The 202,456-nt window shown below is 37.3% G+C and overlaps 7 protein-coding genes across 17 annotated transcripts; 5 read left to right on the top strand and 2 right to left on the bottom strand.

The window, feature by feature from the left end:
- Positions 1-18,061: 18,061 nt before the first annotated feature.
- On the bottom strand, positions 18,062-23,176 carry LOC127801257 (carotenoid cleavage dioxygenase 7, chloroplastic). Its single transcript, XM_052336197.1, has 8 exons — positions 22,394-23,176; positions 21,817-22,154; positions 20,968-21,096; positions 20,728-20,859; positions 20,360-20,638; positions 19,055-19,140; positions 18,667-18,978; positions 18,062-18,459 (listed from the first exon to the last, which is right to left on the bottom strand). Exons 1-8 carry the CDS (start codon positions 22,798-22,800, stop codon positions 18,298-18,300), a joined length of 1,845 nt encoding a protein of 614 aa, XP_052192157.1. The 5' UTR covers positions 22,801-23,176; the 3' UTR covers positions 18,062-18,297.
- A 19,216-nt stretch (positions 23,177-42,392) lies between these two features.
- On the top strand, positions 42,393-75,983 carry LOC127801839 (probable helicase CHR10). 7 transcript variants are annotated; one of them, XM_052337298.1, is made up of 17 exons: positions 42,393-42,692; positions 42,853-42,860; positions 46,120-46,198; positions 46,339-46,499; positions 46,656-46,787; positions 47,297-47,477; positions 49,018-49,153; positions 49,404-49,521; positions 51,307-51,396; positions 51,617-51,724; positions 51,816-52,019; positions 68,339-68,464; positions 68,535-69,190; positions 71,594-71,739; positions 72,221-72,382; positions 75,442-75,556; positions 75,643-75,983. In XM_052337298.1, the coding sequence occupies exons 1-17, from the start codon at positions 42,512-42,514 to the stop codon at positions 75,665-75,667; spliced, it is 2,628 nt and encodes an 875-aa protein (XP_052193258.1). In that variant the 5' UTR covers positions 42,393-42,511; the 3' UTR covers positions 75,668-75,983. The 7 variants fall into 7 exon arrangements, with proteins under 7 accessions (XP_052193258.1, XP_052193253.1, XP_052193252.1 ...); XM_052337293.1 differs by having other exon boundaries at positions 42,394-42,692; positions 42,853-42,900; positions 46,342-46,499; XM_052337292.1 differs by having other exon boundaries at positions 42,394-42,692; positions 42,853-42,900.
- Positions 75,984-78,877: 2,894 nt separating this feature from the next.
- LOC127802613 (type III polyketide synthase A) lies at positions 78,878-80,299 on the top strand. The gene is made up of 2 exons (XM_052338525.1): positions 78,878-79,027; positions 79,253-80,299. The coding sequence occupies exons 1-2, from the start codon at positions 78,916-78,918 to the stop codon at positions 80,218-80,220; spliced, it is 1,080 nt and encodes a 359-aa protein (XP_052194485.1). The 5' UTR covers positions 78,878-78,915; the 3' UTR covers positions 80,221-80,299.
- A 1,435-nt stretch (positions 80,300-81,734) lies between these two features.
- LOC127802552 (uncharacterized) lies at positions 81,735-101,440 on the top strand. 4 transcript variants are annotated; one of them, XM_052338405.1, is made up of 10 exons: positions 81,782-81,839; positions 82,616-82,702; positions 83,655-83,716; positions 85,276-85,399; positions 96,340-96,595; positions 98,225-98,353; positions 98,440-98,489; positions 99,317-99,414; positions 99,493-99,780; positions 100,778-101,440. In XM_052338405.1, exons 2-10 carry the CDS (start codon positions 82,672-82,674, stop codon positions 101,264-101,266), a joined length of 1,527 nt encoding a protein of 508 aa, XP_052194365.1. In that variant the 5' UTR covers positions 81,782-81,839; positions 82,616-82,671; the 3' UTR covers positions 101,267-101,440. The 4 variants fall into 4 exon arrangements, with proteins under 4 accessions (XP_052194366.1, XP_052194367.1, XP_052194365.1 ...); XM_052338406.1 differs by lacking the exon at positions 82,616-82,702 and having other exon boundaries at positions 81,735-81,839; XM_052338403.1 differs by lacking the exon at positions 81,782-81,839 and having other exon boundaries at positions 82,653-82,762.
- Positions 101,441-111,436: 9,996 nt separating this feature from the next.
- Positions 111,437-118,453, top strand: LOC127801053 (E3 ubiquitin-protein ligase BRE1-like 1). 2 transcript variants are annotated; one of them, XM_052335868.1, is made up of 5 exons: positions 111,437-111,903; positions 115,967-116,128; positions 116,236-116,320; positions 117,064-117,126; positions 118,024-118,453. In XM_052335868.1, exons 1-4 carry the CDS (start codon positions 111,793-111,795, stop codon positions 117,096-117,098), a joined length of 393 nt encoding a protein of 130 aa, XP_052191828.1. In that variant the 5' UTR covers positions 111,437-111,792; the 3' UTR covers positions 117,099-117,126; positions 118,024-118,453. The 2 variants fall into 2 exon arrangements, with proteins under 2 accessions (XP_052191828.1, XP_052191827.1); XM_052335867.1 differs by lacking the exon at positions 117,064-117,126 and having other exon boundaries at positions 118,024-118,448.
- Positions 118,454-136,915: 18,462 nt separating this feature from the next.
- Positions 136,916-183,164, top strand: LOC127801602 (E3 ubiquitin-protein ligase BRE1-like 1). Its single transcript, XM_052336868.1, has 19 exons — positions 136,916-137,341; positions 143,589-143,750; positions 143,896-143,980; positions 145,202-145,423; positions 145,525-145,686; positions 152,005-152,198; positions 152,283-152,366; positions 152,454-152,573; positions 152,677-152,863; positions 152,969-153,129; positions 153,201-153,272; positions 167,337-167,413; positions 169,704-169,898; positions 170,326-170,398; positions 170,525-170,611; positions 179,357-179,494; positions 179,573-179,775; positions 179,895-180,060; positions 182,639-183,164. The coding sequence occupies exons 1-19, from the start codon at positions 137,231-137,233 to the stop codon at positions 182,768-182,770; spliced, it is 2,631 nt and encodes an 876-aa protein (XP_052192828.1). The 5' UTR covers positions 136,916-137,230; the 3' UTR covers positions 182,771-183,164.
- Positions 183,165-194,078: 10,914 nt separating this feature from the next.
- On the bottom strand, positions 194,079-195,176 carry LOC127802493 (ethylene-responsive transcription factor ERF038). Its single transcript, XM_052338327.1, has one exon. The coding sequence runs from the start codon at positions 195,150-195,152 to the stop codon at positions 194,331-194,333; it is 822 nt and encodes a 273-aa protein (XP_052194287.1). The 5' UTR covers positions 195,153-195,176; the 3' UTR covers positions 194,079-194,330.
- Between the last annotated feature and the right edge of the window lie 7,280 nt (positions 195,177-202,456).

The raw sequence follows: 202,456 nt of genomic DNA, 5'->3' as shown, positions 1-202,456 counted from the left end.
CAGGAACTTATCAATCGGGGTTTCCTAAGGAGCTACGTGGCAAAAACAGGTGATTCTCAGGGGAGAAAGGATCGACGGTCGCGGTCAAGAAGCCCCCCCAAGAGAGACCGCACGGAGGATCGAAATCGGGCCCAGCGGGAGAGATCACATCGAAGAGAAGATGATCATCCTCAGCCTCCGATATTCCACACACTCGCGGCTGGGGAGGTCCCAGTCATGAAGGACGAAAAAAGTAATGTGACCCGGCTAAAAAGATCGAGGAACGTGGATCCAATCTCTTTTTCAGATAGCGACCTCCCGGGGTACCCGACTCGAAATGACCCACTGGTGATAACAGCTGAACTCGGGAAGTGGGAACTTCGGCGGATCCTTGTGGATCCAGGAAGCTCTTCAGAAATCTTGTATCGGCAAGCCTTCTTAGGCATGGGGTATGAAATGACACAGTTAAGGGCAGCGAGGGTCCCTTTGGTGGGATTTGATGGTGAAGCCGTATATTCAGAAGGGATTATTCAACTCCCGTTGACGGTAGGGAGAGGTTCCCGAACTTCTAGTGTTATGCTAGATATCCTGGTAGCAGACGTGCCTTCGGCTTACAACATGATTCTGGGAAGATCGGGTCTCAATGCCCTTCGAGCCATCCCAAGCACATATCATATGATGATGAAGTTTCCCACGGATAGGGGGACGGGCGAAGTGCGGGGAGATTTGCGCTTAGCCCGTGAATGTTACATGGCCTCTATAGGCATGGCGAAGAGTAAAGAAGCAGGGTTGCAGAAGGATGCTGACCCCCCGAAGGAGGTCAGTTTTCTACTAGAAGGACCTGAAGATCCCAAAACAGCGGAGCCGGTGGACGAATTGGAAGAAGTACCTCTGGAAGAAAATTGCCCAAGTCGATGTGTAAGAGTGAGTATGGAGTTAAAAGATCCGCTAAGGAGTCGAATAATATCACTCCTTAGACAGTATGCAGACATCTTCGCGTGGACAGCCCGGGATATGCCAGGAGTAAATCCAGAAGTAATGACACACAGGCTGGGGGTCCGATCAGGCTTTCAGCCTGTCAGGCAGAAAAAACGAAGCTTCGCCCCTGATAGGGCACGGGCGATCGAGGAGGAGATTGCAAAGTTAGCAGCTGCGCACCACATTCGGGAGGTGGATTATCCAGATTGGTTAGCGAATGTCGTGCTGGTGCCCAAAGAGCATAGCAAGTGGAGACTTTGCATCGATTTCACCGATCTTAACAAAGCCTGCCCCAAGGATAGCTACCCACTCCCGAGGATTGACGCCCTAATTGATGGAACTGCTGGATGTTCGTTCATGAGTTTCCTAGATGCTTTTCAGGGATATCACCAGATTCCATTGCACCCGGAGGACCAGGAGAAAACGGCATTCATCACCAACAAGGCAACCTACTGCTACACCGTAATGCCTTTCGGATTAAAGAACGCAGGAGCCACTTACCAGCGCCTGGTAAATAAGCTTTTTCACCAACAACTCGGGAGAAATATGGAGGCATACGTCGACGACATGCTGGTAAAAAGTATGGTAGCCGAATGTCATCCGGAGGATCTGGAGGAATGCTTCAAAACCCTTCGTAAGTTCCATATGAAACTTAATCCTGTCAAATGTGCTTTCGACGTTTCTGCAGGAAAGTTCCTAGGCTACATAGTACACCACCGAGGGATCGAGGTAAACCCTGCGAAGGTCAAAGCTATCATGGATATGCCGGCCCCGAGGAATGTGAAAGAGGTACAGAGCCTTACGGGTAGGATGACAGCCCTTGGCAGATTCCTTTCTCGTTTGGCAGAAAAAGGCCTTCCTTTCTACAAGGTCTTATCGAAAGCAAATAACTTCGAATGGAATTCTGAATGCCAGCGAGCTTTCGAAAAGCTGAAGGAGCACCTAGCCACGCCTCCGGTTCTTACCAAACCGAAGCCCGGAGAACCATTATACATATATCTGGCGGTGGCCAATGAGGCCGTAAGCTCGGTATTGATTCGAGAAGAAAATAGGATCCAGAGGCCCGTTTATTATGCGAGTAAACGATTATCGGGAGCCGAGGTTCGGTATCTTCCTATGGAAAAACTGGCTTTCGCCTTAATAACATCGGCGAGGAAACTCCGACCCTACTTTCAAGCTCATACGATTATAGTGCTTACTAACCAACCCTTGAAGCAGGTTCTTAGCAAGCCAGAGCTTTCAGGCCGGATGTTGAAGTGGGCAGTAGAGCTCACCGCCTTCGACATTGAGTATAGGCCGCGACCGGCCATTAAGGCGCAGTCGCTAGCAGACTTCATTGCCGAAGGGATAGGAGCTCCCGAAGGTCCCGAAGAAAATCAAAAACCATGGTTAGTGGCGGTAGACGGAAGCTCGACCTCGGGCGGCGGCGGAGCAGGATTAATGATAAAGAGTCCCGAAGGGCAAATATGGCCTTATGCATTGCATTTTGAATTCCGAGCATCTAACAACGAAGCAGAATATGAGGCCTTATTGGCTGGGCTGAGGTTGGCTGAACAGTTGGGAGCTCAAAACGTTGAGGTGAGTTCAGATTCTAACTTAGTGGTGCAGCAGGTGAATGGAGAATATGAAGCCCGAGAAAGTCACATGGCGCAATACTTGACCCTAGCCAAAGAGCTGATGGCGCGTTTCCAACACGTAAAGGTGGAATACGTCCCTCGAGCCATGAATACAGAGGCGGACTTGCTGTCCCGAATCGCCTCTTCCTCTTTCCCTACAAGCTCTCGGGAAATTCGGATCGAATCTCTTCCGCAAAAGAGTATCGAAGAAGCCGTAGACCAATTTTGTATCGATGATGAGCCTAGCTGGATGGACCCCCTGTTGTCATATTTGAGAGAGGAAAAGCTCCCCGAAGACGACTCGGAGGCACGGGAGGTCAAACGAAAAGCCCGAAATTTCGTGTTAGCCGGTGAGGAACTATACAGAAGGTATTTTTCACAACCATTGCTCAAATGTATCCGACCTCGCGAAGCAGACTACATCCTACGGGAGATTCATGAAGGAATATGTGGAAACCACATCGGGGCTCGGGCGCTTAGTCAAAAGGCCCTGCGGCAGGGGTATTATTGGCCAACGATGGTGCGAGATTCCGAGCAGCTGGTTAGAACTTGCGATCGGTGCCAGAAAACGTCTAACTTGGTCCATGTGCCGGCAGTCGCGCTAACTCATCTCGCCACACCATGCCCCTTCGCTCAATGGGGTATAGACATCCTGGGGCCTTTTCCCCCAGCAGCTGGACAGGTCAAGTATATCATGGCTGCTATCGATTACTTCACAAAGTGGGTTGAAGCTGAAGTAGTGGCCTCTATTACTTCTCGGCGGGTGAAACAATTTCTATGGAAGAATGTAGTCTGTCGCTTCGGAGTTCCTCGGGTGCTGATCTCAGACAACGGCACTCAATTTTCTGACCGGTCCGTTCGGGAATGGTGCCAGGAGTTGGGAATCAAGCAACAATTCACCTCGGTAGCTCACCCCCAAGCTAATGGCCAAATCGAACTCGCTAACAGAACTCTGTTGCGCGGTTTAAAAACAAGAGTAGATAAGGCGAAGGGTAGCTGGGTAGAAGAACTGTCGAGCATTCTGTGGTCTTACCGAACTACGGCGAAGAGACTCCTTTCAGTCTATGCTACGGCTCGGAAGCATTAATCCCAGTTGAAATTGGAGTGCCTACGCTACGAGTAGAGCTGTTCGACCCTGAATCCAATGAGCAGAGTTTGAGGGACAACCTAGACTTCCTTGATGAATTTCGTGATCAGGCGAGGATTCGACAAGCTGCTTATAATCAGCGCATAGAGAGATACTACAATCGACGAGTAAGAACACGAAACTTTCTACCAGGAGATTTGGTACTAAGGCGAGCAGACGTTCAGGGAGCCCGAGAAACAGATAAGTTAACACCAAATTGGGAAGGTCCTTACAAAGTGACAGAAGTCCTCAGCCCGGGGGCATACAAACTACAGACCCTCGAGGGTACAACGGTGAAAAACGCATGGAATGTGCAGAACTTGAGGAAGTTCTATCAGTGATAGATCTTTATTATCTTCATATGATCTGTTAGTAATAATTTTACATTATATGTCTTGGCATCTTTTCTTTTTATTGCTTTGCGTATGCTATCCAGGAATAAATTCATTTTTTCTCCTATGCGTAAAAACTTATCATTTCCAAAGATCTGGGAAGGCACATCAGCGCGAAAGGAAAGAATTGACATACCTTCAACGGGGCTAGACCCCTCAACTATAACAAAGGATCAGATATGATCCTCGGGGGGCCCGAACCCCCGACGAAAACAAAGGATCAGATATGATCCTCGGGGGGCTCGAACCCCCGACAAAAACAAAGGATCAGATATGATCCTCGGGGGGCCCGAACCCCCGACAAAAACAAAGGATCAGATATGATCCTCGGGGGGCCCGAACCCCCGACAAAAACAAAGGATCAAATATGATCCTCGGGAGGCCCGAACCCCCGACAAAAACAAAGGATCGACAAAAACAAAGGATCAAATATGATCCTCGGGAGGCCCGAACCTCCGTCAAAAGCAAAGGATCAGATGTGATCCTTGGAGGGTCCGAACCCCCGGAAGAGGCAAAGAATCAGATATGATCCTCGAAAGGCTTAAGATTGCGAGGATCAGGCGCGATCCTTGGGGGGCCGGAGCCGAACCCTTCTGAGCAAGCGACGAATTCCAAGTCTTGCGATGAGCAGGAGTGGTAAAAAAAAAGGAAGAATCAAGCCTGATCCCAATCGGCCTTCTTTTTCTTGTTTTTTCAAAAGAAAATTGTGTGAAAAATCTAAACACTTTTATTATTACAACAACAGGTTTTAATACAAAAAATGTCTACTCTAAAGAAGACAAGGCGGCGACAACATCGAAGGGGATGGAGTCTACATCCAGGTTCGGGAAGCGCTCTTTGATGAGTTTTCTCATATGCTCAAACCCACCCCGAAGAACTCCTTCTAATTCCGCGGCATAAACTTCAGAGCTTCGGAAATCCTCGCGACCATTCTGAAAAGCCACTTGGGCATCCTTGAGGGCAGATTGAAGTTGGGCATGAGCGGTACGAAGGTCTTCTTTGCACCGGGAATAAGACTCCAACGCTTCGACCTGTCCCTTCTTGGCTTCCTTCAGCTCTAGAGTAAGTCTTTTCATATCCTTCTGAAGCTGGCGATTAACAACCTTAGTGGAATCCAGCTCCTCCCCAAGTCGGGAATTGGCCTGATTAGCCTCAAGCATGTTCTTCTGGACCAACTCCAAATCCTCGCGAACTTGAGCTTCGGCTTCGTTGGCAAGTCGGGCATCTTCTTGCGCCAGCTCCACAGACTTAGTTAAAATATGAACACGGTGCTCGAGACTCGACAGTTGGGAAGAAAGAGATTCCAACCCCCGAAGCCTTTCGACCTCAGACTCCAGGGAGATGATCCGGGTTTGAAGTTCGGATTCTCGTCGAGAAACCAGACCTTGGAACTCTGTAAGGTTCTGAGGAAGTAAAAACAGAGTATAGATTAAGACCTACTCGCATAGAAAAAGCGAAAAGTCAAAAGAAGGAGTACGGTCGCACCCTTAGAATTTCGGCGCAATAGTCGATTTCGTTCGGAGTTCGTAGAGTCTCCGGTAAGACTAAAGCGGTCGAAGGAGCATTGGTGGCTTCAGGAGCCGAAGGTTCGGAGGGAGCAGCAGCTGGGGAGGCGGCCTCCATCCTACGACGCTTCGTCCGGTGTGCTAAAATCTCCTTCGTCGACAACACCGAAGCCTTCTCCAGCGAAGCCTCTCCCGTCAGCTCCGAACGCCCCGCTGGTGCCAATGGCGTTAAAATTCGTTTAAAAATCGAACTGATAGGGATGCTGGGAGGCGTAGCACTGGACTCCGTACCTGCCATGGTTTGCCTTTTCTGGGCCTCTGCGCGAGCTACAGCAAGCACCTGTGCGATGGTCGCCGAATCGTCTTCGTGAGAGATTGGCAAGCGCGCAGGCATGGTGGAGGCTTCTCGCCGCGCGGTCGGAGAGTCTCTGGTTTGAGAAGGGAGAGGCTGGGAAGATGGGTCCCCCAAACCCCCAGCAATGCTCCTCTTGGAAGCCTCTTGGAAGGTCCCGGGGTCTTCCTCCACCGCTCTTCGCGACCTGGACGGTAATGAGTTCTTCTTGTTACTCTTCTTGCTCTTTGGAATTCGCTCGGGAGGCGCAGTCCTCTCCAACACCCTCTGGTTGCCGGAAGGTGCCGAAGGGCCCTTACTCCCAGGGAAGTCCAAAATCATTCCCTTGGTGATAGCAGAATAAGATATCTCCCAGACCTCTTCAACTAAGAAAGAGATAACAACGAAAATCAAATACAGACAAAGGAAAAAGAGAGAGTAAAAGAAAAAGATGAAGGAAAAAGAGCTCACAGTTCTCGCCGTCCAAACCCGCTTGGGAAAGGCTGGGATTGGAGAGCCATCCTTCTTCCCAGTTCCGACTGTTCTTCATAAGTCGGCAGGCGAAATCTTCAATGGTCTCGACACTCGGACGCTTGTGCTTAGTGTCCAGAGTCCACTCGTTACTGACAGACCAGATCTCTTGAGAAGAGCTGAATGGCCTGGGGCGGACGAAGACAAAACGCTCCTTCCAATCATAAGAATCTTTCGACCCGCCGGATTGCATGAGAGTCGAGGCAGAAATCTCAAGATTGGAGTATCCCTTGCAGGCGAGAAGACGGCTATCTTTCACGATCCGAGGGGAGATGGAGATCCACCCTCCGGGGTCGCGGTTGGTCGTGAAGAAATAGTCGAAGAGGTCTCCAGTTGGCTCAATTTTGCCAGAATGACAAATAAGGAGGAACCCCATCAAGTATCGCCATCCGAAGGGAGACAGTTGGGCGGGAGCGATAGTAAGATGTTGAAGTAAGGTCATCACTCTTCTCCGGGGAGGGAGCCGAAAGCCCCTGTCAAAAGCACACTTATAAATGCAAAGGCGGCCGGCGACGGGATGACATGCTCGTAGATGGCTATTGAACTCTACCTCCCACTCTTCGGGGACGTTGTACTTTTCTCTGAACTGTTGACATTCCGCTTGGCTCATCCATTGACATGGAATCGACGCAGCAGGATGTTTTTCCCACTCAATAAGCTCTGCACCGGCGGGATTAAACCTCCCAGAACCAATTATCGCCATGGCAAAGAGCTAGAAGAAAGAGAGGCGGAAGAGGTGGAAAATGCTTGCGGGCACAAGAAAAGCTAAAACTGAAGGAAAGTCGCACGGAAAGAGAAGTAGAGGGACTGAAGGGTTCCCATTTTAAAAGATCAAACTGCGGGGATAAGAGACCAAAGGACGAGCAATAATGAGCATTGATCATCCCGCACTGACAGAGCTCGAAAGACGAAAAGGCCTCGGACAGCGCATAGGGAAGGGATACCGCCGTCAAAACCGATTGATTTTCGCGTCTGCCAGACGCGCAAAAAAAAAAAAAAAAAAAGGGGAGTTAAAGTGAAGAGCCTCAGGGGCCTTACTACTCCTCGGGCCCTTCAAGCCGAAGAGCTCAAGGAGTGGGGGGGGCAAGTGATGAGGAGAACGCCCACGGTCCCATAATTACACCAAGACGAATACCTAACAGCGGTCAAAAGATACACAGCAGACAAGCATCGCCACGTCAATCAGATAAGCACTCAATAGAGAAACCCCCGAGACCTCAGGAACAGGCTAACCCACCGAAGATCACGGAGGCAACAGTTATCCCGAACTCCTCGGAGACGGAGGCTATCGCGAAACCCTTATCGGGAAAGTCCCGAAGAAGGCGGGAGGAAGATCCCGAAGATCCCTCATGATCCCTATCCCGAGAAAAGGTAAGAGAAGAAGGTGGGGGATTCTCCTTATTTTCATCAATTAACATAGTTTAAAAGGGACAAGGAACCCTAGATCAAGAAACTAACTTAATCATCGGAGATCGACCGGGGGAGCAAGCCCCGTCTCCATTGCAGGTACATTCAGAGTGGCAAGAAGGGAACGTGCGGCTACCACTTCCGAAAATCCTTCATCAAGTTCGATTTCTTGTCTTGCACAATGAAACAAATATTCCACTTATGATTTATTTTTTATGGTAAAATTAAAAATACGATCGATATGAGATCCCACAATAACGATAATCTCAATTATTAATTTGATATTATTATGAATTTTTTTGTTTAAGAATCACATTTGTAAATATTGTCTTTTGATGAGGGAATATTTACAGGGGGGCAATTTTACTGTACTACCCCTGGGAGGTTACCATTAACTCGGAGCCATGTGTGCCAATAAAGACCAATATGCGATCGCCACGTGTCAAGACTTAGGAGCTCCGCTTATCTTTATAATCTTTATTATGATTTTGAACTAGAAGAGATAGAGATGAAGACTTAGTCAAACAATAATCTCTCCAACACCTCAAGATTTTTCTCCATTCGAATGTTATCTTATCTCCATCTGAAAGTTATCCGATCTTCTCAGGATAGGCTGAACGTCATCTATAAATAGAAGATAACTTCTACAGGTATGAGGATCTGACTCCTAAGGGACTCATATATTATTTTTCCATTACTATTATACTCCTCGAAAACCCTATGAACTGACTTGAGTGTCGGAGGGATCACGGGGAGCAAGTCCCCACCCTTTTTGCAGGTACTTGGTTCAAGACAGAAGAAGGTGATCGGCTCCGCCTCATCAATTGGCGCCCACCGTGAGGCCTTCGTCTTTTCCTTCTGTTTTCCAAGTACAATTTCAAGCCGTAGGAAATCTATTCAACTCAATTACACGTATTTGCTGATTGCATCATGGGTACGCTTGTTTCTCTTTTAATATTTTTTGTGCCTTCTACGATTTTATTTTTTAATTATTGTTTTATGTAAAAATAATTGAAAGAGAAGGCCAAAAGATTCATATATATATATATGTTCAATCACATAAAAGAAGCGTAATTCTGCCATTACATTCATATTATATATATATATGTTGGAGAAAATTTTATCATGGAAGCCTAGCGGAATAAGTAAGAAAAGATGTGTTATATTATAATATTAAAGGGGAAGATTTCCTGGAAAAGAGGTATATACCCAGAAATCACCATGGATGAGCTAGGCGATGGCCGCAGCAAGCAGCGATAATGGCTGCGACGGAAGCTCCGTTAATGTCGCTTTGGTTAAAACTTATTTCCCTTGTTTTATCATTCTAGTGTTTTAACTACCATCTATTGGAGAATTGCTAGATATATAGGCAGAGACAAAAGGTTTTTATTTGAATTGCTTGATAGATATGCTCCAATGACTTGAATTTTAATTGATTCTGTTAAAATGTTTGAGATTAATAACGTTAGCAGACGAAAGGCTCGCCCCAAACACCTGCGGATGTAGGTGTTATGCCGAACCGCAAAAATAAAATACTCTCTTTAATTGAGAACGTAGGCGTTATGCCGAACCGCGAAAACAAAATATTTGTTATTCTTTAATTGCAGATGTAGGCGTTACGCCGAACCGCGAAAACAAAATATTTGTTATTCTTTAATTGCGGATGTAGATGTTACGTCGAACCGCGAAAACAAAATATTTGTTATTCTTTAATTGCGGATGTAGGCGTTACGTCGAACCGCGAAGATAAAATATTATTATTCTTTAATTGCGGATGTAGGCATTTCACCGAACCGCAAAAATAAAATAAAGATATTATTTGAAATCCCGTCATCAACTACAATCCAAGCCAGCATGTGCGCATGAAAACCGAAGGTCCGAAAGGCCTCAACAACGCAAGAGTAAAGGATCAGATGTGATCCTCGGGGGGCCCCGAACCCCCGAACACTGAAAAACAAGGGATCAGATATGATCCTCGGGGGGCCTCGAACCCTCGAACACTCAAGATGAAGGGATCAGATATGATCCTCGAGGGGCCTCGAACCCCCGAACACTCAAGATGAAAGGATCAAATGTGATCCTCGCAGGGCCTCGAACCCCTAACCAGAAAACATGAACGACTCAAAGGGGACCACCCCTACTAATTAAGGCACCAGTTCGGAGGCTACGAACCTCTGCCAAATAAAGACCAAAGGGGACCACCCCTACTAATTAAGGCACCAATTCGGAGGCTACGAACCTCCGCCAAATGAAGACCAAAGGGGACCACCCCTACTAATTAAGGCACTAGTTCGGAGGCTACGAACTTTCGCCAAATGAAGACCAAAGGGGACCACCCCTACTAATTAAGGCATCAGTTCGGAGGCTACGAACCTCCACCAAATGACGACCAAAGGGGACTACCCCTACTAATTAAGGCACCAGTTCGGAGGCTATGAACCTCCGCCAAATGAAGACCAAAAGACATCAGTTCGAAGGCTACAAACCTCCGCCAAACGAAGACCAAAGAGGACCATAGCCTCAGCCAACGGCCCCGAAGGCAAGACGCGTAGCCTAAACCAACACAGCTTCAGCCAACGGCCCCGAAGGCAAGGCACGCAGCCTCGACCAACACAACCTCGGCCAGCAGCCCCCAAAGATCAGGCAAGGTGCGCAGCCTAAACCAACACAGCTTCGGCCAACGACCCCAAAGGCAAGGCACGCAGCCTCGACCAACACAACCTCGGCCAGCGGCCCCCAAAGATCAGGCACGCGGCCTCAGCCACCGCAGCCTCGGCCAGTGGCCCTCGAAGACAAGGCACATAGCCTCGGCCAGCGGCCTCGAAGATAAGGCAAGCGGCCTCGGCCACTATAATCTCGGCCAGTGGCCCCCGAAGATGAGGAATGCGGCATCGACTAGCATAGCCTCGGCCCTAGGCCAAAAATAACAATAAAAATATATATATGTACTAATTTAAAAGCTGGCCCCTTTTCTACTATAGGAAAATTCTTGAACGTTACTATCACCTCGAGCGACCTAATCACCCTTCGCATGGGAAGACTGAAAAGGCACCGGGAGACTTAAAAAGCGAATTCAGCATCCGAGACTACTAACCCAAATTTTTAGTAGAACTTTTTTACAGAGGTTCAGAAAAACAGTGACTACTACTCCTTCAGCTGCCCAACCTCCTTACTCGATCAGCTCAAGGAATGGGGGGCAAGTGATGAGGGAATATTTACAGGGGGGCAATTTTACTGTACTACCCCTGGAAGGTTACCATTAACTCGGAGCCATGTGTGCCAGTAAAGACCAATATGCGATCGTCACGTGTCAAGACTTAGGAGCTCCGCTTATCTTTATAATCTTTATTATGATTTTGAACTAGAAGAGATAGAGATGAAGACTTAGTCAAACAATAATCTCTCCAACACCTCAAGATTTTTCTCCATTCGAATGTTATCTTATCTCCATCTGAAAGTTATCCGATCTTCTCAGGATAGGCTGAACGTCATCTATAAATAGAAGATAACCTCTACAGGTATGAGGATCTGACTCCTAAGGGACTCATATATTATTTTTCCATTACTATTATACTCCTCGAAAACCCTATGAACTGACTTGAGTGTCGGAGGGATCACGGGGAGCAAGTCCCCACCCTTTTTGCAGGTACTTGGTTCAAGACAGAAGAAGGTGATCGGCTCCGCCTCATCATCTTTATAAAAATTATTTTTAACCAGAAATATTTCAACATTTGGCTAAATGAATAAAGAAAACCTCTTAGGATTTGCATATATATATATATATATTTGTCTAATTAAAAAATATTTTACAACAGCACTTTTTAAGTAAAATTCAATCAATCAAAATCAAAAATTCTATGTTACCATAAAAATACTTTTAATAAAAAAAATTATTCAAAATGTTATTGTCAAAAATCTTAAAAAAATTAATATTTTTTATGAGTTTACTATTTTTTTGGTTAAACAACTTACAAAAAAATTTGAGTTTTTATTACATGGCCAATACATGCACGGAAAAGGCCCAACCAACATGCAACAACTTTAAAAACTAGAGTAACCACAAATAGGACTTTGCCATTCTTGCTGATTGATGAGAAAGCTTTTATCCACTGTTAGGAAAAATACCCGTGGAATAATTTTTTTTTTTTTTTTTTGTGTGTGTATAGAAATAAAATTTGTAAACTCAAAAAAAAAAATTATTGACAAAATAAATACAAAAACTCTTACAAATTTGGCTTTTGTTTTAGCCACTCTTAACATAATAAACTTGCTAGAGTTTATTTTCTTCTCACACATTGTTTTTCTTTTGTTTTTTTTATTTTTACAAATACAAATACATATATCTATTTATAGTAGTCATAAGTCGATTAATTTAATTAACCAATTTATAAACGAGCCAACATAACAAGTTGGTTCTACCTGTTTTTCTTAATAGCAAAGAACAGAGCTTGCCCAACAGAGTTGGGGGCCTTAGGGCAAAGAATTTGTTCAAGTCTTCGAGCATTAATTATTTTTATAAAAAATTAAATAATACACTTTTTTATACAAATATTTTATTATTTTATTAAATAAAAAATTAAAATTCAATCAACTATAAAATATAATAATCTCTTAATGATAATAAATTTTCAACTAAAAATTGAATTTTATGGGATATTGAGATTTAGGAATACAACAGGAGTTAAAAATTGGAAAATGGTGAAGGGAAGTTAAAAAAAATTATAATATTTTATATTTAATTTTTTAATAAAATATTAATTATTAAAAAATAAAAAATATATATACATAAATATTATAAATTTTTTAAATTTGGGGCCTTTTGAGGGCCTAATGCCATGGCCTACATGGCTTTAAGGGTTGGGCCGGCTCTGGCTAAGAATATAGTTGTTGCCAACTCATTTCCTTAAGAGTTAAGCAAGAATATTCTAGAAAATTTAACCATGAAATTTGGTTTAATTTTCTATCAACCCCCTTAAACCAAACTTTTCTTATTTCATCATTCCTAGCATCTTCTTTTGCGTGAAAAATACATCATCTTTAAGCGACTTTGTAAAGATGACTATAATCTGATCTTCTAATAAATAATCCTCAACTTCTGTGATTTATTTGTCTTTCACCAGATCTTAGATGTAATGTTGTTTAATGTTAACGTGTTTATTGTGACCATGAAAAATTGGATTTTTCATCAAGGCAATTGTTGATTTATTGTTGCAAAAAAATTTTATATGACTACTTTGTCGATGTTGCAACTCACTAAGCATTTTTCGTAACCAAAGTGTTGGAGTAGCACAACCCGTTGCTGCTATGTATTCCACTTCTACTGTTGAAAGAGCAACTACCTGTTGTTTCTTGAATAATAAAGAAAATATTCATGAACTAAGGTAAATATGTCTTCAAAATATCTCTAGCATATTTTTTTGTGAAATAAATATGTCTTTGTCAGTGTACTTCACCTCCATGCCAATAAAGTAAGACATCAAACCCATATCTGTCATCTCGAACTAAGAAGTCGTAGCCTCCTTGAATTTTATCAATAATTTTGTATTATTTCCGATGAAGATTAAATTATATACATATAAGCAAACAATAATAATATCTCCATCTTTGTTAGTTTTAACCAAGGGCGGATCGAGGCAAGTGGGATGGGTTGGGCTAGACAAAATTAGAGGTGAACTGGACTAAATTAAGGCTGGGCTACTACTAAAAAATTAAAAAAAATACATTACAAAAAGGCATGTTCATATGAGCATCTATGGAAACAATTATTGAGAAAGTATATGTCAATATGAGTATACCGCGCTTAAGGCGTTTGTTTTAACCCATATAACCCTTTTTTTAATTTGTGAACTTTATTTTCTTTGCCTTCTTTTACATCACATAGTGGTTGCTGAACGTAAACTTCCATTTCAAGTACACCATTTAAGAAAGTTGACTTGACGTCCATTTGAAATATTTTCAATGATTTTGAACAGTAAGAGATATAATCATATGAACAATATCCATTATAGCAACAAGAGCAAATAACTCAAAATAATCAATACCAGGCCCTTTGCTTGTATCCTTTTGCCACTAGTCTTGTTTTAAAACGTTCTACTTCTCCATTTGGTTTGTATTTTGTTTTGTACTCCCAATTTACTCCAATTGGTTTATTTCCTTTTGGAATAATAACTAGCTCTCAGATATTATTTTTCTCAATTGCTTGAATTTCTTCTTTCATTGTTTTAATCCAATGATCATCATTAACAACTTCATCATATGTCAAGGGATCACAATCTACGAATAAGATAAAATGAGTAACATTTTCTTCACTGTTGTCATTTGGATCATTATCTATACCAACTTCATAATCTCATAAATAAGTTGGTGGACGACATTGTTATTGTGGGTAGGGATAAGCTAATTTTGAAGTTGACTCTTTAGATCTTTCGGGAGAAGTTTGTTTTTTATTTTGATTAATTAATTCTACTTCTTTGTTTACAATCATTGGAATTGGCAACAATCTTTTTTCTTTTTCTGACCAATCCCATATTGTATCTTCATCAAAACTAATATCTCGACTCATAATCACCTTTTGAGTTGTTGGATTATAACTATAACCAACGAAGATGCATTTTTCTGTTTTATTATCAAGCTTATTTCTCAACTCATATAGCACATGTGCAGACGTAATACAGCCAAATACTTTCAAATGGCTAAGGTAAGGCTTTCGTCCACTCCATGCTTCTTGAGGTGTTTTATCATGAACACTTTTAACTTGACACCTGTTCAAAATATAAACAGCATTAGCTATTGCTTTTGTCCTAAATTTTTTTGATAATTTCTTATAATGCAACATACTTCTAACCATATCCATGATAGTTCTATTTTTCCTTTCTGCCGCTCCATTATGTTAAGGAGTGTATCCTGCAGTCAATTAATGCTTAATTCCTCATTTTCTTAGGAAATCATCACAGACTATATATTTCGTTCCCCTATTAGTTCTTAATGTTTTAAGAGTATGACCACTTTGCGTTTCAATATACACCACAAAATTCTTGAGTATATCGCATGCATCAGATTTTTGCTTCAAAAAGTAAACTCATGTCTTTCTACTGAAATCATTAATAAAAGTAATGAAGTATTTATTACATCCATTAGAAGGAACGTCCACATAGCACAAATCTGAATGCATGAGCTCCAGTGGTCTCTTAGCTCTCTATAAACTTCTTTTAGGAAATTAATGAATCTCTATAAACTTCTTTTAGGAAATGCTTGAGTCATTTCTTCGTTGACTTGAATTAATTTTGAAATTTCTTCTTCATCTGTTTCTGAAAATCTAACCTCTTGATCATACTCCATTTTTCTTGAAGCAACTGCTTCATTTTTAAGGTTTGATTGAACTTTTAATGCTTGCTCAATCGTGCTACCTGATCTTTCATTCATCCACATTTCACGTGACTCCAGTAAAGCTTGTAGATCATTTAGCGTCATTGTGCTATGATATTTAGACTCCTCAATGGCTGTCACCACATAATCAAATCGGCTAGACAGTGTGCGCATGGTTTTCTCTATGACATCTTTCTCCGTTATTTTGTCGCCATTATTCTTCATCTCGTTGGTCAATTTTTCTATTCACGAAAATAGTCACGAATGCTTTCATTTCTTCCTTGCTCCATTAGCTCTAACTGTCTTTTTAATCCTTGCAGTCTTGTTCGTTTCACAGAATCTGCACCTTCATAAGTTTTGAGTAAAATATTCCAAGCCACTTTTGTTGTATTGGCATGAAATATTTTTTCAAGAATTGTCAACTCAACTGATTGACAAATTAAAAGCAAAGCTTTTTCATTGAGTGAACGATCACGATCTAGTTGTTGTTTTTATGTGGCTGACTGCCCTCCTTTTGATTTCGTTGATTCGATGAAACCTTTCTCTAAGATTTCTCCATAGCCATTGCTTTTCAAACATAACTCCATCAAGTGTTCCACTTAGCAAAATTATTTTTCTATCAAACTCGAAGATTGTTGCTTGCACCTGTTGAATTTGGTTTGCTCCTGTACTTGAAGCCATCTTGTTATTGTGTATGCCCGGTTGAGATTAGACTTAGCTTTGATACCACTTGTTGGAAAAAATATGCGTGGAATATTTTTTTCTTTGTGCAGAAATAAAATCTGCAAATTTAAATAAATTTTTATTGATAAAATAAATACAAAAACACTCACAAATTTGACTTTTGTTTGTCATTTTTAACACTAAATTCGCTGGAGTTTATTTCCTTCTCAGACTCTATTTATCTTTTGTTTTCTGTTCTCTCTCTTATTCTTATAATTACAGACCCATATATATCTATTTATAGTAGTCATAAGTCGGTTAATTTACTTAACCAACAAAACAATCTAACTCGTAGCAAGTTGGTTTCACCTGTTTTCTTTAACAGTTAAGAATACAATTGTTGCCAACTCATTTACTTAATAGCTAAGAATATAGCTACTGTGAATTTATTTCCTTTTAACAGTTTAAGTAAGAATATTTTAGAAAACTTATCTATGAAGAATGGTTTAATTTTCTAACATCCACCACTGCTTTTCTTTAGCAAATTTAGTGGGTGTTAACAACCACAGAACGGCACGTAAGCAGCAATAAAGGGCCTCGATGGGTTCTCTTTTGATTGTGGCAAGCAGCTGGAGCATTGATTCTCTAAACAACGACACAAATAGGACCTTCAATGGCTTTTGGGCAATAACTTTGATTTTGTAATCACTGATCAATCGACGTAAATGAGGCCCTAATATCTCCCTTGCAATATTTATATTTTTTTCTTTAATTTCAGCAGTGGAGCCTCTTTGCAATTTTTCAATCGCTGGTTGGCAACTGCTGTCCACTAGTTGCACATAGTGGTTGACTTCCTCCTTGGTCCATTTCTCACCCACTATAGTCTCTCGCTTCATTTACAAACAATCAAACCTTTATTCAAACCTTTATGCCCTACAACAAATTTTAGATTAAGAGGCATTTAAAAACGCCTTAATAGATAATTTACAAGACATTTTAACTATTGGGGCACTAATAATAATGTTCCATGTAATTGTGCCCAAAAACGTATTGAGACATTTACAAATACCTCAAAAATAACTATAAATTTAAGTTTATTGTGACACTTAAAAATGCCTAAAAAATCACTATAAATTTATTTTTCATATCCCCACAAAGCCTTCTCTTAACTTTAACTTACTTCTCCCTCAACTCGAACCCTGAATCTTTCCTTTTTCTTGTACACGTGTGACCACCTAATCTACACATCATCTTATTAATATATGTGTCTATGTTTATTTTATAGTATATCTAAGTTTCATTAGAATTATTCTATTGGGGCACTTAAGAATTTGTTTATTAAGGCATTTCATCAGAGTGTTTTGTTAGAATTATTTTAATGAAACATTTCAAAAATTCTACCCTATTAGATTTATCTATTAAGACACTTATATTTGTCTATTAGGGCATTTCATTGTCGTGCCTCATTAGAATTATTTTATTGGGACACTTCTTTAAATTGTGCCTTAAAATGGTATTTTATAAGACACTTAATTGTTGTGCCTTATTAAAGTTATTGTATTGGGACACTTTTTTAGATTGTGCCTTAAAATGGTATTTTAGAGGACACTTTCTAAAAAATATCCTAAAAAAGATGCCTCAACAAATCATTTTTGTTGTAGTAATGTTGTAGCTCTCATTTATTCTAAGAACCACTTCTCAATTCCTATACGTAACGCTTCAATTCAATCCCCATACTCCAGATTTTCCCTTTTCGTTTCTAATATATTCTCAACCAATCACATAGTACAATAATTAGTCAAAACATGCTTTGGATTGGTGAAAAGTTCATCTAAGAATGACTAGACTATAGAGTTTATCTCCAAGGAAGATGTCGATGCTAGCATTTGTCTTCCTAGTTGTTTTCCTTACAAGAAAATAAATAAATAAAAAGAAGCTTAGTCTAATTTCACTTCATTTGTGTAAAAAAAATAAAAAAACTAACAATAGAGTTTTCAAATAGAACTAATAGGGTACAATGATGTACTTTGTAGCATTATTTAGAGTTGCATACTCATATTTTTATATGCTTAGTAGTCAGTTCACATGGTTTGTAGGCCATTGAGCGTTTTCATTCACCCAATCCATACCCGACAAGTAGTGCCATAAGTTATAGTCGTAATAATAGTAGTAGTAGCAGTAATAATAATAATAATAATGACATTTTTGTTTATAATACAACAAATAAAGCAAGGGATAATTCGTGAGAGAAGGGAGAAAAGCCATGTATGGGAATGTTGGAATTATGGTCAGTAAATTGCACTGTACAGGTGAATTTCATTGTACCACTCACTTTTCCCATTTTTTGCCATCCCAAGTGAGAGTGTATGGAAGTGTAATGCACGACAAACACAGCCATCTTCTGCTAATTATCAAGAGTGGGGCCATCAGGGGCCCATAAGCCATGAAAGCCGAGAGGAAAATTCAAGTGCTTCGGGACTTCAAATCTGGCTACAAGAGCATCAACTCCCCCAATCCGCTTTGCATCCAGAATGACTAGATAACATCTCTGCCTTGAAACTGCATACTGCGAAGCTCAAAGCAGGCCCAGTCTTGTTATTATGAAGACATGATAATTAAATAACTCAATAGGGCAAGTTTGAGGGGAACTAAGCACCGTTAAAGGTTGCTTTTTGTAATCTCAAAAAGTGGATAGCCTCATTTTATCTGTTGAAATTGAAGACCGGGAAAGTTTGAATTAGAAGTGAATAAATTTGAAAAAATGATTGCTCACCTCCACCACAAGAATGTAGCCATCGTCTTCTTGGCTTCCCTTGGGGACAAAAACCGGCTCCCCGATGAACCGTCGGCGTCCGGCGGACCAAGTTTGGATGGACTTGTTGGAAGTGTTCAATTTGACCACAGTGTCAAATGGGAAATGTGGCAATGCTTGGCGAGAACCAGAAGAAGTTGCCGCATAGATATAGGTGTTCCTGCTGCCTGAATAGCCTTGGTTGACTGGAAAATCTGATGCTTTACTCCACTGATTCAATGGCTTCACTGAACAATTTTCGAATTTCCCGTTTGCACCCAAGGTTATAGACACCTAAAATCAAACAAATTCTTCAGAAAATTTGCTGCAGAGCTTCTAAACAAACGAGAGAGAGAGAGAGAGAGAGAACCTTAACAAGGTGAGGCAACAACTTATCTTCACCTTCCTTCACATTCATCGTGGAAGGGTCAAGCTTACCAGTCTGCCAATCATATCCTGTCAACAAGAAGCAATATTAGTGTTCCGAGCTCTAATACAATTTATTAAGATCGAATCACATAATCACAAAATTAAAAGAAAGAGGTTGATGAAATTTAACGTGGTTCGATCTCAAAGTAATGATAAAAATTCATTTAGTGAAGAATAGTGTAATTTTTAAATGGAATTACTACAAACCCTTTCACAAAATTAATGTTTGCATAGACAAAACTAGAAGGATTATGCTATTTGTACATAAGACTTTTTACAGGTGGATTTACAAGTAAGTTGAAAAGACTATTTTGCCTCTTTCTCTCTTATCTCAATGACCATTTTACTCCTTTCTCTCCTCTCCTCTCCCTCTCTATCCTCTCCTTCCCCTTCAGCAAAGTCCGTTGTCAGTCACTGCCTCGCACTCACCACCCGCCGTTGCCTCGCCTCTTGCCTGGCCGATTGCCGCAGCAAGAGGCGAGGAGGCTAGGTGAGGATGCAGCAGGTGGGCGGTCTCTCAGGCGAGAAGCGAGGTGGCAGTCGGCCAGGTGAGAGGCGAGGCATCGGTCATCGGCCAGGTGAGGCAGCGACAGCGGCCGGCAGCGAGGGTGAGGTAGCGGCAGCCGGCAAAGCAGAGACAACGACGAGATGAAAGCTATGAGAGGCAGTGCTAAAGGGGAAAGGGGAGAGAGAGAGGTGCGGTTGCTGGAGGGGGAAGGGAGAGAGAAAGAGATAGGAGATGAGAGAAGAGAAGAGAATATCGCAAATTTATTGCGATAATTCATCAATTTATCGTGAGAACATCATTTTGTAAACCCTACTGTAAAAGGATTTCGGTACAAATAGCATAATCCAAACTAAAAACCTCATAATCATTACAACTTTAGAAAATTAGTTACTCACACTCAAATAACACTAGTTACCAAGTTGTGACGCATTACTTAAACACACGACTACGGTAATTTGTTTATATTATCTGTAAACATGATCAGCTTTACCTATACTAGAGAGGTTTGTTTAATAAGCAACAAGTATAATGAAATTAGTGCTATTACCTTTATCCCTGTTTCCATTCAAAATATAATTAAGTTTTCTTAAATACTTCATTCACGTCTACCAAATTTTAAATTTGAGGGCTTATCAACCAATTAGTCACCAGAGCACGTTTCAAAAAATTATTGTTTCAATGATTAGAACAAATATCAGATAAGCTATATATGGAAAATGCTGTTGATGAACAAATTACCAAACATTTTCTGGAAGTTGAACCAGCTGTAAGAGCAGCAGGTAGCTTGTATTTGAATCTCCGTATTCCCATTATCGCCCCTCTCCTCAAAAGCATTACCAACGTGTAGTACCCACATCTGAGAAGGAGCTTCGATGGGGACTCTCCAATCGATCTCAGTGTTCTTCGTCGATTCGCTCGAAAATCGAGGGAGCAAGTAAACCGGAGACGTCGGCTTGCTCGGATTCACCGATAACGCCGATATCATCGGAGATAAGCCGCACACTGCCGCCATTGATCCTGCAATTTTGAACACAAACAGAATGATGATTCTAGGGTTTTCTCTGGCTTCCTGGTCAGAACAGTTCTATTCGCGTTTGGCACATTACCGATGGCGTCGAGCTTGATTCGATTGCCGAACAGTATGTAGTAGGAATCGGTGAATGCCCAATCGTGGATCATCAGGTGATCGGGGACGTTGAATTCTCGGCTTTGCAGCAATTTGAAATTCGAGTCGAATTCTGCAAATTAATATCAACACGGGATGGGTTATCGAACATATATATATATATACTTCCCAGTTTGCAGATTGATCTTCATTTTTGGTTGTGGAAACGGATCTCACTCACCGTAAAAGGTGAAATTACTGCGAGGCAACAGCATATCCTCCGCATTACATGACAAGATCAGAAGCCGATCTCTCCGAGCGTCGATCTTGTAATGCGACAACAATCTCCTGGGCGGCATCTTAAACACTCCTGTGTAAAATAGCAAGTGGAATAATAAAGAATCATAACAAGTATATCAATAAATAAATAAATAATCGACTTTGATATATCATTTATAAAACTTGTATTGTATTGGATTGAGTTACTATTCATGACTAAGGAGTGCGATTTTGTTCACCCCTTTAACAGGGTGAAGATAACCCTCATGTATTTTGGGGGTTATCTCTAATAGAGGGGATAGCATTACAGGGGGTGAATGCGATTTTATTCACTCTTTTAATGGGATGAACATCACCCTCACAGCTTTTGTAAGGGTGAAGAGCAACGAAATGACACTATTTTGAGTGGCGTGCCGTTCCGTTGCTCTTCACCCTCACAAAAGTTGTGAGGGTGATGTTCACCCCATTAAAGGGGTGAATAAAATTGCACTCCATGAAGATTACACGTTATCTCCTCTGTTAGAGATAACCCCCCAAATACATGAGGGTTATCTTCACCCGAGGTGAACAAAATTACACTCAGTATTTATTACTCTAATCTAATTTAGAGTCAACTCAGTGTCAGCGCTGATTGAATTAAAAAGAAAATATAAATTCTACCTAAACCCATTTATTCTGATATTTTGTTTGTGCGATAGGTAATATTATAATAGTTAAAATATAACTTTTAATCATTAATCTCGAATGTCGATATATCAAAATTTTGTACGTTGAAACAACAGTTCGAAATACATAATAATATTATACGTACCATATAGGATAGGCTTCAAAACTGACGCTGCCAAATTCCACACAGCGCCCTCGAATCCTTCACCCAGCGGCCGTGAGCGGTGGACAGTAGTGATGGCTTCAAATTTTCCGACAGTGTCTAAACTCCTCGACTCAATCTCGTAAGGATCTCCGCCTTCCCATAAGCAAAATAACCGGCCACCCCATCTGAGAACACTCGTGTTTGCCACGTTTTTCATCACCTTTGTGTTTCCCACCATCTTGCCACTTTTTAGGACAGAAAACGGTCCGCGGTGGGTGAATCGCCACGCTCCGGTCACCGAATCTCGCTCCTCCGTGTGAGCCTCGGTCTCCACATACCTAACAACAACAAAAAACTGAAAATTATAGCAAAATCAACCAAGGTATAAATTTATACAACTTTAATTTAGTCCACGTCAACATAGTTTAACCTAATAACATGTAATAATACTAGTGAGTGAATTCAAAATCTTAAATTTAATTCGTGTGAGCCAAATTTTCTTATTGAATTTACAGAAAAAAAAAATCTTATTGAAATAAAAAGCATGGGGGGAGCTAGGGGGGGTTGAGACAAGTACCTAGCCATGAACTTGATCTCGCCCTTGGCCGCATCAACGGTGAATGATCTGAGATAGCCATGGCCGTCGAGAGGGTGCACTGTGGAGCCGTGATCATCGGTGAACATGCCCGGGCCGGTGAGATAGTACGTGCCGGAGGGGAAGTCCGGCGGCAAGCAGCAGTCCACGGCTCGGAGGGTGACGGGCTCCGCCGTTTCAGAGCGCTGCGAGACGAAGAGGAACTGGTAGTCCCAGAATGCAGCCACCGAGTCGTCCAATACATCTGGGGCGATGACGAGGTCGCTTGGAGCAGTGATTGAGATTGCCCGTGAGGTTTTGGCCGGAAAAGAGACTTTGTTCCCCGGCGGAGAGGTCGAGGGCGTCGCCGGGCAGAAAGGTGGCATAAACTGGCAGGATTTGGCCTGCATTTTTGGAACCAAGCGACGCCTTTTGTCTCAAACTGCTGAGAACTTGGCAGCAGCAATTAGTGAACTATATATAGGTGACATATATACTCTTGACGATGATTCTGCTGTGAACTGTCTCATACATCGACAGCTTTCGTTCTTTACAAAATTTTAACTACAAAACTTATATTTTAATAGATCACAGTTTTGTGATTATAATTTTCCCGGACAAATTCTAATTAAATTAACAGAGGCTTAGATCGATGCATGGAAGGGTAATTGAAGAATAAGCAAAAGACAAGATATATTTAAAGGGTATTTTAATAATAACATAAAATTTTATATATTGCTAAATCTAATATTCGCATATACAAGAGATATATAGTTGGAGATGGCATTTACCTCTCTTGAGATTTGTCTGGATTTGCTAGAGAATCCCCTTCCAATTTAACAAGGGATTCGTTTGCTCTAGCAAGTTTCCAAACTTCATGGTGGGTCAGTATGTGTCTCTGATTTAAATAACACAAGGTGGTGGGGTTACGAATGCGTAGGTGGCAGACAAATATATGACAACTTGTTAACAAAAAATATTATACTAAATTACTAAGTGTATCGATATCGTACAATAAAAAAATATATTTTTGCAATTATATATATATATATATACTTTTGAAATCGTTGTTACTAAATCATTTTTATAATATTTTTGCACGAAAAAATTAGTAGGATAACGTTTTGTTGCATCTCACAACAAGTGATATTCATTTTAAGCGATAATATCAAAACATTGGATCTCGCATGATTGAATATTTCACATTTTAAACCCACAAAATTAGAACACAAATATTATTCTTAATGATTTATCATGATTAATCATTACTTTGAGACATATTACGTATTTCACGGAATTACCCCCACAAAATCAAGGAAAATAAAATCATAATTAATCATGATTTTGTGGAACGTTGGATGTTTGTTTGTTTAGTGTTTTGGGGAAAGAATAATAATACATAGGCAATTGGGAAGAAATAAAAAAACAAGGGCACTACAAAGCGATGACGGAAGCGTTGATACCACAAGGCATATATAGCTAGTGAGATTCCGCGGGCAAGCCGGCAAGAATGGGGCCAAAGTCGCAACTTTGGCCGTCTATAGAGGAATCAGCTGAGGTCATGCTGGGTAGTTGAAATTGCTTGTTGCATTGCATGGGATGGGGGTGGGAAGGAAGGATTCCCCATTGAGGACTTGGGGGGAATGGAATCTGATTGTGGGGATCCTCGTAAGGTGGGGTTTGAGGTGCAGCCACGTTAGGAAACATTGGCATTTGTGGGCTGGCAAAGTGATCAATTGGTGGGTCATCATCTGCCGTCCATTCATGGTGCTCAGGTGAACTCATCATTCACAAGTTGTCCCACCAATTATTTTTGTAAAAAAATATTATTTTATCTATGATGATAATAATAAAATTTTAATTATATATTAAATATTTGAGTGAGTGTGCATGATTCAAGTGAGTCTTGAATTCATACTAGTTGAGTAAAAGATTAGCTTGTATTCGAGTGAAAAAAATGAGTAAAGATTATGTTTTAACTATACTTCATTTTACCACTCAAGTGAACTCTTATTAGGTATTAAATATAAGATACTTGGACTTATATAATCAAGTATTAAAACAAATTCGGTAAGATTAAATTGAGTATTAGCTTGTTAATGTCAAACAACCATGATAATCATCTAATCAAATGTTCAAAAGTACTTTCAAGTATTTCAATGAAAAATTGAGTGAAATATATTCACCAATTGATTGGAGTTAAAATGTTAAAATATCAATTCTTTGTACTTGCACCACTAATCAAGTGAAGAAAAATATGTTAAAATATCAAACATTTGTGTTTAAATCTTAAATCGAGTTTAGCCTTTATCAATCGAGAGATAAATATTAAGTTCTAAATTTAGACAACAATCAAGTAGATTAAGCGTCAATCCAATACTTAGAACAAAATAGAGACCAAAGTTCTGCATCTCATTATCAAATCGACTGCTAGCATTGATATAGTTGAATAATAACATGAAAAATCAAATATCTAAAATTAGTTAATTGAGTGTTCTTTCTGTAGTTTTCTCAAAATTATTGAAGGCGTATTATTCAATCAATCAAATATCTAATATCACCCAATTGAGTGAATTAGCACTATTGGAGAATAATTATTTATAATATAAAGCATAATCGATTGAGTATTCGTTCAACGAAATAAAACTTAAGCAAAATTGATTGGCTATTTGATAACTCAATTGTGCCCTGAAATCAATCAATTATCTTTATTTTTCACTCGATTATTTGTGTAACAATTTTGAAAAATATAAGCATTAACTAGTCTTTACATAGAGAGCTATAAGAATAAACATATTCGATCTTATGAGATTTAATTCTTTGTTTTATGAGATCTAATTGTTATGTCTTTATATAAAATGAAAAATATGTTGATACGTTGTGCAAAATGCTTTATTTCTTTAATATATGTATATTTTGTAATGCTAATTTGACTGTTATCAGTCAAATCAAATAAATTGTTCAATTGTGCATATAACAAATATTATATTTATATCTCAAAAACTTTTATAAAAGACTATGGGTTGCACGAGTTCAACTTGCCATTGTTCTAGCCACGCAAAAGAACATTGAGCTAAGGTTCACTCACGCTCAGTGGCAGAGCCACGTACAGTAAGGGTGGGCAGTTGCACACCCTGGATTTTTTAAAAAATTATTATATATAATAATTTTTTTTTTCTCAATGCCCATAGTAAATTTTTAAAAATTTATGAACTTTGGGTATATTAATAAATGAGAATAAGGGTGTCGGGTGATTACTCCTGATTGTCGAAAACCACCGGCCCCGATGGCCCGTGGCAATTGCCAGTGCATTTACAGACGTTGGGTTTAGCCAGAAGTTTAAGCTTAGATCTATGAAATTTGGTTGTTAGATTTTACTAATTTTTGGGTATGTTGGTCGATGGGAATAAAAGTGTCAAGTGATTGCCTCTAGTCGCCGAAAACCACCAGTCATGGTGGCTGCTGGCAATTGCCAATGCTTTTTTAGTATTGATCAAAAATTAAAAATACGATATATGAAAATTTGATCCACTTTTTTTTTGTGTATGTTAACCTCCCTTGACTATTTCTTTAACTGTGTTTTAATTAAAGGGATTAATTTATTTTCTTTTTTGTTACAAATTTATCAATTACATATTTGAAACTATGACAGAAAATATATTTTCTATCATAAAGTTTGTCAAGATTCAACTATATAATTGAATTGGAGATTAATAATTGAATGACAGTCTGTCATGAAACTTATCAAAATTCGGGTGAGCAATCGAATTGGAGATTAATAATTAAACGATAATTTAGTTGTGTATATTAAAAAATAAATATTTTATAAAATTGATAATGATATTATTATGCGATGTAATTAAAATATGAAAATATGTCGATTGTATAATTTTTTGATATATTTTTTTTATATTATATTATTTTAATTTGTTTATATTATTAAATTTGAGACATAATTTCGAATTAAGAGTTTAATTTTTGCCCACCCTGCCTAAAATTTCTGACTCCACCATTGGTCACGCTAAATTTATTTTCAGGCCAAATGTTAGTTAAGTGTTTTGCTTTAACGTTCACATGCTTACTTTTCCTCGAGCAAAGTTTGGTTGAGCCTTATGTCTACCTCATTTAAACTAGCAAAGGTTAAGAAGAGTGAATGCTTACATCTATTCCTTTCGCTCATTCTTGTATTAACCCTTACAAGTTATGAGCTTTAATCCTTATTCCTTTAGGAGAATCCTTATTGTGAGCTTTCATTTGTATTTTTTTTTCCAATACGTGATTGTAAGGGTTTTACCTCATTCATTGAAAATGTACGTTAGTTTCTACTTTGTCCATAAAAGCAAAGCTTACATCTCATTCTTGAAAATACAATGATTACGGCCGAGCCTATTTAAAAAGCTAGGATTTATACTTATCCGTTGAAAGATAAAAGTTTTAATTGAGCTTGTTAAAAGCTAAAGTTCCTACTTAACCCATGAAAAGTAAATGTTTTAATTGAACTTGAAAAAATCATGTGTGGATTATAATTGATCTCTTGAAAACTAATTCATGTAGTGAATGTTTTAAATTATTTAATTTAGAGTTAAGAGAGTGGAGTAGCCTTGTTGATTGATCCAAGCGTAACAATTGTATTTTGTGAATGCTTCTTATATTATTTAAAATTCAAACTCAGCATTTTTTTTCAAACATGATAGTTTTTGCATTTATATCTCAAAGAGCAACTGCTTTCATATAAAACGTGAAATTTTGAATTCACGAACAACTATTTCAATTTTTATATCCTTAGCACGAATGCTTCTTCAAGAAGTTTGAAAGCTAAAATCTTAAACATTTTTCCTGAAAATTCACTTTTCATTGTATCTGTGTCTGTCATTAATATTATATAATATATTTAAAACAGTTTTGATGCCTAATTTTCAAAAATAATAAAAAAATTCAATTCCCCATCTTCTTGAGTGAACTCCTATATCTTATTTCATGAATGAATTTAATTGAATGATTATTTAATTTTATTATCAAATTAGGTCTAATTTGTACGAATTCACTTAGTATTTTGGTTTGGAGAAATTAAATTAGAGGGAATGGACATGAGAATACTAATCATTCTCCTATTTGGTATATTGAATGACTATTTAATTCTATTATTATATTTTGTACATTAATAAATTGATAAAATAGAATAAAAAACAAAAAGAACTCTAAAAATATGATCACAAGTAAAAAATAATATTATAATATTTTTTAGGTGTTAATAAACTATTTTTATTTCTGGGTATTTTTATTTATTTGGGTGTTAAAAAGTACTATTTTTATATTCTAATTATTAACAAAATGTTACTTTTATTTTCGCAGGATGATAAATTTTATTTTTTTATTTTTTATGGGTGTTAACAAAATATTAGTTTTATTCTTAGTGAAAACAAAATGTTATTTTTTAATAAGTTGGGGGTTAATAAAATTAATTTTATTTTGATGTTAATAAAATATTATTTTTATTTTTGGATGTTGGTAAAATTACTTTTATTTTTCTGTTAATATGATATTATTTTTACTTTTGGATGTTAGTAAAAATATTTTTTTGTTTAGTTTTGGGTATTGAGTTAATAATATTTTATTATTTTATGTGTTAATAAAATATTATTTTTACTTTTTGGGTATTGATACAATTTTTTTATTCTTTAATGTTAATAAAATATTATTTTTAGGTGTCAAGACAAATGCATTTAATATACTAAAACTGGCTTAAAAAGGATGTATAATAAGTACACATTATTTGAAAAAATATATATATTCAATGTTCCTTAACCATTATCTAATAACAATGATCACCATTATCTTTATTTATTTAATATTAGAGGAGTGACTTGTATAATAAAAAAATTAAATTAAAGTTCACTAAATGTCCCTCAATAGTTGTAGTTTACTTTTTAATTTTTAGATAATATTTTAAATAAAATAAATTTTATTGTAATGATGCAACTATTTTAAAAATAAATTATTATTTTAAGATCATGATTTTAAATTTAATTAATGTAATTAATTTTTATTTTTTTAAAAAAAATAGATATATAAATAATTTATTAACAAAATATTATAAAACCAGACCATGATATTTACTTATATAAAATATATATTTAACAACTAACTGAGACCTCCTTTTTGACAATGGGTATCTCATAATTTTAAAAAACTTAAATATACAAAGTGAAAAGAAATTATAGAATTGATTTCTTTATTCTTTTCATAAGTTGGTAAACTGAACTCTTTGACATTTTTGATATTGTTTGGAAAATTGAAATTTGAATAATGATTTCAAATCTCGCAAACCAAGGCTGTCTTAACCTTTGTGGTTCTATACATGTGATCTTTTAATAATATAAATAAATATTAAAAATTATTTAAAATTTATTCTCTTTCCTTTTTGAAATATAAAATTATTAATTAAAATTTTATATTTAAATATAAAAATTAAATCTTTTTTAATTAACAATATAAATAAAAAGAAAATATATGAAAATATAAGAGTTGAATAAATATAAAATGTGAAGAGTCCATAGTTAAGTTTTGTAAGTTAAAATTTTTTTTTTTTTTTACTTTTTTCTTTAATACCCAGACCAATGTGAATTGCCAGATGAAATTTTTATTGTCCAAATTATATTTTTATTAAATTATCATTCTAAAATAACGTCACTTCTTGTCTTCTTTTTTTTTTCATTGCATTACTTATTTACATCTTCTTATTCATTGCTTAATATTAGAAAATGATCTGTGAATTTTGAGAGTTTGAGGTTTTCTCATATAAATGACACATCACTATTTATTGCTTAATATTAAAAAATGATTAAAATTTTGAGAATTTTATCGTTTAAATGACATCTTATTATTCATTGCTTAATATTAAAAAATAATCCGTGAACTTTGAGAGTTAGGGGCTCTTCTTGTCTAAATAGAACAATAAAATAAAGAATATGAATTCAAACAAAAAATCATCATAAAATATAATTAGTAATTTTGCATAAGGGTGCGCATTTGATTATAACTGAACTGAATTGACCAAAAAATACTGATCGAACCGAATCGAATCACATGTAATGATCGAACCGAATCGACCGATTAATTTTGACTAGCCAAAATCTAAACTAAGTTAACCGAACCGATAATCGATTGGGCAAAATCAGTAAAAAAAAAAAAAAACAAATCGATTTGCAAAAATGAAATACAAGAAGAACATCCATTGATACAGAAAAATGCAAAACCATTTAGAGATTGAGATAAATACAAATCAATTTGTGCAAAAGAAGAAAATACAAATGAAAAACCCAGCAAATGAAGAAATATCAAGAAACTAACCTCACTGAGTAAAAAAAATTAAAAAATTAAAACCCTAACCTAACGTCAATACTAACCTCTATTTGACGGTCGGTTATCGTTGGTATTTGGTATGGGTTGATCGTCCAAGCACAATGAAGGGAAGAAACAAGGAGATAAAGCCTCATGCGATCGACGAAGGGAAATGTGTCAATCTGGATCTGATGAAGGCGACGACGATCAGCGAAGGGAAAGGCGAGGGGCGACCGACTTCTAACGACAAAGGGAAAGGCGTCGAAGATGGAGGTGACACCAATGGCGACGGAGTCGAAGGTTCTCTCTCGACATCTTGCATCCATCTCAGTCTAGCCTTCTAGTTTCAGATGAGTGAGAGTCTCTGTCTCAGGTGTCATGACGTCGACGTTGGCATCGGAAGGGGCGATGGTGTCGCTGTGCCAGAGTGTCGGAGAAGATAGAAGGGAGAGAGCAAAGTAAACGGAATGATCGATTCTTCTCTCATTCGCCTTCTGGGTCTTCTCTCCTCTACCTCTGCGTGAATTTTGTTTGACTTGGGTTGGGACATTTTCACTTTGTTTTGTAAACCCAAAACTGTGTCTTTTTGTAAGTTCGGTTCGGTTATTTCGAGCAAAAAATCGAACCGAACACCGAAAATTGAACTTTCCAAAAAAATTAATTGAACCAAAATTTTGAAAAAAAAAAAAATAACCGAAGAGAAGTTGTGCTCACCCCTAATTTTGCATCTCAAAAAATAAAAATAAATACATTTTAATTAGTGCTCAGAATTAGTGATTTTGCCTTCAGCCAGCACTGTGCAAACCAATATATTTGAAGAAAGACTTGTGTTGGATGGAAGATCAAATGATGAATATTATCAATTTGAAAAAGCTTGACTTGTGCTCTTGCAAAATAAACATCAGTTAGATAGTCTAAGCTCGCGGAACATTTTTTAATATTTAAATTAATCTTGTGAAAAAGTGAATCATGAGTAAAAAAAAAAAAAAAAGGTTTTTCTTTTTTCTCTTTGAGAATTGAAGAAAACTTATCTCTATCTTGTAATTTTTTGTGTTATTTGTAGGTTTATGATGGGAGTTTTTTTAGAATTTTTATATAATATATGAGATATATAATGAGTGGAGAATGAACATATTGTGAGAGAAATAATATTTCTATTAATACATATATTTTTATCTGTCTTCTTTGTATTATTTATATACTCATGATGCGAGCCTTTTTAGAGTTTTCGTATAATGTCTCTGATGATGATCATGAGTAGATAATGAATATATTGTGAAGGAATCTGATTCTATTTTTGTCTCATACAATGGGGTAATGGTGGGAACTCAAATAATGATGTCTCCTTAGTCTCCTACTTTATTTGAGCCAATAAGATTAATTAATTCCGAAATTAGGGTCACATCAAGGCATTAATAAGAACTTGACATTGTTGAATAGGTTGATGGAGAACTCTTGGTGCCTAAGAAATACGTACTCTTATTAATTGATATAAAGCTTGAATTTATTTTCTAACCATTGTTTCTCCATAATTTTAAAAAGTATGATATTAAAAATAAAAAAAACCACACATAGTAATAATAATTATCATTTTGCTAACTTTTTTTAATATTTTCATGCTTTTTTCATTCAATGTTAGTAAAGAATTTGGTAAATTCTAAGAGATTGAACCCTAACGGATTTTGATGGGACTTAAAATAAAAGTGGGTGAGATAGAAAAAGAATAAAAAAAAGAACAATAACCGCTCTTAATTATATGTTGCTAATAATTGGAGAAATTCATGTTAACTTAGATCATAATATTGTATGATGAATATAACATACAATTAATCATTAATGCCCATAATCGTAAAACTCATGTAAATCACATAAATTGTAATTAAATGCGTACCTGAATCCATAATAGGACATACCGTAATGAGAAATACCAGTTGATGACGAAATGTCGAAATCTGATTTCTTCCCCTTGACCTCAACCGTAATGATGGAACAATATAAATGTAATGTTTTTGATTGTGTTAGGTAAGGAGAGTACCAGACCCCTATTTATAATAGTAGAAGTAGTCTCCCATCAAAACTCTTAGGAGTTATCATTAACATCTTCTAAACCAATTAAAATTAAGATTAACCATTATCTTATTAAATCATTATATTTATCTCATCAGATTAACACAATTATATCTGATATTGGATTCGTTTATTTTATCAGATAAATACCATAATATCTGATAAATATTAATTATTGTAATATACCAGATAATGTTACAGATTTATCCGATGAGATAAATTCTTAATTATCATGTAAGCCATAAGAAGATAATTCTTACATTCTCCCACTTGGCTCATATGATATTACTTTTATGATTTAATAAGAAAGAACATAGTGTGCACAAACAATAATTATTTAATTCTCTTTATTTTGTTTATCATAATGTCATTATTAAGTTAAAATATTAATGCGGGTCATGACGGTTATGAGTCAATTCTTTCTGACCCAGTCCCTTCCATGTACCACAACACTAACTTCCAACTTAACATGACATTTAATGAAGATGATCATGACGGTCCAACTTTAATTATTCCTGTCAACTTTATTCTAAACAGTTACGTATACAAATAGAAATAGGAATATCAGAAACATATGAAATCAAAGTGTCAAATGCATAAACTTTAATAGAGTCAAATTACATAATACCAAAAATACTCATCCTTTCAACATGTTCATTAAATATTTTGGGTGGCAGTCATTTTGTCATGTGAGATGCAATCATAAGGTTGGTGCTAATATACTCTATTGACACTGTATGTTTCCGAACTTATTCTTTAACGGCCAAGTATTTGATTTCCATATGTTTAGCACCCTTAGAATACTTGTCGTTTTTAGAGAAAAATACTGTTGCGGAGTTATCACAATGAATTTTCAACAGCTTGGCAATACTGTCGACAATCTGAAGCCCTGAAATAAAATTCCGTAGCCATAAACCATGAACGGTGGCCTCAAAGCAAGCCACAAACTCAGCTTCCATAGTGGATGTAGCGATGACGGACTGCTTCGCACTTTTCCATGAGATTGCTCATCCGGCTAATAGGAATAAGTAGCCGAATGTTGATTTTCTAGTATCAATACATCCGGCAAAATCTGAATCTGCATAGCCAATCACCTCAAAATGACCGGATCTTCTGTAAGTAAGCATATGATCTTTAGTTCCTTGCAGGTATCTGAAAATCTTCTCTGCAGCTTTCCAATTATCAAGGCATGGATTACTTTGATATCTGCTTAGAACCCCGACAACAAAGCTTATGTCTAGTCTGGTGCAAGTTTGAGTATACATTAGGCTCCCAACTGCAGATGCATAAGGAATATTTCGCATTTGCTCTCGTTCTAGTTCAGTTTTTGGGCATTGCATAAGGTTAAATTTATCCTCTTCTGAATTGGAACTGCCCCCGATGAGCATTTATCCATATTGAATCTCTCTAGAATTTTATTAATATATGCTTTTTGAGACAACCCTAACAATCCTTGTGATCTATCACGGAATATTTCTATTCCTATCACATAAGTTGCCTCTCTCATATCTTTCATTTCAAAATTCTCAGAGAGATACTTCTTGGTTTCATGTAATAAACTAAGATCATTAGCAGCAAGCAGAATGTCATCAACATACAGGATTAAAAAAATAAATTTGCTCCCACTGACCGTCATATATATACATCGATCAACAGTGTTTTCTTGAAAGCCAAAAGACGTAATGGTATTATTAAACTTTAGATACCATTGGCGGGAGACTTGCTTAAGTCCGTATAATGATTTCTTTAATTTACACATCATGTGTTCCTTTCCTTCAATTGAAAAACCTTCAGGTTAATCCATATAGACCTCTTCCTCCAAATCCCCATTAAGAAATGGGGTTTTTACGTCCATTTGATGTAATTCCAAATCATAATGAGTCACTAAAGCCAAGATGATTATAAGAGAATCTTTCTTAGAGACTGGTGAGAAAGTCTCTTTATAATCGATGCCGCCTTTCTGAGTAAAACCTTTGGCAACAAGTCTAGCTTTATGTCGTTCAATATTGCCTTTAGAGTCACGTTTGGTCTTAAAGACCCATTTACATCCAACTCTTTTATATCCTTCAGGCAATTCAACGAGATCTCATACTTGATTTTGATCCATAGATTTTAACTCTTCTTTCATGGCATCTAACCATTTAGTAGAATCATCACATTCCATGGCTTGCTTAAATGAAACTGGATCATTATCAATCCCTAAGTCAAATTCAGACTCTTGTAGATAAACCACATATTCATCAGAAATAATAGATTTTCTGTGTAAGCACCCCCGCCCGGATATCCCAACCACCCGGTCTATCCGAACGAGTGCGCTCACAGAAGGGAAGAGGAATAGACAAAAGACAGAAATGCCCTGGCATGCATAAATAAGAAATTTAACAGCGGAAGCAAAACGGTAAACATGCATGCCCACAAGCACCCCGCTGATACAGCGGTCATGAAGTATATAAAAATACATACAGACCCTGTGCCAACAATAGGAGGTACAAATGACAACCTGGCACAGTCAAAAATAAAAGATAGCGACTCTAGCAAAACATCAAAGATGACGGGGGCAGCTAACTGTACACCTTACCAACGCGGCCGGCTGCTAAATGGAACGATCCTCGCCCTCGGCCTTTGCTTTACCCTTACCTGGAATGATGGAAAGCAAGGTGAGTCGCAAGACTCAGCAAGTTTATAAGAAATGAAAGGCTATAAATAAAAGAAGAGACCATCCCAAACACAGCCCCACAAGTACACACAAGTCATGAGACGCTACAACACAACAGTGCAGTATAGTGAAAGCACATACCGGTCCTTGGGGCCCACACGAGACACCTGGCACCCAAGTCCCATACCAACCTGCCGCTGCCCTGGAAGGCAACAATATCCTCAACAAACCTGTGCGCACTGTCCTGGGGCGGTACTCCCGTCACCCGTATCCACGTCGGTACTCCCGACAACCGAGCCATAGGCTCCCTCGGAACGGTACTCCTGTCCGAGAACTAAATACTATCAGTAGCCATGTAATGCACATAAAATGCAATGGCGTAGTGAGCATCAACGTGATACCAGGCGCCCATACATCCAAGCATCAGGCCATGCTCCGCCCATATAGTAAGCCACACACGATGCATATGCCCGTGCTGGATGCATTATAATCAAGCTAAAATGCCCGTGACCAAGCATAACCAAATCATGTTAATCCCAACATGCAGCCCGTACCCATGTGCACATCAAGCCATGCAACGAGAATAAAATATAAGCAGGCATGCTATAATCACATAACGGCTAAGCAAGTTAGCAGTGCCTGGCACCGGTCAACGATCAGTGGGTAGGAGAGACTCGCCGGCGGCCTAAGGTAGACCGTACGACAGTCACTCCGTCACCGAACCGTCGATCCCAGCCCCCACTGCACAACCGCTCCAGCTAGAAAATAACCAAAAATCCAATTAATACCCGAACCGCTAAGAACCTAGCCCCGGGTGAGTACGGCATCATTCCCAACAGGCAGGGGGTGGCATAAACCCCCGTAGGCAACCAACGAATAAAACCCACGAGATCCATTTAATAAATTAAATCTTAAACTAATCGTTTAAAAACTTCATAATTAATTAATAGCCAAAACAAATGAAGAGAGGCCCAATAAATCGCCAACGAAAGAAACGACGAGATAGGTAAGAAGAACTTGCCTTAACAGAGATATCCTTGAGCTTGTTGGGTCCAAAAGCAGTAAAAATTATACAAACTGCAATATCCCAATTATTTGCCAAAATTAATAAAATTGGACGCAAAACGAAATTCTGACCGTACAGAATATTAATTACTAGCTGCTCTACATACCTGGATAATTAAATCTGGAATTAAACGCAATTTAATCCGAATTTTTCAGCCCCAAAATCTCACAATTTCTCCCGTGCGCGCGCTGGTTTTTCTCTAAAATTGCTACTGTTTCTATGCTCAAAATCACGCCCGAAATCGGGCTTAAATGCGGCCAAAAATAAGCGGAGGAGACGCGGCCACGTGGCAGCGCGCAGGCCAGCCACTGGGAGGCCACCGCCTCACCGAAACGACGTCGTTTCGGACGTCCAGTGGCTGATTAAAATCAGCCAAAAATCCCCCCCCGCACGCAGCCCCCGCGACTCGAAGCCGCGTCCACCGCCTGGCAGCCTCGCGCGCGACCGCTCGCGCCCGCATGTATCTTCAACCTATATGTGACTTATATTATATTTAAGGTGATTTTGAGCCATTTTCTGCAACACACGTCAGCACCCGAAACTTTCCGTTAATTGCACTAACGCCCACTTAATTAATTACATTAACTCCCGAAATTTCTGAAAATCCCATTATTGAATTTCTTTTAATTTTCCTATAATTCCAGAAATTCCTAAAATAAATTAATTAATTATTTTAATTTCTTATTTCCTTAAAATCACATAAGTAAATTTTATTAAATCACAACAAATTATTTTAATATTTCTTTTAATTTAAATTACCCCAAAATTAAATTAAATTGGCATTTACGGGGCGTTACATTCTGTCTCTTTGAGATCTCCTTAATGCCATTGCTTGTGATTCAACTGTTGTCGGTTCATCAAGGAGTGTTTGTTGTTCTTGACTGTTATTTGATTGGATTGCAACTTGAGGAACAACAACTTTATCAGTCTTGGGCACAAGAACTTCCACCCTGACTTCTTGAATGCTGACATTATGCATTCTATCACTCCCACTAATTTCACCATTTTCAATGAACCTAGCATTTCCAGTTTCAACAATCCTAATACTATGATTAGGACAATAAAATCTATACCCTTTGGACTTTTCTGAATATCCAATGAAATGACCACTGATAGTTCTAAATTCCAATTTCTTTTCATGTGGATTGTAAACCCTTACTTCTGTTGGGCAACCCCAAACATGTAAGTGACTTAAACTAGGTTTCCTACCCGTCCACAGTTTAAAAAGAGTTTTTGGAACTACTTTATTAGGAACCTTGTTAAGCAAATACATAGCAGTCTTTAATGCATACATCCACAATGATAAGGGTAAAGATGAGTGACTCATCATACTTCTAACCATTTCTATTAGGGTACAATTATGTCTTTCAGAAACACCATTTTGTTGTGGTGTACCTGGCATTGTGTATTGAGCACAAATACCATGTCTTTCAAGGAATTTGGCAAACGGTCCTAGACATTGACCTGATTCATCGAATTTTTCATAATATTCACTATCTCTATCTGACCTTACAATTTTCATCTTTTTATCTAATTGCCTCTCAACCTTTTTAATATACACCTCAAGTGCATTGATAGATTGAGACTTATCATGCAATAGATAAACATAATCGTAACGTGAAAAATCATCAATAAAGGTGATAAAATATTTTTCTCCACCAAAAGATGGAGCATCAAAAGGCCCACAAATATCGGTATATATAATTTCAAGAAGCTGTGAGCTTCTTGTGGCTCATTTTTTAGTGTGTTTTGTTTGTTTGCCTTTAATACAATCAATACACACTTCGAGGTTAGTAAAATCTAAATATGGAAGGATTTCATACTTTACTAATCTTTCTATCATTTCTTTAGATATATGACCCAAACGTTTATACCACAAGTAAGCTAAATTTTCATTAACTAAACTGCGTTTAGTACCAACATTATGATGTAAGGTTATCAGAGTCTCAGTAAACACATTATCAAGTTTAAACTTGTAGAGACCATCACATAATATACCGGAACCAATAAAACTATTATGTTTGAAAAACTAAAAGATCCAGAACCAAATTTAAAAGAAAAACCAGCTACATCGAGTTTCTGTAATGAAACTAAGTTTCGAGTAAATGTAGGAACATAAAGAGTTTCTAATAAATCTAAATAATGTCCGGTATCCAGAATCAAACGATAAGTGACAACGCCTTCAATGGGAGCTTTACTTTTATTCCCCATGAACACGAAACTTTCATTTGGCCTTGTGGTTCAAATCGCAAGGAACCCCTGCATCGTATTAGAAATATAAGTAGTGAAACCGGAATCAATCCACCAAGTGTTATGTGGAACTTCAGTAAAGTTTGATTCATAACATACTAAAGCACAAGGCTTACCTTTCTTTTCGAACCAAGCTTTACGTTTTAGGCAATCTTTCTTCATGTGTCTACTTTTCTTACAAAAGTGACACTTGACAGCCATAGGTTCTTTATGAGCACCTTTCAAAGAATCATTCAGGTTACGAAGACCTTTCTTCTTACTCTTACCACTTCTTTTCTTGAAGTTATTACCAGCTTTTTGATGCTTCAGAAAATGAACGGAATGAGCTCTTTGGTTTTTTAGTCTTGTCTCCTCTTGAATGAGCATACTGGTCAATTCATTGACGTTCCACTTATCCTTTATAGTGTTATAGTTCATTTGCAATGGCTCGTATTGCTTTGGAGACAAGGAATTGAGAATAAATTTTACCAAGAAATACTCATCCACGGTCATTCCCAGGGTCTTTAATTGCGCTGCTAAGGTGGTCATTTCCAAAATGTGCTCATGCATGGTACGAGAACCATCATATTTCATGGTGGTCAAAAAACTCATTAATGTACCGGCCAGAGACTTATCAGTAGTCTGGGAACGCCCTTCCACAAACTTCATAAGTTGCTTAGCATTTTCAGTTTTGGGAAACACTGACTTAATGTTGTTTGCGATAGTCATCTGCATAAACATAAGGCACAATCTGTTTGATCTCTCCCATAATTTATAGAATTCCCTCTGTTCATCGGTGCTTTTATCAGTAAGATCAGCGAGTTTCTCAGTTCTGAGTGCTAAATCAAGATTCAGAACACCTAAGTGAAACTGAACTTGTTCACTCTAGTCAGAAAAATTTAATCCATTGAAAAATAGTATAGATGATGCTTGCGAATGCATTGAAACAAGCACAAATGCTGCAAAAGAAATTTAAATCCTCAACATTAATGCATAAATGTTTTTACGTAATTTTAGATTCAGATATTAATCATAAGACACATCATAGTTCTCTTTTGGGCGATACTAAGATGTATAAAATAAAACAATAATTGATAATTAAATATGCATCAATTAAATCTATTTGCTATCTTTGGATATGCAAAATAAAATTAACAAAACATAATAATTATCACATTTATATTTGACAATTATAAGGACAAATAATTAACTTTTGGGTTAATCCCAAATAGCCTTATAATGCAAACTTCAATTTACCCATAAATAAATATCAAACAAAACTTTAATGTCATCAACTATAATATTTATGAGAAAATTGAAAGTAATTTATAACTCAAAATTTATTTACTTTACAAAATTTGGCCACTTTGGTGACTAACAAATTTTTCTTAATATAAATTTTAAATCATAAATATTTATTTCATTTATTATATATACACACATCATAATTGTATATATATAAATAAATCCAATTATGGATCTATTATTTTATAATTTGAAATTTATTTACTTTACAAAATTTGGTCACTTTGTGACTAACAAATTTTTTTAATATAAATTTCAAATTATAAATATTTTATTTTCTTTAAAAATAATATATACCATAATTATATATATATTATATTTAATCAGATCCGATTATGGATCTGTTTAAAACATAATACGTGTCAAAATAAACCCAAACAATCTGCTTAGGTCTTTAACATTAATGGGTCAAATTTGCTGACCCAAATTGATCAATGGGTTACTTAATAGATCGGGTCGGACCGACCCAGATCTGACCCAAATGCTTAACCCAGCCTATACCTCATCTTCTTCTTCATTTTAGGCTAGGGTTTTAAACCCCTTCATTGCGCCGCCTCTTCATCATTTTCTCTGCAAGCCATTAATCGCCCGCAGTTTTGGTCACCGGCCATCTAACTTTTCGGCCGTCTGCACTGTAATAGCCATGGCGAACCATCTAAGGGTCGGCCATGTCGAAGCATCGATTGATGCCCACTGTAATGGCCAAGACCGACTGTTATGGCGGAAGGAAATATCGCGGAAGGATTTTAGCCAACGAAACAATAAGGCCACTGACTGAAATCAGTCATGGCAACAGCGAAATAGGTCGTTGGTGACAGCCCAGAAGATCGGCCATGGCAGAACTGAAAGCCATGTTCAGCCATGACAAACCCAGGATGCCTTACTAGTGATATGCGCAATGATGAAGAGCTCTCTGTGACTGAATCGGCCATTGAAAAATATAAATTTCAACACTGTTTATGGGTTCAATAAACTCATATTTTGTGAAACCATATTTTTGGGCCATAACGAATCAAGAAATGTGTTCAGTGATCGAAAATCCTAATCCAATGTCTTTTATTCTTAGCAATGTCGTCAATAAGAAATCAAAGAGAGAGACAGCGAACTTGGAAATAAGAGACAACAACACATAAGAAATATAAAATAACATTTATTCTCAGCAGTGTCATCAATAAAAAATAAAAAAATAAAACAAAATAGTGAGCTTGGAAACAAAACATAAGGACAAAATGATTTTTAAAAAGTTTTCGAACACATGTTAAGTGATTGACTCATGATAAATTGAGATTCATATCAGTAGGTCATGAGTTTGATTTTTTACCTTACGTAATGAGGTAAAATTTTTATCTGAAATTTATTTTCTCTGCGAAATCAAAGATATGAGCAGCGGGACCATGATAATTTTTAAGAAAAGAGATAAATATATAAGTTCTTAAAATATAATTGTTCTTAAATACATTTTAATATTTAATTGAAGTTAATTAATAGTAAAGAGGTTAATTATAGCATTGTATTAAAAGGATATTTTTTATATTTTTTCAAACCTAAGAATTTGTTTTTCGTTGAATCCAATTGTATGGGTACTATGTGAAATTTTTTCTAAATAATTTAAGAGCATGGGTGCTTGGTGCATATTTTTATCATTTTTTAAGTAGTAGAGGTGATCATTATTATATACATATAAATAAAAATTTAAAAATAGATAAATTTTAAGCATAAATAGTTTTTGTATGGTGGTTGTATTTTTAAATATTATACTTGTGTATAGGTTGTGAGTTACTTAATATATATATATTTTATTTTTCTAAAAAATAAATAATTTGTTTTAAAAATTTAGTTTATTGAAAAAACTGAATAAGAAGGGCAAAAATAAAAAATCATCCATGGAGTTTTAAGAAACGACAAGGACACTCTTGTATTATTGAAAAATTATGTTTTCCACTCTATTAAAAGATCGTTGGCGTTAAGTGTAATGACGTGATGGTAAAATTATTTTTTTGTAAGACTTCTGACCACGTGCATTTGAATAACAGTGAGGAATTAAAAAATCAATTACACATGAAAATTCAAAATGAGAAACAAAAAAGAAATTAAGTAAGCAACTTTATAATTATATAAAAATATTTTGATAGGGCGAAATTAAATTTAATATATATATAAAATCAAGTAATAAAAAAATAAAGTTACATTCAATCGTATATTAGTTAATGTGTAGTAAAACAAATGTTTTGTGAATAAAATACAAATATTTGGACTTAAAACAAAAACTCTACTTTGGTATAGTTAAAAAATGTTAATAGTAAAACTAACATACATGACGGTGTAATTAACAAATATACAACTATAAAAAATGAAAAATATAACAAGCAACATATACATGCCAAGAGTGAAATATTTGATACCTAATTTTTTTAAAAAATTAGAAAATCGAACCCACGTACCCTATTTTTTTTCCATACCCACAACAATCACGGAACCCATAGATACTTTATGCGAAATCAACATTTTAACATCACCATACAAATATATTTGTAGACTCATGTACTTGCAAAAATTAAAAAATAAAAATAGTATTTAGTTGAGGGACAAATTTTTCAACTTGAATAGGTATTTATTATATATTAATCTTTATAGTTTTGAAACCACGTTCTCCATATTCATTAAAAATTCTTAAAAAATGCATATTTGTCACAACCTCCACTTTATCATCTTTCTAAGAAAGTTTGATAAATACTTTGCACATATTAGCCCATTTAATCCATCACCTAAAGTCATGTTCTTTACATGTTTAATTAATACAATCAAATTAATACATTCATAATTTATCAGGAGTATATCATATAATTCACCTAAAAAAATAACTTTCAGTCAGAATAATTTCATATTGGCTTGTATAAATATACATAAAATTTCAAAATAATATATACCTAATATCCAAATATCACACGTAAACTCAAAATAAAAAAAGCCAACAGTAATATTTTCAAACAGCTGAGAATTTATTAATAAAATTTTATTTATTTCATTGTTTTATTTTATTTTATTTATTTATTTATTTCAGTTATTCACATTCACATGAGTTGTACAGGGGTGCTTTGGTACATTCGTTAAATTTCAAGACAGATGGATTCTTAAGAGCAAAATCCTTTATCCAACGCCTGTTAATTCGATGAAAAACATAAATTTTTAATAATGCAAGGATGACAGTTTCTTAAAATTCCAGAAGTGATTTTGCCCTAATAAGAACAAAAATTGGTGTTTTCATAATGGAAACTTGAAAGGGGTGTAAATGATTTAATCATTCGGTTGGAGGTGGCACACACCGTAAATTCATAACCCCGACGAGGCTGGTCCCGTCATAATCAACGCTCTCTCTCCTCTCCTCTCTCTCTCTCTCTCGTTTCAGCATATTTGAAATGCGTGAAAGGTTTCCGTCAGTCATTCTCTACACCGCCAAATGAATTACGCTCAGAGGCTCGTCGCGGCGGCGAAGTACGTCCTCGACGCCGACTCACGGTCCGAGCACCCGCCTCTCAATCCCGCTGACTTGGGGGTTACGGCCACGCTTAAACCTCACCAAGTCGAAGGAGTTTCATGGCTGATTCGAAGATATCATATGGGAGTCAACGTCATCCTGGGTAGGTTACTGTGATTTTCTATTAACATTCTTTTGGCTTGCGTGATAATGAAGGAAGGGCAAAGAAAAGAGAATTTGTAGCTTGAATTTGATCAAGTTGCGGTTATGTATATATGTGAATATGCACGATGGTAATTGTATTGTTTGGTTGTCTTTTGCAGGCGATGAGGTACGGTTACTTTAGACGCTATGAAATTTCTAGTCACAGAGTTAAGTAGTTTGTTATTTTGCCTTCTTTCATTGATTTGCTTCGGTGCTTTTTTCTTTCTTTTTTTGGGTATTAGTACAATTTAACGAAGTTAACCTCTAAATTTTTGGAACTCAGACCAGGTATCGAACCAGAAATGGGTGAGGGTCAAGGTTAATCATTAACCAAGTAAAACCGGGATTTATTTTTATTAAATAAATAGATAATAATCTAAACTTAAACATAAAAAATAAAAAATAAAAAATAAAAAATAATGAAATTTATATTTATTACAAAAGTGCAAAAATTGGTCATACATGAAGAATATCTAAATTACATATCATTATCAATATTTTTATTGTGTTGTCTTTTATTTTGAATAAAATTTGAACTACCAAACCCACAGATAATCCAAAGAGTTGATATTGATTTCATTTAGATCTTTGCAATTTTTGTTGTTGTCAGGACCCTAGGACCCTAGTCCTAACTGATGCTTCCTTAGAAGATAGAATTGGAAATTGAGGGAGAAATAACAAGAATTGAGAGGGAAACAGACAGAATATTAGGGAGAAGGTATTGAAATTAAGAAAAATTGACAGAAATGAGAGGGGGGGGGGGATTCGAGAGAAATGGAGGAGAAAATAGACAGAACTTGAGGGAGAATAGAGATAATTCAATATTCTTCTTGATAATTCAAAACATGATGCCCTGGTAGTGAGGGTATAGCTTTATATATAAGTTACCATATCCTCCACTACCAGTAATTGCTTCTAAATCACTCCAGTATCTCCCCACTATTCCATAACTGTAATTCATAGAACATAACTGTAAATAACCACTAAATAAATATATATAACTGAAAATAGTAATAAGAAAATATCTTTCTAATTCTTGGGGTCGTGACATTAAAAAAACTGGTCAGTTGAATAGGATCATTTTAAATATTAACTGGTCATTTGAACCGGATCAGCTCACCCAGTTCAACTGGTTGGTTTTTTGCTTCCAATTTGTTTGGTTAATCTACTAGTTCCTAATGGAATGGGTCGGTTTGGTTTGATTCACTTAACATCAATAACCACTATTTTTGTTTATTCAGTAAAAGAGGAAGAGGGGCAATCATCATAGCAACCCTCTCTCGGCATGACTATGAGGGCCTTTTCTTGCTAGAGAATGTCTAGTTTGAGCATAGCTATTGCCGGGAAGGTGAGCTTGTCATCCTAGCCCCTTCGATATGCATAGGGTTAGACCTTGTATCCACCATTGTATTTCATACTGTAGATCTAGTCTTGTATATCATTACTTTTCATCATGGGAGTATTCAACAAAGAGATTATGTGTTCAAACATTGACTTGGTTATCGTGGAAAACTAAATTGAATTTCTTTGAATAATGACTTCTGCCTATACGCTCACATCAAGGATAGGCAATAAAGACACAATTTGATTATCGTGACCAGGTAGGGTTGGATTAGGCTAAGGTAGACAGGCTATTGTTTTATTCTCGTTGTATGACAATATATATATGTATATTTTAATTTTTTGAGTTAACTACAAAAAAAAAAAAAAAATGGTTGCATGAGTTTTCAATTTTAGACTAAACTTTAATTTTTCCAGTAATAACATTCCACTTTTACTTAGTTTCAAATATGGACCATCATTTGTCTTCATTAGATATTGCCATTAGAATATTTGAATATGACGTGACAAGCTGATGTGTAATGAGTTAGACAATGAGGTAATAAAAAATTCTCCCTCGTTAGACTTAGTTTTTTGATCAAATTTTTTGCGCCTTGTCGTTTAGTTTTTGATATGTTTTTTGGTATTTTGTATGGTGAGGTGGATAATTTTTGGCACCGCTTCTTATAGCTCATTGCACATTAGCTTGCCATATCATATTTTAAAGGCAATATTTGATGATGGTAGACAACAGTCGGCAGTTCAGGATTGAAATTAAATAAAAGTAGGTTGCTACTATTGAAAATTTTAAAAGTTTGGTTTAAAATTGAAAACTTAGGTAAAGTTTATTTTTTTGGTAATTAACCCTAATTTTTATGAACATTAATTATTAATTAATATATTATTAATATACTATTAATGATTATGATTATGATGATGAAGAACCTCTCTCTGTCTCTCTCCTATTTTGATGTTGAACCTGTCAACAGATATTAGTCTAAATCTAGACTAGATATGATTCCGATCCATTGCGTGTTGGTACTAAATATATTCCCAATTATTGGCCAATTTTGGATTTGATTATAGATATAATAAACAGTTTGGATATGGATTTATTATTTTTAGCCCGATTAGGATCTGTTGATAGGCCCAATGTACCATCACCATCAATCTTGAAGTTGATAATAAGTCCTACACCTACCTCTTCCATAAATGCCTCCATACCATAACGGTAGGTTTCAAAAATCTTTGCATGAAGCAATGTTTTCAAAAGCACTAAGCGCAAAAGGCTCACGAAGCTTAAGTCATGAAGCTTAAGTGTAAAGCTCAAAGCCCAAGCGCACATAAATGAAATAAAGGGTATAAACTTTTATAAGCATAAAAAGTATATACTATTAAAAAGCAATCATTAGAAAGAAAAGATGAAAGGTCTAAACTCTTCATTGAATATGCTGAACTCTTCACTGAAAAGATGAAAAGTCTGAACTCTTCATCATCAGAAATCTGACATTTTTAGGAATCTGGAGACTTATGTTTTTTTTAAATATCTATTTGATTTTATTCAGATCTTTTTGAGATCAGATGAAAGATGTTTCTAGGTAAGGATTCCATACAAGCAGCCACACTGTAACACAAATTTAAGCAAATCCAACAGTCCATATTAAAAGCACACTTTATAGCACATCACAACTTAGATAAAAGTGCAACTTAAGTGTGCTTTGACTGTGCTCAACTAAAGTCGCTGGGCTTTGTCCACAAAAAGCTCGGGCTTAAAGCAATCTTAAGCATGCTTTTTAAAACACTGGCATGAAGGTTGCTTGTGGGTGGGATTGGAAAAAATTGGAGGATGCAAGAAAGGCTGGTACTCCTGTTACAGCTTTGTGAAGTCATTTCGCATGATCATTTTATATGCGTGCATGTGGCCAATTTAAAGTGCAGGTTAAAAGGGTATATCATTAGTTCTTAAAAAGTCTCTCCTTAATGCATACTGCATATAGTGATGCAAACGAACACAACATCTCTTTCAATTAATTGTATTAATTTTGCTTTGAAGTTAAATGGTGCAGATGGGACTAGGGAAAACTTTGCAAGCCATTTGTTTTTTGAGCTATTTGAAAGTGTGTCAAAGGTCACCTGGGCCATTTTGTGAGTAAGAAATTTGTTTTTGTCACTCAATTAGTCTTAGAATCCTTTTTATATCTTCTTACTTTATGGTTTATTTATTTATTTTTATCATATGCTTTTGGGCTAACATTAGACTCTCACGGTTGTTATACTCTATGCAGTAGTATTATGTCCTCTTAGTGTGACTGATGGTTGGGTATCCGAGGTAGCTAAGTTTGCTCCCAAATTAAGAGTTCTTTGTTATCTTGGAGATAAGGATCATCGACGCAATTTACGCAGGGAAATGTATGACCATGTAGAAGAGCAGCCCCCATCGTGCAGTGTAAGTTCTGGATCCAGCTGCTGCATCTAATAATGGGAGCCATAGTCTCTCAGGTCCTATGTTGAGAATGTCATTGCATCTAGTCCTTTAATACTGGAGTATCTACCTTGGGACTATGTTTGCAAATCTATATATTCTGTGGGAATTCCTGTGCAGGTACTATCTTTACCTTTCGATCTACTATTGACTACGTACGACATAGTATTAATGGACCAGGATTTTCTTTCTCAAATTCCATGGCTTTATGCAATTGTGGATGAAGCTCAGAGGCTAAAAAATCCTTCTAGTGTGAGTTCAGTTTCTAATCCTTTTTTCAACTTTTAACTTATGCAGCAATGGAAAATATTGTCAACTTTTAGGTCTATAGTAGCAACTTGTTTGTTGATTATGATTCAGTGCATCATGTTGCATCATGGCTCAAGATCACGCTGCAGAAATATTTAGTGCAATTTTTTATGTTGGTCATCCATAACATATTGGTGGACATTATGGAATTTACAAATTGAAAGTAAGAACACACGAATTAATGTGTGTTCCATTATTGCTCTGCAGAAGATGTAATTGATGATTAGTAGTTGCAGGAGGTTCAGTTGAATATTGATGGATGTTTCAGTTACTTGACCTTTTCCCATTGACAAGTAGTTCCATTTTCAAGTTCCAGAAGTTTTGACTCCTATGATACTTGAAATGCTTTCTTGATAAAAAATCAGAGAAGATTTGAATATTAGAAATCATATTTAGGCATCAGTTTTCTATTTAAGCGTTGTCTCAGTTTCCTAACTATGATAACTTTACAGGTGTTATATAATGTCCTCAGAGAGCGGTTTGTCATACCAAGACGATTGCTGATGACTGGAACACCTATTCAGAACAACCTTACTGAACTTTGGGCTTTGATGCATTTTTGCATGCCTTCAATATTTGGAACATTGGAGTACTTCCTTTCTACATTCAAGGAAGCTCGAGATCCTATATTGGGTACTCTCAACTCCCCTGTGAAACCATAGAATGTGAATGTTTTTCCTTTTTAAACAAGCTGGAAGCTCCATTTCAAATTCTTTGCAATTTTCTTTTGTGGTTCTGCCTTTTCCATAATGCCGCCTTATTAGTTATTTAGATTGCTTAGACATGATTGATATTACTTACCAAAAACGGAAGAAAAGAAAGCAATATAATTATTAATTGTCAGGAATAGTCTGTATCCATTTGATATTTTTTATGAGTGGAATGATCAATCTTTATCGTCTGTTTCTTTTGATCTGATTTTGCTTACTGTGCATCAAGTTTTAGTTCAAAGCTTTCTGTTTGGTTCAAGGACGAACTTTCACTTTTATTCTGTGCACCATGATATGAAAATTTTGATTCAGTGAATGACAAACTGGGTGATTATAATGAGTGTTTGTTTCAGGGTTTCAGTCTCTAAGCTTCTATTCTTGCAATTACTGCTTCTGTGGCTGATTGGTGTAATAAGATTGACAGTATGCTACTTTTGTGACCTATGCATTTGTAACAACAAATAAATAGATATATTGACAATATGTCTGTTTTTTCATCGGCTGCATAGATTCTCTCTTGGATTTCTTTTTTAACTTATTTGGCCTAGATGGATAAGATCTTACATAAAATGCAGAGCCATGAAAAATGAAGCTACTGAATTCTGTTAGCCTATTTCTGAAATGAACAAAATTCTGCATACTGATGCTATACGCATTTAGGACTTGAATTTTAATATTTATGACCTTATATTTTGAACAGGCAATTAAGTGAGTTTTCGGTAAAATTGGGTGACTGTTAACCATGGATAACCTAGATTTCACTTTTTTCTTAGCAACAATGGCTTTGTTGGTCATAACCATTATATGGCACTCAACACTAGGAAAATATGAGGAGCTAGGGATGGCAAAGTTTACTAGTGGGTTGGAGAATACCATTGATGGCAATGTCCTGGTGCAGGGTAGTTGTGTAGAACTATTGAATATGGTATTTTCGAATATGGGCATCAGAGAAGATAGCTATTTGGTGCACCGTTTAGTAGTGTTTTGGCGTCCTGGTTATGATTATTAAGACAGAGTTCATTGGTAGATACCTCTTGGAGACTCTTACTTTCTGGCTAGTATCTCCTCTCATTCTATGCATGATGAGTGGACTCAGTTGTAAGAGATTGCCCGACACCTATATCATTGATATTTAAGCTTTCCAGGTTTAACTCAAAACTTACTGCACAGATTGAAAACTAAATTCTTCTGGCTGAGGCCAGAGTTGACTTCTGCATTTACATAACTTAAATGTATAGTAAAATATCTATAGATTTTTTTTTTTTTTTGGTTGATCTGGGTTTCAGTTTGAATTTTTCCCGATAGCAGCATGCGCATTCTCTTGTTTGTTCCGAGATTGGTTGATTGCTGATCTTTACTTCTAATTCTTCACTTGCTATCCAATTCTAATGTAAATCTCATTGACAATGAATTGACTCTTTAGTAAATGGACTCCATTCTAATTCAGATACCTTTTTAAGCAGGTCATGCTGCTGCTGAAGTTAAGGAAGCATTTAGGATGTTGAGATATATATTGGGAGCTTTTATGCTACGAAGAACTAAATTTAAGCTTATCGACTCTGGAACTCTTGTATTGCCACCTCTTACTGAGGTTACGGTGTTAGTTCTTTTGTCTAGTTGTTCTTTCACCTTTTCATTTCCTATGCATTCCACAGATAAGAAAGCTTAACTTATCACAAATTTGCTAACGACTCAATTGAGAATTGAGCTTGCTTGTTGGCTTAAGATGTAACTAGGAGTATATTGGATTAAATCATTGCATCAAAGCCCTTGTCCACAACTTCTCTGAATTTATTTAGCTGTTTGGATGGATCATTGCTAAGTTGCTTGTAAAATTTTGTGTTTATAGGATGGCACCCTTGGTGGGCTTGCAAAAGAAGGTCTACATGTCCATATTGAGGAAGGAGCTTCCTACACTTCTTGCATTTGCTTCTGGAGCTTCTAATAATCATTCTTTGCAGAATATTGTATGTCACATATTTTAAGCATATTTCTATGCATATGTGCATAATGGTGCAATGCCTGTTTACTTTTGTTTCTATTTCTAAATGAACCCAGGCATGCACTACAAACCTCCTCCTTATGTAGTCTATGTTGCCATGTTCATAATTTGTGTTTTCTTATGTTTGCATCCCCTACTCACTCTCATGGGTAGTGAAACTTTTCTCATAGAGTATAGGCTCATTTACTTGTGTATACAATAACTTAAGCTACTCGAAGATGAATGGCGCCGAACACTATACTCTCACTATAATAACTTGTATATTTGGCCTCTAGAAAGGACACTCTAGTTTGGGCTTGTAGGGATGAATTGGCCTTTGATTCAGTGACTATGGATGCGATTGAGGTTAGTGTTTTGAAAAACACTTAGTGCACTTAAGCACATAAGGCCTACAGAGCTTAAGTGCATAGCGCAAAGCGAATCGCACACTTAAGCAAAGTGACGTGTAAATAAAATAAAGAGTATGAACTTTTATGAGCATAAAAAATATAAACCATTAAAAAAGCAATCAATAAAAAAAAAACTAAATAAGAATGAAGGTTGCAAATTTAAAAAAAGATGAGATACCATTTTTCATTTATATTTTATACTAGTTTACAAGTTCATGCAACTATAGCACAAACTCATAGGGGGCATATAAAAAGATGCAATCTGGTTAGCTGCTAGTCTTGATGGAACTTGGAAGACAACTTGTCTAAACTCTTGGTTGAAAGATTTGAATAATAATAAGGAAAGAAATCATCCCTAATTTACAACAATCCCCAATTAATCAACCCTATTTTACAGCAATTCCCAATCAATCAATCCCTATTTTGCAGGCAATCAACAATTCCTAATTTACAATAATCAGGAATCAATCATCAATCCTTAATTTATATCAATTAACAACAAATTAGCAACCCCAAATTACATGTTTCCTACAGTATCTTTTGCTTGGTAATACTGTAGTCTTTTTTTTTTTTTTTTTTAAACAAATGTATATATGATTTTATTTTGATCTTTCTAATATCTAACAATAGCTTTTTTTGAGTAAGGATTCCATACAAGCAACCACACTATTGCAAAAATTTAAACGAATCCAACTATTCATATTGTTTGAATTAAAAAACCCAAGAGCATTTCTGAAGCACGCTTTAAAAAACCCCAAGAGCTCTAGTAAAAGCGCAACTTAAGCACCCTTTAATTGTGCTTACGAGAAGTTGTTGAGCTTCACACAAAAAAACCCCAAGCATGCTACGCTCTACGCTTTGTGCTTTGAGCTTAAAGTGCGCTTTTTAAAACACTGATTGAGGTGAAGTAAGGCCAAGCATGTTAAAGCAACTGAGTGGATGTCACGACCCTAGGGCATTAGGAGGGTAGTATTGTAATTGGGCTGCATTCTGTTTATAATTCTGTTAGTCTTGCACATGACTAGTAAGCTAGAACTTATGTGACCGACCCCACATGGTGCGATTAAGGTTTGATATGTTGTTGTTTAGACTAGTTCAAGCTTAACTATATTTAAAAGTGAAATTAGTTTATGGGTTTCAAAAAAAAAAAAAAAAAGGAACAAATTATTTGTCCTAGCAGGGTCATCACGTAACTAGCATTATGAATATGTAATTGATAAATATGGTTATCTTTTTCTTAGTGAAAAATGTGCCACTTCTGTCTTTGGGTTATTAGTGCCTTAGTGGTCTTTATTCCTTTTTACTATTTTTGTGTTCTTGTTTTGAAAATGCATTCTCACTAATTTGCTGCTTCTGTGCAGGTAATACAGTTACGTAAAACATGTAGTCATCCCTACCTCTTTCCTGGTATTGAGCCTGAGCCTTATGAAGAGGGCGAACACCTGGTTCAGGTTCCCCAACTCTTTTATCCTACTGATGTATGCAGTTCAGTTTATAATTACATCTGGATCCAGAAAAATAAAAGGGAGGGATAAAAACATTGCCTCATTACACATGGGTTGTTTATAAAGGGGGACTATTGTACTGCATCTGTCACCTGTTTGACTGTTCTCTCTTTTGCTATCTTATAAAGCTCCTCGTTAATCTTGTATTTTGTTAATTTCTGTCCAGGCTAGTGGTAAACTTATAATCTTGGACCTGGTGCTTCAGAAGCTTCGTCATTCTGGACATCGTGTCCTTTTATTTGCTCAAATGACTCGTACACTTGACATATTGCAGGTTACTTGTTACCTTAATGCACAAATTTATAACCTCTATATTAAATACACATGTGAGCATCTAAAATCTTATGTTGTATCATGTATTACAGGATTTCTTGGAGTTGAGGAAATATTCTTATGAGCGTTTGGATGGATCAATTCGGGCAGAGGAACGCTTTGCAGCAATAAGAAGTTTCAGCCAGCAGTCAGTTCAAGGGGATTTTAAGTCTGAAGCTGATCAAAGTAGTGCATTTGTCTTTATGATTTCAACAAGAGCTGGAGGAGTTGGCTTGAACCTTGTCGCAGCTGATACAGTGAGTTATTTCAATATCTTAATCAGTTATAGTTTTGTTGCTTTTAATATATTATAAGAACAGTTACTTATTGATAATTTCAATTAAAAGATAATGTTGCTCTCAGTTATAGTTCTTATGGTTCTTGTGGTAGCCAGTTATGGATTTGGCTGTTTTAATAGCTGAGGCTTAGATTGTCAGAAATATTCATGGACCTTTACTTATCTGTGTAATCTGTTTCCTTTTACTTTAATTAAAGTTAATATTCAAACAACCAAAAGTGCGAGAACTGCAGAGCTTCAGTCATTACAACAGAGACTCTCTCCTGGTCCAGCAATCCCCCCAAATGAAAAAGTGGTGAAAAGCTGAAAGGGGAAAACTTTACATCTGTAACAATCACTTTAGGGTCTGTTTTGTTCGTTGGAATGGAAATAGAGGGATGAGAATAGAAATAGGAATGGAATGGAATGGAATGATCATTTTACTTTATTGTCATGTTTGGTAAGACCGGTAACGAAATGAGTATTTCATTTCATTATTATGTTTTTTACGCTGGAACCTGGTTGGAATGGTAAAAAAGAAATTCTTAAGTCAAAAATGCCCTCAGACAAAATAATAATAAAATATTATTTTTAGTTTTTGGGTGTTAATCATTTTTTTTTATTTTCTGGTATTAATGAAATATTAATATTATTTTGTGGGGTGTTATAAAATATTATTTTTATTTTTTTGGTTTTTATTTGGTGCTAATAAAATATTATTTTTATATTTTTTGGTGGAAAAATATTATTTTTTTTCATTGAGTGTTGATAAAATATTATTTTTGTTCTTGAGTGTTAATACAATATATATATTTTTATTTTTGGTTTAGATAAAACATTATTTTGCTTTTCAGGTTTAATAAAATATTATTTTTATCTTTTGGATGTTAATAAAATATTATTTTATTTTTGAATGTTAATGAAATATTATTTTGGGTGTTAATAAAATATTTTTTTGATTGCTAATAAAATATTATTTTATTTTTTTGTCCAAGGATATTTTGTAATTTTAAAAAAAATGGAGGATAAAACAGTAATTGTAACTGTTGTGCCATAAATGTCAAGCGTCCACCTGATTGCATTTTTTGGAAAATTTTTTCTCGAGAGTAGCAAGCTGGAAAAACCACTTCGGAATAATCCAAGACTCGACTCGGACAATGGCCTAAGGCTTGACCAAGGGCAAATTGCAAGGTGGCAAGCTGCATGAGATAGCCTTGGAAGCATTAGCGCAAGGTAGGTTACACGAGGTAGCTTGGGAGCACCTGCGCAAGGCAGGGCATAGGGCAACTTGGAAACCCTTGCAGATGCGCGACCAACCAAGCATCTTCCACGTGCCTCTGCGGAACTCCCATGACCAAGCACGCAGAACTCTTGTGGCCGTGCGCGCGGAACCCCTGCGAATGCACGACCATGTGCACCTCCACTTAAGCCCCGGGGTTCCCCCTATTTCCCGTGGTTTCCAATCAACCCCTGGGGTTCCCGAATAACCCTCGGAGTCCTTAACTCCCAAGGTTCATATTTCACCCTGGAATGGCATACTTCTCTCAGAAACACTCAAATTCACTTGGGAATTTCACTCGGATAAGCTATGTAGAGGCTAAGAACCTACTCCTATAGCTCACCGCAAGGCTCGCCATCTCCTGGAGATATCCTAGGTCACACGGATCTCCAATGGGGATTCCTCCTATGCCTGTTTGACTCAGCACGGGACAAATGTCATCTTGATCAATCGACACGTGTTCCCCCCAGTTCTTGTGGCACCAACTCCTATAAATATCCCCTCATGCATTAGGAAATGGACTTTTTCTGGGTATCTCTACATCCAAGCAATATTCACTGCATTTTCTACTCCTTTCCTGGACTAACTTAAGCATCGGAGGGCATATGCGGGTGAAGAATCCCCGTGTGCCTTAGAACATGTTTTTGTGATTGTAGGAACTCCTGTAGTTCACTAGCAAGGAACCCCTGTAGTTCCAAACTTGTGGATCCCCCATAGTTCCAAGACTTGTGGATACCCCATAGTTCTAGAACTTGTGGATCCCCCGTAGTTCTAGAACTTGTGGATCCCCTGTAGTTCCAAACTTGTGGATCCCCCGTAGTTCCAAACTTGTGGATCCCCCGTAGTTCCAAGACTTGTGGATCCCTTGCAGTTCCAAGTTTGTGGATCCCCTGCAGTTCCAAGACTCGTGGATCCCTTGTAGTTCCAAGACTTGTGGACCCCCTTGCAGTTCCAAGCTTGTGGATCCCTCACAGTTCCAAGACTTATGGACCCCCTGTAGTTCCATGTTAGGAACCCGAGCTTGATTGTAATTCCTTTGATGAGAGAATTGAAAAGAGGGAGAAATAGAGGAAAAAAGGGGAAGAATTAGATTGATTTAGAGGGAGAACTAAGAACTGAGAGAGAGAGAGAGGAGAATTTAGATAGGGAGTAGGGAGAAATAGAGAGATTTGAGAGAGATAAAGAGAGAGAGAATTAACTTTTCAATTACTCAAAACCTAAAAATCGTACAAGAGTGGTACAACCTTATATAGAGGCATTCCACTACTTTAATAATGTAGTTTCCACTTTCTCCACTAGAGCAACTGGTCCTAAACACTACACAATTGTTACTAATATGTAAATAACTAACTAATACAATTTTTCAAAAATAAAAATAAAACATAACTGGCCTAAATTGTGACATTCCCTCCCCCTTAAAGATTTCTTGTCCCCAAGAAATCTCAGTGGTTGGTCCTTCATCCCACCCCTGCATCATCTTTGCCTTCTTCTCCTTCCTCCAATCCTTCCATAGACAACAATTGACTTTTGCATTGGTGGCCTAGATTGAATTTCTCCCCACACCTATAGCACAACCCTAGCTGCCTCCTCTGGTCCTTGGCTAGGGATTTTGTTGAAGTATTAACCCTAGGATTCCATCTTGATTTGTAGTCCCCAGATTTCTGTCCAACTGTTGACCTGTTGAAGGTTGAATTCCTGCTGAGATGTGGTGCCTTTTAAAGATTGTTTTCAAGGCCATTTCTTGTAATCTTGCCTTCTCAACAGGTTGCTTGATAGTTTCAGGCTGCATCATCTTAACCACTGCCCTCAATTCATCATTAAGTCCGCTGATGAAACTAGAAACAAAATAATCTTTAGTTAAGGTAGGATGTATATTCATCATTAGAGACCTCAATTCTTCAAAACGGGCTTGGTAGTCTATCACTAACCTTTCTTGCTTAAACTCCTCGATTGTGTCTGTCATAGGTTTCTCACCAAACCTTATACAAAAGTCCTCCACAAAGGCTGCCCAATTTGTCTCATCTCTCACTTTGGTCCACCCTTGGAGCCATGCATCAGCCATGTCATTGAAGTAGGTTGTTGCAAGGTTTATCCTCTAACTTTTAGCCACTTGATAATATTAGGAAAACCTCTCACACGTCATAACCCACCACCTGGGTTTAGCACCCTCAAACATGGGAATTTCTAGCCTAGGTAGGGGTGTGTGTTGGTGATTTGGATGGGGTCACCTTACCTGAATGGCTTGGTCTATTACTGGTTGTTCTTTATCTTCTCGTGACATGGAAGCATGAGGGGGGATGCCTGTTTGTGTCAAGATTGGTTTTGACACAACTCTTGGAGGGAAATTTTCTGGCAGGCTGGCTTGAGGCATCTTGGAAAACATCTTTAGGAGCCCATCAATCCAGTGACTCAAGTTAGCTACTTCCTTCTTTAGTGATTGCATAGCCTCTCTGGTGGCTGTGTTCTCCTCCTTGCAGCGACCCAACTCTTCTTGAGTCTGCCGCAAACCCATCTCCATAGCCTCCAACCTTGCCTCTATCTGCTTCGTGTGGGTTCCTTTTGTCATTTCCTTTGTCGATTTCTTTCAACTTCACCCTGAACTTCAACTGGAATTACTTCCAATAATTGGTAATGGTCTCTGAAATTGCTTCCAGACACTGCCTTGTATTGCTTGCCTTCAAAATCTGATTAGAAACACTTAGATCTAGCCAAGAACTAGACTGCTTTGATACCAATTTTTTCAGGAACCCGAGTTTGATTGTAATTCCTTTGATGAGAGAATTGAAAGAGAGGGAGAAATAGAAAGGAAAAAGGGGAAGAATTAGACTGATTAAGATAAGAGGGAGAACTGAGAATTGAGAGAGAGAGAGAGGAGAATTTAGACAGGGAGTAGGGAGAAATAGAGAGATTTGAGAGAGATAAAGAGAGAATTTCAGAGAAAGAGAGAATTAACTTTTCAATTAATCAAAACCTAAAAAACGTACAAGAGTGGTACAACCTTACATAGAGGCTATTCCACTACTTCAACAAAGCAGTTTCTACTTCCTCCACTAGTGTAACTGGTCCTAAACACTACACAATTGTCACTAATATGTAAATAACTTACTAATACAATTTTGTAGAAATAAAAATAAAATATAACTAGCCTAAATCGTGACATTCCAAAGCTTGTGGATCCCCCTCAGTTCCAAGCTTGTGGATCCCTCGCAGTTTCAAAGCTCGTGGATCCCTTGTAGTTCCAAGCTTGTGGACCTGTCGTAGTTCCAAGGCTTGTGGATCCCTCGCGGCTCCAAGGCTACCATGCACCTACATCTACTGCTAGCCTTGCCATGGGCAACCACATTCGACTCAGATTACATCTTCCCAGACTGCCAAGACATCCTTTCGAACTACCCCTACCGGACAGTCAAAAGTCACCCACTACTTATTTCCACGAGCAAACACCTGCCAGTTTGTTCGCTTGGCTCTGTCGTGACCAAAGTGTTCTCGCACTATAAATTTCAATTGTTATACTTTGGAAACAATAGTAACAATGTTTGATGGAATGGAATGAGGATTCCACCCATATTTGGATGGAATGCCCATTGCCCATTTCCCACATATGATTGAGAGACCGTTTGGCTAGGCTTTCTTTAAAAAGAGTTTTAAGTCACGTAGTTCTTTAAGCTTTCTAAGGCTTTAAGTTATGTAGTGATTTAAGTTAATAAAAGTGTTTAGATAAATGTATTTTAAGTTGACATATATATATATAGAGAGAGATATATAGTTTTGATCTCCTAAGCATGTGACAATTCAAACATAATGATGTGAGACCCACCCTATTAAGTTGTTGTGTTAAAAGAATTAAATGGGTGAGTCCCACATAATTATGTTTGAGTTACTACATCAACGTTGCTTAGGAGATCAAAATTCTCTCTATATATATGTTTGATAAAACAAAAGCTTAAACCTATTAGAAGTGATGAAAATGACCAATAAGGACATACTTCAACTTTAAACAAATAAATCCATAAAAAAACTGTTTTCACTAATGAATTTAATAAATAATTTTTTTAATTTATATTTAAATAATTAAATTGACTTTTAAATAATAACTTTGATTTTTAAAAAAATATTAAATAATAATATTAAAAATAAATGTTAAATAATAAGTTTGAATTTTAAAATATTAAATATTATTTAAGAATAATTTTGACTTTAAATAATAATATTAAATAATTGACTTAATAAAATAAATTATATAATAAATTAATATTTATGATAATTATTTATTAATAAATTTGATAACCTTTAATAAATGTGAGGAATTATATTAAATAATAGTTTTAATCAATGGATATGAGAATTTATATTTATTCATTTAAAAGTTAAATTTGATTATTAATTAATTAATTAATTTATTCCTCACATTTAAATTAAAAATACATTCTATAATTAAATAAAAATTATGTTGAATTATTATATTAGTGAACACCAAATAAAATTGATAACTATTTATATAAAATGGGAGGAATTGTAGCAGCAACTTGCCAGATGCCAGATCTAGAGATGATGGTGGCTATGGACAAAGGGAACAGAGGAGAGAAGGGAGATGTCTGTTGAGGGAGAGATGAATGAGAGAAATTACAGGTTTTTAGCCCTAGAATTTGGGGATATTCTTTGGAATTTTTTTTAACGGGTATATTGGTCTTTTTGTTGGTCAGCTTTAGCTTTTTGGGTGTACCTTTAAGCTTCAAAAATAAAAAGTTGGCCCAAGCTAGCTTTTTAAAAATGCTGCATTGAAAGCTTTTAAGCTAGGTAGCATTTTTGCTATGGGTAAGTGTCCGCCTATTCTATCCCGCAAGTGGACGGATCGTGACAAGTAATATAGTGATGAATAGAGTGTCATACCCACGAGAACTAACTTTTGACGTTTACTCTAACTGATTTAACCTTAACCTAATACACACATTAACATTGACTTCAACTGTAAAGAAAACTAATTTACTAATAAAAGATGTAATTAGAACAATTTATTTGATTCAAAACTCACAAGGATAAGGCACTAGTGTTTGTGAATCCACCGTCGGCTTTCTATGATTCAATTATTCATTACTCGGGTTTTGCTATTCCTTATCTTAGGTTGAAAATCGATGATCCAATTATAACCAAAAGCCTCTCTCGATGGTCATTCAGTTCTATGTATATATATGAGATTAACTATCTCTAGTCAACTTTCGAACATATAAACATGCATTCAATCATAACGATCATCAAAATATGATTTCACAAGGCATAATGGTATCTTTACCTATTATAGGACCCTATGTTGTTTACTACCATGTCTAATCCGTATTGAATCTCTCGAAAGCAATACAAATCACAAATACGGTTCAATGGTGATCAAGCATTAAAACTACATTATGAACATAACAAACAATCAACCTGAATGAATAAGAAAATAGCAAACCGCGTAACTTTAAATCAAACCATTAGAAGTTGAGGTTTCATCATTCACCCTAGCTATAAACACTTAGCAATGCATTCTTGCAATCAAAAGAAAAAGAAAAGAGTTGGAATCTATAGCAAAGAATTGAGAAAGAAAAGAAAAATACAATCCAAGAGTATAGTCTTCAATCTTTCGTCTGCTTCTCTTCCATCCAAAAACTCCCCAAAATCCTCAAGAATAAGTCTTTATATAGTGCTTTTTAGGTACCTATATTGATAAAATTAAGCCCAAAATGAGTAGCAATCATGTTCATTGAATACTTAAATGCTAAGCTTGGACAACTAAATAAGAGTGCAAAATATGCTGATTAGTAAGCCTAGCCAAACACCTCCAATTATTTCAAAACATTGATGGCTAGCTTTAAAGTTGGTGTTGACCAGCTTTTAAGCCTAGCCAAACAGGCTTTGAATGGGCATTTCCTAGGTAATCGGTAATTCCATTCCAAAGTGCAACCAAATGCACTTTTGCCCCATTCCCATTCCCTCCACCAACATTCATCCAACTAAAAGACACCTTAAGGATCCTCCTATAAACATTCGAAGGCTAGAGTATAAGATGTGACAAATGAAATGATTTGTAAAAAAATATTTTGTGATTGTACAACCTAGAATCATTATCGTGTTTCCTTGTTGTACAAGTTGGTTTCACGTATCAAGTTATCAACTATCTAATGGAAGACGACCGTACCAATTGTCTTCATTCCCTCTATCTCATGAAAGTTTTCCATAGAAAGATGGTGTTGGAACTTTATCTCATAATTCCCTTAGTTGAGGGTTGCGTTAGGAAGGGCAATTGATGTAAAATTTTGTCACATTTTTCTTTTGCATGGATTTACATCGTCAATGTTTGTTTTAGAAGTCAATTGACATTAAAAATTATGTGTTACCAACCCTAACCTGGTTAGAATAAGGTATAATTGTTGATGATGACAGCCTAGCATCGTTATGCTGATAGCATTACTGGCTATACCCAAATGCCAATGTTTGATATTTCCTGGTAATAGCTAATTATGCTACGCATATCAAATTTTATGATTTATGTCCACCCAAGGCAAATTTGAGCACATAAGTGTTGAAGCAAGAGCTTCACAATGGATAAGAAGAAAATGCATGAGAGAGAAAGAACCTCTCTAATCTTATTGAATAGAAAAATGAAAAACACCAGCAAACGTATCACCAAGACTACTATTGATAGCTTATTAGTCACCAATTCGTTCCACATTCCCCCTCAAATCAGACTCCATAGCAGATGGCAAAGAATTAGGCTGTAGACTGTCTGGAGTAACAACATGGCTGCGACACACGGGTGACAGCTTGAGACCAAGCTTGTTGCATAGAAACAAAAATTTGTCCTTTGACAATTCTTTTGTGAAAATATCAACCACGTGATGAAGAGTGAGAACTTATTGGATTTCAACATCACCATTTTCTACTTTCTCTCGTACAAAATGCACATCAATCTCAATGTGCTTGGTATGAGAGTGAAAAACTAGATTCTCAGCAATACATTTGGCTGCTAGGTTATCACACCATAGGACTGGAGTATTAGCACATGAATAACCTAACTCTGAAAATAGAGATTTAAGCCAAAAGACCTTAGTCACCCCTTGTGCTACAGCCCTATATTCCGCTTCACCAACAGACCTGGCCATTATAGATTGCTTCCATGAGCCCCAAACTAATAAACTCTTGCCAAGGAAGACACATAACCCATTGGTAGATCGTCTAGTGACCTTACAACCCATATGATCAGCATCATTATACACGGTTAATGACAAATCATTAGGAGAAGGAGTAAACAACAGGCCTAGACCAACTGTCTCTTTTAGATACCGAAGCAACCTTTTACAAGCTAACTAGTGTTGCGAATTAGGTGATGACAAGAATTGACTCAATTTATTCCCTACAAATGCAATGTTTGGCCGAGTATGTGTCAAATACTGAAGAGAACCAATGATGGTTCTATAGAGAGATGGCTCAAAATAAAAATCACTCTCATCAGTCAAAGAAATACTCGGATTCATTGGAGTAGCACAGGGCTCGCAATCTTGCGTTGTTGCCTTTTTCAATAAGTCCAAAGTGTATTTGGATTGAGTAAGGTATATGCTAGTAGGGTCTTTATGAGCTTCAAACCCTAGGAAGTAGTTAATAGATCTTAAGAGCAAAGTGAGTGTCCAAATCTTGAATACATGCTTGAAGAGCTATAGAATTAGACCCCGTGATAAGAATATCATCCACATACACCAAAACAAAAAAAACACAAACTTGGAGGTTCTTTTAATAAACAGGGAAGCATCAGAAACAATTCTTTTAAAATCCCAATCTTGCAAGGCAGACCTTAATTTTGTGTACCAAGCTCTAGGAACTTGCTTGAGACCATAAAGAGACTTTTTCAATCGACAAACATGATAAGGAAATTGAGAATTCACAAGCCCTTCAGGTTGTGACATAAACACCTCTTCATTTAGATCTCCATTAAGAAATGCATGTCACGACCTTGGGTATTATAGGGGCAAAGTTGTAATTGAGTTACAATTACAGTTAGGGGGTATTTTTATAATTCGGTTACAACACATGGTTGTTGTTATTATGTTATTTTCCCTTTTTGTCTTGTAGCTTAAGTGGTTAGAGAGCTTTGTTTGGTAGCTAAGTGAGGCTATATATATATATTGCCTTAGCTGTAGGAAGGGAGTAAGGCTTGAATTGCATGAATTCTTAAATCTGATTTCCCTCTACGTCTCTCTCCATTCTCCCTCTTGTTTCTCTTTACTATTTCTCCCCTCTTTCCTCTTAATATCTCTATCTCTTTCTACTGAGTTCCCCATTCCTTCAATTCTGATGTCTTTCCCAATTCCTCTTTTAACCTATCACGAACCCTTAGTTCGTGACAATGCATTATTTACATCAACTTGTTAAATATCCCAGCCAAAGATAACAACCAAGGAAAACAAAACCCGAATTGTAGGAGGCTTGACAATAGGACTAAATGTTTCAGCATAGTCAATTCCAGGATTTTGGAGGAAACCCTTATCTACTAATTGAGCCTTATGCTTAAGAATGGACCCATCAGAATTGTATTTAATTCTAAACACCCACTTGTAGTCTATAAGGTTCATATCTGGAGAAAAGGGAACAAGATCCCATGTTTGATTAGGTTGAAGTGCAGAGAATTCTTCTTCCATAGCTTTAATCTAATTAGAGTCTAAGAGAGCTTCATGAACATAATTAGGCTCTAGGGAACTCACTAAGGCATGAGGTGATAAAAAGCTGCTTGGACTTGGATCTGGTGACCATAGGATGAATAGAAGATGCTGGAGCAACTTTATATTTAGGTAACTTGGATGGAATTGGATGCTGACCAGAGGTAGTGGGTAAGGGATTAGCAAAAGAGGAATCAATAGAGAGAGAAGGAGTTAAGGTGGGGATAGAGGGTTGTGTTACTTGAGGAGTTGAAGAACTAGAAGAGAAGGAGAAGGAAGGAAGAGATTGAAGAAATGTAGTAGAATGATTATTAGGAACTAATTGAGATTGAGAAGAAGTGGAAAACAAAAAAGGAAAGGGATACTCTGATGGATTAAATTGCATGTCTTGAGACATAGACTTTTCCTGAGGGATGCAAACACCTATATCCAGCTTGAACATGGCTATAACCAAGAAACACACACTTGGTGGAATGAAAATTGAATTTGTGCTTGTTATAGGGTCGAAGATAAGGAAAACAAGCACATCCAAAGGGCTGCAGTTGCATATAATTGGGTTGTCTGTGATAAAGAAGTTCAAAAGGAGATTGGAACTTGTGAGGGGAGGCCGATAATAGATTTATGAGGTAAACAATGGTTTGAAATGCCTCTGCCCAAAATTTTAAGGGCATGTGAACATGAGCTAATAATGTAAGACCCATCTTAGCTATGTGGCGATGTTTTCTTTCAGCTACACCATTTTGTTGGTATATGTAAGGGCAAGTAAACCTAGGCTGAATGCCATAGGTATGAAGATAAGGTAAAAACACTTTAAATTCTCCACCATTTTTAGTTTGAAGAGCTTTAAGTTTGGATTGATATTGTAATTCAACCAATTTGTGGAAAGATTTAAAAATGGTCAAGGCATCAGATTTTAGTTTCAAGGGATATAGCCATGTATACCTAGTGTAAGCATCAACAAAAATGATATAATATCGATACACCTCAGTTGAAATAATAGGAAGACCCCACAAATCTGAATAAACCAACTCTAAAGGTGCCTTTGTTGTGATTTTACAATTAGCAAAGGGAAGCTGATGTAATTTTCCTAACTTATAAGAATCACAAAATGAGAAATCAGAACTGGAACAAGTAACATTGATTTTATTCAAAATGAATTGGAGTACACGAAAAGAAGGATGCCCTAATCTGGCATGCCATTGCTGACATACATTGTTAATATGGGCTATATTGACATTAGAAGACTCATTAGAAGAGGACAGACTCTATCCTTTACAATTATTCATAAAGGAAGAAACATTGGCAGTAGGATTTCTGGGCTTGATAGAAGATACAACCTTGGACATAGCATGAGCAAATGCTGGAGCCAGTTGATAGAGCCCTTCTTTAAGAATTCCTTGAAGTAGCACCAGCTTTGAATCCTTGTCCTTAATCAAACTAGAATTAGAATGAAACTTAACAATCACATTATGATCCCTAGTATGCTGAGAAACACTAATAAGATTTTTCTTCATATTAGGAACATGAAGAATATTAGGTAAAGAAATGATGGAAGTGGGAGTAGTTTGAGTATACAACTAACCAAGTCACCAAGCCCAATGTTAGAGATAGATAGCTTCTTACCATTACCCATTGCAACTTTGTCACTGCCTCAATATGGAGATTGAAGAGAAAGGTTGTTAAGGCTGGAAGTAATGTGATTTGTAGCTCCTGAATCTACAAACCAAGAAGGTTCACCATGATAGGTTGAAAAAGAGGAGGATTGAGACTGTGTCTCTGAAGGTTGAAGCAAATAACCACAGTGAGCCCCAGGTGTAGATCCTATTTCAATCAAGTAAGCTTCAATAGACTCATTGGGATTAGCTATAATGGCCTGTGGGTCAGATTGCAACATATAACCACCTCTGCCAAATTTGGACTTGAATTACGTTTGAAGTTTCTATCAAACCTATGATAACATTTGTCCACAAAATGACCAGGCTTCCCACACAAAACCACCTCTATTAGAACCATTCCCATTCCTAGACCATTGAGAAGCAACATTAACATGCACAGGTGCACCAGAATCAAAACCAAGCACAACTGGACTAGGCACATTCTTCACAACAAGTCTTTGTTCATGCATCAGTAAAAGGACATTGCACCTTCTTTATATTTATTTCATCCATTTGATAGGTAATAAGACTCACAACAGTCTCATAATCATTGTCTAATCCATTGAGAATAGCCATCAATAGATCTTTATCATTTAAAGGTTCTCCAATAGCAGCTAGGGCATGTCCTATGGTCTTGATTTTCAAAATATAATCGTTGACAGACAAATCATTCTTCTTTATAGACTTTAATTTTGCTTCAATTAAAATGATTTTGCGACAGTTTGTTGGGAATAGAGGTTTTCAAGAATTGTCCATACCTCGGTAGATGATTCACAATGAATCACTTGTGCAAGAACGTCTTTCTCTATGGTAGAAAATAACCAACCTAGCAACAATTGATTTGACCTGATCCAATTGAGGTACTCAGGATTGACAACCTGAGCATCCTGATCGGAGGTGGCAAAATCGGAGAAATCTAACTTGATTGGTATAAAATTGAACGCCTTTGCCATTGCTGAGAAATCATATTGTGTGGCCGTTAACAGAGTGGAAGAAGAATGAGGAAGAGAAGAAGAACTGAATTCAGGATTAGAGGCCATTGACGCTAGTCTAGGGCTCTAATATCATGAAGCAAGAGAGAGAAAGAACCTCGCTGATCTTATTGAATAGAAAAATGAAAAACACCATTACTGAAACTGAAATGAAGCTAAGTTTATATACTTAGCTTTAACTGCCTAACAGCCTTACAGTGTATCTAACAAATACAACAGAATAATGGTAACATTAATTCACTACAACAGCAAGCATATCACCAAGACTATTATCGGCAGCTTATTAGTCACCAATTCCTTCCACAAGCGTGATGTTTCCATTGTGAATAACATTATTATAGTACATTATCTACTAATAATCTTAGCACATGGTCGCAGAGAAGTTATATGATTGGCGGTTTGGGATAATTAGGAAATTGTGTATTTTCTGTTTGATGAGATTTAGTAGTATTCATAAGAAGCATTTCATAACCTAAAGTAAGGTAAAAAAAGATGCTATGGTGACATAATAAGAATCATCATCTTTTCTCTAGCAAGATGAAATTCTAACATTGGTGGTGTGTGAGAATTAAAAATTGCGTGTTTTCTACATGATGTGCATTGTAGTATACACCAAATATAAGGTAAAGAAAGATACTGCTATGATGGAATAAAAATCAAAGTCTTTACTCTTAACAAGATTATTACGCATTACATAGAAATATACACCACCACCACCTTTTATCCTTCTATGTGGGATTGAGAACTTGAATTCTATCTCATCAATCATTTCTATTTATAACCTTATCTTTTGTGATACCCTTATAACTCATGTCACATGACCAAATCATCTTACTTGTGTAGAGCGTATCTTATATTCAATAGGAACTAGTTGGACTTTATTATGAATAAACTCATTTCTAATTTTATCTTTCTTGCATGACCACAATCCATCTTAACATCCTCATCTCTATTATGATTATATTTTGCAGATGTTGGTGCTTTACTGCCCAAGATTTTGTATTGTACAATAAAGCCAATCTTATACCTATCTTATAATTTTTTTTTAGCTTTAATAGAATCTTACTATACTATAATATGCCTTATGCACTTTTCTATTTTAACCATCTTAGTTTAATTTTATGGATAACATTCTCGTTAATCTCCCCAGCTTTTTGGAAGATTGATCCAAGACATTTAAATTGATCTTTCTTGGTATGACTTCTTTTCCAGTTTTACCAATAACATCATCTGCACTTATATTTTTACTAAACTTTCATTCCATATATTTGGTTTTCAATCTGCTTAACTGAAAACCTCTAAATTTTAGACTGTTTCTCCACATCTTGAGCTTAGTATGCATGCCTTCTTTTGTCTCATTCACCAACACAATGTCATCTGCAAATCAATACAAATCTACCTACTTATGTTTAATGAGTTCATCCATTACTAGGGCAAATAGCTAGGGGCTTAATGTAGATCTTTGATGTAATTCAATTGTAATTTAGGAAAGCCTTTAGTGTCTCCTTTGAACATTCTGACATGTTTTTTCTCCATGAAACATGCCTTTATTAACCCATCTATAAGCAATTTGGACTCTTTCTTTTTGTAAGACTTCTCTAAGAACAATGTTTTAAGCTTTTTCTAAATGCATAAATACCATTTGTTAATTTTTTTGTTTTTCTCTATACTTTTCTATTAGGCACCTCAGGAAGTTTATAGCTTCTGTTGTTGGCCTACCCTATGTGAAATTAAATTGGTTTTCAGGCTTACTTGGTTTCTCTTCTTAATCTTTGTCCAATCACTCTCCTAAAGTTCCATAGCATGCCTGATTCCACACTTTTTATTTATTTATTTATTTATTTTTTTTTTTGGGGGGGGGTGTGGGGGGCGGTGTGTGTGTTGTGGATAGCAGCAGCTGCTGATGCATCTACAATTGAGTTGTATTGTTGGGACCTGCAGTCTGTTCTCTTGATTTGCCACTAAGGTTCTTAGTGATGCTTTTGATTGTGAATTTCTTCCAAGTGGAGGTGTGTTGATATTCTGTTGGTATTACATTGTTTTACTTTTGTCTCATGCTTCTTGGGCATGAAAGCTTGGTTATAGATTTCGTCCCATACTGGCCGATACTGGATGAAATATAGTACAAAATACTCATCCTTTTGTTCCAAGTGGAGGTGTGTTGATAGTCTGTTGGTATTACATTGTTCTTTTGCAGAAGAGAGAGAACACGCCCACCCTCCAGAGAGTTCACAGATAACAGAGAGTGATTCACAGTCTGAATTCTGGGCATAAGAGTAGAGAGTGAGAAGAGAGGGAACCGAATAGATAGAAGGGAGAGAAAAGTGAAGTTAGAGAAAAGATTGATTAAGAGAGAAACAAAAAAAGAGAGTTGAGAAGAGAGAAACCCTTTTCTCAGCATCCAGAGAGTTCTCTGGGCACGCTATGTAGAGGCAGCAGAGCTATGTCCCTGCTTTATACTTAATATATATTAATGCATATATATTATGTATATTTTAGTTTGAATTATGTTGTTTTATTGACATGATAGGTTATTTATTAAAATGATTTCTTTTGTATTCTTAGGAGGGCAAGCCTTGGTAGCTACTTTAAGGTTGCTCCTTTGTGACTAGAAGGTCATGGGTTCAAATTGTGGAAAAAACCTTTTTGCAATGCAAGGGTAAGGTTGTGTGCAAGGATGACCTTTCCTCAGCCCTCGCAAAGCAGGGAGCTTCCTGCATTGGGGATGCACCCTTTTCAACTTGGCATTCTTACACTATTTAGCTTATAACTTATTGATTGTATATATTATTTGATAGTTAAGATTCTTAATTTTGTGAGTGATGTTCATTTCTTATTCGCCAACTCACCATATATACTGGATGGCAAATTCAATACCTTACTCCTATATAGTACTGGCAATTATAATATATATTACTGATTTATTATAATAATATATCTGAAACAGTATTTGATATTGTCTAGCACCTATACCATACTGGACCAATGACAAATCTGATACCATGTCCAGTGTGGTCTCAACTATGCACGAAAGCATTCCATGGTGTTTATCTGGTTTTAATTAGTCTACATCTTTGTAGATGGGCTCCCTACATTGTGTACTTCCTAGGAGACTGGGAACACCCCCTTCCCTCTATGCTTGTTTTAATTGTCTGCTATAAAATTGCTTACCTTCTGAGAGAGAGGGAGGATAATGTGATGAGTCCATTGCGTTTCTGTAACAGAAAAGGAGAAGTACTGATTCTATTGTCATTCTATAACAGCAAAGAGTGAAGTGATAACCAGTCATCTATCATAACAGAAAAGGATGAAGTGATAACTGCTCTTCTTTCCACAACGGAAAAGGATTAGGCGATAACTGCTAATCTTTCCATAACGGAAAAGGATTAAGCATTGAGGATGCCTTTGGCTTTAAACATCTTTCTTAACTTTAAAAATCAAGTCTTAAGTGGTACCTGTTTTTCTCTTCTCAGTCCCTCCCTCCATGACAAGTCTAGGAAAAATACACTGTTAGAGATTTGAGAGAAAGACCATTGATACGAAAATCTTGTGAAATAATTGTCCTTGAAGATACTTCTGGATACAATTTTTCTTTTCTTTGTTCTTTTTGTCTTGTATTCTTGTTCAATACTTTAGCTAGTTTTCATTTATGTTTTCTTTCTACAAAGTAATAACATGTATTGTAGGTTATCTTTTATGAGCAAGACTGGAATCCTCAGGTGGATAAGCAGGCTCTTCAACGGGCACATCGGATTGGTCAGATGAATCATGTCCTATCTATTAACTTAGTTGCTGGACGCACAGTTGAGGAGGTGAGATTAAGTGTGCTTTTGTTGGAGTTGAAGCTTCTTCCCTAACTCTTTAGTTCCAATGTCAATATAGGTTATTATGCGGAGAGCAGAGAAAAAGTTGCAGCTAAGCCATATTGTTGTAGGAGAGGATGCCATGGATGAGGAAGAGAAAAGCAGAGCAGGTGCTGAGGCTGGTGACTTGCGATCTGTCATATTTGGTCTGCATATGTTTGATCCTGATGAGATGAATGATAAACAGTCAGAGCAGTTAAATGTTTATGAATTGAATAATATTGCTGAAAGGGTGATTGCATTGCGGAACAAGCAACAATCAGATGAGGATGATAGGAAGTTCAAAGTTGATCCAATAGATATGGTAGACGGGCATGACCTTGCAAAAGAAGATCCTACTTCTGTTGCTTATCCTGGTTTTGATGAAGCATCATATCTCTCTTGGGTTGAGAAATTTAAAGAATCATCACAGTTAAATGATAGTGGGATCTTAGAGTTGGGAAATAGAAGAAACTGGGATGAGGAAAAGCGTCAAAGAGCTGAGGCCTTGAGAAAGAAGGTAGAGGAAAAGAAGTTGTCGAAGTGGAAAGCTCATGGATACCATTCTCTATCTGTGAAGGATCCTATCTGTCCTAACTGCGATGGGATGTTGGATTCGGGTTCTATTAATTACGTTTATGGAGACTGTACACATCCATCAAAAATGTGTCCCTCAGTTCCTGCAATCATACTCAGGTATCTGTTACTGCATGCTGATTGGCATAATCAATTAATTTCTTAGCAGCTTTTCTAATACCATCTACAAGACTCTTCTAACTACTCCTTGGTAGGTTCTTCACAAGTCTTTTAACACCTCACCTATATTCTTTGTTGATCTCTGGGCACTTCTATCAAATGCCTCAGCAAGTAGATAGCTTCCATTGTTGACCTACTAGGCATGAAAATCAAATTGGTTTTTAAGAGACCCTAGTTTCTATTCTTAACTCTTTTTTTTTTTGTTTGTTTTCAGTCACCTTCTCCCAAAGTTTCATAGCATGACTTACTAGTTTTATCCCTTTTAAATTTCTGCAACTTTCAAGATCTCCTTTATTCTTGTAATAGAATATTCTTCCTCTACTCTTCAGGCTTTCCATTAATTTTAAGGTTCACATTAAATAATTTTGTTAACCATAACACATTTCTTTCTCCATACATTTTCATACTTCAATCAGGATATTATCTTGTCAAACTGAGTAATTCTGCATCTTTTTACTGACTTCACTTCATTTGGTCAAATATGCATATAGAATATGTAATTCTTATCTTCTTTAGAATTGCCAAGATGTTGTAATGTGACATTAGTTCATTCACATTCATTGTATAGTTTTGAGAAATACTCCTATATCTCCTTGATTGCTCTCTCATTTATTAACACTTTTTGCCCTGTCTTTTATGCACTTCAGCTTGCTTATATCCCTTCTATTTTTTCTTTCTTTAGCCAATATATATATATCTTTTTATTTTGCGTTAAAAATTGGTAGAATTTTTTTTATGAACTTCTGTCATTGCTTAATTTTGCTTTCTTTTTAAGCAAGAATATACATTTTCAAAATTTTCTTGCTATAGTATGTATTCAAAATTGTTTAGCAATCTCTCTTGGTCTTGATCTTTTTTTATGCCCCCTGACTCCACCACCATGTGGTTTGTGGTTTTTCCCCTCAACTCTCTTTGAATAGTTTTGTCGTGTTTCAAATGGAAGCAGTCATCTCATTTCACATAGCTGTATCTTTCACAATCTAAGCTCTTCTGTCACACATCTTTTTTTGAAGATAATTTATTTTTTCACTTTCTAGATCTCACCCTTTAATTTTTAAGCTTCCTTGTTCTTTTAATTATTCCTCATTTTTTGATGTGTACTTCAAGAACCATAAGCTAATGTTGAGTGGTTAGGCACTTATTTGGTATGACTTTGCAATTTTTTGCAGCATAATCAATCCTTTTGTCATAATAAAGAACTCTATTTGGGTGGTCAATTCAGCCATTTGTAAATGTGACCAAATAGTCATCCCACTTGAATGTGCTATTGGCTATGATGAGATCATATGCTGTGGCAAAATATAAAATAGCTTCTCTTATTATTTTGTTCTCCAAAGCCATAATCTCAAGGCATGTATCTCTATGCTCATTCACTTCTTTGCTCATATTGCTACTAAAGTTGCCTCCTATAGCAATATTTTCTCCTCTATGTATTTCTTCGAACAACCACTCTAAATGTTTCTCATGTTTATGTCTTCTCTAAATTCAACTTCTGCAGCTATATTGACAATATTCAAAGTAGTTTTTGCGTAACTATTATAATCATGATAATCTTACCTCTCAACCTCTTGACATCCACTACCTCATCTTTTAATGTCTTATCCATAATAATCCCTACTCTATTCCTCGTACAATTCTTTATTGAGTATCAATTATCAAAGTTTATATGCTAAGTCAGCCAATATTTTAGGTTTCTTACAGCACCATATCGTTCTTGGAGGCAAAAATTATGATTCTTCTCTTAATAATCACATCCATCTCTAATCGATTTTCCTTTCAGAGTTCTTCTATGATCCAATCTCAGCCTTTGCCCTGGATTGATTTCTTTACTCACATTCATCCATGAAAGTGTTAGAATGCTTGTGAGTTTAACACAGCATCCTGGCATCAATACAATGGTCCTAGCCTTTCTTTTCACCATACTTTGGGAAATGCAGCACGTTGCTAGGAGGTTTAAGCCTCTACAAGATAGTTTTTTTGCCTAAAACTCATATTGAAAAGATTCAACAATTTTCATACTACTTGTTGACTGCCTAACACATTCTTCCTTTATCAAACCTTGGGAATGGCTGTAATAAGGAATAATACCTTCTACAATGGAAGTTCTGAGAGGATATTCAATCCATATCCAGAGTTTCTAACTGTCACCCCCTTTCCCCCCGCATATGTTGTGGCTGGTCCTTTGTTGAGTGGTTGGCTACTACGAATGCCCTTAACAAAGGAATTTCATTTGGTACTTAATATCTTAAGAATATAAAATTTTGTAATTATTCATTGAGCCCCTATCAAGTTATTTTTCTTCTTTCAATAATTTGTGCTCTTCTTACCTTGTTTATTTTGCAGCTGTGTTGATAACTCTGGGAACTGGGGTCATGGAGGCATGTTTGATGCCCTGGCAAAACTTTCAACCAGTGTCCCGGGTGTGTATCATCAAGCTTCTGAATTTAAGGACCTGGACCTTGGTGACCTTCATCTTATAGAAATCAAAGGTCTGTTCTTGATTCTCACTGTCTTTTGTTCATAATCCGTCATCTTTCCCCTGAATTGGTTGCAGTGTGCAGTCACAAAAGAAATGAGGGTTCACATTGCAGGCACAGTCATGTGTCGTGGCAATACTACCTTACATTTGTCCCTCCTTATCAAAAGACCCACAAATTGGGCACCAACAGAAGGGCAGTAATGTTGATAAATTCTTATACCACAAAGAGTTAAAGTATTTTGTTGATTATTGGAAATAGCATTCCAAATTTCTCTCATTCCCCCCCCCCCCCTCCCACCCCACTGGGGGGTGTTTGTTATGGACATTTGATGGAACCTCAACCACATATTTGACCATCCAACACTTGAATTCTATTTCCCTCTTGCGATATCAAATAGGTGGTTACAGAACTTGAGATGTTTATGCACTGAATGTGTTCCCTTTTAAAAATTTATCCTTGTATTATTTTTAAATTAGCTGTTTCCACGCAGAGGGATCTGATGAGAGAACCATTGGCAAGGCTCCTCTATGGGTGGCATTGGCAGTTGTACAATCTTACAATCCCAAGCGTAAAGTCCGTCGGAGCAATATCTCTATTCCTGATTTGGAGATTTGCTTATCAAAAGCATCATCCTCAGCCGCACAAAATTCTGGTATTTAGATCTAGACACTAAGTATCTATCTGTTTGCTGTAGGTTCAGCATAGTTCATCCTTCTGAAAAAATTTGCAATCTAGGTTGTGTATTCTTTCTTGTTAAAGCATCTAATGTTTATATCTTCTCCATTTTTTCTATGTCGTTTCTTGTGTGGTCCAGCTGTTGATTCCTTAGATGTTACTGGAACTGTGCCCTAGACAGTAATAGTGCATGTCAAATTTGATCTCATTACCACTAGACTTGAGATTCTTCTTGCCTATTGTATTGGAGAACATGGTAGTTGATGCTAGGGTTATGAGAACTCCTAACTGATTGTTTGAGAAACATATATACTTGATGAGTTTTGTTGAGAGCTATTGAGAAGAAGGGAGTTCAGGTTGCTTATATACAGTATAGGTTATTACCTACTTGTATGTGATAGAACTTGTGGTGTTGATACCAAGGCCTTTTTATTAACCAAGACTCCCTATAGTCCTTACCTTTTCTGCTCTAGTGATGGATGAACTTGCTAAGCAATTTGAAGAACGGGTGCCTAGAAATATGTATTGCATCTGATATTTATTATCTTGGTGGATGAGACAAAAGAAGGGTGAATACTAAGCTTGAATTATGAAATCTTAGAATTGAAAAAGGTTCGAAAGTTGAGTAGATCAAAAATCAAATATGGAATATAAGTCTAGTGAAGGGGGGAGATATTGTGGAGAGACTTGTCTTTGAAGTTTAAATTATTGTAAAGAAGATCAGTTTAGATATCTCAAATCAATTGTGCAAAAAAGAAAGGGAGATTATTGAGAATGTCATGTGTAGAACCAAGGTAACATAATTAGAGATGTAATTCAACATTTTATGTGATTATAATATTTGTAAATATAAAAAGGAAGTTTTATCAAATGGCTATAAGACTAGGTTTGTTGTATGATTTAGAATTTGGGTAGCAACCACGTGCACAAAATATGAACATAACTAATGAGAATGTTACAATGGATGTGGGATCATGCAAGAAAAGAGAGGAGTATGTTTATTGAAGATGCATAAAACATGATTAAGATGGGTTTAAATTGTGAGCAATAGACCAATAGATGCACCTGTGAGAAGAGTAGACAGAATAAAAAATATTTGTAAAAGGAAGTAGGGGAAGACCAAGAAAACACTTCGTGGAGAACATTTAGGCAGGACACAATATATGATGGCTTTGCAAAAGATAGTGCTATAGGCAAAGATGAAGGAAGAGCTAGCATTCTTGTAGTCATTCCTAGAGTGGGATTAAAGATTCTGATGATAGTAATGAACATGATAAAAGGACAAAAATCCTATACAAAATTCACATTGTTTTGATCTACAATTCACTTGCTAGTTGCTATGAGGAAGTAAAACAAAAGAAATTGGAAGCAAAAGGAAAACAATCCTCATTGAGAATACTTGGAAAATAATCCTCATTCAAGGTATAAGGGTATCTCTATATACAATAGTCCACCTCTTTAATGGACAATTAGGATTGATTTTTATTTAAGGGTAAATTACACTCACACCGACTAAGGTTAGGAAAAATTCAGGGACTTACCTTCTACTTTGAGAAATTACACTAACCTCCCCTCGAGGTTAGAAATTTGGAAGTCAGTGTAATTTCGGAAAATAGAAGGGAAGCCCCTTGAATTTTGCCTAACCTTAAGGGGGGTGTGAGTGTAATGTACACTTATTTAACAACTACAATACATTCCCTAGATTACTTAGATCTCCCATTTAGTAGTTATAATTATTCCTAACACCACTCCTTAGATAACTACTTCACAATGAATAGGCCTAATCAAAATCTTACCAAATAAAAACTCATGGAAAAAGAAGGTATATGGGTATCTTTAATTATAATAGTCCACCTCTTTATTGGATTTTGATTCCACCATTACAATACATTTTGTAGATTATTAAGTTACTCTGAGTGATCATCCATTAATAATGATAGTGTTGGGACTTTATCTCATCATTCTCTCGTTAAAGAGTTGTGTCAAAAGGGCATCTAGTGTAAAATTTTGCTAATTGGCATGTTGTGTTCTTTTGTATGGATTTGTATTGTCAATGTGACTTTTAAAAGTCAATTGGTATTATGGATAACTATGCCACTAATCATAACTTGGTTAAGATACGATGCAATAGATGATGATGGTCATCCATTAATGATAATTATTCACTACTCTCCCCTTTAAATAACTACTTTAAAATGAGTAGGCCTCGTTAATATTTTTTTGAATAAAACTCTTGTGAGAAAAATAAATAAAAAGAAGAAGAGTAGGCTATTCTCACGTGGTTAAATAATCTTTTCTCAATATATATATTGTATGCATAATATCTTCAATTGTTTTGCATGAGTAATCCTTAAGTCGATGCATAATAATATTAGATACCAACTTCCTAAATATCTTAGTTGATAAAACATTTTGTGAATAAATTTTTCTAAATTATTACTTGACAATTGTATTTGTCAAACCTCAGTATCATCATTCTACTGAAGTTCATATGTATTAAAGAAATTCAGAGAAATATGTTTGGTTCTATCATTATCATGTGGCATTTTTTTTTTTTTTGTATTATACGCCACGTTGTCCTTTTAGAACACTGTCTGCATATTCTTGAATCTTGAGTAAATATAGCTCACACTTCTTTTGACATACTATACCATGAACCTGAACCAACTAATATTAAATACATGACTTGGGTATATAATCAGTATCTACATATCCAACTATTTGCTTGGATTCGTGTGGGATAAAATAGCCCGTATCAGTTGTACCATGAAGATGACATCAATTATGTTTGATTTGAGTCCATTCGCTTTGAATTGGTACTAAATTTAAACACGAATGTCATTGGGTCTGTAGTGTTTTGTATCAGACGAGTGCTGGTTGGAAATGAACACGGAACCTTTTTGGTTGTTTGTTTGTTATTTTTTTTTCCCTGATGAAAACCTCTTTAGTTAATTGCTTTGCTTACGCATTATCTTGTTCCTTTAGGACTTTTAGTGCATGCCTAATATATTGTCTCCTTATCTAAATCTTAAAAAGCTTCAATCCACATGCCAAGAATTGGGTATCAAGTTGGATCAGATCGGTCAGAATGGTACACAGTTGAGCGACTTCTGCGGAAATATGCTGCATTATATGGCATAAAGATTTTTGTGTACGTTTCTCTGTCTCTCCCTCTGAAATATATCAAACTGTTAACGTATAATGTAACCTGAGTTCTGTTACTTGTGATTTATATAGGTATTATCACCAGCGTTCATCCTGAGGCCAGTGGCAGGACAGAAGGGTGTATATGTCAATTGCCAACAGTTGATCATGGTATTCCACCCATCCTTCAATGCTTGTGGATATATGTGCCTTTGCTTTGCCTTTGATCACTTCCACCGAGCAGGTTGCTGCTTCTGGTGTAGTGCCGCCTTTCCTCCGTGGACGGTGAGTTGGTTTCCTCATGGAAACGTATAATAGTCAATGTGTCACCAATCTTTGTTACTTGCTTTTGATCCTGATTGTGCAACACTGGCAAAATTCCGAGAAATCAAAGTAATCTAAGTTCATCGAATCGCGCTTATAATATAACTGCTAAGGAGGGCGGGAGCATTCATCAATCATCGTCAACCACAACCACAACCAGCTCAAATTCATTTTTATAAATGATGCCATGGTAGATTATGGAAAACCTTTTTTAATTTTTCAATATGGTTGAATCTCCATGAAATGGAGAACTCAAATCTTTAATTTTTTTTAAATTTTATATTATGAATAATAAAATATTTTAAAAAAAGACATTTTTAATTTATTTAAAATGAATGCCATTGCTTTTTGAAACATAAAATGTCAGAATATATAAAGTTGTAAAATCAAAGTTGAAAGTTTAAAAAAGATTGTTTTGATTTTATCTTTTTTGGTTGGGGTTGGGGCTTATTTGGAGTGAAGTAATAGTGATATTTTTTTTTCCATAACACTGCAATGGTGTTTGAGGTTTTAGTTTGAAATTAGAAGATAATAAATAGCTACTTTATTCTCCAAACTTTATTTCAATTTACACATCTAATGGCCTTTATTTCAATTTTATCATTCTCCAAATGTTTTCTTTTTTCTATTTCAAATTTAAGCACTACATCTATTAAATAGTTGTAGTGACTGTATTTGATAAGAAATCCGTGTTCAATATGATAATATGATAAAAAAACAATATAATCTCCAATCATTTAACTGGCTAATTAACCTATCCAAGCAAAAAAGTCCACATCCCTATTCATTGCCAGTTTTGTAAAATCTACTAATGTGCACAAATTGAAAGCCATTTTCATCTTTAGAGAGCCATGCAACAAAGTTTGTCAAATTCCATTAGATATGTTACATTTGAGGATACATGCATTCATAACAAATACTAGCTCATATATTTGAAAGCAATGGCATAATGTTTAAAAGAAAAAGAGAAAGGGCTAGGCTTAGCTAAGATTAGTGGCTATTGGTTCTCCCATGCAAACAAGACAAAAAAAATATACGTTCATTTGATTTGACATCTAAAACGTCAAGAGGGGTTAAAATTAATTGTGTGCAAAAAAATATACATTTATTTGATTTGACATCTAATAGGTGAAGAGGGGTTGAAATTAGTTGTATTTTAACTGTGAACATATATAGATAAAAAAAATTAGGTATAATTAAGAGAAGTTAATAAAGATAATATGAATTGAAGATAAATTAAGCAATTTAGTAACAAATCGAAAAAGAAAAGTTTAAGAGATCTTATAAGAAGTAAGCAAGTGGAATTTTACTTTTTCGTTTCATTTAAAAATAAGATAAATATATGAAAGATAAAAAAAAAAAAGAAGTGAAAACAAGCTTCGAAAAACATAATAACCTCACTATTGATCATTTGTGATGGTTATTAAAAGTTTGTTATTACAATACCAAATTTGTTTTTGGTATTGAGGTAAATTCGTAAAATTCTTTTTTATCTAGATATAATATGTCACATGCATAAAAGATATTTTATATTGATCAATAACTTTGAAATAAAATTATCTTACTATTTAACTTTATCATGACACTTATGAATATATATATATATATATTATATAACTTAATGAGTTGTTCAAAATTTACACATTTATTTTGTTTAAATGTTTCAGATAATGCTCCACTTACCACACCTATAAGGATCTGAGATGAAAGACACATAAATTCAAATGACTTGGCTATATTAAAATAAAAATAAAATAAAATGTTAATACAAAATCTACCTCTTGAAATAGTTTTCTCTCCTTTCTATTTCTTTTTATTTTGTAACATATATATGCACCATGTTTTAAACTACGTGTAAGTTTCTTTCTCTTCCCCCACCCTTTTTTTACATTGATTAAATAATACTAGCAGTAAGCAGGAAATTCTGTTTCTACCTTCTTTCCTAAATCAAATAATAACAATAATATATATATATAAATATAATTGTATGCATCTAAGTTTAATAAGTTTTCCTTCAAATTTTTTGAATCATGACATAAGATATTTGGGATTATCGCCCTTGCACAGTCACCCGCCGCTCGTACTCTTGATTTCAACAAATGAGGTAAATCGCAAGTGAAATCTTTGTCTACTTTGTCTTATTGCGCATGACAAGGAGCTGAATCCATGATCTATTGATACGAATCTCATCTTATCATGACCCAATCACTTGATCTATGTCCTGAGAGTTGTGATATAAGATATTTGTTAAATTTAAATCTTGAGAAAGTATCAAGTATAAAAAATATTCATTTAAATATATTAAAGTAACACCAACAAATCTATGTGAGATCAGTAGGGCCTTTTTTTCTAAATAATAAATTTTAATTATATATTATAGTTGAAGTTAGTAAGATATATATGCAATTTTTAATAATTTAAAATTTTAGGTTGTCAATTATTATCTTTAGATATTTAAGCTAGTCATGACAAATTTTTGTTTTTTCTTTTTGACAAAAATTTTCAGTATAGAAATAAATTCACAAAGTGAAGTAGAGGTGTTACAAAAAAATAATATTGATATTGAGAACAATGATTTACTAAAATTTTAAATATTAATCTCGCCATATTAATTCCTAAATTAGTGCAGGAATTACACTTTGGAAACAAAGAATGGTAAGTAAGAATTAGTTCTCACTTCTCAAGACTCACACCCAACAAACTAGTTTAATTCAAGAAAGGAAAAGAGTGTTAACCTCTTCAAATTCACACTTTCCACCAACAAGAACCAATAACCATACTAGAACTATTAAACTATGCCTTCTCTCAAGCTCATGCCAACCTGCCTTGAATCAAACCTTCTCCAAGAACAAGTGTTGCCCTCATTTATACTTTGCCAATCTCATCACACCTTTTCACCTTTTCATTGAGATCTCAATTTCCTAAACTTCGTTCTCTATTACTCAAATCATGTCGAATGCTAATAGCACCAGTGGCGCTCCAGAGCAACATTATCCTTCATGGAAACGGGTCCCCACGCCAGGCAAAGCGACTATCCTTGCCATGGGGAAGGCCTTCCCCAGCCAACTTGTCCCTCAAGATTGCCTAGTTGAAGGTTTCATTCGAGACACAAAATGTGAAGATTTGGCCATTAAGGAGAAACTCGAACGTTTGTGTAAGTGTATTTATAATTCCTTGAACCCATGAATGTGCTAAACTTGGGTATATAGCAAAATATTTCTCGCTTTCCTTTCATCAACACCAAACTTGCAATTTGCTTCGTCTTAATTATGCATTTTATAGGTTGTTTTAGGTTTAGCGAAATTTTGGCAACTTGTTCTTTGATCAAATGCTGCAGCTAGATTAGTTGACTATGTGTATATTTCTCCATTTTTGTTAGGTAAAACAACTACTGTGAAGACAAGATACACAGTCATGTCCAAAGAGATATTAGCCAAGTATCCAGAACTAGCAACAGAAGGCTCCCCAACCATCAACCAACGGCTTGAAATAGCCAACCCTGCTGTTCTAGAGATGGCAATGGAAGCTAGCCTTACTTGCATCAAAGAGTGGGGAAGGCCAGCTGCCGATATAACTCACATAGTCTACGTTTCTTCAAGTGAAATCCGGCTGCCAGGAGGTGATCTCTACCTAGCCAGCCAACTGGGGCTGAGGAATGATGTTGGTCGCGTAATGCTCTACTTCTTGGGCTGCTATGGCGGTGTCACTGGCTTGAGAGTCGCCAAGGACATAGCCGAAAACAACCCTGGCAGTCGGATTCTCCTCACGACCTCTGAAACCACCATACTTGGCTTCCGGCCCCCCAACAAGGCGCGACCTTATGACCTTGTGGGGGCTGCACTTTTCGGCGATGGAGCAGCTGCAGCCATCATTGGCACCGATCCTCTACCTGGCGAAAACTCCCCTTTCATGGAGCTAAACTATGCCGTCCAGCAGTTCTTACCCGGGACACACAATATCATCGATGGCCGGCTCTCAGAAGAAGGCATAAACTTCAAACTCGGCAGGGATCTCCCCCAAAAAATTGAGGAAAACATTGAGAAATTCTGCAAGAGGCTGATGGCCAAGGCTGCTGGTTTGAGTGACTTCAATGACTTGTTTTGGGCCGTTCATCCCGGGGGCCCTGCGATACTGAACCGGCTAGAGAGCACCCTGAAGCTGAGAAGCGAGAAGCTTGAATGCAGCAGAAGGGCCTTGATGGATTTTGGGAATGTGAGCAGCAACACCATCTTCTATGTGATGGAGTATATGAGGGAGGAGCTAAAGAGAACTGGTGAAGAGTGGGGGCTTGCTTTAGCATTTGGGCCTGGGATTACTTTTGAAGGGATTCTCATCCGCAGCCTGTAATAGCTTGGGATTGTTTGGTTTAATCTTTGTTGAGGAAGCAATATTTGAAGTTAATTAGCAAGCAGTGAGCTATATGAGATATGGGAATTTCATTTGTTTTTATCTATGAGATACGTGGAAGAAGAATGGTTGAGTTTGTTGACGTTGGAAATTACCTCTACATGGTCTTGTCCCATCATCCGTTTTCAGAGTAAATTTCAATAATATTTTAGAAATTAAATTAATAGCATACTTAGTTAAAAAATCTATGTAGATATATAATAAATATGCAGTTAGTGAAAATTTTAAAATATAATAAATATTTCTTATATTTATACTAAATCTTATATGTGCACCATATATTATATATTTTTTTACAATAATAATATATCTTAATATATGAAGTTATTCGTAATAAGATAGAAGTAGTACCAATAGAGGAGAAGATGAGAGAAACTAAACTAAGATGGTTTGGTCATGTGAGAAGGAGACCAAGAGACCTCCTATGAAAAGAGTTGATGAAATGGAACAATTAATCAAAAAAAGAGATAGAGACAGACCTAAAAAGATTTTGAGTGAGACATTAAAATTTGATATAAAGTGTATGAATCTCAATGAAGATATGACAAAAGATAGAAATACATGGAAGTCTAAAATTCATGTAGCCGACCCCACATAGTGGGATAAAGCCTGGATATGTTGTTGTTGTTGTAATATATCTTAATCCCACTAGGGTTTAGTCTTATTTTTAAAAAGATTTGTATACTTTTATAAAAACAGATCGGCTTATTTTAGATTTTAGTTTAAGTGTATTAATAATTAAATTAAATAAAATATTTAATATATTTTGGTGTGAATTTTAATAATGTGATAATGGTTTAAATTAATGTGTTTTGCTTAATCAGACCGCCAATTCAGCCCATGGAATAAATATTCCACAAAGAAAATAAAAAAAAATAATATCATTATACAATCTAGAGAGTGCGATTTTGTTCACCCCCATTTAATGGGATTAAAATAACCCCCGTGAAAACCTAACGCCCTTTTCCTCTCCTCTTTGCTTTCCTCTTCTTCTCTTTCCTTTCTCCCCTCTGCTTCTCTCTCCTTTCTGCTTCTCCCCCTCTCATCTCAGCTTCCCTCTTCTTTTCTTTCCTTTCTGCTTCTCCCCATCTCCTATCCTCTCTCCCCCCTTTCGTCTTCTTCTCCCTCTGCTTTCCTCTTCTTCTCCGCAATGGCGCGACGAGGCGTTGCAGAGGCGCAGCTAGGCGGGGCGATGCAGCAGCGGTGCAGCGGAAGGCGACGAGAGGGTCGACGACAACGAGAGCAAAGGAAGGGGAGAGAGGGAGAAAGAGGATAGAGGGGGGAACGGGTGGGTGAAGACCCCCCCCCAAAATGACATTTTTACCCCCCAATTTAACGGGGTAAAGTTATCCGTCAAAGGGGTGAACAAAATCGCACTCCAATCTAGATGGTAAGTATACATTCTCAATTAGAACATAAAACGACGACGTTGGAAAGTTATATATAGTCGGCCGTTATTGTTTCTTCTGCCAGGAAATTTGGTTCTTTCAGAACCTAGCACTGCGCGCGGGTTACGAAGATCGGAGACTTCAATTCAAAATCGAATATAATTTTCTCAGGTAAGAGCTGCGGTGACCTCCGAATTTAGGGTTTCTTTGCTCGTTTTCTTTGTGCCATTTGCTCAATTTTTGAATTTCTTTTGATTAGGGCGTTTGGTTGAAACCATTTCAACTTTTCGGGTTTGAGATTGTTGAATTGCACGTCTTCGATGTTTTTGAATCGCTTCTAATGGTTTCCTCTGAACAACACGGTGATGGGTTGGGTTGTCTCTTGCTTCTCGGGGAATCTTGCCTGTTAGAGTGAAAAAATTGGGGCACCAACTATAAAATTGGTTTGGAAGTTTGGCTGGTACTTAACTGCCAAGATAACGGTTTCTGATTTGGGGCTCCTATTTTTAATAATTTGATTCTTTTTTATTTTTTATTCTGAATTCCCATTCCTTCCAAATTTGGGTAGCCCGGCTGTTTAAGGCTTTTTGGTTTCAGTGTACCCGCCAATTCCCCAACCGGCACTCCTCCAACATATATATATTTTTTATTGGTATGGTAGAAAGAAAATATTGTTTGTTTGGTGTGTTTTTAGCAGTTCCAATTTAATTTGGTTTTGACACTCAGAATACAAGCTTGTACCATGCTTAACTTTAGGTTTCTTTTTAGGCTCTCTAGCAATCAGTTAGAAGGTAATATGATGATATGAGAGTTTCTTAATTAGAATGCAAGTGTGGTTTTTGTGCTGGCTAAAAGTTGGTGAAATATGTCTCCAGACTTGCACTGTTGCATATCACTTTTTTTGTTGGTGTTAAATAGTCACATTTGAGTATATTCCAACCTTGTAGAGTAAATCCCATAAAGTGGTAAATAGCTGGAAACCGCTGATGCTAAATCATGCCTAATGCTTATCATGTGGAATCCCCACCCAAAAGGTCTGCGTTTATTGCTGATCCCAGACTCCAGTTCCTGTTCCACTGTACTACTTCATGCAGGTTCACACTGCCTAAATGTAACAGCCTCAATATTAAGATTCTCAGCACAGATTTTTCCCTCTTTTGCCAGTTGTTGATGAATTAAATGGTAATGATATTTGTCAAAAGAAATGAATACAATTATTTTTTCTCCCCTCAAAAGTTCAACTTACCAGCTGCTACTTTAATTTCCATTAAGTTACTTAACTGTCTAAATGATATCTAAATTCCAAGTTTTGAAAAAAGAAAGAGTTTCCCTATAATATATAGTAAGGCTTTTTGATCATATTTATTTCTTATTATGTAGAATGTGAGCTATTTTTATAAATGCATTAAAAATATTTGTTTTTTAACATGTCTCCACTATGTCATTCCTGATTTTTTTTTTTTTTTGAAAAATACCGTGTTGGCATGTCTAGAGGGGGACCCTTGGTAGCACCAAAGGTTCCTCCATTGTGACTGGAAGGTAATAGGTTTAAGTTCTGAAAACAAACTTTTTTTAAAAATTATCAAGGGGAAGGTTGCAATACAAAAATCACCCTCGCTTGACCCTCCCAAAGTGGGGAGCATAGTGCAGTGGGGATGCCCTTTACTGTGTTGGAGTGTCCTTGTCATACCATGCCCTAGAGACCATCTTATTGCTCATATTTCTTGTCATACCGTGTTAATTCTGCTGATGTTCCTTCTTATTTCTTAAGAAGGCTTTGCCTAATTGAGTACTATGTTATAAGAATCTTAATTCTGCTCGCAGTTTGACTATAATTTTTAGTTATTTACATCAACCTGATTCTTACATTATTCATCCTCTTTGCCTTCCCCCCACCCGGAAAAATATATATATATATCTCCGACTGCTTTGTGAATTTTATTGGGCAGTCTTATAATTTTTTTTTTTTTTTTGGGTGCCTGATAGCAATTTGCTTGACCATGGATCCTGGAAACATAAAGGAAGAAGAGGAAAGCATCCTGCTGTTGGTAATATTTTTCTTGTAAAATTATAGATGTAGTTGAAAAGAAAAGAATTATTTTTACTGCAAATATATGCTATACTATTCCCATTTACAGGTTATTTTTGTTATTATTTTTCTTTCTGCTTGGTTATCCAATTAACCATTTTTAATGTTCATCTAATAACAAAATGTAATTCAGGATCTTCATGGTTTTATGAAGGCTTTCAATCCCATGTGTATTTTCAAGATTCCCTGGTTGCAAAATTGGACAGCACATTTTATTTAGTGAAATTATAGAAAAAATGCTGAACATCATGTTTAGTTTCAATTTTTTAACAAACTTTGAGAAAATAAGTGCAGTTATTTTATATTTGCTAAATTCACAGTCCTAGAAAGAAATAAAATGTAACATGTTAGTGTTTTTTTGGTGACAATGAAACAGACTAAATAGTTTGAGTAACTGTGTGCAAAACAACCCCAAATATCAGATAAAAAAAACTCCATTATTTTGGAACTTATTGCTATTCCTGACATATCAAGATGGATCAGCATTCACCTCGTACTTGACCTTTAACTTGGAACTCCTCTTAAGCATTCTCGTTCTTAGACTGGGGAAACATGTTGAAGTTGGGGGATTCAAAAATCACCTTGGATAAATTTAAGGAGAAGGCTAAGCTTGCTAAAGGATTGGAAGTCAAGACTTAGAACCCCAAACCCAGTAGTTCTGGCAGAGTATGTCTATGATGCAAGGTATGCCAGAATCATTTGATTTGTGGACATGACTGAGAAGATCAAAAGATTATGTTTAGTTTGGCATTCCTCAGTCTCTAAAAAGCCCATCTGAATTTGTCTTAGGCCTGGTTTCTAAGCTTTCTAGAAAGAGATAAAAGTATGTCACAATTGTGAAGGGCAAGCTTGAGTAAGCATATTAGCATCTTTCTCTAAAGACTCTTCTAGCCTCCCAGCTATGTAGAAGCTTACTTGATTTCAAATACAGAAGCTCTTGGATTATTGGCTGAAGGGAATTTAATGCCATTTTGCTCCTCCTTGAGCTAATTGCCTGCTGGTCAACATCATATTTCATTTTCCTCCTGCAACAGATACAAACAACCCTCTGAAAGGCTTCCATATTTTTTGGTCTATGTATAGTCATGTCACATGCATAAGCATCCAGCTTAAGGAGGGGGGAAAAAATCTCGTCATCAGTTAAATATTCACCGAGTCTTCACCACATTCTATCATGTGAAGTGCCAGGCTCATTATTGAGACTGCGTGATCTGTTCAATGTGTTTCCCAAATGCTTGAGGATCATTTTGGTACTTTCTTTTGGAAACTGACACAGGATATCTCATCTTACTCAGAAATGTGAACTCACACATTATTGTAGCAAATTGCAATTTATCTACTTGTAATGGACTATGAATCCTAAACGCCCTTATTTCTTAAATAAGCTGCTTTTCTTGTGTCTTTTATGAATTATTTGACCAAGTTTCCTAACAATTAATTCCAATCGGTTTAGCAATCCTAAATCTTCTCAGCTCTGTTAAGTACTCCAAAGTCCTTCTAAGAACTGTGATTTTGCAGGAAAATAATGATGGATTGAGAAATGAACGGGTCATCCCCCAGCTATTTACCACTGTACCATCTCTAAATGAAGCTGCTTCTTATCTTGCAGAGACAACTTCATATATAACTCGATGTTTTTCTGGTAAGCGCACCCCCCCCCCCCTGCTGCCTTGATCCTGCAGCCCGGTTAATGCTAGGTTGACATACGGATACAGTTGTTGATGAAGTAAATGATTTTTATTAAAAGTATATTTGTAGTTTTCTTACTCTTATCTTTTTTTTGTTTCATGGTATTGCAATTTTAATGATGTAATACTAGAGTTTAAATTGTTTAGATAATAGGCAAGGATAGTTATTCTGGTAGATACTATTATTAGGGCTTTGTATGGTCACAGTTGCTTGCTTAAGGATGAATAATTGAACTTAAATATTTGGAGGAGCTTTTGATGTAGAACCTGAACCAAAGAAGCAAGAGTAATCCCGATTACTCGAAACCAATATTAATATTCAATATTATTCATCAAAGTTTGTTCTTCAGTACTTCACTAAAGGATTATTTATAGATAACTAATAGATAAAATCCTATTGTAACTAGGATTCCTTGATATAATCTAATTAAGATTATAAAGATAATCCCAATCTAAGTAGGATTCTATGAAATAAAAGAAACTAAAAGAAAATAGGAAACTAATTAAAATAAAGAAACTAATGATATTAATTTATACTTTTACGCCTAAAATATTATTTCCCAAAATATTTGTCTCTACGATCTTCATGATTCTCCCCTAGTTGAAAAGAACTCAACTATAACAAGTTGGATTGTAAATATACTCCAAGAGCTTAGGATCTAGGACTCAAAAATCCTCTTTAGAAATCCAAGTATTATTTGAATCTGGTTAATCTTTCATTTGACAAGAAATCATCGATAACCACCACCATGGGAAGAAGCTACAATCTCATTGTCAAGCATAACATCAATCACACCATTTTGCTATGGTATGCGTGGGATACAAGGAACTTGGTGACTTGCCAAAACACTAGTAGGCAAGAGAGGAGGCTCAAATGTACCTCGATAAGGAGTTAAATCTTCCACATTGAATGATGCAGTCATTGTTCCTGTTTGAAGACCCGACCTGTCCAAGATCCGGCCCAAGGTCAACTCAACCTAAACTGGGCAATCCGGAACAACCCAAACAGTAGCAGAACAGTAACAAAACAGTCCAGGGGGGGGCCGAATTCCATAGGGTTGAAACTTCATAAGTTTTTAGGATTTTAATACTTCATATGTTTTAGGGTGTTAATTCTATTTCTTGTTTGTTAGGGTTTTACTTCTTTTAGGATTCTAGTTAGATTTTATTTACAAGTATTAGATAGATTAGCCAAACATTATATATATGCTTAGAAACTAGGGTTTGTAATCAACTTTTTATCAATTCAATTACAGCAGCCTATTCAGGTTTCTTTCCAGCAAAATAGGTTTAGTTTTGCGCCTCTTTGAAGCCAAGCTTCAACCATTGAAGCTTGTTTTCAAGGGTTTCTTTTGTATGTTTCTTTACACACGCGTTACACGTTATGTTAGGTTGTATCAGAGCGGTTAATTAACCAATTAGATGGCCAATCTTGAAGGTAACGGTAACAACCAGCCTCGTGACGGTGATCAAGGTGTCATGTACCGTGGGGATAAGGGTAGTTTTGTAATAAAATGTAATAGAGGGACTAAATAAGAAAGGATATAGGCAGAGTTAGTTAGCTACTGAGGGAGTAGTACATAATTTGTTGTTGCTATGCAAGCTTGTACATTCCCTATAGCTGTAATCGGTTACAGCGCGTGAGGAGGGAATCCTAGCTATATATGGATACTCTCTCTCCCTCTTGAGTATCATTGAGAAGTAATACCACTATTCTATTGAATTCTCCCTTAATTCTTCCTTTCTCAATTCTTTCTGATTTCCCTCTCCCATTCTCTAAAATCCTAAGTCAATCCCTCGAGACCTGACAATCTGGTATCAAAGCAGCATTCTTGGGCGTCGTGTGACCACCATGGCCGACGGGGCAAGAATGAAGCAGATGGAATCTCAGCTACAACAGATGACGACAGCAATAGCGGAGGTACAGAATCGAGTGGGAACACTTGAACTATCGATTGGAGTGGGAGTCGATTCCAGAATTGACCAGGCAATGGAACGTTGGAGGCTGGAGAGTCGCGAGCAGAGCACTCTCCTTCGAGAGCAAATGATGGAACAAATGCAAATGATCACGCGAATGTTCACCCAACAACAACCATTAAGGCTCTCTCCTGAGTTTCCTTCGAGAGACCAAACGGAGCCCATTTTTCCAGGGAGTAGGGGTAGAACCTCGACCAGGGGGAGCGTCGGAGTTCGAGTTTGATACGGACACAGTGGGGGAGAATGTAAGGGAAAGGAGGCCGGGAGCGATGGCTAATCGACACCATCCAAACTACCCCACATTGAAGCTCGAGATTCCATTATTTGAAGGAGAGAACCCGAGGTGGTGGTCGGGAAGATGCGAACGAGTATTCTCCTTATATTCGGAACAACAGAAGGTCACCATGGCTTATGCTTACTTGAATGATACAGGAGATGCTTGGTATCAAGGGTGGCTCACGGTCAAGGAGGGGAGCCCCTGGAGTGTGTTTGTAGAAGATTTGTGTGTAAGGTTCGGAGATAAATGCATGCGGGACATAATCGAAGAATTTAACAAACTCAAATAAGAGGGGACGGTCCAGGTATATCAGCAGAAATTCGAGGAGCTTAGGTTGCTGATGATGGTACATAATCCTCAGCTGGCTGAGGAGTATTATGTTTGAGCTTCATCAGTGGCTTAGGGGATGAGATCAGACCCATGGTGAAGATGATGCAGCCGCACACGGTGAAACAGGTTGTTGAGAGCGCGAGGTTACAAGAGATGATTGTTGATGCGATGGCCAAGAAACAAAGGAATCAAGCGAAAGTAGTGTTCACGGGAGATTGGCAAGCTGGGAATAGGTTGCCACCCAGAGAAGGGGGGTTCCAAGGAAGAGGTGTCCTGGCTCTACCTTCCACCAACCCTACTCCCACCCCGGGAGGTAAACTAATGGAGCAGAGGCGAGTAGCTAGTTTATGCTACAAATGTGGAGACAAGAATTTTGTGGGCCACAAGTGTAAGAGGCAACTACTATTGTTGGAAGGGGAAGATGAGGACAATGAGGAAGGAGAGGAACTCTCGGAAAATGAGAGAGAGGACCGAGGAGTGATTTCATTACATGCTTTGAAAGGGGTTAGCCATAGTAAGGTTATCAAGGTAGAAGGAAGGGTAAACAACAATCCGATCATGGTTCTCATCGATAGTGGGAGTACCCACAGCTTCTTGGATGAAGCTGCGGCAAGAAAATTAGGGTGTGAAGTCAGCCATTCCCTTCCCTTATCAGTAACAGTTGCGAACGGCCTGTAGGGATTTCTTTTGGGAGATGAATGGAGAAAATTTCTCGACTGACCTGAGGTTGCTAAAGTTGGGAGGCTGTGATGTTGTGTTGGGAGTAGATTGGATGAAGGGAGTTAGTCCAATTAGTTTTGATTTCAACAAAATGGAAGTGACCTTTGAAAAGGATGGCAGCAAGAAGGTTCTAATGGACAACCCAGAGGTGGGAGTATGCAAAATCATCTCAGGTAAGAGGTTACAAAGGATACTCAAGAGCAAGTTATCGCAAATGGCTCAACTATTTTCTATCCATACCATGGGTGTTGCCCTTAGGGAGCAAGGAGTTGAGCTTCAGCTGGCGAGCACACCGGGCAGTAACCCTCATAGCCCATGGCAAGTACACGAATTTAACTCACTTAACATACTGTTAATTGAATTTAAGGACCTCTTTTCTGAGCCAAATTCCCTACCACCCAAGCGACCCTTTGACCATGCTATCAACCTTAAGCCTAATTCAAAACTTGTTACCCTAAGAGCCTATCAATACCCACCCAGATAGAAAAACTCATCAAAGATATGCTAAAAAGGTCCATTATTCAACCCAGCCATAGCCCATTTGCATCACCCGTATTGCTTGTTAAGAAAAAGGATGTCATGAAGGTTTTGTGTTGATTACCGTCAACTTAATGCTATGACCATCAAAAACAAGTTTCCCATCCCAATTGTTGAAGATCTCCTTGATGAACTAAAGAATGCTTCTGTCTTTACCAAGTTAGATCTCCGATCAGGCTATCATCAAATCAGGATGTGGTCTGAAGATATCCCTAAGACAACTTTTACCACTCATCAAGGGCATTACGAATTTCTTGTAATGCCCTTTGGCCTAACTAATGCTCCCGCAACTTTTCAGGCGTTAATGAACAAAATTTCCAAACCATATTTGCGCAAATTCATCCTAGTATTCTTTGATAACATCTTAATTTACAGTCCTACCTTTGAACAACACCTAAACCACCGGAAAATTACCTTTGAGGTCCTTAGAATCAATCAACTATATGTTAAGGAGTCAAAGTGTATTTTTGCTAAGCAACAGGTTGAATATCTTGGGCATATCATCTCCAGTTCAGGGGTAAGCACTAACCCAAGTAAGGTAATGGCAATGGTGTCCTAGCCCCGGCCGCATATGTGAAGGGGTTGAGAGGATTCTTAGGGTTAACCGAATACTATCGCCAGTTCGTTAAAGGGTATGGCATAATCAGTCGGCCTCTCACTAACCTACTGAAGAAAGATGGGTTTAAGTGGGATGCTGCAGCCAAGGAAGCTTTCTGCAAACTTAAACAGGCTATGAGCGAAGTGTCAACTCTAGGATTACTTGACTTTAACAAGCAGTTCATCCTAGAAACCGATGCAAGAAACAATGGGATTGGAGCAGTCTTGGTTCAGGAAGGCAGACCCATAGCCTTCCTCAGTCAAACCCTTGCACCAAGACACCTCGGGTTGAGCATCTATGAGAAGGAACTCTTAGTTGTGCTAATGGCGGTAGAAAAGTGGCGTCATTATCTCGAAGGGGGAAGCTTTGTAATCAAGACTGACTATGAAAACCTCAAATTTTTGCTGCAACAAAAGCTACATACACAACTCCAACGCAAAGGTATGACTAAATTAATGGGTTTGAACTATGTGATTCAATATAGGAAAGGTAAAGAAAATCTAGCAACAGATACTCTGTCCAGATGTCTTGAAGAGGGAAGTGTAGTTGCAATCTCAACTATTGTTCCAGATTGGTGCCAAGAGATCGCTGCTAGTTATTCCTCAAGTGAGAAGACTCGAGAACTCTTACAGCAACTGGTAGTAGATTCCTCATCCAAACCAGGCTACACTAGTAATGGGATGATCAGACACCGAGGGAAGCTGGTGATTGGAGAGGAGGAAGCACTAAAAAAGAGAATTATAGAGGCACTGCACGCCTCTCTCATCGGGGGACACTCGGGTATTGTAAACACCTATCATCGGGTCAAGCAACTCTTCCGATGGCCAGGACTTAAGAAGGATGTTATGGAGTTTGTGATCAGGTGTGATACTTGCAGGCGGTGCAAACCAGAGAATATGGCAACACCTGGGCTACTCCAACCTTTGAATACTCTCGAGGGTCCTTGGGAAGATATATCAATGGACTTTATAAAGGGGCTACCCAAATCAGAAGGTAGAGATTGCATTATGGTAGTCATCAACCGTTTTACCAAATATGAGCATTTTATGGGACTGATTCATCCATACACTGCCCAAGAGGTGGCCAAAATATTCCTAGACCAAGTGGTGAAACTACATGGAACACCCAAGGCTATAGTTTCTGATAGAGATAAAATCTTTACTAGTCGGCTGTGGAAAGAATTGATGGGATTGTTGGGAGTGAAATTGAAAATGTCCAGTGCATACCACCCTGAATCGGATGGACAAACCGAAAGGGTTAATCAGTGTTTGGAAATGTATTTCAGGTGTACTTGTTTCCTTCAACCAAAGACATGGCACAAATGGCTTCCGATAGCTCAATGGTGGTATAATTCCAGCCGTCATTCAGCTATAAAAATGTCCCTTTTGAAGCCCTTTACGGTTACAAACCTCCACTCCTACCAGCCCTGGCAGATAATTCAACTGTGGCCTCCCTCGATGCATGCCTACAGCAGAGGCAACAAGCCTTGCAAGGGATTAAGGAGGAGCTCGCTAATTCTCAAAATAGGATGAAGCAATTTGTAGACAATAGAAGGAGTGAAAGAGAATTTCAAGTTGGTGACATCGTGTATCTCAAGCTGAAACTGGGACACCTCAGGACACTACTTCCCCACCCCGGTTCTAAATTACATCCAAAGTTCTATGGGCCTTTTCCAGTTGTTGCAAGAATAGGAACAGTGGCATACCGGTTGAAATTACCAGAGGGTTCTAATATACACCCAATTTTTCATGTTTCACTCCTCAAGAAAGCAGTGGGGGCGCAACCAACAAGTTCCATCCTACCAAATCTTCCCCACGTTGAAGACCCTCTCCGAGAACCAATAGTTATACTGGACAGAAGAGTGATTTACACGCTAGGCGCTCCAATTACTCAAGTTCTCATTAAATGGTCTGATAAACACTTTGAAGATAACACTTAGGAGTATCTTCCGAACATCTTGAACCAGTTCCCGCATGTGGCCAGCCTTCTCCATATTTCTTATGGACAAGAAACGTTTTGAAGGGCGGGGTAATTGTCATGTACCGTGGGGATAAGGGTAGTTTTGCAATAAAATGTAATAGAGAGACTAAATAAGAAAGGATATAGGCAGAGTTAGTTAGTTGCTGAGGGAGTAGTACATAATTTGTTGCTGCTATGCAAGCTTGTACATTCCCTACAGTTGTAATCGACTACAACACGTGAGGAGGGAATTCTAGCTATATATGGATACTCTCTCTCTCCCTCTTGAGTATCATTGAGAAGTAATACCATTATTCTATTGAATTCTCCCTTAATTCTCCCTTTCTCTCTCAATTCTTTCTGATTTCCCTCTCCCATTCTCTAAAATCCTAAGTCAGTCCCTCGGGACCTGACACAGGGGTTGTTCACGGTTTGGAGAGCAATCGAAGAACAACGAGAAGTAACTCGTACCATCCAACTACAATTGGAGCAAATTAGCAACCAATTAGACGCCTTACTACAAGTTGATGATGACATGAACCAGAATATTGGCGTGAATCAAGCCGGAGCGGGAAGACCAGTCAATAATCATGTCCTTGTTAATCCTAGAAGACCAATGATGGAGGATAGCGATGATGAAGATGATCTTGGTCGTGTAATAGTTAACCCTGGTGGTAGAGAGGTTAGGAGGAATGCGCAACAACACAATTATTAGGGGAAACAATGAGTATTGTCAGATCAGTGCCTGACACAAATGAAGAAAGAAATTTTAATTTGTTTCTGTGTCTACAGGGGGTATGTCCTAACTTCTATGAAGAAAATGGATTGGGAATAGACAAGAGGCTTCATCGGCGGGCGGCGATGATCTCCTTGGAGGCTTCTCCGGTCAGATCTCCTTGGCAACTTGGCGAAACCAGATCAGATCTCCTTGGTTGGAAGCATGTGGTGCTTGGGTAGAGATTGGACGTTTCTCCTTGGCAGCTTGGCGAAAGCAAATCAGATCTCATTGAGTCCTTGGTGGGTTAGAAGCATGCGACGCTCACCCAAAAAACCGCACTATGTGATTTGATCGGTTTTCACGATGAACCAGTTTTTTTGAACGCCCCTATTTTCTACAAATGTTTCTTCTTTGACTCCGTTGTCAAATCAGTGTAAAAGGCAGTCTTATCTTGTCATGCACTGCCCTCAAATGAAAAATTAGCTCAAAATAAAACTGTGTTAGCTTCTTTTCTTTCTTTTTATGATTCATGTAAGGTTGGAAAATTGCATAAACTTCCTTTTTCTACTTTTAAAATCACAACAAAGAAACCTTTGGAATTAGTTTATTTTGATCTATGGGATCTATCTCCTATTGTCTCTATAGAAGGTTATCGTTATTATGTCATTTTTGTTGATGCTTATATTAGATACACATGGCTATATCCATTGAAACGTAAATTTGATGCCTTGTCTACCTTTGTAACCTTCCACAAGTTTGCTGAATTGCAATACCAATCCAAGCTTAAGGCCTTGCAATCTGATAATGGTGGAGAATTTCAAGCCTTTTTATCATATTTTCGTGATCATGGTATTCAACCTCGTCTAACATGCCCACATACTCACCAACAAAATAGAGTTGCTGAAAGAAAACATAAGCACATTGCTGAGATGGGTCTTACTTTATTAGCCCATGCTCATATGCCTTTAAAATTTTGGGTAGAAGCCTTTCAAACTATTGTTTACACTATAGATATGTTACCAGCCTCTCCTCTTAACCTTGCCTCTCCATTTGAATTTCTTCATTACAAATAACCCAATTATTTGTTTCTTCAACCCTTTGGATGTGCGTGCTTTCCTTACGTTCGACCCTATAATGAGCACGAGTTTGATTTTCACTCAACCAGATGTGTGTTTCTTGGATATAGTCATGTTCAAGCTGGTTATAAGTGCTTACAACCATCTGGCCGGGTTTATGTTTCTCGACATGTTCGCTTCAATCCTGATGATTTTCCTTTTCCTACTTTGTTTTCCTCTCCTTCTTTCTCCTCTCAATTTGTTTTTGCTTCTAACAATCTTTCTACTCTAATTCTTCATTCCTTTTCTTCTTCTTCCCCTCAGGTAGGACAGTCTCTATTCCTTCCTTATCTTCTTCATCTATCGTATCTTCTTCTTCTTCTGGCCCTTCTTTGTTGTCTACTTCTTCTCAACAACCTATATCTAATCCTTTACCTAAATCTACTTCTAATCTTGTTCCTTCTATTCATCCTATGATCACAAGATCTAAATCCAAACATCTTTTGTCCTCTTCTCCTCATGCTTTAGTGAGCACTCTAGAGCCTACTTTAGTCCATGATGCTCTCTTGGATCCTATGAGGAAGTCTACAAGTGGTTTATGTGTTTTTCTTGGTAAAAATATGTTAATTTGGAGTTCAAGAAAGCAGTCTGTGGTTGCTAGATCTGTTAGAGAAGCTAAGTATAGAGTTATTGCACAGGGCGTCACTTAAATTTTGTGGTTGAAGTCTTTGTTTTCTGAACTAGGCTATCCATGTTCCAAAGTTCCTATTATATGGAGTGATAATCTGGCAACAAAGAGTATAGCTGAGAATCTTGTTTTCATTCTCATACTAAACATATTGAAATTGATTTTCATTTTGTTTGTGAGAAAGTTGAAAATGGTGAAGTTGAAATTAGATATGTTTCTACACTTTATCAAGTTGTTGATATCTTCACTAAGGGTTTATCTAGAGACAGATTTCTTTTCCTATGTGATAAGCTTGGTCTTAAGTTGTCCCCTGTATCTTCTAGTTTTGCTGCTACTCCAAACAAGTTACAACACAAGACTTCTTCCTCTACGGAGTCTACTTTGAGGGGAAATGTGGAAGAAAGATAAGTTCTGTTTGTTTTACAATTGTTGTAAACTCTTGTTAGAATACCACTTGACTGCTACGGTTAGGATATTGTTAGACTGTTTAAATTATGTTGCTTTCAGTTAGTTTGTTGTAATCAAGTTGCTTAACTTGCTGCAACTTGCAAGTTGTTTGTTAACAAGGATTACCTTAATATAAATACTCAATTAATTCTTATTCCTATTTGAGAAAGGCATTATTTTTTTCAGAAACACTCCTCTTTCTTCCTCCTGTGTTTTCTCTCAATATTTCTTCTATCTTCTTTCCTCATTGCTACCTTGAAGCTCTCGCTTCATGTTTTATCGAGATCATGGTCATAATCAAATTGTGGGATATATCGATGTTGATTGGCCAAGATCTCCTACTGATAAGGAGTCTGTATCTAGATATTGTGTATTTGTTGGTAGCAACTTAGTCTCTTGGAAAAGTAAGAAATAAAGTGTTGTTTTCCTATCCAATGTAGAGGTTGAATATAGGGCGATGACCCTAACAACTTGAGAGTTAATATGGTTGAAATAATTGATTAAGAGTCATTCAAACCAAGTCTTTGAAGTTGATTTGTGACAATCAGGCCACAATGCATATAGCTTTTAATCTCGTGTTTCAGGAGAGACCTAAACATATTGAGATCGATTGTCATTTTGTTAGGGATAAGGTTCTTTCTGGAGACATTTTCACAAGGTTTGTGGGTTCTAATGATCAATTGGCTGATTTGTTCATTGTGTCACTCAGAGTTCCTTGTGTGAGCTACATGTGCACCTAGTTTGGCACGATCAACATTTATACTCCAGCTTGAGGGGAAGTGTTAAGAGGATTATGATTTGATTATAATCTACATATTAACTAACTATATATTTTGTGTATATCTCTAGCATATATTGTTTCCTTATATTATTATAGGATGCATTTTTGTAATACCTTGTTCCTACTTTTTTGTGAAATGCATTTGAGATATACTATTTTATTTTACACATTTTATGATGTTCTTTGTGATCATGGCACACCTTTTGCTTAGAAAGTTATTTAGAGATATAAGGGACATCGTTATAATTTCTCAAACTTGAGGGGATGTCCTTTGAACTTTACCTAACCTGAGGGGGTTTACCCTTTTTATTATCATCTTTCTTTTCTTCATTTTCTTGATGAATTTATGGTGTAGCACAACTTTTGCTTAGAACGTTATTTAGAGATATAGGGGAGATTGTTGTAATTTCTCAAAATTGTGGAGACATCCCTTGAACTTTACGTAACTTCAGGGGTCTCAGTGTAGTTTACCCTTTTTATCATCATCTTTGTTTTCTTCATTTTCTTGATGAATTTTCGTAGCCTGTAGGATTGAATATATCTTTTGTATAGGTTCCCCCACCCCTATGGTGGTGCTTCGTGGTATACAATCTTTACCTTTAAAAAGAATAATTCTCTGATTATTTTTTTTGTTATTTGCTTGTTTTGTCTATGTGTTTGTGTCTTATGTTTATATATAATTATTTTGTTTTCTGATGCCTGTTTTTCTGTTTAATCTGTTTTCCTGTTATGCGTTTTTCACTTGTCTTTCTTGTTGTTTTGCATAACATTTGGAAACAATTTGGCCTTTCATTGTTGTCAAAGCAGAACCTGTATCTAGAGAATCAAATGGACAGGAAATGGTTGCCTTTGCTTCCCGAGGAACTAGAGTATCTGTGGCTGGAAGTCTTGTGCCTTCAAATGGAAGCCTTCCTGCATTTTCTGAATCGTCTAATACTGCAACTAATGCTCCACATATACATAATGGGATCTCAAGGGGATTAGATGGAGATTCTTCTCAAAATGCTGGTACAGTTGTGCAGTCAACTCAGACTAGCCAAAATGGCATTTCCATTTTCCAGGGGTAATTATTTGTTTTCTTTAAATGCTCTATATGAGTATTAAGATTCAAATATTAATGTGATGTTAAACTCCAGGCACACCAAAAAAACACAATGGGTTTTGTCCCAAGATGTTCAATTAGAGAAATTGCTGAAGTTATTTATATGTTTGTGTTCATCTATCTAATTAGCTGGACTCATCTAGTGAGATTAAAGCTTGTGGTTGTTGTTGCTGCTGTTCATTTCTCTAACAAGTATACATGTCACGCTATAGTTCTTCAGTTTCTTGGTTATTTTTGTTGTACGAGTATTTATGATGTTCTGCTGTAAAGAGGTTTGGTTCTGTTTGGTTATTGCACCTAGACAGTGATTTCACTTCAGAAGTGCTTTCACATCCTATTTTCTGTAAAATCATTTTAGTTGTTTCCTCACCTGAAAGTGATTTATTGCAATAAGCCTCTCAATGTCAAAGCATATTAAAGATGTGACTAAGTATACCTTAAAGTACCTCAGAGCCATTAAAATGTTTCTGAACTGAGTGCACTGGAGGGCCAAATATGGCCTGAAGTAATGGCTAATCCCATGCCAATTAATCTTTGTTTTTCATAAAGCATCATTAAAGATTCGTGTGTGTTCTATTTTATACCTTAAAGTAATGGCTAAATATACCTTAAACTGCTCTTCATTTGTTCTATTTTATTCTTCTTTTCTTTTTTCCCCCTTCCATGAGACTGAGGGAGGTGGTCGGTCACATTTGCACAAGTGCCCTATTCTTCACCATGTTTGCACCATTATTCACCTTTTGCAGTACTAGCCTTGTTGGTTCAGACTTAACTTTTTGACTGCCAATCCCCGGATTTATAGTATTACTCTAATCAGTTTTGGGTGGGTTTGGGAATTTATCTCTTAGCCTGGACATGGTTGCGAAGTTGAGGAGGTAAAGCAGTTGTTCGACATCTTATATGTGGTGGTTTGAACAGTGGGTCCTCCTACTGCATCCTAACTTTTTGAAGTGAAATGGGATTGCTGTTGGGTTCAGCTGTCAATTGGTTTCCAGGGAAGGAATTTGGGAAGCTAAAGTCACACATAGTGGGATAAAGGCTTGATATGTTGTTGTAATGTCCCTTCAAATGTGGACTTCTCTGAATCAACCAGTGGCTATGCATGATTTAATAGTAATGTCTGAAAGACTCCACCAAGATATGTTTCTTGTTGAAGTTTATGCATCAGGTGAATTAGCTCAGGTTCAGAATTATCCAGCATTGCACCGGAAAATGTCTTAAAAGAGCAGTTTTCTGCTAGCCAAAGTATTAAGTTCTGGGAAAACCATTACATGTTTATGTGCTTTAATTTTTGGCAAGATCTAATCATTCCTGTGAACTGACTCTCCTTTCACAGAAATGAAGCATACTTTTCACATCATATATCTAGGTTTCATTGTCATGGTAGAAGATGGTGGATTCATTTCAAGTTCTGTGAGGAATATGATGAGCTTGACTCAAATGCTTGTTAGGATGTAATATGGTGTACTTGTTTTATTATATGCATGACAATAGTTTGATCTGTACTTATGACCTTTCTGGAAGTAAACTTAACCTTCCTCTTTAAGTTTCCTTCTATTTATGAATTAATTGTGCCGAAGTCAATTCCAGCCTAATTGAACGAGCACGGAGAACAGTTAGAGGGTCAGCTGATGATATAGGATGGCTACAACGTGATCCAGGAATGCCTCCAGTTGAAGATGGAACTTCAAGGTTTACAGAAATTATTGATGACATCAGGTAAAGTGAGCTTTATACCATTTAGATTGGCTTACGGCTGCCTAGCTTGGTTATTTGGTTATTAATGCAGCTTATCCATCTATCAGGCATGGTCTACACAAGTTGCCGAACTCCATGGTTTACTTGTTGGTCCCAGGTAGAAAAATATCTTCCTTGAAGTGAATAATGAGAGTTGTTAAGTGGCGGGAATTAATGCAACCAAAATTTTCTTTCTGATCTGATAACATTGACTTCTGAGAGGCATGTGGAAGATCATCTTTGATATGTGCTGCTAGTGGTGTCATTCAAATTCAATGGCATGGATTTACCGATTTAGCATTTTTCTAATATCTTTTTTGTGTAAAGTTCCATTTCCTTCTTTGAATAGTATTTCTTGCAACTGAAGAAGAATATGTTAAAACTTGCAACAATTAAAATTTGATCTTTGTCCATGTGGAGTTACATACTGGATTAGTAGAAGCTGTTGAATCCAACCTCAAATTTGAGTCACATGTCATAGTAGATTATATAATTATGCAATAACCTTGATCTAATATATCATGGGAGATCTAATAATGGGGGTAGCTTTTCAGATTTTATTCTCTGCATTGATTTCCTGCCTGGATGGGCTGCAAATGTAGATTTTTCATGGGAACTTTTCAAGTTCTCCTGGAAGTTATGTGGATTCTCTCTGGGAAATAGTTAAATTGGTCAAAATATATAATAGAAGTACACTATAAGATGCTACAGTTCAGTAGGTTCTTTTTCATACTGGACCATGCACTATTGGTTTGTTTTTGCATGATTACCGGAATACGAAGAAGGAAGTACTGTAGTTATCATGATTAGCATCTCATTTCTCTCTCTCTCTCTCTCTCTCTCTCTCTCTCTCTCTATGTTTTTCTATTGGTCAGACTTTAATTTTTAATGCCACTTTTATTTTACTTGTCTTTCTCAGTAGGTTGTGTTCGTTTTGGTCCACAGGTCTTTTCAGCAACCATGGGCCACTTTATTTTGTTAATACAAAAACATATTTCTCAAAGATGGGTCTGGCCTGTCATATTGCCAAGATTCACAGTGAGGTATCTTTGATTTTTCCTACATATGTGGAGCAGCTACTCTTTATATTAGATACTAAGCATCAAATATTCATTATTCAGGCATCAGTTGAGAAAAATGCCAGAGAGATAAAAGAGTACATTGAGGAGATATATTGGGGTTCCGGGAAACAGGTCTTGCTTCTTGGACATAGCAAAGGGGGAGTAGATGCTGCGGCAGCTTTATCCATGTATTGGGCTGATTTGCATGATAAGGTTGCTGGGTTGGCATTGGCACAGAGTCCTTATGGTGGTAGCCCAATAGCTTCAGATATCCTGAGAGAAGGACAACTCGGTGATTATGTTAATATACGGAAACTCATGGAAATCCTGATCTGCAAAGTAATCAAGGTATGTATCCTTGTTTTTCCCAACATTCAATTTATTAACTTTCTTATTGGGTCTTTACTGGTGTTCGTATGTTTTGTCTGTACTTTTAATATTGTATCTTGTATCTGATATGTGCTTTCTATTGTCTTTAGAGATCATTATTGACAAGAGTTGTCTCTAGCATTTTCTACTACTTGTAGTATCTGAACACTCATATCTTGTCAAAAGAGTGATTTCTACCTCTAGATGGAATTAAAAAGTTTATTCATTCTTTCATTTTTCAAATGAACTTAGAATGATAAGTAGCTTATTTGGAAAACCACAATATGAATTGCTAATGGAATTACCATTCATCCTGTTAGGAATTATATATATGATGTGGATACAGGATACTAGTGAGCGAAAGAGCCATAGATCAATTTCTTCACAATTATTTTCTTACTTATCGTTTCATTTATTTTATTCTCGTTATTTTTTCTTGAATTCCTTTCAGTGGTGTTGTTGGAGAGAGGGGTCACTTGAGGCATTTAAATGTCTTGCAGTATAATCTCTTACCTGATTTCTTCTGATAATGATTTCTTGTTGAAGAACCTACGGACTACAGTCTGTTCAAGAAGCAATTTTGCATTTTCAACTGGGTTTACTTGCTTAACTTCACAAGCACGTGCAAGTCTTGCTTAGAAGACTTCTAATCAAGAAACAGATTTGGGTTTTTGCGGAATGTAGATCATTTTCTGGGTTTAACAGGAATGAGAACTCAACACGCCATATGTTCTAAAATGTGGTACGATCCCAGTGGTAGTGTGAGGACCATAAGGTACAAAAATTGTGATTCCTACACAGTTGAAAGCCAACTGAAATGATGTAATGATCAGGGATACCACAGGCCTAAGGATTTATGCACTCTCAATGTAATTTTGGTAGTTGATATTCACATGCATAGAAATCTGATTGGCATGTGAATCATCCATTTGACTTGAAGCTGAAACATCCTAATCTTTTTGCATCTCTTTTAAAGGGTGACCTGCAAGCTCTAGAGGACCTGACTTACACGAAGAGGCAGGAGTTCTTGAGGAAAAACCGTCTGCCAAGGGAGCTCCCTGTTGTGTCGTTCCATACAGAGGCCAGCATTTCTCCTGCAGTTTTGGCTACAGTATCTCGAGTTGCACACGCAGAGCTCCCGATGTTTGGCCCGCTATCTGCAGGGGAACCCGCCATACTCCCGGTGGTGATTCCCCTCGGAGCTGCAATGGCTGCCTGTGCCCAGCTACTTCAGACAAGGTATGGAGAGAGGAGCGATGGGCTCGTGACTTGTCGCGATGCCGAGGTCCCAGGGTCGGTCGTGGTACAACCAAAGCGCAAACTGGACCATGCTTGGATGGTTTACTCGTCCTCGAATGACAATCCTTCTGAAGCAGATGCCTCCCAGGTGTGTGAGGCTCTGTTGACTTTGGTTGTGGAAGTAGGACAGAAGAAAAGACATGAGCTAACCAACAAGGATGAATGAGGAGAATTCAGTTTTCATTCCATCAATCTACATTACCCATATCTTTCTTTGTTGCATTATTTTGTCTATTCTTTGATATGTTGTCCTCTACCAATAATTGTGATGTTTATATAGGCTTTTTATGTCGAACCTTCAGCCTAGTTTGATTTTGATATACGAAAACTTGAATGGAAATTTGAAGTCGCAACAAATATACCAGCTATCCACGATGTTTAGCACAATTATAAGATACCTTTAAAAAATACAAGTATAATGACTATTTTACCTCCCTTCTCTCAGGGCATCTCCAACCAGCACCAAATTTGGTGCAAAACGTCCACTATTCCATCTCCAATCCAGCGCCATATTTGGCGTCAAATTTGGTGCAGTGAACAGTGTTGCACCAAATTTGGTGCAACACTGCAATTGCACTATATTTGGTGCAAAACTTTTGTTCCCAATTTGCCTCTAGATTTCAACTATACAAAAATTCTAATTCCTTTTGTATCCCATTCTATATTTTTATAAACTTTTTAATTTTATGATTAAAAATTTACTCTTTTAAAAATATGTAATTTGTAGTTACTCTTTTAAAAATATGTAATTTGGTGCAGTGAACAGTTTATTTATTTAATATTAATTTACTCATTTCCCGTTAAAAATATGTAATTTGTAGTTATTAAATTTAGTACTAAAATTAAATATTAAATAAATAAACTTTTAAATTAAAAAAAAAAGACAAAAGTACAAAAACACTGTTACTTTGCATCAAATTTAGTGTAGTGGGTTGGTGATGATTTTTAAAGTAGTGTGAAAGTTGCATCAAGTCACACCAAATTTGAGAAATGGGTTGGAGATGCCCTCACATTTCAATAAACTTAAAAAAAGAAATACCTCTCAGCTGTTGTCCAACCGTTGGTGGGTGAACCTTACCTATTGCTAGGGTTCTATCAGTTGAACCTAGCAATGGAGGGAGAGATGGCACTGGCCACTAGGCATGAATCCACCAATGGTTGGCTTTTTGTAGAGAGAGAGAGAGAGAAATTGGGGGGGGGGGGGGGAGGAAGAATGAGAGCTTTTTTATTATTTTAGAAGACAGAGAGAGAGAGAGAGAGAGGAACACAGAAATAGAATGAGGGAGAAGAGGTGAACGGTGGAAGCTCCTTTGTAATGTTAGTGAAAATGGCAGTGGCGAGTAACAGTGAGTGACAAAAGTTTTTTCCTGCTCTAGTTCAGAGGCTGCTTGTAGGGTGTTCAAAAAAATTATTGTACTGTGAAAATAGATTATACCGCACATCATCGTACCATATTACACGATTTTTTGGAAACGGTTTAAGAAATTTATAAATCGTGTGATTTGCGATTTGATAAAAAAATTTCGATTTTTAAGTGAACTTCCGACTAGTTTAAGAATATAAAAATTAAAAAATAAAACAAATTATGCTTCATGGACTTTAATACTTATGACATATTTTGAAAATATGATTAAATTTTTATTTTGATTTTTGTAGTTTGTTTAAACTATTTACTAGTATAGTGTTTTTTTTCTTTGTAAGAAAAAAAAAAGTTAATTTTAAAGTGAAAAACTCAAAATATGTTAAAATGATGAACCAAAAAATCTTTAGGCCCAATTTGTTAATCTACCAAGCCCAATAGAAAGCCCACTCAGGCAAATCGTGAAATTCGCACCATATTTTTCAGTGCAATTTGGTGAGATTTATGGAGATCAAATCAAATCATGCGGTTTGGAGTAATAAAAAATTACACATATGGTTTGGCATATTGAAAATGACTTAGACCAGTCAAATTGCACCATAAACACCATTAGTTGTTTAGCTTATTGTTGTTTTTTTTAATTATAAATTGTGTAAAATTCAAAAGCTAAGTAGCGTTTTAATTGATAACGTGTTTAGATAAATGTATTTTAGACTATTATTTATATAATTATGTGTTTGATTTGAAAAAGATGATAAACTATCAAAACTTGACAACAAAACTAAAATGGATATGTTGTTAAATAATAAAAATAAAATGTATAAAAATACTAATTTTTAATAAAATAAATTATAAATTAATGTCCAACTGATAAAATTATATTATTAAATGTTGATAAATTATATATAATTATTAAAAAAAATTATTAATACAATGTTTTATGTTTAAATTTAGGTTTAATTTATAAATATATTAAATATTTAATTCAATAGACATTAAAAATATATATATATTAAATATATAAATATATGTTAAATATATGTATGTATAACGTTAAAGCTAATATATATTATGTGTTATATATATATACACACACATACATACATATAGTGAAGGGCAAAAAGCAGCGATCAAAGTGACAGAAGAGGAGATGGGCGATGTAATGAGGCAGCGATGAATGCGATAGGAGGCGACGATGGATGTAGAAGGAGGAGATCCAAGCAATGACGTTGGTTTGGAGGTGGTGACTGATCTGCTAAAGGCAACAATGAACATGGCTATGGAGAAGGCGACCAGAGAATAAGATGGGAGATAATGAGAAAGAGTAAATATTTAAATTGTGTGAGGGCAATTTTGTAATTGACATGGTCAACGAAATAAACTACCAAGAGCTTATTTGAAAAAGTTGTGGGCGCAGCTTATTGAATAAACTACTAAAATAATGTGTAAGATTGGTAGCGTTTAAGTTCTTAAATTTTAAAAAATACTTGACAAAATAAGTCATGTAACTTATAAGTTAAAAGAATAGCTTACAAGTGGACAAACCGGTAAGCTAAACACCTTCAGTGGCTTTAAAATAGAAGACTTGCGGTTGTGTAAATTAGTAGCAAGTTGGTAGCATTTTTCTTTTTCCGTTGGCATGCGACCCTATATGATGGCCAATGATGGTTTATGTAAAATAGGTCATCTTCTATAAGGAAAATTGTTATATAGATTAAGAGATTGCTTTGCTTATTATTTTTTAATATGACTTTTAAGCTTTTCTACTTAAAAATTTGTGTAAAAGTTTAAATCTATATAGTATTTAAAGCGATAACGTGTTTAAATAAATGTACTTTAAACTGTCATTTATATAGTTTTGTATTTAGTTTAAAAAAGTTGATAAACTATCAAAACTTAACAAAAAAAATTAAAATAGACATATTGTTGAATAATACAAATAAAATTTATAAAAATATTAATTTTTAATAAAAATAAATTATAAATTAATGTCCAACTGATAAATTTTTTACCATTACATGTTAATAAATTATATACAATTATTAAAAAATATATTAATACAAATGTTTATGTTTAAATTTAGGTTTAATCCATAAATATATTATATAGAGAGAGAGAGAAAGAGAGTAGCAGGGGATGGAGATGACGGTGATGGCAATGACGATGGGCTGGAGGCCACAAAGAAGAAGATGAAGGTGACATAGATGGCGACAACAATGAGGCTGAAAGCGACGATTGAGATGGAGATGGCAACGAGAGAAATAGATGGGAGAGAGGCGACAATGGAGATGAGAGAGTTGAAAATATTAAAGTTCTTAAAAAGCAAAATTGTAAAATACTTTATCAACGAAATAACCAGATAACAGCGTTTTGAGAAAAGTTTGTGGAGAGTTTTTTTACAACGTTGTTAAAATAGCATTTAAGTTTAGTAGCATTTAAACTTTTTAATTTTTAACAAACGTGTAACTAAATAAACTATACAACATTTAAGTTTTGCTGACAACTTATAAGCGGTCAAATCGCTACCACTTTCTAGATCGGGTTAATCTCTAAACCCCATTTCGAATGTGATCAATTGTTAGAGAGAGATTGAAAAATGAAATAACTTTTGACATTTTAAAAAGTTTAATTACAACTATTTAATAGCAGGAATATTTGTTGATATATAAGTTTTAAACTTTCATATTGGTTTTTGTAATTTCTTAAAATCAAATAGGGATTTTTAAAAATTTACCTAACATTATTGAGAGTTGATGTAATTTCTTAAAAGAATAAAAGAATCCCTAATTATTATCAATTACTACAGTTCACAATAAATTAGTGAGATTTGAGTTCAGACTTGTCATTTATAAATAAAAGTCAAAAAAATCTATACATTAGATACTTTGTATAAACAAACTAAAGATTAATATGGGCTTAATTATTTTTTTCTCAACATTTACGATATTTTCAAATGTTGAGAATTTTTTCTTGTATCGACTTCATGCAAATGTAAAAATAAATGTCACAATGAAATTTTTTGATCTTTTTGGGGCTAAGTTCATTCTAGACGTTTGTAAAACACTAAAAATTCTCTTAATTCTTATAATGAAAATTCTCATACTTCTTATGGGCTTAAAACGTTTTAAAATGTTGAGAAATTCTTCAAGTCAACAACAAAATATTAGGAAGATATGATTTTCGTCGAAAGGAATGTGTTGCTAATGCCGTTTATAAAGTTATTTGAAGAAATCGATAAACTAATTTTGACTTTAAAAATAAAAGTGTTTATAGTTTATGGTTTAAGCAAAAACCTTGCTATTGCCAAGACGATTTCTTTCAATAATTTTGGAACTACATTAATGTGAAGGTATAATTGTTTGATCAAAAAAGATAAAGAAGTATAATTTTCTTGATATTTTATGATTATATTGAAGTATTAAATGTGTGATATTTCTCAAAATTGAGGATATCTCTTGAACTTTACCTAGCCTCGTGGATGTCCTTATAATTTACCTTTTATTATTGTCTTTGGTTTTTTTTTTTCCTTGATGAATTTTTATATCTGATAGGTTTGCTTATATATTTTTTTGTATGAGTCCTCGCATCTCTAGTTGTGCTTGGCGACGTACAATCTTTATTTTTGAAAATAAAAAGTTTATACTAATTTGTTGGTATTCTATATCGTTTGTGGATTCTAATGATTAGTTGATTCATTTGTTCACTATGTCGCTTGGTGATTTTCGTGTAAGCTATATATGCATTAAACTTGACATGATCAATATTTATGCTTAGTTTGAAAAAGAGTGTCAAGATAATTATGATTTAATTATAATTTACATATTAAGTAATTTTATATTTTGTATATCTATAATATATATTATTTTCTTATATATATGATGCATATATGTACGTAATATCCTGGACTCATTTGCAAAATACATTGAGAAATACTATTTTATTTTACCCATTCTATGGTGTTCTTTGTGAATGTGTATACTTAGAAAGTCATTTAAAGATATATAGGGCATTGTAAGTTTTCTTTTTTGTTTAATAGTTTTATCGTTACTTATGAGACTTAAAGCTTCTTTTTCCTATTTTGGCATCCATTGGATTATGCTCACTTTGGCGATAAATATTTTTATTTGCTTGAAGTTGGTGTCCCTTTTATCATTAAGAGATTTTTTTGAATTACCATTACTATATGGGCTAATAACATGAAAAAAAATAAATCTAATCATGTTTTTACAATTTTATCCAAACATTTCAATTTTAACAATAAATATTCGATTTGGTCAATTAGTTGTAATTTTAACCATGACCCAAATCCGATTCAAAAAACATGTGCACCCGCTAATGTGGCACGCCACTTGGTGTTCTAAAATATTTTGAGTGAGCCTCATATTGACACACGTAAAAAAAAATAAAATCCTACATTATATAGATATTATATATATATATACACACACACATATAGAGGGAAGACAAGTAAGAGATGGAGCGACGACGACGAAAGAGGAGATCGAAGCGACAATGCTAGGCTGAAAGCGACGGCCGATCTCCACCACCACCATCATTCACGGCGCCGCGTGTATCAAAAACCTTAGCCCAAAATGCCGCCCCCTCTGCTATTCAAAATGTCGATTTAAAAGTTTGTGATGCAAGGCGATTACGTAAGGATCAAGACCATAAACAGCTTGTGAAGCGGGTCTCCAAATCTCGACAACACAATCCTCGATAAGTAATTTCTTGGTTGTGTCTAGTGGGACTATGACTGTTGTTGATAGCGGCGAAGTGGTGGTGCTGTTTTGCTCGAGCCCAGACGTGATTGTCAAAGCCAACATGTTCATAACCAAGTTCAAGGTTGAGCTTAAGTTTTAGAAATTAATTGCATCAATCAAACAACATAGGCTGGGCTTGTCAAATCTCGTCATCGTCTCATCTTTCGTAGCCTTTATCGTCGCAACCGAGAAGTAGAAATTGGTCGCCACTTCCAACCCTACGTCGTCATCGTCATTGTCACTGTCGTCGTTGCTCCATCCCTTGCCCACATTTCCTCTATATATATATATATATATATCACTCAAAATGTTTTAAAATATCAAGTAGCATGTCACATCAGCAGGCACACACATCTCTAGAATCAAATTCAGGTTATGTCTAAAATTACAACTAATAGACCAAATCGAGCGTTTATTGTCAAAATTGAAACGTTTAGATAAAATTGCAAAAATTTTAAAAATAAAAAAATCATACTATGAACCCTTATTATATTTGTGTGGTTTGGCACATTTGGTGAGAAAATAATGGCAAAGAGTCTATAGGCATGAAACATTTTATTCATTCTCCTAATGGCGTTGGCTTTACTTTTCTTTTTCTATGGTGCTTCGATTCATTCCGTTTTTATTAAGATAAATTACATCGACACCCCTAAGGTTAATCAAAATATAAAGAATACCTCATCAATTTTAAAAAATTATGATCTCCTCTGCCATTAAAAATTAGGTAAATTGACCCCAAGCATCGTCATTAGATTGCCAGCGTGATATTGGGTTCTGAGTTTAATTGGACCCTACAATGATTTTGGGTTTGTCTAGACCCAACAATTGCCAGCAATGCCATAGTTAGGTGTTGGGTGATGTGAATCCATTGATGAACCTCATTGATTTTGGGGTTTTTTTAGCCCTGGTGGTAGAAATTCAACCATTGTTGGGCAATAGTAGTGATAGTTGGGTTCATTATTAGGTTCAACAATGTGAGAAAAAAAAAAAAGAGAACAGAAAAAATAAAAGAAGAGGAAAAGCCATTGCCACTAAGGAGAAAGGAAGGTATTTTGGGTTTTATATACAATTTAATAGTGATTATCTAAATGCATGAACTAAATTGAGTTAAAATTTTAACCTTATGAAAATTATTATAATTTCTAAAACTTAAGGAGACGTCCCTTGAACTTTACCTAATCTTATGGGGTGTTCGTGTAATTTATATCTTTTATTATCATATTTATTTTCTTAATAAATTTTCAAATCTACTAGGTTTACTTATATCATTTTATAAAGATTTCTACTTCTTTGACAATGATTGATGATATATAATCAATCTTTAATTTTGAAAAAAAAAAAAAAACTCTCTAGTTATTTTAATTGTTTTATTTATATTTGTAGGTCTTATATTTATAATAGATTGTTATGTTGTTCGTGTCGAATAACATAAGATTTGTTCAATACGGACAAAATTAGAAAAGGGATTAGGCCTTACCCCACCCCACCTCCCTGCATGCCCATGTCAAGCAACATTTGTTACCCGATGCTGACAATAGATCATTACCCTATAGTTATATATATACTTATTTTGTTTTATGATGCATGTTTAGTGGTTTAATTTGTTTGGATTTTAATCACTTTTACACTATATCTAAGCTTCTAATTTAAAAGTTTTGTTTTAAAGTTTTGAATTTTTCAAAAATTCTCCTAGCCACCCCCAATCAATAGAGTTTTTGACAATTTTATGATCTGTTTATAAAGAAATTTAACTTTAACATCCATATCAAATTATTTACTAAAATATTTTTTCAACATTTAAATCTTACGTAAAATATATATAAGAACTCTGGTATAAAAGAGCTGCTCACTTTTTTAGAAAGAGGGTATGATTGACAATTTTTTATAAAGAGGGGGTGAGTTTGTGAAAAAAAGAAAAAGAAAACTCTCGTCAGTGTTATCGAAGCGGGAAATTCTATTCACAACTACAATTTTTTCTTTTCGCAATCAGCATAAGTAAAATTTTAATTTTTGCTATTTACAACCAGAGTAATTACTTTTTACAACCATCTATATTTCAAACATACCTTCCAAACACCCATCTCTCAAAATCACCCCTCACGCACAACAAACCCTCCAAACCATTTCTCACATCAAACCACTGCCTTCTTGCCGTTGCTAGAGTCGTTTGTTTCGCTCGCCCTCTTCGCTAGAGTCCCTCACTTGCAGTCACCCATCATCACAAAGCTCTCACTGACGACCATGTCGATCCCACTGACAGCTGCGATGAATGTGGTTGCACATCATCGCACCCAAATTCCAAAGTTCGGGAGCTTTGAAAACACCTGAATCCATGACTTCGAGAAAATGTAATTCTCCTGAACCCATGAATTCGAAAAAAAATGATTTTTTCCTAATCCATGAATTTAGGTGAAACACAACATATATATATATGTAATATAATATTGCTCTATATATGTATGTAATATATATGTATGGCATATATGTATGTAATATGAAGTCATTTTTATAAAATATTGTTGCATTTGTAATATTATAACTATATATATATGCATATAGTTATAATATATATATTATAACTATATATTATGAGAAAACTAAAATTTTATTATAACTATATTTTATAAGAAAACTAAAATTTTATTATATACATATACATACATATTATATGTATAATATGTATATTTATAATTATATATTATATATAATTATAATTATGTATATATATTACATAAATTATTATATACATATATATTATAATATATAATATATTATAAACTATTACATAATCTCCTGAACCCATGGGTTCGGGGAATTGATTTCTCCCGAATCTATGGGTTCAGGAGAATTAATTTGGATTCGGGGTGCATTGAACTCCTCGAATTTTGGGGTTCGGGAGTTGGGGGATGTTCTGAACTCCGGGGTTTGGGGAACCCCAAATCGCCTGAACCCCAGGGTTCAGGGCATCCCCCAAACTCCGAATCCTGGGGTTAAAGGCACCTTAAGGATATTTTTTATTTTTTAATTAATCTTATTTTTTTAATTCATCCGTCGTGTATGTAAATTATGTGATTTAATTCATCTGCAGTGTATGTAAATTATGTGATTGAACTAGTTATAAATTATGTTATTTTTAAATATAAATTATATAGATGCATGCCATTTGAAATTATTTTAATTTTTAAAAATATTAATATTTTTTTATTGTCTTATATCGTTCTAGCTATTTGAATCCCACCGCTTAAGTTTCTCATTTGTTTGGAATTTACAATATTTCATCAGGTGAAGTGAATTTTATGTTGATTAAGGAATCAACCATCTTTTTATATTTGAACTGAGAATTGAATATATATATATATAGATAAGAAGAACACACTTATTTAATTAATAGTTATACGACCTCACCAATTTGAAGTAGTCGTCCCCCATATAAGAAGAACACACTTATTTAATTAATACTTAACAAGTTTTGGACCTCACCAATTTTAAATAGCCCCGAATCTTTGGATTTGGAGACTTATGCAGTTTCCCGAATCGAAGAATTTGGGGGATCCTTGAGTTCTCGAATCCTTAAGTTCAGAGACTTAAGAAGTCTCCGAATCATTGGATTCAGGACATATTGACTCCCCCGAATTCAAGGATTCGAGGCACGATAATTCTCCCGAACTCAAGGATTCGGAGGATCCTTGAGCTCCCGAATCGAAACGGGGCACATCGACCCCCTTGGACCTTCGGTTAAGGGACTAAAATTGCCTCGTCGGTTGATTCAGTGTGATTAGATAAAAAATAATTTTAGAGATGCAAAAAATGTTCAAATATTTCATAGACTTCATCTTCAATCAATTTGTATTATTTCTCGTCGGAACATGAATACTTGTTATCTTCCTCGTCAAACTACGGCATAAACATTTGCGTATAATAATCTTCCATCACTGATCATAACTGTTAATTGGTTATGGCGAGGAGAATTGGGCTAAGCAATGTTGAATAATAGTTGATGCGTGATGTTCAGTTGTAGGTAAGTAAAGTGTCTGTGGCGATGGCGAGTGAAAAAGTTGATGCACGTGCTTGAGGAGTAATGGTGAGTGATTGAGTATCAACGATTTAAATGAAGAACAAATATGAGTTTTTATTTTAAAATATTTTAAAAATATTAAAAGTGAGTTACTGGGAAAAAAAAATATGATACAAATATAATTTTCCCATCGGAGAGGCATGCATGTTATCGCATTGATATGACAAATGTATCCTCGTAATATCGCTAGAACTCCGATTCAGCCATCTCACCACTCCATGCCACACAAAACCGAGATCCTCGTAAGATACGAGTTGGCGGGCGTTACGAATTGAACTTTAACCCCTTCTTCCAAGTTCAATATCTGGAAGCCCAGGGATTCCAAGTAGACTATATGGTTTGATCGGTTTGAATTCGGGTTTCTTTCAGTATTGTATGTGTATATGTTGTACGGTATCCAGGGGTTTGGCGATTGAGACCTGTTGTTGTGTTGTGTGACTGATCGGGATGTTCATGGAGATATAAGGGTACGTATGTTTTATTAGGGTTTATCTCTGATGGAAGACACTGGTGAACCAGATCCAGAGCGGCGTCACTTCAGCTCTTTCTCACCCACTGCCTCTACTGACAAGAATCGGCCTTTTTCGCCCTTAGATGCGAAAAAGGAGGTATAACTTCTCTGTCTCTGTTTCTGTCCTCCCCCCCCCCCCCCCCCCCCCCTCTCTCTTCTCTCTCTCTATATATATATCTAACTTTTCGACATTTGATTGCAATTCTAGATGGACTGCAGAGCGGTTCATTTTCCCTGGTGCATGAGTTTGTGAATTTGCTGGTTTGGGCTGATCAAATTGATTTAGGACCGCGATTGCAGATTGCTATCTTTCAAAATGTTAAATGAGTTGCTTTCTCTTGCTGAATGAATTTTGTTACCGGTGGACCGAATTTGGGAATCACGTCCTGACGTGCTTGTGGGTTGGAAAATCTTATGTTTCCTTCTTTGCATCTTCTGTCATACTGATGGATGGGATCACTCTTGGTGGAAGGATTGATTTCAGTCTTGATTGAAGGTGCAAGCTGAGTAGTTATTTTAAAAATCAAGCCTGGCTTAGTATTTAGTTCGGTTTATATGTATGTAATATGTATGCATATGTGGATTATGTCAGTGTTATTTTGTTGTACACAGCTTTCATGACATTTTTGTGTACGAAAATGGTTGCTTTAGTTTTTACTGTTGATTTTAAGATGATGATTTTGGTAGTTAATCAACACTATAGCGGGTCCCTTTTATAGGCTATCCTTTAGGCAGTTAAGGGTTTTCCTCCAAGCTCTCTTCGGTCTGCTTCTAATTCTTTTTCCGTAAACCTCTTCCGTTTCATCCACTTGTATGACATGCCTGTTTATTGATCTTCTTCCATTCCATCCACTCATGTGGCAGTGCATTTATTGATGTTCTTCTCATTTGTCCAAACCATCATAGTTGCATCAAACTAATCTTATCTTTAATAGGCACCATTTTATCCTTGTTACGTATGATGTTTCTAATTGCTTTTTCATTTAATGGCCTTACATCCATTGTAACATCTTCTTCTCATTGATGTTCATTTTGCACATGTTAGTACTTAACCATTCCACATTTTGGTCAATAAAACAGCCAGGACGTTTATCCATTTTATAAATGAAACATTTTTAATGTTCAAAGATTTTTTTTATTAGATAATAGACTGGATGCATTTCTTCATGTTAACCACTCGCCTTGATTCTTAGTAACATTCTCAATAAAATCACTTTTTGTTTGAATAATTCATAATATACCTAGATTGATATTTTTGTGGGAATCACTTGATTTTCGGGTTTTACTGTAATATTGTATTTACTTCTATTTTTTTCTGAACTTACAATCTATATATTTTTGGTTATGGATAGAGATGATGTGTGAGTTAGCATCCAAGTAATCGATCCCACCTAATAGAATTAAGGTTTGTTATATTATTGTTTTCACATTCCAAATATTTGGTTTTTGACTTGCTCAACTTAAAACTTGTTGATTTTAAGATGTTCCACAATAATTAAAGCTTAATATCCTCAACTTCTTTTGTCTGATCAACCAAGACAATATCACCCGGGGGTAGCATACACCAAGGCACCTTTTATTGGATGTGCTTTGTGAGTTCATCCATCAAAGAGCAAATAGATTTGGGCTTTGTGCATATCTTTACATAATTCCATGTAAAAAAAACCCTTTAGTATCTCCTTCACAAGTCCTAATGCACATCTTGACTTGATGATACATATGTCCTCAATTGGATGCTCTAGTGATTATTGAAGATATTACTCACAGAATCAGTTGTGTCTAGCATTTTATGGGATGGTAAAATCTCATTAAAATAAAAAGAAAATATTATCACATGACTATAAGACTAGCTTTATCTTATGGCACAGAATGTTGGGCATTAAGCATCAACACGTACAAGATAAGCATAAAAAATACATGACCTTTATGGTTGATGTGCAGTAAAAAATGATAGAATTAGAAATGAAACTACCTGTCATTAAATTGAAATGGTTTGTATTTAAGAGAAGATGCATTAAATGCAATTAAGGTGGTTGGATCATATGAGAAGAAGACCAATAGTTGCTCTCATGTTGTGTGGAGAATGGATAGATTGGACTAAGGTTTTAAAGAAAAGGAGTAAAGGAAGACCAAGAAAAAATTGGTAGGAATTTCTTAGGTATGATATGTGTTTAATACCCTTACAGAAGATATGGTCATAGATGGAGGTAACTGGATGGCTAGAATTCATGTGGTTGACCACTCTTAGTGGGATTGAGGTGGGTATATTATTGTTGTTGGGTATCTTGTGCAACCCTTCTCACTTTTTTGTGCTTGGGACGGTTGTAAATTGGAGGAACACCATCGACACTACAAGATGATTGCATTCATAGATAAATTGGAGAAGCAAGACAAACAAGATGATATATTTCTCAACTTTGAGTGAAAGGGCCTTGGAGACATCTACGAGAAAGAATAGAAAAATTAGGAGATGATTGGTGCTTAAATTTCCAAATTCAAAATGGGGGATGGTGGAAAGAAAAGAATCCCTAACCCATAGCTATACGCATAGGGTGTTTTTTGAAATATGTTTGGGGTATTTTAGGTATTTAATGAGCATATAAATGTATGACCTAAGCTCAGTCCAGCTGTGATTCATATTCGGGTTATGCATCTCTCACCGTACCCTACCCTTCACTATTTAAACCTGAGGTCTGTTCCTTTCCATTAGTGCTGAAGCTCCGACCCTGGTTTTCCTGATCAAATTGCCTTTATAAGGTTTGTTTTAGGGTAGCTATATCAGTTTTTGATTTTTCAGAAGACCATGGCATTCGTGCCTCTTTGCATTCCCTGTTTGGCCTTTTAGCCCTCTATTCCCAATATACCTTCTTCCGATGTTAGATCTGATCGTTCTGATCTCCAATCTCCAAGTCTGGTGCTTCAATATTTGATCAAGTGATTGAAGACTTGTTCTGTACTATAATACTGTTATTGTTTTTAGGTTTTAGGTTTGTAATTTGGCCTAGATTTATAATTTGGATTCTATTGTTCTTGTCTGAAGTTAGATCTTTGTTGATATGTGGGCAAATCTACACTGTCTGTAATCTGGATTTTGTTTTTGAAAAGAATGCCCCAGTGCGTGAGGCTTGCTGTTTTATGAGGATCAGGGGAGATTGTAGTTCTATGCAGCCTTCCGTTTTCTGTTTCTATGAAGAGTATATTTCCACAAGTAAAACCCATGGCTTTTCAATCACAAAGGAACCTTACCATTGCTACCAAGGCTTGTCCTCACCAGATTTTGTTTCTATTGGCCTGAATATCAAATTTTCTATCTAAATTGATTCTTTTTCCCTTTTTATCAAATTTATTTCTACAATTTATTTGTTAAAAAAAGACTTTTGATGTATGAAAGTGCATCAGATTTAGGGGGCATCGATCTAAGCATGGGCAAACATGCTCATGTTCTGATTGTTTAGTTTATTTATACCTGTTATCTGTTCTTTATATTTAACTGATTTGATTTATCACTTCTTATTTTATTCCAGTTCTAGTTCTTTCTCTCTGAATAGTTTTTCTTTGGAAGATATTTCATATTAAGTGCATTTATGTTCTGAAGTGGTGAAAGGTGCACATTTGGTGAACTATTGCTTATCCTAAAAGAAAAGAACAAAAAAAGATAGGGTGGGAGGCTATATAACATTCATCTTATGAATCCAGGGATACATTTTGCGTCTGGGTTACTTGTGTGTGCATTAATGTTTGGGATATCTTTCCTCAATAATGGATATCGGGAGGGATGGATATGACAAGCTATATGAAATTCATCTTCTGACTTGAAGGATACATTACTCAGTTAGTAATTGATATTGGGTGGAAGGGACCAATGTTGAAGAAACACAATCTACCAAATTTCTTTTAGTCATACTTTCACATTCATGCATTTGCTGTTATTTATAGCAAACCTGTTAAACTGTCTTAGTTCACCGTGATTGCTTACCCAAAAACATTAAAATCTTTGTTCAGTGTCGTTCTTTATTTGTTTAGTTGATACTCTGTCCACTTATCCTTGTTTTGTTGTTAAACTTATGAATCATCTGTGTTTTCAACTATTTCCTACTGTTTAAGTTTCTTTTTTCTAATATTGTGTTTTTATTTGTCTTTTGGTTTTGTTGTTCCTGCAGATGGATATTGCACTGCTTCAATATCAAAATCAAAAGCTTCGTGAGAGGGTGGAGGCTCAAAAAGCTGAGCGCACTGCTCTGGAGAACAAATTATCTCAACTAATGGAGAAACAGCAGGCATATGATGAGACCTTAGCAGCAGTCAATAGAGCTTGGGATGAGGTACCTTAGCTTGGCATTTTTGGTAAATATATTTGTATGGTTGCACAAGAATCTTGTGGCAGCATTTTTGTAACCTGTTTGATGGCTACTTCAATTTTTTCTACTAGCTGATTCATGGGTTAGAATCATGCTCTAGCGCTGGAAACTTGATAAATGTTGGACAAGAAGCTAACAAACAATTGATCCCAAAGGGTGAGTGTATCTATTTTCATTTAATATTTTATATACTTTCTGTTGGTCAAATGCATAATTATGTCAAACTGGATTGGTATCTGTACATTGTGCTTCCTTACCCATCTTTTATTCTCTTGCCAGTTTAGAGGGTTTTGGCTTGCTCTTTTTACTGTTCAAAGAAAACTTATAAGCTCTCTGTTCTTTTATGACTGTTGGCTAATTGGAAGGGCTTATAAGCGCTTCTAACAGTTTTTATTTCGAAAGCTGATACCACCTAGCTTCTTTTTGGATCGCTTATAAACAGTCTCAAAGCTTTTTTTGACCAAGTAAAAGGCCAAGATGCCCAGTTTAAAATCTAAAATTTCCATATAAGCTCTTACAGCATATAAGCACCTATATTTAAGCTAAGCCAAACACCCTCTGAGTTTTTGTTTAGTGAGATTGTATTCTTAATTACTATTTTATTCAGTGTTAGTTATTTGGAAACTAATCTGTTGCTTTTCTTCCGGATAAGGATACTAGATGATTCTGCAACTTTCTATGCATAAACTTTTAAGAGTTTTGGACTCTTTGTGAAACAATCATAAGGGCTTTGTAGGAAGAACATATGAAACACTGATTTAGTGGAACCATTTCTCGTGTTGTTTTGGCTGAAGGCATTTTTAGTTTTATTAGGTGGTAGCTTTCTTTAATATTTTTAATCTTGCTGAAGGTGTGGTTTTTTTGTTTATTCTTTGTTGGTTTCCTGTGGGTAATACTAGCCTCCGTCTGGGATTTTCTGTGTTCTTGGAGGTGAAGTTGCCTGTAGGCCAGCCATTGTACAGGTGGGTTCCTTTTGGTTTCTTATGGTGTGTATGGCATAAAAGAAATAGGAGAGATCTTGAGTGTGTAGAGAGTTTATTTTTTGTTTGAATTCTTTTTTGTGTGGTTGAACGCTGAAGACATCTTTGACACGGGAGAGAGAATAGCATGACATGCTACTTTGCCCTTTTCAACTTGTTCTTTGATACTTGATGGTTGTGATCATGCTATAATTGTGCTGCGCTAAGTAATGAAAGTTCTGAACAACTTGGAATGTATAATATCAACTTGAATTCGGTTGCGTTCTAGGCGGTATCAATTTAGAATGTATCATGCATTTGTTATGTATTTCCAGTGTTACATTTAACATGCCCTGGACCAAATGATACGCATTTATTTTTCACTTCTACGGTTACATTTTGCAGGCCACGTTTATCATTATATATACCACACGTGGTGCAATACTCAATACGTGTATAATTCTATCTTGTTTGACAGATCTATTACTGAAAACTTCTCATCAGTTGGCTAATAGAGATAATATTGCATTTATGAAGAAAAAAGTAAAAAATGCATTCTTCTAACAGAGGTGTAGGATCATCAAATGTACTTGTAACTTGATTAGTTTGATGAATTATTACACATAAATAGAAAAAAAAAATTAAAATAACCATTAGCAAATTTGTAAAAAGTTGTTGGAATTAATTTTATTTGCTTTTGTCTGTCTTTTATCTGTGAAATGACCTTTGTCTTGTTCTTGAACTGGCTAACCTAATTTCGCGTACAGAATTAGATGCATTGCTGCACTATTCAATCATTCTAAGGATCATTAATTGAAATCTCTATTTAACTATTTATGGACAAATTTAGTTTTCGACCACGTCCCTGCATGTTAATGGGTTCTCTTGCTAAATGTACAGCTTTATCTCCCCGTGCGGATGCTTTCTTGACCCGATTATTAGGAACTCAAAGCACCTCTGCAAGTAATCACATGGAGCAGATTGGAAGAGAGACGAGCACATCTGATGAGAAGTCAAAGTAATAATTGCACTTTGCTATTTAAACAAGGTGCATCACTCTTGTCGGTTGGCCATATATTGAAAAACGAAGTGTATTTATCATCGACCAACAAGAATGTTTAAATAGTTACCATTACCCTCAAACAAATGAATTGAAGATGAGTAGCAACATGAACAGGGTCTTTTGGACTCTCTGCCTAAAGGTTAGATGTTGTAATGAATAATATGTTAAAGTTATTTATTTTATTTTGGAGCTTTGTGTTGGATATGAATATCTGGAGGAAATTTGAAAACTAAGAGTTATCAAAGGTTTATGATTATCTAGTTTTTTTTTTTTTTGCCAAGGTGGTGATAGAAATCGTGTTTTTTTCTTGTCAATACTAATTTTTATTTCATTTCATTTATGTTGTGTCGATTTCAATTAGAAAAAATGACAACTAGGTGTGAGAAGAGAGATTGAATAAAATTGTATATTTTGATCTCTTGTTGGAACTTATATTGATTTCTTTATATTAGGTTCCAGTCTTAGATATCCGTTATTAGAAGTTATATTGTGACTAAATTACTTGATTGTGGAGCGAATTGGACAAGGCACTCAAAAAAAAGAAAGAAAAAAGAGAAGAATTAATAGACAACAAATTAGGTAGTTAAATAGATTAACAGATTTGGAATTTTGAAAATAAAAGATAACAAAGTCCATCTTGGAGATGAGATAAAATTTTAGAAAAGTTATTAGAGATTCTTCTTATGTGAATAAATTAGAAATATATGTCTTATCTAAAAGGGTTTCAAGGTTTAAAATCAGAGTCTAGATTTGTTGTCCTCATTTACTGTTCTCTTAACTATCTCTCCAATAAAAATAAGTCACGATATCAAATTAATACACATCACTAAACAATTATTATTTCAAATTAACGACAAAAAATTTAACATTCTTCTTTCAAAATTCATTCTGCAATTAATAGGAAAAAACAAATTCCTTCATCTTCTCTTCTCATTCAATTTTGAGTTCAAATCTAGGATTTTTTCAATAAGAAGGAAGATGAAATTGAAATTGAATGAGAATGGAAGGTGAAGAGATAATTTTTTTTTCTATTAATTGCAAAAAGGAATTTTGAAAGAAAAACATTAAGTTTTTTATCGTTAGTTTGGAATAATTACTGTTTGGTGATATGTATTAATTTGATGACGTGACTTATTTTTATTGAAGAGATAGTTAAGGGGATAGAAAATGAGAACAATAAATCTGGATTCTTAGAATCAAAGAAATACGTTATTTTGGAGTTATTATTATTTAGGTTTTATATGGTATTATTAGTAGTTTAATAAGAAGGAGAGATGTAGAACTTAAATATTTGAAGAAGCCTTTTCTTTGGCACCTTGCGCCAAAGCCTTTGTTCTCAATCTTTCTTATGGGCTCATCTCTATGTTCATCCAGTTGAACTTTACTTTCTTTTCTTTCACTCTATGCATCTTTTTCTCTTTCTTCTGTGGGTGTGTTTTTCTCCTCTATCTATGGTTCCTTCTTTTTTTTCTCCTCACCCCACCTCACTTTTTTTTTCTGTCTATGCTGTTTTGTTCTCTGTGAACTCTCTCCCTCTCTTTGGTTTTTGTTATCGTTATTGGACTTTTAATTATGGTTTTTGCTATTGTTTTTGGACTTTTAATCACATTTCTATGACTTGTGAATTTTTTTAATCTTGGATGATTATTTAACACATCATGTGACAGACAGAAATCTGAAGAAATTCCATTTAAATGAACCTCACGCTTATTTTTTCTTTTTCTTTTTTTTGGTGCATAAATTTTGATAAACATTCTTAGGCACTTTTTCCCTACTCCTAGGATAATGTACCTTAAAATATTTTTTTTATTACCCCTTTAAAGTAATCTGTTCCATGTATATTTGTTGAGTCGTTCTACAGGCCCGATAGACCTATCGAGTGGCTCATAGAAAATGGATAAAAAGATAATTTTGCCCCCGCCCACTTTGCAAATTTGCAAAGCGGACCACTACCCCCCTCTCTACTCTGCACGTCTCCCCTGCCATGGCCGCTGCCTCGCCTCTCCGTCGCGCCTCGCTGCAGTCGCCTCGCCTCTCTGTCATCGCCGCCTCGCCTCGCCGACAGTCGGCAGAAAAAACATGCAGAACGCGAGGGGGGGAATCCATGGGAGGGGAAGGGAGAGAGTAGGGCATGAGGGCAAAATCATCTTTTTGCCCATTTTCGATAAATCCATTGATAAGTCTGTCAGTCTTTTTAGCATTTTTCATACTTGTTTACTTATAAAAAAAAAAAATAGTTTTCTCTTATGGGTATGTTATGTTGGTATTGGTATCAAGATAGATGAAAATGCAAAAAAAAGTAAGAAGAAAAAAGAAAGGAAAAGAAAAATATTCTTATTTCTTTGTTACTTTCATTTGTAAAAGGACTTAGCACTTTGCCAGAGCCCTAAACTCTAGCTTCCAATCATAAATCTAAGATGGGATTTGGTAGTAGAAGCACCTAAGCCTGTCTTGTCTTAGCGTAGAAAATTCTTGGTGAAAAGGAGATCTTGCTCAACTAATTGGACATCCTAGGTCAGTCTAGGATTGAGAGCTTGAGCAACTCATTCTCAAAAGGGGCAACTTTATTAGCAAACTTCTAATTAGCAGGAAGCACATGTCACATAAAACAAGTTATTTTTTAAATTTGTTTAATTCAATCACTTTTATATAAATGGAGAAATTGTGCAAATAATTTTGATATTTTCTAGATGACTTAAGAGGATGCAAGAAAAATATGGCAAGTATTGGGATTGTGCTAAGAAAATGAACATGCTTCTTTATATTATAGCTATTCTTGACCTTAAAAGAAATTTTGATATTTTAAATACGATCCCTCTACAATGTATGAGGAAAAAAGAGTATTGAAAGATTATAATTAATTGAAAAAAGCATTCTATAATCTATTTAGTGAGTACAAAAAAGATTGTATTATCTTCAAAGTGGACACAACAATAGTAGTACTAATCAAGTGCCAACTAATACCTCTACTTCATTTGTTAGAAAGGCTATCAACTTTGAAATTAGTGTTGTGGAGGAATTTAAAAGGGTAAGAGACAACTCTGATAAAAATGTATTCAACAAAGATAATTAAAAAAATATCTAAATGAACAATTAGATGATAGAGGTGAAAGTATTTGACATTTTACTTAGTGAAAAATTAACAACCCTTGATTTTCTATATTCTCATTGGTAGCTCGTGATATGTGCTGATTATATCTATATCTATAGTTGCATGTGAGTTTGCATTTAACACTAGAAGATGTACACTTGATCAGTTTAGGAGTTATTTGACTCATAAGGTATTGTCAAATAATTTTATATTTTTCATTTATATAGTTTTTATAATATAGTATCATCTTTTCTCATTATATTTATTATTTAAACAAATAGTACAAGCTTTGAGATGCATACAATATTGGCTACAAAATGTAATGACCTATATTTTTACCTCAATTTTTATTAACATCAGCAAAAGTAAATTCATTAAAATTACACATCTTAAGGGCTCTAACATACATACCAGAGCATCAGCTAAACAAATCTAACGAAACACCCATATCTGAGCCTCTGCTCACACTCACCTCCAAGGATCTTTTCGGTCGGGAAAGCCCTGTATACATGGTTAACGGCAAGATCCGACACCACTAAATCTGCCCTCGAACTTCCTCTTCCTAAACTTGGAATGATGTTAAAACAATGTGAGCCATAAGGCTCAATAAGCTCAATTAAAACAAAGGGGAATCGATCACCACAACTCACATTAACAAGGCTCCCCATATTCGTTCCCCACGTCATGTCATAAAGTATTGCATATATTTAGTATACCCACATCAGGTTCCACAAGTTTGTGTGGCACATATTCATAATTATGCAAATGGTCATTCGGGTCGAATTCATATTATATATCGTGCATCGTCATGCACATTTATGTTTACATTACTTCTTATAACATGTATTTCCATGAAGGGTTCTGTCGACGTTTGATTTCGGCCGACCATGATTCGTTTTGGGCCGCGGTGAGTCAATCCAAAAATACCGAGAAGGAAGGAAGAAAACCCCTCCCCCCGATGTTCCAAGCGTGTACACCAGAATCTTTTACGTGGCTCGGCCAGAACGATGCCTAGTCCATGGCCGCCATCTGATCATTCTCCCAGAGTGGCGGTATCTGATTATATTTTTCTTGTTCTCCTCCCTTGCCCCTTATGGTCTCTTTGATTTCCATTTATCTTGAGGGGCTTTTACAATCTAGATAATATATAAAAATACAGTGTTTGTATAATGGGGGACAAATAGTTCTTACCGCCTTCGCAAGACCGGGAGTGGGATCCTCATTACGAGGGGCATGGGCTGTTACAGATAAAGTGATCGGACCCTACCTCTGACTTCTCAGCAGCTTTGCCGCTCATGCGAGCTGGAGGTTTTAGGCGAGCGACCTGGATGGTCCAGCGATCTGGAGGATATTTCAGGAGCTCGTTAGTCGATTGCTCCGAGCTCGTTGGGGGATTACCGGGAGCTCGCCATATGCTCGCTTTACGAGTTCCGGATCTTTGGTGGAGGCTGGACCTTCCTTGACGAGGTCGTCCGGGCCTTCTTGGCCTTGGGTGATTGGGCCGGTCTATCGGACCGAGTCTGGCCCATGCGGGGTGATGCGGGAAATACATATAACATAAGCCCCCCAGTTCGCGGCACGATCTTCGTGCTGGGAACTGACGCGTGCCAGCTGTTCTTCCATCCCTCCGACTTCTGTCCAATCACCTTAAGTCTCGTCGTTCCACGCAGCACGCTTTGTCGGCAGCGCATTTAATGCGCGCCCCTTCCCCATTTCTGCGCATGATTACACTCGTGGGACCCACAAGCTGTTGTGCGGCCGCTGGATGCAGAGCATGTGATAAGTCGTCATTCGATCCGACGGTTGGGATGGACCAGGCCGTCAGTATAAATAGTGGGGAGTGTCCACCCGCTTCTTCTTTCACGCTATTTTGAAACTCCCTCAAATCTTTGCCTCCCTACTTTCTTTTTTTCTCTCTCGAGGCCTCCGTTATCGCCGTGCTTTCAGACGTCTACCGTTCTCGTCCGGTGCTTGGTACGAGTCCCCATTCAGTCGTCAAGCGCAGCTTTTAGGTAAGTTTGTCGCGACTTTCTTCTTCTTCTTGTGAGGCCGTCCACCGTTGGTTAGCCGTCGGTGGTTTCTCTGGCTTCGTCGATCGATGTCGTTCTCATTTTTGGAGAAACGGCACGATTCGGTTTGTCGTTTGCTGGGCCTTTGGGTCCAATGACCTTAGGATTAGCTTTTCATGGAACACCGGGCTTGCGGCTGCAGCCCCTCCGCCCTAGGCGGCACCCCTTTTGCGAAGCGCTCGGCCTGGAAGACCTAGCGGTCGTTTTAGGGTTTTTCTTCTAGTTTCTTGAGGTTTGGTTCGCGACTTCCGACCTGACTGTTCTCTCTTTTCCTTTGTAGATGTCCGACCAACACCGTGGAAATTCAGGTCAAAAGCGCTGCAATTATATCGTAGGAGAAAACAACACTTCGAGCTCCGAAGATTGTCTCATTATGGAGGGCCAAAATCTTGGGGGTGCGAGCTCGGGGTGCAGGGAGGTCGCCGTCCCGACCTCTCGGGAAACCGAGCTGAAGATTCAAGATCAGATCGCTGGTGGGAGTGCTGATCTTGCGGTCTTCAAGAGATTCTCGTCCAAGGCCAAGCTTCACGAGGTGATGACTTGTGCTCAGGAGTTTCGTCTCCCCAGGACCTGCCGAGTATACATCCCTGCATCGAGCTCCCATGCAGCCTACCCGCCAGCCAATTTCATAGCTATTAGCCCCCAACACCTCGAGTCTGGCTTTAGGTTCCCAATAGCCCTGTACCTTATCGCCCTCTTGAACGACGTCAAGCTCGCCCCCTTCCAACTAACACCGAATTCGTATGCCCAACTTACTTCTTTGGCCGTTTTATTCCTTATAAACAAACTTCCTTTCCCTTCGCCAAAACTGATAAGATTTTTATTTTTCTTTCAAAAATGCCAAGGACGGGCTGTATTACCTGGCGGCTCGTCCTTCTCCGTATAAGGCCGCCCTTCCTCAGGGTAAAGCAAAGGGGAAGTCCAACGTGGGCGATTACAAGTCCAGTTGGTTCTTCGTGTCTTGCCCTTCCCTTTCTCTACTTAGGAATTGTAGCTTCGCACTGACCCCTGGTAAGAGAATATGAGCTCTCACAAATCTTTCCTTTGTTCCGAGAGTGCTTGCTTTAACTTGCTCATGCTTTGATGCAGATTTTGGGGGGAAGAAACCGATTTTATCGGCCGAGGAGACTGATATCCTTGGCAAACTTGTGGCTGCAGAGTCGAGCTCGGAGATTCTTGAACTTTCGGACGAGCTACTTCGCGAATACGAGCTCGCCCCTCCTCTTGGCACCGAGACTATCGAGGGAGATCATTTCAGGGACTTGGGTGCGGAGATTCTCCCTTCTGGCTTACAGCTCGCTGAGACGAACAGTTCAAGAGGGGAAGCCGACCAAGATGATAATATGGTTGATCTCGAGCTCCTCCAACCGAAGCGTCATAGGGCGAGGTCGAGCACTACGTCTTCCATAACCCCGAGCTATAGCTCGCGGAATGGCAGGTCGGAGCAGCCGCAGCCGCAATCACGCCCTCAGCAGCAGCAAACCCAACAGTCGCGGGGGGGGCAGCAGGAGCAGCGGCAAAGAACACTGCCCCGTCAGCCCCAACAGTCAAAGCAAGCTCATCTGCAGCTGGGGCATCGGCCCCCTGCCTCCCGAGACCATGGTTCGAGTGGAGCCCGTGGGAAGGAGGTCGTAGTGGAGGTTCGAGATGCTCCTGCTGCCAGCTCGAAACGGAGATCGGACCAGCTGCAACAGGGGGAGGATATCAGGGCCAAACGGGTCAGGGTCCGTGAGAAGGAACTGGCCGTGGAGGCCCTGCCAGGAGGGGTCTTTGTTGGTCCCCTCCTGGATTCCGTGCCCGACTTCCTGGGTCTGAACTCGAAGCCCCTCGATGACCCGAAGTTAAAGGGAATCCCCCTTTGTGATTTTGTCGCCCGTCACAGCCTGGTGGTAAGTAAGAATTCTTCGTACCTCGGTTTCTTAGCCTACTTTTTTAATGAGCTAACATTTCTTCTTTTGCAGACTTCTCTCGCTGCCGTGAAGCTCCGAGCTCAGTACAAAGATTTTGAGGAGCAGCTTCAGTCGGTGAGCATGTCCCGTCAGGCCGAAATAGCGAAGCTTGAGAACGAGAAGAACGCCCAAAAGGTCGAAATAACGAAGCTCTCGGGCGAGAAGAAGGATCTCCAGGTCGAGCTCCTTGCCACTCAAAAGGAGGTGGAGGGTTGCTTGACGCGTCTGAGGATGGAGATCCAGAAGAATAAAGATCTCGACGAGGAGCTTCGCAGGTCGAAGAACATGTGGGAGCAAGCCAACTCCGGGCTCACCGGCGAGCTAAATGGAGCGAAGGTGGAGTTGCGGAGGGCTGAGGAGCGACTCAAATCAACCGAGGCAGAGCTTAGGGCGGCGAAGGAGGAGCGGACACGGGCGGATGATCGTGCCGTCCGATGCGAGGAGCTTGCCAAGAGGACCATTGACGATATAAGGGCGGAGGTCGGAGAGCGGATGGACTCGGCGTGTAGGGAGACCAGATCCGACACCTGCTCGGCATTTCTGTACACCTTTTGGGTGAACCATCCTGAGATGGATTTCTCCTTCTTTGGTGCGCAGGCTGTCGAGGAGGTGGCTCGGTATGCTGCCGAGGCCGCGGAGGATGCTGATGATGCCAGTCCCCTTGACTCGTTTTTGGTCGCAACGCAAGCTCCTCAAGTCGGGGCCGAGCTATCCGGGGTCGCCGCGGCTCAGCCTAGTGAGACTGCCAAGGAGGCTCCTGTGGAGGTTGCCGAGGTTTGCCAAGCCGGGACTGTCGAGGTCGATCTCCAGCCGACCCTACCTACTGAAGCTCGCCCTATCGAGGTTGATCCTGCAGAACCGAACGCCCCTTTTAGCTAGGATTCCCACATGTATTTTTTTTTTTTTTTTTTTTGTAATGTGAGCTTCATCTAATAATAAAAATTGGCATTTTGTGCACGTTGCCTCAGATTTCTTCGCGAATTTAAGTTAACTCTGACGAGGTTTTAGCATGACGATTCTTGAATCATGTCTTGAAAGTAACTTCTTCATGGTATAACTTGAAAATTTCTTCAACAAAGCTCCCGTATTTTTGAAAGGTTCACTGATAAGGAACTTTTGAGTATGTAACTTGATAATAAACTGTTCGAACATAGGTCCAGGTAGATCCGGAGTTTTATCAGCTTGTAGACTAACGCTCTTTAACTAGCTCGTTGATGATAGTTGTAATAATCAGCGCGAACACTCATACTTAGGCAATTTCCAGGAAACCCCGTTCGGCATATTTTGACGAAATAACGAGAGCCTTCCCGAGATATATGTAAAGTCGGATGGCCTTGTGATCTTGTCTAACATGTGGTGGCTGAGAAGCTCATTATAGGGCGTGTGCCTGATAGGTCGCGAATGCTTTATTTTTAGCCAAGTTAAGACGGACCTCAGCTGATAGGGTCCAATACGCAAAGTTTGCTACGGTATGAGATTATGCTATGGCCTCGGCTGGCATGTTGAGGCTTTAATAAGTTTTCAATAAATTGGGAGCGAACACTCAAGTAGGTCGCAGACCATGGCTTTAAGCCAAGATAGGAGGACCCCAGCTAGTGAAAGCGCAGCTTGTACCACCAAGTTATATGTTCAGGCGGGTCATAGAGTGACCCCAGCTAACACACCACGGCTTGTTATTTCGTTTAACTTGTACGGCCGGGATATGTGTCCATGTAGGTCGCGTTACGGCCTCAGCTAACACCCAGTGGCTTCTACATGTTTTATTTGAACTGAGAGGGAAACACCCAGGTAGGTCGCAGACCATGGCTTTAAGCCAAGATAAAAGGACCTCGGCTAGCGAACCCAAGCTCGGGGTTACTTGTGGAAGTGGTTGCTCAGTAGGTTCCAAACCATGACATAAAGTCAAGATGATTGGTTCTCAGCTCGCAAACCACGACCTGAGGGAGGGACCAAGGTGAATGCTCGGTTAAGCCGTTGACCGTAGCGCCGCGGCTAGGTTATTTAGGCCTCAGCTGGCAAACCATGGCTTCTCGACCCCTCGTTACGGGGGCATTCAATCGAATACCAATAAGAATAAAGTGTAATGAAAGTTCATAAATTCTGACCAGAATCATGAAAGTCATTCGTAATGAAAAAGACGGAGCATAGGCAAGAACGATTACATTTATCTGAAGTAAGGACGAAGGTGTTCTGCGTTCCAAGCTCGTGGGAGAGGGAGACCGTCCATGTTTGCCAGATGATATGCTCCGTTATTCAAATTTTCTTTGATGATAAATGGACCTTCCCAGTTAGGACCTAAGGTGCCATCGCTTGCCGCCCGTGCTCCTGGCAGTACTAGGCGTAGTATCGGATCTCCGACGTTGTAACGTCGGATTCGGACCTTCCTGTTATAGTATCGTGCCACTCTTTGTTGATAAATGGCGATCCTCACGCGAGCTACATCTCTTGATTCCTCGAGCAGGTCCAGATTAGCCCCTAGTAGCTCGTTATTGCGATCTGAGCTGAAGGTGGCCCTTCGGTGGCTGGCCACTTTATTCTCAGCGGGGATCATAGCCTCCGACCCGTACGCCATTGAGAATGGGGTTTCTCCAGTGCTGTTTCGGGCTGTTGTCCGATAGGTCCATAGCACTGTTTGCAGTTCGTCCACCCAGGCTCCCTTTCTAGCCTCAAGCTTTGTCTTCAGGGTCTGCTTGATTATTTTGTTGACTGCTTCGACCTGCCCATTGGCCTGGGGGTGATCAACGGCGGTGAAACTCTTTTGAATCCCCATTGACTCGCAGAATTGGATGAATTGCTCGCTGGTGAATTGGGTTCCGTTGTCCGTTACTATTTGCTGTGGCACTCCGAATCTGCAGATTATGTTATCCCATGTAAAAGCTTGTGTCTTCGCGCTGGTGATCTGTGCGAGCTCTTTGGCCTCTGCCCATTTGGTGAAGTAGTCAACTGCCACTATGGCATGTTTGCATCCTCCGCGAGCCGTGGGCAGCGGCCCGATTAGATCCATGCCCCAAATGGCAAAGGGCCAAGGGCTGCTCATCTGCTGCAGGTAAGGCGGCGGAGCTCGCGGAACCTTGGCGAACCTTTGGCACTTCTCGCATTTCTTGACCGTCTCTATGGCATCTTGCTTCACGGTGGGCCAATAAAACCCTTGTCGGAGGGCCTTTTGTGCCAGAGAGAGTGCCCCTGCATGATTACCGCAGTGGCCTGCATGAATTTCTTCTAGCACAGACTGGCAATCGGTGCCGTCAATGCACCTCAGGAGTGGAGCTGAGAATCCCCTCTTGTACAGTCTTTCATCGTAGATGCAATATCGGGCGGCTTGAGCTCGCAGGCGACGTGCTTCCAGCTTGTCTTCCGGTAGTTTCCCGTCTTGCAGATACTCCAAGATGGGGGTCATCCATGAGTTTTGGGGCACCGTGATCAGTAGCGTTTCATCTCGTTGTTCTGTGCTCGGGGTGGCCAAAAAATCGACAGGTATGTCCCCCAAGAATTCTGCGTCTCGGGCAGTTGCTAGGCGAGCCAGAGCATCCGCATGAGAGTTCTGGGAACGGGGGATTTGATGCATTTCATATTTTTCGAAAGTGGCTAAAAGTTCGCGTGCCTTCTGTAAGTATGCTGCCATCTTCGTGTCTCTGGCCTGGTATTCTCCCCGCACCTGGTTGACAACTAGTTGAGAGTCGCTGAAGATCTCCAAGAATTCAGCTCGTATTTCCTTTGCCAGGCGGAGTCCTGCTAATAAGGCTTCATACTCGGATTCATTATTGGTGGTTAAAAAACCGAACCTCAGGGCGCAAAGGATTTTGTGACCTTCGGGGCTTATTAGCATAACCCCGGCTCCCGCTCCTTGTTCGTTCGATGATCCATCGACGTATAGTTCCCAGGACGGTCCTTCCAGGTTTTCCGGCTCCTCGTCAATTGGCCCAGTGAACTCGGCAATGAAGTCTGCCAACGCTTGACCCTTTATCGCCGTCATTGGTTTGTACTTTATGTCGAACTGAGCGAGCTCAATAGACCATTTTAGTAAACGGCCTGAGGTATCCGGTTTTTGGAGGATTTGTTTCAATGGGTATTTGGTCAGGACTTCGATCTCATGAGCTTGAAAATAGGGTCGCAGCTTCCTTGATGCCACTATTAGATAGTAAGCCAATTTTTCGATTGGTGCGTACCTTGTTTCTGCATCGATTAGGCTTTTGGAGACGTAATAAATGGGGTGCTGCACCCCTTCTTCCCCCCGAACGAGGGCCGCGCTGAAAGCCTGTTGGGATACTCCTAAGTACAAGGTCAACCTCTCTCCCTCCTTAGGTTTGGCGAGCAGTGGGGCCCGTCCCATGTACTCCTTTAGTTGTTGGAATGCGAACTCGCATTCTTCTGTCCATCTGAAGTCTTTCTCCTTTTTTAGAAGCTCGAAGAACGGGACACACTTGTCAGTTGCCTTTGAAATGAAACGGCTCAGAGCCGCGACCTGACCATTGAGGCTTTGCACCTCCTTCTTTCTTATGGGCGACCTCATGTCGAGCAGAGCCTTAATTTTGTATGGGTTGGCTTCAATGCCTCTGTTGTTTACCATAAACCCAAGAAATTTTCCAGAGGCTACACCGAAGGCGCACTTGAGCGGGTTGAGCTTCATCTGATATTTCCTGAGGACTCCAAACGTTTCTCTTAGATCGGAAACGTGGTCCGTCACTTGCTCAGATTTTACCAGCATGTCGTCAACGTATACTTCCATGGTTTTTCCGATCAGTGTTTCGAACATCATATTGACCAGCCTCTGGTAGGTCGCGCCAGCATTCTTCAATCCAAAGGGCATGACCTTGTAACAATAGAGCCCCCGGTCGGTTATGAACGAGGTGTGCTCTTGGTCCGTGGGGTTCATGGGGATTTGGTTGTAGCCTGAATAGGCATCCATGAAACTGAGGAGGCGGTGACCAGCCGTTGCATCCACGAGCTGATCGATTCTGGGGAGGGGAAAGCTGTCTTTAGGACAAGCCTTGTTCAGGTCGGTGAAGTCGATGCAGGTCCTCCACTTCCCGTTTTTCTTTTTTACTATGACCGGGTTGGCCACCCAGACCGGATAGTGGACTTCCTTGATGAAATTATTCGCCAAGAGTTTGTCCACTTCTTCTTTAAGAGCGGTATAACGCTCCGGAGTCATTGGCCTCCTCTTCTGGCGCACTGGCCTGTAGCCTGGATCTACGTTGAGCCTGTGTGACATGACTTCTGGGGCGATTCCCACCATATCTTCGTGGTTCCATGCGAATACATCAAGGTTAGCTTTAAGGAAATCTGTAAGTTGGGATTTTACCTCGGGGGCTAGACTCTTGCCTAGCTTGAGGTGCCTCTCCTCGTCTGCCTCGCCGACTGAGATATCTTCGAGCTCTTCCATGGGACCGGTGGGCTTTTCGCAGTCGACCTCGCGTGGATCCAGGTCCTCCCATCGGCCGGTTGATCGCGGGCCGACTTTTGCGATGATATTTACTTTCTTTCCCTTCGCTCCCATTTTCAGGGCGTCCTCATAGCAACGCCTTGCGAGGTGCTGCTCGCCTCGTACACACCCTACACCGTCGGGGGTCGGGAATTTCACCGTAAGCGACCTGGTTGAGGTGACTAGATCCAGGTCGTTCATCGCCGGCCTTCCGAGTACGACGTTGTATGCTGAGGGGCAGTCAATTATTAGGAATTCTGCCAAAGTAGTGGCCTGGCGGTTCGCATCCCCGATGGTGAGGGGAAGGCTGATCCGACCGACGGGGATCACTGCGTCTCCCGTGAACCCATAGAGTGGCTCTGGGGACGAACTCAACTGTTCCGGTCCCAAACCCATCTGATCGAAGCATGCTCTGTAGATTACATTTACCGAACTGCCCGTGTCCACCATTATCCTTCGCACTTCGGAGTTGCCGACCTGGGCTCGTATAACGAGTGCGTCGTTGTGCGGCCAATGGACGTCTCTGGCGTCTTCTTCCGAGAAAAACATCTTCTCTGGGATCGGGTTACCCCTAGGCCGCTTCGCGGGAACCGGCTGTTCGCCCGATCTCGCTAGCAAGACATGGTTGGCCTCTCGTATGTATTTGTCGCGGGATTTGTGGGAGGATCCAGCGAGGTGGGGCCCGCCATGGATCGTGTAGATGGTTCGTACAGCCGGTGAATGGTCATCATCGGTGGGAGGCTGCTGCTGTACAGGTGGCTGGCTTGGTTGATTAGTCGGCCGCACCACGTAATCTTTCAAGCGACCTCTTCTTATCAGATCTTCGATGGCGTCCCTTAGGGCCAGCATTTCGAGGTGTTGTGACCCGCCTCGTTGTGGTACGCGCAAAATTTTTCTTTGTTTCGGAATTTGTTTGGGGTTCTTAACGGGTTGGGCTTCTCGAATTCCTCTTTGTTCCTTTCGATGGCGAAGATCCTTTCCTGGGGGTCTAACAGGGTACAGTAGCTGTCAAAGCGCTGTGATCTATGAGGTCGCTCATCTCCCTCTGCCTTCCGAGCTCGCTTGAACACTTCATTGCTCGAGCGCTCCCCCCGAGCTTCTCTTCCGGCGTCTCCGTTGTGCCTTCTCTTATTCTGGCTGGAGCCCCCAGCTTCTTCTCTCGACCCGACGGGCTTCTTCGTCCCGAAGGCGTCTTCCCATCGGATTTCCTTGGAAGCTCGTTCATAGAATTCCCCCAGGTCTTTGACCGGGGTTCGGTAGATGCTCTCGTAGAGCTTTCCGTCTTTTCGGAGGCCGGCGGAGATCGCCGTTAGGATACTTTCATCCGAGGGATCCTCGACGTTGCTCACCTCGTGCCTGAACCTGGCGATGTAATCCCTTAATGGCTCGTTTGCTTTCTAGAATACGGTGGCGAGGTGGCAAGGTGGCGCGAGCTGCCTCCTTAGAGCCTTGTATTGGTTAAGGAACCTCTGTTGGCACTCTTCCCAGCTGTTGATGCTACGAGGCGGAAGGCTCCTGAACCAAGCTCGGGGGATGTCTCCTAAGATTGCTGGGAAGGCGCGACATTTAGCCAGCGAGCTGGTTGTCTGTAGATCCATTTGCACGTTGTACGCATCCAGGTAATTATAGGGGTCGCTGTCCCCATTATATTGTGGCATGCTCGAGACCTTAAACCTCCGGGGCAGGGGTTCGAGCTCAATTTCTCTGGCGAACGGCGTCCTATCCCCACGGCCATTATTCTGGCTGCGGACTCCTTGTCGTTCTTCCAGCTGTCGCACCCTTTGATACAGCTCTTCCACAGTTGAGTCCGGTCCTACTGATTGCTGGGCTTGCGATCGCCTGCTTCTTTCTCGGACTGGGGAGCGGTGAATTGGGGACGGATAGTTATCCCCGATATCTTCTTCCGCGGGTGGGTGTCTCTCCTCCCGCGGTTGGCGGACCCTGCGAGGCGACGCCGGTGGGTCGTGGACAGCCCGTGCTTGAGCTTGGGCCAGAATTCTGACCGCGTCAGCGAGTTGCATTACCGTATTCTCCAATGCTTCCTGGCGCTGCTGCCAGTCCCGGATTGTCCCTGTCCCAGTGATTTGGACAGTAGGTTGGACAGGGACCCGTGGTGGTATGCCGGGAGCGTCTCCGGCGGGCGGCGGTAAAGGAGTATCGGCTGTCGGGGCAATGGGTCCTCCATTTGGTGGTAAGTCTCGTGGTCGGTCGTGGTGATTTTCAGGTGGGTCGACTGCCGCCTCGGAACTTCTAGTATTCCTTCCTCTAGCCATGGCTATTGATCAGAGCGGCCCCTTCCTCTAGCGCCAAAATGTCGACTTTTGATTTCGGCCGACCGTGATTCGTTTTGGGCCGCGGTGAGTCAATCCAAAAATACCGAGAAGGAAGGAAGAAAACCCCTCCCCCCGACGTTCCAAGCGTGTACACCAGAATCTTTTACGTGGTTCGGCCAGAACGATGCCTAGTCCACGGCCGCCATCTGATCATTCTCCCAGAGTGGCGGTATCTGATTATATTTTTCTTGTTCTCCTCTCTTGCCCCTCATGGTCTCTTTGATTTCCATTTATCTTGAGGGGCTTTTACAATCTAGATAATATATAAAAATACAGTGTTTGTATAATGGGGGACAAATAGTTCTTACCGCCTTCGCAAGACCGGTAGTGGGATCCTCATTACGAGGGGCATGGGCTGTTACAGATAAAGTGATCGGACCCTACCTCTGACTTCTCAGCAGTTTTGCCGCTCATGCGAGCTGGAGGTTTTAGGCGAGCGACCTGGATGGTCCAGCGATCTGGAGGATATTTCAGGAGCTCGTTAGTCGATTGCTCCGAGCTCGTTGGGGGATTACCGGGAGCTCGCCGTATGCTCGCTTTACGAGTTCCGGATCTTTGGTGGAGGCTGGACCTTCCTTGACGAGGTCGTCCGGGCCTTCTTGGCCTTGGGTGATTGGGCCGGTCTATCGGACCGAGTCTGGCCCATGCGGGGTGATGCGGGAAATACATATAACAGGTTCCATATCATAATACAACACATGCACATGCTCAACAAAATACAAATAGCCTTTAGGCTCACATCTGTTAATATACTCAACGATACCATATGTAATATCATAACTCATAATACTCATCAACCATACGTCACATTTTTTGGCATGATAGCACACACCTGATCTGCCTGAACGTCGCTGGCACAAGGATAGCAGTGCCCTCACTCAGAGGCCGAGGGGACAAACACCCATCATAATCCTCACTTGATAAACATAAATACAATGCATGCATGATCATATGCAACTCATACCATCATGTATATGCAAGAGTCTTTACACAGTTGTTATGAGAGTATTTATTCTGATTGTTTCGGGTAAAAGTCCATATGTTCCACGTTATGCAATCCATGTCATTGAACTCATATTTGTACATTTCCAACACATTTATGGCATAAGATATTAGCCCAATATTAACAAATCAACAGGTTGATGTTTCATATGATTCCAGGGTCAGGATATGAACACTTATACGACACAAGTATTTGTATCACTTTACTTTCAAGATTAAGGACACCACTCGTTGTTATTCACATAATTGGTGGGTTCAACATATTTGACATTATTGAAGATTAGATGGAGGCTGTTCAGTTGACCACCACAATCACATCGAGTCACCCTAACTCTTTAAGAACCTAACCCACATTGGTTTGGCATCATTCCCAAGGAAATGGGGCGATACAAAATCCCGTGAAGGTTGGAAATAAATATCACAAGGAGTCACATATTTAGTTCAAGCTCTCCGTTCACAAATTATGCAACAACTCACATATTATAAAATTGTTACCATGCGTATTTGCGTTATTAATGCGTGGTACCGAGTCACGGTGAGAGATGGGATAAAATACGAGAAACCACAAAAACTCTCACAGGAAATAAAGAACATGATGAGAGGGTTAGAAACTTGCATTTATTTGATCAATTCTTGCATTTTCTGTGCTCTCGACTTGAAATAAAACATTTCCTAACAATTAACAAAATCGTGGCTTAAATTAATTAAATCCAACATCATAAATTGCATAATCCATCCCTATAAAATCTATAATTTAGATATATAACACTTCTAGTAATTTTACTCACTTACCGAGATATTTTTAGACACCAAATCCCCGATTTCCTTCCATTTCTTCCCCATTATCCTGTTGGCCGAGCTCCATATCTTCTCCTATAATTCCTCTCAATTTGGCCTGAAAAAAGGCCAAATTTAACCTTTAAAATCGCAGCAAAATGCTGCTTGGAGCGCAAAGTCCAGTGGGCAGCCTAGGGGCCGCCACGTGGTGCGACTTGTGGCTGTCGCGTTGTCCCATCGCCTTAGTAAAACGACACCGTTTTAGCCCCTTAAGGCTAATTAAAAATCAGCCAATTTCTCCAGCGCGCAAGCCTCCTGCTAGATCGATCCTGCGTCCCTCACTAGGCCAGCCTCGCACGCGACTGCTCGCGCCACAGCCATCTTCAACATATATACGCCTTTCCATATATTTAAGGTGACCCTCGATCCCTTTTTCAGAATTTGCATCAGTACCCAGAAACTTCTGAAATTCACACACACACCACCACACCTCATTTCTCTTTATTACACGTATACCCCGAACATTCCTAAAAATTCACCAACTTAATTCTATCATTATTTCCATAAATATTCTCAAATAAATTAATTAATTGCCTCAATTTTCCTATTTCCTCAAAACAACATAATTAAATACTTTTTCTTAAATTTCTAAATTTTCAATAATGACCTTAAGTACCAAAATTTAATAATTATTATTTATCTCCAAATTTCAAGATGTTACACGAAAAATGTCATTGGAGTTAATATAAAGGAAGATCTTGAGATTCTTAAAAAACTTGACCAACTCATTACTTTTAATCTGTTAATTATTTATTAAAAAAATATTAAATATTTGCTAATTATGTATTTATGTTTGCTTTAAAAAAAATTAGATTTGAGAAAAATATCGTTGAATAATGGTATCATATCATTGATGTTTGAGGAGGAAGCATTTAACATTCAAATCCCTGCTTGAATGTGTAAATTAGTTTTTTAATTATTATTGTTTTGTATATTGTTATCAACTTAACAATTAATAACTTCACCATTAACTAATAAACTTGAATGAGAAGAGATAAAGAATTAAGATGGTTGATGCTTTGTTTACCTTTGAACTTATAAAAACTTGATAATTTTGGTTAGTAGATGAATCATGGATGGATGGATGTTGAATTTGAAGAACCACTTAAATTTGATAATTTGATTATGTCTTTTTTAAGTATTAAATTAAATAAATTTGAGTGTGATATTTTATCGGATACAAGTCATTGGGTTATAAATTTATTTCGTTAAAATTATTCTTTGAATATTAAATTTTGATTCTGAGAGACTAATTTGTAGAAGGCTATAAGTTAAAGTTGAATGTTATATTTTGTTGTTGTTTTGTTTTATGAAATTTAATATTGAATTAATTGTTAAATTTGATTGGTGTTTATTTAATTTAATATTGAATTAATTGTTTTATATGTTATTATATTAATTTAAAATGTTGTATTATGTTGATTGTCGTGTAGATGTTTCTCTTTTAAGAAAATTTATATTCGAATGATATATATATATATTAATATATATATAAATTTATATACATTTTTTTTATTTTTATATTCATAAACTGAAAATAAGAAAAAAAAAAAAAAAGGGACAAATGTAGTAGGGCGATGATTGGTCCAAACCGGTCTAAGCCCTAACTCGGGTCAAACTGAATGAACACCTTTAACAAAAAAAAAAAAAAAAAAAAAGATTTAAATGTCCATTTTGCCCTGCTACTAGTATTTTCCAAATATTTTTGGGCCGGTTTGCCATGATTATTATCCATGATAGGAGGTCATATTAATTGGTTCATTTGAGTTGGGCTGAGGCCCGGCCTGATTCTATTAGAAAGCCCAGACTCTAGAGGGCTGCTGCTCGAATACGGGTCAAATTCCTATTCTAATCAACCGTTAATCAGAAATAATCTTTTCAGAGCTCGGCTTACAGACTGATTCCGGTACACGTGACAATACCCCGTCAATGGCCTTGCACTATATGTCTCTGAAATGACAAATGTATCCTCGTAATATTCCTAAAATTCCAACTTTCTCTCATCTCTCCTCTCTAAACAAAAAAAAAAAAAAAAAAAAAAAAAGAAGAGCAAAGATCATCATACGTGAGTTCGCGAGTTGTGGAGAGACACGGAGGGAGAGAGAGCGGCCAGAATTTGCGAATTCAACTCAAACCGCTTCCAGCTCTGAGAACCTAGGGATTAGGAGTAGACGGCATAGTTTGATCGATTTGTATTAAGGTTCCTTTGGAATTGTATGTGTATATGTGAACTTGTGTATGTGTTCTATAGTATCTAGGGTTTGGCGATTGAGCCCTGTTGTTGTGTGCCTTGGATGTTAATGGAGATATAAGGGTGGGTTTCTTCAGGGTTTATTTTCCGATGGGGAGCACCGGTGAGCCTGACCGGAAACGGCGTCACTTCAACTCTATCTCACCCACTGCCGCTACTGCCAAGAAGCAGCCCTTTTTGCCCTTGTCTGAAGAAAAGAAGGTATAGTCTCTCTCTCTCTCTCTGTGAATGCAATTCTAGATAAACTGTAGCGTAGCACGTTTTCCGTTGTGCATGAGTGCGTGAATTTGCTCATCCGGGTTGATCAAATTAATTTAGGACAGTGATTGCAGATTGCTATATTTCAAAACTTTAAATGGGTTGCTTCTTTTCTGCATGCGTTTTATTATTGGTGGACTTAATTTGTGAATTATGCCCTAACGTGCATGTGGGTTGGAAAATTTTATGTTTCCTTCTTTGCATCTTATATCATACCGATGGAATCGCTCTTGCTGGAAGATGATTTTGTGTCTTGATTCAAGGTGCTCAGCGACTAGTTATTTCCAAAAGCGGGCTTGATTTAGTGTTTATCTTGTCATATTTGCATGCACTATATGATTATATCCATGTCATAGACAGCTTTTGTGGCATTTTGTGCATGAAAATGGATGCATTAGTTTTTGTCGGTAATCCAAATGATGGTTAGGCAGTTGATAAACACCATGGCGGCTCCTATTTATTGGTTATACCTTTAAGATTTTTGCATATGCAAAATTATAAAATGGTGAATCTTGCTGGCATCTTGTGTATGATTGTTAAATATGGTAGAAAGTTGGTGAATTAGAGAAGCTTTCCAAATGAGCCTGTATAAATGGAAGTCATCAGCCTTAATTATTCCTTAGTCTTGGCTTATATATAGGTTTGAATCATGAGAAATAGACATATTGGACTAGTATATGGGCCTGATAAATGTGGGGCATATTGTTTTACATGTCAACTTCCCGTTGGTGGGGATACTGTGAGCTTATGGAATGATTTTCTCTAAGGGGGACCCCTCACCCTTAGCATGAATGTAGTTTTAAACATTGAAAGGCTTATGAATGGATAGTTAAAGGGTATCCGTATCCCTAATGCATGAGGCTCCCCGCTTTGTTAGGATTGGGAGATTCTCGTTTTTGTGCACAACTTCACCTTTTCTTTACAAAGAGGTTATTTCAAAACTCAAATCCACAATCTTCCGGTCACAAAGGGCCAACTTTAGTGTTGCTACGAGGCCTGCCTTCATGAATGGATAGTTTATGATGTTCTAATCCTATAAGTTCTCCACAGGCTATCAACTACTTAACTCTTCTCTTTTATCTGCACTTGGGACCGACTGTAAATAAGAGAACTAGCTTCAATGATGTCAAGGGAATTACTAAATCCATACGCAGAGTTTCATGAATGGATAGTTACTGATGCGATCTTTTAGGAAATGATTTTGCAAATTCAATTTAAAATGAGTAGAAATTATTTTTAAATTGAGTGGCAGCGTATCGGATTATCCCCTTTTTTTGACCCCTTTTTGAATTTTCAGTTTTGACTTATTTTATGAGTTGTTGTGAGTTTTTATTTGATGTTAATGAGCTTTTGATATGGATGTCCTTGGCTATATTGATGGCTTTTGGGACTACAAATGCTTGAGCTTCTAACACACTTGTTTTATTTATCTGTTTCTCATTACCATTAGATGTTAGAAGGTGAGAACAAAGGAAATTTAGTTTGCGTTTTTGTTTTTAATTTCATTTGTCTTTAGTATTTATATAGTTAATTGTATTGTTGCTTGATTTTATGAGTATAAACTTGAACTTCATATATGATTTCATAAGTCTATATTTAGGATCTTTCTTCCTAATTTCTCCCCCTTCCCAATAATTCTCAATTTGAGCAATCATGTTTTTGTTTAGGATTACCATGTATATACACTAAGCTCACGTGTGCTTCAAGTCATATGTTGTATGGTTTGAGGCGTGATCAACGGGTACATTGACCAAAATGCAATTATTATAAGATGTTAATTTCTTTTGTTAGCAATTGTTTTCTATGTTTAAGTTTGCCTTTTTTGTGCCAATCAAGTCCCTATTTGACTTATATTGATGCAGAAAGGGTTTAGGATTACAAAATCCTTATCGGGCCATAACTTATTTCTTTTTGGGAAATCCTAATATTGAAGTTTTATTATTTTATTAGCTAAAATCTTTTTGTGGAGGGAATGAGCTATTTTATTAGATATTTTCTATCTTTTTTTGGTGATGAGTAGAATGTGTTCTTGGAAAAAATCTACCCTAAATGGGAGAATCCTCAACAAAAGTAAAGAAGGCCTGTATATCTACATATAGGTAAAAATCATTGAAGAACTTTGCAAAAGAATCCAGAGAGACCTGGTCTTTTTATCAACTGCTGAAAAGGGAAATAAGGATGGCTTGTTAAATGGTGTCCCAAGTGCGAGAGGCTCCTCGCTTCATGAGGGTCAGGGAATGGTCAAATTTGTGCATACCTTTTCTGTTACTTGTTTGCAAACAGGCCATTTCTATAACTCGAAGTCATAAAGGAGCAATTTTACTGTTGCTACCAAGGCCTGGGTTTTAAGGATGGGTTGCTGTGGACAATTACTATGCCTTTTTACACCATCAATGTTCTCTTATCCCTTTCTTATCAAATGTACCATGGAAAAAAAGGAGTGGTTAACCAAGCATGCTTCTAAGTAGTGGTGGATCTAGGACCTGGGCCTTAAGGAGGCCTTTTTTATTTTTTATTTTTTATGTTAGTATCTAACACATTAATATGTTCATCAAATTTATGCTCATATTTAGACATGTTGGTACTTAAATGTTCAACATTTTGGTCTATTCAACAAATAGGGTGTTTATCCAGCTAATAAAACTACTTTTTTTTTAATTCTAAAGAATTTTTTGATTACATAAAGATTGGACTCATTTCTTCATGTTAATCATCTGGTCTTGATTCTATGAGTAACATTCTCAATAATTCTCTTTTTGTTTGAGTAATTGAACCAAGATATCTAAATTGGTCTTTTTTAGGAATAACTTGGTTTTCATTGAATTTACATTCTATATATTTATGATCATAGATAGAGATGATCGGCGAGCTAGAATCCATGATTAGCTGATCCCTTCTAGTAGAATTAAGGTTTGCTACGTTGCTGTTTTCACATTCCATATATCTGGTTTTTGACTTGCTCACCTTAAAATTCAGCTTAGTCTTCTCACTTACTTTTGTCTCATCGACCATAACAAGATTGATGGCTAATAGCATATGCTTAGAGCCTAAGGCACGTCGTATTGGATGTTCTTTGGGATTTCATCCATCAAACCACAAGTAGATATGGGCGTATTGTATATCTTGATGTAAATTGAAACTATAAAAGCTTCTGTATCTCCTCCATAAGTCCTCATTCATGTTGCTACTTGATATATGTCCTTAAATTGTGTAAGATGGAGAATTACTAAAGATGCTACTCATGGAATTAAGGTAGGATGGACAAAATGGATAAGTGCACCTAGCATTTTAAGCAATTGTAAAATCTCATTAAAATTAAAAGTAAATTCTATCAGATGGCTATAAGACTTTTTTTTTTTAATTTTTTATTCTGATAATAAAGCATCAACGTGTGTAAAATACATGCATGACTAAGATGTGAATTTTATGGTGGATTTGTGGTCCTAGAAGAAAGGGTAGAATTAGAAATGAGGTTATCTGCTGTAAAGTTTGGAATATTTCTAACTTTCTATTGAAGAGAAGTTGCATAAAGTGTAATTTAAGATGGTTGGTCATATGGGAAGAAGACCAATAGTTATGCCTGTGCTTTGAGGAGAATAGGTGGAATGGACTAAGTTTTAGAGAAAGAAGGTATAGGCAGACCAAGAAAAAACTGGTAGGAAATTCTTAGGTATGATATATGTTTAATAGTCTTGAATAAGATATGGTCATAGAAAAAGATAATTGGTGAGCTAGAATTCATGTAGCCTACCCCACTTAGTGAGATGAAGTTGTAGGCTATCTTGTGCAAATCTTCTCCTTTATTTGCTCTTGTGATGGTTGTAAATGGGAGGAATGCTGTAAGAGTACTACTTTCGTCATGCTTCTTTCAATGGCATGACTGCATTCTTAGGTAATTTGGGAGCAAGACAAACTAGATGATCTATTTATCAACTTTGAATGACAGGGCCATGGAGACATAATCAGGAAAGGATAGAAAAATTATGAGATTATTGATGCCTAAATTTCCCGATTTGAAAAGGGGGATAGTGGAAAAAGAAAAGAAGCCCTAATCTCTAGCTATTTGTATAGGGTATATTTGGAATATGCCTGGGTATTTTAGGTATTTAATGAGCATGCCAATAAATAACCTAGACCCGGTTCAGTGTGAATCAGATTCAGGTTATGCATCTCTCAGCGTATCCTGCCCTCCGCTACTTAAACCCTAGGTCTGTTCCTTTCCATTAGTGTTGAAGCACTGGCCCTGGTTTTTAAGATCAATTTGCCATCATTGCCTCTTTTAGGTTTGTTAGAATAACTGTTAGTTTTTGATTCTTTAGAAGACCAGGGCGATTCGTGTCCCTTTGCAGTCCCTGTTTGGCCTTTTAGACTTTTAATCCCAAGATATGTTCTTCTGATTTTATATCTGATATTTCTGACCTCAAATCTCCAAGTTTGGTGCTTTGGTATTTGATCAAGTGATCGAAGACTTCTTCTGTAATATACTGTTATGGCATGCTTTTTAAGTCTGTGATACTTAATTTGGCCTAGATTTATAATTTGTAGTCTATTGTGCTTGGTTGAAAGTTAGATCTTTGTTGATATGAGGGCGAATTTACAGTGCCCATGTTTTTGTTTCTAAAAGAGATGCCTGGGGCTCCCTGCTTTGCAAGGGTAGTATTTCCGTGGAGCCTTCCCCTTCCTATTTCTACGAAGAGGATTTTTATTTCCACAGCTGAAACGAGTGACCTCACTACCTTTCCACGCCTACCAGGGCTTGCCCTCACTAGATTTTGTTTCTATTGGTCTAAATTTCTAATCCTCTATCTGAATTGAATCTTTTTCCATTTGTCGAATATCTCACTACAGTTCATTTTAATTTGACTTTTGATATGGATGGAAGTATATCAGATTTAGGAGGCATCTAAGCATGGGCAAACACGTTCATGGTTAGATAGTTTAGTTTATTTGCACCTGTTCTTTGTTCTTTATGTTTACATAATTTGATGTATCTCTTGCTCTTTTAGTTCTGCTACTAGTTTGCTGTTTGAATAGTTATTAATGATATTTGTGGTCCTCTATTTCCACTGTGTACTCATGGTCAAAATCTGCAATGGATAGACACTTGTAGCATACATTATGGAATAACTGTTTTACTTTCAGTGATATTTCATATTTAAGTTCATTTATGTTCTGTTAGAAGGTTAAAAATTAATGATAGAAATTTGATGACCTATTGATGATCCCCCCCCCCCCCCGCGCGACAAACAAAAAAAAAAAAAAAAAGAAAAAAAGAGGGGAGGGAGGCTGTATAAAATTAATCTGCTGAATCAATGGATACATTTTAATCTAGGCTATTTGTTTGTGCATTATTGTTTTGTACATCTTTCCTGATTTAGTAATGGATATCACAAGGGATGTTTGGATATGACAAGCTATATAAAACTTCATCTTCTGAGTTGAGGAATACATTCCTCATTTAGTAATGGATATTGGGTGGAAGGGGCAACATTCTTTAATCATGACCTACCAAATTTCTCTTTAGTCAAACTTTCACCTTCATGCATTTGCTGTGATTTATGCCAAACCCGTTACCCTTCTTCACTTCGCCATGATTACTGTCATAGCAAATTTAAAATCTTTGTTCAAAGTTGTCATTTATTTCTTTGTATAACTTTTATCTGTCTGCTTATCCTTGTTTTTGTTGTTGCACTTCTGAATTGTCTGTGTTTTCAACTATCTGCTGCTGTTGGCATGTTGCTTAACAGCTTCCCTCCTTCCCTTCCCAAAAAGGAAAAAACTAAATGATTTATTCTTGAGTAGGTACATGAACATGGATGCTTTGACAAGTAACAAGTGATGCTATAGCTAGCTTTGTTTTGGAGGAAGAATCAATATGCTATATAGATGTATATACACATATTTTCAATTGGAGATGATATTATGTTATTGGATTATTAATCTGGAATTTTTGCTACATGGATGAGTTACTCATTACTACACTTGGTTTCATGCTTGTTGGTTGGTACCTCGTGGCCTTCCCTTCTATGTTATTTGTAATTATCTTTTTAGTATATCTGAAGCAATCAACAATATCAGGAGTAGTTGCCCTCATGTTTTTCACATTGGATTACTCTTATTGTTAGGGCTTTAAATTTCTGCTTTCCAATATTGTGTATTTATTTATCTTTTGGTTTTGGGGTTCCTGCAGCTTGATACCACAGTGCTTCAGTATCAAAATCAAAAGCTTGTTCAAAAGTTAGAGGCTCAAAAAGTTGAGTGTGCTGTTCTGGAAAACAAATTTTCTCAACTAAAGGAGAAACAACAGGCATATGATGAGAACATAGCATTGGTCAATAGAGCTTGGAAAGAGGTACCTTAGCTTGGCGTGCTATTGCTTCTATGTTACCCTAATTTATATATATATTTTTGGTAAATGCATTTTAATAATTGCACATGTTTCGACACATTATTTTGTACTGTTTGGTGGTTGATTGACCTCAATTTTTTTCTACTAGCTGATTAATGGCTTGGAATCATTCTCTAGCACTGAACAATTGATAAATGGTGTACAAGAAGCTAAGACTCAATTGATCACGGAGGGTGAGTGTATCTATTTTCATTGGATCCTTTTTATATATAATATATATATTTTGTCAGTCAAGTTCATGATTAGCTCAAATTGGATTTCTATATGTAAATTGTGCTGCATTGCCCATGTTTTATTCCCTTTCCCATTTAGTTTTTGTGTAGTGAGATTGTATTCTTTATTATTTCTTTCAATGTTAGTTATTGAGAAACTGATCTGTTACTTTTCTTCTGAATGAGGACATTTGATGATTGTGCAACTTTCTATGGATAAACTTTAAACTCTTGGCCTCTTTGTGAAATGATTTTTAAGGGCATTGTAGGACAATTATAGAAAACACTGATTTAGCAGAACCATTTCTCTTGTTTGGTGGAAGACATTTTTAGTTTTATTATGTGGTAGCTTTCATAAATATTTTTAATATAGAGACCAATGTTTAGGGCATAGGTCATTGCTGAAGATGTGGATTTGTTTATTCTTTGTGTTGGGTGTTCAGAGGGTAATACTAACTTCTGTCTTGGATTTTCTGTGTTCTTGGAGGTGGGTTGCATAGGCCAGCCTTTGTACAGGGGAATTTCCTTTCATTTTTTGTCTTTTTGGGTGTATGTAGTGTAAAAGAAATAAGAGAGTTTTTGAATATATAGAGAGTTCAATTTTTAGTTTGAATGTCTTTCTCTTTTGTGTGGTTGAAGGCAGGTTCTTCTATTTGTCCTCCTTTGTGCAGTTTATATATGATATTTTGGGCGGTGTGAAATCTTGGCTTCTATTGCTTCTTTGTTCAAGGTTCATGTCCCTTTTGGCTCTTCATATGGATAGGCTTCATCGTCATCATCAAACAGGGCCTTGTTTTAGCCCAGTTAGTGTCTGTAGAACAGTATTCATAATGTCAACTGACTTCTAAAGGTCACATTGACAATACAAATCCATGCAAAAGAACAATATGGCAAAATCTTATGCCAGATGTCCTTGACACCACTCTCTAGCAAGGGAATGACGAGATAAAGAATCTCTGCCTTCAGATTAGAATTTCTCCTTCTTTATTTATCTCCTTTATCTGTCTTCTCTCTGTGAAATAACCACTAACAGTTGTTGAGCTGCCTAACTTTTATATATTCAATTAGATGTATGCTGTATTATTCAATCATCTTAATGAATCATGACTTTGGTTTTTTTGGCCAAATTCTGTTTGCAATGTTGTCTCTGCATGTTAATGGGTTTTCTTTTTAAATGTGCAGCTTTGTCTCCCCCTGAGGATGCCTTTTTAATCCGATTATTAGAAACAGGTGCTACTGAAAGTAGCTCTGCTAGTAAACCCATGGACCAGAATGATAGAGAGACAAGCACAGGTAATGAGAAGTCCCAGAACATATTACGCAATCTTGTGTCTGCAATTGATGATTTGTGGTGCTTAAAAGATGCGCTGCATGAATCAAATTTGAAGGCAATTCCAGAAGATGGTAAGATTAAGAAGGATCAATGTACACTTGTTATCTGCTGTGTGCCTATTTACTTCTGGAGGTTCTCCTCACTTGTTTTTTGTACACTGCCTTGTCTCTAGATTCATCTAGGCGAAAGGAATCCACTGATTTATTGGATGACATTACAACTTTAAGAGCGAAGCTTGGTGATCTTCATTTGAGTCACAGAAAATTGTCATGGGAACTGCAGTGCCACCTAGATTGTGATGCAAAGAATAAAGCTGAGATTAAACGTTTAAAGAGTAAGTTAGTATAACTTAGCAAGATTACTATTTATTTACTGTAAGTGCCAGTCATACATTGAATTCATAGATTGAATTTATTTAAGGGGAAGTTATTATAACTTAGCAAGATTACGATTTATTTACTGTAAATGCCTGTCATACTTTGAATTTATTCATTTCTATTAGTTGACAAAATTTCACTGCAAAACTCTTATGTATCAATTCAGTTAGAAAAGAGATGCTTGTTCAACTGTAGGGTAAGCTTAAGCATTTGATCAGCTTTGAAAAGCTTTTTATCATTGCTGAATGGTGATTACTAAGTGTCTTACTGGGCATCAATAATATTTTTGTGGTGCGACCTTTAGTATTTGTAAATGGTCTAACAGGGGTATACATCTGGATAAGAATAAACATTAATAACAAGGTTGCCAAAAAGTGACCGCTATAAAAAAGAGCAATCAATGAACATTAATTACCTGAATGACTTCACAAAAATAAAGATTATCTAGGAATTGCAAAAGACTAGGACAAAGGGTGACTCCTTGTTAGGTCTGGAAGCTTAAAATTGTGGCTCGTATGTATTTTGTTCATATGTATGTCGGTCTGCATGCTTGTTGGAATGTGAGGATTGGGTATGTGAAACTAGGGATATGCAATAAAGCAACTGAAATATTTTGATGTGTGCATCTTGGTGGATGCTGATGAGTTAGATGGTACAATGTAAGATGAACTCCCAGGAGATTTTATAAAAACATTTTTTTTTAAATCAAGTATGAACTATGGAGTACTTGGTAGGCATAGCAAAGGGGAAGGAAAGAATAGGGTCTTCATAGAAATGGAAGAGTGAGAGAGTATATGTGTATAGAAAGGGAGGTAAAAATATGGTTGTTTAGACATCAAAATTCTATGGCATATGTGGTGCCTTCACTTCTAGTTTATTAGAAAATAAAGATTTGCACTTTATATCTATATTTATCATCTATAAATTCCTCATTGTACAAACAAACAACTCTGGAAGTTCATCTGCGTTTTAACTACATAGAGAGTGGCACTAAGTAGAAAATAATTGGCTGCCTGACTTTTTATGGCTAAGCTCTAAAAGTTTTTAACCTGTGGTACTTGTGATCAACAAGCAAATTTATTCTAAATAGATATAAGAGTTGTTCATGCTTCTCAAAGTCATTCTATGCCATGCTTGATCTTGAAGCTTTGCGCAAGAACACTTTTAAGACGACGATCCTTGACATAGAATTGGCGTGGCTGCGGAAAAACGGAATAGATTATATCACGTTGAATTGCGATCTGTGATTTGAATTGAGGATCTGTGCTGATTGGAAGGAGTGGATTGGTCATAGATTGTTATGGTGGATGGGATGAGATTAAAGCAATTGGAGTCAAGAATGGAAGCACTGGAGTTTGGAATGACACATTCAGAATGACAGAGACTCACAAAGCTATCACTTAAAGCAGAGAAGATGTAATTGCAATCACAGAAGGGATGTGTGAGGATCTCACAGCCTCTTGAGAAGGCATGCAAAGAGAATTAGAACGGCATAGAGAAATAATGGAACAACACGAACATAGAATCAATAGCATGTTTAACATATTGTCTTGACTTCCTCAATTCTAGTTACCTCTGGAATTTCCTTCCAGATTTGTAGCTGATTCAGGTGTGGTAGGCCAAGGTATTCTTCCTAGACCTCCAAGTGTGTTAGAGATAGAAAACTTATATGAGGGGGCACCAAGAGTGCAGGTAAGAGAATTGTCTTCTCATAATACTACTCACACCGACGCTGGGGTTAGAAGTACCTCTATTTGATGGATCCAAGCCTAGGTGTTGGATTTGCCGGTGTGAGCGCTTCTTCTAGTTTTATAATGTTGTTGAACATCAAATGATTACCCTTACCACTGCCTATCTGAATGATATGATTGATGCGTGGTTTCAAGGATGGTCTAGATCTAGAGGAGTGGAAACAAGATGGTTTGATTTTGCTGAGGAGTTGTGCAAGCATTTTGGGGAGAGAAATATGGCTAACATGATCGAGGAATTTAACAAACTTAAGTAGGAAGGATCGATCACTGACTATCAAGAAAAATTTGAGGAATTAGGTGCTCTAATGTGGAATGCTCAACCCTCCCTTATAGAGCAATACTTTGTGTCTAGTTTTATTAGTGGCTTAAAGGACGAGCTAAGATCTATGGTGAAGATGATGATGTTGACTATGGTGAGACAAGTGGAAGAAAAGGCTAGGTTGCAAGAATTAACCCTGGACGCTATTTTCAAAAAGAATAAGACATTCCCAAGGCCTGGTGCCTATTGTTAGCCATCCCACGGGGGGTAATTCCTGAGCCTTAGTTGCTGGATCGATTCCAGGCATACCTAAAGGAAACTCCAATCCACTTGCTAACAAAACTACCACTATGGAGCAGAGGAGGCTAATGGGATTATGCTACAAGTGTGGGGATTGATATAGCCCTGGACACCAATGTAAGTGACAACTCTTAAACATGGAAGGGGCAGATCAAGACCAAGCAGGGGAAGTGGAGGAAGAAGAAAAAGGGGAAGTTGCAAAGACCATGCTTGAGGAAGACCAAGGGGATGAGGGTGGAGAGATCTCTTTCCACGCTCTCAGAGGGGGACCAGCTGGGAAAATAATCAAGGTGAGGGGGTAGGTAGGGAAGAGGAAGCTTATGGTGTTGATAGATAGTGGCAGTACTCACAACTTCTTGAATGAAGCCACTGCCACCGAGCTGACATGTAGAATGACATCCACTGCCCCCTTATTAGTGCCAGTGGCTAATGGAAATAAAATGTACAACAACTACAAGTGTGTGGACTTTAGATGGATAATGCAAGGGCAATAATTCTAAGATGATATGAGAATTTCGGAATTGGGGGGCTATGACATTGTTCTAGGAGTTGACTGGATGCGTATAGTTGGTCCCTTGACATTTGACTTCAACAAATTGAAAGTCACTGTGGAGATGGGGGGGTAAGAAGTTGACTCTAATGGGTAGTATGGAACAAGGGGAGTGTAAAGTGATCAATGAAAGGAAATTATAGAAGTTAATATAGAGTAAAGGGGGGTAAATTACATAGCTGTATTCAATACAAGCTATGGAATGGGGAGGAATAGAAGTAGAAGTGGAAGGAAAGAAGCATCAAATAGCTGGCAGCTCTACCACTCTCCAACTTTCCACTAAGGTACGACTTTCAAATAGCTTACACATACTTTTAATGAAATTTAAGGACCTATTTGCTAAACCCAACTCACTACCACCCCACAGACCACTGGACTATTCCATACACCTCAAGCCTAACTCTACCCCTGTGAACATTAGAGCCTGTAGATATTCACCAATTCATAAAGTAGAAATAGAGAAACAAGTCTCCAACATGTTTTCCACCTCTATCATTCAATCTAGCCAAAGCCCGTTTGCCTCTCCTATTCTCTTTGTGAAAAAAAAAAGATGGAAAGTGAAGGTTTTGTGTTGACTACCGTCAACTCAACTCCAACAACATAAAAAATAAATTCCCTATACCCCTCATTGATGATCTATTAGATGAGTTATTTGGGGCCAAAGTATTTTCCACATTGGACCTAAGGTCCGAATATCACCAAATCAATATGGTAGCTTATATCAGCCAGGCTTTGGCTCCAAAGCATCTTGGGCTAAGTGTTTATGATAAGGAGTTGTTGGTAGTGTTGGGGGCGGTGGAGAAATGGAGACACTACTTAGAAGGGAATCCTTTTATAATCAAAACAGATAACGAGAGTTTACAATTCCTATCTCAGCAAAGGTTGCATACCCAATTGCGGAGGAAGGGGGTTTCGAAGTTAATGGGGCTGGATGACACCATTCTCTACTGAAAGGGGAAGGAAAATGTGGTGGCTGATGCCCTATCAAGGAGGGGAGAGAAGGAAAACTACCAATCTATAATTGTCGTGGTACCTAAATGGGTTAACGAGTTAGTCGAGAGTTATGAACAAACTTCATGGCTAAAGGACCTTATAACCAACTTACGGTGCATCCTATAGGGAGTCCAAGATACACACTCTCCAATGGCTTGGTTAGATTCAATGGAAGGTTGGTGGTGGGAAATGACAGAGCATTGAAGGAAAGGATTCCGATCACACTACATTGTTCCCCATTGGGTGGTCACTCAGGAATTAGGGCTACATATCAAAAGGTGAGACAATTATTCTATTGGCCTGGATAAAAGAAGTATGTAGTTGAGTTTGTGTTATCTTGTGCCATTTGTTAGCATTGTAAACACGAACAAGTGGCCTATCTAGGTCTATTGCAACCATTAGCTATACCTAAACAGGCTTAGTAGGACATTTCCATGGATCTTATAGAAGGTCTCCCTAGATCTGAAGGAAAGGATGTAATACTGGTAGTGGTGGATTGACTAATCAAATTTACACACTTCATCAGTCTCACACGTCATTTTTCAGCTCAAGAGGTGGCAAGAATGTTCCTAGATTCAGTGGTTAAAATTCACGGGGTGCCTAAATCAATTGTGTCTGATAGGGACAAGATCTTCACTAGCATTTTTTGGCAAGAACTGTGTAAGAGCTTGGGAGTGGGGCTTCATATGTCTATTGTATATCATCCTCAAACAGATGGCCAAACTGGGAGAGTTAATTAGTGCCTAGAGGCTTACTTAAGGTGTATGTGCTTCACTAAGCCTAAAAGTTGGAATAGGTTGTTGTCCTTGGCACAATGGTGATATAACTCTAGCTACCACAATGCCATCAAATGGAGCCCCTTTGAAGTAGCATTCGATTATAGGCCTCCCCTGTTGCCGGCCTTATCCAACACTACAACAACCATGGCTATCGTGGAACAATACTTGCAATAGAGACAAGAAATGCTAACCATACTTAAGTGGGAATTGGCCACAACCTAGAACAAGATGAAGCAGAAGGCAAATAGTAGGAGTGATAGATCTTTTAATGTGGGGGATAGGGTCTATCTGAAGGTGAAGAGATTCCTACCACATCCTTTTCTAGCTACACCAATCTCCAAACTCAGTCCCATGTACTTTAGCCCCTATCCCATGGAATCCAAGGTGGGAAAGGTGGCCTATAAGCTGCAGTTGACGGCAAGGGTCAACACTCACCTCGTGTTCCATGTCTCATTGCTGAAGAAGTCTATTTAACCTAATGCTACTACTAGCCAAGACTTGCCAGCTGTGTATGAAGATTTGGAAGAAGTTTTGGAGCCTCAAGCCATTACAGATAAGAGAGTTATCTACCAAAGCACGGTTCCCTTGACTCAAGTGTTGGTAATGTGGTCACACATGCATTCTGACCACACAACTTGGGAATACCTATCAGAATTGCTCAAGCAATTCCCTGGAGCTACTAGTCTGCTCTAAATTCTTGAGGACAAGAATGATTTCAAGGGGCGGGGAATGTCACAATCCAGGGGCAATTTTGAAAATTTGTTGTTAAGGCAATAGCCACTTGTATTAGATTGTTGTTGCTTTGTTGATTGTTTCTCCTACGGTTATGCTGTTAGTTTGTGGGAAGAGCCTATATAAGGCTAAGATCTATGAGAATGGGAGTTCATGTTAAGAAATAACAGAATTCTTTCCCTCCTATTTCTCTTCCCTCCCAATTCTCTCTTTCAAATTCTTCCTCCAAAACACTTTTCTCTTCTTTGATCTCCCTCTAATCTCTATTCTGTTCGAGACTCATCTGAGAGACTTCACAGTATCTTTTTGATATGGCCCCACCGCATCACTGTCAGTATTGAAGTATTAGGTTGCATTTGTTTATATTTAGAGCTATAATCAGGTGACATGATTGCGTAACCTTTATTTTACTGTCTACATATCCTGGTCAACATTCCTTAAGTTGCATTAACTTGGGCATGTCAGTGAGACACTTTAGAGTTGACTGCCATACATCTTGGTTCTTTTGGTTATACCTGTTAGATGGAGGTAAGATGCTTGTGTTACTTTCCAAAAACCTAGTGGTTGCGCCAACTATACTTTTGTTGTTTATGGGCATCTCATGTATCTTTGGTCACTTTTAGATGTTGGCCTTTTATGGAAGACTTCTGGAAGTTGCCTTACAACTGGTTATTACCTTGAGAATTGCCTAATTCCATAACCTTTTCATTTTATGTGCTGTCTTAAAGTGATTTCATCTCTCTTCAGTTTTTAGCATAGTTCTATGAGTATTTCACGTGAACCTCTTAACTTAATTTCTGTACCAGAGAAAAATAATATAATAATGCATGAGATGGTAGTTAGTTAACATCTTTGTCCGATAGTGTCAGTGGATCAGCAGATCTGACTGTAGCCCTTGCTGTTTCTTGAAGCGGAACTGGATAGTACTGTTGCAGAGTTAGATGAAAGTAACTCTAAATTGGCAAGTCTGAGAGCAGACATGGATGCAGCAAAAGGAGCACTCTTCCCTGTCCTAAATTTAGTGAATAAGCAGGCTGCTGTTGACAAGACAAAAGATAAGCAAAAGGATTTGCAAGATATGGAGTCTGCTCTCAAGGAATTATTGGTAATATGCTGGAAATTTTTACCCTACTCGATTAGTTTTGGTTAAAATATTGGGAAACTGAATTGATCTGAGGTCTCTGCATAGGACCAAACATCTTGTCAACTACATGAACTCAAGCACCTCCATGAAGAAAGGATAGGAATTCTGAAACACTTATCTGATTTGCAGGTCAACTTAAAATAGTTTTTTGGTTTCATTATTCTATTGTTCTGTTGCACTTGTTTGCTCATGTTTTAACCAATGTTTTCTTGACAGAATACTGTGAAGAATTTGAATGGCATTTCCTCATCCCAACCCTATGTGCTGTTAAGGGAGCAGCTTGCAAAGTCAAAAGCAGATCTGTTCCATTATCTGGCACTATTTGAGAAACTACAGGTTGTAACTGGTCGGTAGTTTCATTTATGCTTTTTTTATGTTCATTTCTGTGAAAGGATTTTGTTACAATGCTGACTACGTTCTTTTGTGATTGAAATTGTAGGCTGACAAGGATAGCCTGGCCTTGGGGGAAAAAGAAATGAACATGAGAAATGATTTACTTGATATTTTGCAACGAAATTCAGCAATTACTGAATCTAGAATTACTGAGTTTGGAATTGAGATACAGAAACAAATTAGTGAGCAAAATCTGATTGAGAATAGGCTGGAAGATGCATTCAGGGAACCTGGTATTGTGAACCCTAAGGATTTTTTTCTTATTTTGTTTTATATGCACAGGCTCTTGTTTTTTTGATATTATACTACAATCTTGGGGTATATATTCTTTATTTCAGGTAGGAAAAAAATCATTGCAGAGTTCAAAGCCTTGGTTTCCTCATTTCCAGAGGACATGGGTAGCATGCAAAGTCAGCTAAGTAAATACAAAGATGCTGCTTCGGATATTCATTCTCTTCGGGCAGATGCCCAATCTCTTTCTATTGTTCTTAATAGGAAGGTGGGTGACCTTGGACCTAACCAGGATATTCTTGGATGGTGATGAGATAAACCCTTGCTTTTTTATAACAGGCTAACGAGCTGGGAAAATTATCAGCTTCATCAGCTGACCAAGTTACTGAAGTACAGAAGTTAGAATCTAAGGTATGATTTTTTTCTTGTTCACTTTTATGTGTTGTCTATTATTTAAAACAGAAATACCAACAGGACAGGAACAGGGTTGGTCTGCAATCTGAATTTTTGTCTGGCTTACTTTCTTTATTAATATTTTGGGGATAGTGCTACTTGTTTATGATTTGTATAGCATTTGGACCTTTCTAGTGTTTTGTATAGATGTGCTTGACTTGTGCAATTTTTCTGAGGTGTATAGTCCCTAGAGCATTCCCTAGAGGAAGAATGATCTTGGAGGAGTTATTGGGAGTGAGAGTGATTTGGAGGTTTCCTTGGTGCATGGAGATACTTTATTGTCATTGGATTCTTCCATTACTGAACTGGTTGTTTGAGATCTGACTGAATTTTGAGGGGCTTTGTAATTGTATTGCTTATAGACTGTTGGCAGTTGATGGATTGCACTTAGATTAGGTCTTAGACTTTTGGTTTCAGGAACTGGCGGGGGATAGTTTTGCAGATGTTTGTTAATCTTTCCTTCTGTGGTCTATTTCAGTCAGGCTTCAACTATGATTCAGTATGGTAGTATTAGAATAAGCCAGAAACTCTTCAGGTTTGAGAAAATATGGCCTAGAAATCGATTTTGTGAGTGTCGTGAAAAGTTACTGGGCCAGGAATAGGTAGATGGGCCATTTAGCTTTTGTTTTGGGAGGAAACTAAGTTACGGGGATCTATTCAAAACTGGAATAAAGAGGTGTTTGACAGATTGGAGTTAGGACTATAAGATTGTTGGATGAGGTAACGAAGTTAACTGAGAAAGGAGGAGACTTTCTCTTTGGCATTGAGATTTTGTTGAGAGCTAAATTATGCAAAACCAGGGATAAAAGCTTACAAGTCACTGTAGACTGACATTACATCTAAATCCTTCTTCTTTGAAAGCTAAGGTAACAAATAACTCTACAAATGCTAATTTGGGGGGCATAGAGCTTTTTCTCCATTTCTAAAGATTTTATACTTGATTTATCTTCTGTCATGCACAAGATTTAACTGAAGCTACTGTAGTGTGATGACCTGAAAGGGGAATCATGACTGGAGCCTAACCCTTAAGGAGCAAAGGCCCATGAGAATCAAGCAAGCATCTGAACATATCATATAATGACAATAATAATAATATGTCAGACCTCTGAATCTGACAGGGTATTCTCACTGGTTCGTTGAGAATTGGGCAAGAAATTAAGGAAGAAATTGAGGAGAATTGTAGGGAGAAATAGAACAGAGAATGAGAAAAGGGGAGGGGGGGGGGGGGGAGAGAGAATGTTTGGAAAGAAATCTGGAATTTTCTATTGATATTTGTGTCATGCACCAAGGTTTAACCTAGGGTTTGTAAGGGAATTTGGAAGAAATCGGGAAAAAGAGAATAGAAAGGGAGGGAGAATTGTGAAGAATTGGGGGAGAATTAGACAGATAGAGAGGGAGAACAACAAGAATAGAGAGAGAACAGGGAAATCAGAAAGGAACAAGCGAGAGATTAGAGTTGAGAGAGAAAAAAGAATTCAATTATCATTTCACATAATGATTTCTTTACAGCTCTAGTAGCTTTATATAGCTACTTCTCCTAGGTAAGTAATTATGTTACAAAGTAAAACATAAACTATAACAACCAAAATAACAACACTTGAGTTAGCGCAACCTGAGGAAACTGTTGGAGGAGGTTTGGTAAGTACTCACAGGTGTTGTTATCCAGGTGGAGGTGGGACCATCTCACCAACACTTGAGTCAGGGGAGCCCCTTGCTTGTAGATAATCCTCCGGTCGACTATAGCTGTTGGTTTCTCAATAGGATTGGTGTCTTGAGTAAAGGGAGGTGAGGATGGGTTGACTTCTTGTATGCCCTACTGACCTCTTGAGCAGGGACGTGGAATACTTGATGAATTTTGCAATTAGCCGGCAATTGGAGTTGGTAGGCAACCTTTTCAAATCTGGCTGTAACAGGGAATGGGCTATAAAACTTTGGGCTTAGTTTAGTGACATGCCCTTGGGAAAGAGCCTTATGATGAACATGCTATTAGCTTTAAATAGACTAGATCTCTCACATTGAACTCCCGTTCACTCCTATTTGCAAACTGCTTCATGCGATTTTGGGCAGTAGACAACTCCTTTAGTAACTGTAGGACCTGCTGTCTTTGCTGCAGGTAAGTATCCATTGTTGCTGTTAGGATTAGGAGCTCTTAGAAACTCAATCAATTCTTGATATTTGCCAAATCTCTCAACACTCCTCACTCGAAATCGACCACACAACATAAAAATATAAACTAGAAATGCAAGAACAGAATTAAACAAAGAACAGAAAAGATACAATCAAACCAAGTCAGTAGGCGCAAGATATATCCTGGTTCGAACTGATCAAGGATTTGTCCTACATCCAATCGCAAATCTCGAGAGCAATCCATTAGAAACTAGATAAAACATATTAAAAGAACCCTCCACTCTCTATCACACAAGTACACTGCCCTTCTCTAGATATTACAAAGACTATCTTTCTCTCAAAGCCTTTTCTCTCCTCTTGGCAATCTCACTTGTATTCAGAGACAAAATTAAATGAATGATTGTTATGTCCGACTGCCTAGCCATCACCTTCTATTTAGTATTTATAGACCATAGGGGGTGGTAATTACAAAGGTTGTTATTTTATCTACACAATGACTAAAATAACCCTTATAATATAACATCTAAGTTAACTCTCTCTAACTTAGAAAATTCCAGTCGCATCCATCCACCTAAGGGTTCAACTGTCTTCTTCATCGTCTAGATAGATTACTTTATGCAAAAACCCAATAGTTGTTACTGTGGTTGAGCCAACAGTGACTGGTAGGAGTGGGGGTTTGTATCCATACATTGCCTCGAATGGTGACATTTTTATTGAACTATGGTGGTAGGAGTTGTACCATCATTGGGCCAACGAGAGCCACTTATGCCAACCCTTGGGCTATAGGAAACAGAGGCAACGTAGGTAGGTTTCACGGCATTGGTTAACTCTCTTCGTTTTTCTATCTATTTGGGGGTGATAAGCTGTGGACATGTGAAGCTTAATCCCCAAAGATTTCAACAACTCTTTTCATAGTAGACTAGTAAACAACTTGTCCTTGTCAGATACTACATTATGTGGTATTCCATACAACTTTACCACTTGGTCGAGAAAATTCGGGCTACCTCTTGAGTCGTGGAGGGATGGGAGAGAAAGGAAGTGGGCGAACTTTGTGAATCGATCAACTACCACCAATATGCAGTCCTTCCCCTCAGACTTGGGTAACCCTTTGATAAAATCCATTAATATGTTACTCCACACTTGGTTAGGGGTGGCCAATGGCTGCAACAGCCCTGGGGTTGCTACTGTCTCATGCTTTTATCTCTTACACACATCACAAGCCATTACAAATTCCATCACAAATTGCTTCATCCTAGGCCAATAGAAAAATTTTCACCTTGTGGTAGGTGCACTGCATACCGGAATGTCCTCCCAAAGGGGATCCACGCAAGGCTTGCAAGATCTTGTTTTTGAGTTGATGTCACGACCTTGGGTATTATAGGGGTAAAGCTGTAATTGAGATACAATTACAGTTGGGGGGTATTTTTGTAATTTGGTTACAGCACATGAGTGTTGTTGTTATGTTATTTTCTCTTTTTGTCTTGTAGCTTAGTTGGTTGGAGAGTTTTGTTTGGTAGCTAAGTGAGGCTATATGTATTGCCTCAGCTGTAGGAAAGGGATATGCTAAAAAAGGAATTGAATAGTCTATTTTCTCTCTAATATTTCTCTCTTTTCTTTCTCTCTCGGTGATCTCCTCCCTTATCTCTTGTTGTTCTCTCCCTCCAAACTAATTTCTCCCCCAGATTCTTCTCTTAATATTCTCGATCTTCCTCTCATACCCTAGCTCATCCCCAAGGTTCATGACAGTTGATCACACCCCCCTGTTACCAAAACAACGGGACAATGCATTAACAACAATATTCTTCTTCCCCTTCTTGTATTGTATGATATAATCTAGTCCCATGAGCTTGGTTATCCTTTTCCTTTGTAATTCCGTGTGTAGCTTTTGCTGTAGTAAAAATTTTAAGCTCTTGTGATTTGTCTTTATTATGAATTGATTTCCCTCCAAGTAATAACGCCATTTCTCCATAGTAGTCAACATAGCCAGCTACTCCTTATCATAAGTACTCAAATTGTGGTGCTTAGGGGCTAATGCTTGGCTAATGAAAGCCAATAGTTTGCCCTTCTGCATTAGTTTCTAGCACAAACGATTTACTGAAGTCTGGTAGGGCTAATTCGGGAACCTCTTCCATTGCCCTTTTTAGCCGTATAAAGGCTTTTTCGGCCTTGGGATTCCAATGAAAATTCTTCTATAACAGTTCAGTGAGTGGCCTACTAATTATCTCATAATCTTTCACAAATTTTCTATAGTAGCCTGTGAGTCTAGGAAATCCCCTCAGAGCCTTTATAGTGGCAGGCCTTGGCCAAGAAGTCATGGCAGGCACTTTCTTTGGATCTGTGCTAACCCCTAAACTAGAGATGATGTGCCCTAGGTATTCAACTTGCCTTTGGGCAAAGGCGCACTTTGACCTTTTAACATATAATTGGTTGAGTCTAAGGACTTCAAATGTAACCCTTAGGTGATCAATATGTTTGGAAAAAGAAGGGCTGTATACTAGGATATCGTTAAAAAATACTAGGTATTCAACTTGCCTTTGGGCAAAGGCGCACTTTGACCTTTTAACATATAATTGGTTGAGTCTAAGGACTTCAAATGTAACCCTTAGGTGATCAATATGTTTGGAAAAAGAAGGGCTGTATACTAGGATATCATTAAAAAATACTAAGATGAAATCTCAGAGATAAGGAGCAAAGATTTGGTTCATTAGGGCTTGGAATGTGGTTGGGGCATTAGTGAGGCCGAAGGGCATCATTATGAATTTGAAATGCTCATGGTGCGTTTTGAATGCAGTTTTGGGTATGTTTTCAAGTCTTATTCTAATTTGATGGTAACTCGATTGGAGGTCTAATTTGGAGAATATTGTGGCATTCTTTAATTCATCCAATAGGTTATCTATGATGGGAATAGAGAACTTGTTCTTGATTGTCATGGTGTTGAGTTGATGATAGTCAACATAGAATCGCCAAGAACTGTCTTTCTTTTAACAAGCAACACAGGTGATGCAAAAGGGATAAGGCTAGGTTTGATAATGGATTTCTGAAGCATTTCCTTGACCATTTTTTCAATCTCAGTCTTTTAGATTTGGTGGGTATCAATAAGATCTTATGTTGACAAGCTCAGTGTTGGGTTTTAGTGGGATGGAATGGTCAAGGGATCTTTTCGGCAGTAGGGAATTAGGCTCTACAAATAAGTCCTCAAACTCAACTAACAATATGTGTTGAGAGTCAAGCTCCCATACCTTTAAGTTGGACTCAAGTTAGCTATTGACTGTCAACATGAGTTCTCCTCTTTGTTCCTTGTTTTCCTCTAGATACTCCATGGCTTGAATAGAGAACAACTGTGCCACTTGGGGCAACTTGTTCTTGAGCATCTTTTGTAACCTCTTTCTTGTGATCATCTTGCATGCGCCTGTTTCCAAGCTACCGGTAAGGGTCATCTTCTTGCCATTCTTTTCAAAAGTCACCTCCATCTTGTTGAAATCAAAACTTATAGGGTTCACATTCTTTATCCAATCCACCCCCAATACGATGTCATCTTCCTAACGTTAACAATCTTAAGTCAGCCTCAAACTCCTCTCCTTGCATCTCCTAACAAAACCCAACACATGCAGATTTGCTCATCACTTTGCTACCATTGGCCACGGTCATTTATGGGGGTTGAGTACTAGTTAGTTTACAACCCACTCTCCTTGCTGTCCTCATCCAAAAAACTATGGGTACTCCCACTATCAATTAAGACCATCAATTTGCAGTTAGGTATCCTTCCTTCCACCTTGATTATCTTTCTATTGGTCAATCCCTTTAGTGCATGGAGGAAGACTTCTCCATTATCCTTTGCTTCAAATTCACTTTGAAATGCAGTCACGTCCTCCCCTTCTTCCTTTTCTTCTTCTTCTTCCCCTTCCACCTAAAGCAGCTGTCTCTTGCACTGATGGTTGAGGGAGTATTTTTTCCCACACCGGAAGCATAATCTGGGATGCCTCCTCTGCTTCATAAGTTTTAGTGACGGTGGTTGGGACTGTCAAATCCCTAGAACCTTGGTTGATTTCAATGACCTCCTTGCCATAACTTTTACCTCCTTACTGTAGGACACTAGAACTTATCCCCCTTGCCTGTAGCCTCTGCTTTTTCATTAGGGACTCCATCGTTAATTCTTGCAATTTAGCACTTCCAACTACTTGTTTAATCGTCTTTGGTTGCTTGCATCATCTTAACTATGGGCCTTAATTCCTCACTCAAACCACTAATCAAGCTTGAGATGAAATAAGCCTCGGTTAGATGGGGATTAAGGTTTATCATTAGCGATTTCAGCTCTTCAAACCAGTGTTCTAAAACTCGGCCTAGGCGGCTGCCTAGGTGGCGTTGAGGCGTTAGGCGGACATAGACCGCCGTGATTATGGCCTAATCGGCCCCCTTAGGCGTTGGCCCGGCTAATCGGTACCGGGCGACGCCTAGTCGCGTGAACCGCCTGGCCGATTAGGGTTTTTGTTTCCCCTTACCTCGTCGATTTCCCCTTCTCTCTCTTGCACACCACCGCCGACTGTCTCTTGTCGAGTCACCGTCGCTGTCGTCGCTTGCCCTTTTTGTCAAAGTCTCTCTCGTCGCACGCCGCTATCGTCTCTTGCGGAGTTGTCGTCGCCGCTTTCCATTCCTGTTAGCCTTTTCGTCTCACGCTGTCGCTGCCGACCTTCATTCCACTCTACTTTCCAGCTCTCTCTCTCTCGTCTTCCTCACTCCTCACCCTGTGGTAAGCAATAAGCAATAAGCAAGCAGCAAGCGCAAGAACGCTTGCTGCTTGCTGTTGCCTTGCCTTTTTTTCTTTTTGTTATTTAATTTATCGTTTATGTTAATATTTATTAATGTGTGAATTTGTTATTTGAATATTTATTATTGTTTTAAATATTTTAATATTTGTAACTTGTGAGCAAACAAGTTAAATGTTATTTATATTTTAATATTTGTTATTGTTATTTAATATTTATAACAACTTCTTATTGCTGCATTTTGCTATTGTTGGCTCTTGGCAAACAACAATTTATTTTCTCAAACTTAATTTCATTATTTCACTTGTTGTTTCAGCTTTAATTTACTTAAAAATAACATCAAAATGTTTAAAAATAAAAACAATTTTTCTAGGCTCGCCTAGGCGCCCTAGGCGCTAGGCCCCAGTCGAGCGCCCGACTAGCACCTAGCGCGTTTTAGAACACTACTTCAAACCTTAGTTGGTAGTTCTGTACCGTACCCTCTTTGTCTTAGCTTATTGAATTCCTCTACTATATCTATCATGCTCCGATCTCTAAACCTTTCACACAAATCTTCCACGCATTCAACCCATTGGTAGCCTTCTCTAACCCTCGGCCAACCCTGGAACCAAGCATCCCCTACATCATTGAGGTAGGCGACAACCATGGTAACCTTCTGTTGATCCGATATATTGTACACATTGAACATTCTTTCACATCATCTTACCCACCACCTCTTGTTAAGGCCATCAAATAGGGGGAATCTCCATTTTTGGCAAACGAAAATAGGACTGATTTGGGGTAGCTTGCACTTCTTGCCTCCTTTCTAACGTGTTCTCCCCGTTCCTTGTCGGTTCTTTCTCGAATTCAAAGATTCCTACAACTCATTGGGTTTCCCCAATCTTCGGTAATATTGAGTCCGACCTCTCCCTAGGAGAAAAATCAGGGGAAACTCTTACCGAGTTTTGACGGGTAAATATCCCCATGAAACTTTGTAGTTGCTCCCAAATCTGGCTCCCAACTTCCTTTTGTAAGCCTCCTATTTGGCAACCAATTTCAATGTGCATCTGGGCGATCGCACCATCCATCTTCCTCGCCAATCCTTCCATCGAGTTCTCCATCTTCCGGTCTAACGAAACAATCGCTTCATGATTCCGGTTATACCCAATTTGTAATAGATCCACTTTAGTTTGTAGGCCGGTGACAATGGAGTTGAACTGCTGCAGCTAGGTCTCAAAATTCTTCATCCTTGTTCTGTCTGCCATAGGGGTTAAAATTGCCAAAAGCTTTGTCAGTCGAGGGGTGCTCTAATAGCAAATTGTCAAACCCCTTAATCTGGCAAGGAATTCTCACTAGTTCAGTGAGAATAAGGCAAGAAATTAAGGGGGAAATTGAGGAGAATTGAAGGAAAGGGGGCCGGGGGGGGGGGGGGGATCATAATAGAGAGGGAACATAGAATGGAATTCATTCGATCAATAGCTGCCTATTCTCTATTCAACAACCTATTTGTAGGTTGTTTACATCCATGTAGTTATTACCCAAATAACAAACTAACTCATGGGAAGAATACAGACAAGAAACAATTACAACTAATGCCCTTGGGGGGTCATGACAATTCCCCCATTCTTGAGAGGTTTCTTGTTTCCAAGGAACTTATTACAACTGTGCCTTCTTCGTCACCCAATTCCCGCCGATTCTTCTCCTTCGTATTTGTTCTCTACTCCTTCCATGTTCAATGATTGTCCTTGGCATTGGTGGTTGGGGTTAAATTTATCTCCATATTTATAACATAATCCTAATTTCCTTCTTCGCACCATAGCAGTTGAGTTGGTTGCATTAGGGCTTGGGTAAACTTTAGAATTCGCATTTACTTGATTCCCCTCCAATGGTTGATAGAACATAGGCTGAGTTACTGTCACGATCGTGTTCTTATTGAAAATTGCTTCCAATGCAAGCTCTTGTAACTTCGCCTTCTTAGCGGCCTGCTTCACCGTCACAGGTTGCATCATCTTGATGTTGGCTTAAACTCCTTAAGGTCGCTGATGAAACTAGACACAAAATATTGTTTCATTAGTGTTGGTTGTGAACTCCACATCAGAGACCTTAACTCCTCAAACTGAATTTGATAGTCAGACACTGATCTTTCTTGTCTCAACTCATTAAATTCTTCAATCACATCCATCATAGAATTCTCCCCAAAATGTTCACACAGGTCTTCTGCAAACTCAGCCCAATTGACCTCAACTTTCCTTGTCTAAAGCCAACCTTGATACCATGAATCAACTGTATCATTAAGATAGGCTGTTGCCAAATTAATTTTCCGCCCTTTTGCTTCATTGTAAAGATGGAAAAATCTCTCACATCTACGGATACACCACCTCGGTTTTAATCGATATTTCTAGTCTTGGGTTGATAATTACCTCTATTGCTGGGTCTAAGATTAGAGGCTCCTTAGTTTGTTGCACTCTTGAAACTCTAGGGAGAATGTCATTGCCGGACAGGATTTGATCAAGAATAGACCTCATTAGGGATTCTGATCCTATAGGTCGGGGAAGAATTCCATCACTAGGCAAGGTTGGATCGACAATTGTCTTAGTGGGAAATCTAGTGGTAAACGGAATTTGAGGCAATAATGTTGACATCATGTTGAACATGCTGTCTATTCTCTGATTCGAATTGATCCATCGTCTTCTGGTGCCTCTCCAATTCCTTCTACATACTCTCTCGAGATGTAGTGAGATCCTCTCTCATGTTCTCCCTTATGGCCGAGATGTCCTCCTTGCTGTAGTTCAAAGCCTCCTGAGTCCGCATCATCGCCAATTCCAACGCCTCCATTCTCGCCTCAAGTTGTTTCAATCTTGTGCCTTCCGCCATTTCACTTCTTTCAAGGGTCTTTTCTGATCTTCTTAGCAGGACCGATAGTGAACTGCAATCTCTTGTGATCGCTCATCTTGAATCTTATAATGCATCAACCCTAAAACAAAGGATTGATTGTCTTTCTCAACTTCAATCAAGATTGCTTCTTGAACCTGTGCCCACTTCGCGCCTTCCTTCTCGTCGGAATCTCAGTTGCAATCACTGGGGATCCACGCTCGCCCAGACCTATTCCATTGCCTGGAGTCGCACCAAGAATCGTCGGTCTTTCTCTTTTGGCCTACTTCACCTTCAATTTCGAACCAAGAACGTCAGAATTCACTTGAATGTTAAGCGGCAATTAACACCCAAGACACGCTGGAAATCAGTCGCTCCAAGAACTATCGCCCTTCCTTCTAAGAGTCGATTGGCTTTGTTGATATTCCTGTGTCTGCTTCTTGCAGCTCAGTCACTTCGGACATTGCTTGCTTTGTGTCGGATCTAACCCTAAATTCATTCCTGAAGATTTTCGTCCAAATTGCCAGAATCACAGCCAAGGATTGACTGGCTCTAATACCAAATGTCACCACCTGGGTTTTCCTAGGGTTTAGAATGGATTTGGTTGGAAATTGAAGGAGAAAGAACAAAATGGAGGGAGAATACAGAACAGAAAGAGGAAGAAATTAAGAAGGGGAGGGTTTAGATGAAACAGAGAGGGAGATCAGAATTGAGAGGGAACATAAAATGGAATTGATTCAATCAATAGCTGCCTATTCTCTATTCAACAGCCTATTTGTAGGCTGTTTACATCCATGCAGTTATTACTCAACTAACAAACTAACAACTCAAGGGAAAAATACAAACAAGTAACTATTATAACTAATGCCCTTGGGGTCATGACATTTCTGTTGATATTTGATGCTTTGGACAAGACTGAATCAGGCCTTATATACTGATTACAGCAGCATAACTAATTGATGCCTTCCGTACAATGACATGGCCATCTTCTAGAACAATTTTGTTATAACTAGCAAGGTACAAGCCTCCTCAGCCTAACAACCACAGTACAACTCTTCTTAGCCCTAGGTACATGACATAATAATTGCCATTAACTGAGAATCATAACAATATTCATACTGTAATTAACTGAATAACTGTCTATACAATCCCTGTCTGTAATAATCGGGGGCAAACTGAAATAACTAAGCTAAACTGAATTGATTTGGATTGACTTAAAATGTCTGAAGCTTCAGTTTCACAACAGAACTGTGATAAAATTAAATTATAAATATCTATAATGAGTCAAAACCTAGTCAATAGAGAATATGTATCAACGGATTTGCAATCTATATGAGTGTTTATATTCAAAAGCTTTTCTTATGAAATATGCCAGAAAAATTATTATTATTGACAATAAAACAACAAAATTTGATTTCAAGAAACTTCTTTTCCTTTTCATCAAAACTATTTTCTTTTTCGAATCTGATGGAAAACCCATAACTTTCAGTTTCATGGAAGTACACTAAGCGAAATGAATCCATCCCCATAATAGTTCAATCATTGGACACCTGCATGCCAAAGTAAATAGCCAATTCGTGTGTGTAGGTGGCCACACAGGGTTAGCAATGCTCCTGCTAATTGGGGTTCAATCAAGGTGCACCACGGCTGTTCATTGCCATTAGCTACAATATTCTATCATAGCTTCTCCTAAAACATTTATTATAAGCAAAATTTCATGTATCATTAATCGGACTGGAGATTCCATTCATAACAAGTCAATCAACGGTACTTTATGATCCCATTTGAAACAAATAATCTAATGCCTTTTGTACCCATATCATAGCAATATCAATTAACCAATGGGTGGAATAGAAGGAAAAATATAGGGCTTGTCTTGACATTCTAAGCTCTACAATAAGGAATAAAAGGGCTTTGAAAAAATAATTTTGTTTCATAAGCATTGCAATTATCGTTTTTGCAATCATAAAAGGAATTATTCAGGCTACTTAGCAAAAAAATAAAATAAAATAGTTCATGCATGAGAATTGACAAGGGAATAATTAAAATCATTATGACATTGTCACAATATATATATTGTCTACTCATAGTGATAATGTCCAAATAATTGGTTATGCCGGAAGTGACTTCGATATATCTAAAGAAGCTAAACCATATATATTGAATCAATACAAGTTAAAACATTCAAATTATTCTTAATACAAAATTTATATACAAAATTTCTAAATTCAAATTTCTCTAAAGTCCGATTTGTATAATATCAAAAAATTCCAACTTGTCTAAGCTATGGCTGATTTGAGATATGCAGGGAGGTCTAAGAAAGAATGTCGGATCCGTACCCCTTGCTGAGCCATACCCATGCTTCTATTCTCTTTTTCATTGCGATTTGTAGATAAAATAGAAGACCCTTAGTGGTTGCTGAAAAGTTCTTCATTGATGTTCCAGGCTGACTAGTTTCCTTACTATTCTTGAGCGGACAAAGACCTGACTTACTCTGTTTGTATTGAAATTGGGCTCTTTTCCTTTAGAGGGAAGGTCAAGAGAGGCTTATTGCATGATCCACCCAACCCAGCTATGGGGACCTTCTGCCCTTTTCTCAGCCCCTCCTCCTCCTCCTCTTGCTAATCGATGATAGATAGGAGATCAGGCTTTTAGTGCCCCTTGTTTTTCTTGCTTTAGTTGGTCGTTTGAGACCTCTTTGATTCACACGGGTTTTCTTTAGATTTTTCGATGAAGTCAGGTTATGAGTATGGGCTTTTCTCTTAGTAGAGGAGACTAGACTGGCGTCGATGGGTTAGCGAAACTAATTCCATTCTATAGCGACTGTTGGGAACAATAGACTGATCCACATTTGAACAAAAAATTAAGGATAGGGAGCCTAGTCCTTCGCTATTGATAGGACATGATGCTTTTTGGCAAAGTATGATCAGGCTATTGACGTTTTATCTGAATCTTCCCGACCAAAAGGGATTTGCTTTGTTGTTGTGCTAAACTAATTGGATCATCACTTGATTGTCCATGAAATTGATTCCAAAGCTAATGGATTAGAATTCTAAATTGGGACAACCCATAATTCATAAGAATATATTTGGTTTTGATTTAAAAGATTCACAATGGGCTCACATGCACTATACTTCTACTTTAGCCTTTCAATTTTGTGATCAACAGTTAACTTTAAGTTTCTTTCTTTACTGAAACTGGGTTCCAGTGGCACACTCAGGTGGGAAGGGTAAAATTGAAACAGATTGCAACTTCCAAGGCCTATCAATATTCTTGATACTTAAATCACTTTGCATAAAAATTACAGAAATTGATTGAAAATAGAATGGGGTTGGGGTTCATCTATGGGTTCATTCGCACAACAATTGGGCCCCAATTTTCATAAATCAGAGGGCAACTTTCCTGGTTCATGTTAATCAAATCTCAATCACCATTGAGGCTCTGTGACAAAGATGTAATATGGAGGAAAAAGGTCTTCTGCTAGGTTGAACTAAACGGGATGATCTATTTCTATAATTTGGGTCTTTGATTTCTATTATAATAACCAGGTGGCAATCGGGTAGAAGAGAACAATGAGAGAAAATCAAAGGAGTCATTGGAATCTTACTTGAGAATTGGATTTCTTCAGCACCTATTTCTTTTCCCTCACAATTCCCTGTTACCGTTTCTCTCCCTCTCTGTTTCTGTTAAATTGTTTTTATTGTTGTGTGATCTCTGTGTCACCTCATGTATGTGTATATTGATTTCTCTTCTATTCTCAGTTTGTTTCGGTCACACCTCTACCAAAGCATGTCCTATCAGGATTTGGTTTATCTTAAGTTCTGAACTCTTTATCTTCACTTGCCCATACATATCTAGTCAGTTAAGAATTGGTATTTTGAAGTCCATCTTCAAATTTGGTTTTGGATTATTTAATTCATTTTTTCATCTTCCTGGATGTATCAGTATGATCCTTGATTGAGCAGAATGGAGAAAGCCAAACTCTGCCAATCCCCTAGTAGTTGGGAAAGACAGTTGAGAATTTACTTTTTATTGTTTGACATTTCAAAGTCAAAAATTGAGAGAAGATATGAAGAATAAGTGTTCCTTTTCTTAGCATTTATCTACAAGGTTCTTGAGCAAGTAATTATACTATTTGCCCCCTTTTCTTTTTGGTTAAAACAAAGTTTTCATATAGTATTAAAACAGTTAATATGCAAAATTTCATGATTGAAGCAATTGCCTTATATTTGAAGGATTCAAGTTCCAGTCAATTCATCTTCTGTAACTTTTCTTGATGCAGGTCCATGATTTGAAGGAGTGTGATCAAGAGTTGAAGCTCTTTTTGGAAATGTATAGGCGTGAATCTACTGATTCAAGGTTAGAGTATCTGTACCAAGCAATCTTTTTATTACTTCCATTGATTTGATTGATTTTAGTAATTTGATTCAAAGTAATCTGCTTTATTTTTTAATATAAAATAATAAGATTCCACTTTTTCTAGTTGACCTAGTGTTTCTTTTCTTACCTTTTGATAGTGTGTTTTGTAGCAGTTATTTGGCATGTTTTTGACTTCCTCTCCTTGTTCTCTTATTTTTTTTTTTATTTGTTACTCTGTTTTCTTCTTTCTGTTGGATGAATCCATTATATTTGGAATATCAAGAAATGTGACATTGGGTTTGTTTTCGATGGTTGAATCAGGATAACATTTTGTTTGAGGTAAATATGCTTGAAGGTGAAAGGAGTGGTTGTCTCCCTTGGGATAAGGAAGATGGTACTAGGCGTTGTCAGGAGAAATATAGTTGAGATCTGTATGGAGATATGTTTTCTGTAGTGGCTGTCAGAATGTTTTGGTGGGTATTACTGGTGGTGCAGATGGAACCTGGGCCAAATGTTGACCCTAATATCTCTGTATGGCCCATATCAAACACCTAGAGTTGTAAAATCTGCAACTGCATTGGTTAATGGCTCAAAATCCACGGAATTTTACTTCCAAGTCAGCCAAAGAAGCTGAAAATAAGAAACACAAATTAAATAAATAATATCAAATCTTCTTCTTGCCAAAAACTCTTGGAGACATTTGATTGCAGGATATTTATATAAGATTAGAATACGTTTGTCTCCAAGTTTGGTTAATATGCAAATAAGTTAAAGGTGGAATGCCTAATTGCCCAATATCCAAAAAAAAAAAGTCAGTCCTAAAATGATAATAAAATCAAATAGATGATAATAAAATCAAATAGGTTCCTATACCCTTTTTTGGAAACTTGGCTGAATGATATTTGATCTTCAACATAACATATTGGATATTTGAAACAAGTCTTTGGATGTGATTGTCGTCGAGGAGTCTTTTTGTATAGTGCTCTAGTAGTGAGCCAACAGCCTTGATGCAAAAACGTGTACTTGTTCTCCCTCATGTCATGCATGCAACCCTTCTCAGTTGTCAGGCACAAGGCACAGCTCTGCGTGCCTCTTCAGAACCTATAAAAGGGCTGTCTAGGCCCATGAGACGCGTGCCCTAAACTCTGGCTCAGGCCACGCCTTACATGCCTTATGGGGAAATAAACAAAAGCTGTTAGTTTTTTTATTTCTTTTTATTTTTTGGAACATCTGAACTCTTTTTGCTCGATTTGTCATTTAGAATTAATTTTTTGTCAATTTGAGTGCATATATGCATAGATTGCAAGAGGTGAGGCTGATGGTGGTCTGGCTGGAGGTCTCATGTGCCGGCAATCATGGACATGTGAGGCTCATATGTTAGCAAGTGAGGTTCTGCCAGCCACCTGCTTTCTTTGTCAGGGTTGCTAGAGGCAGGCGAACATCCTTCTGCAACCTAATTTGTAGTTCCTGTTATTCTGTGTTGTTTTATTTAATACTTTTTTGCGCTGCAGTGTGCGCACTGCATGAGACTATTGTTCTGTTTTCTGTTTCAAATTTTCTTTAATTTTTTTTTCTGTTTCTTTTTAGCTTCAACTAATTTATATGCAAGTATTAAATTGAAAATATTTAAATATTCATTTTTTTTCTTTTTTTCCCTGTTTCAACTAATTCTTTTCTGTTACTTTTTATATATAAGCATTTTCTCTTTATAGTTTTAATATATACGTGCCTTGCGTGCATGAAGCTCGTTCTTCGTCTGACACCTAGGCCCCAAGCACTCTTTGGACCTCAGTATTCCTTGCACCTCTGTAAACTATGTAATAAATCAGGGGTCTTCAGGAGATGATTTTAGATGCAACCTTTGGTATGACTTCATATTATTTGTTTGGGGTACGTATTGTGGTGAAAGTTTCTTATTGAATAGAAAAAAGGGGGAAAATGTTGAAAAATGTTCTATTCAAAATAGAAGGGAAAATCTTGTGCTAACAGCCAATTCCTTTATTTTACGAAGTCAATGAACTGTGTATGAGCTAGGAGGAATTAATACTTCTTTTAAGTCACAACAACATTTGAGATATTAATTATGATCAAAATCATGGGAGGCAGAATTGGAGAAGCTGCGCCACCAATAATAATTGACGACAAATGTCTACTGCAAAATATAGAGTTTGGTTCTCCAGTAATTGAAGCTGAAGCGATAGAATTAAAGTGATGCAAGCAATAGAATTATAGTTGATGACTGGGGTCTCAAATGACTTGCGTCACTTATAATTTAGTTCTATTGCTGCAGGGATATGAGTGAAGCTAGGGATTCTGAATACCAGGCAAGGGCTCATGTTCAAAGCTTGAAATCCTCCCTTGATGAGCACAATCTGGAATCGCAGGTCAAAGCAGCAATTGAAGATGAGGCCATCACTCAGCAAAGGCTAGCTGCAGCTGAAGCTGAGATTGCCAACTTAAGAGAAAAGTCGGAAGGTTCTAAAAGGTTTGCTTCATATGATATATGTTTTTGAAATGTCTTTCTTCACTTTTGGATGTGATCATAATCTGTTGCTTCTGAATTGAATTTGAAATGCATATGAATTCTTCATACCATCTTTTCTATGTTATCCCTTCCATTCTTGAAGTAATTTACGTATTGTGAGTCAATGTGTTTGAGTTTTCTCAGACTTTATCCTATGGATCTAAAGCTAGGTCATGAATTTAATTTGTTCTGTTATTTCATGCTATGGTTTGAGTTCTGCATTTTGGTAGTGCCTTAGGTTCATTGGGCTGATTTGAAAGCATGTGGCTAGATATTTTCCTGGATTTACCATATTTTTTTGCAATCCTTCCCTTTTAAGTTTCTTCTTTTCTCTCCAAGGATAAATAATAAAACTAAGAGCATGTAATGTTGTTCTATGCTATTTCAGAGAAAACTCCAGGCTTTCAGATGTTCTGAAGTCCAAGCATGAGGAAAATGAAGCCTACCTGTCTGAAATAGAGGTTAGATTATTGCTATGTTGTTTGGATAATCCTTTTTGTTCAATGTACATGTGAACTACATTAATGGCTTTATTTTCTTCATGTATTTGAGAGTAAGGCCTGATATTTTGATTATCTTTTCTTAAGAGTATTAGCCAGGGATACGATGATATGCAAACTCGAAACCAACAACTCCTGCTGCAAATTACAGAGAGGGATGATTACAACATCAAGGTAATTATTACCTTATTCCATCATTTTCTATTGTGTTTAGCTTCCCAAGCTGCATTGTCCTCTCAGACCTTGGTTTTCTATGGGAAGATTTGCTGGTTAATGTAAAACTCGAGAGTAAATTACTAATCTTACCTGATTGCAAGTTTTTATAGCAAGTATTGTGACTAATTTGGTTCACTTTTTTCCTTTCGTTTCTGTCAATACATATGAATAGGAGAATACTGACACAACCCAAGGATATATTAGGAATTATCTAGTACATGTATTTTCTTCTTCTTGTGCTTGCTGCTTTACTACTTGTACCTTTCAGTTAGACAGCCTATAAATAGATTATCTAATATCTAATGTATGTTTTGAATGATAATTGAACTTGCTGTTTATCTCTCAACTTTCTGTTCTCTCTCGTTTCCCTTTGATCTCTCTCCCTTTCTCTGTTTTGACTGCATTTCTCCCTCTAATCTTGCTGTTATTTCCCTCTTTTTGTCTAATTCTCTCTCCATTTTTGTTCTCTTTTCCAGTTCCTACCAAATTCCTCAGTAATTTCTTATTCAACCCCTAGGGAAACCCTAGATTCGTGACAAAAAGTATCAAAGCCGATCGTTCCTCGGCTGTGATTCTGGAAAACTTGTAGCAGTTAGGGTCAGATTTCTGAAGGCAAATTCCGACTGCGATCTAGGCCGACGATCCTCGGTTGCAAAATTGAGGTTGAGGTGAGAAGTAAGGTGCGGTTGGAAGCGGATCATGAACAATCACTGAACGTTAGTGAGTGAACTGGATGGTGATTGAAACAGAGTCAGGACTACTGAATTCTGATCTAGGTCGCTGCATGTGATAAAGGCGATTCAACGAAACTGAGTCGGTGATTCACAGGAAGGTGCAACGAGAGCGAATCGAACTCTCAAGAAGCTGGTATTGGGAAGGTGTAAGAATTGAATTCTTTCGTATTACTTTACATGATAATATATCCCTAGTTATAGGATTGAGGAATTACAACATAGGAAAGATTACAACACATGAAAATAAGGAAAGATTACCTATACACAATTCTAGGAAAGTTTCCTAAGTTGGAATTAAGAAAGTATCCTAATCTAAATTTAGAAATTTCTAAAAAAACACAAGATTAGAACAACATCCAATTTTCCTACTGGATGATGAGCCAATCTTTCCTTCTTCATTTTGTTAATCCTACGGGAATTAACAAGGCGATGGTCCTTGGCTACTACATTGAACTCTCAAGAAGCTGGTATTAGGAAGGTGACGGTCCTTAGCTACTACATCGACTGATCGAGCATTGCGTTTCGAAGTCGTAGGAGGTTGATGAGCAGTCTTTGGCCTTCGACTTCTCCTGCTCGTGAGATTTTTTGGTCGTGGCTGATAGAACATGCATGATACAATTTGAAGCACAATTGCAATAGAAGAATGCTACAGTTCCGACTTGCATATTCAAGTGGAGACCAGCCGGAATTATGAGTTGATTTTGGTGTTGATCAGTAAGTGTAAGGCCACAGTAGACAGAATTATCGGAAGGTTGGATGGAATTAACCGAATGTTGGAAGGCCTATGAAGGAAATTTGATGAATCTTTGATGATGTTTTCTAAAAAGGATCAGGTTGAATATGAGAGTTGCAAAGAGGAGCTCAACAAGTTACAAGAGGGCTTGGTTATGGAGTACCTGGTCAAGTTTGAGAAATTGAAAGCACTTGTGCTCAATTCTCATCTAACCTTGACCGAGTCTTATTTTGTATCGAGTTTCATTAGTGGACTTGACAATGTGCTGCGGCCTACAGTGAAGATGATGTATCCTGTTATTGTAAAACAGGTTGCGGATAAGGCGAGGTTGCAAGAATTGACACTAGAAGCCATTTATAGAAAGTATGGGCTGCTGCCTAAAGGTTATCTTAAGAGCAGCCAGCAGAACGAAGGTATTTCTACGGCTGCCCATCAAGTAGTGTAGGAATGTAAAGAACAACTGGAAGTAGACTCCGGCATGGAAGAGAGCTTGAACAAGGAGATTTGTGAGGATCACATTTTGTATTTGCAGGAAGGTGTTGAGGTAGCATTGGAAGAGGAGGATTGTAATGAAGATAGCTTTCATGCTGCTGATGAGAGGTATGCTTGTGACATCTATCCTAGGATGGATCAAGTTTGTGACAGGTCCACATGCAGTTCAAGAAGTTCTGATTGACCAATTCGGACCTGCACAATCTTACATTGGCCCTAGGGAGATGATAAGTCTCGAATTTGAGACTTATGTATTTCTTGAATTATAATAGCTGTACGAATTTGAATTGGGAGAGAGAATTTGAAAGGAGGGAGAATTGAGAGAGAGAATAGGAGGGAAATAATTATGTTCTATTTCATTTCATAATTCCCATCCTTAGGCGTCTGATCTCCTTTTATAGGTAGCCTTTTGTTTGTAACCTGTGAGAATCTCACAACGATTCAGCAAGGGAGATCTGAGCTATATATAAAGAGGATGATCCCTCCACCTGTTAAGCTGGATTTTCAGGTTGGAGTTCTATCTCTTGACTTCTCACCTCTGACTTCTCACATGGTATCAGAGCAACCCTTGGCTGGGGGACTACCATCGTTCGGGGTCATAGACTAGTACCTTGCCCGATCACCTGGGCATGTATCAGTTACTGGAGAAGTTTCTACCTTTTTACGGCCGGGGGGGGGGGGGGGGGGGGGAAGGATGTGTGTGAGAATCTCACTGTCAAGCCCTGGGAATAGGGCTTGTGAAATTGGAAGAATCCATACGAAGAATAATAGAAAGTTTAGAGATTGGTAGGGAAGTATAGGGTTGTTGCAAAAACCTCCTTACCTTGAGGTATACCTGATCTCCAACCTTAAAATTCCTCTCACTGCGTCGCTCGTCTGCTGCTTGTTTCATTCTATTGCGGGCAATAGCTAGTTCTCTTTTAAGGATCCCCAACAATTGTTGTTTCTGTTGAAAGTACTGCTCTACATCAGTCATAGTAGGTTGTGCTCCTGATAGGGTAGGCAATAATGGCGGTTGATAACTGAACATAGCTTCGAAGGGACTTCTTTTGATGGCACTGTGATAAGTGGAATTATACCACCATTGTGCTAATGGTAGCCACTTATTCCAGCTCTTGGGGTGGCTAAAACACATACACCTTAGATACTCCTCCAAACATTGGTTAACTCGTTTCGTTTGGCCATCCGTTTGAAGATGGTAGGCTGTTGACATACATAATCCCACTCCCCGCTTCTTGAATAACTCCTGCCAAAATGTACTTGTGAAAACCTTATCTCTATCCGATATAATGGTTTTAGGGATCCCATAGAGGTTGGCCACCCTATCTAAGAATGTCTTGGCTACGTCCTTAGCTGTAAAGGGATGCGATAAGCTGAGGAAGTGCCCAAACTTAGTGAATCGATCTACTATCACCATAATAACATCATTTCCTTCTGATTTAGGGAGTCCTTCGATAAAATCCATTGAAATGCTGTCCCATGTTTGTTGTGGTATGGCCAGAGGTTGTAGTAGACCGGGATAGGGTACTTGTTCATGTTTACATTGCTGGCATACTGTACAAGCCATCACAAATTTCACTACTTCAGCTTTCTGTTTCGGCCAAAAGAAAAGTTGCTTTACTTTTTGGTAAGTGGCACGAATTCCTGAATGACCACCAATTGGAGAGCAATGTAGGGCTATCAGAATCTTCTCTTTAAGGGTAATGTCGTCTCCTACCACCAATCGTCCCTTATACCTTATTACGCCATTTGCCAAGGTATAATTAGGAACTGCAGTCGGATTAACCACCAACTGTGCCATTATTTCCTTGAGCCATTCCGTTTTTTCATAACTTTCTGCCAACTCTGTCATCCACTCCGGTACTACGGCTACGATAGAATTGTAAACTGCATTCTCATCTCTTCTAGAAAGGGCATCGGCCGCTATATTCTCCTTACCCCTTCTGTATTGAATAGTAAAGTCCAAGCCCATGAGTTTTGAAGCTCCCTTCCGCTGAAGATGTGTGTGCAGCTTCTGTTGCGCTAAAAACTGCAAGCTTTCATGGTCCGTTTTGATCACAAACGGACTGCCTTCTAAGTAGTGGTGCCACTTATCAATGGCTTTCAACACCGCCAAAAGTTCCTTGTCATACACACTTAAGCCTAAGTGCTTTTGGGCAAGGGCTTGGCTTATAAAAGCCAATGGTCGCCTTTGTTGTACCAGGACAACCCCAATTCCCTGAGTCACACGCATCAGTCTCCACTATAAAAGGCTTGGAAAAATCTGGCAAGGCAAGGACCGGGGCCACATACATGGCCTTCTTAAGGGCAATGAAGGCTGCTTCAGCCTTTGGATTCCACTGAAAGCCATCCTTTTTGAGCATCTCTGTGAGGGGTTTGCTGATTATTCCGTAATGCTGCACAAATTTTCTAGAATACCCCGTCAAACCCAAAAATCCTCTCAACTCTTTTACTGTTTTAGGCCTAGGCCATTCGCACATAGCTTCCACCTTCTTAGGATCTGTTCTCACCCCTTCACCACAGATAATATGGCCCAAATATTCTACTTCTTTAGCAGCAAAAGTACATTTGGAAAGCTTGACAAACAATTGATGTGATTTAAGGATCTCAAATGTGGTTTGAAGGTGCGATAGGTGTTGGTTAATGTTTGAGCTATAGATTAAAATGTCGTCAAAGAAAACTAGGATGAATTTCCTCAAATGCGGTAGGAAAATCTAATTCATCAATGCTTGGAAGGTGGCTGGGGCATTGGTTAAGCCAAATGGCATAATAGTGAATTCGTAGAGGCCTTGGTGAGTTTTAAAAGCTGTTTTAGGTATATCGGATGGTGCCATTCTAATTTGGTGGTAACCGGACCTAAGGTCCAATTTAGAGAATATTTTTGCACCATACAATTCGTTCAGTAGATCATCAATCAAAGGTATGGGAAACTTGTTTTTGATGGTATTAGAATTGAGTTGTCTATAGTCTATGCAAAACCTCCAAGTTCCATATTTTTTTTTGACAAGGAGAACTGGAGAAGCATAGGAACTTTGGCTTGGCTGGATAATGGCTGATTTTAACATGTTTTGTACTTGCTTCTCAATTCATGTTTTCTGGATAGGTGGATACCTATATGGTCGAATGTTAATTGGGGCAGAATTAGGTTTGAGGTGGATTGCATGGTCTAAGGGTCTTTGGGGAGGTAAGGAATTGGATTCCGCAAACAGATCCTTAAATTCTACCAAAATTGAATGCAAGCTATCCGAATTTTGTACCTTTTTTGCGATTTGCATTTCCAGCAAATCTGCCAGTGGTGATCCTTCCTGGTATTGGTTTTCCTCTTCCACTTTTACAGCTCTTATGGAATAGAGTTGTGCGATTTGCCCCCATTTCTTTCCCATCATCTTCTGCATTTTTCTTCCATCAATAAGCTTGCATTCTCCTTGCTCTAAGCTGCCCATTAGGGTTAACTTCTTCCCTTCAATTTCCATCAGTGACTTCCAATTTATTGAAGTCAAATGTATGGGGACTCACTGTCCTCATCCAGTCCACGCCAAGAACAATGTCACACCCGCCTAATTCTAGAATCTTGAGATCTGCCATGAATTCTTGTCCCTGCATCATCCATGTGAATCCCACACATTTGTAGTGACTGAACATTCGACTGCCATTAGCTATTGTAACCGACAAAGGAGTTGTCGCTGTCAAAGGCCACTTTAGGTCCCTAGCAGTTGATTTACTAAGGAAGCTATGGGTGCTTCCACTGTCAATCAGCACCATCAGCTTCTTTTTTCCCACCTGGCCCTTAACTTTGATTATCCTTCCCATTGGGCTGCCTTTTAATGCATGAAAGGAAATCTCTCCTCCTTCCTCTCTCTGCACTTCTTCCTCGTCCTCTAACACTGCTTCTTCCTCTGCTCTGTCTTGTTTTGCTTCTTCTTCCTCCTCGTTCATGCCTTCTATCTTCATCAATTGTCTTTTGCACTAATGACCCGACTCATATTTGTCGCCACATTTGAAGCATAGCCCAAGCTGTCTCATTTGTTCCATCAAACTGCCCTTCCCTCCATTATTGCTCACTGCTGGTTTGGCTGTTGTCTGATTAGGCCATGTTATCAAAGGTCTAGCACTTCCTCCCCCATACTGTCCGGCCAATATACTTGGCTTATAAGGAACTTTATGTTTCTTGAAAATGGCCTCCGGAGCCATTTCTTGAAGCCTGGTCTTTTCCACCGCCTGACTCACTGTTGTTGGAGTCATCATCTTTACTGTGGCCCGTAATTCTTCCTTTAGGCCACTCACGAAAATTGATACTACATACTGATCAGTTAGCCTGGGTTGTATAGTACATACCAGGGATCTTAGTTCTTCAAAGCAGGCAAGGTACTCCATTACAGTACCTTCTTGCTTCAATTTACTATTTCTTCAATCACGTCCGTCATCTTCTTTTCTCTGAAACGTTCGCACAGGCCATTCGCGAAAGCTCTCCACCCCCTTTGCAGCCCCCCTTCTTGGACCCACCATTGGTACCAAGAATCTGCTACTTCGTTCAAGTATGCTGCCGCTAAGGTTACTTTCTGGTCTTCCATCGTCTGGTAGAGCTGGAAGAATCGTTCGCACCGCCTTAACCACCATCTTGGGCTCTTTCCCTCAAATAGTGGTATTTCCAACCTGGGAGTAGGTGCATGGCCGTGTGACATCGGTTGGCCGTTTCTTCCCGCGTTCTCTCGAAGAATTTGCTGCTCCGTCTCTTCCATGGCAGCTTCTGTGCCCAAACGATTGCTGTGATGTTGCAATATTGGTGCTGATGTTTGTCTCGGTGGAAATTCTGGCAATAGCCGGAATTGGGGCAGAGAGGCCAGCATATTTAACATGCTGTTGATCCTCTGTCCTTACTGTTCCACTGTCTCTTGACACTTTTGAACCGATTCTTGGCATCTTTCTACCGTTTCTTGTTGTTTTTCCGCGGGCGCTTGCATGAGCTCCTTCTATTCCACCAATTCTTCCCTCGTTTGACGCAGTACATCCTGGGTGTCATTTACGCCAAATTCCATAGTTTTTAATCTGATCTCCAATTGTCTCAGTCGCGTTCCTTCTGCCATTGCTTTGCGATCTCCGCTTGCGCTGGGTTGCACTAATTTCTCCCGCTGCTGTCGCTACTTTCCCACTACCAGGCCGACGACTTTGATACCACTTTGTCAAGCCCTGGGAATAGGGCTTGCGAAATTGCAAGAATCCATACGAAGAATAATAGAAAGAAGAGAATAACAGATAGGAGAGAAATAGAATCAAGAAAGAGAGGGAATTTGTTATTAACTTCCAAGATACCCTTTAATGCCGTAGGCCTTTGCTTTATAAGGCCTCTAGCTAGCTCAACTACCCAACGGATTGTCCGTTTACAGCTTGCTCATTATTTCTTTTAATTCCCCATTAACCCTATCTTTTACAATATTACATATTCCTCCACTAGGGTCGTGACACTCACATTGCCTCAACAAGGGATAACTGAACTATATATAAGGAGGAGGATCCCTCCACTTTTTAAGCTAGGTTTTCAGGTTGGAGTTCTACGTCTGACTTCTCATCTCTGACTTCTCACATAACCGAAAGTGTACAAGCTGCTAAAGCTATAACTGTTTGGTACAACTACTGCTTATTGCAAGTATTAGGCTAATTACAGCCTTGCCCCTCTTCTTCTAATTACATTCATACCCTTGTCCGCCCCTTGGGGTTGTGACATGAGACTGATCATAAGGCTGATGAAGTCTTAAGAATAGGAATTTTGAATCTCTGTATTCCAGAAAATTATTATAGGAGGTCTAAATCTAGATATGACTGTATGAAGCTGGACCAAGGAAAGAAGCTGGAGGTTAGGAAAAGGTGTAATGACTGGAGTAAGAAAAAGGGAATCACAGGCACTTACAGATCAACTGGAGGAGAGAACCTTGTCATAGATATTTTGGAAGGCTACATTTCATATGGGCTGGAAAAGCAAAAGTGAAGAAACATAAGAGCAAAGAGGAATAGTCATAGAAGGAGAGAGAGAAAGAAGAATAAAACAGATAGAGAAAGTTGGGATTGGATGAATAGCAGTGGCCAATCACTGTAAGTTCTAGGGGACAAGAACTCTTTTGTTGGGGGGGGGGGGGGGGGGAATTGTCATGACTCAAGGATATATTAGGAATTATCTAAAACATATATTTTCTTTTTGTTGTACTTTCTGCTTTACTACTTGTACCTTTTTTTTAGACAGCCTATAAATTGATTATCTAATATCTAATGTATGTTTTGAATGATTATTGAACTTGCTGTTTCTCACTCAACTTTCTGTTCTCTCTCGTTTCCCCCTGATCTCTCCCTCTTTCCCTGTTCTGACTGCATTTATCCCTCTAATGTTGCTGTTATCTCCCTCTTTCTGTATAATTCTCCCTCCATTTCTGTTCTATCTTTCCCGGTTTCTACCAATTCCTCAATAATTTCCTATTCAACCCCTAGGAAAACCCTAGGTTCGTGACAGTTTTGTTCCCAAACCAAATTAAGAGTTCTAGTGCTTTCTTATTTTCTCTTTTTTTATTGATTAATTTGTCATCCTTCATCTATGTATATGGTGATATAGGCTTTCAGTGTGAAGATGTACACAAGAAGTTTGTTTTCCTTTTAACACTTACATGTGCCCTATTTTTCCAGTCTACACAAGTGAAGTGCATATAAAGTTCTTCTTGTTGGAAGATGCTCATGTTGGCCTTTTGACTTTTGTTTCAGCTTGTTCTAGAGGGGGTGCAGGCAAGACAGCTAAGAGATCTTCTAGTGTTGGAGAAACAGTTTATGGAGAAGGAAATTCAACAAGACAAGGAGTCTGTTATTTTCTGTGAAATGAAAATAACAAGACTTGAGGATCAGGTGCCCTGAAATTGTGTTCAATACCAAATAATTGTGAGCTTGTATGTGAACTTTGAATGTATCATATTGGCTTGGCAGTTAAAAATGTCTTCGGACCAAATTCAGAAACTCGCAGAAGATAGAGTTCAGGGTTTAGCCAATTTGGAGATTGTACAAAAGAAAATGTTGGATGTGCAGAAATCATGTCAGCCACTGAGGGAGACACTGGACACATTACAGTCCAAGGTAGAACAAAGTCGATCAGCTCTTGTTAGCTTGGAGATTGAGCTGGAAAAAGAGAGGTGAAATTGTACTTTCCTGTATGTTAATTCTCTGTGAAGATGGGGGATCCACTTTTTGCCCCTGATTAGCATTTTTTTTATATATTTGACCCCAAAAGATGTTCCCTTTCTTTGTTTAGGTTTGAAAAGAAAAGACTAGAAGAGGAATTAGAAGTTGCAAGGAGAAAGGCTTTGCGTCTCAGATCACAGACAGAGGGCTCCTCAATAGTTGAGAAACTTCAGGAGGAGCTCAAGGAATACAGGGAAATTCTGAAGTGCAGTATTTGCCTCGAAAGGCCAAAAGAGGTAGGTTGTTTGTACTTTCATTTTGTGTTCTATGAATGATTGGATATTATTTTGTCTGTAATGTGGTGGTCGTTGCTCTATTATTATAAACTGAAATAGCCCCTTGTACCATCTCATTCAGACAGCATGCATTTTTTATTTTATTATGCATATATAAGATAAAATATAAGACAAACTGCAAAGGGGGTGAACTTTATAGAACAGGAAAGATATAGGGAACGATAGGTTTTCCATTATCAATGGTTCAACACCTGGAGTAAAAAGACAGAAGCCTGCTCTTGAATATTATATTTTGGATTTCTAAGTATGATAAAGCCAATTTAGTCTGCATGAGTTTTTGATTAAAAGAGAGATGCTTAGTTATCTCAATGGTTCATGCCAATTTGATTGCCAAGGTCATAAGCCAAGGCCTTATGGTTGAAATAAGGCATGCTTATTTTTTCTGCATTTAGCTTTTATATGGGTTGTTTGAATAACGGGGAGAAAGTTACTAGAGTACTGTGAAGGGTTTGAGGAGCCTATTGTTAAATTCTAGTGTAGAAATTTTGTTCTCTTTCTATGGTTCTTGGGTAAATTGTAGATTCATCTACTTTGGAATTAATATTTGGATTTTGTAGCTCAAGATTAAAGTTTTTTCTCCCCTTTTCTTTTGATTAATGATCTCTCTCGTACAGGTTGAATGTATAAATTTTGCTCATCTTCTCTTTTTGCTTTCATGTATCGTGTTTTTAAGAAATGCTGATGTGATAAGTATCCACTTTGTGCTAATTTTATAATGGTTTAAAGCGGACATGTGCTGCTGACAGTGAAGCTGAGGGTTATGCAGTGTGGTAGGGACCAAGAATATAAATCCTCAGATTTTAGCAAAACCCTAGGCAAGTCTGTGTAGTGTGTACTTTCTCCATAGAAACATTTACGCGGGGGGGGGGGGGGGGGGTGTGGTGTAACATCTGGACAATTAAACTATCAAGCTGGTCATACTGCAAGAATTGGAGGAATATGTCAATTTCAAATTGTAAACAGCACAAGTGAATGATGTTGCAAAATTTCAATTTGAAGTGGATCAGTATTTTGCTACTTGTTTTATATTCATGTTTCCGTATTACACAACTTCGGATTGAAAGAGGAGGGAAAGAATGTGAGTAGTTCTGGTTAGTCACAAGTTTGGTGGGGCCCTAGATATTTTGTTCAATGATCTCTAGCCAAATATGTTTGGCGGGATGATTGATGAGGTTTCTAATGGAAAATAAAATCCATATCTTTACCATTCCAGTTAGGTGCCTGTTTCTTCATTCCCAGTCATATGGTGACCACCTGTCCTTTATTATTGCTAATTTTGTTCTTTAACATGATCCCTGATTTTCCCTGTCTGGTCACTTGCTCTTCTTTCTAGTTGGTGGCATTAGCTTACTCTAGCTATAGAGAACTTGGAGAATTTCTGTGACAGCTATTGATCTCAATACATTTGCTCGTGTCTGAGAAGGATATTCATGGATATGGTTTGATCAAATGACTAATGGCTGTTTTTTTGTGTGACTGCTAATCAAACACCTCTTTGATTGAGGTAGTACGAGGGTGGCTTTTATGTTGGTCCTTTGAACTGGAGACTTAACACCGCATAAGAGTAGGACTGAGGGGCGATTGTTTACAAGTCATGTTTTAATGCGTTCATCATTTAGCAAGGACGAGATAAAGTCTGCTGGCCAATTAATTGTTTTGACGCAGAGAAAAGTCTTCATTTTTTTCTCATTTTTTTTCTTTGTTGGATGCTGATCCCACCAATGATACTTTCCTTAGGCTTGTTCTTTCTTGAACCACAAAGGATGTATCTGATCCCCACCTTTAAATTTTTAGTCTGCCTTCTTGAACTTTTGTCAATCTTCTACAGCGCCCTTTACCTTTTATTTTCTTTTTGTTAAATTAATTTTTTATCATATGAGAACTTTATTAATAATGTTGTCTTCAATATAGAGACTGTGTAGTATAGATATATCAAAAGGAGTGGATGAAAGCGGAATTACTGGTCAGGTGCCAACTGCATCTGTTGCTCCCCCTCAGAAACCACACACACACAAACATACAAGTCCTTTCTCCTTCCTATTCTTCTTCTTCATTGTTCTTATCTCAGAGGCTTTACTACAGTAGAATTTAGGCGTGTGTTGGTCCATGTGGCATTATTTTTGCATCTGATATTAAGGCATCGCTTGGGTGTGAGATTACATCTCAGATAGCAAATTGTCTTGAAATATTTATACTAAATTTTGATTCATGCTTTTCCTATACTAGTTCTCAAATGCCCTCCGCCTAACGCAGCAAGAAAAAATATATATTACCTTGTTTCTTCCCCCCCCCCCCCCCCTTCTTTTTACCCAATTCAGCAAGATTATGGGCACCTAGGGGGTGCCATGTGACATTTGCTATGTCCAATAGGATAACAGTTACATTATTGTTGGGCAGTTCAAAACCCCAAACTTCTTTGGATGTTTTTTATTCTTGTTGCACGTTTTCATTAGTGATTTATATAGCTACTGCATTATTCATGTTTTCTTTATTAATTTTAATGTCTTATAAATCCCAGGTTGTCATCACAAAATGCTACCACCTATTTTGCAATCCTTGCATTCAAAGAATTTTAGAGACTCGCCACCGCAAGTGCCCAGTTTGTTCTGCAAGTTTTGGACCTAATGATGTCAAACCTGTTTATATTTGACCAGAAACTGGAAGATAGTCTTCTCTGCTGCCTGCTGATGAGACTCACCTCCCCCGCAGTGCCTATGATTAAGGATTCGGGTGCAAGTGTCCACAGGTTCACACATGTAATGCTATATTAGAGGAGGTTGAGATGAAACATTGACGGGAAACAATGAAAATTCCTGTCATTTTTCCAGTTTGACGTGTGAATCCGGGTGGATTTGGCATTCTGGTTTTAGAATGTTTATTTCATATAGCTTCTTAGTGCAGTGAATTTATGTAGTTTGGGTTCTCCATAACTGTTTGGAGGAACTAGTTCTTTCAATTTTATTATTTGCAGAATTTTCTGAATCAATTAAGTGCTAGGCCTAAATGAATTATGTTAAGCCATAAAAGTGGCTGTTTGATTTCAACCTGAGAGCTCAGAACTTCCCCATGGATATGGACATTGGTTAATATGGCATGAATTTGTAGAAAAATTAGGACTTGACATGGTAGGGACACATCAAATAATGAATTATGTATCTCATATGTAGACATATAAGTAGTCACAATCTACAAAATAGGAAGGAAGATACAATTAAATGTGTATATATCTTCAGAAAAACTCTTATAAAAAATTTTGGAATTTAAGATTTTTAAAATTAGAAAGTTCTAGGAGAGAGAGGGCTGTAAAGGGTAATCTGCAATCTTTTTTGTGTATTATAGTTGACTTTTTCAATAGTATGTTAAATCTGACATAGGATGTAATAATCTGAAGGGAGGGTATAATCATGGATAGAGGTGACTGGGGGTTTAGAATTTATGCAGTTATTCCCATATAATGATATTAAGGATTGTGATTGTTGTTATGTTAAGCTTACGGTATGGGCGAGGGTGTGTGGGAAATGTCAGGCAAGTGTTGGATCTTTGACACAATATGTCGCCTCCTTTTAAATGCCGGATCTTCTTACTGAAAGGTGGCAAAATACATATGAATGAATAGTTGGAACATGAATTGAATTTTGAGGTCTCCAAGTTTTGTAGTACATAGGAGTCCTGGAACACCATATTAACGTGATTTGTTACATCCAAACTTATGTCATGCAGGTATACTGACTACTAAAATGTCAGAATAGGACTTTATGAGAGAATCCTGAACCTACACCCTAATTTCTGCTTAAGACACCATTTTCATTTGCTACTGTTCCCATGCTTTCCACATTTTGTTTATCTTTCATAGTTTGTGTTCTAACGTTAGTTTTTGCTCGTAATTTTGAGGATTAAAGTGGGAAACGATGGACGCCTCCAGGATTAACTTTTGGCTGTCTCCAGTTGTTGCATTTTTTATGAGTAATTTGTACCAAGTAACCCTTGGAATAATAATGGGTAATTAAGTGGCTTGTAAGCCTCCATCCATTGCAGGATGATTGTGGTTGAAGGTGTGCCAGATTTGGCTTTCCAGGCATTTGGATAAAATTCGGAGTCTCTCACTGCCATTAGGGTACTTTCACAGGGCATTTGTCTTGAGATATTTATCTTTTGGCATGCATTGCAGAAAGCTTCTTCTTCTTGCATGTTGTTATCCATTATAATTCCTGCGAATCACATCACATCACATCACATCACATCAAATCATAATTCACTTTGTATTTTTCCTCAGGTCAGCAACTCTACCAAGGTGCAGCAGTTATGGACGTTTAGTGTTGTATTTTTATTTACTTCACCGACTCGCCAATGGTTGTTATTCTTAATCTGTTTGTAATTAAGTTTGTTGTCTCAGTTTTGATGCAGAGGCAGCTTCTTCTTCTTCTTCTTGTTTGAGCTTTTTGACAAATTATTAATCTTTGTAGTTTGAGCTTTGCTCAGAGAGAGAGAGAGAGAGAGAGAGGGATGGCAGCTGCCTTGGAAAGATAATGTCAATACTAGAAATACATTGTATTGCCATGCTAGGAACTAGGATTTGTACAACTAATGTCAAGACCAAAAATACATCTTATGCCATGTTTGGAACTAGGATTTGCATTGCACAATTAAATGCGTGTATTTTCGGTCGGGAAATTCCTGTTCGGAACTGGCAGTGGGAAGTTCTCTACCATTCTCCTTTGGTTACATTTTTTTTCCGTACTTGTGGACGAATTTTGGTGTAGATTCAAATTATGGGAAGTTACAGGGACCTTTCATGCATTGGACATTGATATTTCATATAATTCTTCTCAGGAGTTGACACCTGATCATTTGGGCTCAAAATGATAGGATTTGCAGCTCAAAAGGAAGCTCAATCAAACAAAGAAAGTGGTAGCCCATGGGATTAATGGTGTTGAGGGATTAATTTTTGGAGGTGTCAAGAGCAATGTAGAAATTTATGATTCTGAGGTTAAAGACAATGAATGATTAGGTGTGCATCAACAATTGATACACTAATTATCTCAGATAGTGAGGTGGTAATCGAATAGTCTCATCACATTAATCATATTATTAGAATTTTTTTATTGAACAAAATTAAAAAAAATAAATATAATTATAGGTCTTTCTTAGAGGAGGATGGAAAGATTGAAACTAAACATATATTAAATATAACAAAAAGAAGATATCAACCTCCAAGGCATGATGCAAGCGGTAAAGTTTTTAAATATTTCTGGGAGTTGAGGGGGATTAATTTTTAGTGGAGGTAGAAATGTCTCAATTAGTGAAGATTAATCACGTGTTTGCTTGAGTATATAAATTTACAACCACATTCGTTTTATTTGAAGATTGAATTAGGGGGAAAGATTGGTCTCTTTCAAGATTAGGTGGGCGAAGTCTGAATATTTGAATTATCAAAAAAAAAAAAAAAAGAAGAAGATATTTTGTGTCCCGCGAGAAAGAAGAAAATAAATATTTGAGAAAGAAGAAAATAAATATGAATTGAATTTGAAATTTGTTTGGTCGTGCAACAGAGGACAGAAGACATCCAAAACCAGAGGCATTGGATTCTTTTCACTATGGGCTGGAATGGAATCTGTACATATAATGCCTACTTAAATTTAATGTGGGAAGGCGCTGTCAGGAATCTTCGTACCAACAAATATTTTGTATCATCCTCTTTCAAAAAAAGACAATTTATTTCCTTTTCTTCACTCGCATATTTTGCAGGATGGCTCTTCTAAATTCTTATTAAAAAAAAAGAAATTCAAATCTGTCGTATTAGGAGTTAGAAAGGAGATGATTTTAGATGAACCCACAAAGCACTTGTTGAATAAATAAACCAACTTTAACTAAATCTGAATGTACATTTTTATTAGTTCCTTGTGAGCTAAACTGTGGATTAGGAAATATGATAATACCAACATCTTTATTTTTTTTGGATAATAATATATAAATAGTAATATTGTACAAAATTTTCATACAAAATGGTGTGATGCCTCATCTCAAATGAATAAAATTTCCAATTAGCTAGCATATATTCAAAGAGACAATTTCATAAGCTAGTGTGTGCGTATGTGTGTGTGTATGTATATACAGGAAGATTGAAACTGCTCTTGCTCATCTGTGTTTATATATGCATATACGCATGTATATGACAAAAACTCTGCACCAATGACAGTAAATCTAACTTGATAGCTAGATGTTAAGTTTAGATTGTTAGGAGGCAAAATGACAGTAAATCAACGTAGTTTAAGTTATAAAAGACAAACAAATCTTCATACGGCATCCCCATCAAAACAGATATTAATTAGCTTGAAATTGCATGAATTGATTCGTAAGCATATGATGAAGCACCAAGCATGCTGAAGTGATAATTATCAAATAAATAAAAACCTTATCAGTTTGTGATAAGACATTGAAAATTTTCAATTAACTTAAGATTAAATATATTCCATATGGACAATATTTTCCTAATTTAGGCATTTTAAAATTAAATCTCATGCTTAATCTATTTCCCGTCCAGCACTTAAAACAACAAAATGGTGACAAATTAACAGTCAAGGACTGAAAATTTTGCACTAATCATAATAAAGTCGTATTTTAGTTTGTAGTAACTTATACATCATTGTGTGTGCATAGAATTCTATATACATTAACTATATGTATATATAGATATATATATATCATCAATTCAAGTTGCTGATTTTCAATTTATTTCTTAATTTCAAGCCCTATTGCATGGAAGCCAGCATGGTTTTTTTGGAGGCATATCAGACAACTTGTGCAATAAGATCAATCTACTATATATCTATTTTATTCATAATGTAGCAGCATAGAAAATTAATCATAAAAAAATTGACAAAACATAAAGATCTGTTACTATTTATGGAAGCAAGCTGGCACTAATTACCAAGTTGCTTTAGCTTAGCTTGGAAAAGACAATGAAAGCCAACTCTTGATGTCCAGAGGAATCACATTCAACCTGCTTGATTAGCTTTGGATTTGAAATCCCATGATTTCCTCAAATGCACGTGAGGTTGGATAATGAAGTACTACACTTAAATTAATTATGAGTAAACTGACCAAAAAGCTTGAGGAAAGTCTCACTCAGTTCCTCCTCCACTCATTAGGTTAGGCTCGATATGGTTATGTTTGTGTTAATCATCTCTTACTACATTCAGGTAACACTGTTCGTGTATGGGTTGATATATAATATCTCTTGTTAACTTATTACTGTTGCATTATTAACCACTTCACTCTTTAAACATTGTATAATTTCATGCATGGAGGGTGACCAACCAAGCCCTTCAAAGGCAAAAAATAAGAGGCATTTATCGAGAATAAGAATTTTTATTTAACACTATATATATTACCTTCTTGTTCATGGTATCAGTTAAATGTTATCCACCATCTCTTAATTAATTTATTTTTAAGGCAAAGTGCAGATTGAGGAGCTGTATATAAAATAAAAGTGCAGAAAAGGAAAGAGAGCAAGCATGTGGGCGATTTTTGAGCAAAAGCATTTGATGTGTACTTCTTTCCAACTTGAAAGTGAAAGCATCCCAAGGGGCTTGGATTCTTCACTTTTTTCCATTTCCTCATTTTCTTGCTCTTGGATTGGGCAAAGTTAAAAATTATATATAGTTACTGTTTGGTGAGAAAAGCAATATAATCTTCTGATCTCATCATTACTCATTAGATGCTCCATGTCTAGCACTGGCCGTGGCTGCTCTGTTAGCTAATTGCTTGCATGATCTCATGCCACGTAATTTGAATCTAATCATATTTTATTGAGCAAATTAATGACGATTAGAGGGCATGTTCTCACATGCTTGATCATCACCAATCACATATGTCATATGTAAATAAGATGTATTGTCTTAGGTTTCTTTCATAACCATAATTAGGGATGGCAATTGCAATCGAAATTGTGAGGAACCCAATCGAAACCAAATTGATCAATGCGGTTAAAAATCGTTTGACTGGGTAATGGTTTGGTTCGGGGAAAAACCGAACACTGTTTCAATGGGTATGGTTTGGTTATGGTTTTCACTAAAACCAAACCAAAACCTAAACCGAAATCGAACCGAATGATGGGTAACCGAACCGAACCGAATATATATATATATAATATATATTATATACAATCCCGTCCACCTGAGCCCAGCCCACCCCAGCCCAATTGCCTTGCTTGCAAACCCTTCTCCCCTTCTCTTCTCTTTTCTCTCTCAACCCCGCTCTCACTCTCTCTCACCCTCACTGCCTCTCGCTCGTCCACCCGCTCTCGCCCTTGCTCTTTGCATGTCTCTTGCTCTTGCTCGCCCTAGCTGGATCTCTCTTGCTCTCGCTAGGGCTTGGCCCCTGCTCTCGCTTGCCCTTAATCTCTCTCACCCTTTTTGCCTCATTTCTCTTGCTCCTCCGCGCCAGCTCGCCAATCGCCTTCGCTCTCTGCATCTCTCTTGCTCTCACTCGCTCTCGCTAGATCTCTCTTGCTCTCGCTAGGGCTTGGCCCCTCTTGCTCTCGCTCGCCCTCGATCTCTCTCACCCTCGCTGCCTCTCGCTCTCTGCCCCATCTCTCTTCATATTAATTTATTTTTTATATTTATAATTTTGTTAGATGGAGTTGGCTCATTCATTTCAGATGGATATGCATCAATTTACGAAGAATATATTAATGTTGTTGATGAAGGTATTAACTTTCGTAGCTAATTTTTTTTAGCTTAAATTATAATTTAATTATACACATATTAATTTATTGATCTTAACAATTGTAGGTTTGGAAATGTGATTTTATATCCAATAAGTTTTGTAACTTTATGCAAGAATAAGGTAACTTTATTAGAATTTATCTTTGTTTGTTGTGAAATTATCAAAAAATTTTATGAATGCTATTTGTCTTTGTTTGTTGATATGGATTAAACTAAAAAAATCATGGTTAAACCGAAACCGAACCGAAACCGAATGGTTTGGTTATGGTTTTAAATTTTTAAAATCAAATGGGTAATGGTTTGGTTTTGGTTTTAGTAATTTAAGTTTGGTTTGGTTATGATTTTGGCAAAACCCGAAACCAAACTGAACCATTGCCAATTCTAACCATAATTCTTGTTCCTACATACATACAAATCGATCTATAATTAAAATTACATTAATTTATCCAGAGTCGTCCTATCCAATTTGGGGGCTCTAGACGAAAAAAATTTCGAGACTTTTTTAAAAGTATTATTTTTTATAAAAAAATAAATAATACATATTTTTTTCAAAAAAATTTCATCATTTCATTAAATTAAAAAAAAGTTGAAGTTCAATCCATTACAAAATTTACTAATTTTTTATTTCAATCAATTACATAATTGATGTCATTTTTTATTTTTATTTATTAATTTTTTAAAAAAAATTGAAAACATTGTTTAATTTTACTAAATTTGTATTCAACATCAAATTCTTACTATGGGTAAAAAAATATTATTGGTAGACCAACATTAATTCAATCATTACAATTATTAGTTATAAATTAGATGAGTAATTTAATTAAATATTAAAAATAACCTAATAATTTTTTTTAAATTTACATTAGACCCATGAAAAATGTATTATAAATTTATATTAGATTCCATCTCAAATCATCTATGTTAAATAAAAATGATTGGAAATACATGTTGGTTGAGAAGTAACAAAAATAAAAGAAAGACAACTAACTTAACTATTAATCAATAATCACAACACAACAATTAACAAATTAAAGCCAAAAAAATATCCACACAAGAATACAAAAACCTGAAAAATAACATATCTTATACACCAAAAAATAAAAGTTAAAGATAAAAAAAATCAAAGTCATCGAACACAGATGTTGCTGTTGCTCTGCAGTCTGTCAAAGCAACGAAGCCTATAGTAAGAGGCCTTAGGCAGTCGCCTATTTGGCCTTATAGTAGGGCCAGTTCTAAATTTATCATTCATTCAATTTTTATGCACATAAAAGCAACAGTGTAAACATAAATATATATATATATATATATGTAGATATATATATATTAAATTTATGAATGTCCCCCCCTCCCCCCCCCCCCCCCTTTTTTTTTTTTTTTTTTCTTCTCTCAAAATCATCCAATTTAATTCCCAACTCATCAAGAAAAACTCCTTTCTTCTATGTATTTGTTTGGTATAAGTTTCTTATTTGGCTTTTTCTATTAAAAGTCCATCGAAAAATTAAGCATTTAGATGTTAAACTATAAGCAACTTTTCAAGTGAAAAGCTCTCGACTCATTTTTTGAGTTTTTGGCATCACCTTAAAATGAGTTTTTGACAATATTGTACTAAATATTCTATGGATTCTCTATAAACAAATTTCTTAAAAATATTTATAAGTTTAAAGTTTACCATGCTATATTTTTTGAGTACATATATCATGAAAACACTCCCAAGGGACAGGATATGTGGAAGACCTAGATAAAAGGGCGCCCTAGAGAAAACACCTAACACCAAAGCCTAAAGCATAAATTGAACAAACAAAGAAAGCCCCAAAACACAATTAATGAAGAACATGGACAAGCTTCAGCTACCAAAATATACCTCCCTAAGGGTATCTTTAACCTCCCGCGGCTTCAAGAAAACGAGGCAAGGTAATATTGTTGATCTGAATCTTAGGATCCCTTGGACTCGTTAGCAGCAGCCTAAAACCCATGAATGGCTCAGTCCAAAGAGAGACAAATGAATCACAAGGAAGCCTAGAGAGACAAATGAATCACAAGGGTTTAGTAATATCAACAGCTTAATTTGAGACGTATAAGTCTGTTATTTTTAGATAATTAGTTGCTTACTGAAAATGAATTTTATGACAACTTATCTATAACCTGAGATGTGAAATGAAAAAACAAATCATTTTGTGCTAAAAACTCCATATATAATATATGTAGCCCTTTGAAAGTGAAGCAATTATATATTTTTGTGTTTTAAAACTGGGTGCCATCAAATATAATTATTAATTACAGCCCATGATATGTAGTTGTAAAAAGGTTGGGTAAAGGATCCAAGACTCTACTTTTAGAATACCAAAGAAAATGAGGAGACTCTCCTAGCCAATCTTACCACAAGTCTATCCTTGTTCTGCCTTCCCAGTTTTCCTTTCTTATGTATCTTCACCAAGCCAAAAAAACAACAAAAGAATCCAACAACTGTACAAGACCTCAACATATTCTGAAATATTGTTCTAAACTATACCTCAATAAATCAAGAAATGCTTCTTGTATATATTCATAATCCTCAGTAATTGAAAATACAATTATGACGCTTCACTCTTTCTTAATTATTGTCCCTCTAACAGATACTCTTCAATCGGGTTTATTCATGAAAGTAGAAGGTTTTCTCTTGTTGGGTTATTAGGGACGCCTTTGGTTCTTAATTATTTGAGACTTTCTAATAAAATTGATTTGTTATGTAAAGTTTATATTATGTTATTCCTCATTTGATTTTTTTAATAACTTTGTATTTCGTAATAAAATAGTTATGTATTTTAATTTTTGTTATCATAGTCTCTAAACTTCAATTTTTGATTTTATTAAAGACAAGTGAGGTGATATGCAATAGTATAAACTCAAAAATCACTTAATATTAAAATTAATATAAACTCTACAATCAACTGATTTTGAGATTTATATTAATGTATATCATGTTTGTTTTCTTTAACAGATTTTGACAAAAAATTTAAAAAATTGACTGAATTAATTGTAACAAAAATTAAAATTTAGTGTTTATGATGACAAAAATTAAAGTACAAAAGGTCAATTTGTTACAAAGTGAAAAATTCAAAAATTAACAGTGTAATTTACTCATTAACAACTTTTTTATAAATAAGTCTATGTTGTAATTATACAGAGGTGATTTGTTACTTGCGTCATGTTGCCCGACACGAGCATGTAGGGATGAGTGGGAATGAGGCCCATGCCCCCTCTAAGTTTACTCGCGTTGGACAAATATTATGTTATCTGACACGGGCAACATAATATTTTACTGTAATTGTAATTATATAATTTACTTGAAGTAATAGAAAGTATATTATTTTGAGTCATATATATTTTGTTAACAAGATAATGCTTCTAAGTGTTAAGAAGTTCCTCCAAGCTATGAAGCTAGTGTGCAAAAGAAGAAGCTAGACAAATTAAAGCTAGGACGGCAGGGGAGATGGTTTTGCTCTTTTTGGTTTGTCTTATTGCTGGTTATGGTTTCCAGCAGGTAAAAATGAAGCTGTGACGTTAAAGTCTGTCTTCAATCACTAAAAGTATGCTGAATAAGCCTTCATTTCTATTAGACCATCACCCGGTGATGGTCTAGCGGTACACTTAGTTATGTTTGTGAATTTTTGAGATTTTGAATAGATTTTACGTGATTTCTTGTCATGATTTGTTAGGTTTAAAAGGTTAAGAGGCTAATAATGTTATTACAAAAGTTTTAAAACTCTTGAATAATATGTATTTAAGTGTGCGCATCGCCTTTTAAGAGTTTTACGTAAGGTTATCAATCATATAATATTTAATTTTATAGATGATTACTTGGAACCAACCATGCCACAAAATTCCATGCATACTTGACATGTCTCGCATTCACCAACCATGAATGCAATATGTAACCGTGACTACATATAGAAAAATTAACAATGACCCTATTTAGACCCTAAGCCTATGGACTGGCTTTGTATATATGGATGTATCAGTAGACACCTTTCTTTGTTCAACAGTACCATCATACTATTTTAAGCCTAAATCAGAGTAAATTGGACAAACTTCATGAAGAAGACTGTTTGATGCATGTTGTTATCAAGTGGGGTAACATCTTGTAGTCAATAAAGGAAAAATTAAAAAAATGGAACAAATAAAAATGTGATTATAAAAAGAAAATAATTTAGAATCTTGTATGTACCCTACTTCCTGCAATGATTTATGACTTTGTTCTCCTGTGATTGAGATCGGCCATCAACTTCACTAATTCACCCTTTTAAATCAAATGAATTGAATGAGCAAATTATCACTTTGAGCTAACTTAGTGAGTAAGTTGGCATGTTTCTCATTTTAGTTACAGTGGGTCAAATTTATTTAAGGATAAGAATTCCTTCACTTTTAATTGGTTCATTTATTAATCGTAATTTGTAAGTCATTATGTATATAATACATTCAGAATTTATCCAATACATACTCAACAGATAAAAAAAAAAAAAAAATTCTAATTACCTCTGGTTTCGAAGAGAATCCAATTTCCTCTGCTTTCACTTTTCTTTTCCCAAATATGTTTAAATTAGGTTGGCCCCAGATCTTGACAGATAAGGCTTTTTCAATTCATAAATGCGACACAAATAATTAGCTCCATGTGGGGTCCAAAGCATAAAACTTTGTAATGGTATATATATTATCAGGATTTGCTGGGGAAGCAAGAGATTGTCTTTAGTGTCTTTTCATGCCACTATGGCCTGCCTAATTGAAATGTGGCCAAATGATGGAGGAATAGACCACAAGGGCATAGATAGTGATGTTGAAGTCATTCATCACTACCAAATACAGCCGCTTAATTAAGTTTTGAGACAATGTTAACAAATTATAAACCTAAATAAATGATTGGAAATCTCTTTATCAGAATGACGTGAAAATTTTACCAATTGTCATATGAAAACCATTAAGAGTTTTAGTGGGAAGAACAACAATTTAGCTGTGATTGACAGGATAGCTAGCTAGCGAGATAGTTAATTAGTTTAGAAACACGCTAAGAGTGTTGTATTTGTTTATGGGACTGCAGTGCTTGGGATAAGCATACATATTGAGACTTAATAAGATCATTCCGAAAATGATGAGCTTACTGAACTTTGGACCTCTTCTCTAATTTTGATCTTTGACTTGTGGCCTGAGCACAATTTGGAGTCCAATCACATACATTTCTCATCAGTAATTCACAATTAAATGAGCTATATTGATACTTCATCAATCCTTTTTTAACTTCAACTTGGGTATATATGGATGCGTTCGTGTAGGCGAGAAACTTGAATAACAACCATACAGTTCCCAAGTGCAGATCAAAACTGAACAAAAAAGAAATTAAACCAAACTGAAATTTGTATAAACACCATCACTTTCACATTTGGCTTTCTAAATATATACTAAAATTTAATGTCGAATTCTTGTGACTGTACTATGCAATCAGTTTGATCAGAATTAGCAATCCCATAGAAACGGCTCGTCGAGCCGGAAAACTGTATCGGCTGCAGCCAGCTGCCACGACGAAGCATAGTAACAGTACTGATCGGTTCGAGCCGAGCCATCGAGGGAGAGATCAGGCAGGTCAAAAAAGGTGTCATCCTCGCCATTTGAAACTGATTCTTGTGTGTTATCCGACGACAAAGTGGAAGAGGACTGACAACTGGGAACCATGGCGCGGCTCGGCTCGGCTAGATCAGCTTCGCCGGGGAACAACACGGCAGCGGCCTTGGCAGCGGCCGCCTGGATGTCCTTGGGGCAGGTGGTGGCGGGGCGGGGGAGTTCATTGGCCAGTTCTGGAAAGTTCAGGAAAGCCGACTTACCTTTGATGGCCAGAGCTGCCACGTCGTGGGCTCGAGCCGCCATTTCTGCGGTCTGGTATGTGCCAAGCCATATTCTGGATTTCTTCCTGGGCTCACGAATTTCAGATACCCATTTGCCCCAATTCCTCATCCTCACTCCCCTATAGGTTGGGTGCTTGCCACCATCTTCATTTTCTTCATTCTTCTTCCTCATCTTCCCATTCTCATTCCCATTTTTGGCCTCTTTGGCTCTCTTTAACCCTTTTCCAGCCTTGCACTCTTTCTGATCCTTTGCAACTGGATTGAAACATGAGTTCAAGCCATCGAAACTCGACGAAAACGAGGAGGAGGAGGAGGTGGAAGTAGTAGTGGTGGCGGTGGTGGTGGAAGATGATGAGGGGTGGCCGTACTGATCGTAATCTGAACTCTCTACACTGATCATGGTGATGCGTTCTTCTTCCATGGTAGAGAAAAGCATGTGAATGGAGGTGATAAAATAGGGGAGGTGGGGTGGTCTTGATTCTCCCATAAATTGGACATTCATTTGAATAAGAAAAGAGAAAAATTAAACAAAAAGTATGGGCCCTTAGGCTACAGTTCAGCAATTTTGTTACCCATGTGGCACAATTTGATAATATATTTTTGATTTTTAATTCTTGTTACTGTCCTTTAACTTGGCATATTCTTCATGCCAATGCTTCATGTAAATGTGCATTGAAAACCAACCCATTGTCCATCTTTAACGTGTGTCCAAGCAAGTTCCGGGGCATGTATCGCTTTGGACCTCATCTCTTCGGCAGTGGTAGGGCTAAGCATTATAGCTCCCAGTTTTTTTTTTCTAAACGAGGCCATGAATTTAACATGTGAAAGCTGGCCAAGGGACCCTGCAGGGAGGGTCTTGATTTCTGCGCCCATGTTTATTCCAAGGCCAAGGCCAACAAATATCATACGAAATCCGCGATCAATATATCTGAGAAAAATGTTCTAATTTTGTGTAATTGTTATATCCATGTGGACACCGGTGGCATACGCTGTGTGGTTGTAATATTTATTTGTTATATAGTGCGACATTCGAATAGGCCTGGCCATTGCTAGAAGATCCTTTCAACTGTCTTCTCTACTGGCCATTGCTGAACCTTTAACTCTCTCTATGTTGTTTTCTTCATCTCCTTCCTGTTAAGCTGTACAAGTTGATGATTAATTCTATATTGAATTACATCAAATTTCAATGTAAATTAAGCTAATATTTTATGAGTAACAGGCGGCGATTTTTAATGTTGGACCATCAAAACTGGGCAGCTAGGACAGAAAACAGAATCTGAAGCATTTGAAGGCATAAAGAGCTTTATTAAGGGACAAAGATCTTCCAAATTACCGTATAAGGAATTTATTATTAGAAAAGAAGACAACTAATACTGCAAACATTACTCTCCCACACATGACTCTACATTAACATAATGTATTTGAAAACTTTTATTTGTCCAGTTTCTGGAAAACTGTACACATGGGGCACATGCCAGGGGGGTCCTGGTGCTGATTTGCTGGCCCATGAGCTATTTTTCTGGTTCCGGAGCTTCAGTTATTGATAATTAGAGTTGAAAATGATATTTTATGCAAAAACATATATTATATAGTAGGGATATTTTTGCATTAGCAAGTCATTTTGATTGGTATTTTCTTTTTCAAGTTATGGTCGTTAATAATAAGCTGTAGGTTTTTTTTTTTTTTTGTATAATTACATAAAATTCTTGTTCATGCATCCTTCTCCTTTTTATTTTCTTTTTAAGTAGAATAATTGAATAAGATGACTTAGCCAAAGAAACCAAAGAAATTTCGATCCCAAAAACAATATAATAGAAAAAACTAAACAACAGCTGGTAACCAACTAAAACACACAAACATTAGAGTTGTAGGGAGGGTACAAGTAACGTATTTAAAATATTTTACTTTGATGAATAGAATTTGGATATCAGAAAATATCTATGAAGAAGGGTACAAGTATTGTATTTAAAATACTTATGGGGTATGGTTAATTTCTTGAATTTGTCTTGTGAAGTGCCATATTATTACATTGATAAAATAAATCGCAAACCATCCCCATCCCAGCAGGTAAAATAATTATAGTGCCGTATGATATATATATATCCTGTGTCTGTGTGAAGGGTATGGTACCAGAAGGTATCTGATCATCAATTAACATCCTCAAGTCCATGGTGACTGGTTCTCTTCATCGTTTCTGGAGAGATGGTACTACAGTCATCTCGCTGCAGAATCTCCCAGGCACTACTTCTGGATTAAGGATTTTGTAAGGGGCCTACTTGGGGAAAAGATAAAAAAATCAATTGGCTTGGCTCACCCCTGGCTAGGGTCAAAATAGGCCAACTTCACATGGTTTGAAAATAAATATAATCAAAACAGCAGGATTTCAACGTTTTGGCTTTTATTAACATTTTTTTTCTCGTTTATTTTTAGTACGTCCAGTCTTTTGTTAAAACAAACACATTTTTTTAACTTAACAAAATAGGTTGTTTTGGAAAAAAAATAATGACAAATGCTCCAGATATTAAAAGTAAAATAAAATTAAAAATAATCCAAACCACAAGGAATCAAAATGAAATTTATCCTAATATTTTTTTTTTCATTTATAAGTAACTAATTAAATAGATTTTTTTTTTTTTACTACCCTGCACTTAGAACCCATATAAAATTCTATATATTTTGATTATGAAATTTATTTACTTGAGAATAATCCCACTGGACCATTGGGGTCCAAACACTTGTCCATTAGGTTAAGTTCTTCATCGGGTCCTTTTACTGGTGCTTGTCCGCATTGAAGAAGAGTGATGGTACTTAATTGTCTACACCTTATATTAATGGTCCTTCATGGAAAATGCCAATTCAGACGGGGAACGTGTGCATAAATGTTACTGGTTAGGGTGACGTCAACATATATAAAATTGGAGGTCTTTTTTAAAACCAAAACCTAACTTCGGGCCACTCTGACCCTAAATCATTAATTTAGGGGGGGAGCAGTAGCAGTACTATATTTAAGTGCCATTAGTTGCCCATGGCTTCAAGCAAGAAGCTTCTTGCTTTTCCCCCAGTAAGTATCTTTTTAGACCAAGGGAATTTGCTTAATCAACCCAATTAAGCAACAGGCCAAATAGAACTCTGATTAGTTAGTGGTTAGCTCGGTAATTATATAAATAAAAGACTGGGTCAAGTATGATTACAAGATAAGGATGATTAACATTAGATTAAGAGCCCCACACATATTGAAGAAAGACTAGAATCTAAATTTGTCTGGAGAAAAAAAAATATTTTATAAGATGGGTAAGCAAAGCGGCCAAGCAAAAGTTAATCAGCACATATATGTATGGTCTTAATTATTGAATAATCTGCATTTTGGGTTCTTAATTACCCTAATCTCAAAACCCTATTCCTATTCGATGCACCATTAATTTTTTAATTGATTTATATTAATAATTAGTCAACTCAAAAAGCCGTAAGAATAGTGTACTTACATGGCAAATCCAATTGGGAGCAACCTTGTGATAGTTTCTTTGGTTACACGAAATTAATTAAGAACTCATAATTAATGTCCTTACTATCTTTCACATTCTTGGCTATTGGTGACAGGTGACTTTGCTTGTTCTTCTTGATGTATACTACTACAAATCTCACCAAACTCTATCTAATTTTTCATGCAAGCCTTACATGATGTATAATTGCAATAGGGAGAGTTTGGTGTGCGTCTATATTGAATAGTTTTAAATATATTGAGAAAGTCCAACAACTTACACCCCCAACAAAAAGCCTTTAAGTCTCATATTGATAAAAAAAGAAACGAAAAGAAAGATAATGTCATTTTAAATTAGACCTATGTCATTTTAAATCTTTCAATTTGTAGGGTCCAAATCCAAAATGCATTTAACAATTATGCATCCAAATAATGGACTAAAAAGTTTCAAATTCCAAATGATGAATGATGAATGATAGGTATTTTTGTATTTAGTCACCAAAAGACATAGCCCTCTAGTAACTTCTAGTTTGGAGAAGATATTTCTCAACTATTAATATATATACATACTAATATTAGAAAGGAAAAGGATGCTTCCCTTGTACTTAATTGCTATATATTGTGTTTTTTAAGTTGATATCATTGAACGAATAACTTGATGAAAAACATTCTTGAGTGTGCAAATCAACTTGGCCTTTGTTTAATTATCTAGCTAAGTAATATAGGGAGAGATATAGAAGCAAGTTAAAAGGAGAATTCATTGAAAGCTTATGAAAGACCTTAACTCTTAAATTTATGGCATCCCTCACACTTGATTGTGACCTATACAATGACCATCGCAATCCACCCCACCACGGGAGGAATGCAGTGAGGCAAAGCTCAGGTGACAGCCATACTCGAGAAAGCCTATACAAACTGGGGCAGGGAAACATCAACCTGCTATAAACAACCGGAAAAAAAAAAAACACTTAAACTAATAAACAAAGCTAAAAGGAATTGGAAAGCAACAGAAACAGATTAACAAAGTAGAAATTTTGCATCATCGACTGCCACTGCCAAACAAAAAAACTACGACCGGCGCCGCTCGGAGCTAGTAAAGAAGAATTGATTCTTGGCTCAAGCTAGGCAGTCTGACTAAGAATTTGTCAACGTTATTGCCTCTCCAAAGGGCTCTTTCAGTGAAATACTTGCAAGGTTTGTTAGACGTAGAAGTGTCATCCTCTTCAATTTTATCCTTAGTCATTTTCAGTGCTTTCTCCCATGCCATCTCTAACTGAGTTTGCAGTCCTTTTTGGTGAAACTTTTGTCCTTTATACTGTTGGACCAGTCTCCATGAAAGCCATATCCTTCCCTGATGCAGAACCGAAACCAAATAAACAAAAGTAATTTTGATTATTCAAAATTAATATCAATACCCAATATTATTCATCAAAATTTATTTTTCATTACTTCACAAAAAGAATATATATAGACAATTAATAGATAAAAATCTATTTTAACAAGGATTCCTTGATATTTAACTTAGTAAAGGTAATCCTAGTCTAATTAGAATCCTAGGACATAAAAAGATTAAAAGAAACTAGAAAACAAATTAAAATAAATAAATTAATAAAACAATATTAATTTTTACTTTTATGTCTAAAATATTATTTCTTGAAATATTTGTCTATGACTTTATCATTTTCCTCCAATTGAAAATAACTCAACTTTGACAAGTTGGACTATAAATATTATTCCAAACACTCAGTATCTAAGACTTGAAAATCATCTTCAATAATCCAAGTGTTATGGAATTTAGTCAATCTTTTCATTTGAAAAGAAAACAACGATAACTACCACCACAAGAAAAAGCCACAATCTCATTGTCAAGCGCAACATCAGTCACATCCTTTTGTTGTTATATGTGTGGGATACATGGAACCTAGTGACCTGCAAAGATACTAGTAGGCAAGAGAAAAGGCTAAAATGTGCTCCAATAAGGAATTAAATCTTTCATATTGAAAACAAGACTAATATTCATATTATTAGGTAATTCAACTAAATAAGCATTAGGTACAAGTTTTCAAATGATAAAAAGGGGTCACTAGCTCAAGCATGTAGTTTCTTGAAGGAATTTTTAAAGAAATGTTCAGGTAAATATAAATCATGACATAATTACCTTCATTAAATTTTGAGCCCTATGATGTACATCAATGACAAGTTTATAGTCAACATTATTCAGTGCAATTTTCCTTCTAATCTCAACATATTGGTTATGGATGTGTTAGACAAAATTTTCAGCAAATTTAAAAATTTGGGCTTTGGGGGGTAAGGGTACAAGATCAATAGGGGTGTGAGAGGAGTAACCATGAATGATCTCAAAAAGACTTTTTGCCTATGGACCTATTAATAAAGTTATTATAGGCAAACTCAGAACTCTTAGAGGAACTTAAAGAGAACTCATTCATTGTGATGGCTAACTCGTATCCACTTTCTTGACATTATTTTTCAAATGTCTTAGGAGCTATCAAATGAATGTGCTTGTTACTAGGGACTCTTGTAGTGGTTGCTTGGGCTTGGTCTTAGTGCCTCTATTAAAAGGTTTAGTAGGGATCAATGTGAGTTTCTTACCCTTCTAGTAATATACATAGGCATTTTTCACCCATAATGAACTACACTCATGTCATAAAGCCAAAGGCAACCTAAAAGGATATGGACAACTTCCATAGGTAAAACATCACAAAAAATTCCATCTTTGTAATAATCCAATTGAATAGGAATAAGGCATCTCTCGATGACTGGCAAGGTTGTGTTATTCACCCATGTAACTTTAAATGGTTTTGGATGTGGTTCTACCTTAAGATTGAGTCGAGTAATTGCAAACTTAGAAACCACGTTCATGGTACTACCTCCATTAATAACTAGCATGCAAGTTTTATCACCACTCTTAATGCATGTCTGAAAAATATTAGTGTGCTTCCATTCATCATCATAGACACTCTCAGTCAATACACACCTCACAATATTAACCTATTCTACCAAATCAAGATTTTCATCAACCTTTTCCTTTCCTTTAAAAAAATCTAATGGATTAGCTATTCCATCTCCATCCTCAAGTTGATTAGTAACTTCTTGCTCATGCTCTAAAGTTAAGGCATGCTCACGATAATGAGTATCTATGTGTCTTTTCTTGTGATAATGGTGGCATTGAATGGAATGTTATAAGGATGAGAAGTACTAGGAAGGTAGAGGAAAGGACCTTAATGGATGGGAGTCAAATAATTGTATGGACACTCGACAAATAGGAGGGGCTTTATGGTTTTTCTCTATTTACAAGGCTTTATGATAGGTTTCTTCTATAGTCTTAAGGGAGTGTAACATAATCTCTTTCTGGATGTCCATACTCAATCCATTTATGAACCTTTGCATTGTAAAGAAAGAATCCTTATTTAAGTCACATCGAATGAGAAGATTTTCAAATTGGGTCAAGTATTCAATTAAAATTAAATTGGAATGTCTTAGCTTTAGCAATTGTTGTAACTAACTCTTATGGAAAGAGGATAGGTATTTCTCTTTTAACTTTTGCTTCAGGGCATTCCATTAGGTGACGTGAGGTTCTGTTATATATAAATATATATTAATATTATCTAATAATAATAATATTGATAGTTTTATGATATATATATTATAATCTATTCTTTGTTTTACTTTTTTAAAAGAAAGTGGTAGTTATAGGATGAAAAGACATGTCATTTGGTTTAAATTTAAAAGGACATATACTTTCAAATTTTAAAAGTCATGTCTTTTTATATTGAAGAGTTGTGATCTTTTCAAAGGATAAGCCATTTCTCAAAGGGACATAATCTTTCAAAAGGTTGTGTTCTTTAGTTTCGTGCCTATTTCCAGGTACCCTTTCATAGTCTATAAATAGATTTGGACAAACGGGGTGTAGAAATTAATGAAAACAACTCTTATTTCTGCTTTTGATAACTGCCATTTCTTTTCTTTATTCTCTTATTACTTTCAATCAATGGGTAGTTTTTGGTGGTAGAAGAGATCAAAAAGTACAATTTTGATTTCTTAGTTAGGCATTGTATTCTGGGGGTTAGAATTTTCATAAACCTTTGCACCTAATGGGGGAAATTACTATCCTAAAGATAATTGTCTAGAAATGCCTTGCCTAACACAATCTTTTTCCTACTTTGAATTTGTTGTCTTTCCTTAATTTTTATTTTATTTTTTTCCTATATTATTGCTGTTACGGGTATTTCCTGCTCTACTCT

This window comes from Diospyros lotus, chromosome 5, assembly GCF_014633365.1.
Source record: "Diospyros lotus cultivar Yz01 chromosome 5, ASM1463336v1, whole genome shotgun sequence".
Taxonomy (NCBI): Eukaryota; Viridiplantae; Streptophyta; class Magnoliopsida; order Ericales; family Ebenaceae; genus Diospyros; species Diospyros lotus.
Note: the sequence above shows the minus strand (reverse complement) of the source record. Positions and strands in the feature narration are given on the sequence as shown.

What these genes read in the sequence shown, in the direction of transcription:
- LOC127801257 (XM_052336197.1), bottom strand. Translation starts at nt 22,800, where the DNA reads ATGCAGGCCAAATCCTGCCAGTTTATGCCACCTTTCTGCCCGGCGACG. An exon ending in CAACTTCCAGAAAATGTTTG is followed by an intron (nt 19,141 to 20,359) that starts GTAATTTGTTCA and finishes TCTTGTTGACAG; the next exon opens with GATATGATTGGCAGACTGGT. An exon ending in TGTTGCCTCACCTTGTTAAG is followed by an intron (nt 18,979 to 19,054) that starts GTTCTCTCTCTC and finishes GTTTGATTTTAG; the next exon opens with GTGTCTATAACCTTGGGTGC.
- LOC127801839 (XM_052337298.1), top strand. Translation starts at nt 42,512, where the DNA reads ATGAATTACGCTCAGAGGCTCGTCGCGGCGGCGAAGTACGTCCTCGAC. An exon ending in CCTCTTACTGAGGTTACGGT is followed by an intron (nt 49,154 to 49,403) that starts GTTAGTTCTTTT and finishes TTGTGTTTATAG; the next exon opens with GATGGCACCCTTGGTGGGCT. An exon ending in ACCTTGTCGCAGCTGATACA is followed by an intron (nt 52,020 to 68,338) that starts GTGAGTTATTTC and finishes CATGTATTGTAG; the next exon opens with GTTATCTTTTATGAGCAAGA.
- LOC127802613 (XM_052338525.1), top strand. Translation starts at nt 78,916, where the DNA reads ATGGGGAAGGCCTTCCCCAGCCAACTTGTCCCTCAAGATTGCCTAGTT. An exon ending in GGAGAAACTCGAACGTTTGT is followed by an intron (nt 79,028 to 79,252) that starts GTAAGTGTATTT and finishes CATTTTTGTTAG; the next exon opens with GTAAAACAACTACTGTGAAG.
- LOC127802552 (XM_052338403.1), top strand. Translation starts at nt 82,672, where the DNA reads ATGCTTATCATGTGGAATCCCCACCCAAAAGGTCTGCGTTTATTGCTG. An exon ending in TATAACTCGATGTTTTTCTG is followed by an intron (nt 85,400 to 96,339) that starts GTAAGCGCACCC and finishes TTGTCAAAGCAG; the next exon opens with AACCTGTATCTAGAGAATCA. An exon ending in GGTTTACTTGTTGGTCCCAG is followed by an intron (nt 98,490 to 99,316) that starts GTAGAAAAATAT and finishes TTTGGTCCACAG; the next exon opens with GTCTTTTCAGCAACCATGGG.
- LOC127801053 (XM_052335867.1), top strand. Translation starts at nt 111,793, where the DNA reads ATGGAAGACACTGGTGAACCAGATCCAGAGCGGCGTCACTTCAGCTCT. An exon ending in TCAATAGAGCTTGGGATGAG is followed by an intron (nt 116,129 to 116,235) that starts GTACCTTAGCTT and finishes TTTTTCTACTAG; the next exon opens with CTGATTCATGGGTTAGAATC. An exon ending in CAAACAATTGATCCCAAAGG is followed by an intron (nt 116,321 to 118,023) that starts GTGAGTGTATCT and finishes CTAAATGTACAG; the next exon opens with CTTTATCTCCCCGTGCGGAT.
- LOC127801602 (XM_052336868.1), top strand. Translation starts at nt 137,231, where the DNA reads ATGGGGAGCACCGGTGAGCCTGACCGGAAACGGCGTCACTTCAACTCT. An exon ending in CACTATTTGAGAAACTACAG is followed by an intron (nt 152,574 to 152,676) that starts GTTGTAACTGGT and finishes TTGAAATTGTAG; the next exon opens with GCTGACAAGGATAGCCTGGC. An exon ending in GCCTCGAAAGGCCAAAAGAG is followed by an intron (nt 180,061 to 182,638) that starts GTAGGTTGTTTG and finishes TATAAATCCCAG; the next exon opens with GTTGTCATCACAAAATGCTA.
- LOC127802493 (XM_052338327.1), bottom strand. Translation starts at nt 195,152, where the DNA reads ATGCTTTTCTCTACCATGGAAGAAGAACGCATCACCATGATCAGTGTA.